This window comes from Prionailurus bengalensis, chromosome E2 (genome assembly GCF_016509475.1).
Source record: "Prionailurus bengalensis isolate Pbe53 chromosome E2, Fcat_Pben_1.1_paternal_pri, whole genome shotgun sequence".
In the NCBI taxonomy this organism is placed as follows: Eukaryota; Metazoa; Chordata; class Mammalia; order Carnivora; family Felidae; genus Prionailurus; species Prionailurus bengalensis.
The window spans coordinates 14,938,085-15,213,889 of NC_057352.1; the positions used below are offsets into that span (position 1 = coordinate 14,938,085).

General features: G+C 51.0%; 17 protein-coding genes and 1 non-coding gene across 38 annotated transcripts; 6 read left to right on the forward strand and 12 right to left on the reverse strand.

The window, feature by feature from the left end:
- Window positions 1-23,327: 23,327 nt before the first annotated feature.
- LEUTX (leucine twenty homeobox) lies at window positions 23,328-27,846 on the reverse strand. Its single transcript, XM_043599356.1, has 2 exons — window positions 27,840-27,846; window positions 23,328-23,932 (listed from the first exon to the last, which is right to left on the reverse strand). Exons 1-2 carry the CDS (start codon window positions 27,844-27,846, stop codon window positions 23,460-23,462), a joined length of 480 nt encoding a protein of 159 aa, XP_043455291.1. The 3' UTR covers window positions 23,328-23,459.
- A 19,857-nt stretch (window positions 27,847-47,703) lies between these two features.
- On the reverse strand, window positions 47,704-48,773 carry LOC122494054 (ferritin light chain-like). The gene has a single exon (XM_043598922.1). The coding sequence runs from the start codon at window positions 48,608-48,610 to the stop codon at window positions 47,864-47,866; it is 747 nt and encodes a 248-aa protein (XP_043454857.1). The 5' UTR covers window positions 48,611-48,773; the 3' UTR covers window positions 47,704-47,863.
- A 111-nt stretch (window positions 48,774-48,884) lies between these two features.
- On the forward strand, window positions 48,885-50,125 carry LOC122494055 (EP300-interacting inhibitor of differentiation 2-like). The gene has a single exon (XM_043598924.1). It carries the CDS (start codon window positions 49,004-49,006, stop codon window positions 49,565-49,567), a length of 564 nt encoding a protein of 187 aa, XP_043454859.1. The 5' UTR covers window positions 48,885-49,003; the 3' UTR covers window positions 49,568-50,125.
- Window positions 50,126-60,673: 10,548 nt separating this feature from the next.
- Window positions 60,674-68,729, reverse strand: SELENOV (selenoprotein V). Of its 2 annotated transcripts, none has more exons than XM_043598925.1 (7): window positions 67,044-68,729; window positions 65,121-65,145; window positions 64,938-64,991; window positions 64,748-64,822; window positions 64,541-64,634; window positions 64,161-64,208; window positions 60,674-60,797 (listed from the first exon to the last, which is right to left on the reverse strand). In XM_043598925.1, exons 1-5 carry the CDS (start codon window positions 68,000-68,002, stop codon window positions 64,557-64,559), a joined length of 1,191 nt encoding a protein of 396 aa, XP_043454860.1. In that variant the 5' UTR covers window positions 68,003-68,729; the 3' UTR covers window positions 60,674-60,797; window positions 64,161-64,208; window positions 64,541-64,556. The 2 variants fall into 2 exon arrangements, with proteins under 2 accessions (XP_043454860.1, XP_043454861.1); XM_043598926.1 differs by having other exon boundaries at window positions 64,536-64,634.
- Window positions 68,730-68,736: 7 nt separating this feature from the next.
- Window positions 68,737-84,123, reverse strand: DLL3 (delta like canonical Notch ligand 3). Its single transcript, XM_043598927.1, has 8 exons — window positions 82,262-84,123; window positions 81,327-81,381; window positions 79,947-80,189; window positions 78,669-78,883; window positions 77,526-77,748; window positions 75,469-76,060; window positions 75,143-75,227; window positions 68,737-68,848 (listed from the first exon to the last, which is right to left on the reverse strand). Exons 1-8 carry the CDS (start codon window positions 82,739-82,741, stop codon window positions 68,810-68,812), a joined length of 1,932 nt encoding a protein of 643 aa, XP_043454862.1. The 5' UTR covers window positions 82,742-84,123; the 3' UTR covers window positions 68,737-68,809.
- Window positions 84,124-88,176: 4,053 nt separating this feature from the next.
- On the reverse strand, window positions 88,177-95,499 carry TIMM50 (translocase of inner mitochondrial membrane 50). Of its 3 annotated transcripts, none has more exons than XM_043598928.1 (11): window positions 95,049-95,499; window positions 94,031-94,187; window positions 93,459-93,490; window positions 93,223-93,244; window positions 91,126-91,184; window positions 90,915-91,034; window positions 90,398-90,502; window positions 90,201-90,299; window positions 89,690-89,846; window positions 89,272-89,378; window positions 88,177-88,387 (listed from the first exon to the last, which is right to left on the reverse strand). In XM_043598928.1, the coding sequence occupies exons 1-11, from the start codon at window positions 95,154-95,156 to the stop codon at window positions 88,286-88,288; spliced, it is 1,068 nt and encodes a 355-aa protein (XP_043454863.1). In that variant the 5' UTR covers window positions 95,157-95,499; the 3' UTR covers window positions 88,177-88,285. The 3 variants fall into 3 exon arrangements, with proteins under 3 accessions (XP_043454863.1, XP_043454865.1, XP_043454864.1); XM_043598930.1 differs by having other exon boundaries at window positions 95,034-95,266; XM_043598929.1 differs by lacking the exon at window positions 95,049-95,499 and adding an exon at window positions 94,769-94,792.
- Window positions 95,500-96,679: 1,180 nt separating this feature from the next.
- Window positions 96,680-122,901, reverse strand: SUPT5H (SPT5 homolog, DSIF elongation factor subunit). 3 transcript variants are annotated; one of them, XM_043598931.1, is made up of 30 exons: window positions 122,767-122,901; window positions 122,433-122,510; window positions 117,317-117,482; window positions 113,781-113,846; window positions 113,226-113,237; window positions 112,665-112,734; window positions 112,479-112,547; window positions 112,315-112,380; window positions 112,038-112,068; window positions 111,624-111,692; window positions 108,013-108,264; window positions 106,789-106,878; window positions 106,611-106,681; window positions 105,005-105,110; window positions 104,696-104,789; window positions 104,468-104,604; window positions 103,903-104,058; window positions 103,652-103,798; window positions 102,675-102,821; window positions 102,462-102,587; window positions 101,528-101,612; window positions 101,068-101,187; window positions 100,883-100,985; window positions 100,673-100,800; window positions 100,467-100,572; window positions 99,642-99,800; window positions 99,356-99,524; window positions 99,040-99,243; window positions 97,186-97,281; window positions 96,680-97,112 (listed from the first exon to the last, which is right to left on the reverse strand). In XM_043598931.1, the coding sequence occupies exons 2-30, from the start codon at window positions 122,505-122,507 to the stop codon at window positions 96,969-96,971; spliced, it is 3,264 nt and encodes a 1,087-aa protein (XP_043454866.1). In that variant the 5' UTR covers window positions 122,508-122,510; window positions 122,767-122,901; the 3' UTR covers window positions 96,680-96,968. The 3 variants fall into 3 exon arrangements, with proteins under 3 accessions (XP_043454866.1, XP_043454867.1, XP_043454868.1); XM_043598932.1 differs by having other exon boundaries at window positions 122,774-122,868; XM_043598933.1 differs by lacking the exon at window positions 113,226-113,237.
- Window positions 122,902-129,051: 6,150 nt separating this feature from the next.
- Window positions 129,052-131,976, forward strand: RPS16 (ribosomal protein S16). The gene is made up of 5 exons (XM_043598942.1): window positions 129,052-129,187; window positions 129,324-129,425; window positions 131,388-131,484; window positions 131,590-131,637; window positions 131,767-131,976. Exons 1-5 carry the CDS (start codon window positions 129,140-129,142, stop codon window positions 131,910-131,912), a joined length of 441 nt encoding a protein of 146 aa, XP_043454877.1. The 5' UTR covers window positions 129,052-129,139; the 3' UTR covers window positions 131,913-131,976.
- A 4,052-nt stretch (window positions 131,977-136,028) lies between these two features.
- Window positions 136,029-146,589, reverse strand: PLEKHG2 (pleckstrin homology and RhoGEF domain containing G2). 7 transcript variants are annotated; one of them, XM_043598941.1, is made up of 19 exons: window positions 145,767-146,588; window positions 144,987-145,116; window positions 143,896-144,164; window positions 143,714-143,814; window positions 142,862-142,928; window positions 142,711-142,757; window positions 142,320-142,470; window positions 141,882-142,019; window positions 141,515-141,715; window positions 140,963-141,055; window positions 140,789-140,875; window positions 139,922-139,955; window positions 139,728-139,829; window positions 139,562-139,609; window positions 139,440-139,478; window positions 139,259-139,275; window positions 138,975-139,151; window positions 137,944-138,868; window positions 136,029-137,864 (listed from the first exon to the last, which is right to left on the reverse strand). In XM_043598941.1, exons 2-19 carry the CDS (start codon window positions 145,093-145,095, stop codon window positions 136,243-136,245), a joined length of 4,227 nt encoding a protein of 1,408 aa, XP_043454876.1. In that variant the 5' UTR covers window positions 145,096-145,116; window positions 145,767-146,588; the 3' UTR covers window positions 136,029-136,242. The 7 variants fall into 7 exon arrangements, with proteins under 7 accessions (XP_043454876.1, XP_043454874.1, XP_043454872.1 ...); XM_043598939.1 differs by having other exon boundaries at window positions 140,789-141,055; window positions 145,029-145,116; window positions 145,767-146,589; XM_043598937.1 differs by having other exon boundaries at window positions 140,789-141,055; window positions 145,767-146,589.
- A 346-nt stretch (window positions 146,590-146,935) lies between these two features.
- Window positions 146,936-147,028, forward strand: TRNAI-UAU. Its single transcript is given in 2 exon segments — window positions 146,936-146,973; window positions 146,993-147,028. It is a non-coding gene; the product is annotated as a tRNA-Ile (tRNA).
- A 2,968-nt stretch (window positions 147,029-149,996) lies between these two features.
- Window positions 149,997-152,614, reverse strand: ZFP36 (ZFP36 ring finger protein). The gene is made up of 2 exons (XM_043598943.1): window positions 152,490-152,614; window positions 149,997-151,660 (listed from the first exon to the last, which is right to left on the reverse strand). Exons 1-2 carry the CDS (start codon window positions 152,511-152,513, stop codon window positions 150,707-150,709), a joined length of 978 nt encoding a protein of 325 aa, XP_043454878.1. The 5' UTR covers window positions 152,514-152,614; the 3' UTR covers window positions 149,997-150,706.
- A 5,554-nt stretch (window positions 152,615-158,168) lies between these two features.
- MED29 (mediator complex subunit 29) lies at window positions 158,169-161,580 on the reverse strand. The gene is made up of 4 exons (XM_043598946.1): window positions 161,076-161,580; window positions 160,478-160,536; window positions 160,132-160,216; window positions 158,169-158,484 (listed from the first exon to the last, which is right to left on the reverse strand). Exons 1-4 carry the CDS (start codon window positions 161,289-161,291, stop codon window positions 158,242-158,244), a joined length of 603 nt encoding a protein of 200 aa, XP_043454881.1. The 5' UTR covers window positions 161,292-161,580; the 3' UTR covers window positions 158,169-158,241.
- A 234-nt stretch (window positions 161,581-161,814) lies between these two features.
- PAF1 (PAF1 homolog, Paf1/RNA polymerase II complex component) lies at window positions 161,815-166,397 on the forward strand. Its single transcript, XM_043598945.1, has 14 exons — window positions 161,815-161,895; window positions 162,492-162,521; window positions 162,619-162,711; window positions 163,041-163,162; window positions 163,251-163,317; window positions 163,410-163,511; window positions 163,593-163,698; window positions 163,799-163,867; window positions 163,951-164,054; window positions 164,140-164,256; window positions 164,349-164,477; window positions 165,444-165,549; window positions 165,658-165,748; window positions 165,835-166,397. The coding sequence occupies exons 1-14, from the start codon at window positions 161,849-161,851 to the stop codon at window positions 166,236-166,238; spliced, it is 1,587 nt and encodes a 528-aa protein (XP_043454880.1). The 5' UTR covers window positions 161,815-161,848; the 3' UTR covers window positions 166,239-166,397.
- Window positions 166,398-167,298: 901 nt separating this feature from the next.
- SAMD4B (sterile alpha motif domain containing 4B) lies at window positions 167,299-204,431 on the reverse strand. The gene is made up of 13 exons (XM_043598944.1): window positions 204,312-204,431; window positions 190,041-190,443; window positions 180,188-180,658; window positions 175,599-175,838; window positions 174,927-175,036; window positions 174,701-174,787; window positions 173,653-173,995; window positions 172,929-173,014; window positions 172,326-172,444; window positions 171,561-171,759; window positions 171,246-171,369; window positions 168,961-169,044; window positions 167,299-168,751 (listed from the first exon to the last, which is right to left on the reverse strand). Exons 2-13 carry the CDS (start codon window positions 190,234-190,236, stop codon window positions 168,723-168,725), a joined length of 2,088 nt encoding a protein of 695 aa, XP_043454879.1. The 5' UTR covers window positions 190,237-190,443; window positions 204,312-204,431; the 3' UTR covers window positions 167,299-168,722.
- Window positions 203,867-213,922, forward strand: GMFG (glia maturation factor gamma). Of its 5 annotated transcripts, none has more exons than XM_043598952.1 (7): window positions 203,867-203,890; window positions 209,805-209,901; window positions 210,027-210,076; window positions 210,891-210,940; window positions 212,844-212,926; window positions 213,431-213,504; window positions 213,687-213,922. In XM_043598952.1, coding segments are annotated over exons 2-7 (330 nt in total). In that variant the 5' UTR covers window positions 203,867-203,890; window positions 209,805-209,900; the 3' UTR covers window positions 213,759-213,922. The 5 variants fall into 5 exon arrangements, with proteins under 5 accessions (XP_043454887.1, XP_043454884.1, XP_043454886.1 ...); XM_043598949.1 differs by lacking the exon at window positions 203,867-203,890 and adding an exon at window positions 204,871-205,366; XM_043598951.1 differs by lacking the exon at window positions 203,867-203,890 and adding an exon at window positions 204,873-205,185.
- Window positions 213,923-219,069: 5,147 nt separating this feature from the next.
- Window positions 219,070-230,898, forward strand: LRFN1 (leucine rich repeat and fibronectin type III domain containing 1). 5 transcript variants are annotated; one of them, XM_043598956.1, is made up of 5 exons: window positions 219,070-219,125; window positions 221,645-221,677; window positions 224,091-224,145; window positions 224,565-226,007; window positions 229,162-230,898. In XM_043598956.1, exons 4-5 carry the CDS (start codon window positions 224,602-224,604, stop codon window positions 230,066-230,068), a joined length of 2,313 nt encoding a protein of 770 aa, XP_043454891.1. In that variant the 5' UTR covers window positions 219,070-219,125; window positions 221,645-221,677; window positions 224,091-224,145; window positions 224,565-224,601; the 3' UTR covers window positions 230,069-230,898. The 5 variants fall into 5 exon arrangements, with proteins under 5 accessions (XP_043454891.1, XP_043454890.1, XP_043454893.1 ...); XM_043598955.1 differs by having other exon boundaries at window positions 219,076-219,125; window positions 221,645-221,762; XM_043598958.1 differs by lacking the exons at window positions 219,070-219,125; window positions 224,091-224,145 and adding an exon at window positions 224,011-224,060 and having other exon boundaries at window positions 220,164-221,762.
- A 7,502-nt stretch (window positions 230,899-238,400) lies between these two features.
- Window positions 238,401-249,070, reverse strand: LOC122495166 (interferon lambda-1-like). Of its 2 annotated transcripts, XM_043600946.1 has the most exons (6): window positions 249,043-249,070; window positions 239,807-239,967; window positions 239,538-239,609; window positions 238,827-238,970; window positions 238,638-238,721; window positions 238,401-238,544 (listed from the first exon to the last, which is right to left on the reverse strand). In XM_043600946.1, the coding sequence occupies exons 1-6, from the start codon at window positions 249,068-249,070 to the stop codon at window positions 238,446-238,448; spliced, it is 588 nt and encodes a 195-aa protein (XP_043456881.1). In that variant the 3' UTR covers window positions 238,401-238,445. The 2 variants fall into 2 exon arrangements, with proteins under 2 accessions (XP_043456881.1, XP_043456882.1); XM_043600947.1 differs by lacking the exon at window positions 249,043-249,070 and having other exon boundaries at window positions 239,807-239,977.
- A 19,730-nt stretch (window positions 249,071-268,800) lies between these two features.
- LOC122494290 (interferon lambda-4-like) lies at window positions 268,801-270,149 on the reverse strand. Its single transcript, XM_043599357.1, has 4 exons — window positions 269,982-270,149; window positions 269,397-269,571; window positions 269,071-269,169; window positions 268,801-268,961 (listed from the first exon to the last, which is right to left on the reverse strand). Exons 1-4 carry the CDS (start codon window positions 270,147-270,149, stop codon window positions 268,801-268,803), a joined length of 603 nt encoding a protein of 200 aa, XP_043455292.1.
- Between the last annotated feature and the right edge of the window lie 5,656 nt (window positions 270,150-275,805).

Consider the following 275,805-nt stretch of genomic DNA (forward strand, 5'->3'; position numbering starts at 1 on the left):
CCCATCTCGGCCCTGACCGTCTGTGATGTCAGCGTCTCATGTCTGCCTCCCTCTCGAGACAGATAAATCCACGAGGATGCGGACAAAGCCTGTGCTGGTCACCATTTTATCTCCAGAACCTGGCCCAGAATGACTAAATATTTGTTAACGGAATGAAGAAGGGACAAGAAGTGGGCCGTCCTCATGTTACAGCTCTGGAACCGCACTGGGAAGCCAGCTTTAGAGGTCTTGTTTCGATGTGCCCGCCACCTGCACAGCATCATCGCTGCTTTCCCGGTTTCGCTGGGGGTGCGGTAGACACATGGTGGGTCTCCTCGGTCCCTCCGTAGAATTGTCCTGCTTCTGCCCCTGAGCTGCCTGGGGCTCCCGTCTTAGCGTGTGTCCTCTGCTGATGGCACAGCTCTGAATGAGGACTCCTTTGTTAAGTCACACAAGCTGTTGCTGGTACGACACAAATTTTGATAACGATTTCCCCCAGTCTGAGATTTCTTTTTCTCTTATTTGCACAGAAACATTGCTTTTAGGGGCGCCTGGGTGGCTCAGTCCGTTAAGCTTCCGACTCTTGATTTAGGCTCAGGTCATGATCTCACGATTTGTGGGATTGAGCCCCGCCTCTCTGCAATGACAGCACAGAGCCTACTTGGGATTCTCTCTCTCTCGCTCTCTGTCTGCCCCTCTCCTGCTCGCATGCACACTTTCTTTCTCTCTCCCTCCCTCCCTCTCTCTTCCTCTCTCTCTTTCTCTCTCTCTCCCTCTCTTCCTCTCAAAATAAATAAATAAACTTAAAAAAAAAAGAAACATTGCGTTTAAAAAGTGGTCATTAAGAAATAGTTTGTTGGTCTTCTCCTTTGAGACTCTTCTATGCTTCAGTACTTTTGTAATTAATTTGATACAAAGAGATGCTCCACTTCATCAGTAATCAGAGGAAGACCAACAAAGATGGCACTGAGGTCATCTTCCTCCCAGTCCAGCCTGCTTGTTCATGTGTCCTCGCTGCAGGCCCCCCACTGTCAGTGTCGCCCTGGACTTGGTTGCCACACTCTCCCCGCCCCCATCCATCACATCCCTGCTTTGTCATCCCCACCCTGCCCATGTCCCTACCCATCCTAGACTCAAAATTATAATCACTAATGGGGTGCCTGGGTGGCTCAGTCGGTTGGGCGTCCGACTTCAGTTCAGGTCATGACCCCACGGTTCACGGTTCGTGAGTTCAAGCCCCGTGTCAGGCTCTGTGCTGATGGCTCGGAGCCTGGAGCCTGCTTCAGATTCTGTGTCTCCCTCTCTCTCTGTTCCTCCCCTGCCTGCACTCTGTCTCTGTCTCTGTCTCTCTCTCAAAAACAAATAAAAGATTTTTTTTTAATTAAAATTAAAAAATTATAATTACCAAGTTCCCTTCTTCCTCTATCTTGACCCCACCCAGCTGACCAAAGCCAGCCGGTAATTGTAGAAACACCTAGAGGGGAAAAGAGAGGGCCACACTGAGATTCTATTTTATGTCTTCAAATGAGCAAAACTTCGGATGACTGTAGGTGGCAGTGGGGATTAGCAGGGCACCTCATGCACTCCAGGTGAAGGAGGAAGTCAGTGCAACCATCTGGAGAATCATTTGGTATTTGAAAAATTCAGCCATGTTGAAGCTTTGAGTCCCTTATACTCAGCATCTCCATTCCTGGATACTTAATGAGAAGAAACGTGAGCATGCGCGCTGGGTGAGGCGTCCCAACAATGTTTGTAGTGATTCACCAACAGCAAATTGGAAACAAGCCTGACGTCCATTAAAAGGAGAATGGTTAGGGGCGCCTGGGTGGCCCAGTTGGTTAAGCGTCCGACTCTTGATTTCAGCTCAGGTCATGATCTCATGGTCGTGATATCGAACCCCGTGTCAGACTCCACACTAAGCATGGAGCCTGCTTGAGATTCTCCCTCTCTCTCTCTCTCTCAGAATGAATAAATGAATAAATAATTAATAAAATACATGAGAATGGATGAATTGTGGTATATTCGCACAGAAGAGTATAATGTAGCAGGACAGACCTACAAAGGCATGAGGATAACATTGAGTGAATAGACCCCCACCAAAGAACTTTGCTTGCTTGCTTTTTTTTTTTTTTTTTTTTTTAATTTACATCCAAGTTAGTTAGCCCATAGTGCAACAATGATTTCAGGAGTAGATTCTTTAGCGCCCCTTACCCATTTAGCCCATCCCTGCTCCCACAAACCCTCTGTTTGTGCTCCATATTTAAGAGTCTCTTATGTTTTGTCCCCCTCCCTGTTTTTATATTAGTTGCCCTTCCCTTATGTTCATCTGTTTTGTCTCTTAGAGTCTTCAATGAGTGAAGTCATATGATATTTGTCTTTCTCTGACTAATTTCACTTAGCATAATACCCTCCAGTTCCATCCACGTAGTTGCAAATGGCAAGATTTCATTCTTTTTGATTCCCGAGTAATACTCCATTGTGTATACTTACCACATCTTCCTTATCCATTCATCCATTGATGGACATTTGGGCTCTTTCCATACTTTGGCTATTGTTGATGGTGCTGCTATAAACATGGGGGTTCATGTGTCCCTTCGAAACAGCACACCTGTATGTATCCCTTGGATAGATACCTAATAGTGCAATTGCTGGGTCATAGGGTAGTTCTATTTTTAGTTTTTTGAGGAACCTCCATACTGTTTTCCAGAGGGGCTGCACCAGCTTGCATTCCCAAGGACTTTGCTCTCTTTGCTTTTTATCTCCAGCTTCTAGAACTGTGCCTGGCAATTAGTTGGCATTCAATAAACGTGCAATTTTAAGTAAAATTTGTATTGAAGTATAATTTAATTAAATTTGATCTTAAATAATTGAATTTCACAACCCTGGGACACCCTACCCCTGGCTTTCTTGCTCTGCGAAATAATGCATTTCCTTCTGATTCAAGCCCTTTCGATTTGGGTCCTCTTACGTGCAACCAAATGCATCATAACAGGTGACGTACATGGTGAATGAGTTACCGCTAACATTTTAGGGGGTCCTGCTATGTGTCAGGCACTGTGTCGAGGGCTTTACCTGCATGACTTCTTTGAATTTTCACAACACCCCTGTGAGGTTAGTTTTGGGTCCTCCATTTAACTGAGTGTGTCCTAAAAGGACTGCAGATGGTCATGCTTGGTCTTGCCATCCATTGGATGCCTCCTGGGTCTAGACACACTGCTGTGCCCACCATCACCTTCAAGGAGTTCTAACATTTCAGTCACATATTTAAGATCAAAGGAAACTTTTCTGTATTCACCTTATAAGAGCCACCGGAGGCATCCCAGTGGTTCCTGTTATCTACAACATAACAAACCACCCCAAATCTTAGCAGCTTGAAACAATTTATTATTATGTCGCTTGCTTCTGTGGGTTGACTGGGCTCCACTGGGCAGTTCTTGCTTAAGGACACTCCTACCATTGCAGTTGGACATCAGCTGGGTCTGCAGTTACCTGAGTCCTGACTGGCTGGATGTCAAGATGGCTGGCTCACATGGCTGGCAGTTGACATTGACTGTGGCCGTGGGCTGTGGCTGGAGTGCCCATATGTGGCTCTGTTGGGCTTCTCAGCATGGTGGCTCCAAGAGGCAGCATTCCAAGAGTGAGCTTTCCAAAAGACCCAATCAGAAACTGGAAGGCTTCTTACAATCTAGCCTCAGAGGCCCAGAGGGTCATTTGCTCTGTATTCGCTTGGTAAATCAGGAAGGGCAGGCTGGATCCAGGGAGAGGGCACCTGATCATCTCTCTCTGTCTCTCTTTCTCTAAATGTTTATTCATTTTTGAGAGAGAGAGAAACAGAGGGCAAGTGGGAGAGGGTCAGAGAGAAAGGAAGACACAGAATCTGCAGCAGCCTCCAGGCTCTAAGCTGTCAGCACAGAGCCCGATGCGGGGCTCGAACTCACAAACTGTGAGATCATGACCTGAGCCAAAGTCAGACGCTTAACTGACTGAACCACCCAAGTACACCTCTCTCTCTCTCTTTTTAAATGTTGATTTATTTTTGAGAGAGAGAGAGAGTAGGGGAGAGGCAGAGAGACAGAGGATCCAAAGCGGGCTCTGTGCTGATAGCAGAGCCCAATTCAGGGCTCGAACTCATGAACCACAAAATCCTGACCTGAGCCGAAGTCAGACGCTTAACTGACTGAGCCACCCAGGTACCCCCCCGCCACTGCCTCCCGCCAATCATCTCTTGATGGGAGAAGCAGTATGCGTGCACTCCAGGTGTCTGCTTACATTGACATTTTACAGTTTGTTATGACTCATCACCAGGAATGGCCAAGCATTGAGCCGCATCCTTTCTTCCTTCCCTCTCTCTCCATGATGCCACTATCTCCAGGGCTCCCAGCCAGAACCTTCACCTGGCATCAGGCCTTCTGTTGGGAGGGCCAGAGGCGGTTTAAGGTTTCACTCGATCGGACTTTTCTCTGATGTCCTTCAGCTTTGAAAATTTTACCTTTTCATTGTTAAGTATTTTTTTTTTACTAGAGCATAATAATACATGCTATAAAGTGCACAGATCTTAAGTTTAGTGTAGGTGAATACATTTCCACATCCAGCTCCATGGCTGGGACTACTGAGGTGTGCGAGACAGATCATCACCTGTCCTTGTGACACTCACGGTCAAGTTACTGGTCTCTGAGGAGCGGTCTGGTTCTCTGGGGGTTTTCTAGACAAACCTTCTGGGTGTAGGAAAACAGAAAGCCTATTCAGAACTGCTTTTACCTCCTCCTTCAAATATTTGTATTTTAGTGCATGTCTTATATTGTACATATTAGTACAGGGCAACTTGTCGATTACACACATATAGTGGAGATGCGAACGGGAAACTTCTGGGGGGTATGTGGTCAAAAGGTCAGAGGTCTTCTGGTCTAGAGTTAGGGGGAGGCACAAACGTGACAACTGAAGGTAAGGTGGTATTCTAATCGAGGCATCACTAGCCCCCATGGCATTGAAAGGACTGGGGATTGGAAGGGGTGAGGGATGGAGGATGTCGTTGGTGGTTTTCTGGAGGAGAGGACAGTAAAGCTGAGATATGAAGGATGAGAAAAGTCTCAAACTTTACGTACAGAGATTCCAGAAATGACATTGTGGTGCAGTTAAAAAAAAACGCAACTTGGGGTGAGTGGGTGGCTCAAGCGGGTGAGTGTCTGACTCTTGATTTCAGCTCAGGTCATGTTCTCATGGTTCGTGGGTTCAAGCCCTGCATCGGGCTCCGTGCTGGCAGTGCAGAGCCTGCTTAGGATTCTCTCTCTCTGCCCTTACCCCACTTACGTTCTCTCTCTCTCTCATTCTCTCTCTTTCTCTATCTCTCTCAACAAATAAACTTTTTAAAAAAGATATTTTAAAATATGCAACTGGTTGTAAACAGCATCCAGATTTTTTTTTTTAATGTGTATTTATTTTTGAGACAGAAAGAGACAGAGCATGAATGGGGGAGGGTCAGAGAGAGAGGGAGACAGAATCTAAAGCAGGCTCCAGGCTCTGAGCTGTCAGCACAGAGCCTGACGCAGGGCTTGAACTCACGGACTGTGAGATCATGGCCTGAGCCGAAGTCGGACGCTTAACCGACTGAGCCACCCAGGCGCCCCAACAGCATCCAGATTAAGAAACAGTGTGGGTAGAGCACCTGGGTGGCTTAGTCGGTTAAGCGTCCGACTCTTGATTTGGGCTCAGGTCATGATCTCATGGTTTGTGAGTTCGAGCCCGGTCAAGCTCTGTAATGGCAGGGAGGTGGAGCCTCCTTGGGATTCTGTCTCCCTCTCTGCCCCTCCCCCACTTGCTCTCGATCTCTCTCTCAAAATAAATAAAAATAAACTTAAAAAAAAAAGAAAGAAAAGGAACAGTGTAGCTAGGTCCCAGAAGCCCCCCCAGCCCTTACCTCCCTGTGGCATATTATAGTTTCTAGAAATGTTTATACCCACGTCTCCTGCTCCACATGCTCTTTGTACAACATGCCACATGAAGAGATGACCACTCCTCTTGATCCTGGGCAGACATTTATGACCAAGAGAGTATGGCAGAAATGACACTATGTGACATCTGACGCCATAAAAAACAGCACAGTTCCTGCCTGGTTCTCTCGGAATGCTTACCTTTGGACCAGCCGGCATGTGAGGGAGACCAGGACACATGGATGGCAAATGTGGGAGCCTTCTGGCCAATAGTCAGCATCAACTGCCAAACCTGTGAATGAGGGAGCCTTCAAGATGACCCCAGCTCTGGGGTGCCTGGGTGGCTCAGTCAGTTAAGCGTCCGACTTCAGCTCAGGTCATGATCTCACAGTTTGTGGGTTTGAGCCCTGCATCGGGCTCAGAGCTGACAGCTCAGAGCCTGGAGCCTGCTTCAGATTCTCTGTTTGCCTCTCTCTCTGCCCCGCCGCCGCTCATTCTCTCTCTCTCTCTCTCTCTCTCTCTCTCTCTCTCTCTCTCTCTCTCCCTCTCTCCTTCTCCTTCTCCTTCTCAAAAATAAATAAAAAAAAAAAAGAAAAGAAAAGAAAAGATGACCCTAGCTCTGACCACCATCTGAATATAACCACATGAGAAACCCCAAGCAAAAACTACTTGGCTGAGCTCAGCTAACTTCCAGAAACATGAGTAGTACCAGTGATCCATTATCATTGTTTTATGTCACTAAGTTGAGGGAAGCTTGTTATGTAGGAAAAATAACTGATACACCCCCCTCCCCACCGATAACCACCCTGCTGATTGCTAACACCATAGGTTTTTTTGTTTTTTGGTGTGGTTGTTTTTTGGTTGTTTTTTTTTTTTGTTTTTTTTGTTTTTTTTTTTTGCCTGATTCTTTATGTAAATGAAATAGTAAAGTACATCAACTTCTGGGTTTTCTCTTTTACCACGATCTCTGTGCTTGGGCCCATCTTAAGGGAGTTTTAAGGAGTAGGTACACATTTTGGCTTTCCAGCACCCTGTCCTTTGAGGGTGGTGTAGTAGACATTGGTTATATTGGTCTGTCCAGCCTCCATTCCCTTTTCTGGTTACCCCGAATTCTCATACACACACACACACACACACACACACACACACACACACACACACTGTCGGTCTATGTTTTGGATGCAGCTGAGCTCATCTCTCCGGGGACGAGCCCGTAACCCAGGCCTGATCATGAGAATCTTCCACCTCCCTGCCCACAGCGATTGTTCAGCAGGGGGTTGGTGGCCCTGGCCTGGCCGGTGAGAGCCCGGGTGGGCTGAGATAGGAAGAAAGGGGATCTATCTCCTTTTGTGATGTGGTTCCCTGCTGTGGAATCTAAGGCTAGAGCAGCTGGGCGCCAGCCAGTGTGAGAGGCAAGCTCGCCTGAAAATGAAGACAAACACAGGAAAGCAGAGTGAGGGCTGGAGGGAGTAAGAGAGAATCCAGACCACCTACCTCCTTGGCCCCGGGTCCGCGGCAAACTTAACCCGTTTCAGTTACGTGAGCCTGTAAGTATCTTTCACACTTAAGCCAGTTTGAATTTGGGTTTTCTGTCATTTGTGGCCAAAGGAGTCCCGGCAAAGCGGATGTGCACGTCATTTTCTCACGGAGCTCCGGTGGACGTTTCCATTTGCTGGACTCCGTCCTCACGTGGGAAAGGCAGTACCCTCGCTTTTCCTAGTGTGGAATCTGGACCAGGAGCCTCAGCATCGCCCAGGGCCTCGTGAGAAGTGCACATTCTTGGATCTGTCTTCAGGGAACCACCAGCTCAGGAGTGGGCTCCAGCAAGTGTCTTAGAAGCCCTCCAGGGGCCGCGTGCTGAAGCGGGTGGAGCAGAGAGGGCCCCCGCTTGAGGTTCAAGCTGCGTCTCTACTTCTGACTCGGAGTTTAGGTGAAATACGCCAATGATCCTGCCTCACCTTTTCCACCTGTAAAATGATGCACCTCCTATTTTTTTAATGTTTATTTTATTTTAGAGAGAGAGTGTGTGAACAGGGGAGGTATGGGGGGAGGGGATGGGGAGGACGGAAGATCCAAAGCCTGGCTCTGCGCTGACAGCAATGAAGCAGTGGAGCCCGGTGTGGGGCTCGAACTCACGAACCATGAGATTATGACCTGAGCCGAAGTCCAGTGCTCAACCGACTGCGCCACACAGGCGCCCCAAGATAATTCTCAGCCTCCTTTAATGATCTGGATCAGTCATTCCTAAGTGAGGATCCACCGGTCACTCTTTTTTTATTTTTTTATTTTTTTTTATTTAAAAAAAATTTTTTTAAACATTTATTTATTTTTGGGACAGAGAGAGACAGAGCATGAACGGGGGAGGGGCAGAGAGAGAGGGAGACACAGAATCGGAAGCAGGCTCCAAGCTCCGAGCCATCAGCCCAGGGCCCGACGCGGGGCTCGAACTCACGAACCGCGAGATCGTGACCTGAGCTGAAGTCGGACGCTTAACCGACTGAGCCACCCAGGCGCCCCTCCTATTTTGTAATGCTGTTGTGTGGACCGGTGTGTCACTAGAGGTAAACCACCCGGAAGAATGCCTGGCACCCCGTCCATGCTCGTTAAAGTGAGATCGGTGGTTTTCAGACTTGGTCGCGCATTAGAATCACCTTGGCGGGCTTGTTGAAACATCGATTGCTGGGCCTTCCCCTCCCCTCGGAGTTTCTTGCCTCTCGTTAAAGGGAGCCTGGGAATTTGCATTTTGAACGAGTTCTCAGGCCGAACTGATGCTGCCGGTCCCGGGGACCCTACTTTGAGAACCGCTGACTTAGATGTCACTGTTGCCGGCCTCCAGCTCCCTCTCTGGTGCTTCTGCAGTCACCTCAGGTGCTCTGGAATGGCTCTTTCCGCTGACTCAGGCCTCTGTCCCCCCCTCTCCCTCCCCTCTGGCACCAGTCTTGATAGTTGGATTCTCTGTGCTGGTAATTGGAGCTCTGAGCCCAGCTTTCCGCTGAGAGTGGCCCCAGGCTCCACCTGTTCAGGGCACCTGATTGATGGTTCCATCCACCACAACTGTTCCTTTTTTGGCGGCCTTCAGAACAGTCTCCAGCTTTCTTACATAAGCAGACACCTTTCCTCCCAACCCCGGGGAAGGGGCCACATCACTCCTGACACCGGCTGTCCGGCTGTCTGTCCACGCCAGCCTCGACCACTCCCACTCACCCGACCCCCATCACAGACATTTCTTTGCTTTGCCAACACAAAGGGCTTTCAAGGCAGCGCCGGGGGCGCCTGGGTGGCTCAGTCGGTTGGGCATTTGACTTCGGCTCAGGTCATGATCTCACGGTCGTGAGTTCAAGCCCCACATGGGGCTCGCTGCTGTCAGCGCGGAGCCCGCTTTGGACCCTCTCCCTCTCTCTCTGCGCCTCCCCTCACTTGTGCTCTCTCCGCCTCTCGCAAAACTAAACATCGAAAAATAACTAAATTTTAAAAAATAAAGGCAGGGTCAGACACCCGAGACTAATGGCACATTGTGTGTCAGCTGTACTCAAATTTTTACAGAATTAAAAATTACAAAATAAAGACAGGACCAATCGAGCCCCCTCGGCCAAACTCCTCCGTAATGCGGCCTGCTAGCTGGAGCAAGGAGGTCAGTGCGGCTGGAGCTGAGCACGAAGGGGAGGGTGGCAGATCAGGACAGAGAGAGACAGATCGTACAAGGCCTTACGTCATGAGAAGAGCTAACAGTGGTAAAATTTTTAAATCATTTTTTAAATTGTGTATATATTGTATACATAGTACTATATATATATACACTGTATAAACACATCTACACATGTATCCTATATTTACATTATATATAATACTACATAGGATATCATATATCTTTGTACACACATATTTGCACATTTATACATAACTATATCTGTATATAGTTTAAAAAATTATACAGTGAGCACACATGTAGCCACTACACAGGTAAGAAATGGGACATAGCCAGTCAAAATCATCCCTAACATTTGTCAATCCTGGACCAAAAGTACCAATGGAGGCACATGGGTTCACGCCCATCTCTTCCCACTTCTGTCCACATCCTGAATCCTTGAGGGGTCATCCATGCATTTATGTGGACACCCTCATGTCCATATGAAAATGTGGTCCATCTCCCAGATCACCTCTTGCCCACCCCTTGGATCTAGAGGCGTGCAGACCAGCATGACCTGGCCTGGGTGTCGGGGGCCAGGTGGGCTGGGAAGAGGCGCATACAGGTGCTGGAAGGTTCAGGAACACTTGGCTAGGGGATTCTAGAGAATTGGGTACTCAGCATGGTCTAGAACTTCACTGTCCAAGAAGGTAGCCACTAGTCACATACGGCTATTTAGATTTAAATTAATAAAAATGAAATAAAATTTTAAAATTCAGTTCCTCAAAAAAGAAAAAGAAAAATTCAATTCCTCAATAACACTGGCCACATTTGAAGTGCTCGGTGGCTACGTTAGGCTGGTGTGTATCATACTGGACAGTGCACGTAGAGAACATGTCTATTATTGCAGAATGTTCTATGGGACAGTGCTAGTTAGGAAGGAAGCGTGGTAAGGGTTCTGTAAGACAGGGAAGTATGACCCCTAAAAAGCAGGCAACAGAAACTGCCTATGAGAATAAACAGAAGTTGGATTTAACAGACAAAGCCTTCAAAATAGCATAGGTTCAAATAACCAAGAGGAATCATGATTTTAAAAGTAAAGGGAAGTTAGACAATAATGACTTACCAAATTGAAAATATCAATTAAGAGTTAGACATTACAGGGGCGCCTGGGTGGCTCAGTTAAGTGTCCAACTTCGACTCAGGTCATGATCTCACGGTCCGTGAGTTCGAGTCCCGCATCAGGCTCTGTGCTGATAGATAGCTCAGAGCTGGGAGCCTGCTTTGGATTCTGTGTCTCCCTCTCTCTCTGCCCCTCTCCTGCTCACTCTCTCTCTCTCTCTCTCAAAAATAAACATTCAAAAAAAGAGTTGGGCATTATAAAATAGAGCCAAATGGAAAGCTGGAGCTGAAATGAAAACTGAATAACTGAAATGAAAACTCACTAGAGGGGCTCACCAGTAGATCTGAACTGACAGAAGAAAGAATTAGCAAATGAAGATAGATATCATGCATTTCAAAGAATGGGGAGAAAAAAGAATGAAAAAAAATGAACAGAGAGCCCCAGAAAAATGCAGGACACCATTAAGTCAAGCAATATACACATAATGGGAGTACCAAGAGGAGAGGAGAATAAGGAGAAAAATTACTCTAAGAACTATGTTAAGAAATATATTCTAGGGGCATCTGGGTGGCTCAGTTGGTTAAGCATTCGACTCTTGATTTCAGCTCAGGCCATGATCTGACAGTTCGTGAGTTCGAGCCCCGCATTGGGGCTGACAGCACAGAGCCTGGAGCCCACTTCGAGTTCTGTGGCTCCCTCTCTCTCTCTGCCCCTCCCCTGCTCATGCTCTGTCTCTCTCTCAAAAACAAATAAACGTTGAAAATTTTATTAAAATTAACATAATGTAAGAGAAAGCAATTGAGGAAGAATAGAGGAGGAAAAAGGACGTGAGACACATCGAATATAAAAAGTGAGAATTACCAATCGGGGTGAATATTTGCTTTACATTTGTGTGACTAAAGAGTCATTCTCATGACTTTTCCAGAAGACAGAAGTTCTGTTCCAAGAGAGCTGGATATTTCCACTATCCAGAAACAGAAATAGGCAGGATTTAATTTTTTTAATAAGACAAAACAAAAAAGTGGCAAAAATTTTAAGGTACTGAAGAATATGATGAAAAGCAAAACCAAGGAATATATACGTATATGAATATATATGTATATTCATTCTCAATATATGTGTATATATATATACATATATATTCATTCTCAAGTTAGTTAACATACCGTGTAGTCTTGGTTTCAGGAATAGAATCCCGTGGTTCATAACTTACATATGACACCTAGTGCTTATCTCAAAACCAACAATTTTTAACCTCATCTCAAGATCTGAGCCCTGGGTGTACTTGTCGCTACTGGGTTTAACATTTGTTTTGGTTACAAAATAATATGCCGTATTTGATCAAACTTAAGATGCCTTGTATTATGAAATACAGCATTGCCCTATTTACCACTAGGACAGAAACACTGCTAGCAGTTATGCTGACACAATGCGTTGTTACCACTTACAGTATTTAGCATATATTTGCTAAAAGAGCACTTTTAGATTTATTTAGAAAAAAGTTTTTTTAAGATTTTACTTTTTTAAGTAATCTCCACACCCAATACGGGGCTCGAACTCACCACCCCAAGATCAAGAGTCGCAAGCTCCACCGACGGAGCCAGCCAGGCACCCCCTAGACAAAGATTTTTTTTTTTTTTAATTTTTTTAAATTATTTATTTATTTTTGAGAAACAGAGTGAGACAAAGCATGAGCGGCGGAGGGGCAGAGAGAGAAGGATATACAGAATCTGAAGCAGGCTCCAGGCCCTGAGCAAGCCGTCAGCACAGAGCCTGATGCGGGGCTGGAACCCACGAACTGTGAGATCATGACCTGAGCCGAAGTCGGACGCTCAACCGTCTGAGCCACCCAGGTGCCCGGAAAAAGACTTTTTTTAAACAGATCGCTCTTTGTTATCTACAATGGAAAATACAAGCATAATTAATTGGTTAAGGTATATCTACAACTTCCTCATGCTCAGAATCTGATTTCTCCATCATTTTCCCCCAAAATTTTACTGTGAAAATTGTTAAACATACAGTGAATTTGAAAGCATTTTATAGGGAACATAATATCAACCTAGATTTACCATTCATATGCGTATATATATTTTTTACACCTGATTTATACACAGCTATCCATCTATCCGTCCATCAATGCAGACATTTTGACTCATTTTCTCATCTTCTGACTTATTTTCTGATTTAAGAGTTCTTGATGTTTGTGCTTCCCCGTAAACATTGTCCTTGTGAAATCAAGAGTGTTGTTGACGGAGCATTTCTTAGAAAAGCGCTCAACTTTCTTCCTTTCACTGTGTCAATGACAGGGCTACTGGACAAGAACTGGGATTTGTATTCCTTTTTCAAATGGTTTTTAAGTGGTATGTGCTGAAACATTACGGGATGCATCAGGACTGCTGTCCAGTGGAGAGCAACTAACTATAAGATGCCCTCAATTACAGGATTAAACCCGATTTGTAGAGATCTTGCAAGGTGAAAAAACAGAGGGGCTCAGAATTAATAAAATCACATAGACACCACTGATTGAACTCTTACCGAGTTCACCACTGATTGAACATCACTGTGATGGTTTTCAAACTTTTAATTCTTCTTAATGTTTATTTTTGAGAGAGAGAGAGAGAGAGAGAAACAGAACATAAGCAGGGGAGGGGCGGTGGGGGGGGGGGGGGGGGGGGGGGGGGGGGGGGGAGACACAGAATCCAAAGCAGACTCCAGGCCCTGAGCCATCAGCACAGAACTCAATGCAGGGCTCAAACTCACGAACCCATGAGATCATGACCTGAGCTGAAGTTGGATGCTTAACCAACTGAGCCACCCAGGTGCCCCACTGTGATGGTTTGCAGATGAGGAAATGTCTCTAAGGTTCTCTGCCCCAGTCTCCCTCCATCTAACCCTCATCTCCCCGCCCCCCCATCTCTATATTTCCCTCTCTGCCTCAATCACTTTCCCAGTGTCCCCCCACCCCCACTTCTCTCCACCTCCCTCTTTCTCTCTCTCTCTTGTCTCCCATCTCTGCAGCTCTCCCTGTTTTGCAGGCTGCCCTTAAGGTAGTTGAGGGTTCTGACTCTCCTCACTGTTCGAGCTCTTTCTTCTCCACGCTGTAAGGAATGGTGAATTTGTGCTCCAGCTTCCTGGCTGGAGGAAGCTGGAGGAAAGGCAGAGGGAGGAAGTGCTAGGATGGTGGGCCTGTCCCATGAATTTGCAACATTTCTGTGCCTTTTGAGATGATCACATATTATTTCATCTTTAACCTGTGAGTGAGCCGGGACGCACTGGCACAGTTTGTAATGTTGAGATATTTCTGTATTTCTGACAGCATCCCTATCATTTCTTATGAATTACTGTCTTAAAACATTGCTGAGTTCAATTGGTTCATATTTGACTTGGAATTTTTCCTTCTGTTTTATGAGTGCCATTTGCCTAGTTTTTTTTATTGTTTTTCTAGGTTTGCTAAGGGAATTGTGCCAACCAAAAGATTTTTTGTAATTAAAAAAAAATTTTTTTTAATTTATTTTTGAGAGAGAGAGCAGGGGAGGGGCAGAGAGAGAGGGAGACACAGAATCCGAAGCAGGCTCCAGGCACCAAGCTGTCAGCACAGAGCCTGACACGGGACTTGAACCCACAAACCGCAGGACCATGACCTGAGCCAAAGTTGGACGCTTAACCAACTGAGCCACCCAGGCACCCCTAAAAGATTTTTTTTAGTTTATTTATTTATTTTGAGACCGTGTGTGTGTGCGCGCGCGCGCGCGGAGGGGGGGGTGGGGTAGGGCCGGGGAGAGGGAGAAAATCCCAAGCAGGCTCTGCACTGTCAGCACAGAGCCCATCGCGGGGCTCCATGTGACCGACCATGAGATCATGACCTAAGCAGAGATCAGTAATGGAAAACCAACCAACTGAACCACCTCGGTGCCCCTCAAAAGATTTTGGTAGCGTTCCTTTCCTTTTCTATTCTCTGGTCCATAGCGTTCCTTTCCTTTTCTATTCTCTGGTCCACTTTCTAATCCTAGCAGTTCTTTGTCTGACTATATGGTAGAACTGGCTATAAATCATCTAATGTCAATCTTAGAGTGTAGACCTTTTACTTCCTCTGTTACTTCTTTGGTTATTGGTAATTCAGACTTTCTACTTATTGTCATTAATATTTCCATGGAGAAACCCTATTTTCATTTGTTTGCTTGTGTATATTTTGGGGAGTATAAAATATCCTCTGCTCTGTTGGTGCCTGTAGGAGCCAGCTGTTGTCGATCCTGATTGGGCGGCAAGGATAAGGGGTGGGGTCTTAAGTCCTGATTGACATTGCTGGAAACGCTCCCGTAAACTTGGAGAGAACGTCCTCAGGCAAAGCGGGTCGCAGTGGCTAAACACACGCCCACCTGGGTTGACCGACCAGTTCGTAGACCTGGGAAGCAGCGGTCCCTGTAAATGGGGTGGAGGAGTGCTGCCCGCCCGCAGAGGGAATGGAGGACCGCACCATCACGGAGCACCATCTGGCATGTTATGTGCGTCTGGCGCCCTCTGGAGCTCAAATGTGGGTAGTGACCCTAGAGTTAGGCAACGCGGCCTCCACCCAGGCGGCGCCCAAATCTTGGCTACACCTATTATCTCAAACTCTCAGGACCTTGCTCGGTGCCCTCCAGGGTCACACTACCGAGTCAGGGTTCCACCACCAGAACCCCTGCTTGGCCGCGGTATAAGACGCAGCTTCCAATTCGTCCAAGGACAGACACCCCCGTCACACGCAGGGAATTGGTTAAAGGTCTCTCTCCACCACCACCCCCCCGCCCCCACTTTTTACTGTTTTATTTTTCTTCACTGTTCTTACAGCAGAATAATAAGACAAGCACGCGTGTATCCACCACCCAGTTTAAAAAATACCTTGGGTTTTTGCTTAACCTTAAACAATTGTTCGTGGGCGCCTGAGTGGGTTGAGCGTCCGACTGCGGCTCGGGTCATAATCTCAGGGTTGGTGAGTTCAAGCTCGGCATCGGGCTCGCTGCTGTCAGCACGGAGCCCGCTTCGGTGTCTTTCACCTGTTTGGTTAAGTGTATTCCTAAACGTTTTATTCTTTTGTTGCTGTTGTGAGTGGGGTTGCTTTCTTACGTTCTTTTCAGATAGTGTGCTGCCTGTGTGTAGAAACGTGACTAATTTCTGTGTGTTGATGTTCTATCCCGCAACTCGACTGAATTTGTTTATTAATTCTAAACATTTTTCGTTGGGTTATTTTCTACATAGATGATCGCGAAGAAAAACTCTTCTGTTTCTCCTCTGCTCTCAATACTCCACGTCTGACACCAGATGTATGTGGGTGTTCCCACACCGAGCACTTCTCAGACCCCGGCGGGGTGTCCTACAATTTAACACAGTTGGGACATTATCTACCTATCGTAGCATCAGATCCCACAGGGAAAGGTCTCGGCCCTACAAGACTGTCCCCCACGTCCAGCTCCAACTGCAAGTACAAATTGTCACCTGTGCTTCTGACCAACCAGCTAGAAGTCAGGGATTCCCAGTCTCCCTCCGTGGTTTCGATTATTTGCTAGAACTGCTCACAAAACCCAGGTCAACGGTTTACTTATTAGATTACCATTTATTAAAAAGGTTACTGGGGCCCCTGGCTGGCTCAGTCGGTAGAGCATGTGACTCTTGATCTCACGGTTGTGAGGTCAAGCCCCACGTTGGGCATAGAGTTTACTTTAAAAAAAAAAGGGGGGGGGGGAAGAATTAAAAGGTTATTAAAGATGTGAATGAACAGTAAATGAAGAGACACATAGGGCCAGGTCCAGAAGGGTCCTGACACAGGAGCTGCTGTCCTTGTGGAGTTTGGGATGCTTCATTCTTCTGGCACACGGATGTGTTCTTGTTAACCAACCCAGAAGCTCTCTGAACCCTGTCATTTAGGATTTTTATGGCATGATTGGTGAACTCACTGACCATTAGCAATCAACTTAACCTCCAGCCCCTCTCCACCCGCTAGACATCAAGCTGTGGGGCTGGAAATTCCAACCCTCTGATCCCGGGATTGGTTCCCTGGCAACCGTCCCTCCCCCACCCCCCAGTTTCCCAAAAGTCACCTCGCTAACATAAACTCAGTCTGGTTGAAAAGAAAAGGACTTTTTTAAAAAACTGTTTGTTTATTTTTGAGAGAGAGAGCATGCAGGGGAGGGGCAGAGAGAGAAGGGAACAGAGGATCCGAAGCGGGCTCTGCGCTGACAGCAGGGAGCCCCATGTGGGGCTCAAACTCACAAACCATGAGATCATGACCTGAGCCAAAGTCGGAGGCTCAACCGACTGAGCCGCTCAGGTGAAAGGGCTTGTTTTGAACAAGACACTCATCTCACCTTCAGTGCACTGGGGCTGTATCAGGAACCAAGCACAAAATCCAAATATTAGGACAAAAGACGTGCCCCTAAGGCTCTAACCACTGGTGAAATTACAGGATTTTGAATGCTGTGAGCCAGGAACTGAGGGGGAAGGCTAACATATACAGTTGCCCCTTGAACAACCTGGTTTTGATCTGCGTGGATCCACTTATAAGCTGATTTTTTCATAAAATATATGTCCAGTGCTGTAAATGCCTTTTCTCTTCATTATGATTTTCTTAATAACACTTTCTTTTTTTTCCAGTTTACTTTACTGTAAGAATACGGTATATCCCACATATATAGAATACGTGTTAATGAAGGGTTTATGTTATACGTAAGGCTTCCGGTCAACAGTAGGCTATTACTAGTTACATTTTGGAGGGAGTCAAAAATTATACACAGGTTTTCAACTGCGTGGGGGTTGGCACCGCTAACGCCTGTATCGTCCAGGGGTCAACTGTACTTTCTTATTGTACTTTTCACAGGTATCACAATATCACAGTCTACCCCCTGACCTTCGGATACAGATCTCTTAAAGCAAATTGATTATAAAAGTCAAAGGATACTAGCACATTACTAGGGTCCCATTTCAGCCATTAATCCAGTTGAATATATATATATATATATATATATATATATATATATATCGTGTATATATATATATCGTGTATATATATATCGTGTATATATATATATCGTGTATATATATATATATCGTGTGTGTGTGTGTATATATATATATATATATATATATATATATATATATATAAAAGTGTCAGGGCACCTGGGTAGCTCAGTTGGTTGAGCATCTGATTTTTGATTTTGGCTCAGGTCATGATCCCAAGGTCATGGGATCGAGCCCTGCCTCGAGCCTGCTTGAGATTCTCTCTCTCTCTCTCTCTCTCTCTCTCTCTCTAAAAAAAAAAAAAAAAAAAAAAAAAAAAAAGAACAGGATATATATATGAAAGTGTCTCCAGGGCAAAGCTACTCAGGTTTGAAGCTGCCATTTGATCTTGTCAAGGTTCCAAAAGCAGACATACTCTTGGTGAATGTAGGTAGCTTCACCCAGTCAGGCATCTGGTACAGTTGAGCTAAGAGACAGTATCCTCTCTCGTGCTGCGCCTCTTCCAAGGTGTTAATGCAACGTTGAGTCTCTCCCTCATTGCATAACCTGTGTATTCACTCCTTTACCCTCAGCTGCTATTCCTTCTTTTTCCTTTTATGCCCAAACTTTTCCACCCTTGGAAGGCACCTTGAGTTTGGCCACCATACTGGTCTGGACTGCAGGCAGAAGAACGAGTCCCTCCCCCAAGCCCACCCCTCCAGCGGGTGGTGTCCCCCACCAGGCAATACAGTTGCGTCCGCTGTTAACCCCAGTCTTGCCAGATGACGTGAGGGCACAGCCCATCTCATCAGGCCCTTGGGAATTCTGACATAAGGTTTAAAAATACAGAGGTTCTTAGCGAGGAATCATCCTCTTCCCGGCTTCTGGTGTGGTAGCCCAGGTCCTGTGACTGCGGCGTCAGATAGGGTACAAACCGTAGAGGTGATATAGAGAAGAAAGTACATCAGTCCCCTCCCCCACCCCCTTTCCCCAGACCCACAGAAAAGCGGAGGGCTCCATCCAGTGGGGACGCTCCTTTAGCCCAGCTCATGTGGAGTCTGAGAACACACTCGTGAAGGCGTGCGAACCAGTTTTTCATGCTTTTATGGAAAGCATGCACCTCCGCATTTTGGACAACCAGTGTCCGAATTGCTCGCTCCAATTCTCCATCCCGCTAGTACTCTGGGGAAGAGCTCTCTCTGCACATTGACAGACACTGTGGGCTGTAGAGTGTGTCCCTCATCTGAAGAAATGACAGTCATCTGTCCACACTGGTGCAATCTTCTAGTTCTCTACGGTGCCCTGAGGGTTAGCCTGCTTCAAGTTAACGCACTCCTTGCTTGCCGACTTAAGGCCCTTGATTTGTGACAGAATTAATTTGCTTCCTTTGAGATATGCAGACCACTGGCCTTGGGGAATAAAGGGCCAAAATGTCCCCAGGCCACAGAGGCCAAGCAAGCCGATTTGAAGTCCCCTTAGCTTTCTGATGAGCCCAGCAATCTTTTAGCAAAATGTTTTTCTTTTTCAAGGTCACAAGAATGAGTTTACTGACCTCCCTCTGCTCCCCTGTAGACCTTGCCCTCCTTTTCGGAAAGAGCAGAGTATTCTCGAATGACCCCCAGGTACCCAGGAACCAAACCTTCTTGCACAACCTGCCCAAACTCCAGGCACCAAGGAACTCGAATTCTTGCACAACTTCCAAGCTCCGAGATAACTCTGTAGCTGGCATCATCGAGTCCGCATGTAATCAAGAAATGTCACAGACCGCTGCACTCCCTTAACCCCTTTCAAAATCTCTGGGCCAGGCGGAAACCCGGGAGTTGGCCTTTGGACAAGAGTCTGCCTTCTCCCCAGGTGGCCAGCCTCCCGAATAAAGCTCATATTCCTTTCCAATAAAAGCGCATCTCTTGATGGGCAGCCGAACTTGGGTTTCAGGAACATGAGCGTGTCCTTCTGCCACGGGGTAGGCAAACCCGGTCCAGAGTCAGTGTCTATTCCTGTCAGATTGCATCTGTAGTCCCCCTCCCTGACCTCCTCAGGGCTCCCAGCATCAGTCTCACTTGCCAGCTACCACCAGGTCCGGACCACCAGGGAATCTGCCATATAAGCATCTGCAGGCTCTGTCTCTTGTAGGCAGATAAGACAGCTCTTATTGGCGTTTTGTGCCCAGAGGGTGCGAGGGGAATGGGTCTAGATCTAGCCCACATCTGCATTGTTGTAGAAATATCCATTCATCCAGGCGCCTGGGTGGCTCGGTTGGTTGAGTGCCCAACGCTTGATTTTGGCTCAGGTCATGATCTCACAGTTTGTGGGATCAAGTCCCACGTAGAGCTCTGCGCTCACAGCAGGGAGCTTGCTTGGGCTTCTCTCTCTCCCTCTCTCTCTGCCCTTCCCCTGGTATCTAAATAAATGAATAAACAAATAAACATTTAAAAAGAAAAAGAAAAAAGAAATATCCACTCATTGCATGACCGCTAGAAGCAAGCATACAGCAATATTCACTTGTTGAATCCGATCACCTTCCAAATCTGGAAAGGGATTCTTCTGATGCACAACATGTCCTCCTTTTATGAACCCCTCAGATTCCCATAGTGATTTCTCTAAGGCCGTTCCCCCTATGGGCATCCCTTGATTAGGGGAGGTTTCCATTGCTCTTCTGACTGTATGGCCAAGCCATTGGCCACTGCCCATGGGCAGGGGCCTATTCTACTGTTCAAATCTTCCATCATGCTAGGAAAACACCATGAAGTTCAGCCCACTGAGCTGACTTTTTTTTAACTTTCTTCAGTCAGAGAGGCTGTTTTCCAAACAGGATGCTCTCCACTCACCTTGGAACTTTGGTCCACAGACCTAAGCAGTACTTGGTCAATCAATTGAGAGCTGTTCATAGGGCACTGTCTAAGTGACACTAGAGTCCGGTGGCTTCTCTCATGGCTCCAAAGTCTCTCCTAGAAGAAAAGAGGCTCTCTCATGTGCCCCAGGCAGCAAGATCCCGTATAAATTATTTCCATTTTATAATGGAACTCTTGTGGGTACTGACATCCCCAGTAAAACATCTCTCCAACATCACCCAAGACATTATGGGTATTTCTGGTTTCTAGAAACTAGAAGGTCCATTAGTGAGAAGGACAGTTTCCACTGTTCCAATAGCAAACTCATAGGGATAGCAAGCTTTCTTCTCAAATGGGAATCCTCTGGTCCGGAGCCCCAGTTGTCATTACTGAGAGATGCTCACAGGCTTTTGCCAGGAGGTCCAGTCTACACTCCACATAGGGCAATTGCACAGAGAATTTGTACTACCGGCACTCAGCCTTCCATTCCTCACTGTGTGGTCTCGGGCAATCTTACTGGTTCCGGATTTACCATATCCAGTTAATATTGTGGCTGGAAGGGCAGACTCACATGCTTTCTGGTTTACAGTATGAGGTAGGAGAATCATTCCCCGCTCAGACACAACGTCCACCCCATAACACAACCAGGTGAGAAACACCACTATTGTGCAGGAATCCTGTTGAAACATTTCGACGACCATAATCCCACCAACCCTTGTATCTTCATGTTCTCTCAGTCTGATTGTAGCCTGCATCGGATGGATTTTCATACCCATGTCAACGAGGTCTGGAAACTCCTCCACCCCGTAACCATTTTAACCGCTCTTGTGCAAGAGACTTTGGGCTTCCAGGAAGAGGTTGAGCCAAGAGACCTTTTGTCAATCTTCATCTTGATTAATCTGCCTAATGATTGCCTGAGGCGATTGCAAGGCAGGTTTCTCATTATCATCTTTGACTCTTGGCTTTTAAAATTTCTCCAAACTAAGGTAAATAGAACAAACTTGTTTGGAGCTCTTTAATGTTGGGAGGCCAGTAGGGGGTCCTTTTGGCCTGCCCAATCTTGGGTAGTACTATACTAAAATCTTTGTTTGAATTCCATCAATATCCATTTTATTCATCCCATTTCTTTTTCTTTTTTTTAACGTGTATTTATTTTTGAGAGACAGAAAGCAAGTGGAGCAGGGGCAGAGAGAGAAGGAGACAAAGGATCTGAAGCAGGCTCCATTGCTGACAACAGAGAGCCTGATGTGGGGCTCGAACTCACGATCTGTGAGATCATGACCTGAGCCAAAGTCGGACGCTCAACCGACTAAGCCACGCAGGTGCCCCTCATCGCATTTCTTAATAAGCACCTAACCAGCAAGGATGTGGGTGTTCATGTGGTAGGTCAGGGCCAGTGTGGATGGGGCTGAAGTGTCAGCTCCTGTTCCAGGGGCTGTTGGTTGGCAAGCTACCCAGGAGCTTGCCAGATATGATTTGAAACCGGCCACCGTACAGAGGGCAAGAAGACACAGAAGAGGCAGACTACTCCAGATTGGTAAATAGCAGGTTTAATAATGAGGGAATTTACATTGGCTGTGGGGAAAGTCAAGTGGAATGCATGTTCCAGGGACAGGGGAGGGGGTAAGGAGCCTCTGATTGTCAATGTCCAGCTCATGGGTCAACCAGCAGTCTTATCCTTTCTATAACCTCTTCCAACACGGGCTTGGGGGCACGGACTCTAGGCAACTCCATCAGCTGGGATCAGCATGGGTGAACACTGGGTGAGTCCTCAGTAGCAAAATTTGCAGTTGTCCCTGAGGGCCACAAGGGCCACTTGAATCCTCGTGGTGAAAGCTGCTGGAGTCTCCCTACTCTCTTTTTCTTGAAGTGGGATGGGTGGAGAGGGTCGGGGGTAAGTGCATCACAGCCAAGGAGATCCCTCTTTGGCAACAAACTCTGTAGAACTGGGGATGAGATGACACAGGTAAAATCCCTCCTGTGCTTTTCTATGAGGCCTCAGGTTTTATGTTCCCCTGGGTTGCTGTGCTTCTTGCTTATACTCCAGAGCTCTCTCTGAGCTATTTTCATCAGTGAGTAGTTAGTTGTTAAATCATCGTTTTGGGGAGACACAAGTGCTGCGACCTCCTAGTCCACCACCTTGCTAATGTCCCTGTGACTTTTTTAAAGAGATAAAGATGGTCCATGGGGAACAGGTGCAAGAGAGCTTCGTCTATATGGCATTGACTTTAGTTGGAGTGCTTTCATGGAGCTAGGTCAGTTGCGACAAGCTAGCACCCAAGGAAAACTACCTGGTTTCTGCTACCATTCTAAAGGCACCTATGACTGCCCTTAATACTGAAATTTGGTTGAGACGGTACTCAGAGTACAGAAGTTACACAGGCAATGATAAGAGGTAGATTGTTGGGGCGCCTGGGTGTCTCAGTCGGTTAAGCGTCCGACTTCTGCTCAGGTCACGATCTCTCAGTTCACGAGTTTGAGCCCTGCATCAGGCTCTCTGTTGTCAGCAGTGGAGCCTCAGGTTCCACTCAGCAATGGAGTATCAGGTTCTGTGCTGACAGCTCAGAGCCCGGAGCCTGCCTCAGATTCTGTATCTCCCTCTCTCTCTGCCCTTCCCCTGCTCATGCTCTGTCTCTCTCTCCCTCTCTTTCTCAAAAATAAACACTAAACAAAATTTAAAAGGTAGATTCTTTTTTTTAAGTTGATTTATCTTGAGAAAAAGAGAGAGAGAGAGAGAGAGAGCGCACATGATAGCGCACAGAGAGAGAGAGGGAGAAAGAGAATCCCAAGCTGGCTCTGTGCTGTCAGCACAGAGTCCAATGCGGGGCTCGAACTCACGATGGTGACCTGAGCCAAGATCAAGAGACACTTGACTGAGCCACCCAGGCTATCCTGGATTTCTTTCTTCTCACAGAAAAAGGCAAATTCCTGGGCTCTGGTCCATTTAGACTTCGTTGACCCATGAAAGGCCTTTGGAAACGTCTCTCAGTTGGTCAGGATTTGGATCATAGATCTTTCTCAATAAGGGTGGGTATGTCAGCCATATCTCCTGAACTGGGACACTTGGGGGAGAGGTACTGATCTAGATCATCATCCCCAGGTAAGGCATATAGTTGTATAAGTTGATCTATGTCATAGGGAATGGAGGCCCAAGGAGGATCAGGGTCCCCCAGACATATCTGTTGGAGATCATGAGGTGGAGAATCCCAAGACGAATTCCACTTGGAGGGACCAGCACCACCTGAAGATTGCACGCTATCAGGAGACTGAGGTAGTTCATGGTCACAGGCATCCAAAATGCTGGGACTCCCGGGATGAGTGTTTGCTGAAGTTACAGGTAAGGGAGGTTGCTCCTCTTTGATTGAAATCGTCTGGTTTGATGATTTTAGTGACGAATTTGAATCAGTTTGTTGCTGCTCTTTCTTCCTTTTCACACGCTGGTTCTTAAACCAAGTCTGGGGAGAGAGGAGGTGAGCAGGTTAATGGGGGGGGGGGGGGGGGGGGGCGGGTCTAAAGGGAAATCCTCATGTTTCTCAGGAATTATCTTCTTTTGGCATGAGAAAGCTAGTGTCTCATCTCTTCATAGTTATCTGAACAAGGGACATTCCTTCTATCCTCTGCTGTCCTGAGTTCCAGAAGGCAAAGGGAGTGTAAGATCATGACAGAGCACTCAAACCCTAGATCAGGAGGGGTTAAGGCAAGGTGCTTCTGTCTTGGTGGGTGCTCAGCATTTTCAGACAGACTTCTGAAGACCAAGAATTTGGAGTGGGAGTCTAGCTTGGGGTGTCTTCGGGATTCATTCGGGGGTTCTCATACCCCGAATACTCTGTGGCAACTTAGTTGCAAGGCATCTAAATGACGGAATGGTCTGATTAGGGAGAATCTAGACATAAACAGGAGCTGACTCCAATGGGCTTATCTGAGATCCATCGCTGTGTAGCATTATGGGTCTGGAGTCAGAAAGGTCTGGGTTCAAATTCTAGCTCTTATGTTTATAATCCTTGGAGGATTCTCTGCGAGCTTAGTGTTCCCTAATAAAATGGATGGTCATAAGAATAAAACTATAAGACATCTGTCTGCGCACATACCAGTTGTTCAATAAATAGGAATTACATGATGACTAAAGTGTATATGAAGCTCTGGGTTAGGTGTGCTGTGTAGACACACACTCAGGGACATACCTTTATCACGGATTCGTCTAGCTGAGTAGATGAAATAAGTTCCATCATGGTAACCCAGTCTGGGTACATGGTCTCTTCGAACACTTGTTTTAGTGCTTGAAGCTGTTCTGCACTAAAGTGTGTGCGCCTCCGGCGAGCATACCTTTGCTCTTCTGCAAAAGGAATAGACACAAGGCTTTCATTAAAAAAAAACAAAACAAAACAAAAAACATTCAAAGATAAACTTCTTACCTGAGCCTGACCCGAGAGCCAAGAGCTTGGTCTTAAAAGTTGACTCAAATGGATAAAGAAGATGTGGTTTATATATACAATGAAATACTACTTGGCAATGAGAAAGAATGAAATCTGGCCATTTGTAGCAACGGGGATGGAACGGGAGAGTGTTATGCTAAGTGAAATAAGTCAGGCAGAGAAAGACAGATACCAGATGTTTTCACTCATATGTGGATCCTGGGAAACTTAACAGAAGACCATGGGGGAAGGGAAGGGGGAAAAAAAGACACAAACAAAGAGGGAGGGAGGCAAACCATAAGAGACTCTTAAATACAGAGAACAAACTGAGGGTTGATGGGGGACGGGGGAGAGGGGAAAGTGGGTGATGGGCATTGAAGAGGGCACCTGTTGGGATGAGCACTGGGTGTTATATGGAAACCAATTTGACAATAAATTTCATTTAAAAAATTCAAGAGGTAAAAATATAGGGAAAACGCCAATTAATTAATTAATTAATTATTTAAAAGTTGACTCATGGAACCCACTCTTCACCATCTTGCTGGGATTGCTCTGCACCACTGAAATTGTTTCCCCTATGCGAAAATGGTTCAAGCCTGGTTTAAGAGCAAGTAACTGTCCTAACCGTCCACTTGTTCTAGAGGAATATACTAGTTCTGGAAAGCAGTGTGGAGGTTCCCCAAAAAAATTAAAAATAGAACTACCCTACAAGCCAGCAATTGCACTACTAGGTATTTACCCAAGGGATACAGGTATACTGTTTCGAAGGGACACATGCACCCCCATGTTTATAGCAGCACTATCAACAATAGCCAAAGTATGGAAAGAGCTCAAATGTCCATCTAAGGATGAATGGATGAAGGAGATGTGGTATATATACACAATGGAGTATTACTCGGGAATCAAAAAGAATGAAATCTTGCCCTTTGCAACTGCATGGATGGAACTAGAGGCTGTTATGCTAAGTGAAATTAGGCGGAGAAAGACAAATATCCTATGACTTTACTCATACGAGGAATTTAAGATACAAAACAGATGAACATATGGAAGGGAAGCAAAAATATAAAAACAAGGAAGGGGACAAAACATAAGAGACTCTTAAACATAGAGAACAAACAGAGGGTTGCTGGAGGGGTTGTGGGAGGGGGGATGGTCTAAATGGGTAAAGGGCATTAAGGTATCTACTCCTGAAATCATTGTTGCACCATATGCTAACTAACTTGGATGTAAATTAAACAATAAATAACAATGAATAAATAAAAACAGTAAATAAATTAAAATGAATAAATATATAAACCTATGCTAAAAAAAAAAAAAAAGAATATACTAGGAACTCATAGCCAAGAAAAATGAACCAGACTAGTGGGAGAAAATCTTTCCTCGGGGCTCCTGGCTGGCTCAGTTGGTTGAGCTTCGGCTCAACTTTGGCTCAGGTCATGATCTCACAGTTTGTGAGTTCAAGCCCTGCGTCGGGCTCTGTGCTGACAGCTCAGAGCCTGGAGCCTGTTTCGGATTCTGTCTCCTTCTGTCTCTGCCCCTCCCCACTTGTGCTCTGTCTCTCTGTCTCTCAAAAATAAATAAATGTAGGGGCGCCTGGGTGGCACAGTCGGTTGGGCGTCCGACTTCAGCCAGGTCACGATCTTGCGGTCCGCGGGTTCGAGCCCCGCGTCAGGCTCTGGGCTGATGGCTCAGAGCCTGGAGCCTGTTTCCGATTCTGTGTCTCCCTCTCTCTCTACCCCTCCCCCGTTCATGCTCTGTCTCTCTCTGTCCCAAAAATAAATAAACGTTGAAAAAAAAATTTTTTTTTTAAAAATAAATAAATGTAAAAAAATTTTTAAAAAGAAAATATATCTGTGAGGACAGTTGGAATAACAGGGTAGTGACATGATTATCAACGTTGGATTCATTTGAGTTCATATGATTCATAGAGTATTTGAGACTCTGTTGCCCTAATCAGCCATAGACTCAGGGTCACTGCCATCTACACTGGTCGGCATGTGAGATCTTGAAGCTGATTTGGCCATTTATCAACAAGGCCAGTGAGAGGAGCAGGTATGGAGCTTAGTGACCTGAGAATGAATGTTGATTCTCCCATTTATTAGCTCTCTCTGGGAGTATCACTACACTTATATTATTTGCCCCTTTTCTCTACCAGTAAAATGGTCCCATAGTTCACTTGCTTTGGGGAAGAACTGAGTATCCAGAAAGCAAGTCTGTTAATTACAGCCTCTGTGTATAATAGGTGCAGAGTAGGAGTTGTTTTATTGTTTAAAATATAAATGTAAAACCATGGCATCTAGCAATATTCGATCCATTTTCCATAGGAGATTCTGTTTATGTAGGGGGCCCTTATTCTTCATATATATATACATATATATATATATATATATATCTTCATACATAAAAAAATTAATAAAATAGAGCAAAGAGTCTCAATTTCACTAGGTAATAAAGAAATGGAATATGGATCAAATATTAAGTACTACCTTGTTTCCACTGCTGAAAATAGGACAGTGGGGGTGTACCTGGGTGGCTCAGTTGGTTAAGCATCCAACTTCGGCTCAAGTCATCATCTCACATTTCATGAGTTTGAGCCCCACGTCAGGCTCGGTTCAGACAGCTCATTGCCTGGGGCCTCCTTCGGATTCTCTGTCTCCCTCTCTCTCTGCCCCTGCCCCCCCTTGTGCTCTATCTCTGTCTCTCTCTCTCTCTCTCTCAAAAATAAACACTTAAAAAAATTTTTTTTTAAAATAACATGGAAAAACAAAAACTCACAGTACACAGTATGGTGGAGTCCAGTTACAAAATGTGTTCCAATGCTTCCTGTTGGTATAACCCAGTGGTTCCCAAAACTGACCACTTGGTGTTGGCAAGATGCTACCACAAAGTCTCACCATCTTGCCTCGGCCTGTCCACAGCCCAACTGCTCAACCTCTAGCCCTGCAAGCATTTGTTGCCCTTGCCCCAGCTTACCTGCCATAATATCCTTTTGAAATGCAAGGACTCCTTCTGTCGTGTGTTTGCTGAACTCCTGAATTCAGTCTATGTATCTGCTGGGTTTGAGGACTCCCATTTATACAAAATTTTGACGTAGTATAGTCCCTGCCCTACCCCGCCCTAATGTCACACCCTCTGGTAATCCATTCAACACGTGCTCCTTGAGAACCTGTTCTGTGCCCCATGCTGTGCAGGGCCCTGGGATAAAGCGGTGATTCCAGACTTCATCTCTGACCTCAAATGGTGGAGGAAAACAAATGAAAGTCAAAATGGATAAAATGTTCAAAAATTTCACTCTGGGAAAAAGAGAAAACACGCAAGCTACAGAGAGAAACAGTAAACTGGGAAGGCAATTGAATCCAGAAGGTGAAGGATGGGCTCTGTGCGTTGGGCAGCTACTGGTGAGACCTCGCAGGGTGGGGATGAGGTTCCGGGGATGGGAGGTGCATGGGGAAGCCCCTCAAACAAAGCAGCAGCAGGCAAGGGTCAAGATCTTGGCAGAGCCTAAATGGTAGACATTCTTGTAACTTCTGTTAGAGTTTGGATTTGGGATGGTTCAAAGCCCAGGGAGAATTCTGAGCAAGGGAACTTAACCGATACATTGCATTTTTATTTTTTTTTATTTTTATTTTTTTTTAAACTAGAATTGGAAAGTGATAGAAGTTCCAGAATTTCTTTTTTTTTTTTAATGTTTTATTTATTTTTGAGACAGGAAGAGACAGAGCATGAACAGGGGAGGGTCAGAGAGAGGGAGACACAGAATCTGAAACAGGCTCCAGGCTCTGGGCTGTCAGCACAGACCCAACGCGGGGCCCGAACTCACGGACCGCGAGATCATGACCTGAGCTGAAGTCGGCCGCTTAACCGACTGAGCCACCCAGGCGCCCCATACATTGCATTTTTAAAAAACTTATGCCTCCTGGGGTGCCTAGGTGGCTCAGTTGGCTAAGCATCTGACTCTTGATTTGGGCTCAGGTCATAATCTCACAGTCCATGGGTTTGAGCCCACATCCATCAGTGCAGTTGAACCTGTTACCGCAGAGCCTGCTTGGGATTCTCTCTCCCCTGCCCCACCCTCTCTCTCTGCCCCTCCCTGATCTCTATCTCTCTCTAAAAACAAATAAACTTTAAAAATATCATGCCTCCCTCTTGCCTCTTACCTTCCCTTTCCCTGTTTCTCGGTTCTGCATTTTCTTCACCTCTCAGGTGACCTATTTGCCACTTATTTATTCCTCCCCATGGTGTTTTTCTCCAAGACAGGCCATTTTCATAGGGGGGGGTCTCACTTGATAGGAGAATTGGCTCTAGTTCCTAGTCATCCACCCTGGAGGCCCTGCACCCATTGTGGACCCAACATCTCTGAAGTGGAGCTGGGACTCTGGCCCTGGCCCATCTCACCTGCCCCCCACTCCACCCTCATCCCTCATCTCCACATGCTCATCAGCCTGGCTTGGAGAGGTCTTGAAAGAGCCCAAGAACTCTGACTCTGGAAACATTGTCAGTAGCCCAAAACGATTGAAGCACCCAACTGTGTCTCATACAAGAAGAAAATTCAGGGAACCTTTTTGAAGTGATCAACGGTAGAAACACCTTCCAAATATCTATTCAAAAGGGTAAAAGCAGGCCTTGAATTTTCCATGTAAATTTTAGAATTGATCCCCAGAATCTCCTTGAGAAGCCAATGAGGATAAAAGAGCGTGATGTATTCAAAGGGTATGAATGTCAAAATAGCAGAGGATTTTGCAGGTATTTATGTTTAAAAACAGGAGTGCCTAGACGGCTCGGTCAGTTGGGCATCGGACTTCAGCTCAGGTCATGATCTTGAGGTCCATAAGTTTGAGCCCCGCATTGGGCTCTGTGCTGCCAGCTCAGAGCCTGGAGCCCGCTTCGGATTCTGTGTCTCCCTCTCTCTCCCCCTTCCTGTCTTTCTCTCTCTCTCAAAAATAAATAAACATTAAACATTAAAAATAAATAAATTGTAAAAACAGGGGCGCCTGGGTGACTCGGTTAGGCATCCAACTCTTGATTTCGGCTCAGGTCATGGTCTCACAGTTTGTGAGTTGAAGCTCCATATCAGGCTCCATGCTGACAGCGCAGAGCCTGCTTGGATCCTATCTCTCTGACCCTCCTGTGCTCTCTCTCTCTCTCTCTCTGTCTCAAAATAAGTAAAATAAGCTTTCAAAAAATAAAAAATAAAATCCTGCCCCTTCTTTATTTGTTTACCTAATAGTTATTCAAGTGACTACTCTGCCATGTCTTGTTCTCGTGAATAGAAAAATCAGGATTTGGAGAAATAGAGCTTGTCCTGCCCTCAAAGCACTGGCACCCTAGGGAGGGAAGCAGAAAATAAATGAGCAAACCAATAAATAGTTTCTGGTCGTGATAGGTACTGGTATTATGGAGGCCACCAGCGGCACTGGTTAGAGCACATTAGATTGGTGACCCAAGCAAGACAGCTCTGATGAAGTGTCTTTTTTATTGAAGGATAAGGAAGAGCATTCTAAGCAAATGGAACAGCAAACTCGAAGGCTCAGACACATGGAAAACCTGTTGATGTCGGGGGGGGGGGGTGGGGAGTGCAGAAGGGGGTGGAGACAGGGGTCATGGGAGAAGATGAAGCTGTAGAGGCAGACCAAGGCCAGGTCACGGTAAAGGAGTTTGGACTTTATTCCGGGAAGTAGAACACCATTTAAGGGGCCTCTGGAGATCGAGAAGACACCAGTCCACGCTCTTACCATGAGGTAGTTGAGAAGTGAGAGACAAAGTAACCTCAATTTGACAGGGCTACACAGGTGCCAGGGGTTCACCTGATAGGCTGGGTCCAGTTGGGGCTGGAAAGAGTTTGAAGTTCAAGTCCCTCCCTCAAGATGTTCTCTTCGTGTTCCATCTGCTTTGAGCATCAGCTCCCCTGGCCCCGTTCACTACTTTCTCATAAAACCCTCTCTGACCCCCCGGGCCAGGTCAGGACCTCTGTTTTATGCTGCCAACATTCTTGTTCTTCATTATAAACTTGATGGGTTGATTTGCATGGGTTCTGATAACTCCTTCTCTCCCCAGAGATCCTCAAAGCCCTGCAGAGGACCCAGCCCATGGTCAGCCCGAAGTCAGGCACTTAACCGACTAAGCCACCCAGGTGCCTCTAATTTAATTTTTAAATTTTATTTATTTAAGTAATCTCTACACCCAATATAGGGCTTGAACTCAAACCGAAGATCAAGAGTTGCAGCTCTTCTGACTAAGCCAGCCAGGTGCCCCTAGATTTAATTTCATTTTAAAATTTTTTTATTTTATTTTTGAGAGAGAGAGAGAGAGAGAGAGAGACAGTGAGAGCAGGGAGGGGCAAGGAGAGATGGAGACAGAATCCAAAGCAGGCTCCAGGCTCTGAGCTGTCAGCACAGAGCCTGACGTGGGGCTCAAACTCACGAACTGTGAGATCATGACCTAAGCCAAAGTCAGACACCCAACCGACTGAGCCACCCAGGCACCCCTAGATTTAATTTAATTTTTAATGTTTTATGAAATTGTGTTCTTTCCATAATTTGGAGAGAATTTGGTTTAATAGAGGTCATTTATAATCCTGTAAAAATTACAGTTGAGTCACACCATGGGAGAAGATAGCTAGATCTTCACCCATCATATTTACTCTTTCCCAAGCATGTAGAAAAAATACATGGGCATGGGGGACTCGTGGCTGGCTCAGTCAGTAAAGCCTGCAACTCTTGATCTTGGGGTTGTGAGTTCAAGCCCTGTTGGGTATAGGGATTACTTAAAAGATAAAATCTGTGGGGAATTAAGTTTAGGAATTCCCTGAGCCTGCACTGATGGGTTAACAAGGCATAAAGAATCACAAAGCCATAGAATGCTCATACCCAAGTTTGGGTAAACAAGTATAGATAAATAGGTGGCGGGGGGAGGGGGGGGGGGAGGGCAAAGGCCCCCAAGATGGAGGGGGTACAAAGGCCTCCAGGATAGAGAGGGTGGGGCAAAGGCCCCAGCACAAAGGTATATGAGGTAAATATTAGGTATTCAGGGAACATACACCCCCCAACTTAGTACTATAGTAGAAAGCTGTTTTCACAGGAAGGAAGGACCAAATTACATAAACAGGCAAATAGGGCTATAGACCAATGCAGGTGAAGCTGCCCAGAGTGGAGCTAATTAGCAAAAGAAAGGTGCCTTGTTAATCCTGAGGTTACATGCTCTGTCTTATCCCCTAGGCTGGCTAAGATAAACAGACATGGCCATTAACATCCATCTACCCAGTGCCAGGATTTTGGTTTATATTGACCCAAACCCCTAACACCATATATCTTCAAACCCCCTTTCCCTCATGCCCATGAGTTCATGTTCACAGATTCATTGTCTCTTTGTGCACGTCCATCACGTTTGTAAGCCTTCTGATCTTAATAAATACAGAGCAAGGATCCTTATTCGGGGCTCTTATCTTTTCCCAGACATTAGCCATCTCTCACATTTTAATCCTGCGTCTGCTTTTTTGCTGGACAAGAAAGAACTTTAGACCCAGAGTCTATGACAAAAATCTTAAAGAAAGAAAGAAAGAAAGAAAGGAAGGACACATGGGGATACTGATCTATACCTTTCCTTTTTTGTGATATCTTTATCTGGCTTTGGTAGCAGGGTCATGGCCTGAAAAAATGTTTTGTAGAATTCAGCAACAAAGCCATCTGGTCAAGGGTTTTTCCTTGTTGGGAGACGACTGATTCGATCTCTTTACTTTTATGGGTTTATTCATATTTTATATTTCTTCTTGAGCCTGTTTTGGTAATTTGTACATTTCTAGGAATTATACATTTCCCCTGGCTTATCTAATATAGCCATATAATTGTTTATAATATTCTGGTATAACCTTACTTATTCTGTTAAAGCTGGTAGTAATCTCACCATTTTTATTTCTGATCTTAGAAATTTGAGTCTTTATTCAAAGTCGGTCCAGCCAACAGTTGGTCAATTTTGTCAATTTTTTTTAAATGTTTACTTATTTTTGAGAGAGAGAGTGCATGCAGAGGGAGGAGCAGAGAGAGAGGGGGACAGAGGATCCTAAATAGGTTCTGCGCTGACAGCTGCGAACCCAGTGCGGGGCTGGAACTCACAAACCGTGAGATCATGACCTGAGCCGAAGTAAGATGCTCAACTGCCTGAGCCACACAGGTGCCCCTGTCAATCTTATTAAAGAACGAACTTTTGGTTTCATTGACGCTATTCTTTTTTGTTGTCTCTATTTCATTGATCTCTGCTCTAATCTTGTCTCCTTCCTTCTGCTAGCTTTGGGTTTAGTGTGCTCTTCTTTTTCTATTTCCCCTTAGCACAAAGCAAGGTTATTGATTTGAGTCAATAAACACAGATAAGAATGCTTAGGGAGCATCTGGGTGGCTCACTCGGTTGAGTGTTCAACTTTGGCTCAGGTCACAATCTTGAGGGTTGGTGAGTTCGAGCCCCGCATCGAGCTCTCTGATGTCAGGGTGGAGTCCGCTTCAGATCCTCTGTCCTCTTCGCTCTCTGTTCCTCTAGCGCTCGTGCTCTCTCTCAAAACTAAACATTAAAAAAAAAAAAAAATGCTTACTAATGTGATGCTATGTCATGGGTTTTCACTACCCCACTTACCACTAGCAATGGGTCTTTATTGTGACCACAGCAATAAAATTTCCCATAATAAGGGTCCAGCTGCCTTTTAGGATTTTTCCAGCATCCGCTTGGTTTCCACCCTTCCCTCTTAGCTGTGCAGTGTTTCTTCATACTCTCTGCCTAGGAAAGAAAAGAAAGTATTTTTTCATCTTCTCTCATCCCTCATGTTAAGAAGCCACCCTCTTGGGGTGCCTGGGTGGCTCAGTCTGTTAAGCATGTCAGCTAAGTCTGTCAGCTCAGGTCATGATCTCACAGTTTGTGGGTTCGAGCCCCACCTAGGGCTCTGCACTGACAGCTTGGAGCCTGCCTGGGATTCTCTCTCTCCCTCTCTCTCTGCCCCTCCCCCACATGTTCTCTCTCTCTCTCTCTCTCTCTCTCAAAAATAAATAAACTTAAAAAAAGCCACCCTCTTGGCATTAATTTCCCTGCAGTGAGGGTTTGCGAGTGTATGGGTGCTGAGAGGGCTTCGCAGGGGTGTTGGGCCAAAAGTCAAAGACGCCCAGTGGCAGGCAGAGAAAGGTCCTGAGGAAAGGGCTGTCGGCTCACACCCACTTGAAGCCAGCAGGAAATCTGTGCGGCCCTGGTCGCCTCAGTAAAGCAGTAACGGTGCTGTAAAGGTGAGCCTGAGGTTATAAAGGGATGCAGATAAAGCCTGATATACTGGCTTCCTTTCAGTTCGTAGTCACACCAAGCTCATTCCTGTGCTTGGAGCCTTTCACATGACAACTGTCCTGGAAACTTCCCAAAATGACATTAACAAGGCAGGGAGAATGTTCTAGATTAAAAGAGACTAAAGAGAGCAACCCTACGGAATGCCCGGCACTTGATTGGATTCTGGGTTTTCAAACTGCTATAAAAGGGGGCTCCTGGGTGGCTCAGTTAAGCATCTGACTCCGGGTTTCAGCTCAGGTCATGATCTCATGCTTCGTGGAATCCAGCCCCGAATAGGCTCCATGTGCCAACAGCATGGAGCCTGGTTGGGATTCCCTCTCTCTCCCTTGATCTCTGCCACTCCCCTGCTCATGTTCAAGCACTCGCTCCCTCGCTCTCTCTCTCTCCCTTAAAATAAATAAACTTTAAAATTTTTTTAAAAATAAAACTGCTATAAAGGACATGCTTTTGGATGATTGGAGACATTTAAAAACAATTTTTTTAATGTTTATTTATTTTTAACAGAGAGACAGAGCACGAGTGGGGGAGGGGCAGAGAGAGAGGGAGACACAGAATCCAAAGCAGGCTCCAGGCTTCCAGCAGGGGCTCAAACTCACAGACCTCAAGGTCATGACCTGAACCAAAGTCGGAAGCTCAACCAACCGAGCCACCCAGGTGCTGACAATTGGAGAGATTTAAGTGCAGACTGTGTATTCCTAATTCTTTAGCAGCCTCAGAGCAGAAGGGCTACGGAAGAGACAACAATGGGAGCTTAGTGCCCGCCAAGGGGAGGGGATCTGGTTAACACCTTCAGCTAAAGTCGGAGCCCCAGAGGGATACACCCTAGGGGAAGGGGTGTACCAATCAGCTCTCAAAGCAACCAAAGACTGAGCCTGATCAGCTCAGACACTATTTGGATTAAAAGAATCTGCCTCCCCCACCCCCACCCCCCCATTCTCACTGTGTGAGAACCTGATCCACTTGAGACAAAGATAATACCTTTTCAAGTTGGAACTAAGCCTGCAGCTCCGTGACAAGAGTTAACACCCATTGGGTATTTACTTCATGCCAGATATGGTTCTAAGGTGCTTTCGTAGATTATTTCCTTTAATCTCCACAGAAACCCTGTAATGCAGGTCTGGCACTGGTTTTACAGATGACGACCATAAGGGACAGACGTCTCAAGGAACTGGTTCCTACCCCTGAGCTAACAAGTGGCATAATCAGGTTCTGAATCCAGCCGATCCGGGTCCAACATTTCCCGCTTAATTGCAATGGTATTCATTGTTATCAGCCTCTCATCTGATCTTGAGGCTTGTGCATCTCGACTTCTGATCTCATCGTGACTATCTCAAAGGATCACTAAATCTCCAAAGTCAAAGTCCCGCTTGCTCGGGGAACCAGTCCCCTTCCCTCCAGGTAGGTCAGGCGTGGCCTTTCCCCATCTCTGTCAGATCCTAGACCCAGTTCTCAACGTCTCCCAGTGGTGGAAGCCAGGACTCAGTGCCCTGCCCCCCAACACCCCATTCTCCAGGATGTAGTAAGAGGTTTTCTTTCAAATGCACATTGAAGCATATCACACCCTCTCATCACACGCCAGTGTGATATTTCCTTGCTTTATCAGCTCAGAGGACCTAAAAGTAGCAACACTCCAGTAGTAAGGGTCACACCCACCACCCAGATCAGACACAAGGAGTGAGTGACAGGGTCACATCTTAAAAAACATTTGTAACAATATCCTTACATAGTACTTACTGCATGGCCAAAATCCTTTCCCAATTTCAGACAGCTAAACCAAAGATGTCAGGTATCTGTCAACTGCCGCAGAATTATAATGGTGGCTGTGGGGGGCGGGGGGGGGGGGGGGGGGGAGGGAGGGAGGGTTACTTCGTAATTTGAGGAACGCCAGGTGAAAAGTTGCCCTCAAAGAATGCCTTTTCCTTCCCGTAGGCAAAGATTTATTTGCGAGACTTTTCCAGTTTCTGTGGGCAGACACAAGTTTGGAAATGAATTGTCAGGGTTTTAGACCAAGGAGGATAGCATTTGTTAGAACAAGCAATTCATACACATGGATAACAGTGACCAGACTCCTTGTCTTGCTGTTGTTCGAGATAACAAAATAGCAAAGCGTTCCAAAATGTATTGGCTTCAAACAGTAACTTATGATTCCCTCGTCCAGTTTTGCAGGTGTAATACACCCATGGGTCGTGCACCGTGTGGTTTTTATCAGATCACAGTGGGGACTCAAGTTTTCGGAAGGATACACCAGGCTGGGCTTCCACATGGATGTGTTTGCTCACATCTCACACTTCACTTGGTATGGCTAGACCACGGCTGTCTTAGACTTCCTCAAATCCCAAGGATCTCATGGTTTCTGGACTTAATGGTGACTGGCTTCTACCATAGTGAGCCTATATGCTATCCAGTCTCCTCCATTTTTCTTGCTTCTTCCAGCTGACTAACCCCCACAGGGAAGTGGGGTTAACACAACTGAAATGTCTGGGTTTTTGTTTTTTTTTTTTTTGAATGGTGCTTTTGTGAATGATCACAGCTTCTTTCTTGAAGCTTGAAACACCTGGAAATAAAGGAACAGTATATTCCGCAGGGGTTCCCAGTAATACAGTGCCACCATTGACAAAGTACAGCAATCCAGGCACATTAGTTGCTAAACGTCTTCATATTTTCCCAGGACACAAATACAGAGAGAAATGGACAAATCCACCATCACTGTGAACAATTTTAACACATCTCTCTTATAAATTGATAGCTCAAACATGTAAAAATATAAAATGATTAAGCAAAACAATTAAGGAAATTGGCCTAAGAAAGTTACACAGAATACTGTTCTATCCAGGGGCGCCTGGGTGGCGCAGTCGGTTAGGCGTCCGACTTCAGCCAGGTCACGATCTCGCGGTCCGTGGGTTCGAGCCCCGCGTCGGGCTCTGGGCTGGTGGCTCAGAGCCTGGAGCCTGCTTCGGATTCTGTGTCTCCCTCTCTCTCTGCCCCTCCCCCGTTCATGCTCTGTCTCTCTCTGTCCCAAAAATAAATAAACGTTGGGGAAAAAAAAAATTAAAAAAAAAAAAAAGGAATACTGTTCTATCCAACCAGTCTACAGAGAGAAGATAGAATATGTATTATTTTCAGACGTACACAGAATAGTCACAAAAATTGGCCATATGCTATATGCTATATAGCATATATATGCTTTGCTATATGCTATAAAGCATATATATGATATATGCTATATGCTATAAAGCATATATATGATATATGCTATATGCTATAAAGCATATATCAACAAATTTCAAAGTAACAAAATGATTTAGAGTCTAAATTTTTATTTCTTTTAATGTTTATTTATTTATTTATTTATTTATTTATTTATGAGAGAGTGAGAGAGAGAGAGAGAACACAAGTGTGACAGGGGCAAAGAGAGAGGGAGACACTGGATCTGAAGCAGGCTCCAGGCTCTGTGCTGTCAGCAGAAAGCCCGACGCGGGGCTCAAATTCACCATCTCAAGAACTAGGAGATCGTGATCTGAGCCAAAGTCGGACGCTTAACCAACTGAGCCACCCAGGCGCCCCTAGAGTCTAAATTTTTAGAGCATACTCTCTCCCCCCAAATGTATAAATAATGCATGAGTTAGGGAAGAAATATACATTGAAATTAGAAAATAGTGTTAATCAAACTACAAAAATTCTACATATCAAAACTTGCAGGGTGCCAAAAAAGGATTCGTGTGTAGGATATATTTTTATAACTCCTACAAATCAATAATAAAGTCAGACGACCCCATAAAAATTGAGAAAAGACTGAAGCAAACATTTCACAAAAAAGTATATCAAAAAACACTGTTCAACCTTAGTAATCCTTGAAATAGAAGTTAAAATGCAACGACATAATATTACACCCCACAACTAGAAAAAAATTAAACTCAGGAAACAAATTGTTGGCACGTGAAGAAATGAAACACTCTAGAGGGGGTGTAAGTGGATACAACTACTTTAGAAAACTTTGACATTAGCTAGTAAAGTTGAAGGTATGTATTCCTTTTGACCCCCAAATTCCATTAGATATATATCCCTAGGGAATTTTTTAACATGTTCATACAAATATCATTCATAATGGCCCAAAACTAGAAATAACCCAAATCTCAAAAATAAGTGTCACTCCCCATTGCCTCCCACTTACTGACCTTCCCAAGCAAACTACACCCTGAATTTATCAGGATATTTTTATTTAGAGTGTTCCTACCTATGTCTGCAAAACAATGATAAAGAAAATTATAAAACTCATGTAATAGAAGACCTGAATAAGTGGACACACATAGCACATTAGGGGAGGAGAAGAATCCGTTTTAAAGATGCCAGTTCTCCCCCTAAATTCACCCAAGAATATGCATTTCTCAGCAAAATCCCAATAGGATTTTAATGGAAATTCTCAAACTGACTCAAAAATTCACACACAGTATGAAAGGCCAGGAACAGTTAAGACCATCTGGAAGAAGAACGAGGGAAAAGGACTCAGCCTTCTCAGATGTCAACAAAGCATATGTGTATAAGTGCCTGATATAATTATAGTAAGATCATTGGCATTGGGGTAGATAAGCAAATACATTAATACAAGAGAACACAGGGTCCGAAATAGACCAAGCAGAGGGGTGGCATTACAAATGGGCCTGGAAGACAGATCCCCTAGAAGCAGCCGGGGCTGGAACTTTGGGGGGGGGGGGGGAGAGTTACAACAGGAGGGTAGGCAGAGAAGTCTGCTAGAGATTTAGAGTTAAGAGGGAGGGCAAGGGAAGGACGAGATAGATAAAAGAAAGGAGGGAGGCTGGGAGAAGAAGAGAGGATGAACAGAGGGGCAGAGAGGGAGAGGAGGAGGTGGAGGAGGTTGGAGGAGGGGATGCTAGGGGAGGAGAGGAAGGATCAGGGAAAGAGGGTGGAAGGGAAGGAGGGAAGGGAAAGAGAAAAGCAGGTGGAGAACGGGAAGAGGGGGAGAGCATGTCACACAACAGTAGCCGTGGAGGGACACTTTTAGGTTTCCAGCATGGAAAGTTACAGAGCTTTCTAAACCAAGCTAGGGACTGAGATCTGATCGTGCACGTGTGTCTTACAAAGAATTAACTTGGCTAGGTTTTAAAATACGAAGCGACTCTTGTCCTTCCTTGGGGGCTGGGGACAACTAGAGCCTGGCCGGAATGTTGTCCACGTGCGGATTCGTCTCCCAGGCACGGTCTCCACGAGGGCGCAAGGGTTAAACACGCACGCGCGCGCAGGCGCACAGGCACGCGCTAACGTGTTCCCACGCACCCTGGCGCTGTGGCCTTTTTCTGGTCTTCCCGGGAGCTGCCCAGCAGACCCAGCGGCCTGAGGTGCCCCAGCTGCCCGCGGACAACAGTGTCCCGCGGACAAATGAAGCAAATGACGACCGCGACGTCCTGCAGGCAGAGGTCCCGATCTGGCTCTGCTGCCCTCTCGGGAGACCCCCAGGCAAGCGCAGCCTCTGGGGGAAAGACGCCCAACACCCGCGGCAACCAGTTAAGAGGGTTTGACCAACCCCGCTGAGTGTTCCTGGGTGTGTGCAGAGAAAGGAAGCAGCCCAGGATGCCAGCTGGCGAACGCGTTTTCCCAGCATCTATCTGGATTAGTTTACATTTATCGAAGGTCTCTTTGCATCTGTGGCTTAGTTTCTGGCTGCAGAACTCGGCTTGTGATAGGCTCAAAGATAGGGAATAGTCACATGCGAGGCCTTTTACATCACCAGGGAAGGAAGCTACCTTCCGGGAACCGTGCCATTTTTTTTTAGATTCAAGACCATCTCTCTCTCTTTTTTTAAATGGTTGTTTATTTTTGAGAGAAAGACAGAGCGTGAGTGGGGGAGGGGCAGAGAGAGAGGGAGACAGAATCGGAAGCAGGCTCCAGGCTCCGAGCTGTCAGCACAGAGCCCCACGTGGGGCTTGACCCCACAGACTGCAGATCATGACCCCAGCCGAAGTGGGTCGCCCAACCCACTGAGCCACCCAGGTGCCCCCGACTTTTGCCAGGGGCTCCTGGCGGGCTCAGTCAGTGGAGCACCCAACTCTTGATCTTGGGGTCATGAGTTCAAGCCCCATGTTGGAGATAGAACTTACTTTAAAAAGAAAAAGAGAAAGATAGTTGCTTGCTAGTCCTACAACTAGAACGTTTTTATTGGGCGGGTGGGGGGGAGGGATATTTTCGATTAAGGGAGAACAATTTTTACACGACTGAAGAAGAGTAGCATCAGAAACGACAGAAAACAGTGGAATGCTCGTGGGTCTTTTGAAGCCTGTTTTCAGAAAAATCCTGAGTGATGCAGATTCTTTGCATTGCAGGAAGTATCTTTCCTGTTTGCCTCCCTGCAAAGCAGCTTGGCTTTGTGAGAATAAAACTTGACTCAACAACTTGCCATGTGATATTAACCAAGATGAGGAAAGAAGTGACTACAAGCCCCAACTTTCTAAACCTTTATCTGGAAAATGAGGACTGGAAGACTTTTGAGAAACCTCCGAAATTTCAGAATTTGTAATCTCTTCGTGTCATAGTCAACAAAGACAATTGCTTAGTGGAAGATTAATTTGATGTTTTCAAGGTATTTAAGACGACAGGTAAAATAAAAATACAACAAAGCATGTATCACATATATTATGTGTTAGTGTTTTCAGGAACATGAAATATGGGAAGGACGTGTTTTTGTTTAACTTTTTTTTTTTTAATTTTTTTTTCAACGTTTATTTATTTATTTTTGGGACAGAGAGAGACAGAGCATGAACGGGGGAGGGGCAGAGAGAGAGGGAGACACAGAATCGGAAACAGGCTCCAGGCTCTGAGCCATCAGCCCAGAGCCTGACGCGGGGCTCGAACTCACGGACCGCGAGATCGTGACCTGGCTGAAGTCGGACGCTTAACCGACTGCGCCACCCAGGCGCCCCTAACTTTTTTTTTTTTAAGATTTTATTTTTGGCGGGTGCCTGGGTGGCTCAGTGGGTTGAGTGTCTGACTTCAGCTCAGGTCATGATGTCACCATTCGTGAGTTCGAGCCCCGCGTCGGGCTCTGTGCTGACGGCTCAGAGCCTAGAGCCTGCTTCCGATTCTATGTCTCCCTTTCTCTCTGCCCTTCCCCCACTCACGCTCTGTCTCTCTCTCTCTGTCTCTCTCAAAAATCAATAAACATTAAAAAAATTTTAAGAAAAAATTAATGTTCCATTAATTAATTAATTAATTAATGGATTAATTAATCAATTAATGTTCCATTAATTTTTTTATGCTCTGAAACAGCTTAAAATGCATTGGGGAGGCAAGTTATATTATGGGTACCAAGAGAGGAATAGACTTGCCATCCACTGACCTCAGGCTTGGCCAGTTTGACTTAATTTGACCAGTGAAGTGTGAGCATTAATGATGAATGTCACTTCTGAACAGAAGTTTGGGGGCACCTGGGTGGCTCAGTCGGTTGAGCAACCGACTTCGGCTCAGGTCGTGACCCCGAGGTTCGTGGGTTTGAGCCCCGCATCGCGCTCTGTGCTGACAGCTCGGAGCCACAGCGGGCCCAGGGCAAGTGGGCCCTAAACTTCCTAAACCGGCCTAAACGATTGAGCTTGTGGTGATGTATATTATCAGCAAAAGCTGATGGACAGAGAGAGACAAAGTCCTTTTGGGGGGACTTAGTAGGATTTCCCTTTGGAACCATTTGGAATGGTTCTTTTGGAAGGTGAGCTCTTTGCTTCGGGAAAAATATTTACACGCTGATTGAGAACATCGCACTGTCTGAATTGTTTATCTCGAACTTACTCGTTCCATGCCTGTCTCACAGCCTTAGGGTAGCAGCAGGCTTTGCTAACCTAGCTGAATCATCAGGTAATGTGTAGATCTTTTTTTTTTTTTAATGTTTATTTATTTTTGAGACAGAAACAGAGTGCAAGTGGGGGAGGGGCAGAGAGAGAGGGAGACACAGAATCTGAAACAGGCTCCAGGCTCCGAGCTGTCAGCACAGAGCCCAACTCGGGGCTCGAACCCACGAACCGTGAGATCATGACCCGAGCCGAAGTCGGACACTCAACCAACTGAGCCACCCAGGCACCCCAGCCTTTTTTTTTTTTTTTAATGGGTAATGTGTAGATCTTAACGTTACATGCATTTTTAAAATGTATTTATTTTGAGAGTGAGAGAGAGAGAACAAGTTGCAGAGGGGCAGAGAGAGAGGGAGAGAGAGAATCCTAAGCAAGCTCCAAGCTGTCAGCGCAGAGCCCGACTCGGGGCTCAAACTCGTGAACCTTTAGATCATGACCTGAGCTGAAATCAAGGGTTGGACGCTCAACCGGCCGAACCACCCGGGTGCCCCTGCGTTAAAAGCATTTGAACAGTCGCTCCCGTAAGTTCAATTTGCACTTCACCATTTCCTGCTCCGACAGTGCAGGTGGACATCTAAAGGTTCATGGCGTTTCCTTGAATTTCCTCAGATTTCAGAAACCTGCCAGGAATCTTCCTTCACCAGGACTGCCGAGGGACACCAGGGGCCACGTGTACTGGAGAGGCCTATCTGCCCCCTAGTGAGGGGGCCAAGCTGGAGAAGGAGGTCCTGGCTGCCCAACAACAAGGATGGTGAGAATTTGATGCCCCCGGCTCGTCCACAGCTTAGTCACTCCCTGGGTCACGTGAATTGCTTGCTCAGAAGGGACTAGAAGTGAATGTGAAGTCGTCCCGGGTCTGTCTGACTGCTCTCTGCACTGTCCTCCGTAGCATGCCATCCTCGGGTGGTGTCAGCCCTTGAGAGGACAAAGCAGTCAAGTCAAGGCACAGAGTAGAGCAGAGGGGTCAAGGGCACGGCCTCTAGAGTCCAATTGCGTGGGCTCACACCCTGATGTTGACATTGGCAAAAGCATGAGCCTGGCCATATTTCTGGCCCCTTGGGTGCCTCACAGGTGTATCCTAAACCCTCTCTCCATTTTTTTTTCTCTCCTCTGCTTTATCACCGATGCAGGATTAGATGGGGGCTGGCAGGGGGTGGGGGTGGCGGGTACAGGCCTTTGAGATCCGTGAGAGAAGGAACGAAAGAACCCGGGGCTCCTAGATCACACACGGGTTCAGGGAATTCATGCCAACGGGAAGGTTCTCAGCTCCCCTGGTGGTGATGGTGACCGTCCACTCACATCTGAGCTCCGGGCTCAGCGGATTTTGGAGAGATGCCCAGCCCCGCCCCGCACAGAGGCCCGGGCAGGAGAAGAGCTTCCGTGGAGAAGGCAGCCAACAGCCAGCTCCAGATGGGACCGACAAGAGACACACTAGGGAAAGGGAAGAGTAGATGGAAAAGAGAGAAAAGGATGTTCTTTCATCCCCTTGGCTAATAAAAAAATTAGCTAAAAGGTTCTCATTTCCTCCCACATCTCCGGCAAGAAAAACAACACAGGTCTCCACCTCTCCTGGAATGGGTAGGTCTCAGGCATTGACTACATGAAAAGGGGAAACATCCCCAGGGAAAAACGCTGTTGTTGTTGTTGTTGTTGTTGTTGCTGTTGTCTTTAAATAGTCTTATTCTTTTTCTTAATGGTTATCTGTTTGGGGGGGGGGGGGTGCAGAGAGAGAGAGAGGGAGAGAGAGAATCCCCAGCAGGCTCCACACTGTGAGTGCCAGGCAGATGCGGGACTCAGTCTCCTGAGCTGTGGGATCCCGACCTGAGCCAAAATCAAGAGTCAGACCCTTAACCGACTGAGTCACCCAGGCGCCCCCAACCCACTTTTGAAACAAGAGAATGTCCTGATTTTTAAAAAGACGGTAGCCCCCCAACTTATCTGCGAGGAAATACGTTCCAAGACCCGCTCCCCCCCCCAACCGTGGATGCCTGAAACAGTGACTACCAAACCCAACACGTACGCTGTATTTTTTCCTATGTATGCATACCTTCGAGAAAAATCTGTAAATTAGGCACAGAGACAACAGCATATAATGAAAAAGGACAGGGGTGCCTGGGTGGCTCAGTTAAGCATCCGACTTCGGCTCGGGTCACGATCTCGCGGTCCGTGAGTTCGAGCCCCGCGTTGGGCTCTGTGTTGACAGCTCAGAGCCTGGAGCCTGCTTCGGATTCTGTGTCTCCCTCTCTCTCTCCGCCCCTCCCCCCCTCGCGCGCTGTCTCCGTCTCAAAAATCAACATTAAAAAAAATTACAGTACGAAAAAAACTTTTTTTAATATTTGAAAACTAAATAATTAAAAATGAATTACCCTCCTGCAATTTTAATGCGACACAAAATTTCACAGCCCGGTATCGTGCCCTTGGGTATTTTCTACATGATTTGTAATCGCTGCAAACAAGCACCCGTCATTTAGATGAACTATAACCAATTTATCCAAGCCCCTGTGTGAGGCATTTTTGTTGAACGGCCCCCAAAAGGGGATGATACAGACCCAGGCCATGCCCAGGAGAAGCTGGAGATTAAGACGACCTTCATGTTTCTGGCTAACAGGACAAGCGTCCTGTATAGACAACTGTCTTAGGCCAACCAGCCGCATTCCAGAAAGCTGTAGCTTCGGGTCATTTGGAGCCATGCGGGTATTCTTAGACTAAGGATGAAGAAAATGAAGCGTTTGTGTCACACCCTGGCACCGGAAGGAGGCTCCCGAGAAAAGTCTTCGGTTACAGAGGGGAAAGGCTCCGAAAACAGAGCAAGTGTCTGGGGCGGTCGCATGAAAACCCCCCACCAGATACCCCCTTGAAAAACTGTCTCCTCATGGGGTGCCTGCGGGGCTCAGTCGGTTAGGCATCTGACTCTTGGTTTGGGCTCCAGTCGTGACCTCATGGTTTGTGAAATCGAGCCCTGCATCGGGCTCTGTGCCGACAGCACGGAGCCTGCTTGGGATTCGCTGTCTCCCTCTCTCTTTGCCCCTCCCCTGCCCCTGTTCCCTCTCTCTCAACATAAATAAACATTTTTACATTTGTTTCTGTAGGGGCGCCTGGGTGGCTCAGTCACTTAAGCACCTGACTTCTGGTTTCGGCTCAAGTCATGACCTCACCGTTTGTGAGTTCGAGCCCCACATTGGGCTCCACACCACTGACAGTACAAAGCTCTCTCTCTGCCCCTTCCCGGCTCGTGTGTGTCCTCTCTCACTCTCTCTCTCTCTCAGTATAAATAAACTTAAAAATTTGTTTTTAATTTTTAAATCTCCTTTAAAAAACATTCTCTGCCTCAGAGGGCAAGATTATACGTGCCTCCATAGGATTATAGCAAAATTACTACAATTTCTAGTTCCTCCCCTAATAATATATGTTGTTACCTACGTCTGGGAACTCTTTTGTTAAGTATTTGTGATTTTCTGGGCAGCCTGAGAGTGGGAGCATGGACCTGTGGGTCTCCAGCCCAGCCTGGGAGCTGCCTTGAAGGAGCCCCACGTGGGATGTCTGTCTGGCTAGGTCACTGGAGTACACAACTCTTGATCTCGAGGTTGTGGTTTCAAGCCCCACACTGGCTGTAGAGATGAGCCACACCTAGAGTGATGGCAGACAGTCTGGTGAAGAGCTGTGTTTGAAGCAGCAAGGAGGCTGAATGTTGTGTTTTGTAAATGCGATGCTCGGACCAGGAAAATTAAATGAGAACATATAGTTACTCTTTTAAAAAAAATTTTTTTTTAAGTTTCATTTGTTTAAGAAATCTCTACACCCAACGTGGGGCTCGAACTCATGACCCAGAGATCAAGAGTCACATACTCTCCTGACTGAGCCAGTCAAGCGCCCCAGAATAGCTACTCCTGATAGGGCAGAGAGCAGTGAGTCATTAACGTTACTTGCTGATGCCCGGGAATCACAGCCATCATGATGGGAGTCACCACCAGCAAAATCAAAGATAGAATTTCCTGGGGCACCTGAGTGGCACAGTAGGTTAAGTGTCTGACTTTGGCTCAGGTCATGATCTCAAGGTTCATGAGTTCAAGTCCTGCACTGGGCTCTGTGCTGACAGCTCAGAGCCTGGAGCCTGCTTCAGATTCTGTGTCTCCCTCTCTCCTCTGACCCTGTTACCCTCTGTCTCTCTCTCTCTCAAAAATAAACATTAAAAAAATAAATTGAAAAAAAGAATTTCCCTCTCTGAAGTCTTTCCATTAATTAGAATAAAGAGGATGTAATTGGAGAACCAATATTTAAGATGTTGTAATATTATGAGACACATAACAAAAATAGCAATGACTATGTACCTATCAAGAAAATGAACTACTGGGGCGCCTCACTGGCTCAGTCCACAGAGCATGTGTCTCTTGATCTCCACTTGGTGAGTTCGAGCCCCACATTGGGCTTAGAGTTTACTTAAAATTTTAAAAAATGTTTAAAGAAAATTAACTATTTATAACCACAATGGAAAACATGGGTGAATCTCATAAAAATAGTGCGTGAGGGGCGCCTGGGTGGCGCAGTCGGTTAAGCTTCCGACTTCAGCCAGGTCACGATCTCGCGGTCCGGGAGTTCGAGCCCCGCGTCGGGCTCTGGGCTGATGGCTCGGAGCCTGGAGCCTGTTTCCGATTCTGTGTCTCCCTCTCTCTCTGCCCCTCCCCCGTTCATGCTCTGTCTCTCTCTGTCCCAAAAAAATAAACGTTGAAAAAAAAAAAAATGGAGATTAGCCTTTAAAAAAAAAAAAAATAGTGCGTGAAAGAAACCAGACACAAGGGTATACAATTTCAAAAAGTAAGCGACACTGGCACGTCTGGGTGGCTCAGTCAGTTAATTCACCGGATTTCTGCTCAGGTCTTGAGTTCTAATTCCTCATCCGGGCTCTGCACTGAGGGGGCGAGCCTGGTTGGGATTCTCTATCTCAAAAATAAACTTAATTTTTTTTTTTTAAATAAGCAAAACTAAAATACAGGAATGCACCCCCAGGAATAGAACAAAAAGCAAAGCAAGTAAACAATGACCATAAATACCAGGCTAGTAGTTACCTCCCGGTAGAAAGGAGATTCTTGTGAAGGGGGAAGGGTTGGGGAGTATGGGGAGTCAATTTCCAGTGGTGGTTACATGGCTGTTCACTTCCTGATAAATCATTCCATTGTATACTTTTGTATACTTTTCTGCATATAGGTTATGTCACACAAATAAGATTTAGAAGAACATAACCGTCCAAGAGTAGCTAAAGAAGTTTTAAAGATAACAAGGGGGGTATTATTATAAAGCTTTAATTGTTAAGAGGATTGTTGCGGGGAGGGGGGGGGCACCTGGGTGGCTCAGTCCCTTAAGTCTCCGACTTCACAGTTCCTGGGCCCCATGTCCAGCTCTGTGCTGACAGCTCAGAGCCTGGAGCCTGCTTGGGATTTTGTGTCTCCCTGTCTCTCTGCCCCTCCCCCACTCGTGCGCGCGCTCTCTCTCCTTCAAAAATAAACATTAAAAATGTAAAAAAAAAAAAAAAAGAGAGAGAGAGGATTGCTATGGGAAGATAGGCAAATGAATAAATGGAAAATAATAAAGAACATCCTCCCCACCCACCCACCCACCCCCAAAACAAACAAAAAACCAAGAATCTAGGATATCTTGGTGTATAATACAGGCAGCGTTTCTGTTTTTCATTGCAAAAAGCTTTATTGTTTCCATTGGGTCGACAGTTTGGGAGAGGGCTCCGTCGTGGTTAAACATCTGCTCAGACAAGCCCAGGCAGAAGCCCGGGCACTAAGGGGATGTCAGAGGGGCCCCTCCAAGGTTGCTGGGCTCCAGAGGCTGCTAGTCGAGCTTGAAGGTGAGCCTTTCGAAGAGATACTCGCCCAGCGCGGCCTGAGGGCCGGCCAGCCTGCGGAGGTTTGTCAGGTGGCTGCCCATCTGCTTGATGAGTTTCACCTCCTCGCCCAGGAAGTGGTTCTCCAGGAAGTCACAGAGATAAGCGTCGGCACGGGCAGAACCCAGGGCATGCAGATCCAAAATTGCCTCGTTCAGGTTCTTCTCCAGGACTAGAGCCGTTTCCATGGCGTCCAGGGCTTTACCCCACTCGTCGTGCGACGGCTTCTGCACGTCCTGGAAGAGCGCGCTGCCGCTCCGCTCGTTTTGCAACTTCAAGAGCCGCTGGGCACCCTCGCGCTTCTTCAGGGCTAACTCGCGGAAGAAGTGGCCCAAGCCCTGCAGAGCCACATCGCTGCTGTCGAAATAGAAGCCCAGAGAGAGGTAGGTGTTGGAGGCCCGCAGATGCATGTTGACCAGGCAGTTGACGGAGGCCTCCACCTCGGGGGAATAATTCTGACGACCCTGAGAGCTCATGATTGGTCGGCAACAAGGCGCTAAGCTCAAAAAACCGTGTTGGTTGGCCCCAGAGGCAGAGGGTGGCTGAGAAGGTGGTTCCGGGGGTTGAGACGGTAAAGGCGGCTGGAGGGTGGTCTGAGGCTGGAATAAGGGGTGTCCCTGGGTCTGGTCAGTCCAAGCTCTGTTGAAGCACGAGGCAGATCCAGCGGACCGCCGGGCGCACTGCAGATGTGGCATTATAATCACCGGAGAACAAGAAGCGTAGAGAGGAGCATGTTGGGTGGAACCTGGGGAAAGCCAATAAGAAGCAACCTTGTAAGACTCTCCTGGGGTAAACGTTAAACTGACTCAAACGGAAAATAGGGACGCGCCCTTCGACGTGCCGTTGCCCGCTCGGGGCCGTTTCGGCTGTGATGACGCTTCTGGCCGCGAGGTGGCGCCTGGCGGGGCACGGGCGCCGGGAATGACGCGTGCGCAGCGCTCCTAGGTGTATCCGTAGGATAAACGCACGCGCCGCGTTCACCGGTGCGCACAGCGCTCGCGCACACGCACTTACGCGCCCGCCCGTAGTCGCGACGTCCCGTTTTTCCAATTTTTCTGGGAGCGGCCGAGCTGACCCCGGGGTACGAGATGTCCGAGCTCCCCCCCGACAGCGGTGGCCGGCAGACGGACGCGGCGAATGGCCACCGCGACGCCCCGCGGGCGGAGGTAGGCGGCGGGAGGCGGGAGCCGGCCCCGGCGGGGCCTGCGGAGCCCGGGGAAGGTCCGGTGGCGGCGCCCGGGGAGGCCCGCGACGCACAGGTAGCCCGAGTGTTGGCGGAGCCAGCGGAGGAAGAGGGTGCGCAGGCCAGACCCCGATCCCGGCCCGGGAACGGCCCGGGGCTGGCTGCGTTGCCGTACCTCCGCCTCCGTCACCCACTTAGCGTTTTAGGAATCAATTACCAGCAGTTCCTGCGCCACTACCTGGAACACTACCCGATCGCTCCGGGCAGAATTCAGGAGCTGGGAGAACGCCGCAGGAGGTTTGTGGAGGCCTGCAGAGCCCGGGAAGCAGCGTTTGATGCCGAGTACCAGCGGAATCCCCAGAGGATGGATTTTGACATTTTGACATTTACAGTAGCCCTCACTGCGTCCGAGGTCATCAATCCTCTGATAGAGGAACTTGGTTGTGACAAGTACATAAGTAGAGAATAGTCTGGTGGCGAAACCACTGCAGAGGGGAGCCTCTGTTTTCAAGTCTCACGCCAGTCCTGTCCCTCGATTTTAGAAGGTCAAAGTGTATGAGATAAGGCGAGGCATAGTTGCGGGGGGGAAGGGCGTTTATCGCGACAAAGCCTCAGAAAAGAAATTCAAAGCCTTGTGACTCCTGTGACTGTTGAGTTTGGGGTTGATACAGAGCCTTCTCCCTGTGTTGTGGAAATGACTTTCAAAATTCCTTCACTGAAAAGTGAAGGATAGTTTTCAGGGCATTGAGACCCGATGAAGAACTGTGGCCAGTATCGGAGCCCGTGATGACGAAAGAAACTCTCAAATCGTGATGGGGAGGAATAAGGAGCCACGGCGGTGTTATCCCGTGGAGAGACTGGAAGCCTATGGCGAGAACTTGACATTGTCCGAGTATGTGCTCTGTTCACATCAGGTTCAACAGAAGGTTTTAGCACAAGATCGACTTTGTGTTCTGTGAAGCATTTCAAACGGCAAGCAGTGTAACTTGTTGTATATATTACCTGATAAACCTTGTATTCGAGAATATCTGAAGATTCTGGAATTTTTTTTCTTTCATTTTTAATGTTTAAGCTTTTTTTTGCTTTTTTTTTTCTTTTTCTTTCTTTTTTTTTTTTTGGTAAACCTATTCAGAAAACCCCCAAAATGTGAAATATACACCGAAAGTTCTTCCATCCCTGTCCCCTCTATCCAGTCCCCGCCACAACCCACGTCTGCAAGGTGCCTCTCCTGTCGTTGCCTTGTGTACACACAAGCAAATGCAAATTTGGGGTTTTTTTTTTTCATTTCTTCACAAAAGTGGGCATATTTACTGATTTACACGTTGCTTATTCAGTAAGAATGTACCTTGAAGATCCTTCCAAACCACTGCATTGCCTGGTTCTTTGTTCTTTTTCAGAGCTGCGTTCTGTTTCATTCTGTGGTTGATTATGTTGTAATTTACTTATCCAGGAACATATCAATGGGCATTCACGGTCTCCATCTTTGTCTTTAGATTTTTGTTATGTCAGAAATTCATCATTTATTTTAAAAGATAATTCTTAGTAGAATCTAATTTTTCATCCGACAAATTTTCCTTTTTTTTTTTAACCTTTTATCGCTTCACCCATTTTCTGTTGGCAAAAAAAAAAAAAAAAAAAAGGCTGTGAAAGGTAACCTTGTATGCATATCACAGGGCCTGTGCGCAAATGCTTTGATGGAAATGACCTTGTCGTGTTTTGCCATCTGTGCAATGGGGCATAGCGTAACCTTTGATGGTGTAAGACGGCATTTTTCCTTGGGGCGTCTTCTAATCAGCAGCTTCTTAGATTCTTTGTTATGTGTAACATCCATAGTGTGAATTTCCAGAAGTGAGAATTCTGGGCCAGGGTACTCATTGGAAATTGTATGTATATTCCCTTTTCTGTGAACCCTGTGTTCGTATCTTTTATCCATTTCTCTCCTGAAGAATTGTTCTTTGTTGATTCCAGTAGCTGGCGATGTAATATGTGAGATAGGATAATAGCTTGTAATGTGAGTTATGGATCTCTTTCCCCAGTTAGTCACTTGTGTCTGGTTTTCCTGAAAGCCTTTGGGCAGGCAGGTTTTGCTTTGGTTTTTGTTTGCTGTTTTCTTTTAAACCAGTAAGGTATCAAATCTCAAGATTTTCTTGGGGGGGTGTGTGTGTGCGTGTGTGTAGTTTCTTTGTGCATATTTGAGTCTCTGAACACTTGGAATTTATCCTGATGTACAGTAAGAATTCAAAATTTATTTTTCAGGGGCTACTGGTTGCCCCAGCACCAGTTACCAACTAGTCCTCCTTTTCCCTGCTCACTTTGTTTAAAGATGCCTCTTCGTCATATACTAAGCTGTGTTTTCGATTTTCTGACTACGTGGTTTTAAATCTGGTAGTTTTTAATGTTTATTTGTTTTTGAGAGAGTGCGTGAGCAGGGGAGGGGCAGAAAGAGAGGGAGACCCAAAATCTGAAACAGGCTCCAGGCTCTGAGCTGTCAGCACAGAGCCCCATGCGAGGCTCGAGCTCACAAACTGAAATCATGACCTGAGCCGAAGTTAGAAGTCAGATGCTTAACCGACTGAGCCCCCCCAGGCGCCTCTCAAGCAAAGCTTTTTTTTTTTTTTTAGAATCACATGACAGTTAATTTATCATTAAGATACTGAGTCTTCCTATCCCAATGGTCTATTTTCCCTTTAAAAAAAAACTTTTTTTTAAGTAATCTCTACACCCAACGTGGGGCTCAAACTCACAACCCTGAAATCAAGAGTCACGTGCTCTGCAGACTGAGCCATCCAGGCACCCCTATTTTCCCATTTTTTTAAAGACTTCCCCCCCAAAAAATGCAGCACCCAGGTGGCTCAGTTGAGCACCTGACTCTTGATTTAGGCTCAGGTGGTGATCCCAGGATCCTGGGATGAAGCCTCATGAGCCTGCTTGAGATATTCTCTCTCTCTCTCTCTCTCTCTCTCTCTCTCTCTCTCTCTCTCAATTAAAAGAACAAACAAACTTCCTTTGTGTCCTTCAGAAGAGTGTTAGGAGCGCCTGGGTGGCTCAGTCGGTTCAGCGTCCCAACTTCAGCTCAGGTTATAATCTCGAGGTTCGTGAGTTCAAGCCCACATCGGGCTGGTGGCTGTCAGCACGGAGCCTGCTTCAGATCTGTCCCTTTCTCTCTCTCTGCTCCTTCCCTGCTGGTTCTCTCTCTCTCTCTCTCTCTCAAAACAAATAAGTAAACTTTAAAAAAATAACCCTAGGATCACTGAAGATTCCACAAAGGCCTTTGACAAAATTCAGTAATCATTCTTGATCAAACACCCACTGAGCAACAGACACATATGTGAAGAACTTCCACAAAATCAGGAACAAGACAAGGGTGCTTGACTATCATTCACATTGTTTTACAGGAGACAGAAGGCACCGGCCCAGGAATTAATAAGGAGAAAGAAATTCAAGGTAGAAAAGTTGTAAAGAGGCATTACTTTCACTGTTGAATATGACCTGTTCTTCAGGAAAAACTACTATAAACAAGAGAATTCGGTGTGTTAACAGGCTATCAAATAAATGTGGAGACATTACATTTTTTTGAAATCAATTATCCTCTTTCTATTTGAGAGAGAGAGAGAGAGTGCTAGCAGGGGAGAGGGGCAGCGGGGGAAAGAGAATCCCAAGCAGGCTCCACGCTCGGCGCTGAGCCTGATCCCACAACCCTGGGATCACCACCTGAGCCGATGTCAAGAGTTGGACGCTCAACCGCTGAGCTCCCCGGGTGCCCGGAAATGCATTATTTTCAAACACACAGGCAAACTTTTAGAAAAAATGCAACAGAAAGAATCCTCATTTATGCAGAAAAAACAGGAAAGATAAAGTAGCTAAGAATAAATAGATCTGCCAGAGATCTACTTTCGGAACATTCATTTAAGGGCAAACAATATTCTTTTGGTTTAAATATTTATTTTTTTGAGGGCGAGCACGCGCGAGCCAGCGTGGGCAGGGGAGGGGCCGAAGAGGGGGGTGGAGGTTTTGAAGTGGGCTCTGTGCTGACCCGAGATCAGGACCTGAGCGGAAGTCGGACGTCAACCCACTGAGCCACCCCGACGCCCTCCTACCGTTATTTTTATAGTCCCCACCATGATGAAGTAGTTACTGATAATGCACGATCTTCGTGTGCCTCGAGTGATCCTTATTTACAAATGAGGTATAAGCCTTTTGATGTGCTTCTGGATGTCTGTCTTTTTTGTTTTTTCTTTCAGTAGGCTTCCCGCCCAGCACAGAGCCCACCTGAGCTGAGGAGTGGCCGGGTGGCTCGATCAGTGTCCCAACTCCTGATTTCAGATCAGGTCATGATCCCAGGGTTGTGGGATCGAGCCCCACATCGGGCTCTGAGCTGAGCAAGGAATCTGCTTGGGATTTTCTCTCTCTCTTCCCGCCTCCACCCCCTCCTCAGCCTCTCACCCTCTTCAAAACAAATAAACAAACTTAAAAAAAAAAAAAAAAAAAAAAAAAAGGCCTGAGCTGGGACCAAGAGTCTGACACTTAACTGACTGAACCACTCAGGCGCCGCCCCCCCCCCCCTCCGGCTTTTATTTAAGGATGTTCGTAGAAGTGTACCCTAAGTGTCATTTTCTTGTGCACTATTTGTTAGTTTTAGAGTTAAAATTTTTTTTTCTTTATGTTTATTTTTGAGAGAGAGACAGAGTGTGAGCAGGGGAGGGGCAGAGAGAGGGAGACACAGAATCCAAAGCAGGCTCCAGGCTCTGAGCTGTCAGAGCCCAACTCGGGACTTGAACTCACGAACTGGGAGATGATGACCTGAGCCATAGTCGGACGCTTAACCGACTGAGCCACCCAGGCGGCCCTGTTACTTTTAAATTTTAATGTTATTATAACATCATTTAAATAATTTGGAAGTTTTTCCTTTCCTAAGTTCTGGAACACCTTAAAATCCACTGGAATTGTCCTGGTAAGGTTTGATAGCATTTCCTTTGGGACTGTCCAGGCTGGTGATTGGGGACAGTGAGGGTGAGAGTCCTGATGTCCCTTTCCCTACTTTCCCCGATGGTAAGAGCTGTAGATTTTTTTTTTTTTTAATTTTTTTTTCAACGTTTATTTATTTTTGGGACAGAGAGAGACAGAGCATGAACGGGGGAGGGGCAGAGAGAGAGGGAGACACAGAATGGGAAACAGGCTCCAGGCTCTGAGCCATCAGCCCAGAGCCTGACGCGGGGCTCGAACACACGGACCGCGAGATCGTGACCTGGCTGAAGTCGGACGCTTAACCGACTGCGCCACCCAGGCGCCCCTAAAAAAAAAAGTTTTTAATGTTTATCTGATTTTGAAAGAGAAGAACGGAGCATGAGCAGGGAAGGGGCGGAGAGAGAGGGAGACACAGAATGGGAAACAGGCTCCAGGCTCTGAGCCATCAGCCCAGAGCCTGACGCGGGGCTCGAGCTCACGGACCGCGAGATCGTGACCTGGCTGAAGTCGGACGCTTAACCGACTGCGCCACCCAGGCGCCCCAAGAGCTGTAGATTTTGAGGTACTTAGAATTACAAAAGTGTCCACACTGAGTCAGAATGTAGCATTTTTCCTGACTTTATTTTAATGTAAGTTTTTCTTTCTTTCTTTTAATGTTCATTTATTTACTTTGAGAGAGGGCACGTGCCAGGGGAGGGGCAGAGAGAATCCCAAGCAGGCTCCACGCCATCAGCGCAGAGCCCAACAAGGGGCTCGATCCCACGAATGGTGAGATCATGACCTGAGCCGAAACCAAGAGTCGGATGCTTAACCGACTAAGCCACCAGGGGCCCCTTTCCTGACCTTCTTGATTAAATGCCTTTCTTTACACTCAGTGGTAACAGAGGGGAGTTGCTGAACTTGGAGAGTGTTATGCAATAAATAGAAGCACGTGACCTGTAAAACTGCAAAATAGTCTTCGAGAAGCATGTGGTGGGATCGCAAAGTCGGAACCGTCTCTCTGGGTTCAGGAAGTCAGCCTGGAGTTTCTGCTTATCAGGTTACCCCCAGAGGCTGCTTATTCTCCCGAGGTCTTCCAGGATCTGGCCTGAGACAGAAATTGCAGGTTTCTGCCCCGCAGGGAAGCTGAACTGGGGTTTAGAGAAAAACGAGGTTTGTTGCCCAAACAGTAAGCATGGTGATAACTCAGGTTTCCACAGTTCTAAGCTGCTTAGTCAAACGTTGTGTCCCTTAGTTTGCCCAGAAAAGGACGCTGAGGCTTAGAAGGTCAAATTGTTTTTCCAGATCCATCTGACTCCAAATCGCACCACAGGGCAGTGACCTAACCGGGCGTTAGCCTCTTAGGAGGGCAGGGAGTGGGACCGGGGGCAGGAGGGTGAACATGAAGAGCATCACTCGTGGTGCCAGGTGTCTTGGGATCAAACTCCGATTTTGACATCCATGTGTGAGGCCCCAGGCTTACTACTCAGTGCCCGGTTTCCCATAAGTTTATGCCACCCTGGTCCTTCTACGTCTTTCTGACTGATGGAATCTTGTAATAGAGGTGAAATATATAAGCGTTTGGAATTTCCGAGGAGGGGAACACAAGAATCTAGAGTCCTAGACCAACGCGCATCCTTAGGATATGTAAATATTGTCATGGAAACCAAATTAAGATTTTTTAAAGGAAAATCTGAATACATGGGGTGCCTGGCTGGGTCAGTCGGAACAGCATGGGACTCCTGATCTCAGGGTCATGAGTTCAAGCCCCATGTTGGGTGTAGAGATCACTAAAAAGAAATAAACCTAAAGAGGCGCCTGGGTGGCTCAGTCGGTTCAGCAACTGACTTGGGCTCAGGTCATGATCTCGCGGTCCGTGAGTTCAACCCCCGCGTCGGGCTCTGTGCTGAGAGCTTGGATCCTGGAGCCTGGAACCTGCTTCGGATTCTGTGTCCCCCTCTCTCTCTGCCCCTCCCCAGCACTCTCTTTCTCTCTCTCTTTCTCAAAGGTAAATAAACATTAAAAATTTTTGAATTAAAAAAAAAAAAAAGCTTAGAACTTTCAGCCCCACCCCCAAACTCTGGGGAAGAGGGCCGGGCTGGAGGGTGTTAATCACCCATGGCAGGCGATTTGATCAGTCTTGTTTACATATTGAAACCTCCATAAAACCCCTAAACAACGGTTTGGGGAGAGTCCAAGTTGGTGAGCACATTGAGTTACTGGGAGCGGTGCACCCAGCGAGACCGGGGACGTGGCGCCCCCCCTTCCCGCAGGCTGGGCCCTACGTCTCTCTCCCATGTGGCTGTTCTTGTGTCTTTAATAATAAACCAGTAACAGTAAAGTGCTTTCCTGGGTTCTGAGAGTCATTCTAATGAATTCGCAAACTCGAAGAGGGGGCTGCGAGAACCCCTGAATTGATAGCTCCTTGGTCAGAAGTGCGGCGACAACCGGGGATTTTGAGTGGCATCTGAGGTGGAGGCAGGTTTCCGGGGCTGAGCCCTTAATTGTGGGAGCTGACGCTAACTCCAGGGCAGAGTGTCAACACTGAATTGTAGGACAGCCACCCAGTGTCCAGGGAGTTGGTTACTGGTGTAGATAAAACCCACCCATTTGTTGTCAGGCTCATTCAGGATTATCTTCAGTTTGCTTCATTCAAAGCCCGTGCAAAATCCTTTTTTGTCATTTAATGTGACGTAGCCATGGGAGTGCCACCCCATCATATTCACATGTCCCACCCACCCTCAAGGAAAGGGGGATCATATGAAGGTGTGGGTCATTGGGGGTCACCTTAGAATTCTACCTACCATAAAAAGTAAATAATTGTAAGTAGTTACTACCTTATTATGATTTATCATATTATGACATAGTTAAAAAAAAAAAAAACCATAGTTAAAGCCTCTGGCTCACTCACTGCTCTCACCCACTCATCACATCCTCCCAATCCTGGGGTATTTGTTACGATTTGGGTTTGACGGCACGTGACGGAGACCCAAGATAACAGCATCTTAAACAGGGAAGCTTGCTTTTCCCTCCTGTCCATTTCTGGCAGTGCTACCAAAGGACCCCAGGCCCCTTCCCTATTGTTGCCCCATCCTCCCTACTCAACCCCCATGGAATCCTTCTGTCTCGTACCAAGATGGCGCACCATCAAATCCCACTTCCAGACACCAGGATGGACGGCGCAACCCCCCAAACTGCAGGCGTCACTTTTGCTCACGTCCTATCGGCCATACCTAGCGGCCAAGGAGGCTGGGAAATGTAGTCTTCGGCTGGGGACTGTCATGAAGTAGTGCCTCTGCCCCAGCGGCCAAGCCTGTGTCTTCATTTTGCAGATGGAGACACCAAGCTCAGAGTGCCGACGTCACCAGAAGGCGATGGATAAATCAAGGGCGGAAAGAGGCGAGGAGAACCTCCTTGTATCATAGCCCAAGACCAGGGCTTTTACCAGCTCCGAAGAGCTGATATCTCATCACTGATGCGGTAAGAGGCATTTCATGAAGGTGGGGAAACGCATACATTTGACGGACAAGTGCTGGGGGATCTAGCGTCCGGGTGTGTGATTGTGGACGGCGTGAGAAAATACCGAAGCACCAATCCTGAACCCTGCCTTCCCCCCGTGCTCCTGCCCGGGCCACGCAGTGTGGTGGGGAAACTCGGGCTGTGCAGACAGACCGCGCCTGGATTCTCTGGTTCAAAGTAGAAATAGCCTCGGCGACGTAATAAGATATTGGGTCCTTGCACGGCTTCCATTCCGGCGAGCAGATGTGCCCTAAGAGGTTTAACGTTCACGCAGCTCCTGGGCTATGAAAGCCCTCTCCCGAGACTCTCACAGATTTAACTTGTTTACTCTTTTCAGCAGCCCCGAGTGAAGTGCCATTACGTTCCCCACGTTACAGAGGGAGCAACTGAGGCACAGAGCGGTAGAGTGACTTGCCAGAGCTGGGAAGTGGCAAAACCGGGAGTGGCATCCCGGCAGGGATTTGGCTCCAGGCTCTGTGGTCTCAGTCGGTAGGTTCTAGGGTCTGCCCCGTTATCTGCACCTGCTCCTCGTCGTCAGGAACAGAAAGAGAGTCCAGGCTCTTGGCAAACGTGCAGAGCTTGGCTTTGGAAGCCCGGGCAGCGTGTCTGATCTCGCTCTCCGACGATCACGTAGCACCCACTGTGCCACTGCACGATACCCATCACCTCTTCTTCCGCTGAGCCCAACACGAGCCCTCGTCCTCCCCACCTCGACCCCCGACATCCCCTCCCCAGGAGGAAGACAGATCCACCCAGGCTGCAGGGGAGTTTGAAGCGTTTGTGAATGGACAGCTGGTCCGTTTGAAGAAGGTGCTGGGACCCTGGGGGTGGGGTGGGGAGACCGACAGACAGACTGTGGCCAGAAAGGTGATGGCTTTGTGGGTGAGGCCAGGCTGCAGAAAACTGTGAGCATCATCGGCGAGGAGAGCGGGTAACAGGCAGTGGGCCGGCGAGGTGGAGGCGAGGTGAAGGGGGTGGGGGGGGGACAGGGGGCAGGGGGCAGGCTTGGCATCACAGCAGAAGACAGGGTAGAGGCTGCCAGGAAAACCTTGCCTCCCTAGCAAAAAGAGAGTGACCCAGCAGGCAGGTCCTTCCTCACGGAACCCTCTTCCGCCTGCAGTAAGGACTCCAGGGGTGGAGGTGCAACAATGAAACGACGGGTTAACCGTGGCAGGAAAGCAGTACGGGAAAAACTCTGGGTCGCTGACAGCATCGTCAGACCGCCAGCCGACTCCAGCCCTGTCCCACCAGCACACGAGAAAAACGGTGTATTTGTTGGATGGTGGAAGCCACCGGTGGCCCGGTTCGCCGTCACTTGCAGAGAGGAGCACCCCTGACAGAAACCCACTTATTCTGTGCCTGGCCCTGGGGATTCCACATTTAAGTAGTGTTACCACGCCCATTTGACAGAGGAGGAAACTGAGGCTCCGAGAGGGGGTGTCCCTTACTGGAGGTCACGGCCACTACATGGCAAAGGTCTGACTCCCACACCTTGCGGTGACCTCCCGGCTCGTGCCCAGGGACCCCACGGCACCAGGTGCAGTGTAGGTGGCCCATCAAGGTCCGATGAATCCCCAAATGGCCCTCCCCCAGGTTACTGACACCTGCCTCCTGACACTGCGAGTCTAAATTTTGTTTTTAATGTTTCTTTTTTTTTTTTTTAATTTTTTTTTTCAACGTTTATTTTATTTTTGGGACAGAGAGAGACAGAGCATGAACGGGGGAGGGGCAGAGAGACAGGGAGACACAGAATCGGAAACAGGCTCCAGGCTCTGAGCCATCAGCCCAGAGCCTGACGCGGGGCTCGAACTCCCGGACCGCGAGATCGCGACCTGGCTGAAGTCGGACGCTTAACCGACTGCGCCACCCAGGTGCCCCTAATGTTTCTTTTTGAGAGAGGGAGAGAGACAGCGAGCGAGCAGGGGAGGGGCAGAGAGAGAGGGAGACACAATCCGAAGCAGGCTCCAGGCGCCGAGCTGTCAGCACGGAACCCGTCGTGAGGCTGGAACCCACAAACTGTGAGATCATGACCTGAGCTGAGGTCGGACGCTCAACCGACTGAGCCACCCAGGCGCCCCCCCAACACTGGGATTCTAGGACCTGTGGGTTTAGAAAGTGGGCTCCAGGGTGTAATGAAATTTGGGTTGTCAAGTGTTGGAGACTTGCCACAGTCCATATTTCCATCCCACCCCCTAAAACTGCCAATAAAATGAGAAACTGTCAAAACGTATCCTGGGGCACCCGGGTGGCTCAGTTGGTTGAGCAACCAACTCTTGATTTCGGCTCAGGTCATGATCTCACTGTTATGAGATCAAGCCCTGCATTGGGTTCCATGCTGAGCCTGCTTGGGATTCTCTCGCTCGCTCGCTCGCTCTGCCCCCCTCCCTCACACTCTCTCTAAAAATTAAATTTTTAAATTGAAAAAAAAAAAAAAGTATCCCAAACCAGGGCATAGGAAATTAAGATGCCACAAAAGAAAGAAAGAAAGTGGGGCACCTGAGTGGCTCAGTCTGTCAAGCGTCCAACTTCAGCTCAGGTCATGACCTCGCAGTTTGTGGGTTCAAGCCCTGCCTGGGGCTCTGTGCTGACAGCTCAGAGTCTGGAGGCTGCTTTGGATTCTGTGTCTCCCTCTCTCTCTGCCCCTCCCCCACTACTGCTCTGTCTCTCTCAGTCTCTCAAAAATAAATAAACATTAAAAAGAAAGTGACTCAACAGCACCAGGAGTTGAGGCTAGCCAACCAGGAGCAAACCTGGGGAGCAACAGGAAAACAGGACTAGTCTTCTCTTCAAGAGTGTTCTTCTTTTTTTAATGTTTATTTTTGAGAGAGGGAGCGAGACAGTGGGTGAGCAGGGGAGGGACAGAGAGAGAGGGAGACACAGAACTTGAAGCAGGCTCCAGGCTCTGAGCTGTCAGCACAGAGCCCCAGGCGGGGCTCGAACCCACGGACCGCGAGATCGGGACCTGAGCCGAAGCTGGACACTTGAACTGACTGAGCCACCCTGGTGCCCAGGATTAGGCTTCTCTCCAAACCTGCCCTTCCTTCCCCTCCCCACCGCCTCCCTTCTCACCTCAGGAGACAGTGTGGCAACATTAGACGAGGTCAGGCCAGAACAGAGAGGCAGATTGTATTTATTTCCGTTTTCACCCCTCCCCAACTCGCCCCAGCCCCAGCTACCATCAGAAAAGGACCTGACTTGGCAACATTTCAGCCCTTCTCGGCATCCTGCTGAGGCTCCTGAAATGGAGAGGAGAGAGAAAATACTTTAAAACATCAAGAGCTATGACAACAACACTATAAAAATAATAGCATTTATACAGTGTTTACTATGTGTCAGGCACCATCCCAACGCTCCCCACTCTAGTCTCCTTGCCATTTCTCAAACACGCCAGACACATTCCTACCCCGGGGCCTTTGCACTTGCTGCTCCCTCTGCCGGCTATATTTTCCATAGATAACCCCAGATATCCGCACGACTCAACCCCTTCCTTCTTTCAACTGTTTACTTACCATCTTCCCAATAAGGTCTTCCCCGACCACTCAAGTTAGGATTGCAAAAAACTCCCAGCACTACCCACCCCCACTCCTTTCCTGCTTTATTTTCTTCTCAGCACTTATTTCCACCTTCTATTTGCCTATGTGTCTTGTTCTTGTCTGTCCCCACCACTAGAATGTCAGCTTCACTAGGGCAGGAGTTCGCATCTGTTTTGTTCATGGCCGTATCATCCCCAGGACCTAGAACAGTATCCAACACAGAGTAAGTACTCAGCAAATATTTGTTGGATAAAGTGAAATCCAAGGAGGTAACGGCTATCATGGTTTCTGCTTGACAGAGGAGAAGACCAAGGCAGAGAGAGGTGAAGGCATTTGCCTGAAGTCACACAGCCAGTAAAATAGGGATTTGAAGCTAGACAATACTGACGTAACCATTGTCTATCCTTCCGTTTTTAATACAGTTGATTGTCGTTCTTGTCCACCCAAAGCTCTCTCCCCATCATCCCTCCCCATGGGCTTAGGGAGACCAACTCCATTCCCAGTTGGAATAGCCACATGACTCAAGACTGGCCAATGAGAGCTCCGTGTTCCCTTGGGCCTCAGTGATTGGTTCGGGGACGAACATGTGACCTAATCCAGGCCAATAGGAATTTATGCCACCAAGATAGGGAGCCTCTCTGAGAATAAAGTTAGCCCAGGGAAAAAGCAGAACACAGAGTAAGGGAGGGTCAGATTCTCAATGACAACATTTTGCTGCCTGGATCAAGCCATTCCTGAAGCTAATTAGCCCCTAGACTTTTATTCTCATGAGCCAACTTTTTTGTTGTTGTTAAGCCAATTTGAACTGGGTTCTCTGCTGCAATAAGAACATTCATGACTTATTCCAATAACAACTGCTGTTCACTTACTGAAGAAGGGTTTTGACAAGCTCTTAATTCACATCTAACATCACCAGCTTCAGCCTTGTGTGGCTGGCTGGTGGATCCAGGATTTGAACCGAAGTTCCTGTGACCCTGGAAGCTGCATGCATAACTACTCTGGTATTCTGCGTATTGGCAGGTGTGAGAAACAGATGTCTCCTCTGCCTCCCCTGCCCCCATCCCCAGCATGGCTGCTTGAAAACAGACCTACTAAGTGCCTGGCACATCGTAGGCATTCCAAAAATACTGTCTGTAAATTTTTAAAAACAACTAATATAATGTGGACATTGTCTGGATCCTAATTCCCAACCCACCACCTCTAAAAAGATATTTTTGAGACACTTGAGTAGATCTTAGATGCCATTAAGACATTTTAAAATTTTTGTCGAGGGTGGGGGTGCCTGATGGCTCAGGTGATGCAGCATGCAACTCTTGATCTCAGGATTGTGAATTCAAGCCCCACATTGGGTGTGAGCCTACTTAAAAAAAAATCAATAAAATAAAATTTTTGTTGGGGGTGAAAATGGTCTTGTACTTCTTTTAAAAACTTAATTTGTTGGGGCACCTGGGTGGCTCAGTCAGTTAAGCATCCAACTCTTGATTTCAGCTCAGGTCATGATCCCACTGTTTGTGAGTTCAAGCCCCATGTCAGGCTCTAGCCTGGCAGTGTGGAGCCTGCTTGGGATTCTCTCTCTCCCCCTCTCTCTCTGCCCCTCCCATGCTGTCTCTCTCAAAATGAACTTTAAAAATAAAATAAGAGATGCCTGTGTGGCTCAGGTCATGATCTCACAGTTTCTGAGTTTGAGTCCTGCATCGGGCTCTGTGCGGACACTCGGAGCCTAGAGCCTGTTTCAGATTCTGTGTCTCCCTCTCTCTGCCCCTCCCCCGCTTGCACTTTCTCCCTCTTTCTCTCAAAACTAAACATTAAAAAAATTTTTTTAATAAAATAAAAACTTATTTATTAGAGATGCATACTGAAGTATTTACAGGGGCAATAACGTGAGGTCTGGAATGTACCTTCAAACGCTAACATGCCAAAAAAAAAAAAAAAGTGGAGAGGAAAATAGATGGACTAGGAGAAAGTCGGTAATAATAGTTGACCTGGTTGACGAGCACATGGGGCTCACTGTACGGGGCTCGCAACTAGGGTACGTGTCTAAAATTTTCCACCAAAAAAGTGTGAAAAAAATCATAGCTTCCATTTATGTAAACGTCTAGAAAGTACAAACTAATCTAGGAGGACAGAAAGCAGATCAGGGGTGGCCGGGGACAGGGCAGAGGGCAGGAGAAATTGCTGAAGGCGCCCTCTCAGTGGTCTTAAAAATCCAGTATCTGGGGCACCTGGCGGGCTCAATCAGAAGAGCACGTGACTCTTGAGCTCGGGGTTGTAAGTTCAAGCCCCACGCTGGGTGTGGGGATGACATAAATACATTAACGAAATGAAAATGCAAACTAAGGGGCGCCTGGGTGGCTCAGTCTGTTAAACGGCCGATTCTTGGTTTCGGCTCAGGTTGTGATCTCGAGGTTCTCATGGGATCGGTCCCCGAGTCACGCTCTGTGCTCCAAGCACAGTCCTCCCTGATCTTAACAAGGAGGACTCACTGAGCTAGGTAGGACTGGGAGTAGGATGTTTCTGACTCCAAGCACAGAACCTGCTTGGGATATTCTCATTCTCTCTCTCTCTCTCTCTCTCTCTCCTCTCTCGGCCCTTCCCTCCCTCTCTCTCTCTCTCTCTCTCTCAAATTAAGTAAATATTTAAAAAATTAAAAATCCAGGGGCTCCTGGGCAGCTCAGTTAGTAGAGTGGTTGACTCTTGACTTCAGCTCAGGTCATGATCCCGTGGGACCGAGCACCCAGGTGGGCTCTGTGCTGAGCACAGAGTCTGCTTGAGATTCATTCTCTCTCTCCCTCTGCCCCTCTTGCCCACTCACCCTCTCTCTTCTCTCTAAAAAAACAAATAAATAAAAAGAAAAGAAATTAAAAATAAGAATCCAGTATCGGTGGCCAATAAATGGTTGTGCGTATGCTTTAATACCTTAAGACAACGTTAGCAATGGAACTTCCTGCAGTAATGGGTTCTATGTCCTACATCTGCACTGCTCAACATGTGGCTATAGAGCTCTTGAAATGTGGCTAGTGTAGCTAACAAGTGAATTTTGATTGTATTTAATTTTAATGAACTTACCGTAAGTTGAAAAGCCGTAGGCTGTTATTGGGTGGCACAGCTTTACAACTGAAAGTGAAAGGAAGGGAGGGAGGAAGAAATTTAAAGCTCTTTTGAAAAAAATTTCATTGACATACACTGAGCCCTTCTTTGAGCCATGTACATTTACTACCTTAGATGAGGCATCTCCTGGAATCATCTCAACAACCCCATTTTCCAGATGAGAAAACTGAGGTTCAGAAAAGGGTGTGGGTGACCTGCCCCGATCTTAACAGGGAGGACCGGCTGAGCTACGTTGTGAGTAGGTTGTTTCTGACTCCTAGACAGCGCCCGCCCTGCGTGCTGCCCACCCTCAGCCCCGCCTCCGCCCCGCCCCGCCCACCTCGCCTCCCTCACCTCACCTTCGGCCGGTGGCTGCTACCTTTTCCTAATTTCCTCATCGATAATGCTCACAATCTTCTGCAGCCTGGCCTCATCCACAAAGCCATCGCCTTTCTGGGCACAGAGGGGAAAGAGCAGGGACATGTATGTCTCCCACCCCCCTCCACCGCCGCCCCCCCAACCCAGCACGCCCTCCCTCCCGGGCCGGGACACACAATCACAATCACCTTCTTTGAATGGACCAGTTTTCCATCCACAAACACTTCAAACTCCCCTGTAGCCTGGGCAGATCTTTCCTCCTCCTGGGGAGGGAATGTTGGGGGTGGAGGGGGAGGTGAGAGCTCCTCTCCAAGCCCCTGGGGTCTCGGGACCCTAACTACCCTCCCCCTCACTCCCCCAGGCCACCGGCACACTCACAAAGCGTAGACAATTTGGAAATTGCAGCTCCAGACTCTTTCTCAGTAGAACGTACTGCCAGGAGGAGATGGGATCATGGGTTCAGAGGATCAGAGGGTCATGGGGTCAGGGGAGGGGAAACAGGACCTCCTTCCAGACTTCCTGTCCAGCACTCCCCCCACCTCCAAAGTCAAAACTACTCACCCGAAGGCTGTAGCTTCAGAGGCCGCTGGACGCCGAGGGAAAGAGAAGGGAGACAGAGAGAGATGGGGAGAAGATACTGAATCAGTATCTCCCCAGGCCCAGAGGGAGCCTGTGAACACCGGACTCCGATCCCATCCCATACGGCTAGCTCACCCAAGGCAAAAAAACCCACAACAGTCCTCTGTATGGTCCACAAGCCCCCACGGTATCTGCCCCATTGCCTCCATTCACTCCCTGGCCCACCGCTCCAGCAAAGGAGGGAGGGAGGAAGCTCTTTTGAAAAAAATTTCATTGACATACACTGAGCCCTTCTTTGAGCCATGTACATTCACTACCTTAGATGAGGCATCTCCTGGAATCATCTCAACAACCCCATTTTCCAGATGAGAAAATTGAGGTTGAGAAAAGGGTGTGGATGACCTGTCCCGATCTTAACAGGGAGGACCGGCTGAGCTAGGACCGGGACTACCCTCAGCTCCGCCTCCACCCCTCCTACCTCGGAACTCCTCCTCCAACACTGCATGCCTCACCACAGGGCCTTTGCACTGGCTGTTCCCTCTGCAGAATGCTCTTATCGACATGGTTCCCTCTCTCCCCTCCTTCAGGTCTTTACTCATATATCACCTTCTCAAGGAGGCCTTTCTGACTACCCCATAAAATTGTGACCCCCCCCCATTCCTTCTGCCGTTGGCACTGATCGCCTTTTTTTTCTTTAGTTTACTTATTTATTTTGAGAGAGACAGAGAGAGAACACAAGCGGGAGAGAGTCAGAGAGAAGGCGAGACAGGATCCCAAGCAGGCTCTGCACCATTAGCGCAGAGCCCAATGTGGGGCTGGAACCCACAAACTGCAAGATCATGACCCGAGCCAAGATCAAGAGTCGGAAGCCTAACCGACTGCACCACCCAGGTGCTCCAGCACTGATCACCTTCTACGATGCGAGATAATGTACTGTGTGCCATATTTATTGTTCATTCCGGCCCCCTCCACACCAGAACGTGAGTGCCACAAGGGACAGAGATCTCTGTCTTACGCACTCCTGTGTCCCTGGTGCCGAGGACAGGGCCTGGCACAAGGTAGGTGCTTAATAAATAGTGGTTGAATGAATGAATGAATGAATCCATGGAGTCAAAGGAAGCTAGAAAGGAGGAGAAGGGCAGAGAAAGAGGGGAAGATGAGGCAGTGGGGAGAAGGGGAGAGAGGCATTTACATCGGGAAAGGAAAAGAGACAGTGAGTTGGGGAGAGAGACAGAGCAGGAGAGACCACCTGGGCAGAAAAAATGGGGGGTGGGGGGAGTGAGACTGGGAGAGATAAGGGGGAGAGAATGTTCTAAAGCAGGAGAGAGACATGGGGATTGGGGGAGGTCCCTGCTGTTGCTGTTGTCGTGGACCCAGAAGACCCAGCCCTGGGACCACCAAAGAGGACGGAAGCCAGCCTCCTTCCGCCTCTGCACTCGAGGTTCCTCCTCCCCTTGCCACCTCGATCGCCCTCCCAACACCCAGCTTTTCACGTGGAGGCCCCCTTCTCATCACCGCCTGAGAAAGGCCATCCCTGACCACCCAGTCTGGCATTCCCCCACCCCTCCCGGGCCTGGCTTTGGGTCTGCATGGCCCAGCCTGGCCTGGCGAGAAAAGCAGGTGGCGCTGTTCAGCACTCCATCCATCCTCAGAGCAGGCCTGGCCCTCGGGGGGCAGCACACTCCAAAATGAGTAAATGAGGCCGAATGAACGAAGCTCAGAGCAGAGATTTGAAGCTAACAGCTCCCCAGCGCCAGAGAAAATGATAGGTGGAGCCAAGTTTCCAACTGGGAGTGGGGACTCCCTCCCCTCACCCTATCTTCAAATCCCCGAAGCCCCAGCGCCCACCCCCTCTGGGCTTTCCCCAAGGGGAGGAAGGCAGGTGTGGGCGGGGACGCCCCTCACCAGTAGATCACTCGAATCAGGATCTTGCTGTCCTCCGGTAAGTTCTCGAAGGTGGAGGTGAATGCGGTGGCGAAGGAGTCGGTCTCCAGGATGGGCGCGGGAATAGAATCGGGAGTGGAATCCATCAACTTGGTGGCTGATGAGTCTGCCCTCGAGGTTGACCCAAGGGTGGGCCCCAGGAAATCAGCGGCCGTTGGAGTGTGGGCAGGAAGGGACTCTTGGGTGACAGAGCCGAATCCATTGGCGACTGATGGGAAGTGCTTCACACTGGGTGTCCGTGAAAGATCCTTGTCGGGCCACACAAGGGGCTCCGGAGCAGATTCTGAGGGTGGATCCAAAGGTGGGGCTGAGTTCCCTAAGGATTCCGACGCAGGGGCAACGGCTGTGATCGAGACCCCGACTGGGAATGAGGTTGGCGCTGGGATCCGGGCCAGAGTCGGGGTCCTGATCGGAGTGGGCGTCCGGACCCTGGTCGGGATCTGTACCGGAGTCAGGGTCCGGACCCGGGTCGGAGTCCCGACGGCAGTCGGGGTCTGGACAGGAGTCTCAGTCCAGACTGGGGTTGGAGTTTGGACCGGAGTCGGGGTCTGGACGAGAGTGGGGGTCCAGGCTGAGGCCGGGGTCTGGACAGGAGTCGGGGTCTGAGCGGGACCCCGGGCCGAGATCTGGGCCCGGGCCGAGATCCGGACGGGAGTCGGGGCCCGGCCCGGGGTCGAGGTCTGGGGGAGATCTGGGGTCCGGGCCGGGATCTGGACGGGACGCGGGGCCCGGACAGGGGTCTGGGCGGGATTCGGGGCCCGGACCGGGGTCTGGGCGGGATTCCGGGTGCGGGCTGGGGTCGAGGCCCGGGCAGGAGTTGGGATGCGGACCGGGATCGAGGACCTGACCGGGGTCGAAGCCCGGACCAAGGCCAAGACCCGGGCCGGGGAGGGGTTTGGGCCCCGCGCCTGGTTGTTCATGGGCAGCAGGGGGCCGGGGGGCGGGGTTGGGATCCCGCCCCGTCCTCCTTCCTTGGGGCGGGGAGAGCCTCACGCACACCAGGGTTCTAAAATGGGAGAAACCACAAGGGGGCACTATTACATGGTGTTCCACGCTGTACACAGGTTCTACCGCGCAGGGCCTCCAGATCTCACCTAATTCCTGAACCCTACCTTCAAGGCAAGGAACACAGAGATTGCTCCAGCGTTCCTCTCACTGTCGCTAACATTCAGGCCTTCAGTATGTTTCTTGAGTGCCTGCTGTGTGCACGGTCCTGTGCCGAGTGATTCTGGGAACAGAGCCCTGATCAGCAAACCCCTGGTCCAGTGATCAGGTTTCCTGTCCAGTGGGGGAAACATAGCCATCACCAACCAACAACAGCCCAGTGTGGCCGGGGCTGGAGTAGGGGAGGCACAGGCAGAGGGGTCAGAGACAAGGCGAGAGAGGCACAGGAGCCTGCAGAATCCCAAAAGGTGCTAGAACCAGCCTGGGGCAGAGGGGGCTCCCTGAAAAAATAACTGGGTGGTCAGGAGAAAACTGAAAATAATAACTAGCAAAAATAACAAGAGTTTGCAGTTACACAGTGCTAAGTGCTACACATATAAATAACCACAGCTAGTAAGTGGCACAGCCAGGATTCAAATGGAAACTGTCAGGCTCCAGAACGCTGGTACTTAACCACTCTGCAAATGGCCCCATCACACTGTGAGCTGGGGGGGGGGGGGGGGGACACTTACTTGCCTCGTTCACTGCTGAGTCCCCTGCTCCCAGACTAAGAGCTGGCATGTTCATGGGAGGTCCACAGTAGGTGTTTCATAAATATTTACCTTTTTAAAAACAAGTTTTAACACTCACATGAAATTGGAAAAACAGTGTATAGAATCCTGTAGGGGTCTCTGGGTCCTGTAGGGGACTCTGGCTCAGTCGGTTAAGCATCTGACTCTTCATTTCAGCTCAGGTCACAATCTCACGGTTCGTGAGAGCCTGCATTGGGCTCTCGAGTGGAACCTACTTTGGACTCTCTCTCTGCCCCTGCCCTGCTCTCTCTCTCTCTCTCAAAAAATAAGTAAGCTATAAAAAAAAAATTTTTTTTTAAGAATCCTGTATTAACTTCCATCCAGCTTTCCCCAATAATAGCATATGTAACTACAGTACCTTGTCAAAACCAGGACTCTGACATTGGTCCAATACTATTAGGTCAGGTACAGACCTTATGTTGAATCATGGAAGAGTTTTAAAAGGAGAGTCATGGGGCACCTGGGTGGCTCAGTTGGTTGAGCCTCCAACTCTTGATTTTGGCTCCATTCATAATCCCAGGGTCCTGGGATAAAGCCCCATGCTCAGCAGAGCCCCTTGGAATTCTCTCTCCCTCTCCCCCTGCCCTTCTCCCCTGCTCAGGCTCTCCCTCTCTCAAAATTAAAAATTTTTTAAATTTCAAATAGGAAAATCTTGAGAGACATTGAATTTTTTGTGTGATTCTATCTAAGCAAGTTTCTACCCCTCTCTGGGCTTCAGTTTGCCTCCCTGTGAAAAGGGCTTTCCTCTTATCACATAATATTGAGAACTAACACTGAGCATCTATTATCTGACAGCCTCTGATACAAAATGCTTTGTACATATTTAAAACGTGTCTCCAAGTCACCATTCATTTTTCATTTCTTCCCCTCTCTAGTTCAAGACTCTTGAAGCTTGTGAATTCTTTCTTCTGACAATTCAAATCTACTATTGAGCTCTTCTGGAGGATTTTTCATTTTAGACATCCTCCTTTTCGGCCCCAGAATTTCCATTTCTTTTTTTTTTAATTTTTTTTTTAACATTTATTTATTTTTGAGACAGAGAGAGAGCATGAACAGGGGAGGGTCAGAGAAAGAGGGAGACACAGAATTTGAAACAGGCTCCAGGCTCTGAGCTGTTAGCACAGAGCCCGACGCGGGGCTCGAACCCACAGACCGCGAGATCATGACCTGAGCCGAAGTCGGACGCTTAACTGACTGAGCCACCCAGGTGCCCCTCCATTTCTTTTTAAAATAACTTGTCTCTCTGTTGATAGTCTCTATTTGGTGCCACATGGTTTATTGCTTTTAGGGCGTTTTTTTTTTTCTTTTTTTTAAGCTTTATTTATTTTTGAGAGAGAGAGAGTGCAAGCAGGGAAGGGGCAGAGAGGTGGGGACAGAACACCCCAAGCGGGCTCTGTGCTGACAGCAGGGAGCCTGATGCAAGGCTGGAACTCAGGAGCCTTGAAATCATGACCTGAGCCAAAGTCGGATGCTCAACGGACTGAACCACCCAGGCGCCCTTGCTTTTATTTCTTTAATCACAGTTGCCTTTTGCTCTCCAAACATATTTGTAATGGCTGCTTTGAAGGCTTTGTTCATTCCAACATGTGGTCACTCTCCCCAGGGTGGGCAGTTTCTCTTGCCCCCCTCCCCCTCCAGTATGCCGTTCTTACTTCCACACCTATCTCGTATTTTTTTGTTAGCAACCGGACATTTCAGATAGCACATTATGGCAACTCTGGGCACTGGCCCCGACTCCCTGGGGTTTGTTTCCCTGGTTAGTGACTGGCTAGGTGATTTAAGTCTATTCTCCTTTCTCCAGCAAGTGTAGAGCTGGGGGAGGGTGGATGGGGACACAGACTCAGATATGCCCAGTCATCCTGGGCTGGTGGGTTTGGGCAGGTTCTCTGGGTCTTTCTGACTGTGCCGGGCAGGTAAGCTCCACCAACTGTCAGCTGTTTGCTCTACAGTCCTCGTTTTCAACACCATGGGGGCATCAACTTTTTCAGAGACAGATCCAATCAAATTAGGGATCCTTTGAATGGTTAGCTCCCGAGTCAGTTTGAGATTAGTTCTGACCCCAGGAAGGCTCCTCCCAGCTGTCTCTTTCCTTGGCTCTCCAGCAAACTAGCCAGAACCTACCCATCTCCTTCCATCGCATTCCAGAACAACTTGCGCTGTTTTTGAGGCACCTTTAGGCTTGAACTCCACACTGTTGTGAACAGTCTGTTCCTTTGAGAAAAGACTTGGGAGCTCTCTGTTCTGCAGCCTGCCTTCCCAACAGACAAAATCTCTGAGCCACAGCTCTGATACCGGGGAGGGGGACAATGGTAGGCTTGGCTCAGAGTAACCCCACTTTAGGAGCGGAGTCCTCAGCGGGGTGAGGTGGCAGCCCCAGGTCTCTTAGCTTGCCCTCTGGATGTGAACCCCCTGCCCCAGGAGCCAGGGAGGGACAGTCAGGGCTCCGGCATTCTTGGCCACAACACATCGAACACAGAGTCCCCCAAGTACGGGCTGGGCTGGAGAAGGGAGCCCCCACCTCTTGGTGGTGCTCCCCCAGAACTCAGCCTCAGCAACAAGTAGCTGGTGGCAGGACGAGACAGACTGATGCTCTGCCCCTCCCCTGAGGACAGCCTCCAGCTTGGAGCTGGGGGCGGGGAGGGAGCCCAGCCAGGAATGGAGGAGGGGGTTGTTACTGGAGCAGGGTGGGGAGGGGGTGGGGGGGAGGGTATTGGTTTACTTGTTACTGATTCTCCCTGTTCTCACCAAACGTTTAGATTTTCTCGAATGAACGGTTAATTTCGCTATGTGCCTTCAGGATCATTCCCAGAGGCTTTAAACAGTTGATCTGTCATTTTGTTTTTATAATTTGCACCAGTTTGCCGGCAAGCGGGTCTGCCGAGCTCCTCCTGAGGTGAATGCCAGGTGAACTCCATACAGTCCATTTTTAAAACACAAATGGTAGCACCCTATACACTCCTTTGCACCTTGTCCCTCCCCCCCCCCCCAGTCTCGGACAAAATGCATAGATGGTAATTTCATATTAGCACATCGATATCTGCCTCGTCCTGTTAACAATTGTGTAATATCCTGTTTATAAATGGCCCCTAATTAATGTAACCAGTCCCCTCTCATCAGACACTTAGGGTGTTCACAGCCTTTCGCTATTATAAACAACCACTGCAGGGGTGCCTGGGTGGTTCAGTCGGTTAAGCATCCAACTTCGGCTCAGGTCATGATCTCACAGTTTATGGGTTTGATCCCCACATCAGGCTGTGAGCTGTCAGCACAGAGCCTGGAGCCTGCTTCAGATTCTGTGTCTCCCTCTCTCTCTGCCCCTTCCCCGCTTGTGCTCTCTCTCTCTAAAATAAATAAAAACACTACAAACAACCACTGCAATACAGACACCTTTGTGCATAAGTGAAAGTTCACGTGTAATTTGTATCTTAGACACGAAACCACCAAATTGAAGGGAATGTGAATTTTTCATTTCATTTTTTTAATGTCACATATTTATTTTAAGGGAGAAAGAGAGGAAACAAGCAGGGGAGGGGCAGGGGTAGAGGGAGAGAAAGAATCCCAAGCAGGCTCCACACTGTCCGCACAGAGCCTGACATCGGGCTCGAACTCATGAACCTAACCATGAGAGCACAACCTGAGCCAAAATCCTGAGTTGGAAGCTTAAGTGACTGAGCCACACACGCGCCCGTGAATTTTTCATTTTAGAAATTATATTAAATTACCCTTCTGAGGTTTTGTGTGATACGTCATAAACATCAGGGTGTTGAGGCAGCCAACACAGCTGCATTTTTGGTGTTTAGAAACAAAGCAGCACAACCACGTCCACACAAACCCTATAGCTCTTTAGCACCGAGGCGTCAGGAAGGACAGCTGCATCCCAAACCCCGCACTCGCTGGCTCTGTCTCCGCAGTAGTTACTTCCCTCTTTTAGCCTCAACTTTCTCTTCTATAAAATGGATCCCTTCTCCTCTCACTGACTGGTTCTGTTGTGTTAAAAAAGAAAGCGCAGGGGGGGCGCTGGGTGGCTCAGTCGGTTAAGTGTCCGACTTCGGCTCAGGCCATGATCTCATGGTTTGTGAGTTTGAGTCCTGCGTGGGGCTCTGTGCTGACAGCTCAGAGCCTGGAGCCTGCTTTGGATTCTGTGTGCCCCCCCCCCCGCCCTCCCCTGCTTGCACTCTCTTTCTCAAAAATGTAAAAAATTAAAATTAGGGGCGCCTGGGTGGCGCAGTCGGTTAAGCGCCCGACTTCAGCCAGGTCACGATCTCGCGGTCCGGGAGTTCGAGCCCCGCGTCGGGTTCTGGGCCGATGGCTCAGAGCCTGGAGCCTGTTTCCGATTCTGTGTCTCCCTCTCTCTCTGCCCCTCCCCCGTTCATGCTCTGTCTCTCTGTGTCCCAAAAATAAATAAACGTTGAAAAAAAAAATTTTTTTAATAAAAAAAAATTAAAATTAAAAAAAGAAAAAGAAAAGAAAGCACAGGCTGGAGGGGGCAGGTGCTGGCTGGCTCAGTAGATGGAGCGTATGACTTATGATCTCAGGGCTGTGAGTTAGAGCCCCACCTTGGGTGTAGAGATTACTTAAAAATAAAATCTTTTTTTTTTTAATTTTTTTTTCAACGTTTATTTATTTTTTTGGGGACAGAGAGAGACAGAGCATGAACGGGGGAGGGGCAGAGAGAGAGGGAGACACAGAATCGGAAACAGGCTCCAGGCTCTGAGCCATCGGCCCAGAGCCCGACACGGGGCTCGAACTCACGGACCGCGAGATTGTGACCTGGCTGAAGTCGGACGCTTAACCGACTGCGCCACCCAGGCGCCCCAAAAATAAAATCTTAAAAAAAAAAAAGTACAGGCTCAAAATGACGTCACTTGAGCGAAGTCACCAAACTGGGGCTTAATACCCAACCAATTTGCAGTTTCAACTCCGCTGAAAAAAATTTAAGTCTTAACAGGTCAGTCAGGAATTTTCTGGTCAGCACCCATAAGGTGATCAGTCACATGGACCCCCTCCATCCCCCAAAGCAAGCTGAGGTTAAGTCCCCAATAAGACCCCCTGCCCTTCCCCTAGAGGAAGGTGACAGTGCCTGGAACAATCCTTTCTTTGATAACTTCCTTGCCCCCCCTCTCCTTCCTATAAAAACCTTCCACTTTGTGCAACTCCTCGGAGCGTCCCTCTACTCACCAGACAGGAGGCTGCCCAATTCACGAATCCCTTTATAAAGCCAATTAGCTCTTCAAACTTACTCAGCTGTTCTGCCTGCCTGATACAATACTCTCAGGTCTAGTCACAAACCCCGATTTGAGGCAGAGGGAGGGACACTGCTCTAGCCACATTTTCCACCTGATTTAGATGGCCTGACTCACTTCACTTCCCGCCGCACGCTAGACAAATAACCAAGCCTGACGAATCACAATAAAACATACTTGGCGGCGGGGGGGGGGGGGGGGGGGGGCACGTGACACGCCAGAGCCAATGAAAGCCCCGTTTGCAAATGAAGTCGTTCCCAGACACAACTGGAGAAATGGAGAAAGACGCGGGGGGGGGGGGGGGGGGGGGGGGGGGGGGGGGGGGTCCGGTCCTGAATCCAGCTCTGCTGAAACTACACCCACTACAACATTCATTTTTATGAACTAATACATTCTCCTTGTTTAAGCCACTTTGAGTTGTTTCTGATCCCTCCAGCAGAGTCTTAACTGGTATGCTTCCCAGGAGACACGCTCTCTCCCCTCAGTCCCAACACGGAGTACAAAGCACTTAGCCCAGTGAGTCAAAGCTGATCAAAGTAAGAGCCTTTATAGAGGTCTCTGGAGAGAGGAGAAAATAGGATATAAATAACCATTATGTACAACTCCCAACAGAAAATTCTCCCAGCCACCCCCTCCAGCTCCAAAGTGTCTAAGGCAGCACATTGGGCACCACCAAGTAAATACAAAAATATCCGGGTCCTGTCTCCAGGCGCTGATGGAGAAGGGGCAGGTCAGGCCTAGAAATGAAATGAGTAGGTGGCATTAGAAAGGGCTGCCCCTCTGCCTCCTCTCCCTCTCCCCAGGGAGGGGAAAACAGTGAAGCTCTGGCTGAGGCTCCCACCGTGACCTCACGAAGGCCACAGGTCTGCCAAAGAGAAGATGGCAAATAGCTCCAAACGACAGCAAAAGGGCTGCAAACTGGAATTAATTTAAGCCATAACTGAGGGGTGGCTTAAGGGCCTTCCAGAGACTCTACCCTCCTCAGCTTACAGATAGGGTAAAGGAGGGCTACGGGAAATGCAGGGGCTGCCTCCGCCCACCGTGCCCAAAGTGCGCGGAGCGGGTAGAGGTGGGTAGCTACCTCCCGGGCATAGATGGAAGGCGCAGATATGACGTAAATCGCACGAGAGTCTCCATCTTCGGGGTGACTCCAGTCCGCGGGCTGGCTGCGGGAGGAAAAGAATAAGATCTCGACCCTTCAAATTCTCAGTTCTTGTTTCCCCCACCCACCATGGAGAGAACCCAAGGCCAACTAAGGGGGCTAAGGAACCTCCCAATCAAAGAGGCCTCGGGCAGATAAGAGGAAGGAACCAATCAAGAAGGTGTATCGAGGAAGCAAGCCAATTGCACTATGGAGGCTGAGGTAAGCAGCCAGGAGAGACAAGGCGAACGTCTGCGGTCCCTCACCTCGGGCCATCCTCGGAACCCTCCTGCGGTCTCCGGTTGTTGAGTGCGTCTGGTAGCGCATGCACCGATGGCTCCGGGGTCCCCGCCAGCAAGCGAGACCCAGTATCCCGGACAGGACCACGGCGTCGCACGTGGACCAGCAAGAGCGCAGTGCCGGCCAAGCCCGCGGCCACCAGCAGTCCCAAAGCCGGGGGCAAAAGGAAGCGCTGGGGATCCCCCTGCCTCAGGCCTGGTAGGGCCGCGGGTAACGCGCCTGTGCCGTCGTCCACGCCGACGGGGTGAACCGGAAACTCGCAGCGCGCGCCCATGTAGCCGGGCGCGCAGGCGCAGACGAGGCCGGAGAAGTGGGCGTAGCAGCGGCCGCCGTGGGCGCAGGGGCGCGCGGCACACGGGTCGGCGCGCTCGCGGCAGTCACGGCCGCCGAAGCCCAGTGCGCAGGAGCAGCGTCGCGCGCCACCACCCTCCAGGCACGTGCCGCCGTTGGCGCAGGCGCGGCCGGTGCAGTCGTCCAGGTCGTGCTCGCAGCGCGGCCCCGCGAAGCCGGCGCGGCAGCGGCAGCGCAGGGCGTGGCCCAGGTCCAGGCAGAGCCCGCCTGTGGGGAAGGGGCGTCAGCAGCAAGGCCCGGGCGGTACTTCCTAGGCGGGCGTCTGCTCCTCAGCTCTGTAACCCCTGCCCGCCCTTTCCTCTGGGTCCCCACTCCCTCCATCTAACTCTAGGGCCAGCCTCTGGGAAAGCAAGCCCGCTTTTCTCCCGGTGAAGTCTTGGATTAAGTCGGCCTCACCTCTTCGGCGCCCTGTGTCCCTGTATCTTTCTCTCGGCTTCAACAATACTCAAATGGCAGTTGCAGAACATGTTTTAGCCAGATGGCCTTTGCCGGTGCCTTCTGCCTGGGATGCCCCTTCCCTTTTCACTTCCTCCTTTCCTCCCATTCTTTTCACCTCTTCTCTTCCTGAGCTCACCCTTCAGGTCTCTGCTGCCTCCTCCAGGAAGCCTTCCCTGACTCCATCCCAGCCCTGCGCTCCCCCATCACAACCCTGACAACTCTGGGCTCCGAGGACAAGTGTGCCCTCCCCCACTGGACTGGTACTCCCATGAGGGTGGGGCCCAGAGCTGTTCTGGTCACTGCCACGACCCTAGTACCTCTCAGCCCAGAGTGAACACTCAGGGTTTTGGAGAGTTTTTACACTCATGATCTTCTAACACCTATATCAGATCAGGTCTCTCCACTGCTCAGAAGACTCCTGTGGCTCCATCTCCCTCGGGGAAACCCAAAAATCCTCACCATAGCCCATGAAGTCCCACCGGGTCTGTCACCTCCCTGACCTCATCTCTCACCACTCTCCCTGCTCCTTCTGCACCAGCTTCCCTGGGACCCTTAACCAGCCAGGTACATCCCGACCTCAGGGCCTCTGCGCTTGCTGTTCCCTCTACCTGGAACATACTCTTCCCCCAGATCCCCGCATGGCTCCCTCCTTCACTACCTTCAACAAGCTTTTCCCTAACCACTTTGGCTCAAGTGTCAACCTTCCAGCTCATACACACCCGCCTCTGACTTTATTTTTCTTCTTAGTTTTTATCACCATCTAACGTCCCATATAATTTATTTATTTATTTAGTTTATCAGCTCTATGAGGGTAGGGATTTTTGTCTATCTCACTCCCTGCTGTTTCCCTAGTGCCTAGAACAGGACCTGGAAGACTGTAGATACTCTTTTTTTTTTTTTTTTTTTTTTTAAGTAATCTCTACACCCAAAATGGGGCTTGAACTTACAACCCCGAGATCGAAAGTTACATGCTCCACCGACTGAGCCAGCCAGGTGCCCCCTACTCCAATATCTTTGAGACAGGAATACCACCTTGTGCATTTTACAGAACAAACAGGCTGGACAGAGGGGGAGGGTCACTTCCCCAGGCCACAGGCTAGAGAGAGCACAGCTAGGATTCCCACCCAGGACTGTCTGAGCCAAGCCCTGCTTTTGCCCACTGACCATGCAGGGGACCCCCCCCCCCCATATCCCCCACACACACCATCCCTCACCATCTGTCCTCCCACCTCACCGTTCCGGCACGGTTTCAGGCTGCACCGGTCCACTCTCTTCTCACAGTTGGAGCCTTGGAAACCGGGTGGACAGTGGCAGACGTAGGCAGAGTCAGGGTCTGCGCCTCCCACACACAAGCCGCCATTGAAGCAAGGTCCATCCGCACACGTCACCCCGCTCACCTCACACCGCAATCCGTAGAACCCGCGGGGACAGGCGCATTCGAAGGATCCTGATGTCTCCTGGGTAGCAGCAAGAGGGCTTCAGAACGGGGTCTCCCGGGAGCAAAATCCCATCCCCCCTCCTACCTCGAACATGGGGGGCTGCTCATTGTCCCGTCCTGCCTCACCCGGGAAGTCCCCCATGAAACAGTCCCTCGCTGCACTCCATGTTTCTGGATCCGCCCATCCAAGCCCACAGAGGGGAGGCTCTGGAGGCCCGGAGAGCCCCCATTCCCACTTCTACACCTTCATCTACAAATGCTGCCAGCCTGGTCTGCCCTCCCGATTTTGTCCGCAGAGCCAAATCCTACTTCCAGGTCCTAGCCCTAAGACCACCTCCCCCATGAAGCCTTCTCTGATCTCCCCTTCTCAGGCCCTCCCCCTACCTTGAACCCTGACTGTTCTCACCGTCCGTTGGTGGCACTGTTCAGGTGGCCCACGCTGGGCCCCACTTTATCCCAGTACACCCCAGCTTCATGCCCACTGCCACATGTTTGCTTTCCCCAGGCCACTCAGCTGGTCTACCCACTCCACTGCCCCTCAGCCAAATTGGACTTCAGAAGCCCCCAGCCCTGGGCCCATCTCTAGGAAGCCTTCTCTAATGCTCCCTCATCCTAAATTCCCAACTCACCTGGCCCCACTGCTGCCCACTTTGAGCCCTCAGGTTGTTCTCTATTCGGGGGGGGGGGGGGGAGTTGGTAGCCCCATAGGACTCATCATCCACGTGCCTGCACCTTTAGGTGCCACCCACTGGGCCTGTTCTTCCCAATCCTATTCCCATCACCTAATTCCACCTCGTGGCCCCAGATGCAGGTTGGACAGCCCCAGGAAGCCCTCCCCTGACAGCTACCCCCAGCCCTTCCCGGGGGGGTGTGATCTCAAACAGCCCCAGATGGAGGTAAAGTACGGATCAGGATGACGTAGGAGGGGGTGATACTGACACTGCAGCTGCCCCCGTTGGCACATGGGTTCCCATCACAGGGCCCAGGCCTGGGTACAAGGCATCCAGTGGCAGCAGAGGATGGGCCCCTGGGAGTGAGGCAGCTGCTGGAGACGGGGATGGTGCAGAGAGGCCCAGTCCAGCCCTCCAGGCATCGACATTCATTGGGCTGCTCACAGAAGCCGTGGTCTGGACTGCAGCCGGCCCGACATGCCGCTACGGGGGAAGAAGAGGCAGAGGGAAGAGTAACATTGATGAGAGCAGGGTCAGGAGGATAGGAATCGGACAAGTGTCTGGGCGCTCTGTGTGCACCACCTCGTTTCATCCTTGTGACAGACAACCCTCTGGGCTATATGGTATTGTAACTTCCCCCTCAGTTTCCAAACAGGGAAACTGAGGCCCAGAAAGGAAGGCAGGAAGTAGCAGACAGAGGATGTGAACCCAGGTCACCGAGTTCCAGAGTCTGTGTTCTCAGAAGGAGAATGGAGTGGGGGCTCCAGGGTCTGAGCTTGGAGAGATGAGAGTGAGAGAAGGGGCTTGGGGCTTGGGGAAGGGCCCCTGGCCTTTCAGGGGGAATTGGGAAGGTCTTGAATTTGGGCAGGTCTGGGAGAATCCGGATAAGCCTGGGAGTCCTACGGGCTTCCGTGGGGCTCAGACGTTTGGGGAGGGGGTCTGAGGATACCCATAATGGAAGTCAGGGATCCAAGCTTTAGAAAGCAATGGTATCTGGCCCGCAATTGCAAGGAGAGAGGATAAAGTATCCTTTAATGAGGGGGTTGTGGGAAACTGCGAGGAGTTTCCAAAGCTCCTGGGTGGGGGGTAAGAAGGGCCCCAAGCGTTAGAAGAGTTTAGAGGGTCCTAGCATCCGGAAAGGGGTGTGGAATGGGTTAGAGGTGGAACCGGGCGTGGGTACCGGCATGGGAAATGGGTGTGGGTTCCTATTAGGGAAGACAAAAGTGTTAGGAAGACAGAAGCGGGTGGAGTGCCCAGGCAGGGCTAGAGAGAAGTCTAGGGTCCTCAGTTTCCCCGAAGGTAGTAGCTGGATCGTGGGGAGGGGGCTGAACCGCGAGTGGGGCTGGAGCGGGGCGTGGGGTGGGTACTTGGCCAGCGGTGAGCAGCATTCCCTAGTTTCCTGGAGAGGGATGTCTGCGGTCCCCGGGCTGAGCTCTTGGGTCCCCAGTTCCCTGAAGACGGTAACGAGGTTGTGCAAGGGGCCTGGGGGCCGCGAGTGCAGCTAAGGAAGGGCCGGGGATGGGGTGGGGTGGAACGCAGGACTCACGCGCTGCCTCGCACTCATCCTCGACCGGTGCGCAGGGGCGCAATTCTGGGCCGCACCGCGAGGGGGCGCTGCGCGAGCGGCAGAGGCGCGCGCATGCGGCCCCGACGGCGGGCGGCTCGCAGCGCGCGCGGTAGGAGAAACGTAGTTCCCAGGCGCCTGCGCGCTGCACATCCCGCGCCCACGGGCCCCCGGCCGCTAGGCGGCGCCGGCCGGCCACGCGCGCCAGAAGGCTCCAGGCGGGTCCTGCTGGAAGAAGGGAGCCGCGCTGGGGTGGGGAGCCGGGCCGGAGCCGACCCGACTCAGTCTCGCAATACAGATGGAGCTTGCACTCTCCCGGCTTGTATTCTCCCTGCCCCTCTTAGCGAGGCCCAAACACCGCTTTGAGAGCCCTGAGAATGGCGGTTCAACCCTTAGCAAGGCTGTAAACTCCTATAATGTGCCCTGGGACCTTTGATGTCGCGATCCCGTTAGTACCCTATGACCATCATGATGAGAACAGTTCTCCCACAGAAGCCGAAATAACCCTATATTTTGCACCAGAATCTGTGTATATTAAGGCAGTAATGAGACCGCTTAGCACCCTGTGACATCTGCTGTCTCTATATGACCAAGGGGCAACGGCAGGTCTTTTGAAGTCGTAACACCCCCAAATTGTGTCTCAGGATCTTCCTAGAGCAAAATGGTGACAGAGATCCCAATTACTAGACCATAAATGACCCTCGTTGCCTGAAGCCTTGGGATAACGAGACAGTGGCATTTTCTCCCCAGCAAAACTGTCACCCCCTCCCCGACATTGTGCCACAGCTTTCTATATCTACATGGTGACAGCACACCCCCACTGTGGGCCTTACATGGTACCCAAATCCCCCTCAACTTAAGGATAAAATACCATATCCCTCCCTGAAACCTTTGCTCAATATTCTCTCTGGTGAAACTGTGACATCCCATTAGGGCTCCGGGGACCTCTATAGGGACACCATGACAGAACTCTGAATGGAGAACAGGAAGTAACCTATATTGAACCCCGGGTTATCATATTCAGATGGCGACAGAGCAGAACTGTGAGATGCTATATCCTGCTCTGGTGGCTTCGATTCTAAGATAGTACGAGAGCTTCCCTCTGGCATACTTCACCTGGGATCCGGCCAGAGACTCCTACATCCAGAACCAGGACATTTCTACACTGACATGCCACGAGCCCCGGGGCTACTAACACCCAGCACCACACTCTGGGAGCTGTGGGGACCTCCTGGGTCCAGCGATCCCGCGAACGCTCCACTCTACAGATAGCCCCATGTCACTATCTTGGAACTTATATCGGGCCCAATTCCCTGGAGCCCCCACACTCTACACTTCAGTCTGATGACTAAAGACACTCACCGCCAATCTGTTCTAACTCTTCTCTCCAGGTTTCGATGATGAGAGAGAAGGTGCCCTGGTTGGGTGGAGGAAGGAGGAAAGGATGGAAGACAGTGGTCAGGATGGGGGGGGGGTGTACTTGATGAAGGCCAGATTTTAGGGGTGATGGTCATTCCAGGGACCAAGCAGACAAGGGACAGTTCTGAGAGGGACTGGCCCAGGGAAGGAATGACAGTTTGGGCTTCCTTTATTGAGCACTTGCTGCAGATAAAAACTATACTGGAGATACCTGGTTGAATCCCTCAAAAGGGACCCCTGTGAGGTATCATGATGATCCCATTTTATAGATGAGGAAACTGAGGCTGGAAAAGGGAAAGTCACCTTGCCCAAAAGGCCAAGGGGTCTAGAATTCATACACAGGTCTGTTCACCTCTCCACTTTTGGGGCTGTGGGATGGGAGATAGGATTTTGAAGGTAAAATTCATGCATATGGGCCCCAACCGGAATATCTGAGAAGGGATAAAGTGAGAGGAGATTGGGGTCCCAAAGACAGGGTATGGGAAGGTCCCAAGTGCAGGGAGATTTGGAGATAAAGGTAAGGAGTCAAGTGTTTAGGGATCCCCAAGGAAGAGAGGTAGTATTCTGTGAGTTGAAGATTTACAGAGGTAAGTTTGGCGTTCTGGGAATTTGGGGTCTCAAGCATGCAGGGCGGGGGGTCAGAACACTTGGGATCTCCATAGGGGAAGTTGGAGTCAGAAGTTTCCGGTACCTTGTGAGTAGGATTTACGGGTCTAAGAATGTGGGATTCCAGATGATAGTTACTGGTCTGGAAATCTGGGGTCCCTAGGTGGCAAGGTTGGGGTCTTGGGAGTTGGCGGGCAGAAGGCCATAGAGGTTTGGGTAAGGCCTCCAAGCACGGGGGCGGGGGGGCGGGGGGCGCTGGGGCGGGTTCTCACCGGCCAGGCTTCCCGGAAGGGCACGCGCATGAAGCCGTCGGGCAGCGGCAGGTCAGGCGCCGGCGCTCCAGGCTGCTGGGTATAGACCGGTCCGCGCGCACTCAGCGCCGCGCCTAGGGCGCACGGAGATTCGCCGGCCTCTTCGGAGACCCCTGGCTTCAGGCAGACCCTAAAGAAGAGGCGGCACGGGCCCTGGGCGCTGCAAGGGGACCGCGGGGCCCCCGGGCCTGGTCCCGGCCCAAAAGAGTGGATCTGCAGCTCGAAGACGCCTGCCGGCCCTGCCTGGAGCCGGAAAGGAGTACCAGGTGAGGGGGCGTGGGGGCCCAGGCGTCCCGTCTGTCCCGCGCCTCCGCCGCACGACTCCTGCGTCCCACCCCTTCCCATCCCACCCCTTTCTATTCCTGCTCTGACCTGGGGAAGGAAAAGAAGCGCCAGGATCACCGTCCGGGACAGGAGCTGGGCCATCTGCGGGCTGACCATGGCCTTTCGGGGGTGCCGGGAGCCGCAGCTGCTGGCTCCCGAGCTTTATATCTGAGGGGACGCCTCCGCCCCTTCAGGCAGCAGCCCGGCTCCTGGAGACCCTAGGGGAGGAGATCGCAGGGGAAGGGGAGCTTGCTGGAGCAACCGTGAGATTGTAATATGGGCAGAAGCAATGTAGTGAGCGTGTGATCTTGTGTGTGGTTGTGGGCACGACTTTGCGTGTGGCTGAAGATGAGGTGGGGTTAGGTGCAGCCAGTGTGTAAAGTTATACACGATTTTAAATTCTGTGCGTGTGTGGTGTGATCAAGAGTTACCGGGTGGAGGCTGCACGTGACTGATTGTGTGCCTAAAATTGCATATGGTGAAGACAGGTTGTGAGGTTGTAATTCTAAGATTCTGTGGTGTGTGTGTGTGTGTGTGTGTACGCGTGTGCACCAGCGTGGGAAAACAGGGGTGTACCTGATTTCCTGACTGTGCGACTTCTTGAGATTGGCTGTTGTAGATGTGCGTATCGTTGCGTAAATGTGAGATCCTGAACACTGTGTGTAGCCATATGAACCTTTAAATCTCTGGTCTGTGCAGGCACCTCTGGGTGGCTGCGTGGGGGGCGGGGGGGGGGGGGAGGGTCTGCGTAAGCTGTGAATAACCGAGCGTCCCTGTGTGAAAGAGGTTGGGTGTGGGAAGTCCGTGGCTGTAGCCCTGCGTGGACGCGACGAAGATCCAGGGTTCTTTGTGGACCCCCATGTGCGTGTACACGCGCGGTGTGTGCTCCCCTCCCGAAGACAAAGCCACCCTTCCAACCCCGGCTTCGCGGATGCACCAGACGCCGGGGTGAGGCGCCCCCGCCTGAGAGGGGGCTCCAGCTGTATGTAAATGCCGCCATCTGCCGGACGGCCGCGCCCCTCCCCCTTTGGGCCGCAGCTGGGCCGCCCGTTTGGCCTCCGGAAGGTGTGAGGAGCAAATGGGCAGGAAATTCCGTCTTCACAAATCAGGGGCCCGCTCCCTCACAGTGGGGGGGAGGGGGCACCCCGGGCCCTCCAGAAGCCCCTTAGTATTCCCGGACCACGGCAAGGGAAACCCAGTTAGGAGCAGATGCTCCGGCTTCTCTGGCCGTAATCGTTCTGTGCCAGGTGCCGAGTGAAGCGCTTAGATGACGTGAACTCCCCGCAAATAACACGTTTTAATAGTTGGAGGCTAATAATTATGGGGGGGGGGGGGGGATACAGGTTCCATTTACAAATTTTTCTTTTGGAGAAGACAGAATGATCACAAAGCATAGTCCAGCAGAACCGGGCACACACAAGCGCGCAGCAATTTTCTTTCTTTTTTTTTTTAACGTTTATTTTTGAGACAGAGAGAGACAGAGCATGAACAGGGGAGGAGCAGAGAGAGAGAGAGGGAGACACAGAATCGGAAACAGGCTCCAGGCTCTGTCAGCACAGAGCCCAACGCGGGGCTCGAACTCACGGACCGTGAGATCATGACCTGAGCCGAAGTCAGACGCTTAACCGACGGAGCCACCCAGGCGCCCCGCGTGCAGCAATTTTCAATGAAGGAGAGTTCAACGAAGTAGTTTGCTCTTAGGGGCGCCTGGCTGGCTCAGTCGGTGGAGCGATTGGCTCCTAAGCTCAGGGTGGTGAGCTCGAGCCCCACGTTGGGTGGAGATAGAGATTAAAAATAAAATCTTGGGGCGCCTGGGTGGCTCAGTCGGTTAAGCGCCCGACTTCAGCTCAGGTCATGATCTCGCAGTTTGTGAGTTCAAGCCCCACATCGGGCTTTGTGCTGTCAGCTCAGAGCCTGGAACCTTCTTCAGATTCTGTGTCTCCCTCTCTTTCTGCCCCTCCCCTGCTCATGCTCTGTCTCTCTTTGCCTCAAAAATAAATAAAAACATTTAAAAATGAAAAAAAAAAAAACTTTTTTTTTTTTTCCCTGAGGCCTGGGGTCTTGGAAGGATTGTGAGCAAGGGGAGCCGTGGTCACTGTGCACACTACCCAGATTCCTTTGTACAGGTCTTCCCTCTAGTTGTGTCTTTTCCACTCCCTCCTCTATTTCATTGTCCTCACCAGATCTCCCCTCCTGCAGGCCTTCCCTCACATCCACCAAGGTGGCCAGGCACCTCCTCTGAGCCCCAGAGCGCCCTGATTACTCTCTCCCAGCTGTGACCACTCTGGCTCAGGGGGCCTAAGCACAAATCTGACCCGTGTCCCTCTCCTGCAGGCTCTTGCATGGCTCTCCTGTGCCTTCAAAATACAGAGACTCTAAGGTTGACACGTGAGGCCCTCCTTCCACATACCCTCCCCCTACTCAGACTGGCTCTGTAGCCCTAAACACAGAGCCAGACCTCATGGACTGATTACCAGGAGGCAAATTAGACCCTTTACTGGGGTAGGTGGAGGAGTGAGCTTCCCATCACAGGAGACATTCAAATGGAATTTGGACAGTCCTTAAAAACTGCTGTGGGAGAAGGCAGATTCCTATCCTGGATAACAACTTGGGAAGATAACAGATTCCAGGTCTGAGATATCTCATTTTGAAGATCATAAAAATAACCGGACTTTATTGAAGGCTTGTGCCAGACAGGATAGTGTTTCAGGTGAATTCTGTCATGTCTGTGTGTAAAGTATACTTTAAGAGATTTCCATGAGTCTCTTTGGCTATTCAGAACTTTTCCTTATTTGCCAACCTTAGGGCCCACAGGTCATGCTGAGGTGACATCCAAGCAAAGACATAAGGTGGGGGGGGGGGTAAGTGGGGGGAAGAGAGGGAAGTGATAAGGATCCTAGGGAAATATTCCTGGCAGAGGATACAGCAAGTGCAAAGGTCCTGAGGTGACTGCACCTGACACACCCAGATATCCCCATGGCTTTTCTCATTTCATTATGGTCTGTCAAATATACTTTCCCAGGAGGCCTTCCTTGACTGTTCCATTCAATCCAAAACAGCACCTCAGGGGCGCCTCGGTCGCTCGATTGGTTAAGTACCCAACTTCAGCTCAGGTCATGATCTCACAGTTCATAAGTTCGAGCCCTGCATCAGACTCTGTGCTGACAGCTTGGAGCCTTGAGCACGCTTTGGATTCTGTCTTCCTCTCTCTCTCTCTCTCTCTCTCTGCCCCTCCCCCATTTGTGCTCATTCTCTCAAAAATAAACATTAAAAAACAAAAATAGAGGCGCCTGGGTGGTTCAGTCGGTTAAGCATCTGACTTTGGCTCAGGTCATGATCTCACGGTTTGTGGGTTTGAGCGCCACCCTGGGCTCTGCGCTGACAGTGTGGAGCCTGCTTGGGATTCTCTCTCTCCTCTGCTCGTGCACTCGCACACGCTCTCTCAAAAACAGATAAACATTAAAAAAAATAAAAATAAAACAGCACCTCAAGTCTCCCAACCGCTCTATCTCCTTAGCATACCCACTCCCCTTATTTTTCTTTATGCATTTATTACCTTGAGAAATATCTGACCATTATCTCCTCTATAAGAACATGTCTGTGAGAACATGAGAGCTCTAGGTCTAATTTGCTCACTGATGCACCTTAGTGTCTAGAACAAGGCTGGGCAGTCAGCACTTAGGAAACACTTGCTGAGTAAGTGAATGAATGAGGGAAGTACTGCTATTAACCTCCTATGAATGAGTAAACCAAGACCCCTGAGACTTTGCTGGGGTTACAGATACTACACCTTGGGGCTGGGGGGGGGTCATGCAAATTTTAATACTTCTTCGTAGACATCTGTGAGCCTTTAAAAAAAACGTATAGTTCAGGGGTTCAATCTGACCCACACAGTTACATTTTAATTACTATAACACCAGCAGACGTCTTTTGAAAATATTGAACCGGTACTAGCACTAAATGCTGGCTGGAGGAAAGGCTGGGACAGCCGGGGCTGGGCGCCATCAAATCGGCCCAGGACACTCTCATCTGTGAAGAGTCAGTATGGGCACCTGGTAAGAAGCACCACAGGAATATAGATGCAGCCTGAGCACGGCCTGTCCTGTTTACGCCTCACAACTGCTCTAAGACAGCTCCTACCATCACCCCCATCCGAGAGACGAGAAAGCGGAGGCACAGAGATGCCCTGCCCAAGGGACACAGCTACCATCTGAGCGCCTCCAGGGAGCGTCTCGCTCAGCCCTCAAGCCCAGCCGACAACGAGGTAGGTACCGTTATCTCTACAGATGGAGAAACGGAGGCATGCGAGGTGAAGTAACTTGCCTGAGACCACACAAGGCAGGAAGTGGTAAAGCTGGGATGTGAACTTGGGACAGTCTGGGACTTACACTGTGGAATGATACACAACTGCACTGTCCTCTGCAGGAGCCAGGAGCCACATGTGGCTGCTTGAATTAAAATTAAGATGAAACAAGGAGAAACTCCATTCCTCAGTTACTGTCATCACAATTCAGGGAATCCATAGCTCCATATGGCCACTGGCTGCTGTGCTGGCCAGTGCAGATCCGGAACACAGAATAAACGTCACAGAAAGCCCCACTGCAGAGAAGCACTACATAGTCTGCCTATCCTAGTTAGGGGCCCACATTTAAGAACTGGGAGATTTGGGGGCGCCTGGGTGGTTCAGTCCATTAAGCATTGGACTCCTGATTTCGGCTCAGGTCATGATCTCATGGTTCATGAGTTTGAGCCCCATGTGGGGCTCCACACAGACAGTGTGGGAGCCTGCTTGGGCTTCTCTCTCTCCCCCTCTCTCTCTACCCCTCCCCTGCTCGTGTGCGCTCACACTGTGCTCGCTCTCTCAAACAAACATTAAAAAAAAAAAAAATCCCAATTTCTGGCTCTTTTTTTTTTTTTTTTTGGAGAGAGAGTGCAAGTGTGCGAGCAGAAGAGAGGCAGAGGGAGAGAATCTTAAGTAGGTTTCATGCCCTGGCAGAACCCGACGTAGGGCTTGATCTCATCACCCCAAGATCATGACTTGAGCTGACGTCATGACAAGAGTCAGATCCTTAACTGACTGAACCACCCAGGCACCCAACTTCTGGCTTCTACTGAGAAAGCAGTTCAAGCAACTCCAGGCCCACCTTCCCCAAGGGCCACAGCTGGCAGAGGGAACAGCAGCTGCCCTCCTGAGACAGGAGGGTCTCCGGGCTCCCAGAGCCCCACTGAGCTCACACTCGGCACATACACACAGCAGCCTGGCATCGACCTGTCTCTAAAAGCCCCAGTGCCGCCCTCTCTTCCCTTTTCCACAGATGAGGAATCTGAGGTCAAAGAGGCAAATGCTCTTTTTGTGGGTCACACAGCACACAGGAAGACATGGCCAGAGGGACCCAAGTTTTCAGATTCCCAGGCCAGGATTCAAAACCAGTCCTGATCCACCAGAGAACCTACTCCGTGCTCTGCAGCCGATCAGCCCCCATGGGACGATGACCCAAGAGTCCCGGACCTCACCCTGATGCCCCCATCTGAAGACTCTCCGGACACAGGACTGTGGCATCTGGGATGGACTTTATTGGATGTGGCTGCCCGAGCCATGGTCTGGGAGCACTGGGGCCTAGGGCCCAGGACCTAGGCAGTGAGTCTGCAGAGGCTCAGAAGTCAGGGCTGTTTGGAGCGAGGCCATAAGCGGTTGGTCAGAGAGCCAAAGAAAAGGTTCTGCTTGCTGGACTTGGAGAGGTCGGCCAGGCGCTGCTGTTCCTCCTGGGGTGAGGGACAGAGAGCAAGGTCAGCCTGGGGCCCGCAGTCTCGTCCCAGGCTCCGCCAGCCGAGAGGCCACCTTCCTTAAATCTCTACCCAGCCCAAACCCCTTCCCCAACCCCCTAGAACACCCAGCCCAGACTCAAATCGCAGGGATTGTCATGATCCCCTTCCCCAGGTCCCAGGAAGCCCCTCCCTTGAACCCTGCGAACCTATCCCAGATCCTATTTATCCTAACCTGGATGCTGCCGAGACCCTAGGCCCTTCACCAGACTGCACCGTCCTGCTCCCCAGGCCCCCAGTGCCCAGCCCTCAGCTGTATGAGCCCTGCCTGGATGCTGAAGGATCCCAGGCCTAAATCTCCAGGGCCTTGTCCTTTGGACACTCAGGAGCTCCAGCCCTACTCCCAGGCACCCAACCCGAAATCTGGTCAACTTCCATCTAGACCCCTGAGAATCTCTTTCCCAAACTCCATCCGTATTCTTAGCCTCACTTCCAAACTACCAGGATCACATCAAGACCACCAGAACGCCTTGCCCCATCCCTTCCGCCAAGTGTCCGGGGATCCCTCTCCCCAGGCTTGACTCAAACCCTCCGTCCACACCAAACCTGGGCCCTCAGATCTGCTCAAAGCTATCACAAACTACCCTTCTCCAAGAACCACGCTTGGCGTTTCCTGCCTCCTGTTCTCAAGCAGGCTGTGGAATCTACCAGCCCCTCCCCCATGACAAGAGCCCTCCCAGACAGGTTGTGTGGAAGACAAGGTCCACACTCAAGGTCTTACAGCCAGACAGAGACAGGCTGCTCCACCGCTCCTCCCCTGGGAGTTTCGGGAACTGACGTGATGCCCCCCTCCCCCACCCGCAACTGCAGATCTGAGCACCCACCTGCTCTAGCCGGCTCTGCCGCTGTTTGAAGGCCTCCAGTGGGTCATCCTCCAGGGCGTAATGCTCTAGCACAGTCCGGACATCTTCTACACGGTTCAGTGCAATGGCTGTGGGCACAGAAGGCAGGGGTCAGCCAGGCAGAAAGGCCGCAGGGAAGGATAAAGATCAGAGCTACCTGGAACATCTCTCAACACCCTAAAAGGGCTCCCTTGAACATCCCCTAAATACCCCAGAGCACCTCTAAACCTTCTCAGAAGCTTCTAAAGACTGCAAGATGCTTGTGAACCTCCACACCTCAAATATATCCAATTTTACATGGAAAAATAAATAAACAGAAGCCAGAATTAAGCATCTATCAGTCCTCTTGAGAGTCATGGGCTCCAGGGTCAGAGGCCAGGAGGTCAGGGGTCAGCCTCACTCTTGAGGAAGGCAGACAGGTCCAATAAGACCCGGTCATCAGAGTTGCCATCCCAGGGCCGCAGAGCAACGCCATTGTAGGGCTGCAGGCGGAAGGCTTCCTTCTTGCAGTCCACGACTACTACGCGGGCAGGGTCCCGATTCAAACACGAAATGTCCTGGAAATGCAAACGAGGCTGAGTCTCATATAATATAATGATTACAATTACACAGTCCCCAAAACACTCACTTCTGAATGCAGAGACAAGAGACGGCTTCCAAACCTTATATCCATGCACTACCCCCAACTGTCTTGTTTGGAGAGGTCCTATCTACCCCCACTCCCATTCCCAGATTCAGGGGGAAGGGAGAAGAGCCTAGAGGCCCAGCCTGTGCTGGGGGAAAGCTGAAGTCCTGTCAGAACCAGACCTGGGGCAGAAGCAGGATTGAGGCTGGGGTCAGAGCTCTCTCCCTCAGGAAGTGCCAGCCCCCTACCAAGTCCCAGAAGACTGCCCACAGCCCCCACGTGGCACCTTGACATGGTGCCCATCCATGTATCTTGTGGCATCCCGGAACAGGCGGTAGGAGATGAAGCCATGAGGGTCCACGCTGTCGATGAGTGGGAATGCAGTCTAGGGGTGGGATGGGAGGGAGAACAAGGTCAGGCTGAGCCCTGACCCTCCCCATCTCCCACCTCACTGACCATCCCTCCCCTGTCCTGAGGCCTTACCATGCCAGTCTCTGACGTAAAGATGACGATTTCATACAAAGGGGCGAGCTGCTGGAATAAGGTCTCGATGCCCGGACGCTTCTTAAACCTCCAGCCAGTGGCCAGCTGGGGAGGCAGTGAGGACAGTGAAAGCAGTGAGGACAGTGAAACCCCAAGACCCAGAAGCCCCCAACAGGATAAAGCTCCCCCCAGCCTGGGGGGGATTCCCAGAACTGGAGGGCTCTCCCCCATCTCTGTAGTTCTTGGGGGCTCAGGAGTACATAGCTGTGACCGAGGGTCTGGGTCCCAGAGTAACAGCAGACTCCTCCGTAGCACACACTGGGTGCCGAGGCACACTTACAACAACCTACAGGGTGGGGAGTCTCGCAGTTGAGAAAAGCGAGGCAATGAGAGTGACACCTTCTTCCCTGGTGACGGTGGAGCTGGTTGCGGAGTCTCTGCTCCTGACCACGTCATCACAACGCAGCCACCCATGTCTATCTAGTGTCCCCAGCCCGCTGCCTTCCCCGGGACACACCGACCACTCAGGGTGCAGGAGGACGCCAGTTAGCTCCAAGACCAGTGTGTAGGGTGGCTGGTAATATGGCTCCTTCAGAGGGTCAGGGAGGAGACAGGGACTGGTGGGCTCAATGATCATCTGTGGAAGAAGGACAGAATGGAAACACTCAGACCAGGAGGCAGGAGCCGGTGCCGGAGGGATGGGGACCGGGCTCAGGACTCCTGCTCACCTGTCTATAGTCTTTGAAATATTTGTAAGTCCGGCGCAACTGCTGTATCAGAATTGGATCTAGGAGGACACCGGGGCACAAAGGGATTCCAAGATGAGCCACTGCTCAACCTCCTGGACACACCAGAGCTTTATTTCCCTACCAGACACAAACAGGTCTACATACCCACCTGGTATGAAATGAGTTCATTTCTAAGTCCGAAGGTAGAAGGCAATGACGTGACCGCCAGGCAGGAACAAATACATTTATTCACCTGCCCAGGCTGAACGTGAATACTTATCCCCCCACACCACCCCAAATACAGAACAGAATGTTTATACATCTGCCCACTTAAAACTCACAAATGGGGCACCTGGGTGGCTCAGTCTGTAAAGCATCCAACTCTTGGTTTCAACTCAGGTCACGATTTCACGGTTCATGAGTCAGAGCCCTGCATCGGGCTCCATGCCGATAGTGCTTGGGATTCTCTCTTGCTCTTTCTCTGTCCCTCCCCTGCTCACTCTCTCTCTCTCTCAAAATAAATAAACTTAAAAAAAAAAAATTACTTTTAGGAAAAAAAAAACCCACATACAACTGTGCTGACGTTACGCCGTCATGTGTTTAGCTCATTTTGAACCACTAGGTTTCCAGGTATGCCTGCTTTTAATGAGTATGCTGAGCCTATCTAAACTACACTAAGTATATACATACAGCTATACGTATTAAGTAATGGTTTTCAACTTGGAGCCATCTCGTCTGCCACTTTCCAGGAAACTCTGGCAATGTCTGAAGACCTATGTGCTTGTCAACAGACTGACATCCAGTGGACAGAGGCCCAGCATGATGCTAAACATCCTTCAATGCACAGGGGACTCCCCCACAACAAAGAACTACCTGCTCCAAAGTACCAATTAAAAAAATCCTGTTTTTTTTTTATTATTATTATTTTTTCAAACTTTATTTAAGTAATCTCTGCACCCAACACAGGGCTTGAACTCACGACACCGAGATCAAGAGCTGCATGCTCTTCTGACTGAGCCAGCCAGGTGCCCCGAAAAAACCCTGGTTCAAACGAATATACTGAATCCGGTTTAAAGCAGGGAACTTACATGACTGCCTGCTTTATTACAGCATTTTTACTCTAATTAATCCACTATCTATGGACCTGCCTTTTCAAAACCAAAATACCAGGGTGCCTGGGTGGCTTAGTCAGTTGAGCATCCAATTTCGGCTCAGGTCATGATCTCAGGGATTCTGGGTATGAGCCCTGCATCAGGCTCATTGTTGTCAGCCCAGAGCCTGCGTCGGATCCTCTGTCCCCCTACTCTCTCTGCCCCTCCCCTGCTTGTGCGCACGTGTGTGCACGCTCTCTCTTTCTCTAACATTAAAAAAAACACAAAAAACCAAAAATACTGAAACCAGTTATGTTAATAAACACACACAATGCATGTTCACCTGCTCAATTTAAATCAGTACGCTAATCCGTTTAATCCAGGAAGACTACCCACTTAAAACTTCATGCTTACCCACCTGCCCAGCTTAAATAATCAATGTGTTAACATGTGGGTTTGCAAACTTCCCCAGCACAAACAGGTGGCTTTCTGGACCTACCAATTCTATTTTTCTCCGGGGAAGGGCCAAGTGTGACAGAACGGACAACTACTCTCTACTATCCAATTTGTTAGAAACTCTCCACCAAAAGCTGGTTAACTAAAAGAGGGAGGGAGGAAAGAGACATTGTTTTGGAAATGAGGAGCCTGATGGGGTGGGGGACTGGGAGGAACAAGAGGCTGTCATAAAGAGGAGGGGATTAAGGGTGCAGACACTCAGATCTAAGGCACAGGAAGCCATGTGTTTGGTGGCAGACAGGCCCCTCTTCCCAAGCATTCCCACCATGGACTCCCCTCCCCCATCTGTCCCTGACCATCTGCTCCTGGGCCAGCCAAGAGGACTGGGGCTTTGTAATGCCCCTCCCCCCCAAAGCCATCCAGCTGCTGACTCCCCTACCCCCCAATGGAAGGAGGTGGAGCAGGAGGGCACCAGATGGGAAGGGCAACATCCCTATAAATGGCAGAGTAGAAAGGTTCAGGGGACCTCAGAATCTGTGCTTTTACTCACCATTGTCGAATTCATCGGGAATCTGGAAGGTAGAGACAAAAATGTAGCATTTGGGATGGCAGGGGCAGAACCCCATCAAACCCAAAAAAGGAATCTCCGGGACCTTGGGAGTAGGCAAAGGTCCCTGGGAGGGAGAGGCTCACCCCTAGACAAGAAATGAGCCCGAACAGACCAAAGGGGAGAGGACACACAGGATGGGACCCCTGGCAAAGCCTCTGGGTCTCTCTCCCTCTCACCTTGGCGCCAGTTTCATCCACAGAGTTGTTTCCTGCAAGGAAGACAGGGAGGAATGAGTGAAATTAGGGCTCAGTCTCCTGGGTCTTGAGGGAGGAAGAGGGCAGGGGGCCTAGACTCCTGGGTCTGAGGAAAGAAGAAAGAGGCATGGTCTCTTAAGATCAAGAGAGAAAGGGGACTGGTAGTCAGGATTCTGGGTTCCTGAGAGAAGAGGGAGTGGGCCAGGGCCTCCTAAGTCTCTGAAGGAAGAAGGGACTAGAGGGAGGGCTGGAGTTTTGGGTGCTAAAGGAACAGGTTGCTTAGGAGGCTGGTCCAGTCCTCTCCTTCTCATCTTTCCCTCTTCCAACTGACTCTCTATATCCTAGCGCAGAACTAAGACTAGAACCTTCCGCAGAGTGGGTAGAAGCAGAGGAAAGGTCACTTCTCCCATTTCCAAGGTAGATGATGTTCTAGTTGGCTGCCTTATGCAGGGAGGAGCCAGGGGATGAAGGTGGGTGAAACCCTCAGGGGAAAGAGGTTCTACAGAAAAGAGGGCCAAGGGAACAAAATTAGGGAACAGGCATATGCCCCTCACCGAAGATATAGATGACGCTCACAGTCCCACCGGCCCCGAGCAGCCCAGCAAGCCAGAGTGCGACTTTTTTGGCGTAGCTGGGACCCTCTGTGCCTCGCTGCTGCTGTGGACCCTGAGCCTGGGCCTTAGTGCCCGTGCGGCTCCCAATCTCTGTGGCCTGCAATTGAGAAAGAGGTAGGTTAGCTGAAAGAGAAGAAAGGTCAGGATGACTGGGGCACCCTGGTTGGAGAAGAATCAAGGTCGGAAGCCAGGAAGCAGACAACCACACAGCCTCGGGGTGTGGTGTCTCTGGAGGCGCAACCAGGAGACTGGATCTCTTAGAATAGTCAAAAACTAGACTGCCCCGGACCAGGCCCCAGGGATTCAAGAGTTGATAGGCCGGGTGTCCAGGATCCTGTAGGGCAGGGACACGAGATCAGGGAGTCTGGCAAGACACTGGGCTTCCAGGAGCAAGGCAACAGAGGGCACAAAAAGGGACAGGACGGGTAGGTATGGCATTTGGATGCCCGGGGCTCACAGCAGTAGGGTACAGAAGGGAAGGGATGAAAGCGAGGGCAGAGGGGCCATCGGAGTTTTAAGGGCACGAAGTGATCAGCCTGGAGGTCAGAATGGCTGGATCTCTGTCGGTGTAGAGGCAGGTTGAATCAAAAGCGCAAACATCACCACCAGCGCGGGGAAAATACCCCCAAGGCCGCAGTGGCACCCCAGCATCCCGGGCCCCTCCCCCTCAAGTATTACCTGCGCGGCCACTGAAACAGGGAACAGGTGACCTCCCCTCCCCTGGCGCCCACGTGGGGTCCAGAGGAGGTGGTGTTCTGAGGACGCACTTGAGCCCACAGCATCCAGCTCGGGGGCGCAAGCGTTGCCCACCCCGGGAGGCAGGAAACTCCCCAAAACGCGGGCGGCGTTCCATTCAGCACCCTGAGGTGCTGCGTCCCGGAACCCCCGTGCGGCGGCGGTCCGCCCAGAACTCCACGAAAGGGCTCCCGGACTCGGGGCCCACCTCCGTCCGGCTCACCTGGTCCGGGGTCCGAGGGGGCGGCGTCGCTAGCCTCGCGCACAGCCCCCGCGCGCCGAGCCGCAGCTCGCTCCACAAGCGCAGGAACAGCGCCGCCGAGGCCGCCATCTTGCGCTGACGCCACGCGGCCCCGCCCACTCGCTCCCTCCTCTCCCGTCCCCGGCTGGGGCCGCGGCCAATGGGGGCGCGGGGGACGGACGGGCGGACGGGAGCCCGAGAGAGACAAAGGCCTGCGGACGGGGAGCCGCGGGCGTGCTACCCTGGGGCCCGCAGGGCACGCCAACCGGGAGGCGGTCCGCGGTCCTCCCTGAGTCTCCCTCGGGCCTTGGGGCGCTCCCCCGCCTCTGCAGCAGCACGGAGCGGGGCACCCAGTGCCCGGGGGGTAAAGCTGAGGCCACCGTGAAGGAACCTTGAAGCCGCGAGCTAGACGGTCTCGCCCTGAGGGGGTCCGCCCAGAAAGCGGGCTGCCCGCCAGCCCTCCCAGACTCTCCCTCCCCTCACGTGGAGCCCGCAGGCCGAATCTGCCTTCTCTCCCGTCCTCAGAGTCCTTTCTTGCTCCTCCTCTGGTGACCTTCTAAGGAAGCGCCTGGAACGCCAGCCATTTCACCGAGGGCTCAGCCAAAGGAATGGCGGCCGGCTCTCTGGGGCCAGGCTTATTGGGACAGAAATCAATGAATAAGGGGCTACGGGTGAAGTAAAAGAGTCCATGGGGCGTCTGGGTGGCCCAGTCAGTTGAACGCCCCACTTCAGCTCAGGTCAGAATCTCGGGGTTCAAGCCCTACCTCAGGCTCACTGTGGTCAGCACAGAGCCTGCTTCGTATCCTCTGTCCCCCCCACCCCCCCACCTCCCGCTTTCTTCCTCCCTCCCTAGTGCTTTCTCAAAAATAAAATTTTTAAAAATCTCTTTAAAACGAGGGGAAAAAGTCTAATACTGCTTATGTAAGCTTTAAAAATGTGCAGAACGACCTTGTAACGTTTAGGGATAAATACTAAGGTAGTAAAAGTACAAAGGCAAAAAGATTTGGAATTCAGGATCATGGTCACCTTTGGAGGGGAATGGTCTGGGGCTGCTGCTTAAAGTGGGTCCTATCTGGTACATACTGTTCCCGAAGCTGGGTGCTGGGGACATGGGCGTTCAGGGTGTCCTAAGACCTTTTTGAACGTGGGTAACATTTTAGAATACATTTCATAACACATTTATTACAAAAAGGACGTATCAAATGAAGGTGAAGGAAGGTCAAGGTACCAAGCCCCCTTCTCTCTCTCCCTCTCCACCCCCAAGCCACCAGACAAGCCACAGCAATTCTGGGGTCATTGCTCTGTGGGCTCAAGAGAAAGGACCATCAGCAGCTGTATCCCGCACCACAGGAGGAATTGAGGTTTTCCAGGCGGTTTACAGATTTTCACTTAACATAACTCGAGCAACAGTACAACGTGACTAATCACGTGGCAGGCTCTGTTCTAATAATCTCGTGTCTTCTCATACATTCATCCCGAGGACCCTCCGTCTGGAATAGACAGCATCATTTTCCAGATGGGGAATTGGAGGCTTAGGTATCATCCAGTTATTTGCCCAGGAAGTAGGTGGGGTCTGCAAATGACCCCAGCTTAGAAAACACAGACACACACACTTTTGACCAAACAGCTTTTTATTGAAAGACCTTAACACAAAAGCAAGCTGGGGAAGGGAGGGTACAAGAAGGTGGGGACCCTCCCCCAGACTCTACTCTGATTCCCATGAACATCAGGGAGGGAAATAGGAACCCAGAAAGGAAAATAAAGGAAATCCTGAACAATCAGATTAGCCCTGGTCCAGGCCCCAAACCTGGCCCAGACCTGTCAGAGCCAAGGGCCAGAGGAGGAAAGAGGACACTCTCCATCTGCCAGATAATCTGCCAAAGTCTACCCGCCCTGCGTTCCTTAGGCCTCCAGGAGCTTCCCCAGGAAGCGGAGGTTGAGGATCTTGAGCTGCTCATCAAGATCCATGCGGACGATGCCATCCTCACCATCGATGCTCAACAGGACGCCTGTGGCTTCCCGATCCTCACCCAGGATCACCTTCACCTGGGAGGAGGGGCACAGGGTCAGGGTCTGTGTCAGCAGCCCAAGGCTCCCACGTCCCCTTGGCCCCCCTTACCTTGTTGTTCTTGGTGGGGGTGATGGGCTCCAGGTGCTCACTGGAGATGCTGACAACCTTCTCGCTGTCCTTCAGGTACACAGAGCACATGCCGCCCTGTGGGTAGGGACAGCCTGGTCAGCCTGGCCTGTTTCTGATATAGAACTGATGCCCACACTCAAGGACCATAGGCTCAGGGCTCATTCTAAAAAATCACCTTCCCAAGGTGACACAGGGGCAGGAAAGGCCAAAAGCTGGGCCTAGTTCCTGGGCCTGTGGTGTGTGGGGGCAGGGTGATCAGATCAGCATGGGAAACATTAGAATGAAGCCAACTTAGGCCAAAAGAGAGACCGCTGCTCAGACACCTGACCCTTCATGTCCCAAGTGGGCCTCATCATCTTTCTCACACTTGCTCCTCCTCCGAGGCTTGCCCAGATCTGAGGGATGGCCCCACAGCCCCCAGGCCCCGGCCAGAGCTCTGACCTCAGGTTGGCCAGCTCTTTCACTGAAACTCTCCATCTCTGAGGTGTGTTCACTGCCCTCCAGAGAGTCTCTGCCACCTCCCCCTCTCTCTTCCCTACAGCCTTATAGTGAAGCCTGACCTCCCCTAGGCTCCCAGCCCCCAGTCTCCCCACCTTAATCCATCCCTGCTAGAGCAACGTAGTGAATTAATCCCAAACCACAGACCTGATGCCACCACCGCCCTGCCCTGCCTGCTCAGATTCCTTAGGACACAGTCCAAGTTCCCTAGGCGGCCATGTGACCTGGCCCAGCCACTTCTCTTGCCTTGTCACTCACCTTCCCCCCTGGCTCTCTGTGTTCCAGCCACAATGAACATACTTCATCTCCCCAGATGTGCCAGCCTTTTCCTCACCCCCAGGCCTTTGCAAGTCCCCTCTTTCTGGAACACACTTAACCCTTTCCCCAACCATTTCTCTTGGCTTACTCCTATTCATTCTTCAGAACTTGGTGCAGATACCTCCTTCTCCAGGAAGCACCCCCCTGAACCCTCCTCCAAAGTTGAGTAAGATGCCTCCTCTAGGTTCCCAGAGCTCCTCTTGCCCTTGGGACTTCCTGTACCCCAGCTCTGGCCACTCAGGCTATTCCTGTCTGGGGACATGTCTGCCTCCTTCACTAGAATGTGAGATCTGTGAAGGCAGGGCCTGGAGCTGTTTTGGTCTCTGGTATTTTCAAGTAATGTTTACTAGAAGGCCAACAAGGTGCTGGTCCCTCATCTAGGGACTAGGGCTACTTAGGAAGGAAATACAGGCTTAGTAATCAAAGGATCACACCAGAATAAACTTTAAGCTTTTAGGCACCAGGTAGGTAACATGAAAAAAAGTTACATGGGCTTACAAGAGACAGATCTGAGACAGCTTAGGTGTTTCCCTGAAGGATGAATAGCAGTTTACTAGACAAAGGATGGAAGGAAGAGAATCCTAGAAAAAGGAAAGCGATGAGCAAAGGTCCAGAGGCTGGAGGGAACTTGGTGACCGTGAAGAACAGAGAGGCTGGTAATGCTGGAGCAGGGGGAGCACTAAGGGTAGTGGTGCCCGGCACTAAGTTGAAGCCTGGCACAGAGGAGCGCTCAGTCCATGTCACTGAACTGATCTCAGAGGAGTATATTAAAATGTAACCAGCTCCTGGGTACCAGTCACTGCTCCAGGCCAGGGGCCCCAGCCATGCACAGGACAGGCAGAAACCCCCGCCTTGTGGAGCCTACAGGCCACACCTTCTGTACCTGCTTTTCCGGGTACACACAGGCACTGGAAAATGTGGTTAGATGGTTAAAAAGAAAAAAAACCAGTAACAACAGAGACTGGGGACCCCAAAGGAGAGGATGCCTGCCCACCCACCAGCCTGGGCTCCACTTACCGTGACGCTGCGGATGACTCCTGTCTGCCCCACCACCTGTGTATCCAGGTAGGTGTCCCGCACCTTCACCTGGATGTCAGTGGTTACCCAGTCGCTAGAGTTCTGCTCAATTCCTGAGCCTGGTGTGTGCGGGTTATAGCCACCAGGGGAGGGGGCTCCAGGTGTCATCGGACTGTAGCCAACAGGACTCGGGCTGGGGCTGGCCTGTAAGTGAAAGAGAGTGTTGTTGGAAACACGTCATCAAGCTTGGCTGTCCCTATAGACCCAAGGCCCATTCTAGCCCACCGCCCTTAAGGGCATGCAAGCTCACCAATACCTGATAGGCCATGGGGGAGGGTGTGGGGTGGTAGCTGGCTGGAGAATGGGTGTTCTGGTAGCCCGCTGGGCTTGGCGCCACCTGGTGGTAGCTTTGGGGGCTGGGGCTGGGCTGGTAGGAGCCTTGAGGGGAGGGGGCGGCATAGGGGGAGAACTGGTCTGTGTTGTACCTGCAGAGTCAAAGACAGAAAGGAACACTTGCTGGGGATGATGGAGAAGAGGAGAAGGTAGTGGCAGTGGAGAAGGTCTGGGCAAGGGTTGATCAGGGCTGGCCACAGTGGACTCACATGGCTGGAGTCCCTGGCGTCTGTGGGTTGTACTGCGGGTTGACCTGTGGGGATGAGGGATCGGGATAGCCAGGTGTCTGGGGGTTGGGGGTGCCCCCATAGGCCTGTGGGGACGGGGTGGGCTCGTCGTCGAAAGCATACTCATATTCTTCCTCAGCCCTGTTGGACAGAGAAGTCTGTTAAGAACAACTCTGTGGTAATCACAACAACGTTAACAAATGCTTCCCGAGCTACACTGAACACCTCACAACAGCCCCATCAGAGACCTCCATTTCACAGTTGAGACTGGGAGGCAGAGATGAGGCTGCCTGCCCAAGGTCACACACTTGTCATATGACCTAGATCACAAAAATCTGTCTCTGAGCCCAGGTCTTTTCTTTCTTTTTTTTTTTTTTAAGTTTATCTTGAGAGAGCGTGCATGCGTGCACCGCTTCCCGCCCCCCCCCCCCCCCCACACACACACACACGGGAGCAGGGAGGGAAAGAGAGAGAATCCCAAGCAGGTTCCCCACTGAGCCTGACTCAGGGCTCAATTTCACAACTGTGAGATCATGACCTGAACTGAAATCAACTATCAGATGCCAAACTTGAGTCACCCAAGCGCCTCTCCAAGCCCAGGTCTTAACCACAGCCTACTACTATCGTGGGGACTGGAGAGACCATTCTATCGCCAGCCCAGCCCCACCTGCCCTTGGCACGTGACCAGCCTGGGGCTAGGAGCAGAGAATTCAGGGAGGGCCACACAGACCCCACTATCCCACAGACACCCAGCATAACCACCCATACATGCACTCAGGGAACCCTGTCCTCCACCCCAGTTCTCACCGTGATGGCGTGTTAGGGTTGTTGGGGTCCCAAGCACCACTCTGAGCAGGAGTGCGGCTGCCGTCATGCAAGGGTGTCTGGGAACCGTAATGCGGGGTACGGCTGCCTGAAATGGGAGAGTAGGAGAGGTGTGTCTGTCTGTCAGCTCTGTCCTATCTGCAGCTCCCCCACATCGCCCCTCATCCCTGTCCCCTGGGCACACTCACCATCCTGGAGAGGTGTCTGAGAGCCATACATGGGTGTGCGGGAGCCAGAGCCATACATGGGCGTCTGGGAGCCATACATGGGTGTCCGCCCATAGGTTGAGGTCATGCCACCTGGGCGCCGTGAGCCCCTGTGGACACAGAGAACTAGATGGGTGAGAAGGACCCTCTCACCACCGAACAACCCCCCTCCTGCCCCGGCCCAGCCCGTACACCGTAGTGAGCCGCTGACGGTCCACAGAGATGGTCTGGCAGGTGGAGTGCAGCTCCACGCGGGCCGTGGACTCCGTGGCATCCTTCACCACACCGATGTAGCCTGGTGAGGAGGCAGGAGGTCAGGCTGGGTAGGGTTCTCTACCATGCCCCTCCCCAGGCCTCCAAATGGCCTCAAAGCTCACCTTTGTAGGGCCCTTGGGAGATGCGCACAGTCTGGCCTATGAGTTCGTTGTCTCTCCGCCCTCGGCCCCTGCTCATGCCACCGCTGCCGCCACCGGGGCTGCCAAAGCCACCACGCTGACCTGGGGAGAAAGGAGAAGATCACCAGTCCCCAGGGCCATGCCCTCCCCTCACATGCTGCGTCCACAGACAGAGCAACCTCAAGCCCCTTCTTCACCTGCTTGACTCCCCCACACACCCACACTGGTTTAGAAGTTTCCTCTGGGTGGCCTGCACCAGAGCTCGGGCACAGCTGTGACCACTGCGGGCTGCCACCAGGAGCAGTGACAGGGGAGGGTCCTGGTCTTCATGGGCTCAGAGCCACATCAGGGCCAGGCCAGCCGAGCAGGCACTCAGGAAGTATGGGCTGAATAACCTCCCTCCTCCATCCCCCAGACACATCCCCGCCCAACTTCCCCTCACCTCCAGCGCTGGGGTGCATGGGGCTGCTGATCCGGGGACTCATAGGGGCAAAGCCACCCACTGTGAAGTTGGTCACATCTCGGGGCTAGGAAAGGGACGGGAAGTCAATCAGCAGGCAGGGCCTGGAGGACCGGCTCCTGGCCCCCATGCCACTGCCTGCCTCCATTTGGGAACAGTTCCTGCCTGAACTGGCCTAGCAGCTATCCCTCTCTCCTTCTGGTGACAATGCCTCCATTTCCCTTTGAGAAAACTGTCACCCCAACACCACTGTGGGCCTGTCAATCAAGAGGCCTGGTCCTCCCCTGGCCAGGACTTTATAACCCTGCATAGCTGGGAGAATTCATGACCCCCACCTTCAGGACCATAAGGAAATCACCTCCTGGTCCCAGCTACCCAGATCCCGGGCCCGATTTCCCTTCTGATACGTGGTTCTATACAGCTTTCCTACAAGTCCTAGGACCTCTGCGTCTGCTGTTCCCTTGAGCTAGTCACATAGCTCTGCGTTCCTTCATTCAGGTCTCTGCTCAAGTGTCACCTCAAGGAAACCTTTCCTTAACCTTCTCCATCTAAATCAGCAGCTCCCATTATTCTCTATTTCCCAGTCCTGTTTTACTTTTTTTCATAGTGCCTTTTTTCATAGTGTCACTTCACACCGTACTGTGTACGTACGTATTTATCTGTCTGTCTTCTAGCAGCTCTAGGACAGAAATTTGCATCTTGCTCGCTGTCGTATCTCCAGTGTCAGAGACCCAACAGGTGCACAATAAAACCAAGTGGATGAATGATTTGGTGAAAAGCTCTGAATGCCAAGAAACTCTGCCAAGGACCCGACACGGACATCTGCCATCCTAATCCTCCACGAGCCCACTGTTGTCGCTCCCAGGGCCAGGGAAGGCTGGGGAGCTGAGCCAGGGCGCCACCACACCCACCTCACCTTCGAGCCCCCTGCCAGGACGAGGTGGCGGGTCTTGCAGACAAACATGCCCCCATTCTCCACCAGTTTCTTGCAATGCAGGAAGGCGAAGCTGCGGAAGAGATGGCGAATTTCGCCCTCCCGGCCCTGGATGAGGAAAGGATGATCACTCTTGTGGCCATGCCGCACCCCAGCAATTTCAGGCGTGGCCGATGGGCAGGAGCTTATACTCACTGAGTGGGGGCCGTCAATGACCTTCACGATGTCTTTCACGTGGATGTTATTCTGTTCTGAGTCCAGGGCCACGGCAAAGCGGTTGTCCTTCTTCCGGGTCACAGCCTGGTGCCTGACAGTCACCACCTTCCCATACATGTTCAGTACCTATGGAGGGAGGGGAGGGATGCTGAGGGGGAGAGTAGAAAGGGGTGACGTGGAGCAGGACTTTCCTAAAGTGGGACGATCCTTCCTTGTGGGAGGTTGTCCCAAGCTCTGCAGAAGTCTAGACTCCCCGGCCCCGGGGCACGCAGTCTCAGGGCACCACCCTGTAGGCACTGGATCAAACAAAAATGTTCCCAATCATTCCAAAACACCCTTCAGGAGGAGACTCCATCCTGACTGAGGAACCTGAGGAATGGGTAGAGTAGGTATTAACATAATAGCTGATGTCTACCCATCACTCTGTGCCAGGCTCCATGCTAAATTCTTCACACAAGATTTCACTGAAGCCTCAAAACTTCCCTCTGAGATGAATGCTGTCATGATTCCCATTTTACACAAAGGGAATCTCAGGCCCAGAGAGGGCAAGTCACTAGCCCAGGGTCACACAGCATGGAATAACAGGGCCAAGATATAATTCCAGAGTCCAGGGTCCTAAGCATTAGGCTCTGACTCTCCCATCACCAGGTAGGGGTGAAGGCGAGGAGGGCACCCGCAGCACCCAGCCCCTGAATAAGCACCTGGATCTACATATTTGATCTCAGGGCTTCAATCACAATTATTAAAGTAGATGCTACCATTATCTCCATTTTAGAGGATACAAAATAGGCACAGAGAGGGTAAACAATAGGTCACTTGTCCAACACCACACAGCCAACCATGGCTCACAGAGCCAGACCTGCCACCCAGAGCAGTCTGGGTTCTTAGCCACCTCCCAGGATGAGGAGCTCGAGGGAGAGGAAGACCCCTACACGAAAGCCCCGCCACACACACACCTGGAAGGTCTCCCGCTCCAGCCGCACAATGACACCCACGGTCTGGGGGTCTAGCTGCACCAGCTCCCCCCATTCATGCTGGCCCCCCACATCCACACCCGATGCCGTCTCTGAGCAGAGCTGCAGGTCCCGGGGGAGCACCTTCAGCTGTGGGAAATGGAAAACAGGTGAAGCAGGGTCCTGGTGGCTCATCGGCCTGGGTCTCTGTTCTGGCGTGCTCCACCCCTCCTCCCCTCCCCCCCACCACCTACCTCATGCATGGTGAGGTCAGAGAACAGAATAACAAAGTTCTCCTCCACTCGCACAATGAGGCCTGTGTCACCCTCAAATCGGCCAGCAATCACCTTCACGTGGTCCCCCATCTTAAAGTACTTCCGAAGTTCCTGGGCCGGGAACTCCAACATGTCCTGGGGATTGGGTGTGGGGACACTGAGCAGGGGAAGGGAAGCCACCACAACCCACCTGCTTCCCCATCTCCAGAAGCCACTCATGTCCTCAGAAAAGACTTCTGCCAAAACCCACCCAGGCTCACACCACCCAACCACAGATTCTTTAGGCCACCTGCCCTGGAGACAGTTGACCTCAGACTCAAGGTATTAGTCAGGATACCCCTTTACTCCACACACACAAAGCCTGTCCCCAAGACGTAGAATGCCAGACTAGACACTCTTCCTCAGACTAGCTGGAGACAGCCTCACCCCAGACACATCATGGTAGCCTGGACAAACCCTCAGACAGACGTACACGCCCTTAAAGCAAACGAAAACCAGGCAGCCATCTTAGATTATCCACAGGTATGGGCAGTACGGCACCCACCTTGAGGTCCTCGTGCTTGGGCATGATGGTAATCTTGTTGCCATCCACGCTGAGGATCTTGCCCTGCAGGTTGATGAGCTCGCCCTCACACACCTCCACATTGTCCCCAGGCTGGAAGTTGTGTTCCCGCTCCTTCCCTACAGCGACAGATGCAGGGCTGACTTGGGAGCTGCCTGCCAAGAGCCATCCCCTCTTCTTTGGCCTGAGTTACTGACAGGGACCAAATACCTGTGCTCTCAGTCACCACCTCAAGGTCAATGCCCTCTGGCTGGTCCTCAAACTTCTCCAGCTCAGAGAGTGTGGGCTTCACACCCTCCGTGATCTGAGACAAGGAGAGAGGAGAAAGGTCAGCGTCACAGTCCAGCTGAACTGGCTGGAGAGGTAGACTGACTGCCCTGGGGATACTCGTGACTTGGAAGGCAATCCAGCACAGATCCAGATAACCCACCACTCTGGGGCCTGGACTGAAGGAGGGAGAGAAAGCTTGGCCTCCCTGCTCCCCACCGTCATAAGCAAGAGGCCCTCCAGGACCCTCACCACAGCAGACATGGCAAAGCTCTTGAACAGAAAGCCCTTCCGGCTGTAACGGTTCCCCTCGAAGATGAGGAAGTCACCATCAGAGGCAACATCGCCGCCCAGGGACCTGGGATTTTGGGGGAAAGAGAAGATTAGATGGGGGATGAAGAAGAGAGTCTCAGTGAATCTCAGGGTCCTCTGCTGGTGAGGGGGGAAGAGGATCACAGGACGACTGACCCGTCCCGTTCCGCCGCGCCCTGCTGGCCGAGCAACCCATCCCAAGCTGAAAGGCTCCTCCCTGCACTCTGCTGCTCTCTCCCCTGCTTTATTGTTCGCCACAGCCCACATCACCCTCTGAAAATGAGCCACCGTTTGATCCGTCTCCCTGACCAATGGCAACTCCCAAAGAGCAGTTTTTCACTCACTGCTATGTCCCCTAGAGCAGCGAGCATCTCGCACCCCGGAGGCGCTCGGTGAACACTAGCTGGACAAAGTATTGAACCATGCCAAACCTTCACATGCACGGAGCCACCTGGCCTGGCCACACACCTCCACAACTCCTCCCCAAAGCCTAGGACATCACTAATGTGACCTATGTTTCCTAGCGAAGTGAGGGAGTGAGGCTCGCATAGGGCACATCTCCCAGGGAGAGTGGTCTGAGTCAGGACTCAAATGTGGGGGGTGGTGGGACTCCCAAACCCGTGCCTTAACTCTACTGGCCCTGCCTGTGGGGCAGGAGGACACTCTGTCCCTGCCCACGCTTCTAGAGAGAGGAGGGAAAGCCCACCCCACTCCCAAAAAGGGAGCACAGGGGAGCAGGCTGAGCTCCCCCTGCCACTCACTCAATCCTCTTCTCACTCAAGTGCTGAGTTTGGTGGAGGCCCAAACGAGCTCTACAGGCCGGGTCAGGGCACTCAGTAAAAGGAGGTCCCGTCAAGTGGACAGCAGTGGGAGAAGCGGGTCCAATCTAGGCATGCGAAGTATTAGCCAAGTCCTGGGATGCAGCTCAAAAGGAGTTCTGTAATCCCCCTTTAACAGAACTGAAAACAGGCTGGCGGCTCACAGTGGGTTCCAGAACAGGACCAGTGGCAAAGGGTCACTGCACCTCTTGTTTCTTCCCCTCCTCTCCTGCCTTTCCCATCAGGAGCCCTCTGGCTAGCCCTGAAATGCTGGGGTCACTGGGCAGAGCTCCAGAGCTCCCTCCAGCTGGGGAGGGCGAGGGACACATCCTAATGGGAAGGGCTCTGTACTCCCACCTCAGGTGCCCAGGCGCCAGAAAATCAGTGAAAGAGACCTTGTAAGGCCTGACATGTCGAAAACTCCCATTTCAGCGTGTGATACCACTAATCACACTTACTAGGAGTCAAGTGCTATTCTGGGTCCACACACTTATTAAGTCATTTGATTCTCCCTACAGTCCCAGCAGACAGGTGTTGTTCTTTACAGCCCAGGAAACAGAGGTCCAGGGATGTTAAGTAACTTGGCTGAGGCACTGCTGGCAGGCTAACTACTCATAAAGTAGACCATGGATGGGTCGGGGGACCCACTCCTATGGGGGGAACCTGCAGAAGGCACTCTACATCACAGCTGTGGGGACCCAGCCCAGCCAGTCCCCAAGGACATGCACCTGATCTTCTCAGCATCAAACAGCCTCTGTGGAGGTCGCTTAAACTTCTTCCTTTTGGCAAACCAGTCTTTCTGTGGAGGAAAGGTGGCACGGGTGGGAAGGGTGAAGGAGGAGGGCCCAGCCACCCGCAAGGATCAGGCATCCGCCCACCCGTGAGCAACGGCATGCCCCCTCGTACCAAGCTCATACGGGCCTTGATGCGGTCATAGTCGATGCGTGGGATCATCTTCAAGGAGATGGTGTTTTGGCTGGGCTCCACATAATCCACCTGAGGAGATGGGGGTGGTCAGGAGGGCCCTGGCCCTCCCTCTCTAACCCCAGACACAGGAAGGGCATGGAGATGGCAGGGACAGGGGGTGATGGGAAAGAAATCACACTGATGACAATCCCCCAAGTTCTGTCCTGTTTCCCCTCAACCCCGAAGCAGACTGTCCATCTCTCCTCGGATGTCTAAAAGGCCCCTCAAACCTAGTGCAACCACAACTAACCTTAGTCACCCCCCCCCCACACCTGCTCCCTGCCAGCCTTCTCCCACTCCATCATTCCTTCTGGTCTGGCACACGAACTGGCAATTGTTCTGGACTCCCTCCCTACTCTTCCGCTCATCTCCGGTGTGTTAGCAACTCCCATGGGCTCTGCCTTCTAAACCCCTCGTCCCCCCTCTGACCTCTTCCCCCTCCTCTCTCCTACAACCCTGGGCAACCCAGGACTATGGTGGCACAGTCCCCTCGCTGGTCTCTGTAGCCCCATCCGGTCCAGTCTGGGGTTTGGCAGCCAGGTCCTTCTTTGTTGTGGGGGGCTGTCCCCTACACTGTAGGGTGCTAGCAGCATCCCCGGCCTCTATCCACTAGATGCTAGAGCAACTCTCCCCTCAGTTGACAGAACCAAGAAAAGGGACCACACTGTCCCTGCTTGAGAACGAGGAGTCTATCCTTGATGAAGCTCCCAGAGTAATCCTATTAAAATCCACATTACACCGTGTCCCTCCACCTCACTCCGGAAGAAGCCAAAGCCTTACGACAGGCCACAGGTGCAGTCCCCTCCCTGAGCCCACTCCCGGCCACTCTCACCCTCACACACTCTGCTTCAGCCAGGGCAGCCCTGTTCACATGCTGTTCCTTCCGCTGCAACACTCTTCCCCAAGATTTCCACAAAGCCCCCTTGCTCACCGCCTTCAGATCTTTACTCAGTGTGTTTTGAACTCTCACAGGAGATGGTCGTCCATTCCCCTGGATGTGTGCTCCCAACAAAATCTAGGCTCTGCATCACCTAATCTGCCCTCTGCACTAGGAAAGGGCTGGGAATGACAAAAGGAAAAGGGAGGAGGACAGAACAGGGGAGCAGGGGCGTGAACACAGGCCCTGGCCCCTCAGCCACCCTGCCATATCCCCACCCCCGGCACCTGGGCGATGTCGTCCTTATAGATGCCCCTCTTGAGGCGGACCCAGGACTTTGGCTTCAGGTTGGCCACCTCCTTTACGACTTTGAGCACATCTGTCATTTCCTTGATGGGCACCATCTGCTGGTTCCAGTAGCCAAGCCGCAGGTTGCCCACGCCCTCGATGGCCTGCTTCACGTGCGTCTGCTTATAGGCCTCCACGTAGATGTAGCCCTTCACGTGCTCTGGTGCCACCACTGACTTAATCTGCAGGGGCTGTGGGGCCACGCCAGCAGAGGGAAACAGTGAGACGCGACTGCTACTAATGTTGATGGCCGCCACTACAGTGCTCTCTCTTCTAGGAATTCATCCCACAGTGTGTGCAACGACCCCAGGGATAAGGATGTCCACTGCAGGGTTATTGATTACAGCAAAAAAACAAGACGGCAAATTTTTAAATGCCCCCAAAAGGGATTTGTTGTGTCACAAATGTTCTGTGAAATATAGTGTACCGCTTAAAAAGGAATGAATCTCTGTGTAGTGACACAGACAGGTAGCCAACACACACTATGTGTAAAAAGCAACAAGAGGGCGCCTGGGTGGCGCAGTCGGTGAAGCGTCCGACTTCGGCCAGGTCACGATCTCGTGGTCCGTGAGTTCGAGCCCCGCGTCGGGCTCTGGGCTGATGGCTCAGAGCCTGGAGCCTGTTTCCGATTCTGTGTCTCCCTCTCTCTCTGCCCCTCCCCCGTTCATGCTCTGTCTCTCTCTGTCCCAAAAATAAACAAACGTTGAAAAAAAAAATTAAAAAAAAAAAAAAAGCAACAAGAGTGAAGAGAAATGGAACAATTACACTAAAAGCAAACAGAACGCGCTATAAGACAAAACCTGTCACTGGAGACAAACAAGGGCATCCTAGAATGCTAAAAGGGTCAATCATTCAAGATGTCAGAATTACAGACATATATGAATGTAACAACAGGACCTCAAGGTACACGAGGCAAAACCCGACAGAAGAAACTAGAAAAGGAAAGAAAACTACACACAAAACAAGCAGAAGGAAAGAAATAATAAAGATCAGAATGGAAACAAGTAAAAGAGGGAGAATAGAGAAGTCCATCAAAACAAAAGCTCGTTCTTTGCAAAGATTAACAAATTTGACAAACCTATAGCCAGACTGACCCAGAAAAAGACAAAAGACTCAAGTTGCTAAAGACTCAAAAAGAAAGGACATTGCTACCAATCTTACAGGGTTACAAAACAATACTACAAATAAGTGCGCACCGACAGATAAGATCACCTCAAAGAAATGAACGTTTCCCGTAGAAAAACAGAAACTACCAAAACTGACTCAAAAAGAAATACAACATCTGAATAGAACTACAAGAAGATATTGAATTAGTGATGGAAAAATACCCGCCACCCCCCCCACACAGTGTCAGGACTGGACAGTCTCACTGGTGAATTCTACCCAACATCTTACACCCAGCACGGAGCCCAACATGGGCCTTGAACTCACAACGCTGATATCAAGACCTGAGTTGATGCTTAACCGACTGAACCACCCAGGCACCTCACTATCCAACATTTTAATAACACTGATCCTTCACAAACTCTTTTTAGAAGAGGAGGTAACATTTTCCATCTCATTCTGTAGATCCAGTATTAACCTGACACTAAAAAGACATCTTTAAGAAACTACAGTTCAATATTGCTTATGAACACAGATGTAAGTACAGTATCTCCAATTAAATAGTTGAACTGGATCCAGCAACATATCAGAAGGATCATACACCATGACCTTGAATTTTATGTTATGTGAGTTATATCTCAGTTAAAAAAAAAAAAACTACTCATTTGTTTCAGCATTGCCTGTGATACCAAAAAATGGAAACAATCTTATATTTAGTGGGCATGGAAAGAAAATTAAGATCTTGGCAAAAAGCTCACTGCAGAATAACACATGTACGGCGTAACACCATTTTGTTTTAAAAACAGGGCAAAGTTTTCAACGTGCAGACGATGATCTGGAAAGACATAAACCAACAAGAATTCCTTCTGAAAACTGGGACTTAGGGACGGAGATTTGGGCTTCTACAATACACATGTACTGTTCTGGTCATTAAAAATAATAATCAGTCATAACTCAAGTGATCACCAGAATTTTGCCCAGGACACATGACTGAGGTCTGAGTACACTTGAAATGATCTGCAAATCCAACTGTCCACTTGGGCCCACTGACATACACCCACTGCTTCAGCAGGTACAAGCAATGTACTCAGCCTGACACGGACTATATTAAGTAAGAACATTACCGGCTAGCACAGAGTTAGCCGTAGCCCCATGTTTCATGAATTTTGAGCATACCCTTCACTGGGTTTGCCCTTGTTCCAAAACTGACAATTATGCCTCTGACAATAACTATATTTACTGAACACAAGCTGCAGGCCAGGTCCCAGATGAAAGCTGGACATGTCCAAAGCTACTTAATCCTAGCAATGCTGAGGAGCAAGCAAGGCACCCAGAAAGGGGAAGCAGCCTGAACAAGGTCAGAGAGGTAGGAAGCAGCAGGGACAAGATTCAAACTCCAGCTGTCTAAAGAAATATCTGTGAACTTAATGTTTATTTTTAAGAGAGACAAACGGGGAGGAGGATCAGAGAGAGGAGACACAGAATCGGAAGCAGGCTCCAGGCTCTGAGCTGTCAGCACAGAGCCTGACGTGGGGCTCAATCTCACGAAATGTGAGATCATGACCTGAGCAGAAGTCAGCCGCTTAACCCACTGAGCCTACCCAGGTGCCCCAAGAAAGATCTGTGAACTTAAAGCAGCACCTTCATGCTTTGTGTGCTGTGAGTGAGCCCTGAAGGGACAGGACCAGCCCTGGCATAGTCACTGCTGTATCCTCAGCATCTCCCAGTGCAGACACCTGACCACGGGAAGAGTTCAGCAGATGGGTGAAAACTGCACAGAAGAGGGAAGGAAGGAATTCTCCCCCTGACAGGCCTGTCCCCTGACACACTCAGCCACACTATCCTATCCCAGGACTCCTCCCAAACAGTAAAAAGGGGACAGCTGCCCAACAGGGCTGGTGAACAGGCAAAACTCACTCAGGCAGAAAAGGTTCAGGAAGCTAAAGGCTGGGGTGCCTGGGTGGCTCAGTCGGTTAAGCGTCCGACTTCCACTCAGGTCATGATCACATGGTCTGTGAGTTCAAGCCCTGCTTCAGGCTCTGTGCTGACAGCTCAGAGCCTGGAGCCTGCTTCAGATTCTATGTCTCTTTCTCTCTCTGGGCCCCTCCCCCACTTCCCCTCCCCCCCCCCCATAAACATTATAAAAAAAAAAAAAAAAAAAAGATGTTTAAAACAAACAAAAAAGGAAGCTAAAGGCTGACTTCTGGAGGGCTACAGGGGGCTGCTGAACCCTGTCAGGAATGCAGAAAGAACGAAGACAATACCTCTGTCAGGCACAGAAGAATGCTTCAATCCAGGGAGTGGTTGTTTTCTAGCTAAAGCAGCTCACGTAACGGACAATGCTGTTGACCGTAAGGAGCACCTGGTACCCTTGAACCTATACTGTCCCTCCCTCTGGGCTTTTGCTCTGTATCTCATTTCCCAGGTGCCTGCCTATCTGACTTACCGTGTCTGTGAACTGGTAGGCAATGAACTTGCGCATCAAGGAAATGGCCGTGGCCCGTTCCTCCCCAATCTGGAAGAGAGACAGACTTCAGATGGAGATGACAAGGTGAAGGACAGATAAGGGGACAGAAGACAACAGCAATGCAGAGTAATCAGGCAAGAAAGATAAAATGGAAGAGAGAGAGGAACAAAAAAGATGGACAGATACAGAGAAAGAGGAATGGATGGTAAGAAAGACAAAGGTGGGAGACAGTGAATTAAGTGACGGAGGAGTGAGGAGGGGCCAGGGGCCGGGGGATGAAGAAGCAGAGACAGGACTAAGAGACTGATATGCCAAGGAGACCCAGGACAGAAAGCTGGGAGCTCTCCTTGACAAGGTCATTTCCCCCATTCCCCTGCATCCTGGAGCACACACCTTACATTTGACAGTCCACAGATTTGGATCCCTAGATAGGAGAAGAAAAGGAAACCCTTCAGGGAAACGGCCTCATCACGAAAGACCCGAATCCCCACACCCATCTTTCTTGCTCTCCCTCCACACCCTCTCCTCCTCCATCCCTCCTTCCAGAAGCAGAAGAGGGCAAGCGCCAACATGCCACCTGTTCCCACTATCCACCACTCTGTGTCTGCATAGGCACATCACCCCAATACAAGATTCCCCCATCTCAGCCCGTCCATCCCAACCCCCTTACTTGACTCCCGGAAGCAGCTGCTGCTGAGTGATGTCATCAGAGAGCTCATCAGATCCTCCATACACCCTGGAGAGAGGACAGCAATTGGGAAGGAGGGGTGATGCTCTGTCAGAAGCCTGACCCTTCCCGAGAAGGGACCACCTGCCCCCACCCCATGCCCTTACGTCTCTCCCACAGACGACTTGGCATATTTCTTCATGTAGTACTCGCCCAGTTCTTCCTCTCGCTGGTCCCTGGGGTGTGAAGGGGAAAGTAAACATGAATGAAAGGAGGGTGGGCTGACTTGCTCCCAAGTCCCCCCCTGGAAGCCAGTCTCACCCTCTCACCCACCCCTACCCCCCGCTGCTTACCTCCAGAGGTTTTGTAGGCGGCGAGCCCCAGAACGGTCTTCATCCAGGACGACATTATCGATGTTGGAGGCTGCGAAAAAATGAGCAGATGGGGTAAGTAAGGGGAGGTGAAGGGCAAGGGCGTGGAGGAAGTGATGGGGGCTGAGAGGGCCGGAGCTGGGCCCTGGGGCAGGAGATACCTCACTGAGGAACCCCCAACCCTCACCCTCTACTCTGTCCTGCTCAGCATCTTGCTTCTCATGAAGAAGACTTGGGGACAGGGTCCAACAGGTGGGGACATCCAGCCGTTCCCCATCTCACAGCCGTTAAGTATGCCTTGAACTCCACCCCCCACCACTTATCCCTGCTGCCACAACGCTCACACGCATACATAAACACACACACTTCCCCAGGCCGACGGCTGGATACCTGGCCTCAGAACCCCCTGAACTCTGGACCCTGTATGAGTCAGAGCCCCCAGGGCCAGACAGGGGTCAGGGGTGGAAGGAGGGTACTGTGGGCAGGAAGGAGATGTCAGGATATGGGAGGAAGGTCGGGAAATCACAGTTTTCAGATTCTTACCTTCAATCTCTTCTACTTGGAGGAAGAGGAGGTGGTGGTGGTGGTGGTGGTGGTGGTGGTGGTGGTGGGCGAGGGCAGACAAAGTATGAGCCAAATTATAGCAGCGAAATCAACCAATGGGTTGGGGGAAGGGGAAGGGAGGGACACAGGAAGGTTGAAAATCAAAAGTAAAGGCCAGGCACCAGGTGGTTGGGGGAGAAGCCGAAATGTATGAGGCGCACAAAACGGAAAATAACAGGGAAGTGGGGGCACTGGCCCAGGAAGTGGGGGGTTATCTTGGGACAGAGCCCACCCACCCTACAACCCCCATAAGGGATTCACGGGGGCCCTGGGACCCCAGAGTCCTCTTCCCACAACACCCACCACCCACAACCCCCACCCCCCAACTCATGGGCCTAAAAGGAAAAGGGTACAGAGCTGGTCTCTCTGGCAACGACAGAAAGAAGCGAGGTGAGGAGGGTGGGAGTTGGGGTGGTGCAGGGCATGGGGGTTGGGGATGGGCTCTCAAGACCCAAGACCCCAAAGTGGGCTTGCAGAGGTGGGGCCCACACACACCTTTCTCTAAAATGTCCTCTGCTCCGTCCTCCCACTGGTCCTCATCCTCATACTCATCGTCCACATCTGCAACAAGAAAGCCACGTGGTCAGGGAGGCAGCTGCAGCAAAGGTGACTTCACGACAGTGGTTCCCAGGAAACATCTCTGGGGGGACAGGCACTACGAATATCCACCCTGCAGATCAGGACTCAGGGCTAGACAGGTGAGGCTCTCACCTGCTGCCCTGGAGCTGCTCCAAGCCGCAGGATCGAGTCTCCGTTGCAGCTTCGCTGCCACCTGGCTCTAAAAGCCATCCCTCCCCTAACCCCATCCAGGAGCCGATTTCAAAAATCAGATCAGGGGCGCCTGGCTGGCTCAGTGAGTAGAACACGTAACTCCTGATCTTGGAGTCATGAGTTCAATTCCCATGCTGGGCGTAAAAATAAAAAATAAACTTAAAAAAAAAAAATCAGATGGGGTGCTGGGTGGCTCAGTCGGTTAAGCATCCAACTCTTGATTTTGGCTTAGGTCATGATCTCACAGTTCGTGGGTTCGAGCCCCGTGTCAGGCTCTATGCTGGGATTTTTCTCTCCCTCTCTTTGCCCTTCCCTCGTACTCACTCGCACACGTTCACACACTCTCTCTCTCAAAAGAAAAAAAATCAGATCAAATTAAGCAAGCAGAAAAGTTCCCTCCAAACTACCAAAACCAATATATAGTTTAAAAAAATTTTTTTAACATTTATTTATTTTTGAGAGAGACACACACAGTATGAGCGGGGAAGGGGCAGAGAGAGAGGGAGACACAGAATCCAAAGCAGGCTCCAGGCCCTGAGCTGTCAGCACAGAGCCGGATGTGGGGCCCCAACTCGTGAACAGCGAGATCACGAACTAAGCTGAAGTCGGACGCTCAACCAACCGAGACAGCCAGAGCCCCATTAAAGACACAATTCGTGATCTGTTGGTTTTGTTTATTGTTCCCTTCGGTTTATAACACTATTGCTTACCGAGTGTACTGTATGCCCTGCTCTGTTGTGAATTCTTGCCACAGATTCCTCATTAATCCTCCTGGTGACCCTGAAGGAGGTAACACCACCGTTCTGATTTACAGTGAGGGCTCTGAGGCCCAGAGAGGTGACTTCACTGGCCCAGACTCTCAGCTAGTACCTGAGAAACAATCTGACTTCGGGGTCCATGCATCTAATCTCTTCACTACATTACATATCCTCTTTTGTATGCAGCCAATGTTACACTAAAAACTGAAAAGTGGTATCTGTACGTGATGAAAAACGCAAAGTGTTCAGAGGATGTATGGGTACAGGTAAGTCTCCCTCCCATTTCTAACCCTAGCTCAGTCCCCTTTACCAAAGGCAACTCTATGACCAGTTTCTTGTCTAGAAAAAACCTGTACTTAAAGAAGAAATGCATATAACACCCCCATTACCTGCCCCATTTTTTTTTCCCAATGCAACTTTTTAGCACACTGTTCTGTACTTTCCACTTTTTCTAAGCAATGATACTACCTTGGAACTCTTTCATAGCAGCACATGCTTCATTTACTATTATCCGACTATCTGCCTCATAACTCATTTTACCAGGCTATTACCATCAACAGACATTTAGATCACCGAACACTTACAACTGCAAACAGGACTGCAGCAACTATCTTTGGCCTCATATCTTTATGCACCTATTCGAGTTTAACTGTCAGATGAACTCCTAAAAAAGAACTGCTGGATCAAAGGGTCCCTGCATGTTAAATATCAATGGGCCCTGCCACATAGCCTTCCCACAGGCAGTGCCCAATGACACCCCAGAAAACACATGGCTGTCCCGAGCAGTCCACGTCCAGGTCACACGGCATGTTATCCATTCTCTTGATCTGGGCACTTCTGCTACCTAAGATCTTTTCTCTAAGAAAGGACTCGCTTCCCTCAGCTGTTAGGAAAAGGCCCAAAGCTCTCCAAGAACAGGAGTGTTCTGAGCATTTCCTGCCCCTCTGCTCCCTGGTTTTCCCTCAGGTAAGAGGATCCTAAGAAAGGGAGGATGGCATTCCAAGTAGCTCTCCCTTACATGCACGTGGGGAACAGGCACTGTTGAGTATGGCTGGAGGGAGTATCTGGTATGATCTTTTCAGAGACCAGTATTCGGCCACAGACATCAAAAGGCTTTCAAATCACATACATTCCCTTTGCCCAGTAATATGACCCATACAGATTTGCCACATAAAAAATCTTCAGGGCCCATGTCAGATAAAATACCACATCTTCGGGGCACCTGGGTGGCTCAGTTGGTTAAGCGTCCAACTTTGGCTCAGGTCATGATCTCACGGTTCATGAGTTTGAGCCCCACGTCAGGCTCTGTGCTGACAGCTCAGAGCCCACTTTGGATCCTCTGTCCCCCTCTCTCTGCCCCTCCCCCACTCATCCTTCTTTCTCTCTCTCCCTCAAAATAAAAAAACTTAAAAATATTACATCTTCATTTTCACTAACCTCTAACTGGAAGTATTTACATCAATTACGAACAATGGAAACAAATCACGGCAATGTTAGTGAACTCTGATATTTTCATGGCACGTTATACAGCTGAAGATATCTCAAAATATCATTTGCACTCATTGCTACTTCAAAATTAGATTCTTATCAGACCCTCCGCTAAATCTTATTTCAGCGCATTCCTAACGAAACACACATGTTCTTTGAGTATTTAGGTACCGTATGTCAGTATAATTGTTCTCTCTGGAATCCTATGTATTTTTTCCTTGAGCATTTCAGAACACAATTCTAAGAAGGGGCCCACAGACTTCACCAGACACCAAAGAAGCCACAGCACAAAAAAGGTTAAGAACCCCTGGTCTAGGCAATACCTTGTGTCTGAGTCTAAACACGTATGAGAGTGTTCCCAGCAGTGCTGCTTGTAATAATGAAAAACGCAAACTCCAACGTCCAACAAGAGATTGGTTACATAAAACAGATTATGGAAAAAATACTATGCAGCCATTGGGAAACAAACGGGTATTTCAAGGATGAGGACGATGACAGCATGAGCACTTAAGTGCCATACGTTGCTCAGGAAACTTTCTTTGAGAAACCAAACAGCAACTCACCCAGGGTCACATGGAGAAGAGAGCAGAGCCAGGCCACAAGGGACCCAGGCCTGTTGGCCTCCACCACCCTGTCTTGCCTACATCGAGGTCGTCTCAGCTTCCCACGAGAAGCACAGACTTCAGTTTTTTAAAGAATAATACTGTGACTGTTTTAAAAGGATTGATGTTTGGGGAATATATAAAGAAATATTTGGGGGTAAAATCATATATTTGGGATTTGCCACATCATCCAATAGTGGGCAGGAATGAAGAGGAAGAAGCAAAACGATCGGTACTAAGGTGTTAAGTGTTGACACGAGGTGACGGGACATGGAGGCTCCACACACTATCCTACTACCGTGTGTGTTCGACATTTACCAAAAGAAAAACCTTTTGGAAAAACTCATTCAAGAAATAGAACCGAAGGTACAAGTCCGGCCAACGCTCAGCACCTGCCAGCCCTGTGACATACCAGCCTCGTCCAGAATGAAGCCGCCATGGCGGGGTTTCTTGGGAGGCCTGTCATCATCTTCCTCTTCCTCTTCCTCATCATATTCTTCCTCCTCTTCCTCCTCCTCTTCTTCCTCGGGCTCTTCCTCCTTCTCGCTGCCTGCTACACTCCGCCGCTCTTCTTCTACCTGCAGGGTTACAAAAGGTTGGGGCACCAGGGTTCGGTACCGCAAAATCCAGCTACCAAGCTCCCCAACCCCAAATCTGACCTTAATTCTGGCTGGCTAGTCATAAGCCCCTCTGCTCTGCATACCCTCCCTTCCACCCCAGCCTCTCTGGGAGCCATCCTACCTCAGTGATAGCACTGCCACCCCGTCAACCAATACCTGGGAGCTGACCCAGACTCCCTGCTCCACTAGACCTCCTTGCTAGCCTCCACCTGGCCCGTAAATGTTTTAGCTCCATGAGGTCGGTCCTTGGCCCTCGTCTCTTTCCACTCTACAACTCCCCAGGCCGCCTCATCCACTCCCTCAGCTGGTGGGCATCTCCGTGACTATGATTCCTAGATCTCCGGTTCCAGTCTACACTGCTCCCCAAGGTCATCGCCTGCCTCTTGTTGCTAATTCCGAGGACAATCTTCAGTTGTTACCTACGAGACACTTCACACCACTGCCTACTCCCTCCCTAAAGAAATGCTCTTCCCTTGGTATCTGTCACATCACATTCTCCCAGCTTTTCTCCAACTTCTCTGGCTGGCCCTCTGCAGGCCCCTCTTCCTCTCTCACCCCTCAAGTGCTGGCTTCAGTCCGCAGGGTTCAGCCAGGGGCCCGCTCTGCTTCTCCCTGCATACACTCTCCCACGGGGCCACTTTACCTTCCAGTCCCAGTTCCTGTCTCTGCAGGTGATACCTCATCTGTCTCCAGCTCCCCACTTTCTTCCAGAACTAGAGGCCCCCCATATGTCAGCAGCCTCCACAGATGCCTCCCTTAGATGTCTTCTGAACCCTTCACACCCACCGTGTCCCACACTGATCTCAACGTCTTCCCCTAGACCTGTGCTGGCTCCCTCTAGCTCTCATCAGGCACCAAACTCTTGACATTTCTGCTTTTGGAACATTGTCCCTCCAAGCTGTCCCTTCTCCCCCATCCCTACAGCCCCAGCCTAGGCCAGATCACTGCCCTCTAAAACCTAGCCCCTTGCCCAGCCTCCTTTCTGGTCTCTTGGCCTCCAAACCAGTCACAAAAGGAATGACCCAGACAAAACAGTGTTCCCCAAACTTCAATCTTTTCCGCACTAACTACATGTCTTCTTGCCCAGTTCACATCAGTTCAACCTGTTTATCTGGTATTTTAAATTCACTCATGTTTTACGTTGAAAAAAATTAAAAAAAAAAAAAAAAAAAGGGGGGGGCGCCTGGGTGGCGCAGTCGGCTAAGCCTCCGACTTCGGCCAGGTCACGGTCTCGCAGTCCGTGAGTTCGAGGCCCGCATCGGGCTCTGGGCCGATGGCTCAGAGCCTGGAGCCTGTTTCCGATTCTGTGTCTCCCTCTCTCTCTGCCCCTCCCCCGTTCATGCTCTGTCTCTCTCTGTCCCAAAAATAAATAAACGTTGAAAAAATTAAAAAAAAATAAATTCACTCATGTTTTTATTTAGCTTAACAAAGAAACTTTTCCAAACTTTGCAATATTTCAGAAACAAAAACATTTTTAAAGTTAGCTTGTTACAAGTAAAAAGTAACCATAAAGATAAAAGCAAAACAGGGGCGCCTGGGTGGCTCAGTTGGTTAAGCGTCTGACTTCGGCTCAGGTCATGATCGCACAGTTCACAAGTTTGAGCCCCGTGTCGGGCTCTGTGCTGACAGCTCAGAGCCTGGAGCCTGCTTCGGATTCTGTGTCTCCCTCTCTCTCTGCCCCTCCCCACCTCTCAAAAATAAATAAAAACATTAAAAAATTATGATCTAAAATATGAAACTGATCATTTGGTCCCCTGCTTAAAACAGGGCCAGGGTTCTCCACTGCCCCCAGGTAAAGAACCAGCTGCTTAACAGCTTAGACTAGAAGCACACACTCTGCTACTGCCTCTCCTTCTTATCCTGCCTCTTCGGGCTCCCCCTCCCAAGTGCTAGGTCCCAGCCACACTGAACCACTCGTTCCATGCTCTCTCAGTGCTAGTATCATCTGTGCTGGTCCTCTGCCAAAAAAAAAAAAAAAAACAAACAAACGTTCTTTTGCCTCTCACTCATACTTCAATCAAAATACTCCCCCTTCTAGGAAGTCATGCCTACCCCCTACCCCAGCAAAGTCAGGCACATCCTCTGAGCTTCCTCCATCACAGCCCCGACCACTGTGAGCTCTCTCAGGCTATCTCAGGCATTGCTGGGTCCCCAACGTTACCCAGTTCAGGGATGGAAACGGAAGACAACTTAAACATTTGTTTAGTACATACTCCTGACTCATCCACAATGTCCCGCCTTTTAACAACTCAAACGACTCTGAGTAGCCTGATTTCAAGGAACCCTGTCTTCATTCCCCTGGCTCAGTCCCAGCAAAGCCTTCTTTCCAAACCTGGCTCCCTGATCCCTGAGGAAAAGAGCTCCCATTACTATTTGTGTTATCTTGGGGCCGGAACGTGCTCTTACACTGTCTGTCCTCAGCATCCCCTGAAGTAACCGCTGGTTTATAAAACTATCTCCCCTCCAGGACAGAGAGCTCCATGAAGGAGCCTGTGATCCCAGCCTGACAGGAACACTTGCTGAATGAATGAATGAATGAATGGCCAGGTTACTGTGGCTGAGAATGGGGAAACCGCTGATTCCCCCAACAGTGGCTCATCATCTGCCATCCCAACCTTCTATCCACAGGACCTGGTCCTTCAAGGACCATGCTAACCTTTGGCTATCCAAAAAGCCTATCCAGTCCTATCTCTAGCTGGCCTCTCACTGCCCTCCTGCCTCATCTAGTGACGGGAGACAAGTGAGCAGGTGAGTCAAGAGCCTGGTGTGGTGTTGGGGAAGTGAGATTTGCACAGAGCAAACCAGACGTCTCAGCCAGGAAAAGGACCCAGGGATCCTGGCCTCATTACCACCAGGCTTTAACTACAAGCAAAGTGCCTTGAAGCCATGAGTCAGGGAGACCAAGAACCCAGTACTGCTGCTCGAAGCAAAAACCCTTCCTAGCATCCTCCCACTTGCCTCACCCCCACCATGGCTTCCTGACTCTTCCAACTCTTCACTGGAAGCTGAGGACTGCCCACAGGGCACAAGGATTGACAATCAAATGCCTACCGAGGGCAAGCAGAGAACAAAAATAAATGGGGCAGCTCAAAGGAAACCCACGGCACTCTCCATCTACCTGATGTTTCCTAGGACACAAGTAAAGGAAAACTTCCTTTTACCTAAATCTTCTGCCACCAGGCAGGCATCATGATAAATGGCAACTGATATATCCCAGGAATTGGAGAAAATTCCCCCATTTTAAAGCAGGCTGCCACCTCTTGAGCAAAGAGCTGCTTGCTGGCTCCTCTAATTTTCCCAGAAAAGCAGAAAAATCATGACTTTTACATGAAATCGCCCTTGCAAGTGTTGGCAACTACCTTTAAAAAAACTGATCTATGTTTCTGTAGGTTAAAGGAGACATCTATAATCATCCAGTCATCTCTGTTAGTTTGTAACTGTTGCCTACTAAGTGTAAACTCCCTGAAAGCAAAAATTTGCCTTGTTCTATTCTCTCCAACACCTAGGAAGAACCTGGAACAAAGTTGTAGATGCTCAAACATTCATTTGCTCAATAAATAAGTTAGAAATAAACAGACAAGGAAAATAGCTAAAAGGAGACTATTTAAAGTCAGTTATGTCCCAGGAAATGTTTATTTGATTCCTGAAACAGTGATCCTTTTAAAGCATCAGATCACATCCCTTCTTTGCTCAAAACCTCAAGGCTCTGTCACACTCAATCAGGACAAATTCCTCACCAGAGGCTTCAAGATCCTATATGATCTGGCTCCCGTCACTTTCTTGTGGCGCTCACTCTGATCCAGCCAAACTTGACTCCTTGTTACTTTTTGAACACGCAGACATGCTCCCAACTTGGCACTTGCTGTTCCCCCCTTACTGGAACACTTTTCTTCCACACATGACTCACTTTCTCACCTCCAACACGTCTTTTTTCAAATATCACTCTCTCAAGCTCACCCTATTTATTTTTTTTATTTTATTTTTTATTTTTTCTAACGTTTATTTATTTTTGAGACAGAGAGAGACAGAGCATGAACAGGGGAGGGTCAGAGAGAGGGAGACACAGAATCCGAAACAGGCTCCAAGCTCTGAGCTGTCAGCACAGAGCCTGATGCGGGGCTCGAACTCACGGACCGCGAGATCATGACCTGAGCCGAAGTCGGCCACTTAACCGACTGAGCCACCCAGGCGCCCCAGGCTCACCCTATTTAAAACTGACCCAAGGCTCCCTATTCCCCTTCCCTGCTCTTCTCCAAAGTACTTTCTGCTTTACTAAATGATACACACATCAGTCACGTTTGTTTATGTTCACAGGGGCAAAGACTTTCAAAATGTTTTACTAGTGCAGCCCAAGGGCAAAAAAGTGTGCCTAGTACACAGTAGGCACTAAAAATATATTTCTGAAATGACCGTGCATACTCCAAAATAAAAGCTAACAGTGGGTGCTTCCTACATGCCAGGTCCTTTAAACACATCACCTGTGAGGCTCCTGGTTTGCTCAGTCGGTTAAGCCTCTGATTTCAGCGCATGTCATGATCCGATGGTTCATGAGTTTGAGCCCCGCGTCAGGCTCTGTGCTGACAGCCCGGAGCTGCGCCTGCTTCAGATTGTGTATCTCCCTCTTTCTGCCCCTCCCTAGCTCATGCTCGCTCTCTCTCTTAAAAATGAATAAACATTTAAAAAATTAAACACATCACATGTTATTTCACTGTATTTGGAGCATTCCTGGCCTCTCGCACCTGTCCTTCTGCTTGACTTAGGCTTACCTACTTCTCTGTCACTACCAACAATCTGGAGGCTCCCAGAGGCCAGAGCTCGTTCTGATACCCTCCGAGCTCCCACAGCGGCCTTTCTGTCCCGGTCCTGTCCCCAGGCTCAATGCCTCCCCACAACGTCCCAGCCACACACCTCGGCCTCCTCGCCGTCACTGCTGCGCTCGCTGTCCTCCTCCTCGGAGAAGTTGCTGTCCTCACTGTCCGACATCTTCTGCTCTTGCAGGAAAAGACGGCCTCAGTGCGTCCCCCCAACAGCAGCCCCACCCCTGCCTCGGTTTCCCCGCCGGTTCCCGGAGAGAAAAAAAAAATCCCTCAGCGCACTTCCGGCAGCCTGGTTCTGGCAAGGGTGAACCCGAAAGGCTACCCCTTAAGCTATCTGCTACACCTTCCGTGTCCCGGAATCCGGTCTCTAAAGCCTCCCTATGCCCCGGCGACCCCCGGTCCTGCCACCACGGCGTCCTACCCACCCCTCACCGCTCCGGTTCCACCTCAACCTTCGGTACCAGCAGCTGTTCACACGACGCCTGGCTGGGACTGATGTGCCCTCTCGCGAGAACCTACGCGTCGACCTCGCTTAACGCGAGATTTCCGGGGCTAGTCCCCCGGCGACGCACTTCCAGGACGCCATCTTGAAAGTGGCAGATCCGGCTCAATATAGAGCATGGAGTCGACATCTTGGGAGGGTCAAAGAGGAAGGATGGTTACTCCCCTTCTGGACGGCACTTCCAACCGGGAATTCGTGTTTGAATTTAATAGTGTGGTGTGCCAAGCCGTGAAGAGGCAGGGAATGACCAAATAACAATGAGTTAGCAAATAAATCAGACTTTATCTCCTACCTCCAAAACATTCCTCGGAGGTAAGTAAGTACGCCCATTTTGCTGACAATGAAACTGAAGCTCAGAAAATAAACTGGACAGGGGCAGACCTAAGACTCCTTCCCCCAAGTTTGAGTGACTCTTAAAACTCTTGTTTTCCTTTACAAATCCCGAAGTTTAAATCAATGTGAATTTTCATATTAGTAATTATTTGTCAGATGACAAAGAGGACCAGGCATGATGAGATAAGGAAAAGAAAAATTCACTCGATGAAGAGGGAAAAAATGAGAAACTTTTTAAAAAAGTGTTTTTATTTTTGACAGAGAGAGCGCGCGCGCGCGCGAGCGAGCATGAGTCGGGGAGGGAGAGGGAGACACAAAATGTGAAGCAGGCTCCAGGCTCTGAGCTGTCAGCACAGAGCCGGATGCAGGGCTCGAACTCACCGACCAGGAGATCATGACCTGAGCCAAAGTTGGACGCACAACCGACTGAGCCACCCAGGCACCGAGTCCCCCCCCCCCCCCAATCAGAAACTTTTAAAACACATTGCTAAAATTTCTTGCATAAGCATTGAGACACCTGGATTCAGTTTACAGAAATTTAATATGCACCTGGTTACAGAGTAAGATGGTGTGGTCAGGCCAACAGTGGGCTCACAAGACACTATCAGGGAATGAATACACCACAGGTGTGTCTGTGTGAGCACACACTCCTTGATCCAACAATCTCAGCCTGAACCCAAGACAGACTGGGGAGGGGCTGGTCATTCTATAAAAATGTTTTCCCTTCTATGAGCTTGGTCCCCACATGTTTATACATATTTAATAATTAGGCTTCATGCGTCTAGTGGAGCCCAATGCAGGGCTTGAACTCGTGACCCTGAGATCAACAGTTGGACATGCGACTGAGCCACCCAGGTGCCCCCAAGTTTGATTCTTTTAAACACTAGCTCTTTAAAATAGGATCCCACATGTGAAATGCCTATTGACACTGCTGCAGAAAGCTATTTACTCCAGGAAAGTGAGGGAGCAGTAATTTTCTCCTCGTAGAAAGTTCTTCCTTGGTGTCTCAGTGGTTCTCAACCCTACCACTATGTAAGAATATGTAAGAAGATAGAAGAGAGATGTGCGATAGCCCCGAAGTGGAAACAACCCAATGTCCACCATGAGGAGAATGGATAAACCAATTCGGGTGCATTCATACCATGGAATAGTAACAAACTGCTGATATGCACGTGAGTGAATCTCAAAAACATCATGCTGAGTGAAAGAAGCCAGACACTAGAATATGTATAGTATGATTCCGTTCATATGAATCTCTAGAGGAGGCAAAGCTAATTCTATACAGACAGGAAGCAGATTAATGGATGTCTATGACTGGACGTGAAGACTGGGAAGGGGCATAAGGGATGATGCTTTGGGGTGATGGAAATGTGGCTGTGTGTATATATTTGTCAGAACTCATTGAAATGCACGTTTAAAACGTATGCTTTTTACTGTATACAAATTACACATCAATAAAGTTGTATTTTCAATAAAGTTGATTTTCAAACTATAGCTGTTCAGGATGCACCAGAGACCGATTATCAACATCTAGCCTAACCATCAGTGTCACCCGAAAGCTCTCCAGATGGTAACTATTTGCAGCCAGGGACATGAGGCACAAGACTCTCCCTGTCCTGTAGGGGTGGGGTGAGGTTGGAAGACACCTGTGCAATGCTTTGTCCCTTCCTGAAAGAGGAGAGAGGAGGAAGTACCTCAGATGGAGAAGAGGGGCAGGTGGGGGCCAATTTACCTAACCCCCTACCCCTGTAGGTCAGAGACTTCAGGCTTCAGATTTTCCTCCTTCTCTCTTCCCCTTGGTTCCATGGGCTCCAGATGGGGGTCTCTGGCCCAGAAGGAGAAGGCTTTGGATTGGCAGCTGGGACTGGAGACCAAGTGCCCTCTGTCTCACACCTCCCGGGCCCTCCAGCAGTACTAGGGAGTCTGTGTCCTCCCAGGCTCATGCTGAGGGCAGGTGCCTAGCACAAGCCCCCTGTAATAACTCCAAGAGCTTGGCCAGAAAGAGGGGGACGGGTCTCTGGGGATGTCCTTCACAGGGTGGACAAGGACCCTGGCCAGTCACCCACAGCCGGGACCCCAATGCATCCAGCAGACGCTGTAGCCGGAACACAGCAATCCCCATGGATCGGCCCTCTTCGAACTGGATCACAGAAAGCTCCAGCCGGAAGCATCCCAGAGTCTCAGCAGGACAAACCTGTGGGGACAGAGTGACTTGGTGTCTCTGGGCAAGGGTCTGATCCCAAATCCCCAAACCTAGGGTTCTGAATTATGTCCTGGCATAAGCCCCTTCACCTCTTTGGGCCTCAGTTTCCTCATTTGTAAAACAGAACTCTGAATAATCCCTATCTTCAGGGATGATGCTAGCCTATACTGTCTGTGCCTGTGTAAGTTAGAAAATGACACTTCTTGGGGCGCATGGGTGGCTCAGTCGGTTAAGCATTCAACTTCGGCTCAGGTCCATGACCTTGTGGTCCGTGAGTTCGAGCCCCGCCTTAGGCTCTATGCTGACTGCTCAGAGCCTGGAGCCTGCTTCAGATTCTGTGCGTCTCTTTCTCTGCCCCTCCCCCCACTCGTGCTCTGTCTCTCAAGAAAGAATAAACGTTAAAAAAAATTAAAAACAAGAAATTTTTAAAAAATAAAACAATACTCCTTAAAACACTTCCAAGTGCTGATTTTGTCGGAACAAGATATTTCATTGCCATCTACCAGAAATTGACAAAAATATCCAGGATGTGGATGCTGACCTTGTTGTGGGATTCTTGTGCAGCATACATTCTTCACATCCATACATGGTGGCCCTATCTACCTCATAGGGTCAGTGTGAAGACTAAGTAAGCTAATATAGTTAAAGCGTTTAGACCAGTACCTGGCAGAGTGAGCACTATTAAAAATGTCGCTATCATCATCAGTATCTGTTGTTAGGTGCCAGCTGCTGTTCTCGGCGTGGGAGACAGCAGCGAACGAAATGTATTTGTGATGGCTGGGAGCTGGGTCAGCAGCTGGACAGCCAGAACACCAGCCTGCTGCCTCCTGCCCCAAACATACGTGTGTTCTCAGCCTAGTGGAATTTCCCTAAATTTCCAACTCCAAGTAAAAAGCTAATGAAATACTCACCGAGAGATCATCAGGGGTGTAGAGAGTGCCATCATTTTTGTTTCCCTACAATTGGGGGCAGGGAACAGAATCAGATCTTGGAAGGGAGAGCCTGACCTTTCCTCAAACGTGCCCCACACCCTACCGCCTCCCTGCCTGTCTGCTGGCTCTCCCCTCCATCTTCCTCACCAGCATCTTCATGATGGCAACAAGGAAGTAGAAAGGCTCCCGAGGGCAGAGGGGTGATCCTAGGCCTCCCAAGGGCCGTACCAGCAGAAGGATGGTCCAGAGAGGCCACATGGGCACCCTGCCCACCCCCCAGGCCTTTTCTGGTCCCAGCCCAGGGTCCTGGAAGCAAGAAGTACAGGAACACTTGAGTGGCTCTGTCGGTTAAGTGTCCGGCTCTTGGTTTTGGCTCAGGTCATGATCTCACAGTTCACGGAACAGAGCCAGTGTTGGGTTGTATGCTGACAAGCTCGGAACCTGCTGGGGATTCTCTCTCTCCCTCTCCCTCTGCCCCTCCCCCACCACGCACGTGTGCACAGGCAGTCTCTCTCAAAATAAATAAACAACAAAAAAAGAAGTACAGAGAGATAAAGCAAGCTGGAAGACTGAAGTGTCCTGTCCCCTTCCTGTCCATCTCCACTCAACCCACAGATACTCAGGGAATGTTCTTCAAGAGGCCAGGGAAGATGGTGACCCTAGAGTAGGCCCCAGGTCACAGGCCTCCCTGACGCCTCTCCCCCACTCCCCACAGGAAGATATAAGACTGAGCAAGGGTGTGAGGATCAGCCTAGAGAGATTGGAGGGTTGGGAAGTCCCGTCCCCACCCTCCCCACCGCCCCAAGAGATCTATCAGGCAGTACAGCATGTGAGTGCGTGTGAATCCTGTGGCCTGTCTCTCAGTGGGAAACAGCTACGCTAGGCTTTAGACATATTTGCAGGTGTATATTTGGGGGGGGGTCCTTGCTCTCTTTTCTACTTCTAGTTCTTTTTTCTTTTTTAAATAAATGTTTATTCATTTTTGGGAGAGAGAGGAGAGAGAATGAGAGGGGGAGGGGCAGAGAGAAAGAGAGGGGGACAGAGAACTTGAAGCGGGTTCTGTGCTGACAGCCACAAGCCTGATGGAGGGCTCGAACGCAGGAACCGTGAGATCATGACCTGAGCTGAAGTCAGACACTCAACCAACTGAGCCACCCAGTGCCCCTCTACTTCTATTTCTGTATCAAGTACTGTATTTCTGTATTTCAAACATCTTGAAATCTCCATGCGTGTCTGTACCTGTCTGTCTTCTTTCTCTGAGGGCTGGTCTCTCTGCCTCCGAATCGCCGTCACTTGTGTTTTCTGGGTCCATCTGTAATTGATCTTCTGTCTACCTTCTTTCTCCTCTTCTCCATCGGCCCCTTCTTTGTCTTTCTCCTTCATGTGTGCCCGTCTCTCTCTTGTGCTGTGTATCTGCGTGTGTGTCCTCCCAGGTCAGCCTCTGGATGCTCCCTTCCTTCACCTCTCCCCTCTCCCACCCTTTTGGAGCTGGACTCTGGGCTGGAGGATCCTCCCTCCTCCCACAGACCCACCTACCAATCTCCACCCTGTCTCCATTTTCCAGGCACCAGGTAAGCGACCACACCCCTTTGAACCTTGAACCTTGGATTCTGCTGCCAGGGAAACTGAAGAAACTGTGGGCTCTCTGCAGCCCTGATAAAGAACCCTTTTGACTGGAAAGGAGTATCCTGGGGGGGGGGGGGAGCCAAGGGGAACCCAATCCTGAGATTCCTCAGATGGGATTGGGGGGACTGGGGATGGAGAATTCTCGTGGGGAAGGAGCCTGGAGAGTTGGGTGATTTGTGGGAGTGAAGAGATGATTTGAAGGACCCCAGAGAAAGAGGGATTTTAGGGTAGAGACCTTGAAGAGGGGGAATCTGGAGGGAGGGTCTCTAAGAAGTGGAGAATTCTGGGAGAGGGAAATGCCAGGGGAGGCAGTTGCTGGTTAGAGGACGCTCTGAAGGAAACAGAATTCTTAGGAAAGGTTGATTCTGAAGGAGGGGGCTCTGAAAGGGAGAGAAAACTTGTGAAAGGAGATTCTGGCGGGGACGTTCTGGGAAAAGTGGACTGCGGGCAGTGGGAGATTCTGGGGCCCTTGAGTGGAGGAAGATTCAGAGAAAGAGGGGGGGTCTGGTTGAGGGCTCTGAAGAGGAGAGTTCTGGGGGGGGGAGGCGGAAACTTAAAACGGAAGGAAATTCTGGTCAAAGGTAGATTCTGGGGGAAGGGCTCTAAAAGGATTAAAAACATTCTGGGAGAGAATTCTCGAAGGAGGTGGGTTCTGAATCCTGAATCTGGGAATCCTGGCTGATTTCCTGCTGTGGGTTCCGTAGGTGAGATTCCGATGGAGGAGGATTTGGGGAGAAGAGTGTCTAGAGGGCAGGATGGAGTGTGCAGGGGAGGATGATTGCTAGAGATGAGGGGCCAAGAAGGGCCCTTTCCAGAAGAGGGTGAAAAGCGACATTTTGAGTGGAGGAAGTGGAGGGAGAGTATTAAAGAGCCGAAATGCAAATGAACCGGTCGCTACCAATGAGGACAGAGAATAGGAAGAACAGCCTGTCCTCGCTCTACTTCCGCGACTGCACCCGGCACATTCCAGGCCCCGCCCCTTCCACTCACGGGTCCCTCCTCCTCCGCTCGGGGGCCCACCTTCCCGCCGCGAATCCGAAGTCCCGCCCCTGGCTACAATAAGAGCCGTAAAGCTCTCTCCCGTCGCGACGCAGCACCCAAAGCGCCTGCGCAGACCCTGAAAAGCGGCCGGGGTGGCCCCGCACTTTCCTTTTCCGGTTGCGGCGCCGCGCGGTGAGGATCTCTTGTCTACGTTTGCAGCCATGCCGTCCAAGGGTCCTTTGCAGTCTGTGCAGGTCTTCGGCCGCAAGGTGGGCCGGGCGCCCGATGGGAGGGGCGGAGGGAGGCCGGGGTCTGCAGAGGCCTGTGGGCAGGGTTCTGGGGTCCACACGGGAGCCGGGGGCCGAAGCTCACGTGGTTCCGCTGTTTCTCCCTCGCTTTCCACAGAAGACGGCTACAGCCGTGGCGCATTGCAAACGGGGCAACGGCCTCATCAAGGTGAATGGACGGCCCTTGGAGATGATCGAGCCGCGCACGCTGCAATACAAGGTGCTGGGATTGAGGGTGGGCGTTTGGGTTGAGTAGGGGGGCTCTGGAGAGAGAGATTTAAGTGGATTCCTGGAAGTGATCTTGGGAGGCTGAGGGATCTGGTATCAACAACGGGTTGTATAGAAGGGGGAGTTGGGGGCAGAGAAAATGGGGCATTTGGAGATGGAGCTGTTTTCGGAGGTTTCAGATATTGTGCTAAAAGCTTGAGTTGAGAGTGAAAACGTGGATGTTGCAGATTAAGAGGATGGTTTCAAAAGTGGGATATGGAAGCTCAGTGACAGTTGGGGGGACCCAATGGCAAGAGGAGTTTGTGTGGCAAGTTGATGGGGTCGTGTATCCTGTATACAGTCTAACGTTTGTTGTAACTGGTAGAGTGTGTATACGTTTTTTGAGAACAGTAATTAATTTGTTAAAAGATACGGCTTTAGGTAGGGTTTAGACATTGTAGGTGCTTAAAAAGCATTGGGAGAACAGGACCAGAATTTCCGTTTGTTGTGCTTTGCTGTGAAAGGGGTTCCTTCCCTGCTTGTTTCTGTTTTGGCCTCGGTTTTTTCAGCTCAGAATGGAATGAGTGGAGTCTGTTTTTTGCCTGTTTTACCTGTGTTGTTATTTGAGGCATGTAACCTCGTTTTTTTTTTTTTTTTTCCCTTGGGTCATCCATAAAATGGGGATCATTTCTCCCTTGAAGGGTTGTTGTGAGGGTAAGTTAGATTGTCCGGGTAAACTTCTTGGCATGTATGAGAATGCGTTTGTTTCTTCTTTAGATTTTGTTGCTTTGTGTTTCATTTTTATTTTAATTTTTTTTTGACGTTTTATTTATTTTTGAGAGTGCAAGCGGGGGAGGGGCAGAGAGGGGGACAGAAGATCTGAAGCAGGCTCTGCCCTGACAGGAGAGAGCACGATGTGGGACTCAAACTCAGGAACTGTGAGATCATGACCTGAGCCAAAGTCTGACACAACCGACTGAGCCACTCAGGCACCTTCTAATTTAATTTTTTAAATAATTAGCGTAGTTGACACGCAATGATATGTTTCTGGTGTACAACGTAGTGATAAGAGTGTCACTTTTAAACGTGAAGAATAATATGTGTTCCAGGCTTAGTTAGAATGTCATATAACAGTGTCTGAGATCTTTCTGTGTAGCAGATACCAAGTGCTATGGTTTACTCTTCTCGATTGTCAGTTTTATGAAGGTTTTGTTATGTAACCGGTGTTGGGTGTTGGAGACCCAGCAGTGACCCAGGTGACCCCAGGCCCTGCCCTTATATATAAAGCTCCGAGTCTAGTGGAGGAGGCAGACTGGTCCCAGTATCAGACCCTGCTCCAGGGTAGTCAGGGCTAGGATGGGGGAGCCCAGAGAAGGCATCTGGCTCGAACCTGGGTGGGAGGATAAGTACAGGCTTCATGGCAGGGGGGGGCGGGGGGGGGCGGGGGTCGGAGGGATGGACAGGGGGAGGTGGAGATGGGAATCTGTGAGCTGAGAGCTAAGACCTAAAGTAGGTAAAATAAAAGATTCTGGGCACGTGCAAAAGGTGTAGAGCTGGTAAGGGGAGAGCAGGGCACACAGGTAGTGTAGTTGTAATTTGGAAATGTGAGGCTCAAAGGGCTGGGTGGAGAGCCCAAGGGAGGGAAATCCAGAGAAAGCACCTGACATGGCCCAGGAGTGGTTTTTCACTGTTCCAGGCAGGTATGGTGGCTGTAGGGGTTTTCCTTGTTGAGCTAAAGTGCCAGAACTGGTCCTGGAGATGGGGACTCTGAGGCCCAGAGGGACACAGATGGGAGGGCCCAGCTCGGGTTCCCTTCAGCAGTCTGTCATCTGTCTTCAAATCGTCCCTGCTCTCCTAGCCGTGCAGAGAGGTCAGCGATGGCAGAAGCTACTTGGAGAGAAGTAGGGTGCTCGGTGCGGTGGCTCGGCTGCCCAGCCTGTGATCTGAAATCCTGTCATGTCCCTTGTTCCTCCAGCTACTGGAACCTGTTCTGCTTCTGGGCAAGGAGCGGTTTGCTGGGGTGGACATCCGAGTCCGAGTGAAGGGTGGCGGTCACGTAGCCCAGATTTATGGTGAGTTGCCGGAACAGGGCATACGGTGGGAGGTGGCTCTGAGAGCAAAGCCCTACTTCGGGGCTTCCCAAAGCTGATACGTCCTTTTGTGTGTCTTTTTCACAGCAATTCGCCAGTCCATCTCCAAAGCCCTGGTGGCCTATTACCAGAAATGTGAGTAAGAATGGCTCCTTCCCATCGGGTGGGTGGCAGGCAAGTGGAGGACCAGCCCCACATTTAGCCCCAGAGACCAGGAGGGTGCTTCCAGGGTTGTCTCAATCTTCACTCTCCTCTCATCCGCAGATGTGGATGAGGCTTCCAAGAAGGAGATCAAAGACATCCTCATCCAGTACGACCGGACCCTGCTGGTAGCTGATCCCCGGCGCTGCGAATCCAAAAAGTTTGGTGGTCCTGGTGCCCGTGCTCGTTACCAGAAATCCTACCGATAAACCAATTGTGAGGATTAGGGTTCACCTTTATAATAAACAATTGTCATGGGACTTGAGGTTTCAAGGACTGTGCTGTGGTCGTTTTGTGGTGGGTCTTTGACTAAAAGAAATGCGAGAAACAGCCCGGCTCACTGCCGGTCTGGATTGTAAGGCTTTCCAGCGTTTTCAGAAGACACCACGCCTGGGTTAGTGTGGGTGGGTGGGTGGGGAGGCGGGGGGACAAGCTTGAGACCCAGTCTCCCCGCGCTTGTAGTAGAGTCCAGCGTGCGGGCACCGTGGAGGCGGGGTGGTTCTAGGCCATTGGTTGTGTGGGGTGTCCTCATGAGTTGTTTTTTTTTAGTCCTTTTGCTGCTATTGTGATGGCGTGTCAGGGAATAGAGGGGGAAATGTGTAAGATCAGTAAACATTAATAGAAACTTGGGTGCAGCCTGAAGTCAACTAGTAGGGCCGTGATTGGATTGGGAAGGCATCTTTCCTAATGCCAGTCTGTAGGTAGATAGACTCGAGATGGGGGAGGGGTGGGATCCTTCTGACTGGCTTCAGCCTTCAGGATGTCAGTACTACCTCCCGGGGAAGGGCCCCCTGTGGCCTCTTGAAAGCAGGTCCCGATTACACTCTTGCAGCAACTGCCTTTACCGGGCTCAGAATGTGGGTCTGAGGACTTGTTCATCTGTTGTGCCTGCCACGTAGTAAGAGCCAACATATCGTAGGCTCTCCATTGCTACCACTGGGCTACACGGTATTTCCATTGTCGAAAGTTCTGTGGACAGCACTGGTGTACGTTTAAGGAAGCCAAATGTTGCTTGTGGATTCAGTTACTTTTGGTTTTCCCTCCCCATTTTTACAGTGAAGCTAATGAGCTTCATTGGGTGGGAAGGGCATCTCCGCCCCATCAGCCCTTGCAGCCAGCCTGGACACCTCAGCCGTCTGTCCCCAGGCAGGGTCCCACGTGCTCCCCCTGCTGGGGGTACTGGCGAGAACAGCGTATGGCATCTGGACATTGATGGAGAGGAGAAGATTTTAACGATTTTTTCATGAAAGAAGGAACTTGAGATGTATTGACCAGTTGTCTTTTCGGTATGTGCCCCACTCCATCTAGTAGTCACGTGCAGCTGGCAAACTGGGAAGCGCAGATGAGAGAACGCTGCCGTCGTTGAGGAAAACTGGACTGGACACGGCACTGATGTGTGGGGAGCGTATGCAAATAGCGTTTCTTACAGATGGACGGTGGGGTTGATTGGTACCAACCAAGCGCCAGGCTAAGCATTGTTAGGTATACTTGACGACGTCCTCGTGAGGTGGCTGACAGGCTGGCGTCTAAATGTTAGGTAAGATGATTAGCCTAGTGGCCATGTAACTGCAGCTCATCAAGTTTAAATTGCAGCTGTAGTTAACGGGTTTGGATGGCATTAACCTAAATGTCCTGGAGAGGGCAGGAGGCCACTACCCTTGCACTTTGAGCCTGATCGGTAGCTCTAAAGACGGCTGGGCTTGCAGTGGACGGGCAAGGAAGGTGTTCTGAGGAGGTGTTGGAACTGGGGCTGTGAAGCAGGTAGGAGTCAGGCAGGTGGGAGTAATGGGGGGGGGGTCAGGGGTCAGGTGGGGCTTAAGCAAGCCTGGTGTCCCTGGTTTCCTACAGGGTTCAGAGACCCCCTTACAAGACTCCTGGCTCCCTGCCAGAGGCACAGCTGGGATGCATCTTGCATCTGGAAATGCTAAGGGGGCTCGCCTCTCTTTCCCCACTTCAGGCTTTGGAGGAGACGGCCCCTTTCTCCCTCCCTGCCGCCTCCTCAAATACCGGGAATTCCGGCGCCACTGGGAGCCCAGGCCAGGCTGAGAACTTTCCTTCAGCTGGGAATGTGCAGCTGGGGGTGGAGGAGGGGAGGGCCAGAGTCCTGACCCTGGCGAGGCTGCGGTGCAGTAGGCCCAGGCCACTCAGCCCAGGCCCTAGTGTATGGCCCAGTAACCATCCAATAAATAAATACCAGAAGCCAGCAGCTAATACTGAGCCAGGCTCTGTTTGGGATACTTTACTCTGCCAAGAATCACCTAGAGCCCCTGGTGCACTAGGCTGCAAGCCCTGTTCTGGTAGGGAAGGGTTTTCTTGAACCAGGCCTGGCACAGGATAGACACTCAACAGCTCAGAGCATGGACTCGGGCTACGTGGTGTGGATCTGAGTTCCAACTCTGTCCCTTAGCAACGCGACTGAGCAAATCCCTTATTCTCTCTATGCCTCTGTTTCCTCATCTCCACAATGAGGATCAGAAACCATCCTTGTGGCACACGGGCGGCTCACTTGGTTAAGCATGTGACTCTTGATCTCAGCTCAGGTCATGATCTGGTTTGTCGGTTCGAGCCCTGCGTCGGGGTCCACATTGACAGTGCGGAACCGGCTTGGGACACTGACTTCCTCTGCTCTCTCTCAAAAAAAATATATAAAAACTTAAAGAAACCATCCTCATGTGCCTTTTAGAGATGAGGATTCAGAGTGAATGAGTTCACATAAAGTGACTAATGCCTGAGCTATGCAGTTAGCACTCCATAAATTTCCACTTTTTTTTGTTAGCTGATTGTTAAAACTTCCGATTCCTAGGCTCCTGCCCTGGAGGTTCTGATTCCATAGGTTGGGACTATTGGGGGATCTGTTAATTTGAACAATGCCCCGATGAGTCAGGCTCAGATACATTTGGGAAATGAGGATATGCTCACTGTATCTTTCCAATGATCTTACAAGGCAGGTACTGTTGTCCTCGTACAATTGAGAAAACCCAGACTCCCAAGGGAGGTTATACACCAACTGGAAAAGTCAGGGCTTGGAACTCAGCTAGGACACTGAAGCCGTAGGGAATTCCAGGAAAAAATAAGTAAGACAATGTGCAAAAGCACAAGAGGTTTAGCATTCAATGAACAAAGCTAGTATTCCAAAGAAACTGCTTAACTTAGGCAGCTCGCTGGGCATGCCATTGCTGGGAGGGGGCAGAAGGATTCTAACATAAAAGTCTTTGTCTCTGACCTGAATTTCTTTTTTGGGGGGTGTGGGGGCACGCCGAGGCACTCTAGAGGCCCCAAACTAGAGCGAGGGGGTGAAGAGATCCAGTGTGTGTAGGTGGGCACAAGAATTGGAACATTCATGACGTTGGGGAGTGGTTGTCCAGAGAACTCAGATGTGGGACAGACTTCCAGAATCCCAAACACATTCATTCTGGTGTCCGCATGGACTGGTCTCTGAAATTCTGTAGTCCCAAGACCCAGTATGATCTAAGGAGGGATGGGATGGCGATAGAGAACGTTGGATGGTTGCCCTGCTGGATTAGATGGTTGGGTGAATGAGACGTAGGAGCGGCTGGAGGTGACATTGTGAAGGGACAGATGGATGGAGAGGGCTGGTTGGAGAAAACAGGTGGGATAATGGAGGAATGGGTTGGTGTTAGAAAGGATACTAGATGGGGTAGGGGTAGGGTGATGATGGATGAATAGGATAGAGACGGTTAAATAAAGCATGCTGGGGCGCCTGGGTGGTGCAGTCGGTTAAGCGGCCGACTTCAGCCAGGTCACGATCTCGCGGTCTGTGAATTCGAGCCCCGCGTCGGGCTCTGGGCTGATGGCTCAGAGCCTGGAGCCTGTTTCCGATTCTGTGTCTCCCTCTCTCTCTGCCCTTCCCCCGTTCATGCTCTGTCTCTCTCTGTCCCAAAAATAAATAAACGTTGAAAAAAAAAATTTAAATAAAGCATGCTGTATGGATTGGGAGATGGACAGGCAGACGGGAGGAGAGGGCTGGGGAGACAACCGGATGGATAGACCCAGGGATAGCTGAGCAGAAGAGATGACAGAACACATGAACTGGATAAATCGCGGAGGGAACGGACTTCTACGTCCACCTGGGACAGAGCTGCTTTAACTTGGCTTTCCTGGATGGCATCAAGCCGTTCATAAACTCTCTGAAACAGCACACACCAAACTCTAATGGGTGGTTGTCAGCAACGCTCAAAGAAGTTTGAGATTCCCCCCCACCCCGTACTGAGCCACGGATTCGTGCTGTGTCAGACCTTCCCATTCGTTGTCTGGTCCTCCCCCACTGCCTCCGGAATGGGAAAAGATACAGAACTTCAAAATATGAATGAACAAAATATTAATGACAGCCCCTTCCCCCATCCCTGTTGAGTTAATCAAGGTAAGTAAGGAGAGCCATTTGCCAAAGCAGATCCCAGTTGCTGGAAAGCTGTGGCAGTTTTTACACCTTTGTTCAGTGTCTGGACATCTGGGTGAAGTTCTGAGGGTCTGTGGCATCTGGTTGAAGTCCTTGCTTTTCAAGAAGTCTGATATCCTGGCTCACATGTGGAAAGGGGCATCAGGAGCTCCCTGGGCCCTACGAAGGCCCACAGATTCCTGGGTGGGGGCCAAGAGAGCAGGATGGTTTAACCTGACTTGGGCCTTGGCTGGCCGTAGCCGCCCACCGCCCCCGACATGGATGTTGACCGTGGTGGCATAGCTGAGCCTCCTGGCTGGGGGTGGTGGGGGCTGGGGCTGGGGTGGTGGTGAAGGTGCCCGCGAGGCCGGGGCAGAGGACCAGGGACCCCGGGAGGCTGGGGGAACTTCTCCCCCAGGCCCTTGTCTCCGAGCGAGGCTTTGGCTGATGTAGGACGCTGCCAGGTATCTTGAGAGGGCAGCTGCACTGGGACCCAGGAGCTGACGGGTTGGAGGAGGGGGACTGTGGGGTGGGGTCAACTCTGAAGACTCTGACCGGGCGACCTGAGACACCGGGTGGCCTCCTGGTTTGGAGAAAACCACGGTGGTTGGAACCGGGATGGGTAACAGGCCCTGGCTGTCCCGAGAGCCTTCCTGCTCAGGCAAAGCGGTCGCAGCTGGAACATGAGTGTCCGTGAGGCTCTTCTGCTCCAACGAAGGTGTAAGTTTTTGGACGTGGAGGTCTGTGAAGCTTTGTTCCTGAAGCAGAGGTGCAGCAGATAGCCCCTGGACGTCTGGGAGGCCTCCCTGCTTGGGCAAAGGCGGGAGGGCTTGGAGGGCTTGGGCCTGGGTGTCCGTGAAGCCTTGTCGCCGGGGCAAAGGTGCGGCAGCTGGGACATTCGGGTTCTGGGACAAGGACAGTGGGGCGTCGGCTGGGATCTGACGGTCTAGGCAGCTTCCGTGTGCAGGCACAGCTGAGGTACCCGGAACCTGAATGTCTGAGAGGTCTTGGGGCAGAGGCAGCGGGGCGTTGGCTGGGGTCTGGTGGCTTAGGCGGCCTCCGTACGCAGGCCCAGGTGAAGTACCTGGGACCTGAACGTCTGGGAGGTCACGCCGCAAGGGCAGTGGAGTGTTGCCTGGGATCTGATGGTCCGGGCTGCTTCCGGGCGTAAGCAAAGTGTTGACGGCTTGCTCACAAACAGCAGCTGGGAACTGAACATCCCCGGAACCGCCTTGCTTCGTTGACAGGGTGGTGGTTGGGCTCTGGCTCTGTAGGTGGCCTTCTTTCTTGAGCACAGGAGTGGTGGCTAAACCCATGGCATCGGAACCACGTCCCTGCTTGGGTACAGCTGGGCTGGTCGGAACCTCGATGTCCATGTGGCCTCTGTGCTCAGGCAAAGGCGTGGTAGCTGGAACGTGGGTTTCCAGGTGGCCTTCTTGATCAGGTAAAGTTGTAGCTGGAACCTGACCGTGTGGGGGGTCTTCTTGCTCGGGCAAGGGTGTGGGGGCTCCAGCCACACTCTGTATATTCCAGAGGCCTCCTTGCCCAGGCAAAGGGGTAGCAGCTGGCACCTGGATGCTCAGACGGTCTTGCTCAGGCAAATTTGAAACATTTAGACCCTGGCCACCCAGGCAGCCTCCCTGCTTAGACAAAGGTGTGGCAGCTTGAACCCGGGTGGCGGGACCCAGAGGGACAGATTCCTGGGCACACGTCAGCGGGAAGGCCAGCTCACATACCAGCACGTGTCCAAAGGCAGGCAGGGGCCCTGTGTGCACAGAAAGAACGGAGTCAGGACCGAGATCTCAGTGTGGGCCGTCTCTGCTGACCACACACCCGGACCTCACCTGGCTCGGCCTGCTCACGGGGCAGGGAGGGGGACAGCTGCGGCTGGGCCAGAGCACGGGGCCGGCGGCGGGGCGCGTTGGCCGACGCCCGGGTCTCCGCCCGCTGCATCTGCTGGATCCGCTCGCTGTAAAGCCGGGCCAGCTCTCGCACTCGGGAAGCTGTCCTCTCCGAACTCGGGGCTCCCGCCTTCCCACTCCCGCCACCTCCACCCAGATCCGAGTCTTCCAGGATGAGCAGTGGCTCTGGGAAACCGGGCCGGGTCAGCTGCCCCTGCTCCAGTGCCTGCCAGGCGCTCCGGATTTCTGAACAAGAGCGGAATCCCAGCTCATCTGAGAATCCCTGGTCTCGGGTGACATCCTGGGACTGGAAATCTGGGAAGGATTCCCCTTCCTCAGGATCCTGCTGCCCTACCCTGCCCCCAGAGGACCGCTCTCCTTTGGTGGAACTGCTTCCGGGAAACAGTTCTCTCCTCGTGGCGAGAGCCTCGTCGGGCTCCCGCAGAGCTCCCTGAAGCCAGGAATCACAGGGAAGGGCGGGAGTGCTGGGAAGGCTAGGAATGTCGGGGACACTAGGGATGGATGGAAGGCAGGGCATTTCAAAAACACTGGAAATGTCAGGGAGGCTGGGAAGGTGGGGAATTTTGGGAATTTCAGACAGGCTGGGAATTTCAGGGAGGTTGGGTACGTCTGGACTTTTGGTACGGCTGGGAACGTCGGGAATTTCAGCCGCACTGGAACTTTCGAGCCCTTCTAGCACATGGAGTGGGGAAGGTTCCCGTTCATCCAACTCCAGCTCTTCCTCCTCCTCCTCTTCTGAAGAGTCCCGGCTGGGAAGGGCTTGGAATGTGAGGGCTTCACTGTCGCCTGGCACCTGGGAGTCTCCAGGGAACGTGGTGATGTCGTGGGGGGGCGGCTGTAGTGGGCACTGGGGAAGAGGCCAAAGATACCATGGTGGGCTGCCCCTCCGGCCCCCCGGGCTGTGCCTCACCGAGCTAAATCCCAAGGACGCCCTGATGTGACACCCAGCTCACCCCTGGATCCCGGAGGCCTCTTTGGTTCAACAGTTCCAGGATCTCCTCCGTGATCGAGGTCCCGGAGGGTTCCAGCGTGGGGGGGCCGGTGTCCTCTAGGTCCTCAGGGGGTCCGGAAGCTGGAACTGGTGGCTGAGGCTCCAAGGGAGGGTAGAGCTCCCCCTCACTGCCAGCATGCTGTGAGCAAGGAAAGAGGACGGAGGGCAAGAGTCGAGGGCCGCCCATCTCTTCCTCCCAGACTCAGGAGTCCGGGTCCCCAGACCCTGTGCTAGGGTATTTCTTACCTTGAGTCTAGGCTTAGCTGGGATGGAGAGATGAGAAAGAGAAGAGTGAGATGCAGAATCTGGATGATTCCTTGCAGCCGATCCGCTGCCCTTATCAGCCCTCCCCCACGCACACGGGGCATCTCTCGGGAAGAGATAGACAGAGAGGTATGGACCCGGCCGGGCTAGGGTGGCCACTTACCATTCTGTGCAAACATAACATACGGGTCCTTTACTGGCTCTGGGGAGAGGACACAGGAACGTCAGGGGCCCAGCTCCCCCCGCCCGCGTTCTCTCGTCAACTTTCAGGTGGAGGACACTCACCAGACTGTCTGCGGCCACGGCGGGTAGCAGAGGGTCCTGGAGACGGAGCTGTGGGAGAGGCAGAGGAGAACCCCACGATGAGCCCAGCTCCAGGCTGGAGGGGGCAGGCCGGGGGTACAATTCCTGGGGGAGAAGCGGGGGAACCTCGGGGTTTCATCTTCTTTACCTGTGTTCCTTCGTCCAGGGGTGAAATTTCTAGCATCCCGAGGTCGGGGAGACCCAAGAGGGGGTGTCGGGGGCTCTGGGATGGGCTTACTTTTAGGAGCACCTGCGGAGAGACATTGGGAACCCCGTGATCTACTTTTCCTTGGAAGTCATCCTCCTATTTCCACATCCTCCCAACCCAAGGCCCCAACTCACAGTGCAGGCTGTTTTCAAGGAGAACTTGCTTTGCCTGAAAGAGACCAGGGTGAGGGGCTGCGTCGCCGGGGGCTGCCTCCGAGCGCCCCAGTCACAGTCCTATTAACGGGTGCTACTCTGTATGAGGCACGTCACACGACTGGTGATTATCAGTAGTCACCACAGGTGTGCGAACTCGGTGCCCTGACTCCTCCAGGTGAGGAAACCGAGGCCAGAGAGGTAGCGTCACTTGCCCAAAGTCACACAGCAGCGACGTGGTGGAGCTGGGATTCAAACCCAGGCAGGAATTTATTTTTATCTACTTGTTTTTTTAAAGAGTCAGCATCCGTCTTACTTGCTTTTTTAACGTTTTATTTATTTTTGAGAGAGGGGCGCCTGGGTGGCTCAGTCGGTCGAGCAACCGACTTCCGGCTCAGGGCATGATCTCATGGCTTGTGAGTTCGAGCCCCGCGTCGGGCTCGGTGCTGACAGCTCGGAGCCTGGAGCCCGCTTCGGGTTCTGTGTCTCCCTCGCTCTCTGCCCCTCCCCCACTCATGCTCTGTCTCAGAAATAAGTGAACGTTAAAAAAAAATACTTTTGAGAGAGTGCAAGTGGGGGAGGGGCAGAGAGACGGGGACAGAGGATCCCGTGAAGGCTCTGTCTTGACTGCAGCGAGCTCAATGCGGGGCTCACACTCATGAACCGGGAGATCTGAAGTCAGATGCTTAACCGACTGAGCCACCCAGGTGCCCCCCTCCTTTTCTTTTTAAAATGCAACTTACTGATCACGGTCTAAGCGAGCCCCCTACACTCAGGGTCTCGTAGCACTACGGGAAGGGGGTGGTCCTCCAGCATTCCAAAGCCCCTTGGATATGGCAGGAGCTGTACCTTGGCGGGGATGGAGGCGGGGTGGTTCTCAAAGAAAAGGCGCTGGAGACAGTGAATCCACACCCTCTTCTCTTCTTGGTTCTTGGCCTGGGGGTGGGATAGGGAGTCGGGAGCCAGGTGGAAGGTCTGGGGGCTGAGGGGAACCCTGACCGCCCAGCCCCACCTTGCACTCACCTGGAGCAGATGCCTGTGTTTGGGAATGGTCAGATCGGACACCTTGAACCCTAGAGGATCTCGAGGACTCTCGCTCACACTCAGGTTGCAGCACTGGGTAAAGGGGACAGAACGGGGCAGGGAGCTCAGAGCCCCGAGACTCAGTGTGTATCTGGGTTCCTACCTCCTAGAAAGATATGCCCCATGAGATTGTGGGGCAGGTCCCCTTACCCCCTGTGGAGCCCCCCCACCAGGCTGGGCTCTGCTCTCCCTCACCAGTCCCTCGCCCTCATCTGGGTCCAGATGTGCTCCCCTCATGAAGACGCTTGCCTGGTGGGCAAATCCAGCCCCCCCCCCCCCACCGGCCCTCACCTGTATCCTGATGCCCTCACCCTTCATTAAACTTCACCCCCATCCTTGGACTCAAGAAAACATGGCCCTCAAATTGAGGCTGGGTTGTTCCTCCTTTGCAGACCCCGCCTGCCCCCAGCTATCCCGTAGGTACACGGGTGTAGGTATACAGAATACACCTTGCAGGTGACATCCTGGTCCTGCCCCCAACCCTGAACTCACGAAGATATGGCCCTTGTAGGTGTACTCCGGCCCCCGGCGTTTGGCCACGAGCAGCATCCGTGAGAAGAGAAAGAGCAGCCTCTCGCCCCCTCGAAGTCGGGGGCCGCCCCCTCCGCCACCTCGGAACGCACCCTCTAGCACCAGCTCCCCGAAAGCACTGAGCTCCGGGCCAGTCCAGCCGCCAAGCCGCCGCTGCACTTCCTGCCGGGCCGCCAGGTGCGCAGGGCACAGGGGCGCGCACACACACCAAGACCAGGAGGTTAGCAACAAGGTTGCACTACCCCAGCCCGTCCTCCGAGGCCACCCCCACCAAAGGCCCTCATGCCCACTGCCCCCATCCAGCAGCCCCAGCCCACCCTGGGGTCACCTGGAGGCGCGCAGCATGCTCCTGCTTGCGTTTCATGTCATTGATGTACCAGGCGACCGCTGTCATGGACACAATGGCCTCCTCCACCATCTCACGGCCCCCGGCGCCCGGGCCCTCTGCCCAGTGCTTGCCTAGCTCCTGCCAGGCAGGCACCCAGGGAGGGGAACAGAAATAAGAGAAAAGGATGGTAATGATAGGAGACAGACAGATACCGAGGCAGCGACAGAGGTGGCGACCCAGAGGAGGACAGAGACAAACAGGCAGAGACAGAAAGAGGAATCAGCTGGAGCCAGTCCCCACTGGTGGCAAGAACTGGCCCCCGACGGCTGGCCCAGTTTCTAGGGACTTGTCCTGGGTCCACCCTGCAGCTGTACCACCGGGCGGTCAACGGCCAGGACCTTGCCCTCCCCGAGCAGCACCCCCAGGGCCACGGCTGACCTGCAACAGCAGATGGTACTTGAGGATGCGCTGAACAGGCTTCAGCAGGAAGCTCTGCAGGGGCAGCGAGTGGCGGAGCTGGGCCTGGCGCTCCTGCAGCCACAGGGCTGCCGGTGGGGACAGCGACAGCTCCCGGAGCAGGGCTAGGGAGCTGGGGGCGGGGCACAGGTCAGGGGGCTGGCAGCCCCCAGCGGGGAGGGCGCGGCGGGGCGTGGCCAGGGTTTCAGGGGCTGGCAGGGGTCAGGGGCAGCTTAGGGAGAGCTCGGTTAAGGTCATAGGCTGGCAGGGGCTGGAGCTGGATGGGTCGAGGTGGAGGGAGGTTGGCTGGCACATCAACTCAGCGGGCAAAGGCCTGGGGCCCAGCGGGGGCTCCTCACTCCTCACCCCTCACCTCGGGTAGTTCATGCAGTACAACGTGTAGATGTCAAAATCCTCACTCTGTGGGTGACACAGCAGTTAGGGAGACCTGAGGTCCCAACTCCCCGGGACCCTCCGCCTTACCCCAGCCCCATCCCGGACTGAGAGCCCCCACCCTGACTCACCCTTTGCACGAAGCACTCGGCAATGCCCCCTGCGCTGCTGCTGCCCTCCAGGTCCTCCAGGAGCTCACTGTGGGGGAGAGGGCGAGGTCAGGGACTGCCCTGTCCCCACAGCCCCCCGTGGGACGACTCCAGGAGGCTGGGGACTTGGTGGCTGCCAGGATCTCTCAAGGGGCTATCGTATCCGAAGGGAGTCTTCTGATTGCTACGTGGGGAGATCACAACCCCGCTCAGACTTTGTCCATGGACAGCATCCCGTTCCTCAGCCCCAAATCTTGTCACAGCTGCCATGAGCCTAGGGGTCTCGTGATATGACCCAGGGAGAGGGGTGTCATGGCCCTCAAAGCTGGGATCATCTTAAGAGGCTGCTGTGATCCTGAGATCTCGTCATGTCACCTCAGAGCTCCTGCAATAACGTGGAGATCGATCTCATCAAGACGCTCAGAGGGGTCATGATCCTTGGACACCAGCATCTTCCTCAGTGGGTCCAGGCCAACCATCTGGTTTGTCTGGGACTGAGGGGTTTCTCGGGACGACGTGGTCATGCGAATGCTCACGCTATCATGATCTTTAGGCCCCCCACGTGAGCCGTGGGTTCACAGTGATCTCAGACCTGACCTCGTGCTGAGACCCATCCCCGTACTTAGATCTCATCTGGGTCCTCGGGCTCCTATCCAACTCCGCCTCCACCACTCTGGTTCCTTCACTCCCCATCATGATCCCTGCCCGATGTCACTACCTCCCATGTACCAGCCTGGAGAGGGGGTCGTGGGACTCCAAGGTTTAGGTTAGGATACAGCCCGCCTCCCCTAGCCCTACCAGCTGGTGCCCCTGCCCGTCCCTCCCGCCTCTGACCTGCTGAACTCGTAGATGTCCTCGATGTTGGCAAATAGTATGCCCACCTGCTCCGTGCTCAGCCCTAAGACCCCGCCATCCAGCAGAGGACCCAGGTAGTCCTGTGGGGATGACTGGGGTTATGGGGGGCGGTGGAGGGCTGGCCTGGGTCCCCACTGTGCTCGGGTACCCGCCTGCCTCACCTCCACAATGCTGCGAAGGTCCCGGACATAGGCCCGCTCTGTCTCCACGATCTCGCGAGCCACTCGCTCTAGCCTCGAGGGTTTGGCGGAACCCGGAGTCCCCACAGGTGACAGATGCAGGCGGATGGGGGGTCCTGGAAGGGGCTCTGGCCTAGAGGCTGAGCAGGCTGGGGCGGGCCCTGGAGCCGGGTCCCCCTCGGAGCCCACCGTGCTCAGGGATGTGGAGCTCCCAGAACCTCGGGGGGAGGCCATGGCAGGGGTTGCAGGGGCTGCCAGGGGTGAGAAGCAGGAGATCAGGCCGTCTCCCCAGCTGAATGAGTGCGGCCCTACACTCACCCACCCCAGGTCAGCATCTGCCCCTCCCCTCCTCCCGGGGCTCCCTTCTCCTCTTGCCATTGCATTGCCTTGGTCCTGTCCTGTTCTCTTCCATCAGGATCTTCTCTGGGCTTCGACCTCCACTTTTCTAATCCACCTCCCTGTGTCAGCCTGGGAGATCTTTATTAATTTGCCCGTTTGACCCTGTCACTTTAAGTATAACCCCTTCATGCCCTCAGGAGAAAGTCCAAACTCCTCAGATCCACACTGCCCTATGCAACGTGGCCATCAGAGACTTTTCCAGTCTGTTCTCTCCCCACAGACACACCACTTCTCACACTCCAGACTCCAGTCGTATTCGGCTGCCTTCAGTTACTTAAAAACACAGCCTTCTCTCCCCTCTGCACATACTTTTCCCTCTGTGTGGAATACTCTTCCTTGCTTTTCCCAACTCATTGCTGCTTATCTTTTAATTCTATTATGTCTCCTCCTCCAGGAAGCCTCCATTGAGTTCCCATACTGGGCTCCCACAGTGAGAGGAAAGGGCTATCACCCCCACCCCCACCCCTGCCCAGGCTTAACCGCTGGACTCTGGGTGTCTGCCTCCAGACTGTCACCATTTAGGGATGGTTCCATCTGCCCCACCAGACTTGGGAACTCTGTGTAGGCAGAGTTGGGACTGTCTTGGTCACCCTATGTGGCCAGCACTGGGCCAGCCAGTGTCTTGAATGAAGGAACAAATGCCCAGCAAGCTCCACCCTCCCTTGGACTCTCACCTGTCTGGGTCTCACACACAGCTGCGCAGTCACACACTTCACCTGTGGGGCCACGGCCAAGGCTAGGGCTGGGTTTGGACAGGCTCGGTCCGCGGGCTCCCTCGGGCATGGCTGAGTGGCTCAGCGGCTTCTGCGGAAAGACCCCCTGCTCGGATATCAGGACCCCATCGGCTTCCCCACCGCCCACGCTCACAGATTAGGCCAGAGAATTAGGAGTGTGATCTAAGTCCAGGAGGGACCGGAGAGTAAATAATGGGGCAGACAGAGGCATAGTGATAGAAAAAGGGGCACCAGGAGAGATAACACAGAGAAAAAGATGGAAAGGTTGAGACAAAGAAGAGTGAAGCTAGGAGTCTGGTCTGTCTGGGGCCGGAGACTCAGGGATCCTGGGAACGTTTGGGCTCTGGCTGGAGCCGAGGGCGAGGGGCAGGGCTGGGAAAAGCCGTGGGCGGGAGGCCGGGAGGTCCCTGGGGAGGGCGGAGGAGGCTGGGGGACCGGATGCCAGGGTCCTGCAGACGGCTCCCTCCCCCGCCCAGGGCTGCGAGTTGGGGCGCTGGCCCTGAGCCCTCGACCCACTCCCCTCTCCAGCCAGTCCCTCCGCGATACGCTTACTGTCCCCACCGTCTCAGCGAGGGTCCCCAGCGCCTTCCCACACCCTTTCAGACCCAAACTCCCGCCGGCGCCTCCGCTCGCCCCCCGCCGGCACGCCCCCTCATTGTTCAGCGGCAGCGGCGCCGCCCCCTCCCCCAGCCCGTCGGGGCCCCTCGCCTCCCCCCTCACCTCCCAGGGAGTCTCCAGCCCCGAGCCGAGGCTGCCGGATTCCTATTCAACCCTAGCACGGTCCCCGGGGAGACGCAAAGCCGGACTCCTGGGTCTCTGCGAGTCAGGGGCGTGAACTTCGGGCTCTCAGCCTCCGGGAACCAGAATCCGAGGTCTCTCGGAGAGTGGGATGCAGCGGTCCGAATCTCCTGGTCCTCTCAACGGGGGATGCTGGGAGTCTCGACTCTTGGGTCTCAGATGGGGTGCTGGGGACCCAAGTTCCTGAGTCTTCTAGATAGGGCCGTGGGGCGACCGGATTCCTGAGTTCCCCTAACTCTAGGAGCAGGGATTAAACCATCTCCAGGCGGGAGCGGAGGGGAGTCCCCAGTTCCTGGGTCCCCTGGAAGGAGTGGGCGTTTCAGCACCAAAACAGACTGGCCGGGGTGCTGGGAGTCCGTTTGCCAAGTTCGGATGCTGGGCTCGGATATCTGGGAACCGTTGGAGGTAATCACCGATCTGGGATCCTAAGTTCTTTAAAACGGGGTGCAGAAAGGTCGGCCTCCAGGAACGCGCGGGGCTGACGTCCCGGACTCCCGGCTCCTCCAGGAGGGGGCGCTGGGCACCTGGATATCTGGGGTCCTTTAGCCTGGACGCGGGGTCCCGGGATTCGGGGTCTCTCAGCGAGCGGTGCACAGACTCGCGACGCCAGAGTCCACGACTTTGGACCCTTCGGGTTCTGGGATGAGTACCGCGGGGCTCCGGCGGCGGCAGCGCCACATCTGTGGCGGGAGAGTCCGGTCCCAGCTGTGAGGCGGGGGGAGGTCGCCTAGGGCTTCCCCTCCCCCCCGAGCCGCCCCGGCGCACATCCTGTTCCCGCCCGCGGGGGGGAGGGGCTGCCTTCCGGCCAGCCAGCCGGTAAAGGGTTAAGACCCCTCCCCCCTGATTCTGAATATTCATGAGAAGGCGAGTCCCAGAAAGGCTACACGCCCACATTCCAAAAGCTTCTGACTTTTCCCTTTTACAGCAAGGGCCTTCAGGGCGTGAGAATCCGGAACTGGTAACGCACTTTCTCCCATTGGTCAACCGAACAATTCTTATTTGCATATGCAGTAAAGGCGGAGCTGTCCAGCGGGGAGGGTCACGTGTCCAAAAGCGACTGAAGGACCTCGCGGCGCGAGGGTGCGGCCGGAGCTCCAGTGGCGCAATCGGTTAGCGCGCGGTACTTATACGACAGTGCGAGCGGAGCGATGCCGAGGTTGTGAGTTCGATCCTCACCTGGAGCACCTTTTTTTTCTGTTACCAGCATTTTACAAACGTATATGTTTTGTAAGTGAACTAAAACATCTACATCACCACCGAGGGGAGCGAGCATTCGATCTTCGGAGCTTTTGGGTTAGAAAGACTCCTGGAACTAAGGCAGCTGCCCGGGAGTGTGCTGTACTGTGGGGAGGTGCCCTTTCCATCCTGGCCGCCAGAGGGTGGTATCGCCTCTTATATGCCTGCGAATTCGATTGGGTCTGCAAATCTCAGTTTAAGACTTCTGTAGATGTGTCGGGTTCTCCTCCACAAACTGTCCAAGGCATTGCTTTTTTTTCTCCATCTTCTCCCTCTCTCTCTCTCTTTTTTTTCCAGTTTCATTGAGATATAATTGCCATATAACATTGTATTAGTCCAAAGTGTACATGATTCGATATATGTATAAATTGAGAAAAAGAGTTTAGTTGACATCAGTCACGTCACATATTTTTTTTCTCCTGTGTCTTGGATTTTTCACTTTCCCTTTTCCTCCCTCTTTCTGAGTTGGTTTGTTCCTTTCAACAAATACTAAACGTGCACTATGTGACTGACTCCTGTTTAGGGTTTAGGTGTGAGTGATAGAGCAGTGAACAAGACAAAGTCCCTGCCGTTGAGGATTTGACATTCTTAGCTGGAGAGACAAGTTTCTATAAACATGAAAACTAAGTATATTTTATATGTTAGGTGGTGGTGAATGTCGTGGAGAGAGTAGAGCAAATGAGAAAGAGGATGGGGTGTTGGAGGTTCGGTGTGGGCTGCAGTAATAGTAGTCAAACACCATCTCACTCAGAAGGCATTTGAGCAGGAACCTAATGGAGGGGAGTAAGCCATAGGGATAACTGGGGAATATTTCAGGTAGCCATAGCAGCCTGTGCAAAGGCCCTGTGGCTGAAGCAGGTCAGGTATAATGGTGGAGCAGCTAGGAAGCCAGTGTGACTAGAGCAAGAGTAGCCAAAGGTAAGAGTCAGGCCACGTAGGCTGGTGAGGTCTTAGGACTTTGCCTTTTATGTGATGGGACTCTGACTCAGGTGTCAGGACAAGTTCCCTGTGGTTGTTTTGTTGGGGAGTGGGGAGAGACTGAGGGCAGGTCCTGGGCCAGGAAAGCAGGAAGGGACTGCTATGAAGGTTCAGGTGGGAGATGATGCTGGATAGGACCACGGTGGGGGCCACAGGAGGAGACAGATATATTTAGAAGGTCAATCAGACAGAATTGCTGTTGGACTGGGGTGTGAGTTTGACAACGAAGAGTCAAGGGGACTCCCAGGTGTTTGGTACCGGTAGCCGCTGGTAGGGACCATTTTCTCAAATGAGGTTCGCTTTTGTTTTTACCAGCAGAGACTGTTTTTGCTAAGGCAGGGGCCAGAGATGTCAGTTTCTTGTACCTCAAGTGTCTGTAAATGTCTCCTCATGGCTTGTTCTTGCTCTCTGCCTCCCCACTGTCTTTGGGTCTCCGCATTTCTGTATATTTTTTTCCAACCCTCTTCTAAGTTTGGGGATCTGAGCCCTTTCCCAAAACTGAGGCGCGGGGGGGGGGGGGGGGGGAGGGCAGCTTCCTGGAAGAGGAGATCAATGGTCAGGGCCTGCCAGTGTGCAAGGAGAGCGAGCCAAAGAGGGGGGCAAGAGGAGGGGAGGGGAGAAGGCAGAGGAGGGGAAGCGTCTGGAGAGGGAGAACCCCGACAGGAGACAGCAGAGGGGTGGGGAGGATAGGTAGAACCGAGGCGACAAGGAGTGAGAGGCAGGGGGGGAAAGGGTGGAGAGGGCAGGAAGAGGGGAGAAGGGAGAGGAAGAGAACTGAAGGAAAGAGAAAAGGGGGTAAAGGACAGGGGGTGGGGGCTGGAAGGGGAACACAATAAAAAGGGGAGAGGAAGAGTCGGAGAAGGTGAGGGGGGAAGGGTGGCGCAGGAGGGTAAGGGAGGAGGAACTGACGGGGGGAGGGCGGGAGAGGAGAGGGAAGTGGGGATGGGGAGAGGAAAGCGGGGGGGGGAGGGGGGAAGGGGTAGGGGGGGCGGAGGCGGCGGCGGAAGGGGGGCGGGGCGCCGGCGCTGACGCGGGGCGGCTTCCGGGCTCGGGGCGGCCGGCTCCCCCGCCCCAGGGTGGTTCCCGCCGCCTGTTGCCTTGTATGGTCCGGACGCCGCTGTCCTCAGGGCCCCGCCCGACGCGGCCGCGACCCACACTCTTGGCCCGGCGAGCCCGACCCCCGGCTCGGCCCCGCCTGGAGCGCGGAACCTCGAGCTTCCGAGGACCCCCAAATGCCGAGATCCCGCAATGCCGAACTTTTCGGGCCCCGTCGGGCCAAGACTCTGCAATTCCGAGGACCTGGGGACCCGGAAAGCCAGAATGCTGCATTCTGGGATCCCGGAAAGTTTTCTGAGACACCCAAGGGCCTCGAATTCTAAGTCGCCCAGACTACCTCTGAGATTCTGGAATCCGGAGGCTTTCAAACTGCCTCCCCCAGGGGGTTCCGAAAGGCTGAGTCCCCCAGGCTCTCACGTCCTGGAACGCCGGGTAGTGGGATTCCAGGACGCCCCGACTTTCGGGACGCCCCCTCCCCCACTCGCCGCGCCCGGCCGCCCCCGTCCGCCCTGGGCTCGCGCCCCGGCACATTCCGTCCTCTCCGCCCCGCCCCGCCCTCCTCCCTCGGCCCCGTGGGGACGGAAACATGCCGTCCCCGCCCGCGCCCGGCCGAGAGCTGGGTCGAGGAGCCCGGCTAGACGGGAACGCCTGCACCCCCGCGCCCCGGGAACTGGCTCTCCGAGTTCTTGAGGTGACCTCACCTGGCCCCGCCCTCTCAGGTGGACGGCCGGGCCAGGTGACGTCACTTCCTGCCAGGTAAGCGCCGCTGGCTGCTCAGTCGGCCGGGGTTTCGGTGGACCCTGTCTATCCCTAAAAAAGGTGCCCCGCCACCCTCCCCGCCCCTCTTACTGCTCCGAGACGGCACAAAATCCAGGATTCAAGTTTACACACAGATTCCTTTTATTTAAAAATTCCAAAAAGCACAAAAATAAACTTTTAACAATATATATTACTTAATATATTATTATAGTATACTTATAACAATAATTATTCCATCTTTTCCAATATTACAAAAATGAAGAAGAAAAACACAAGGGAAGCAGACGACCCAATATATATAAATACTATAAAATCTATTAGAATAAATAAAGTCGTCATAAATAAAGGGCCCAATGGCTGGGGGGATGGGGCAGGGTGGGTGTTTGGCAATGGCTTTGGCTACTTGCTTTTGGAGGGAAATTTTGAGCACCAGGATTCCCCCTCAGGGGGAGGCTCCAGTCGCCACCAGACACTGGAACCTCAGGGTCTAGGAGAAATGGGGAGGGGGGGGCAGTAGGAGCCTATTATTCACAGCATTGGGAAAGAGGGGCGGGTAGAGGGCTCACTGCCTTCCTCAAATCTGCTACATTTTTTTTTTTACAGGACCCAGAAAACACTCCTGCCCCCAACACCATGAACACCGAGCTTGCACACTGGGGACCTGCCCCAGCGTGGGGTCAGGGGAGTGGGTTAATGCACTTTGGAAGTTGGGGGGGGGAGGCTACTTGACTGAGTCCCCCAGTTCCCCACAGCCCCAGGGCCCCTGTGGAGCCCACAGCAAAACAGAAATGGCCCCCTTGAGATCCAGCTGATCTGTACCGGGCAGGCACTTCTCACTCAGAAACAGAGATTCGATTGAAGATGGGGAGGCGCCGGGGGGCTGCAGGTGGCTGAGGTGGCCCAAAAACCCCAGCCTCGAAGACGGGTGAGTCGGATCCCCCCAGGCTGCTGCCACTGCTGGCATATTCATCAGGATCAGATCCCAGGGAGTGTGCAGAGGGGCTCCGAGCCAGGCCACCCAAGGGCCCCCAGACGCTACCCGGCGTAGCCCTTCGGCAGGAGGGGCAACAGGCTGGGGTGGGGTCCCTTCGGGCCACAGGGGTCCCAGGGGCAGCAGAGAAAGCAGAGGGTGAAAGCGGAAGGTCCCCAGGTGGTGGCGGTGGGGAGCTGGAGGGAGAGAAGGAGCATGAGGACAGGGAAGGGCCTGCCAGGCCCGCTGGTGGTGGTGATGGTCTGCGGCCGGAGGGCAGGCCTGAGAAGCTGATGCTCTGGCGAAGCACATGGGGGTGGCCTGGGACAGCCAGATCCTCGCTGGGGTTGTGGATGAAGTGGCAGCGTGAGCCGTAGGGGCAGCGGCCCTGGAGGTAGAACTTGTGGCAGAGTTCTGTCTTGTACTTGGGGTGGCGACTGGCCTGGCGCAGCTCGCCCAGACCGTGGGCAAACTGACACTTAGCCCCATAGCGGCAGCGCCCGCTCTCTGAGAAGGTCCGACATAGCTCAGTCTTGTAGCGGGATGAGGTGGTGGGGGTCGCAGTAGGTGAGGTGGGTGAGGGTGACAGTTCAGGGCCTGGGCGGGGCGCCAGGGGTGCGAAGCCTGGGGGTGGCGGGACCCAGCCACAGCTTCGACCCTCCACCAGGCTGGTGGAGCGGCCAGGCAGGCGGGCACCGACCCCAGCCGGGCTGTTGTCGGAAGAGCTGAGGCTCCAGAGCCCGGAGGAGGCCCAGCCTGGGCTGGACTCAGTCTCTCCGTGGTCAGATGGCAGGTCAGGGCTCAGCGACAGGAGGCTCTGTGGGAACAGGGACCGGTTAAGACACCGAAAATGCTGGGTGACGCCCCACCACAGCTGCAGGGCACCTAAGAGCTTGCCAGTCCGGTTTGTGGGCTCCCGGCCCGAGCCCCACCTGCCCACGTTAAAACATGGGCTCCCGATTTGGAAGTTCTGAGTTTACTCGCGACGGAAGCCCCTCCCGAGGCACCCAGGCACTCCGGCTCCCCCGGCTGGATCAAGAGGAGACCCCAGCCTTCCCGAAGAGGACAGGCACGCCACTGTCCTCTCAGTTTTGAGCCTCTGGGCCTCTCGGGATCTGACCCCCGCGCCTCGGGTTCTCCAGTTTCACAACTGGAGGAGCAGGCAAACTTCACCCAGGCAGGGGCCGGGATCTCGTCGCTTTTCGAGTTCCCAGAGTTCCCCGCTGGGTCAAGGGGTGGAGAGACAGAAGTCGGCTTCCCCTCACCCCGAGACTCCAGCCCCAGAAACGCCTCCGCGCAAAACCGCGCCCTCAGCAACTACTAAGGGGGTAAAACCAGGTGTGGGGCCATTTCCGCCTCCAGACAGCCCTAGTCTGAGAAAAGTCTTCCACTTTTCCACCTCCAAGGGCCACCCCACCAATATCTGGGCCGAGACCCGAAAGTCGCAGGCTCCATTTCACCTCTAGAGGATCGCACAGGTCGGAGAAGGGAGGCAGGGCCCCCGGGCTGGAGTGTGAGGCTCTATGGAGCTCCAGTTTGAGAAAGGAGCCGGAGGTCCCGGGCCAGAGTTTTCGGCGCTGGGAGCCCTAGCTTAAGAAGGGGGTCAGGCATGCGGACACCGGGGGTGCCGGTCGGCAGGGGCTCACCTCGTAGATGGCGGCGAGATCCATGGCGGCGCGAACGGCCGATGGGCTGAGAAGTCGGCCAAAAGTGGGAGCGCTGAAGTCAGGCTGCGGTTGGCTGGTGGAGCCGGTGTTTTTATAGAGACGAAGTGAGGAGGCGGGGCCAGTGGGGCCTGCCCGGGTGGGTGGGGCCAGGAGGGGCGCTTCCCGGACGCGCGCCCCCAGCAAGGCCCGCCCGGCACCCCGCCGGGACGCGCGGGGAGGCGGGCCCACGACCCGGCGGGGAGTGCCCACGGTGGGGGGCGGGGGGAGGGGTGTCGGCCCAGTTTTCAAGGCTGGAGACTGAGGCGCGGAGAATCGAACTGAGCCGTGGTGGGGGCAGGGCTCCTGGGGGAATTGACCTGGGCAGGGGCCAAGAGGGCGTGCGCGGGAGAGACGCGGGGGGGGGGGGGGGGGGGGGGGACGGAGAGAGACGCAGAGCGAGAAAGAGACAGAAATGGAGAGACCCGAAGAGAAAAACATAGAGACAGGGAGGGAGAGACACACACTGGGAGACGTACACTGACAGGGTGAGACAGGGCAGGGAGAGGAGGATAAGTTGGGAGACAGCAAAGACATGGTAGAGCGTCCCAAAGAGACAAACTTAAGGAGACAAGCCAGAGGGAGGGTCACAAAAAGAAATAGAAAAAGAGGGAGAAAAACAAGCAGAAACAAACACCTACATACAGAAATCCGTAGGGAACGGAGAGGGGACCAGCAGGCCAGGTGGGGGATTCTGAGACCTGCCCGCCTGGTTCGGTCTCCCTCCCAAACAGCCCAGATTCAGCGAGCTTGATCGCCGTCCCCTCCACCCCCACTCGCGGGGGCGAGGGTCCCGGATACCTGGCGAGGCAGGAAAGGAGCCTCTCCTGCTCACGCAGAGCACGGCACTTCCGATCGTTTCCTCTGGGCTAAGCACCGTTCTATGAAAGTGCTTTACAGACGGCAACTCAAGGAGGTTATACACCCGTTTTGCACACGAGGAAACCCAGGCACAGAGAGGCCAAGTTACTGTCCCAAGTGCGTGTTAGTAAGTGGCAACAGTCTAACATCAGGGTCTGGAATTATGTAAAGAGTGTGCCGCCTGAGAAGCCTCCAGATTGGAAAGGAGGAGGTCTTTTATTGTGGTGGAGGGTTGCCTCGACGGAAAGGAAAGCTGTTTTGAGGTGGAAGAAACGGGTCATCCCCCAACTGATGGTCGGATGGGTCTCTTTTGAATGAGTGTGCCTTGAGAGAATTCTTAATTTGCGAGGATTCCTCCCCACATTGGCAAGTGTTTGATGGTCAGGAGGGTGCCCTGAGTGACAATCTGTTAAGACCCGGGAAGAAAACTTATTCTTAAAGGGGGTCTTGGTGAGCTGGCCGCCCTGAGTGAAAACAAGGGGGTAGAAATCATAGCCATAGCGTGCAGTCATGAGGGTGGCAAGCTCATTGTTGCAGGCTGTGGCCGCGGGCTTGTGTTGAGGTGGGAAGAGTCTGCCAGGCACACCGACTTGCCTCGTCGGACCCAGCTCGGGGGAATCCCTGGTGCGGCGCTTTCTGGGGCTGAGGGGCCTTCCCGGCCGGTCCCGTGAGCTGGGCGGCTGCGGGCGGCTTTGGCACGGTTGCAGCCTCCCGCTTGCCCGTGACTCACTCGCAAGGGGCGGGGGAGGGGGGCTTCCTGGAAGCCGTGACGAGGAGGCTCGACCCGGACGCCCGGGTTCCTCTCTCGTAACCAGGGCTTCTGTCGCCTGTAAACACAGCCTGCAGGACAACGGGGAAAAGGGAAAGGGGAGGTGCCTGGCACCCACCTCCCCGCTGGGCTCCAAATCCCAGTGCCGCTAGTAGGACGGAGGCGGCGGGAAAACGGGAGGTGGGGGATACCCTGGGGTCCCCGGAGTCTGGCTCGGCTCTGGCCGCGATCCTGGAGAAGTTTCGATTCCCTGGAGACAGGGAGCATTTCCCATCCCTGAGTCAGACGGACCCCCCCTCCGCTCCCCTATCTGCTGAGTCATCGGCCCCGAGAGCCAGGACGCTAGGGATTGGAAGACGCTCAAAGAGGCTGGAGAGGGGGCTTTGCGCGGGGAAGGGCCGACCATCCACCGAAACACGGACGGGTGGGAGCCAAGGGCTCGGGCCTCGGCCCCTCCTTTTTCAGATTTAGGGGTCCGGGTCTCCGAACCACCTCTTCGCTCAGATCCAGACCAGGCCCCCCAGGCCCTCCTACAACAGACCCACAAGTTCGGGCGCCTAGCCTTCCGTTCTCTCAAGCCTGAGTCTGAGCCCCCAGCCCCTCCTTCCTCCGATTTGGGAGTCTGGCTCCCATCCCCCTTTCCACCCCGTCCAGGCCCCAGTCGCCCCAGATGCCCCAGCCCGGGAGGAAGTTCAGGGCAGGCCTCCTCCCCGCTCCCCACGTAGCCAACGGGAAAATCCGTGGCCCCAGCGGCGGCCGGGAATCCCCTCTGGAATGACGGTGGGGAAGGGGATGGCCGGGGTCCCCCGCGGGGTGCAGGGGGGCAGGTCCTGGGCGGGCAGAGGGAGGAGGGAAGGGGCGGAAACCAGCGAGGCTAAAAATACGGCGAGCACTTCCGGCCTAGGGGGAGGGGAACGGAGAGCAGAGTTTCCAGAAAAACAAGCGGGGACGGGAAACGCGGGGGTGTGAGAGCCGGTGCGAGTGCGCGGGAGAGCAGGGGTGCGTGTACCCGCGGCACGTGTGCGCGCCTGGTGTGACTGGGCGTGAGCGGGGCGGCCGTGCGTTCAAGTGCGCGGGCCAGCCGGTGGGCGGACCGTGGCCGTCGCAGGTGACGGTGTGTGCACTGCGGGCGCGAACGTGTGTTCCCTGATGTGCCCGGGGACGCAATTAGAAGTAGGTGTGGGACACAAGAGTGTGCGCCCCGTTTCCTGTGTGAGGGCTGTGTACTTACGGCCCCGCCTGCCACGGCTGTGTGTATAAAGGTGCGAAACCACCCGTGCCTTTGTGGTCGACGACGCTGTTGACTTTAACGGCCTCTGGCTCTAGGGGGTGTGTACTATGCTGCGGCCGTCCTCGAGGTGTATTCGCAAGAACTGTGACCCACACACCCACTTGCACATCTGTATGTCGTCACTCTGAACCACAGCGGGGTCTGGAGTCACCAAGGGTGTGTAACTCCTTGAGGAGTGCACTTGAAAGCCGTGTGTGTGTGTGTGTGTGTGTGTGTGTGTGTGTGTGTGTAAAGCCACCTGTGTGTCACCGTAGGTGGCCGTGGCTGTGTGCCAGCTCCCTGTAGCTCTTTTGTGTAGTGGATGGTGTTCCCAGGTGTCTGTGTCCTTTTTCGGGGGTGAGGCTGAGAACAGGGGAGGCTAGAATCTGGATGAGGTTCCTCTGAGGCCCAGTCACAAGGTAGTGGCACTGGTGAACTTTGGTTCCTGACGTCTGTATCGCACATCATGGGGAGGGTGGCTGGTCACTGTTTGCCACATCCGGGGGCACAACAGACACACACACACACACACCCTTCTCTACCTGAGAAGCATGATCTATCCCCAGCTAAGGCTGCTTTTGATAATATTGAGCTGAGTGTAGGGCTGACTCAGCCTGTGATGGGCAAAGTCTGCGATGGGGTGAAAGATAGTGGGTTAAGTGGTGATTAGAGAGTTGTTTATATATTCATGTGGTTGGATTGTTCCTTTAGAGTGTGTTTGTGGGACTGTCACTGGGTCGGAGAGCCTGGGGACACTATGATTGTAGGATGGTGGGTTATGCTGTTCTCTGCTCCGGAGGAGGGGTGTCATGTGCGCCCGTGTCCCCATGGTCTGTTTTGCTCTATGTGGCTGTGCATCTCACGTACACCCTTCCCTGGAGTGGTGGTTGTGCACCAGCCTCTATAATCTCCCTTTGGGTCTAATAATCTGGTAAAAATCTCCATGAAGGTCCTTCATGACCTGCCTTAACTTCTGTCCGTGCCCTGTGGTCAAGGCCTCCGCATTGTTCCATAAACACATCAGCACATTCCTGCCTCATGGCCTTTGCACTTGCCGTTCTTCTCCCGGTGCTGCTCTCTCTCCAAATGCCCACATGCCTATTCCCTCTCCTTCAAGTCCGCTCCAATACCACCTTCTCAGTGAGGCCTTCGTGAGCTCTGTCAAGGACTTTTTAAGTAAGTCTTATCATCTATTTAACAAATAATACATATAACATCTATTTATAGGCTATAATAATAATGAGTACCCATGACCCACCACCCAATCTAAGCTCTAATGTCTTACTGATGTCTTTTAGTAAAGTAACATAATTCTCCATATGCAAATCTTGCATTTGTGTTAGATTTATTCCTGTAGATAGCATCATCAACTAGTGCCCGAGACCTCCACTGCCCTTCCTGAGGGTCAGCCCAACATGCCAGGCACTTCAAGAAAGGAACTTTCTAGGATGTGTTCACACACACACACACACACACACACACACACACACACACACACACACACAGGGCTGGCCATTTCCCAGGACTCTAGTGTGGGGACTTGGGCTCTGGGTGAATCACAGGTCTTCACAGTCCCAGGGTTTCCTTGCAGATGTGGGGTCTAGGACACATCTGAGCAGTGACACAAGAACCAGGGCACAGAAGGTGTTGGGTGGGGCAGTCCCACAACCCGGCTGACTCACTTGAGCCTTTCACACCCCAACAGCTGAGCTTGGGCTTGCCCAGGCCTGAAAGCCATGGCTGAGCTCTCGAAGCTCTCGTTCTTGGGGAAGTGGAGAGCCTGGTGGGCTCCTCCCTCCCTGAAGCCCCCTCCCCAAGGCCTGTTTCCCGGAGCTGGGGCCCAGGCGCCTGGGTTCTTCCCCAGGACTGATGATTCACCCCTACTGGGCCCTTTTCACTTCTCCTTTGGGGCTAAAAATACAGGGACCCAGGCATCCAGCTGGACCAGGCTTCACCACGGATTGCACAACGCCCCTAGTTTGAGTGCTGCTGACGCAGGCTCCAGGTTCGAGTGGGGGAGTGAGTTGCTCCCAGACCAGGCATGCTGAGGTCAGGGCCTAGAACCCTTTCACTTCCCCTTTCCTTGGCTGAGGACCCTGGGGGCTGGGTTGACATTGGAAGTGTTGGGGATCCCTGGACTTGGTTGTGGCCCCTGGAAATGAAACTGCTTCCCCTAGCCCCAGTTAACCTAGGGCTCCCAGAATCTGGCCTCCTTCATAATAGACAGAGTCCCAGTTAGGAATTGGGGGCAGAAGACAGCAAAAGGGGGCTAAGATAGAGATGGTCAGAGACAGGGAGACAGGAACACAGAAGCGCAGAGAGAGAGACAAAGAGAGAGAGAAAATGGCCAAAAGAGAGAGAGAAAGTGAAAAAATGAGAGAGAGAGAGAGAGAGAGAGAGAGAGAGAGAACAGACACATGCCTTAGAAACATACAGGACAGCTAGAAAAGGGAACAAAATCAGAGAGACCACCCCCAAACTGGGACAGAAGCAGGAAGGATTGAAGGAGAGGGAGAGGTCAGGGATCCTCGCCCAGGCCAGGCTGGGGGAGAGCCCCTGGAAGAGGTCATCAACAAGCAGTCCAAAGTGCATCCTGGGCTAGGGAGGACAGCAGGCCCCTGGGCGAGCAAGGCCCCGCCCTGCGAGCTCCCTGCTAGCCTCTGCTGCCCCCTGCTGGCTGTGGCCACAGTGCTCCGGCGGGAAGAAAAGTCAAAGACAAGGCGGCTTTGAAGTCACTCTTCATTCCCTCCCGGTCCCCTTCCCCTAGGGCCTGCCCCACTCCCAGCCCTGCCAGCTCACAGGGTGCCCCCAGGGCCTGTAGGTGGTGCAGGTGTCTTGCCCGTGACCTTGTTGGCACAGTCCAGCAGAGCGGTGTGAATGTCCTTGGCACAGGCAATCTGGGCTTTGATGACTGCCAGGTACTGCGGGTAGGGCAGGCTGTCAGGCTGCACAGCGTCCGGTTTGGTGGCTGTGGGCACCAGTGTTGGAGAGTGCTTGGCGCTGTCGCAACTCTGGGACAGGCACTCATGTGCCAGGCGCTGTGGGCAGGTGGGCAAGGTACGGCATCAGTGTCGCTCGCCCCGCCTACTCCCAACCCCACCCCAAGGGCCAGCCTGGGGTAGCTTGCTCAGCCTCTGGACTCCCAGGGTCTTGGGGTCAGAGCCTGGCCCCCCTGCCAATCACTTGCTGGGTGATTTCCGGCGTGCAGCCTGCTCCTCTCGGAGCCTGTTTCCTTCGCTACCTCATCAGGCAAGGACGAGAACGCGTGTGAACAGAGAACACGAGAACAGTGTGAGAGCCACGGGCACTAGCACGTCACCTTAAGTGCTAACTGATGAATGTCGGCCAGCTATTACCGTGACTGTCCTAACTGCAGCCTTTGGCACTGGCAGTGACTTCTCCGATGACACCTGCTCCTGGGTTTCCTCCTTCTTCTCTGGCTGCTCTCTCTAGACACTTCTTACTACACAAGCCTTAAATGGGGGTAATTCCCAGGTCCCGTCTCCTCTCCCACCCTCAGGCACCACTCAGTTCCCACCTCTGCGCTGACACCACATCTGTGTCCCCGGCCTCCCCTGGAATTCCAGAGCTCTCATACCCTCCCCACCAAAACGCTCCTCTTCCTGGGTCCCTGTCTCAGGAGCCTGTCTTGGTGCGGCCTAGCCCCCTTGAGTCCTGCCATGGTTGCCTCCTGGGGCTCCAGCCTCCACTCTTGGCTCCTCGAACCCATCCTTCGTTGGGCAGCCAGAGGCCTATTCCTAAAGAAGCCAGCAAGCAGGTCCACGGTCTTCTCTGCTTAAAACCCTCCATGGCTCCCCAGCGCCCACAGGGCTATATTCAAAACCCAACAAGCCCTAATGCCTCCTACACCTCAGTAGCAAAACTGAGTTTCATGACATTCCTAAAGGAGAGTTCAAGCAGCAGCCTGTTCCTTCTGGCTGGAACACCTTTCTACCACCACCAGGCTTCTCAAATTCTGGTTTTTCTTTCAAAACCTAGCTCAAAATGATGACGACGACACGACAGGAAACATTTGCCACGTGCTAGTACCACGTTCAGCTTTTTACATATGTGACCTTGCTGTCTTTCCCCAAAGTTAATTTCTCAAAGGAGAAACCCAAGGCTCACAGGTGGCAATTGGTGGTCCATCTGATTCCAGAGGCTGTGCTCTTAGCCACCCACTCTCCCCAAAACTCCTGTGCCTCTTCCATTTATGTCTCAGCCTCAGCTCAGATGTGCTTTCCACCAGTAGCCCTCTCTGAGGCCCCTCTCCTTACCCTACCTTAGGCAGAGTCAGGTTCCTTCTCTGGCCTTCTACACTCCCCTGAGCTTCCATCGCTTTACTTTTTTGTTTTTTCTCTCATTTTAATCCTGACACCTCCCCTATCATATCAGGCTATGTGCCTCCCCCATCATAGCCCTGACTTGTGTGGGCTGGGCTTTTCCTATCACAGACCTGACCACCCTGAGCTGTCATTGTTTGAGGACATATGTCACCCCAGTGAACTGGAGGCTTTGTGAAGGCAAGGATCAGGACAACACTGTGTCCCCAGCATCAGCTGATGCACACATCTGGCCCACAGGAGGTGCTCAGTGTGTGTGTGTTGACTGACTGAATGAGGGTTCCTGACGACCTGGGGACTGAGGCAGGATTGTGGTGCCCCAGTGTCTAGAAGGCCCCTTACCAGGCAGAGCTCCAGCTGGTCACAGAGTGCGTAGAACTCCTCCAGGCACTTGTCAAAGCGCTGTATAGGTCCGTCACTGCTCTTTCTGTAGTCCAGGAGAAGAAGGTGACTGGAGAATGGATTTCCAATCTCTGGGATGTCAGTGTCTACCCAACCAAGTATCCACCAGGAAACCAGTTTAGGCCCAGAAGCCCCAAGGCAGGGCCTAAGGGACTGTTTTAGAAGAAGCAAAAAGAGCAAGGCCAGACGCTAAGGAGTGGGGCTTGAAAATAGAAGGAAGGTGGGGGGAGGTGGATGGGAATCCGGGTATGAGTTTCTAAGACTAGGAAAAGGGGACTGTACTCACTGTCCGTTGTCAATGTTAGTGTTCTGAATCAAGTTCTGGGCTGCGACTTTCATCAAGGTCTAGTTTATAAAAAAATACAAATGCACGAAATGGAGAAACAGAGGGGGATGCTTTTGGTAGATCTACAGTCTTCCTTAAGATCTATTCAATTTCAAGCCTTCTCTTCACTTGGCACGTCTCCTCCTGTCAATCCAGAGTAGCACCTGTATTTTCCCAGAAGCCCGCTCTCATCCAGGGTTCTCGCCAGTAATCTCCCCGACAGATCTTAGATCCTCCCTCACCCACCAATCACGGGCAGAATCTCTGTACAGGCTGGTCCCTTCCTCAGGCTTTAACAATCAGAGCCTTTTTGCCCCTTCAAACTCCCTCCCACTCGAGTTCCGGCCATTCCCAGGCCTAACATTCGCGCTTATCCCGCTCACACTGTAAATAGCAGAGCTTCGCTTTGGCCTCATCAAAAGGGCCAACTCATATTCCCGTTCCCTGCCTAACGCTCCTTTGCTCTCTCCCACACTACAGAGTCCCTCTGCCCTCCCCTGTCCCCCTTGGAGTCAGAGAACCAAACCCTGCAATCTTCTCGCCGTTCCTAGCCAATCACCTGCAGGCTCTCCTTCAACTGTGGGATGAGCATCTTATAACGCTGCACTGGATCGAAGTCCTGTTGCTGTTGCTGCAAAAGCCCGCTCTGGGCAGGCCCCACTAGCTGTGCTGGTGGTTGCGGCTGCTGCTGGGGACCCGGGCCACCAGACGAACCCGGACCCGACACACCTGCAGCGGACGAAGCCGCAGCAGCCTGCTGCTGGGACGCAGCCATCTTCCTCGCTTAGCGCGCCGGAAATACGCCACAGGCGTGTCTCTCCCGGTTTCTTTCTAGCTTCTGTGTTTCCAGGCCCTGTTTGCTCGTTAGCTCCTCCTCCCAAGCAAGCCAGCCAATGGGGGGAAAGAATGACTACCCGCACTTGACGCTCAAATAAAACGTCATACGGAGATACCGATTCACCAATCACAAGAGGTTTTTCCTCCTTCGCTCCGCCCTTTACCCAGCTATTTACCAATCCGATTGTGGGTGTAATACGGACTCTATTTCCCAGAAGGCCTCGCAGCTTGAGGCTACTTGTCGGGTCCTCAGCGTCTTGGCGGCAGTTGGTGGAGACGGAGCTGCGAGTCCGTCTTTGGCGCTGCCTGCGCGTTTACCTGAGTCTCTACAGGAGCTCTTCTCACCAGCCCACATCATTCCGACCCTGCTTCCTCAGAGAGCGGCGCCAACCCGAGCCTTCCCTCGGATTAGGTGTCCGCCGACGTCGGTACACCCTTCCGCCTCTCCCCGCGGCTCAGCAAGGACCCCGTCCGGGCTTCCTTCGCCTTGTCGCCATGGCGCCCACCATCCAGACCCAGGCCCAGCGGGAGGATGGCCACAGGTAGGCGCCACGCCACCTGGCTGCACCGCTTTCCTCTGGGTCTATTCAGGTTTCGGCGAGGCGGGAGGTCGGGCTCGGGTATCCTCCTACAACGTCAACAGACCCCTAGGTCTGCCCGTGATGTCATACCCCTCCCGCGAACGCCGTGACGTCACCGAGCGCTCACCTTTGACATAGGGGGGTAGGTTCCTTCAGGGGTGGGGTGCTGCTCCCTTCTCCCTGCCATGGAGTTCAGGGATTAGACTCTTGGGAGACTAAGTAGAAGGGATTGTGCTTTTAAGATTCCAGTCAAGCGTTTGGAGACCCCCTTTTCCAAAATCAATTGAGTACGTAGTTGTATTAAAGCACTTGAAGACATCCCCTCCAAAAGGGATTGAGCAGCTGGCTTCATTCATGGAAGCATCTGCAGACACTTGTTTTTAAAAGGAGTTAAAATACTAGACTCCCTTCATTAAAGTACTTGGAGCACCCCTCCCAAAAGGGATTAGCATTTGTCACCCCCTTCTCCCCTCTTTTAAAAGCTTGGAGCCCCCCCCCCCCCCCTTCTGTAAATCCTGTTCATCTGTCTGTCAATGTCTTTCTCTCTTACCTACCAGGCCCAATTCTCACCGGACTCTGCCTGAGAGGTGAGCCCCATTGTGTTTTCTCAGAGGGATGGGCCCGTGGGGGCTGGGAGCAGAGGTGGGGCAGCAGGCGCTAGGTTTTAAGCTACTGTATTCCCAGGTCTGGAGTGGTCTGCCGAGTCAAGTACTGCAATAGCCTCCCTGACATCCCCTTCGACCCCAAGTTCATCACCTACCCCTTTGACCAGAACAGGTGAGACTGACATGGAGGATGGTGAAACAACCCACTTTGAACAGGAGTTCCTTGAGAGAAAGAATTGCTTCTCTTGTTGGCCGCTTTTTTCAGAGCCTAGAACACTATCTGGCATATGGTAGTAGGTGCTCTATAAATATTTAATGAATGAAACCATCGGTGTCTAAGTCTTTACCCATTGAAGAGCCAGCCTTCTCACTCTGAAGAGGGGGGGAGGGGGGACACTGCGTTTTGAGTTCTTCCCTGGAGAAGCTTGGGCTCTGGGAAACAGGGATATGAAGGGTAAAGCTGGAATCAGGAAACCATAATAGGTATGTTTCCCCATCCAGGTTCGTCCAGTACAAAGCAACTTCCTTGGAAAAACAGCACAAACACGACCTCTTGACTGAGCCAGACCTGGGGGTCACCATTGACCTTATCAACCCTGACACCTACCGCATTGACCCAAATGGTGTGTGAGAAGGCAGGGAGGGCTTGCACTAGGCCAGCAAAGGCTAGGACCTCCCTCATAGTCTTCCTGGCCCCTTGTTCTCCTCTAGTACTCCTAGATCCAGCTGATGAGAAGCTTTTGGAAGAGGAGATTCAAGCTCCCACAAGCTCCAAGAGGTGTGTGTGTGTGTGGAGGGGGGACTGGAGATACGGGGGATCTATGATGGGAGGAGGGTGATGGGTCCTTGGTGCCTAATACTCCACCCCAGATCCCAGCAGCATGCGAAGGTGGTGCCGTGGATGCGGAAGACAGAGTACATCTCCACTGAGTTCAATCGTTATGGCATCTCCAATGAGAAGCCTGAGGTCAAGTAAGTTGTGGTGGGTAGAAAGGGAAAAGTGGAGATTTCAGGTGTGTTCAGTGACTCCTAAAAGCCTCTCTTTACTCCTAGGATTGGGGTTTCTGTGAAGCAACAGTTCACTGAAGAAGAAATATACAAAGACAGAGATAGCCAGATCACAGCCATTGAGAAGACTTTTGAGGACGCCCAGAAATCAGTTAACTGAGGGACCGGGATGGGATGGGGGTGGGAGGCAGACCAAGGTGCAGCTCCAGAGCTCCGCATCCTCCTCCTCACCCTGTTTTTGACCCCACCAGATCTCCCAGCATTACAGCAAGCCCCGAGTGACACCGGTGGAGGTCATGCCTGTCTTCCCAGATTTTAAGGTCAGATCCAGGGCAGGAGGCACAGAGAGGTAGCCTGCCATCTCTGCTCGTCCCAGTCTAATCCCAGTGCTCTCTGTCCCCAGATGTGGATCAACCCATGCGCTCAGGTAATTTTTGACTCAGACCCAGCCCCCAAGGACACAAGTGGTGCAGCTGCGTTGGAGATGATGTCTCAGGCCATGATCAGGTAAGTTAAGTGGCCCCACTGCCCACCTTGACCTGCTTCTCATTGCCCCTTTGTCCTCACTCTTCACTGCTCTTCTCCCAACCAGAGGCATGATGGATGAGGAAGGGAACCAGTTTGTGGCCTATTTCCTGCCTGTGGAAGAGACACTGAAGAAGCGAAAGCGGGACCAGGAGGAGGAGATGGACTATGCACCAGATGATGTGTGCGTGGGGTGTGGGGTTTTGGGGACTGAAATTGGGTTTTCTTTTCTCCTTCATAAGGAAGAAATGGAGCTGACCTTGTTCCCCTCACCAGGTATGACTACAAGATTGCTCGGGAGTACAACTGGAACGTGAAGAACAAAGCTAGCAAGGGCTACGAAGAAAACTACTTCTTCATCTTCCGGGAGGGTGATGGGGTTTACTACAATGAGTTGGAGACCAGGTACTTGGCACACTCCTCCCTCGGATTAGCCTGGGCCTGTGCTTTAGAATCAAGGTCCTGGGGTATGCGGGAACTACCTTGGAGGTCATTTGTACGTAAGGATTGGTCGTGTGCATTTTCAGTAAGAGCAGCAGAAGCCTGCTCAAGCATGTGACCTGGGCCTGGTTTTAACATGAGAGCCCAGAAAGAAATCTCAAGATTGAGCTTTTTTGTAGGGTAGATAGCCAAGTTTCTTCTGATGTCAGTAAGAGACTTCACGTGAAAGTAAACATAGGCAAAAAATACAGAGTAGTATGTAAAATTAGCATAAATAGTTTAAATGAAATCCTAGATAACCCAAATTAAAAATGTGACCTCCTGCCCAACTCCCCCGAGAGCTAAGTTTATTCCTGTGCTAGAGCCCTTGGTATAATTTGAGGGTTGGGAAAGGAAGTGTGATCCTGGGTTTGTTGAAAGCAGAGGTCACAAATTCTGATCCTATGTAAAAGGTGGCACAGTGGGCTGGGTGGGCTCTGGGTGACCTGGAGCTCTTGGCAGCCTCCAAGAGGCACCATGACCTAGCCCGGCAAAGGGCTCCAACCTATTGTTACTATGCTATGGGGGTTGGGGGAGGGGAAGTCCCAGTGGGGCCATAGATTAACATTTTCCAGAAGCCAGCAATCTAGATTCTGTGCTTTTAAGTGTTGGTAACTAATTCGCCTTAAAAATCTCTTATGGATACTCCTATATGTGTATGTGTGTGTGCGCGTAGACGCTTTAGAAGTACAGGAGATTGTGGAACTATTATCCTTCCTTTCCCCTGTATCCAACCCCTAAGTTTAGTCCCCTTATCGAACTCGCATTTATTCTGGTCTGTTCTGGAGTAAGCAGCGGTAAGGAAGTAAGAACCAAGTCAGACTAGATACCAGAGTGGGGTCTTCAGATGCATTTTCTACACACACCTCTCCACCACCGTGCCCGCTGCAGGGTCCGCCTGAGTAAACGCCGGGCAAAGGCTGGGGTTCAGTCGGGTACCAATGCCCTGCTTGTGGTCAAGCACCGGGACATGAACGAGAAGGAATTAGAAGCCCAGGTAACAAACATCACTGGCCCAGGGCACCCGTAGAGAGTGGCGGTGGGTAGGGAGAGACGCAGAGGCCTGACAGAACACCCTCCTTCCCCTCAACCATGCTGCTTCCAGGAAGCACGGAAGGCCCAGCTGGAGAACCATGAACCTGAGGAGGAAGAGGAAGAAGAGATGGAGACAGAAGAGAAAGAAGCCGGGGGCTCAGGTAAAGCTGGACAGGCCGAACCCCAGGAGCCCTGGGAAGGGTGGGAAACTGGGAACTGGGTCTCACCTCTCTCTGCTCCTTTACAGATGAGGAGAGAGAGAAGGGCAGCAGCAGTGAGAAGGAAGGCAGCGAGGATGAGCGCTCAGGCAGTGAGAGCGAACGGGAAGAGGGTGACAGGGACGAGGCAAGTGACAAGAGTGGTAGCGGCGAGGACGAGAGCAGTGAGGATGAGGCCCGGGCCGCTCGGGACAAAGAGGAGATCTTTGGCAGCGATGCGGATTCAGAAGACGATGCGGATTCTGATGATGAGGACAGAGGCCAGGCCCGTGGCAGTGATAATGATTCGGACAGCGGCAGTGACGGGGGTGGCCAGCGGAGCCGGAGCCGCAGCGCCAGTCCCTTCCCCAGTGGCAGCGAGCACTCAGCCCAGGAGGATGGCAGTGAAGCAGCAGCTTCTGATTCCAGTGAAGCCGATAGTGACAGTGACTGAGTCCCAGGTCCTTCAGGGTTGGTGCAGACACGATTACAATGCGATTATTATGCGCAGGAAGGCACTTTTCTTCGGGTGGTCTATTTGCGAGCCCTTCGCTTTGTTCATTTCCCTCCTCTGCAAGCCTTGCTGTTAATAAAGCCAGTGTCTTTCCCTTTACTCCCCCATCCAGCCCTATGGTCTCATTCGGCTTACACCTCGCCTTCCCCCCACCCCAGGAGCTCCAAGGCCTCAGGTCAAGGCCACTAGGTTTTCCATGAAATGTAGCATAACAAAGGTCAGAATCCTTTTTTTTGTTTTGTTTTGTTTTTGTTTCTTGTTTTTTTTTTTTTTTTTTTCCAAAATAAGCCCAGACCATTAAACAAGTGAAACTCCAACAAGTAAGTCTTCTCCAACAGCGAGAAAAACTGTACAGTTACTCAAAGCTGATTCTGCCAGTGGGGCTGGGGATAGGAGGGAGGGTGAAATCATGGTGGTGGTGGTGGGGGGGGGGCGTAGGGGCCTGGGGAGGGGCTGGAGCAGAAGAGGGTCAGGGTCCTGCCCGTCAGAGTGGGGCCGCCTGCGTCCTGCACACTCTGCTGTCAGGTGGGGGGGGGGGGGGCAGCTCTTGCCTCCCGCTGGGTGTGGTGGGGGGTGTCCCTCACCACCTCCCAGTGCCAGGCAGAGCCTGCTCACCCTGATGGGTAGCAAAGAAGACAGGACTTGGCTGGGAGGCGGTGAGGGTCCTGTAAGAGGGACACCCTGCTGATTCCAAACGAGGTGGCCCCTGTCCATCCCACTTCCCGGGGCTATTGGGAGGGGGACTGGAGAAGCCCTGGGAGCTTGAGGGGAATGAGCAAAGGCACAGAAACATGGCGGGGCCGGGGTGGGGACTTGCATAGGTTGATGAGTGTGCAAGAGGTACATAAATAAACCTGACACCCCACCCAGCCCGGCACTGGGAGAGGAGGTGGGGACCTTAGCAGATCCCCAGGGCCACCCTCCCCCCTGGCTTCCTCCCCCTCCCTGGGCTCAGAGCTGAGGGAGGGCCAGACCAGGAGGGCAGAGGCAAGAAGGTCTGGGGAATGGGGTGAGAGTGCAGGGAGGGCGGTGGTTTTAAATTTTTTTTTTTTTTGGTTTTTTGTTTTTTCCCAACATTTTGTATCTTTAATAACATACACAATGGTTACCAGCCATATTCATAACAAAAGTTATTCATAAAATGTATCTAAAAATAACATTTTTTTTTCCTTTTCGGTGTGAAAAGCTTGAGAATGTCCCAGTGAGGGGGGTGGGGTGGGTTGAGTAGGAAGAGGGGGTTGGAATAGGGGACCCTGGCTTCCCCACAGCCTGAACCCCCAAATCCCCTCCCTCCACCTGGGCCCCAGCACAACCCCTCAGCAGGAACAGAGACCAGAGGGTTTGTATGATTCCACGGCTGGGACAAATCTCTGGGTTATGATATAGTGTTTCACTTAAGTGAGGTCATGACAGAATGGGGGGTAGGGGAAGGATGAAAGAAAAAGCGGGGTGGGGAAAGAAACCAAAAACCAAACAATCCCCTTTCCCTTATTCCTTACCCCCAAGTCTTTAGCAACCAGACCCGGGAGTGGACAAGGGTGTGTTGGTTGCGGGAAGGGGATGTTAAGGCAACAGACTTCCTGACCTCACTCGCTGCCCTGGCTCCCGGCCTTCAACCACTGCATCTGGGGAGCCCGGGCTGGGGGGAAGTGGGGAAGGGCTAGGGGGTCTGGAGGAGGGGGCTCTGCCCTCTCCCCTTGTAAAATTCAGGCTCCCCCTGCCACTTTCTTGGCTCAGAGGCCTGGGGATTCTAAAAATGAGAGGGAATGATCAGAGAGAAAAACCGTTAAGAACTATATAAATATGCATCTTAAATAGGCCTAAGAAATTAATTGTAGAGAACCTCTGATAAACAGGGCAAAAGGAAGTGAGGGAAAGGAGGGTGGCTCCTGTCCTTGCGAATGACGAGAATGGGGAAGAAGGTGGAGAGGAGAGGAAGAGGCTCCTCCACTCATCCACCACCTTCACCTCAGCCCCTCCCAAATAACATCCAGGAGAGCAGGTTATGTACCCCACTTCTCTCTCCACAAATGTCAGATGGTTCTGAGCAGGCCCCACAAGATAGGGGGGAGCTGCTCCCCTGGGAGGGGCAGGGGGCCGGCAGTCTGGAGGAGGCAGGGGTGGGCCGGGGCCGGGTGGGGGAACGAGGGAGGGAAGGAGGGGCAGTCGGGCTGGCCAGTCCCTGCCCCTTTATCCTGGCTGCCCCCTACCTCCCTGAGCCTCAGCAGAGACCCCTTGACGGGCCTGGGAGTGAGCAAGGCGTGTGCCAATGTTAAACAAAAGTTAAAAGGGTGAGAGAGTAGAAAAATACTAGAATGTATAGCTGAGCCAGCCCACCCTCTCGCTGTCGCGGAGAAGCCCGTTGGGGGTTGGCCCCCGCCCGCCGCCCAGGGAGCCTATGGGTGCGCTGGGCTGTGGGTCCCGTCAGATGGTGGAGGTTTTGTCTGTCCCATCTGTGATAAGAAAGGGAGGAAGGGAGGAAGATCAGGAACTGGCGGGAGGCCCAAGAAAAGGCGCTCGGGTAGCCTGTCATCCCAGTCAGGCCCTCCCTGGAGGCTGGCCTCCCCTAGGGACCCCTCAGGTTGCTCTGAGTTGCTCAGTTCAGAGGTGGAGACGCTGCTGGGTAGGTGGGAGCTGGGTCAGGGAAAGAGGAAATGCTCACCACCCAAGGCGTGTTCTGTCATGCTCAGACATAGAGACTCCAGAGTGGGATTGATCTCCAGGTCAGGCCCAGGGACCGGGCAGTCTGAGGGCGAGAGAGAAGGGAGGCGTGAGGACTGAACTGAGGTGGGAAGCAGAACCCAGGAGACAAAGGACTGGATGGGCTGGCATGGGGGAGGGGCTGACAGGGATAAGAGGGAAAGGAGGGAGGGAGAGAGTGGCAAGAGACCGAAAAACTGCGCGAGACATGGCACACGCCAGACGGAAAGTATGACCGGGCAGAGATGAAGGACACAGACGGGCCTGGGTGCGTCATGGCGCAGGCAGAGGCTTAGCAATGCAGACAAAGCCTGATCAGCCGACCGAGGAAGTGATGTGAAGCTGAGGGAGCTTCCTGGAGGCCACACGCTACATGTTGCCTTAGGCACAGTCTGGGCATCTGCCCCAGGCACTGGGCAGCCCCGGGCTCCTGGACTCTGTATTTGGTGCAGAAGCTTCATTAGAACCCTTCCCATCCCCACTTGGACTTGCTTCTCTGGGCCGGATGTCATCTGGGCAGGCCCAGCAGGCGGGGCAAATCAGGACAGCAGCCATGGGGCTTGTCCTCAAACCACCTCTCAAAAGGGTCTCCTGTTCTGGTGAAACAACCCACCTCCCTGAGCCGCCCTGTCCCCACCCCGCAGTGCTTAAAACCCTTCCCTTGGCTCCTCACTGCTACAGGGAGGAAGCCTGAGCTTTCTGCCTGAGTTCAGACGACCTGCTCCCCTCTCCAGCCTCACCTGTCGTCACATTCCCAATGAACCCTGAGCTCAGACCATGTCAAGACACCTAATTGTCTCTCCTTAACAAAAAAATGTTTTGACCTTGGGCAAGTCACCTGAGTGTCAGATTCACGACTGATCTGATGGGAATGACACCAGCGCCCTCATGTGTGCAGCCGGGAGGCTGTGATTTGCCAGCGCAGGAGAGCTGCTGGACACACAGCGCAGCACAGAGCACGCCCGTAAAAAGAACGGTTTCAATTTTTTGCTCGTGCACTTCATCCATCCAGCCATTTAGCACCAGTTACAGAGGCCCACCACGTGCCAAGTCCTAGGCTAAGATGAACACAATGGCAGGGCCTCTGCCTATGACAGATGGCACTTCATGTAATCTCCTAAATTAAAAATCTCCACCGATTTGGCAGTTTATGACACAAAGGGCTTAGGGTCACCTGCAAATCTAATTAAAAAAATTTGGGGGGGGGGGGCGCCTGGGTGGCTCAGTTGGTTAAGTGTCCGACTTCGGCTCAGGTCATAATCTCACAAACTCAAAGTTTGTGAGTTTGAGCCCCTAAATCAGGCTCTGTGCCGACAGCTCAGAGCCTGGAGCCTGCTTCGGATTCTGTGTCTCCCTCTCTCTCTGCCCCTCGCCCCTCCCCTGCTCATGCTCTCTCTCTCTCTGTCTCAAAAATAAATAAAACATTAAAAAAAAAATTTTTTTTTTTTGAGCAAACTCTACCTCCAATGTGGAGGGTCGAACTCACAACCACAACGTCAAGTGTTGCATGCTCTACTGATGAGCCAGCCAGGCGCCACCCTCAGCCGCAAACGTAAGATCTCTCCAGAGGCAGCCCTTTCCAGACCAGCCGCATCTGCCTCTGCGGCCTCGATGGCCGGCAGCAGGCCCAGCACGGCCCAGGGCGGGGTCACCCCCACTTGACGAGCAAGGCAAGGTTAGCGTTCCTCTAACCTCCCCTTTGCCCACTTCACCTCATTCTGCTCTCTCACCTCTAGGCTGGCCTGTGAACCGAGAGAAAACCGCTCTCTTACATCATCCTTTAGTGTAGACCTGACCCAAGAACTGACTCTTGCCTGGTTCTGGCCTGAAAGAATTCCCCCTGGTTCCCAGTGCACTGACAGGCAGGACTCCTCTCCACAGAGGCCTTGACGCTCTGTCTCATCCCCTCCACCCCTTCCAGACTGAGTATTTAATGAACTTCTAAAGAGATGGTGATGGAGACCAAGAAGGACCTTAAGATTGCAACACAGGGAGGGAGAGGTGAGGAGATGCAGGGCTGGGAGTAGGGGAGAGAAAGACTGAGAGAAAGCAGACAGGATCTGAGAAAGAAAATTGAAGTGGGATGGGGGAGGGTACAAGAAAATCCACGATGTGGGAAGATGGGTGCAGAGTGGCGGGAGGTATAAGGAGAGGTGAGCAGATGAGAAAGGACAGTGGGAATCGGATTGAGAGAAAGGCCACCTAGGGTGTCGCTGAGGCAGAGCCCCATGGGTAGGGGCGGTTTACCTGGAGGGAACATGAGAATGGCCTGGGGCGACGAATGGACCGGGAGGGAGTGGGTGCGCTGCACAGAGCTGCGGCTCTGGCTGGGCATGCTGTTGCTGCCTCCGGGGTTGGCAAACCACAGGTTCTGCACGGGGCACGGGAAAAGAGAAAGTGGTGAGCTGAGAGGGAAGAGTCCCAGGCCCAGGCGCCATGGAGCTGGCACAGGAGCCTCTCCCTTCCACGCCGGGCCCAGATGCAGAGATATGGACACACACAGCCCAGGCACCACCACCCCAAACCCAGAAGTGCCACGTCCTCTGCTTCCAACCGGCTCACCTGTCGGCCCTGGCCCCCAAGACTGGGGCTAGTGAGGGCATGTCGCGGGGAGATGCCCCCAATGCCCGAAGGGCTCAGAAGGCCCATCCTGCCGGGCGGGAGGGCCCGGGGAGGCATGGGGAACTGCCGCTGGGTCCGCCGGGCTACCCCCATCCCCACAGAGCCAGCTATGGGAAGCGAGTTGGAGCCGAACGCCCAGCTGTGAGACAGAAGGCAGGGTGTCAGTTCAGGTGGATGGGGATGGGGCCCCTCTGTCCGTCCCTTCCTCACCTCCCCCCACAATCCCCATGGGAAGGACAGAACACAGACCTGCTCCGAGCAAGGACTCCCCGTCCAAGCCCTTGCATCACACAAGCTCTCTTCTCCTGCCCCAAGGTACCCCCAGGATGGAGACAGGAGCAAACAAAGGTCTCCTCACATCCACTTACAGCACTTCTCCTAACTTCAACTCTCAAATGCGATATTTGCTATTTGGGGTGAGAAGGGACCTCAGAGCCCCCTGCATGGAGGCGAGAACAAGGGACAGGCAAAGGGATGGGTGCTGCTTTTTGCCAGCTCGGCACCCTGTTCTGGTGGTCAGAACACACCCTGATTTTCTTCTGGGAGAGTCTTCACTGGGTGACTCGTATAAGGCCACTCAGCGGATTGAATGAGGACAACCAATTCCCGGCCCGCCACGCCAGTGACCCTCTCCGCGCTCTCCATCCACCAACGAGGGCCCAGGGAAGGAAGGTCCCTGCGCCCCAGCCCCCACCCCCCACTCACCCTTTCTGCTGCCGGTAGCTCTGCATCTCTAGTGCGGCTTTGCGCGGGAAGGTCCGCAGGAGCTTCAGCACTTGCTGTTTCCAGGACAGCAGCCGTTTCTTCTGCGTCTCCGTGAACGCCTAGGATTGGGAGGGCGAGGCAGGGAGGGTATGCTTTCAGATCTGCCTTCCACTCACCCACTCATTTACTGACCGCCTGCTCGGTGCCAGGCAATGCTGGGACGCAGGGGTGACCTGTGCACATAGAGCTCACAGTTTAGTTGAGAAGATAATACACACGTGATCTAAACTGTGACGAGCCCTGTGAGAAGCCCAGGAGCAGAAGACTGATCTGCCGCGAAGGCCCAGTGAAGGTGTTCCTGAGGTGTATACGCTGGAAATGAGAGCCGAGGGACCAGCAGCAGGGAGGGGAAACTGGCTCCCAAAAAAGGAATAGGTATTAAGGCTCTGAGAAGGAGAGCACAGGGTACCCACTGAAGCCAACACTGGTGAGAGACGAGGGTGGGTGCCAGCCGGGCAGGGCCCTGAGGACCACATGAGGGATGTGGATCCTGAGAGGGACAGGGCAGCCTTTCCCTTCTTGGGACTCTAGAGAAGGCCTCACCTCATGAGTCAGGCACTTTTCAATGAGCTGGAGGTAACTGGTGATGTTCTCCTCGTCTGGTCGGGACACCAGCAGCTGGGTGCACACTGTGGGACAGGGGAGAGGAAGGTCGGCCCCAGCACGTCCCCTGCCATAGTCTAGCTCTCCCGGTCCTTGCCGGCCAGCATCGGAGGAAGAGGAAACTCAGGCTGGATGAGCTCTAGCTATGTGCCAAGCACAGCCCCTGGCTACCGTTAGGATATAAAAGCCCACCAGAGTGGTACAGAGAAGTTGAATCATTTGCCCCAGGTCACACAGCTAAAATGATATGGACCCAAGTGTAAACTCTGCTATGCCATGCTGCCTTAGGAAAGGCTGAGCCCGTTATGAGTTTCAACATATCCGTCTGTGGACTTTAGTTCCTTGTGAAAGAAGCCGTGGGTTTGCCTCGCACCGACTGTACACCACTTCCACCGACACACTGTCTGGTCTTCTGCTCGGGCTAGAGACACTCTGAAGGTAAGTAAAAGTTGTCTCGTACCATCAACCTGGACACACCTGAGGGCAGACGTTCTGCTCTGGACACACTTGCTACTTTCAGTCTCAGCTACTCTCTGAAGTGATCTAGTTCCCAGGGTACTCTGAAAAAGCTGTTCCCACCATTTAACTTGGATTGGATCCCTGATGACTGGTTCACTTGGCTCCCTGTCCCCGAACTTCTTGAGGGGCCTTGGGGGGGTCTCACCTTTGCCCATCACCCGTGTAAACTGGCTGGGGATGTCTCCGTCGGCGACGGGAGCCGGGGCTGGCTCACTGCCATCAGTGGGAGCCGGAGCTGGTGGAGGGGGGTAGCTCTCTGCAGCTGGAGGGTCCTTGGCCTCAGTGCCCTTGTCTGTGCCGGGGTGAGCCAGGGGAGGCTCAGCACCTGGCAGTGGTGGCTCCCCCCGGCTCCCATCCTTGGCAGTAGGGGTGGCAGCAGCGGCAGCAGCCACGGTGGCTTGGAGGACGCTGTAGGCCTTGATGGGGGTGATAATTATCTGCTGCAGCTCCTGCAGAGCGTTTCGCAGATTCCCTCCTTCCAGCACATCCTGAGTAGGGAGGACACAGACAGGGTCACATGCTGACCCCCACAGCTACGTAGAATGACTATACAAGCGAGGTCAGACAGAGATCGGAGAGGGCTGGTGGAACCCTGGGTCCTAGCACTTAGAGAAAGAAAGTAAGGGCACTACACACTCACACATACGTACACATCTGTATATGCATATCCTTCTTCCCCCCTCGAGGTGACGTTCCATGGGGCTCAAGGAGGTCTGATGCTGGGGTCTCAGGGTCCCGCCAAGAATGGGACCAGATTCAGACCCAGAGATTCAGATCAAGACACTGGGGGTGGGGGTGGGAAGCAGAAGTCAAGTGGCAGGAAAAGGGGACAAGGAATGCAAATTGAGGCAGATACGGAAGGGGAGCGAGTGGATGAGAACCAAACGGAGAGAGAGATCATGCACACAGGGAGACATTCAGACATCAGACACCAGAAATACCACTAAGAAATGGAAAAGAGAGGGAACAGAAGGGACCGAGTTAACAAAGTCTGGAGACAAAGACCAGGACAAAAAGGGGAGCCTCTCAGCCACAAGCAAGTGACCCCGGTGATCTGACTTGCTCCTGGCCTCCCTCCCTAGGGCTGGGGCCACTGGACATCAGACCTGAGGGCTGTGAAGGCCCCAAGGGGAGGCTACCCAGAGCCAGTGGGCAGCCGGCTGGCCTCGAAGACGGGGATACCAGGTCCTCACCTTCTCCAGGGACTTGAGGACGCTCTGCCTCTCACGCAGCTTCTGGATGCTGAGGGCTATCTTGTGGCGGGCACCTTTGGTGACATTCTGTGGTAGGGGCAGAAGGGGATAGATACTTTGGGGTGCCCCGACAAGGCCTGAGGAGATGCAAGAGGCTTGGGCTTCAAGAGTACTGTCAAAATGGTGTCACCCCCAACACCTTCCCTGATGGTCCCCTTGGCTTCACCTGAGACTCCAGGTGCTGCTCAGTCAGTGTCATCATCTCCTCGTAGCTCATCTGTGAGAAGAGGGCTGCGTACTTGTGCAAGCGGAGGCTCTTGAGCCATGAGGGTACATCTGTGGAAAAGGAGAGCAAGAGGTCAGGAGTCCGGCCCTTGTGACCAGGGCAGAGGGAGGACTGTGGGGAGGAACCAGGAATAAACCAGAGGCGACATTAAAGATGCAGAAAACTGGGAGGAGTAAGCGGAAGCCAAGGGTCCAAAAGCCACTTCTTCTGCCCAGCCACACCCTTGTAGGTGGCCTTCCCTGACAGCAGGACATCTGACCCTCCTGAGCTGTTTGACTGGATATGTACTAGGATGGCCTCATCGATGTCCCTAAAAGTCTTCCTAGAAGCTCTGTTCCATCAGCTACCACTCTGTCCTGGCTTCCTTGTCAGGGTAGGGCGTCTGAGGGCACGGATTTCTCCCACATCAGACTAGGGCCTGTGGGGATCTCTCTGCTCAGTCTTGAACCTTAAGGGCAGGGACTCTCTCCTCCCCTCAGACCTGTCCCTGCCCAGGGCAGGGTAGAGGGTGACAGGAAGGTGGAAGCTGGAAGCTTCCAGCTCCCTTCTGTCCTCTAAGCCATGCAGAAGCCTCTCTTCAGAGGGTCCTAGTGCTGCCCTCCCCTGTCATACCTTTCATGCCACTGCCGTCCTCCTGGAAGGTGTTCCGGCTGGAGCCCTGCTCCTCCGTCTGCTCACTGCCAGAGGAGGCCACGCTGCTCTGGGGTGAGAGGGGTGCGTGGTCGGGCGTGGTGAAAGCAGCCCGGGCCCCGAGCTCCTCCGGACTCGGCCACTCACCAGGGGCCTGGGGGCTCGTGGGGATGAGAGACATGGAGCGCTTCAGCGGGCTGGGGTGAATTTGGCAGGGGAGACCTGGCCAGAGGGGGAGAGGCAAGAGGTCAGGCTTGGAGATCTGACCACAGGAGACTGTGCCCCCCTGGTTGGTGCCATGGATGGCCGCTCAGCCCCAGAATCCAACAAGGGGAAGGGACCCTGGGGTGTGAGGGGAACCACCTCCCAGATACTGCTCGTTCCCTCACTCCCCACACCCAACCCATCGGCAAGCTCTCCGCCACATCTCTGAATCTCTCTACTTCCTCTTCCAGCACTCTGGTCCTAGTCACTGGTGTCCCTTGTTGGAATTACTGCCACAGCCTCCTTATTGGTTTCTTGCCTTCCTTCTTGCCTCCTACAGCCCCATTCACCTCACAGAAGCCATGTTGATCCTTCTAAAAATGCAAATCTGACCAAGTCAATCCCTTCCCTTCACACTGAGCATAAAATTCAAACTCTTCCACATGCCTACAAGGCCTGGCAGGACCTGGACCCTTTGACCTCTGACCTCCCACAGCTCACCTGTCAGTTCAAGCCTTTTTAGCTTTTACTCCCCCACCCCCACCCCCCATTTGTTCCTGGAACACTCAAGCTGTCCAACCTCAGACTTGTGCACTTGCTTTCTTCTTGTCTTCCTGATCTTGGCAGTTGGCTTCCTCAAATCTCATCTCAAGCAAGCATGACATCTCTTCCGAGGCCTTCCTTGACTAGCTGCCCACCACCAATCTTGGTTACTCCATCATAGGATACTTACTTATCTTCTTTACAGCACCCATGACAAACTGAAGTAATCTTACCTAGTTATTTGTTTACCTGCTTATTAACTGTATACCCCCCTGCTACGATATAAGATCTGTGACAACATCTTTGTATTGTCAGTAATTACAGTGGAGCCTGGCCCAGAGGAGCTGCTTCATTAGTATTTGTACAGTAAATGAATGAACGAAATAAACTGCTTCCTCAACATCCTTGTCATTGGGTCTTACCACCTGCCAAAGTTTTTTTCTGGTACTGAGCTAAAATCAGCCACCCATGAGGCCCAGTGACTCAGGGTGAATCGAGGCCTTCTTCCACAGGATGTTTCACACCCTCCATCCATCCCATTCCTGAGGTAGGAAAAGGGATTCAACTTGATTTGAACCATTCTCAGGACAGGGCAGGTTTCCACGAGCGTCCAGACCTTCACATGGAGCTATTCCCTCTGCCTAGCTCACTGTTCTTCCACCCTTCCCTGACAGCCACTTCAGCCTTCGCTCCTCACTCAAGTGTTACCTCTTCTATGACTCCTTCCTCTGCATTCCCTGGGGCCCTGTATTACTGCCTCAAGCCTAGCATTTACTGCCTCCATCACTAGTCTGCCTCTTGCACTGGACTCTGGGCTCATGTAGAACAGCAACCCCACCCACGCATTTCTGTATTGCCATGACCAGGTGCAGGGTTATGATACACAAGAGCCCTCAATTTCATAAAAGCCAAAAAGAGGGCACCTATGGACCTGAGGGTGCCTCTAAGCTTGGCATAGGGAATCCAAAAGTACCCAAAGTCAAAAAAAAAAAAAAAAAAAAAAAAGACAAGGAAACGAAGCCAAAAAACCTCACCCTGGGTAGGTGAGAACATCAAGGCTCAGGGAACAGAAGCCCTTTGCCCCGGTTCCCAGAGCAAGTTTGGGAGGCACAGACCTAAGAACCCTAGTCTTGTTTCTGATGGAAAGGCTGGAATTCCTGTCAGTCCTCCACTGAAACTCAGCCCAGGAAGGACAACCAGCCTGGTACAGGCTCCAAAGCACCTTCCCTCATCTATGACAATATCTATGTTCCTAGACAGGAAATCACCTGAGGGAAAGGGCAATGCACTGATAGCCCCCTAAGGCTAGCCTCCACCTCTGCTGTGACCTCCGGGGTCCTCTGCTCAGGGCTCCTTCCAAGGCTCTGGCCTTCCAGAAAATGGCACCTTCTAGGCCCTAGGGGACTTGGTATAGGTTTTTCTTTTTTTTCTGTGGCCTGTCTTGGTGCCTATGGCTTCTTCCTCCTTCCCTCTCAGCCAAGAAGAAGGCAGGCAAGGCTGAGAGGGCAGGAAATTATCTTGATTGGAATGATCGTGCAGTTCCCGAGGAGTGCTGCTTGGCCAGGCACTGGGGTGGAGGCTGGCCACAGCATGAGGGCTATAAAAACAGGAATGCCGGCCGGAGATCCAGGGCCTCACACTCTCCGAGAAACCCTGGTCTGTCCTTGGCAGCACCCCAAACCCACCCTGCCTGCCCTTACAGGCCAGTCCTTGCTGCTCCCCACTCAAAAATATTTTAATGGTTTCCTGTTTCCTGCAACTGCTTGAAATTGAAAAGCTTCACCCTATCCTTCAAGGCCCCCCAGAATGTGGCCCTAATATACTGAGATCTGGGAGTCAAGACAGATCTGCACTGAAATTCTGGCTCCGCCACCTATTAACTTTATGATCCTGGGCAAGTCACTTTATTTGCCCCCTCTGCCTCTGTTTCCAAGTAATGTCCTTGGCACAGGGGCAGGCACATAGTAAACGTGGATGTTGGCTACTGCAATTACTCATTTAAATCCCTGCACCTCTCCATCCCAGCCAGACATGTCTGCATACTCCAATTTGCCACCCCGTGCCTTCCTTTCATGCTATGTCCTCTACCTGGAATGCCCAATTCCTTTCACTCTTCTGGTTCACACCCCCTTTCTGACAATGTTCTTGCTTAGTCCTTTCATAGCTGCTATTCCTACTGGGGGGAGGAAGAAATGCATGGGCCCCCTGCATGGTAACCCCTCCCATTGATGAGGTCTGAGCATCTATGGGAGGGTCACTTTTAGGTGGAGGCAATGTAGCAGAGTAGTTACAAGTATGAGCTGTGGAGCCACACTGCATGGATTTCAATGCTGGCTATACCACCTGGGGCAAGTGACTCTTCTGTGACTCAGCCAAAGAATCTGTATGTATAAAGTTCTCAGAACAGCTTTTGGAAAAGACCGAATGCTCAATAATCTTAGCTAGAATTATCATTATTAGTATATTTTCTCCATCTGGACCCAGAAACTATGATGCTCTGAGACTATAAAACAAGGTCTAACACCCTCTGGGTTGCCAGAGTTGCCAGAAATGCCCTCCATCCCTGTTTTCCCTGATTCTTACCAACACCTAGGAGGGAGGCAGGTAGCCAGGACATCCATATTAAACTAGGGAAAGAAAGATACTCAGGGGACAGAGGGTGTGTACCAGGTGCCACAGAGCTGGGTACCAGAGACCCAGGGTTCACCCCGCCCACTGGCATGGATGACATTTCACTGCCACTCTCTTGACTTGTTTTAGCCAGTACCAGCCAGCCAAAGGGGACCAGCCATCTTGAGGTGAAATCTTGGAAACCTCTCACCTGGAGTCGGGTAGTATTATCTCACCAAGTCTCGGAAATCCCGCTTTCCCTTACCTTGTTCATTTCCACTAGTATTTCAAAAACTCACTAGAATACCAGCTCCTACTGCTCACCCCAGCCTCTGGGGTGCTTACCAAGATAGTCCTTTTTAGACCACTTGGTTGGAGAACAGCATTGTGGCCAGAGGCAGGCTCTAGTGTCAGACTTCCCAAGTCTGAACCGTGGCCAGTTCTACTACTTGTTATGACTTCTCCTCTTTGGATCTCAGTGTTGTCATCTATAGAATGAGGCTGATGATAAGGTTGTGACCAGGACTAAACGAGATCATGTCAGAAAAGTGCTCACAGCACAGTCAATGCTCAACACTACCTACCGTTACTACTACCATATAGAGTGAATTACATCTTATATATAAACAGGCTTACAGCCACAGATTTCTCAGAAACAATGCTATTAGCTAAAACCACATCCACAAATCCACCATGTCTAAGCTGGAATGGACCTTAGATTTTGGCCATTAACTCAATACTTTCAGGGGCCAAGCAGGTGTCAGACATGCCCAAAGGGAGGTGGTGGGGCCAGAGGCCAACTGGGGTACATGTGCAGGGTCTGAAGGGGGTGGACAATATTTAATCCTTCAACCCCTTCTTACTGCTGCTATAGGAATACAAGCCTTGAGTTTTCAGATTTTTTTTTTTTTTTCCTTTTTAAGAGAAGCTGAAATCTGGAGTTTTAGGGGAAAATTCTCAATTTCTTATGTCACCAAATTTATTTTAAAGCATAAGACAAAACCAAAGTTTCAGTGTGTTTGGGCTCAACAAAACAAGTCTGTAGGTCAGATATGGTTTCTGGAATGTCAGTTCACAACCTCTGCACTGCCTCATAAAGCTGAGGCCCGGATAAGTTATGAGACTTGCCCAGGACCAAAGAGCAAGTAAAGAGAGAGAGCCCAGTTTGACCTTTTTCAAGTAGGTATGGCCTCCTGGGACCCCCACTCCCTCACCTGTGTTTGCATTGCTCCCAATACTGTTGATGGCTGGCGGCACTGAGCTGGATGGGTGGAAGGGCACGTGTCCATTTTCCCGGGGTGGTTTGTCCTGCCAGCCTGGCCCTGCCTCCCCAGGGCCCAGCTCTGCAGGGCCCCCCCATTCATCTGAGCCTTGGCGTGAGTGGTAGGTAGGCTCAGGCCGGGTGCGGAAGCCGCTGGCCAGCCGCTCTTCCAGGTGGCTCAGCCAGAGGGCCAGTGCATTGCGGTCCTCCAGTGTGGTGGCCGGGTGGATGAGGGCGTAAGAGAGCAGCTGGCGGCTCTCCTCGATGAAGGCGTTGCTCTCGATCGAGTAGGCCAGCACTTTCTGCAGCAGTCTCATGTACTCCGACTTGGCCTCCGTGTTGCCTGGCTGAAGCAGGGGCAGGTGGGACAGCAGGAGGGATACCACCTTCTCTTTGGACTCCTGCTGCCACTGGCTGACGATGGCTACGGAGGGAACAAAGGGAATGTCAGAGAAGCCAGGGTAGGGGACTCCCTCAGCCTGCTCCCTCAGCTCCAATCTCCTTTCCCTTCTCCCTTCATGACCCCTTGACCTCTGAGCTGGTCCTTCATACAGGTGAGACCAAATGCACTCACCCTACCTCCAGAGTAATTTTTCCTGGTTCCAACACTCCTACTCTCCAATACCTGCTGTGGCCCCCCAATCAGCCAAACTTGCTGCTCTGGAATCTGAGCTCCTCCTGCTGTCCCCAGGCCTGCCCTTCTCGTTGTATCCCTGTTCTTTATCTCCATGGCCTCTATCTCCTTTCCCCTATCAGAAGAGCCTCCTCCCTGACAGCGGATGACAATGGAATACAATGGTTAAAAGTCTGGGCTCTGTAATCAGACAGTTTGGACTCCAACTTACTAGCTAGATCTTGGGCAAGTCATCTTGAACCTCACTGCACACGGATTTCCTAACCTGAATAGTTTTGGGGATAATTACAGTACCCAATTCACAGTGTTCCTCTGAGATCCAATAAGCTGATAAAGAATGGAAAGTGGCCAGGCATATAAAAGAATATATTTACTAAATGCTTGTTGTTTAAGTGGTAGAGACCAGCCTCTAGATTTTCCTCTTCCAATTGGTCCCATTCACCCAGACGGATTTGTCTTCTCAAAAGCACACCAAATGTCATGTTCCTGACCAGGAGCTTCCAATGGCAACCAACAGACTCAAGTTCAGGAACTCCTAGCCAACAGCACCTTCATTTTTAGGGCACTCGCCACCTCCTATTCCTCCAGATAAAGATGTGGGATACCCCCACATTCCCTGGGGCTCTCTCCACGTCACATTCATCCAAGTTTCCACACTTACACTGAGATCCAAGGCTTGAACCTACAATAATATCTTTCCTCCCATTTGAATTCTGTCTTTTAATGGACTGCCTAAACCTGCCCTCCTCCAGGAAGCCTCACTGGCCAGTCCATGCCACAGTGATCTGGTGACATCTCCTTCCTATCCCACAGTGTGAGGGCCTAAATCTGTCTCATGGAGATGAGCCAGGTTTCCCCTTTTGACCCAGAAGGTCACTCCCTAAGTAATAAGGCCCCAGACCCGCCACATAAAGGTGGCCTTGGGAAGGAGCTATTACAGGTCTTCCTTGAAAACCTTGTTACCACTTCTGTGACTAGCTCAATGGACTGCAGGGTGGGAGAAAATGCTACAGGGCAAAGGAAACACTTAACATCTGTAGCCCTAAGAAAATGAATCATACACAACTCCCAACTCACCATATAACTGCACATTCTCTTGGCCTGGGACTCTCTGCTCTAAGCTGCCTAAAGAACCTCTGTTTAAGTGCCCAGGGATTCATCTATTCATTCAGAGTCATCAATTCCTGCTATGCCCATAGTACTGGCCAAAATAGAACAGTAATACTACACGATAATAATGATAATGAATAACATTTATTGAGCACTTACTATATTCCAGACACTATGCTAAGAACCTCACCTCAACTCTTTTTAACATTGCCATCTTATGTCTGCCCCTCCCCCACTCATGCTCGTTCTCTCTCTCTCAAATATAAATAAACATTAAAAAAAATTAAAAAACAAAAAAAGGGGCACCTGGGTGGCTCAGTCAGTTAAGCGTCTGACTTCGGCTCAGGTCATGATCTCGCAGTTTGTGAGTTCGAGGCCCACATCAAGCTCTGTGCTGACAGCTCAGAGCCTAGAGCCTGCTTCAGAGTCTAGTCTCCCTCTCTCTCTGCCCCTCCCCTGCTCATGCTCTTTCTCTTTCTCTCAAATATAAATAAACATTAAACAAACAAACAAAAAACACTGCCATCTTATGGATGAGGGACTAAATTTCAGGAGGTGGAATCGCTTTCTCAAACAGACAGAGCCAAGACCTGAGCCCAGGTCTGTCAGCTTCTAGAATTGGGAGGAACATTTACCAACAACACTGTACTAGTTCTTCAATGCCAAATCTCTTGTTCTCCACCCCCTTCCCCCTCCGCCATCCTTGGCTTTCCTGATCTCATGCAGGACCTACCACTCAAGGCTAGGAAACCTTGTTGAACCAGCTTCCCATGACTACAAGGCTGTCTCTTAGGTCATCTCCATATCTAAGGATGTTTCCAAGGTGGGACAGGCCTTCCTGACTTGAGGAAGCCTTCACCTTTCCCACCCCCCCCACCTCCACATGGCACTAGATCATACAGGAATGAATACCCTGGTACCCCATTCCCCTGGCTTAATCCCTGAGTTTTTGGCTCTTGATGAGGAGAAATAGCGTGATGAAGATCAGGGACAGAAAGTCAAAGACTTATATCCCAGCTGTGTTATGCAGTTGCCTGGGCAATACACTTCCTCCTCCTCTGGAAAGGAGGGATTACAGGTCTGCTGAGAGGATTTAGGGAGACAGTGCATGTAAAGCACCTGACAGAGTCTGCCCACAGTAAGCACTCAGTATGACTCCGTGATTGGTGTTTTTCTCCCTTCTCCTCCAACAGTCAGCCTACTCCTTCCAGCCCTACCCTGATGTTCTCAATCGCTGTTGTTTAGGCCTTACAGAGTAGCCAGAGGCATCTGGGACAGAGAGAAGCCTTGTCTAGTCCCTCCCCCACCCCAGGATACTGCCAGGACCCCAGGGCTAAGGGACACAGCTTCTCCTCTGGTACTGCCAGGGGACGTGACAGAACAGCCCCAAGGGTTGGGCTCAATGAAGGACCTTGTTCTACCACGGAGAAAGGAGAGAGTGGTTTTGGACGACTGGAGGCTGACCCTGGGGAAATGTGTGCTCATGTGTCTGTGTAGCGGTGTGGTGGGGAGGGCGGGCCTCCCATGACTGGGAAGCATCAGTGAGCGCTGGATCTGGTCCAAGGAATTTGCGCAGCCTCAGGCCCCTTGGGGTGAGCCCAGCTGGGGCTGCAGATGACGGGTGGGGATGAAACTTCGTTTCCTGCTCAGATCAGAAAAGTCTGGCCCAGAGTTGGGGCACAGCGGGGGCCCAATGAATACCTGCAGAATTGAACCCAGATGGTCTCCTAGAAGGTAGTGGTGTCTATGTGTGTATAGCGTGCCCTCTCGAGGATCCCCTGACCTGGGGTGACCCTGTTTCATATCCTAGCAGAGTATACTGAGTAAGGGCACAAGTTCAACAGGCAAACTTGCCTGGATTCAAAATCTACCTCTGCTTCTATGAGCTAGGTCAACATATTTGTGGGCCAGTCCTTTAACCTCTCGGAGCCTGGTCTCCTTTTCCGTACAGTGGGGGTAGTAAAAGCCACTATGTCACAGGGTTGTTGTAAAGGTTCAATGAGACAATCATGCAAAGCACCTGACATGTGTTAAGTACTCCTGTCATTTTAAACGTTATTATCATTGCTTTTGGTTGAAGATCTAGAGCCCACGCTGTTTCAGGGCTGTGGGGAGCAAGTAATATGGGAGGGCACACCTGGGACTCCCCCTTAAGATTCCCAACAGGGGTGGGGGATTTCGTGCAGTTATTTACCAAAAACAGACATATCTCTGGTTCCTCTGAGCTAGACGTACAACAAGCAATGATGAAATTCTGGAGGTGGGCGGATGGGGGAGGGGGCTGGGAATGCCATGATGCCAATGGCTGCTTCTCACCAAGCTGCAAACCCAGATTCTGCAGGCACGGAGAGGACCAGAGACACTGTGCATGAGTACCCTCCTTGGCCAGGTGACCAAAGCTAAATAGGTCATGACCCTGGGTCCTGGCAAATCATAGGAGCCAAATATATCTTGGAGACTGCCACAGAGCAAATCCATTTTTACGTGCTGGGCTGTTGCAATAATCGTGGCAGCCTCAGGCACTAGTCACAGGGGCTGGGGTTTGGCTGCAAACATGCCCTTCTCTATCTCACCCCAGCTCACACAAACATGGGGGAGGGCCAGGGGGCTCACATTTTTGTTTGATGAACTGTGTCAGTAGAGCTTGAAAGGGAGGGTGGAGGCATGAGAGTTGAGCTCTGGTGACTCATTCAGCCACAGCCCCCTCCTGACCTCAGTTTCCCCACCCAGATTCAGTAAGCCAGATAGGGAGGAGCTTAAACCTGCTGGATACAGGGACTCTGACTCAGAGGACAGGAGGAGGAAAGAAATGCAGGCAATGTGGCCTAGGAAGCTGAAGGACCTGGGAGGGAAGGGGATTTCAGCTTCCCTGGCTCTATTCTTTTGGTCCAAGTCAGCATCAGGAGGAAAGAGAGGACTAGCATTACTGTTACAGCTCCACACAGGCAGGGAAGACAGCACTGGGAGAAGCAACAGGGATGACAACAAGGGGAAACCTGGGGCCTCTCCTTCCTGTTCCACAGACCCTTAGGGTATTGCTTTTCTGTTCCTGGGTATTGTTTCAGATTCTGCTTCTATGAAACCAATGCTGGCTGCCTGGGTTTGGGGGACTTCCTTAAACCCTCCCAACTGCTTGAGAGGAAGAGCCCAGACCAGATTCCCCTTCTACAGCCCCAACTCCCCACTCCCAGCAGGTCACCACCTTCCTGGGCCCACCCAGCATCAGCGTCAGTATCAAGACAAGTGGTTCTCCACTGGATGCACGCAAGAGCCAACTAGGGAGCTTAAAAAATATTAGACTCGCTGGGGATAGGACCCAGGCCTCAGATTATTTTTATAGAGTCCCTGAGTTATTCTGACATGAAGCCAGGGTTGGGACTCGCCTAGATCAAGCCGTCTGTACTCCCTGCCTTTTTTTTTTTTTTAAAGTTTATTTTATTTGAGAGGGAGGGAGAGAAAGAGTGTGCAACATGCAATGAGCAGCAGAGGGGCAGAGAGAGAGAGAGAATCCCAAGTAGGCTCCGTGCTATGCTGCCAGCGCAGAGCCTGATGCAAGCCTCAATCACACAAACTGTGAGATCATAACCTGAGCCGAAATCCAGAGTCAGATGCTTATCGAACTAGCCACCAGGTCTCCTATCTGCCCATTTCTTTCTTTCCTTCCTTCCTCCCTCCGCCCCTCCCCCACTTTTTTTTCAAAAGAGAGTGAGCACAGGGGAGGGGGCAGAGAGAGAGAAAGAGAATCTTAATCAGGCTGTACACTAAGTGCGGAGCCTGACACAGGGCTCGATCCCACAACCCTGGGATCATGACCTGAGCCAAAATCAAGAGTTGGAACACTCAACTGACTGAGTCACCCAGGCACCCCCCATCTCATAAAATATTAAGAGCTATTCCTTTAGAAAAATGTGCTGAGCCCCCAAAGTTATATGCTTGGCTGTGGCTCTACCTTCTTTGGTACATTATTTCAGAGCCCAAGAGGCACTTGGAGAGTTATGGATCCTCAGGCTCAAGAGGGGTGGAACTGGTCCAATGCACAAGAGGTTTTAGTGGCAGAGTTGGATCTAGAACTCCTGGATGTTCTGATTCCTATTCTCATGTCCTGTAACAAATGAATCATCCAGCAGAGCATCATCTCTCAAACTGTCTAGTCAGCAGAAGAACTTGGATACGTGTTCCCAGGCCCATCCCCTCAGGATTCTGATTTTAGGGGTTGGGTCAGGGTTGGGGCGGTGGGGAGGCTGGATTTTAAGAGTCACTTCCCTCCCACCAGGTGATGTGGACAATGACGCAAGTTTGGGAAACACAAGGGAATGGGAAGCCCATAACAAACAAGGGAAGAGAGAAAGTCAGAGGATGCACAGTTCCTCCCACAAGGTAGGCCTCTAGGCCCAGGAAGAAGCTACTTCCTTCACAAATAAGGCAAGGGGGCTGTTCTACTTGAGGGAGGGACCGAGACAGGAGACACAGGCCTCCTTAGTCTTGGAGCCCCCATGTCTATTATTATTATTATTATTATTATTATTATTATTATTATTATTTTAGTGTTTATTTATTTTTGAGAGAGAGCAAGCAAGTGTGCACGCAAGCAGGGCAGGGGCAAAGAGAGGTGGGCAGAGGACCCAAAGCAGGCTCTGTGCTGACACCAGTGAGCCCAATGTGGGGCCTGAACTCAGAAACTCCAAGATCATGACCTGAGCTGAAGTTGGATGCTCAACCGACTGAGCCACCCAGGTGCCCCAGAGTCCCCATGTCCATTAAGAGTCATTTACCGGTCTGTAGAATTTGCCTCTGTGACCACTTCTCTCTCTAGTCATGCTCTGCTCTAGTCCTGGCAGGTTTCCTGCTGACTCTGATATACACCATAGCCCTCCTTCTCTCATTCTACGTTTTCCCTACCTCTCCATCTAAGTACCAGCTTGTTATATATTCTTGCCATCTGACCTGGGGCTGCGGCTGAAGACCTTGATTCCTATTTTCATTCATCGGTGAATTCGTTCCACATCAATTCTCAACCCTGGCTAGGCATTACCCCCAAATCCCAGTGCAAACCATCTGGGATGAGCATCAGGTTCTTGGTATAAAGGGTGCCGTGTCTTTTTAAGGCGATGTGGTAACCAGGAATCTTTTACATCCACATCACTTCAAACTAGCAGTTCCACAGAATTCTAGGAATTTATCTTAGAGATGCTTAAAGGGTACTCATCGCAGCACTGTTTGTATGAGCGAGACCAAACAGACCATAAAGTAGAGCCTGCTGGTCAGGAGCAAGAGCTCTAAAGTCAAATAAATTCCAGTTCCACCTGTGACCAGTGGTATGACCCAGGGCAAGTCACTAAACCTCTCCAGACCTCAGTCTCCTTGTCACTAAACCTCTCCAGACCTCAGTCTACTCATCTATAAAATGAGGGAACAGTAAGACTACCTTACAGAGCTGTTGTGAAGACTAAATGAGTAATAAACGTGAAGAACTGTTTGATACCCAGGTAGGCCTCTATAAATACCTATTCTTCCTATTACGCAGCCATTAACAATGAGGCATATACATGTGTGCTGAATATGAAACGATCTTCAAGTTACACTGTTAAATGAAATTGGTTAATATGCACAGTGTTCTACTCTATATATCAAAATGATCTGGGCGCCTGGGTGGCTCAGCTGGTTAAGCAGCCAACTCTTGGTTTCAGGGCTTTGCGCTGACAGCGTGGAGCCTGCTTAGGATTCTCCCTCTCCCTCTCCCTCTCCCTCTCTCTGCCCCTTCCCTTACACATGCTCTTTCTCTCTCAAAATAAATAACTAAATAAACTTAAAAAAAAAAAAAAAAAAGATCAAAACAGGGGTGCCTGGGTGGCTCAGTCAGTTAAGCATCCAACTTCAGCTCAGGTCATGATCTTCAGGCTCGTGGGTTCGAGCCCCATGTCAGGCTCTGTGCTGACAGCTAAGAGCCTGGAGCCTGCTTCGGATTCTGTGTGTCCCTCTCTTTCTGCCCCTCCCAAACTCGTACTCTCTCTCTCTCAAAAATAAATAAAACATTAAAACATTTTTTTTTTTTAATTTTTTTTTAACATTTATTTATTTTTGAGACAGAGAGAGACAGAGCATGAACGGGGGAGGGGCAGAGAGAGAGGGAGACACAGAATCGGAAACAGGCTCCAGGCTCCGAGCCATCAGCCCAGAGCCTGACGCGGGGCTCGAACTCACGGACCGCGAGATCGTGACCTGGCTGAAGTCGGACGCTTAACCGACTGCGCCACCCAGGCGCCCCAAAACATTAAAACATTTTAAACAAATGATCAAAATAATGAAAAAGCTGAAGGGAGACTATGTGCATACTCATACATCACAGAATCTCTCACAAGAAATACACCAATTGGGAAGATGGAAGTATGGAAGGGAGGAGATCTCACTTTTTACTTTTCATAGGGTTTGATTTTACAAGTTCTGAAAACAAATGCAAAAATTAACATGCTCTAATAAATAGAATAAACACCACTGGTGATTCTGAGATACAGACAAGATTGGTACTTAGTGCTCATCCAACTACCTTCATAGGATGGGGTGGTAGGGAAGTGTGACAAAGCTGCATAAGAAAATGGTCTGCCCCACAGGAGCCCTACTTGGGGGCACAGCCATACCACAACCAAGAACTCCTGCCACCGATGTCAGAGCAGAGCCCTCCCTGGTGTGGAGGGGTGTGAAGCTGCTGAGCTCTGAGCCTGCTGTAGTCTTGCTAGATTCTTGCTCTCACTGTCTGCCAGAACTGGGACTTAAAGCCGGTGTGAGTCCTGGCCCGAGGAGCCACCTCACCCTATAACCATGGTGCTTCTCTGACTTATACGTAAATATTCGGAAAAATAAAGGGGATTGTTACAAAGGCAATGGGCCTGGGGAGATGAGGGAAGCCAGGCAACTCTGTGGCTCCTAGCAGCCCATGGGGATTTCCTTACCTATGAAATGGGGAAAATAACAGTACCAATTTCATGGGGTTGTTGTGAGGACTAAATGAGTTATTCACAATAAAAACAATTGACATTTACTGAGTGTTTACTACATGCCAGGCACTGTTCTCAAAGCTCACAACGACCCTAAAATGTAAGCATAGTTACTATCTTGGTTTTAGAGAGGAAGAAACCAAGGCTCAGAAAGTTACTTTGTTATATTGCAAATGACAGACCTGGGATCTAACCCTAGACAGTCTGACCCTAGAGCCACTAAAAAACACTGCTTTCCAAGTTAGTATATAAGTACAGCCAGTACTTGGTGTGTCCTAAGGGCTTAACGTGAGCTATTATTATGGGGGAGAAGGTGGGAAGGGTTTGGATGCACTGACACGGAGTCCCTGGGTCCCCTTTCCAGTTAGCTTCAAGTACGCACGAAATGTCCTCTTCTCTGGCCTCCATCTCTCTCACCCATCACTGAGGTCAACAGCTCTCCATCCCGCCCTGTGGAAGCCTAGAGGCCAGAATGGCTTCAGCAGTGTGTCCTGAGAGGGTTCTCTGGCCTGACTCCTGTCTATGACTGGGGCCCCTGAGAGAGTTCTAGAGAAGCCTGGCTCACCAGGCTCCTGGTACACACTCTACTGAGTGCTTAGGGAACTGATACGGACTATACCCAAATTCAAAATTCTCTTGAAGCTATTTATGCCTTAAGTCCAACCTACCTTTGTGCCTACAGAACAGTTTAAGATTACTTGTGAATTTCTAAAATTCTCTCCTAGCTCTGGTGTCCCAGAGCTTGAGAAATGACTTATTTGTTCAGCTTCCAATCCCCTTTCGTAAGTAATGACCTTAGTCCCTTCCTCTCAGTCGCCCAGACAAGCCACCCTACATAGCTCTTCCTCTGCTATAGGTTGTTTCCAGTTTGCACTGCCATCCGCCCGTAGCTCCTCATTTCATGCCTGAGGATATCTGGCAACAAAGCCCCAGGAGACCAATGATGATGACTTGGGAGGTCAGGGACTCCCCCTCCACCAACAAGCTGAGAACCCACATTTCTCAGCACATTGTGGGGTGGGCCTCCTCAGCCCTCCGATATCTGCTCCTGTTCTGGGGTGGAGACTCACCAGCACTGTTGGCCTCCGACTCTAGCAGGTGGATGTCATTGCAGTCCGCCAGTGAGTGCTCCAGGCAGAGCTGCAGGAACCGGGCCTGGGTGCGAGTGACCCGCTTCAGAAGTGACAGCAGGGCCACCGTCTGCTCACACTCATTCCAGCCCTTGAACCAGCCAGCGAGGATGCCCACCTGGTCGCGGAACATCATGGTGCCGGGCCTGGGGCCAGGGTGGGGGGGACGGCGGTGGCGAGGGCCAGCGCCGTCACATGGTCTCGGCTCAGAGCTCCTGTTACCTCTCCCCTGAGGGCCAGGGCTTGAGGACGTTCCCTGGCGTGGTGGCAACGGGCGGTGGGGGGAGGAGGAAACCTGCTCACATCGGGGGAGGTCTTGGTCCAGCCACACCTCTCCAGGCTCCTAGAAAAGGAAGGAAGGTGGTCAGACAGAATGAAAGGGCTGGAACTGGCCTGGTGAATGCAGGTTGAGAGGGTAAGGAGGCTTTATGCCTTCCTCTCCTAGGGTGTCTGCTCTGCTGAGCTCCTGGGAGAAAAAGGAAGCCAATACCAGACACTAAACCAACTTTCCCACCAATCTCCAAATGTAGAAAAAACACCTGATTGGGACTCAGCAAGACTAAGGAGAAGAGGTTGCCCCTCAGTCCTAGCTATCAAAGGGCCAAAGGAAGCAGAATTAAGTTGGTAGGATTTTCCAGCAATGGGAAATAGGAGAGGCTGCACACTACAGGGAAAGATCTGAATTAATGGAAACCTGGCCTTATGTGACATGTGACCCCCAGCACATGCCCTGACCTACCTCTTCTGAGAGTGGGAAAGAGTGATTGCTCACCTGCTAAGAGGACTCCATGGAGTTTATGTATGTCAATCTAAGACTCATAAAGCTAGGATGTGAGTGGGTGGTGACCTCAGTGGAGATCTCGAGTATGCAGATAGCTAAGTGATCAGTAACTGCCTAGGTGCCCAAGGGTAGGGGCATGGACAAAGGCTTTTTCAAAGATTTGGGGGAATCCTACCTCCTTCAACCCAGCTCTGCCACTCTGGAAAAGGTGCAGCTCTGATCTCTAAGATCCCACTCATCTCTGCTGTGAGGTGAGTCTCCCCCAGACCTCTTCTTCATTCCTCTGAAGGCTACCCTGACCCAAGTCCCCTGGCTTCCAAAGATGCCTGTCATCCAGACTCCTAAGAGCACGGAGGATGCCAACTTGAGAAGGGTCACATCCAAAGTAAAAAAACTCCCAAGTTAGAAAGTGTCCAAATTCCTCTCTTGGATGGGAACTACACAGGAGCTGTGTTAACTGGGCAGACAACAGGCCTATTCTTCAGTTGACTGATTTCTGGACACTACTCCGAAGCCTTTTTTTAAGTGTCTCGAGCTCCAGGTCTCTACTCGCATTTCCTGGTCTGTCCCACAACCAGTGCCTTGGCTCTATCCCCAAACCACATTTGGCTCCACAGACTGAGAACTCCACACAAAGACCCACTGAACTTGCTGGGCTCATGTCTTGCCACCTCCCTGAACTTCCATCCTCTTGCTGAAGAGCGCTGTGAGGTGCATCTGACAATGGCTGTGACTCACCTGGCAGATCCTCTCTGGGACACCTGAACAAAGCAAACTGACCCAGATGTCAATCCCTTTGCATATAAGGGCAAGTGTAGGGGAAAATGAAATCTTTTTAAGTTTATTTACTTTTCTGATTAATCTCTACACCCAATGCGGGGCTTGAACTCAAGACTGTGAGATCGAGTTGCACGCTCTTCCAACTGAGCCAGCCAGGTGCCCCAGAAATCTTTTTATTATTTTTTATTTTTTAAAATTTATTTTGAGAGAGAGAGATGGAAAGAGAGAGTGAGCATGCATGTGCAGAGTAGGGGCTGAGAGAAAGGGAGAGAGAGAATCCCAGGCAGGCTAGGCTCCCTAGGCCCCCTCAGGACAGAGTCCAATGCGGGGCTCGATCTCACAAACTGCGAGATCGTGACCTGAGCTGAAATCAAGAGTTGGATGCTTAACAGACTGAGACACCCAGGCACGCCAAGACATCTTTAAAAAGGAATCAAATGTTGCTCCTGGCTTAAAATCCTCCAATGATTTCCTAAACTAAAGCTAAACTAAAACTGAATGGATCTTGGTCTACGGGTCCCTGCAAGACTCCTGTGGCCTCTCCAATTTCATCTGGTACAAGTTTTCTATACACTAGAACTCTTTCTTCAGACCTATTTATGGTTGGCCCCTACTTGTCACTCAGGTCTCAGCTCAATGTTACTTCCTCAGAGAGAGCTTCCCTGACTATCGGATTTAAGGGGTCTGTCACACTATTTAGGCTATTTCTTCTATATAATTTGACACCCTCAGATATTATTTATGTTTGTTATTTCTCTTTCCACCAAAAAGCAAGCTATATGGTTACCCAGTGCCCAGAATGGTGACTGGCATACAGACGGTTTTCAGTATGTATTTGCTGAAAGAATGAATCAATAAGGTGAGCATGGAAGCCACAATTGGGATTTCTACAGCCCCGGAGAAGATGACAGAAGGAATGGCCCATAGGATGGGAAACAGACTTGGAAACTCTGTCCTAAGAGAAGTTTGAAGGCACTGAGGAAATTTCCCCGGTGGAAGAGAAGACTTAGAAGGAATGATATAGCTGACTTTGAATATCTGAAAGGGTAGCACACAGGAGAGGAATTAGATTTGTTCTTTTGCTCCAGAGGAGAACCAGGGTGGATGGCTCTAAGTGAGAGGGGACACGGGAAATGTTGAGAGTCAAGAAAATTCAGTTCTAGTCTTGCCCTAGACACTGATTCACTTTGACCTGGAGCTAGTCCGCTTCCCTTCTCTACAATGTGTAAGATAAGGAGTCAGACTGGATCAGACACGACAAATGGGTTTTACCTCACAGGCTAACTCCCAACGACTGGTAGTGGCTGGTTGGGGCACTATGGTGTGAAGGATCCAGAAGAAATGAAGCAACAGGAGTATCCATCAAAGGGCAAGGATTAATCAATTGGGGCACACCTCATACAAAGAGATATTACGTAGCTATTAAAAACATGCTTGATTCTGATAGCATACAAAAAACATAGCATGTTTACATCTATATATAGTGTTTGATCTTTCACCACCAACCTGCAGGGCTGATCATAAGCTCCATGGTAATACATACAATACAATGCCATTTTCATAAAAAGAAAAAGCCATACAAAAATCCTTACACACCTCATTATATCTACATGTGTATGTGTATAGAGAAATGTGTATAAAGACACACCCTAGGCCGTTCGCATTGGTTTACCTCGGAGAGGAGGAATTATTAACAGTCTCTTTATGTAACTTTGTAGCACTTCACTAGTTGCAAGTAAACACGTATTACTTCTATAATTTTTAAAGAATTAAAAAAAAATTTTTTTAAGGCTGCATTCTACTATCTGGCTCAGTGAGAAAGAATACTGTGACTGATTATCAATGTTTGCCCTGGATGCAGGATGGATGACTGGTAGTTCACATGCCTGAAAAATCAGTTTCTCTTCCTACCTCCAACATTTTGTGGATTTCAGCCCTAAGGAGACAGCATCTGCCTTAACATAAGGAAGAATTTTAAAATAATATATCTATCCAAGAATGGAACTGGCTGCCACGTGAGGAGGTAATAGCTCCCTGGCTGCTGGAAGTGGTCAAGTGGAGGCTACATGAACATCCCTTGGGAGTGGGAGGGATTCCTTCACTGGGTGGCAACTCATAGGATAGAAGGACATGTTACTATTTCAGACAGAACATTTGTGACGAGAGGTTTGATATGCCAACAACATGTACGGCAAAAAGATGACCAAATCCACAAAGAGACCAAAGTTGTGCACACTCTTTCCCATAAACTTTTTCTGGGTTGTTAGTTTTCCAAAGCAACAGCACTGTGCCTCCCAAATAAGCTGACGACCAGAATCTTCTCCCAAGCCAAATGCTATAAGCAAAGGTTTGGGACAGAGCGGGGTCTCAAATATGACACTTATTAAGTCCAGGTTTTGAATGAAGCAGGCTGGTGAGGACTATGGTGAGTTAGAAAGCACATACCCTATCTAAAGGGAGAAGTCGTGATTTTAGCTCTAATCAACTGCTGCCATGTGGGAATGTGGGTCCAGTGTCGTTAGGTTTTAGATTTTTTTTTTTAAAGGGGAACCGGAAATCTGGACTTTTAAATAAAATTTCCCCTATTTTTAAATATTGGAAACTAATTCACATTAAAACAGCAACAGTGAACCACCATGAGGAACAAACAAAGCACGTGGCCTGTAGTCCTTGGACCAGATGGACACACACTGGGAAAAGACCAGAAGTCTGTGAACTGTCCTTCCCTCAGGCCGCTCTGGTTTATACCTTCAAGCTGCCCAGTTGTTCAGGGAACATGACTGGCAGAGAGGATCTAGTGCCCAACAATGGCTGTGACAGTCCTCAGTAAACACTGGGGGCTTCAGAGAAACAAACAGTTGCTCTTAGGACAGGAGAAGGATGTTGGGTATTTGTTCTGGATGGTGACTAGAGAGGAGAGTGATATGGCTTCTTCTGTCAAAGGGCCAGAGGTCCCCGGCTACCTCTTTTCCTGGGTGGTTGGCAGCAATGAGAAGGGGAGACCTCGGTTAGTGACATGGGCCAGGAAAGAGGCACTACGCTGACTATTCCAAGGCACCTTACACTGTGATGGATTTTGGTGGATCTGCTGCCAACCATCCATGCCCATCTTCTGATACCAGCCCCTGAGTTCCCTTTGGAAAATTAACTGTCTTCCTTGGCTCCAGAAGTAGACATGGCAAGTCCACTGGTCAAGGAAAGTCTTCACTGGACTTCTGCTGGAACCACTGAGGAAAAGAAGTTCTCCATTAGGGTTGCTGAGATTATATATCTCCTGATGTTACTGGCTGCCCCTTCGGCTACCTCAGTGAGAGTCTGCCTCAGAATGAAGCCAACACAGATGAAAGCAGAGTCAAGAGATGAGGGGACAAAGAGGGAGACCTGTTCACATCTGAAGATCTGGATCCAACCTAGTCAGACTGAAGCCACCTCACTCCAGACTTTTCAGTTATATGGACCAATAAATTCCTTTTGGGCTGATGCCAATTTGTGTTTCTATCACTTGAGTTGGAAGAGCCTTGACTGCTCCCATACAAAAACAGAATTCACCACTGCTCTGATCTCTTTGTCATTGTGCGACAAAAAAATGACTCCCTGCCTTTGAGGAAAGACACTAGAGGGGAATTCCATCGGAAAAGTTCTCAAACAGCCCAACTTTCTGCTGCCATATTTGCTCTCTAAGGGACCAAGTAAGCTTCTGTGGAAGCATCTACCAATCCTGGAGGGTGGAAAATAAAGCCAAAATTGGCTAAGAGGTTTTAGGAAAAATTACTCACTAGGCTCCCTTCATTGGCTTCAAACAAGAAGCAGCCCACAGATAGGAGGTGCCTCTGGAGCCAGCTCTCCTCACTTGGAACCAGCACTGTGGAGTCAGATGTAGCTGAAAACGGGGCTCTCCTGCTGACACTTACTTGCTGTGTTGACCTTTGGCAGGTAACTCAGTTTCTTCCTCAGTGAGGCTGGTTATAAGAATGAAGTGGAACAATGTACGTAAAAATACCTACCATGATGCTTGGCATGTCTTCATATACCATATATCGTGTCATGTGCCAGGCCCTATGCTAACAGCTTTCTGTGGGTGAGTTCATTTAATTCTGAAAATAATACATACACTATACCTTACAAATATATGTGACATACGCATATATTACACGCACATATGCACATATACATGTATAACGCTATTCTCATTTTATAAATGAAGAAACTGACACACAGAAAAGGTTAAGTCACTTGTCCAAGCCTACACACAGCTAAGCTGAGATTTTCAAGGTCAAACAGTCTGGTTTTAGAACCCTTGCTTGTTCCTAAGAATATTATAGCCTCCTGTAAATTCCTTTCCATTGCCTAGAAAAGTTGGGTAACAGGTACACCCATTAATGCCAACATCTCTGGATGAATAAGGGGGTTCTATTAGCCTTCCTACCCATTTCTAGCCCTTCTACAGCACACGCTGTAGTTACCTAAGGTTAGTTACCTAAGGTTAACTCACCATCCTGACCTGAGCAAGAACAAGAGAATGTCAGATGCCAAGGGAGTTCAACTTCTCTTTTGTAAAAACTAACCATTATTTTCAGAAACTCCTGAAGTATGTACACAAAATATGCATACTATTGCCTCAGCTAAGAATGAGGCTTTTGTATGAACAGTCCTGGGGAAGGGAGGGAGAGGAGTGGAGAAGTCAGGGGGGCCTCCTGGAAGATAAGCATAGCCTAGGAAGCTGTAGGAAACCCTGGAGTAGAGAAGCTGGTTCCCTCTCCCCTTGCCCCCATGTATTGCTCCCTTTCACTCATCCCACCCTTACAGGTGTTGACCCTTCCCCACTAAAACTCTATCTTTAGCTCTTCCCTTTCTCTATACTTGTATCCTCTCACTTGGATGTAATCAACTCCTATAGATTGAACTATCATCTCTCTGTGGACAACAAAGAATTTCTTAAGTCATCTTTGACTCCTTTTTCTTCCATACGATCTAGTCATCTGGTCTCGATAATTCTTTTTTCTTAACGTTGGCTAAACATGCTATCCTTTTTCTTTCCCAAAACTCAAGTGGCTCTGGGACCAGACTGTCTGGGTTGGAAACAGAATCCTACCACTTACTACCTGTGTAACTTTGGGCAAATGATTTCACCATGCTGTGTCTGTTTTCATTTGTAAAATGGTTTTAATAACACTACCTACTTTCATAGAGTTGTTAGCTATTATCATCATCTTGTCACCAATCCCATCAAGTCCTGTTTTCTCTATACACCAAACATATCTATTTCTCTTATTTTTTACTACCATCGCCATATTCAAGTCACTATCCTTTCTCATCTGGACCAATGTAATGCCTCCTAATCCACCTCCTGCTTCCATTCTTACCCTTGTTCTCCTTGCAGAAACCAGTGAACATTCTTAAACAAACAAAAAAAACCCAAAAAACAAAAACAAAAAAATCCAATCATGTCACCGGCTTGCTTTAAAAACCCTTTAACAGGGGCGCCTGGGTGGCTCGGTTGGTTGAGCATCGGACTTAGGCTCAGGTCATTATCTCGCAGTCTGTGAGTTCGAGCCCCGCGTCGGGCTCTGTGCTGACAGCTCAGAGCCTGGAGCCTGCTTCGGATTCTGTGTCTCCCTCTCTCTCTGCCCCTCCCCCACTCATGTTCTGTCTCTCTCTCTCTCTCTCTCTCTCTCTCTCTGTCAAAAATAAATAAACATTAAAAAAAAATTAAAAACCCTTTAACAGCTTCCCAAGTCTCTTAAGTGAAAATATAAATTCCTTACCATGGCCTACAAGGCCCTACATGATCTAGCCTCTGTCCCCTCTCCCTCACACTTGTCTCCTTGTTGTTCCTCGAACACATCTCAGGGCTTCTGCCCTTGTTAACCCCTCTACCTGAAGTTCTTCCCCAGATCATCACATGGCTGGTTCCCTGTCTTCAATTAAATCTGGATTCCCGTGTGCCCCAATCTTCTTCATCTCCCCAGTAAAGAGTCTTTGGTCTGAAACACTGAAATCAAAGGCTGCAGCTCTTCCAGAAACGCTTAGATTGTAAGATCCATGGGGGAAGGAAAGACTGTGACTGTATTATTCACTGCCATATATTTAAAAAATTTATTTTATTTTATTTTAGAGAAAAAAAGAGAGAGCACATGAGTAGGGGTGAGAGGGAGAGAATCCCAAGCAGGTTCCATGCTCAGCGTGGGGCCCGGAGCTCAATCCCATGATCTTGGGATCATGACCTGAGCTGAAATCAAGAGTCAGATGCTCAACTGACTGAGCCACCCAGGCGCCCCATTACATTTTCAATTCCTAACCTAGCACCTGGCACATAGCACATCCTGAATAAAATATCTGTGAAAAACTTTTCCACCTTGCAGCAGTCCTTTCTCCACCTAAAACAATGTTTAGATTAAAATGCCTTACTCCAAGATCGTCCCACAACTTGGTGCCTTCACATCTTTCAGGTTATCAGTCTCGATTGTCACCTCCTCAGAGGCCAATTCTGACCTTGAGTATAGTGGCCACAGGGACCCTCTCTTCCATACTATTAATTCCTTCATAGCATGTATCACTGATTTCTTTTGTGTGTCCTCTCCACCCACCCCCTTCAGAAGGTAAGGGCCATGAGTTCCAAGACCTTGACTGTTTCAGTCACTGCTCTATGTCCAGAACCTAAAAAAGTGCCTCCATAAATTGTTTAACTGCTGGAGTTGAGACTTGCATACTCTATATACTGTTGTTCTGTAACTTGCTCTCAATCGGACTGTATTCAACAAATTTACACTAAAATAAAACAAAACAAAACTCTACCCAAAGTAATTTACTTAACTCTCTCAAAGTTCAGAGTCCTGAAAACCCAAAGCTGAGGTACAGGATTGAATACCACTACTCCTGGATTCCATTACCCTACCCTGAGGCTATCACCAAACCTGGCCAGTCACCTCTTCCCTGTCTCTCTCTCTCAGTGAGATCCCAAAGGAAAGTCTGGTTGGATGGGATTAGCCATAAACTCTCTCTGGATCCAAACGATCACAGACTGGAGAATGACTGAGGCTAGAGAACAAGCAAGGAGGGGAACGGCCACCAATATCGGAAAGCTCATGGGATGGAATCACAGCAACCTCAGTTAGCAAGAGAATTAATTCCAGGGTACAGAACTCCAAACATGTCCCTGAGGATCTTCTGTTAGTATTTCACACTTACTCAGGGAAGAAATTGTTTTCAAACGGGGGCTTTCGGGAAAGAGTTCTCTTTCCGCTAAGGGTGTTGAGGTAGGATTAAAGCGTAAGGTTGCTGAAGGCCATCTCTGTCACCACAAAGTAGAAACTTGTTGGGGATGAAGACACTCCTTGTAAAAATGGGCAGAGATTACTGAGAAGATTGTTTTAACTCCTGGATGAAGCTAAGACTGAAGTCATCCTAGCTCTGGACTTTTTAATAACACAAGTCAATTACTTCGTTTTTTGATTAAACTAGCTTGAACTAAGGTTCTGTCATTTATGTCTTTAGAGTCCTGGCTGACGTGAACCATTTATTTTTTTTATTAAAAAAATTTTTTTAACATTTATTTATTATTGAGAGACAGAGAGACACAGAGCGTGAGCAGGGGAGGGGTAGAGAGAAGGGGAGACATAGAATCTGAAGTAGGCTCCAGGCTCTGAGCTGTCGGCACAGAGCCCGACACGGGGCTCGAACTCACAGACTGCGAGATCATGACCTTAGCCGAAGTCGGTCGCTTAACCAACTGAGCCACCTAGGTGCCCCGAACCATTTATTTTTGATAACACTGAGCACTTATACGCAGGACACTGTTTTAGCTACTTCATGTGTTAACTTATGTAATTCTTATAATAACTCTAGAACATAAGATACCATTATTACTTTCATTTTTTAGCTGTGAAAACTAAGAGCCAGAGAAGTTAAGTAGTTGTCTAGGTCACAAAACTGGTAAGTGACAATGCGGGACACAAATCCTGTCTGGCCCCAGAGTCTGCATACTTAACTTATACTATGCTATAATGCCTCCTCATTGCACCCAACCCTACCTGAACAGAAAATCCAACTCTATGACTCATGGCACTATCATCTTGGGATGGACAGGGTCCAGAAACCTTCTATTGGTGCCACCTGTCCTCAACATTTATGAGGTTAGTTGTAGTTTACCTAGTTCGTAGGATTCCCTATGAGGAGCATGAGACGAGAATACATGTGAAGCATTTAAACAGTAACTGACATGGGGCGCCTGGGTGGCGCAGTCGGTTAAGCGTCCGACTTTATCCAGGTCACGATCTCGTGGTCCCTGAGTTCGAGCCCCGCGTCAGGCTCTGGGCTGATGGCTCAGAGCCTAGAGCCTGTTTCCGATTCTGTCTCCCTCTCTCTCTGCCCCTCCCCCGTTCATGCTCTGTCTCTCTCTGTCCCAAAAATAAATAAACGTTGAAAAAAAAAAATAAAAAATAAAATAAACAGTAACTGACAAATAATTACTCAATAAACAGTAATCATCGATATTATCACTCTACGGGTCACAAGAGTATAGCTGGCAAATATAATAAAGATGGAAGAGATCTGTTTTCTTTCATCTCTGTCCTTTAAGTGGAGAGAAGAGATGCCATGAGTGGGAGATGAGAAGCCCTTCTTATCTTTGACCTATTGCAAAGCTGTTACCTCTGCCTGGAAGACCACTCATCATTGTCCCAACTCCTGTGGAACACCACTGAGCCCAAATACCACCTTTTCCATGACGTGTCTTTCCAGATAAAGGGCTCCTTCTTTCACTGCCAAATTTCCACAGCATATAATCTGTACCTCATGTTCTGCCCTGTGTACCTGCCCAGCCCCTCTAATGTACTGTGAGCTCACTGAAGGCAGGCCCCAGTGTTTATCCTGTGATCTCCATTTCCCCTTCTTGACCCCAGAGAGAAACAGAATCCCTTGGAGAAAGCTGAGAGCCCCAGACTTATAAAGACTTATAAAGGCTGAGGGAGGCTGACAGGCCAATGAGGATGGGGTGAGGCAGGTCACCAAGCATAGGACCTAAGGTGGCTCAGAATCAGGAGGCAGCACAAAGAAAAGTCCCTCAGATAGCAGTGGGTGGGGCACAGAGCTTCTTCTAGGAGAGGCAATGTGCGCTGGGTACAGGAAGAAGACAGGAGGGGGTGGGGAAGGTGTATACAGCCTGAATGGGGAGTGAGATCTGAAAAACTTAAGAGATTTCTGGCCAAATGCAGAAGAAAGAGCTACCCTTCTCTAATGATTCCCAATAACTTACTGAAGGCAGATCCCACTTTGTGGGATTCAGAGAGAAACAAGACACATCCCAGTACTTTCTAAACTTGCAGCCCAATGAGGGTGAGTGGACAAGTACATGAACAACTAAAGGGAGAAGGTGAGTAGTGCTCTAGAAGGGAGGGCTCTGGACAGTAAGACACAGAATGAAAAGACCTGAAAGTGCCTTTAAGAGAAGGTGCCTATGCGGTGAGGAACAGATAGAAGATTGGAGATGGACACATGTGTTGAAGGAGACAGCAATTTGAAGCGAGAACACCAAAGGCTGGGGTATGGTGTGCAGGGGAAGCCAGAAGGTGAAAGTGCCGAGGAAGACCTGAAAGGAAATTATTCAAAGGTAGAATATGAAGTAATTGCTCAGAGGATGGGGTAACCTTTCAGGGTAGCCAGAATCCTTCCAAGGAGGGCAAGAAGACTTCCTGGACGGCGGATATTTCCCATAGGCGACTCTTGGGAAAATGAGGATGGGCAGCAGTTCGGAGGCACACCCGGAAGCCTCTTTCAGGGGGTTTTCTGTGGGGGAAAGGGAAATCCTCTCACAGGACAATCATTCTCAAACTTGAGCATGCAGCAGAATCACCAGGAGGGTTCCTGAAAACATTGCTGGGTCCTACATTCAAGTTTTCTGATTCTGTAGGTCTGGGCTGGACCCGAGAATGTGCGTTTCTAACCAGTTCCCAAGTGATATCGGTGCTGCTGGTCCAAGAACCACACTTTTAGAACCACTGCTATAGGGAAAGGGATTTTTTTTTTAATGTTTATTTTGGGGGAGGGGGGAGAGAGAGAGAGAGAGAGAGACAGAGAGAGAGAGAGAGGAAGTACAAGTAGGGGAGGGGCAGAGAGAGAGGGAAAGAGAGACTTCCAAGCAAGCTCTGTGCTGTCAGCGTGGAGCCCGATGTGGGGCTTATCTCACAAACAGAGGATCATGACCTGAACCGATATCAAGAGTCGGAGGCTTAAGTGACTAAGCCACCCCGACGCCTCGAGGGGAAGGGATTCTTTAGCGAGGAGGCCCTCAAAGGGGAAAAGGAAGGAGAAGGCTGCTGAAAGGAAAATGGGACGAGTCCTCAGGAAGTCTCTAAGGAGGGTGTTAAGGGTCGCTCAGTCTCCAAAAGGAGGAGTCTGTGAAGAGGAAACCTAAGAAAAAAGGTCTCTGAAGGTTGGGATTTCAAGACCTGAGGCTGTCTTTGAGGATCTTTTTATTTAAAAGGAGACATGGAGGCTCCTGGAGGGGAGAGGACTGGAGGATGTTGGCGGCCTCTGAGGAGACAAGGAGGCTCAGATCTGAGAGGGACCTCTAAGTTGATTTCAGAGGAAAGAGAACGGAGGAGACGAGAGGGTGCAAACAGGGATTCTAAAAATGGTAAATCGGATAGGGTCCTGAATGGGGATGCCACAGAAGGAAAATGAAGGGATGTTCCAAAGAAGTCTGAAGAAAGTGCTGGGGATAAGGTTGCTAATACAGGGCAATTTCGACGAAAGTTCTCTAAAGGGCGTCTGCGGGAGGTGTGGCTTTCTCAGAGAGATCTTGGATGTACTGGAGCACGATGACAGGGGTCTTTTCAGGAACTCCTCAGAGAACTCAGATGAGGAGAAACCTCTGAGTAAAGTCTTCGAAAGGGTATAATATGGGAAAGGTGGGTCTTCTGAGTGGAATGGGCGACTGTCAGGGCAGAGAGCTTTTCAGAAAGAATTCTGGGAGTTTCTAAGAGCAGGAGCTCAGTTATTTTGAGGGAAGACTGAACGGGGAGGGGGGTTCTAAAGGACCTGAGAGAACCTGTGAGGAAGAGTTCAGGGAGGGAAATCTCTGGGAAAAGTGTCTTAGTATAAGGCAGGGGGTCTTGGAGCAGTGATTCAAGGGCTTCTGAGGGGGGGTGCTAGAAGGGTCTCTGGGAGGGATTTCAAGGGCTTATCTCAATAGGAGGGCTTGAGGGGCTGCTGAGGTCTCTGAGAAGATGTGAGGAGGTCTTGAAAAACTGCATCTCACAGAGCTCATGAAGAGGGTCTTAAGGTTTAAGGGGTTCAAGGAGGTCGGGGGGGGATTTTTAAGGGTTCTCTAAGGAGGATTCTAGAGAATATCAGAAACTACAAGGGACTTTTTGAGAATCCTGAAGACATCTCTGCAACATGTGGTGTAGTTTACTGGGAAAGATTTGGGATACATAAAAGCGGTTGTGGAAAAGGCTTTTGGAACATGGGATCGAAATTCTCCACAGAGATTTCAGTGAACCTCTGGAGGAGATATTTGGGATAAGTGAGGGAGGTCTGCGGGGAAGATTCGTAGGGTATGTGAGGGTGATCTCTAGGGCATTTCGGGGTGGTGAGACTTGGGGGAACAGAGGTCTTTGGGAGAAACCCTTGGGATCTGTGGAAGGATCCCAAGGGACGACTCCATAAAGGGGGGGAGTGTGTCTGAGAGATGGCTGGGGTGTGTGCGTGCGTGCGTGTGTGTGTGTGTGTGTGTGTCGGGGGAGTCATCTGGGTGACTTTTGGGGACCTGAGGACATCTCAGGGAGTCTCTGAGGAAGTCTTTCGGGGTACACTGGGGACATTCCAAAGGACATGGTGGCGGGGAGGGGGCTCAGAGATTTGGGGGGCCACGACAGGAACGTCTCCCAGGCGATTTCTGGTACGGAGATAGGTAGGAGGGAAAATTCTCGGGGACGTGTGACAAGGAAGTCCGGGCAGATTGTGGGGATATGCGAAGTAGGTGTCTGGGGGAGATTTCTGGAATGTGCGGGGTCTGCAGGGGCTCTCCGGGAGACTGCAGGAGATTTTTAGGGCTTACGAGGGAGGCTCGGGGAGGAGATATGACACACATTGTTGGAATAGACGAGGAGTGGCCTCCGGGGAATATTTCTGGACGGAGGAGGAGGATGGGGGATCTGGGGCCAGAGGAGGGGTTCGCTGAGGAAGATTTCCAAGACCTACGCCGGTGTGTGGACAGGACTGTGGGGAGGTAAGGGGGGGGGGGTCTCTCGGAAAGATTCCGGGCCGGAGGAGGGGTGCGGGTTTCCAGGGGGCTCGGGGGCAGGTTTCGGGGCGCCGTGGGAACGCCCTCCTGGGAGGTGTCCGAGGCAGACCTGCGGGGGGTGGGGGTCGCGGGGAAGGTCCCCTGGCCCGGCCCCTCGCGGTCCCCAGGGTGTGAGGAGGGTTTCGGAGGGAAGCGTCCCAAGCGGCCCCGGCGGGCGACTCGAGAGTCGGGGCTGGGGGATTCTCTCGAGGGCCGGGACCCCCGAGGCCCGCGCTCGCCGCCGCCCCGCGGCTCGGGGTCCCTGAGGGGGCGGGGCCGCCCGCGCGGCCTGGGGCGCCCTGAGGTGAGCCCGGCGCGCCCCGACCCGCCGCCGCCCCGCCGCCGCCCGGCCCTGCCCGCGACTCACCGCCTCGGCCTCAGCCGCCGCTGCCGCCGTTCGGGCCTCGTCGGGCCCCCGCCGCCGCCGTCGCCCCCTCTCCGGCCCGCGAGCTCCCCTCCCTCCTCCCGCACCGACCACCGCCGCCGCCGCCGCCGCCGCCGTCGCGCTGCGTCACCGCGCCGTGCGTCACCGCCCCTGGCCCCGCCCCGCCGGGGCCGCCGCGCGCCGGCATTAGCTCACGCCGCGGTGACGAGCGGCGCGCCCGCCAACGGGCGGCGAGGGCAGCCCGAAGGGCGGGAGGTGTGCGCGGAGAAAGGCGGGGTCCCGGCGGAGAGGGGAGCGCCGGGGGTTGAGCGAGGCCCAAGAGGCCCGCCCCCTGCGCGGTGGGATTGGCTGGCCGCGGGGCTGACGGGCAGGCGGCCCCGCCGGGGCCTCGGGGCCGGCGGGCGGGGAGGGGGCGGGGCGCGCGCGGCGTTGCCACGGGCAACGGGCGCGGCGGAGCCGGGGATTGGGCCTCCCGGCCCGCAGGGGGCAGTCTCGCGCGCGTCTCCCCCAGCAGCCGCTAGCTAAGTCACAATTCCTGAACCTGGTGATCGGGCGCGCCTCCCTGCCGCTCTTGCACGCCCGGCTTGAGGCCTGGGCCCAGCTGGGCCGAGCCGCCAGGTTACGAGTTGGCGCTCAGGTTTCTGGAGTCTCAGCTTTTACCACCGCAGCCCTCTCTGAGCCTGTTGCTTCGTCTTTCAATTGGGACTAGGATTGAAAGAGACGATGCGTAGAAAGCGCTTGGCACAATGGAGGCCGTCAACAAATGGGAGTTGTTGCTTTGACTATTGTAATCTGTTCATTCCACAAACTTTCCTGGATCTGGTGACTAAGCGGAGCGGGGGCCCTCACCCAGAAGGTGACAGAGAAATGGCTTGTTAGAGGAACTCAAAGAAAATGCGGTCGGGGTGGATGGAGTGTAGAGCTCCAGGCAAGGAGCGGTGGGAAATGAGCTGTGGCCAGGTGTTTGGCCGCTTGAGGGAGTTTGTCTTGAGGACACTAGGGAGCCATGGAAGGGCTTCAAGCCAGGGAGAGTCATGGTGAGTTGCGGGTTTGGAAAGATGGCTCTGGCTTTCATATGGAGCATGGATTGGAGGAAGTATAAAACTGGGGGCCTTCAGTCCAGGGAGGCCGTCGGGGTGGGACTGAGGCGTTTGCACCAGGGGGGACTTTGGGAAAGGGAGGGGGTGTGGACGTGGGGGGTGGGGGGACGCCCAGGAGGCCGAGTGAACCTGCCCTGGGACTGGCTGGCTGAAGATGGGGAGAGAGGGTGAAATCCAAGAAAAGGTCCCTGGCTGGGGCATTGGGGGTTGGTGGTGCCTCCCAGAACAGGTCTGGAAGATTCTGAGCCCAGTGCGGGCCACCCAGCAGCAGGGGCCAGGAGGCTGCATAGCCCTGGCTCTGGAGCTTAAGAGAGAAATTGGGGCTGGGGACCAAGATTTGAGGATCACCAGAGGTGGTGACTGAAGTTGTGGGTGTTAGCGATCTAGCCTGGAGAGGGTATGAGGGTGAATGGAGACAAGGACCCAACAGAACCCTGACAGAAGGGGACAACCTAAGGTTTAAGCAAAGGAATCGAGAGTCTCGAAGATTGGAAAGGAGCAGCCAGACAGAAAGGCAGGCGTGAGAAAAGGTCATTTCATGCCAGGGTGGGGGATATCACAAACCCCATCCACTACCCTTACATTTAAGCAAAAACTTTCACACCCTATAGAGTAGTTGTGCTTGAAAGACACACAAAGACTCATTTATTCATCCAACAATACTTAGGTACCTAATATGTATGTGTCAGGTGCTGTTCAAGGTTCTAGAAATTCAACAGTGGAACAAAGCACACAAATATCTCCGCCCGACGCTTATGTTCTGGTTGAGGGGACACAAACCATAAATAAATAAACACAATGTGACTCAGTGATAGTACTATGGAGTAAAATAAAGCAAGCCGAGGGGATGGAGTGATGAGTTCAGCACTATTTTAGATGGGGAAAGACTTCTTGGATCAGGTGAGATTTGAACAGGTATCTGAAGAAATGAAGGGGTTCGGGCACCCAGGTGGCTCAGTTGGTTAAGTGTCTGACTTTTTTTTTTTTTAATGTTTGTTTATTTTTGAGAGAGAGAGACACGGCGGAGCAGGGGAGGAGCAGAGAGAGAGGGAGACACAGAATCTGAAGCAGGCTCCGGGCTCTGAGCTGTCAGCACAGAGCCCGATGTGGGGCTCAAACCCATGAACCGTGAGATCATGACCTGAGCCGAAGTCGGATGCTTAACCGACTGAGCCACCCAGGCACCCCAGCATCTGACTCTTGATTCTGGCATGGGTCATGATCTCACGGTTCATGGGTTTGAGCCCCGCATTGGGCTCTGCACTGACAGTGTAGAGCCTTCTTGGGATTCTCTCTCTGCCCCTCCCCTACTCTCTCTCTCTCTTTCTCAAAAATAAATAAGTAAACATTAAAAAAAAAAAAAAAGGAAATGAAAGGATAAACCGTAAGGGGAAGAGGGTTCCAGGGAGAAGGAACAGCAAATGCAAACAGCAACAGTGGCAGGATTATTTGCAGAACCACAAAGAGGCTAACGTGGCTGGAGTGGGGTGAGCAAAGAGGACGGTAATAGAAGACAAGGTCCAAGCGGTAATTGAAGAGGGGTGGTGGCAAATAAAGGCCACCGTAAGGACTTTAGCTTTTACCCAAATAATATGGAACCATAGGGGGATTTTGACAGAGGAAGTATGTTGCACGCCTTGGGTTTTATTAGGATCCCTCTAGCAGTCCTAGAGAGTACTCTAGAAGAGTAGACTGTGTGAGGGGAAACAGGGGGACAGTGAGGAGGCTGCTGGGAGAGTGAGGACAGGGAGGAGGCTGCTGGGCAGGACCAGAGTACAGGCCATGGTGGTGGTGGGGAGGGTGGGAAGTGGGCAGGTTCTGGTTACATTTTGAATTTCAGAACCAGGAAGTTCTGATGTATGCTGAGCTGGGTTAAAGATGACTGAGATCCATGGGGCGCCTGGGTGGCTCAGTCAGTTGGGCGGCCGACTACAGCTCAGGTCATGATCTCGCGGTCTGTGACTTCGAGCCCCGCATCGGGCTCTGTGCTGACAGCTCAGAGCCTGGAGCCTACTTCCGATTCTGTGTCTCCCTCTCTCTCTGCCCCTTCCCTGCTTGCTCTCTCTCTCTCTCTCTCTCTCTCTCTCCCAAATAATAAACATTAAAAAAAATTTAAAGATGACTGAGATCCAGGTGGACACATCCGCTGGGCAGCTGCATGTAGGAGTCTAGAGTTCAGGGGGAGGCCCAGGCTGGAGAAGTACTGAGGGCGTCCCCTTTGAAAGCTGAGAAACTGGATGAGATCAGGAGGCGAGGAAGGTAAATGGAAAAGAGAAAGGGACAAAGGACTGAGCCCCTAGAACACCCCACTGTCAAAAGGAAGAATCAGCAAGAGAAGCCAAGAAGGAGCAGCTAGAGGACTCGGAGGAAAACCAGGCCAGGGTGTTGTTCTGAAAGCCAAGTGAAGAAAGTGTATCAGGGCACAGGGAGTGATGGACGGTGTCACACGCAGCCGACAGCACATGACAGATGAAGACTGAGAATTGACCATTAGGTCATTGGTGGCCCTGACAAGGGTATGTCAGGGAATGGGGACAGGAGTGACAACCTGCTGGGAGAGAGTTGAAGAGAAAATTGGGAGGAGAGACTGCAGGCAGTGCGCGTAGACGATTCCTTCTAGAAGTTTTGCTAAAAGGGAAGGAAATGAATGGGCAGTGGCTGGGTGGAAGATAGGATTGTTAGTGTTTAAAAAGGAAGACATAACCCCACGTGGAGGCCGAGAGGAAAGATCCAGTGGGGGTGGGAACATTGGTGATGCAGAGAGAGGGAGGACAGCCACAGTGAGACCGTAAGCAGATGGGACAGGGTGGGAACCAGTGCCCATGGAGGGGCTTGAGGAAAGCTTGTTCACTACACTTGTCCATGGGGCCAGCACAGCGGGCCAGCCAATGTGGAGCTGGGACCTGTGAAGATTCTTTTTTTTAATGATTATTTATTTTTGAGAGAGGCAGCAAGTGGAGGGAGAGGACAGAGAGAGAGAGAGAATCTCAAGCAGGCTAAGCGCTGTCAACACAGAGCCTGATGCGGGGCTCGAACCCGTGAACTGAGAAATCATGACCTGAGATGAAACCAAGAGTCCGGCGCTTAACCGACTGAACCCCCCCCCCCCCCCCCCCGCGCCAGGTGCCCCTATGAAGAGTCTCTTTGGTTTGCTTATATTTTCTCACTGAAATACATGGAATTTTCTCGTACATTACATTCCCCTTTATTTCTCCTTTGTATGACAGGACATTATATTGATTCGGGGGGGGGGAGGAATTTATGTACATAAGTAGGTTACATTACCCAGGAATTTCATTTCAGAGTGGGAAAGGGGCAACACAAAATGCACTGAATAAAAAAGGGGGTACCAGTCTGACAGAATTGAACACCACTGTTGTAGGGCCGATTATTAGGCCCCTGAGGTTGAATGGCAGGCAAAAAATTCACCATTACCTGGGCTCTGTGGAGCCTCCATTTCCCCATCAGCACAACAAATGACAGTTTGATTAGCAAACATCCCTAAGTTCCCCCTTTTCTGCTCCAGAATTAAAATATTCCAGATGGGAGAGATCCAGGAAAGCTTCCTGGAGGAGGGGAGGAGTTAAAGAGCTCATTGAGTATGTACTGAGTATTGAGTATGTCCACCATACCAGGAGGTATGTGAAGCTATTTTATCCTCACAAGAATCCTGAACCAGAGGGGCGAAGTTATTTAGCTAGGATCACACAGCAAGGCAGCATTCGAACCCAGGTCTAGGTGATTGCAAAGCCTGGGAGGTCCTGGCAGATGAGGGGAAGGAAGGAAGGGGAGGGGCCTTCTGAGACAGTTGTCCCAGAATGGGCATAAACAGGATGTGGTGGTGGATGAAACCTTTCCCCTGCCCCACACCCCGCCCCCTGAAGCCTTGGTCCCCACCCCTAGAAGACAGCGGAACTGAGAAAAGAAGAGGCCTGTGGACAGAAAAGTCATGGTCAGGGGGCCAGGGGTTGTATGGGAAGGGCTGGGGGCTGGGAGAGTGCCTGGGTGAAGGTCAGGCTGTGGGATAGAGGTCAGGGGCTAGGAGGGTGACCCCTGTGGCAAAGGGCCTGGCTGGGGGGAAGAGAGATGCCGTTTCCGGGTTTAGCCCCAGGCAGGCAGATCCTTGGGTCCCTTGACCGTTCCCCAAGTGTGCCTGCTGAGAGGGCTGGAGTCCAGCCTCTACTCTGCACCCCAAGGGTGTGCATGGTAAGGGACAGTGTCTGCCCTAAGGAAAGGGCACTTTTTCCTAATGTTCACAGAAGCATCCTATGAGCCGTCAGGGCCCTCCTCTTTACTAGTGGAGAAACTGAGGTTTGGGGAAGGGAGCAGGGGCTGGGTCCAGGTCAGCTCAGCTATTCTTGGGCTTCCCTGGCAGTCTGATTCCCTGGTGGTGTGCGAGGTGGACCCAGAGCTAAAGGAAAAGCTGAGGCAATTTCGCTTCCGAAAGGAGACGGACAACGCAGCCATAATAAGTGAGTGTCATCTTCTCCCCTGGAAGGATGGGTGAAGGGGTGGGGACAAACAAGGAAGTCTGCGCCAGTGTCACGGGCGGGCGGATGGAAGGGGCGTCTAACCCCTGTGTGCCATCCCTCCCCAGTGAAGGTGGACAAAGACCGACAGATGGTGGTGCTGGAGGAAGAATTTCAGGTGAGGGGCTGGGAGGGATGGGACCCCCCCCCCCCAGAAGTGCAGGGTGGGACTGGGAGAGCCAGGGGGCTGGAACTGATGCTCAGAGCTTGACACTGGGGGCCAGAAAGGCCTGGGGGTCAAGTTCCGGCTCAGTTGTGACTCGAGGCAAGAGATTTCACCTGCATGGGTCTGTTTCCTCATCTGTGAAATGGGGATACCGGGACCTCTCTCTCAGGGTTGTCTATGGATTCAATGATTTAATCCTTGTAGTGGGTTTAGAAGAAGGCCTGGCTCAGTGAAATGATGATGATGACGGTGACGATATTTTATTGGCACTTAAATGAGAGTTTCCAGAGAAGTAAAAAAAAAAAACGAGCGGAAATCCTGTAAAAGGGTAGAGCCCACCCTTTCTTTCCTCGCTGTCTTTATCAATAACATGGGGATGATAATAAAGCTTACTTCATAGTATCGTGGTAAGAATTTGGGGGAGGGTGGCCCACGGAGGCTGACGCTGGGGCTGATCGACGGGAGGGGGAATTGGCCAGGAGCTGGGCTCTCTCAGGTCCTCTGAAAGGCAGTGCAGCAAATGGTTACAATTTGAACCCAGGTTCAAATCTGAATCCTGCTGCTCGCTATCTGCAACCTTGAACAGGTGTCGTAACAACTCTGGGCCTCAGTTTGCTTACCTGTAAAGTGGGGGGTAATAACAGAACCTACCCCACAGCCTTGTGGGAAAGGTCAATGAGTTGATCTATGTGTGTTTCTTAGACCAGTGTCTTGGCAAGTGCTTGGAAGTGCTTCTTTAATGTCAGTCTTTTCTCCCCCCCCTCAGAACATTTCTCCAGAGGAACTAAAAACAGAGCTGCCAGAGAGACAGCCGAGGTATTGTGGGGGAAGGAAGGGGAGGGTCAGGCCAGGGGGAGAGGGGTGATGATGAAGGAACAGACAGAGGGGCCCCTTGGATTCCTGCCTTAATCATGGGCTCTGATCCGTGTTTGAGGCCATGAATTCACACCCCATGACCTTTTGTTTATTGCAGAGTTTTATACTGACAGTCACGTGACATTAGAGCTGGATTATTTTTTCCTTTGGGTACAAACTTTGTTAGATTTCGGTCTCCTTATTGCATTTCATTAAACAAAAAATGAAAAAAAAATTTCCTTTTTCAACGCACGAGAATATTTGGGGCGGCAGAGGAGTTATTTGACCTTTAACGATTGGAGGGAATCCTGTGCGAAGCCACACGAGGCTGGTGCTTTTTGTATGGAGGAGCTCTTTGACCCTTCTATGAAATCTAGTCTGTTTAGAGTTTTCATCTCCACTGGGGTGAATTTTGGGTGCCCCGGGATTGCAACCCTCAATCTCAGGCTCTAGATCTCAGCCAGGATCAGCTCCCTAGGTATCTGACAAGTATAGTCACATTGGGCCTCATCGACAGAAGGGAAGCCTCAAACACAGGGCTTTTTTTTTTTTTTTTTAAGTTTATTTACTTTGAGAGAGAGAGAGAGAGCAAGAGTAGACAAGGGACAGAGAGAAAGGGGGAGAGAGAGAATCCCAAGCAGGCTCCACACTGTCAATGCAGAGCTCGATGTGGGGCTCGGACTCACAAACTGTGAGATCATGACTTGAGCCAAGATCAAGAGTTGGATGCTTAACTGACTGAGCCACCTAGGTGCCCCTCGAACACAGGGCTTAATGCTCTGCGGCTGCCTGCCATCTGGAAATTTTTTATGGTTTTATCTTTGAATTTGTGTTTTGTGTAAGGGTCTGATAGGACAATGGAGCATGTGCTGGGGGCTGGGAGCCTCCTCCGGCTCATACATGGTCCCTCCTCCAGCCCTGGACAGCTTCTCCCCTGCTCACTGCCACCCAGTGAGTGCTGCTGCCCTCTGCCCCAGTCAGGGGCCTGAGTGCACATGTCGGGGGAGGGTCAGAGTCAGGGTCAAGGTTGGCACACACCCCCTGCATGACAAGTTCCAGGGTTTGTCTGCAAGCATCTGTACTTCCCCTGCGTGTGTGCTCATGCCCAAGAGAGCCTGACTTTACGTAGCAAACGTGAAAAGACTGTAATCACGGGGCACCCAGGTGGCTCAGTCTGTTAAGCATCCAACTCCAGATCAGGTCATGATCTCCCAGTTTGTGGGTTCGAGTCCCTCATCGGGCTCTGGGCTGACAGCTCAGAGCCTGGAGCCTGCTTCGGATCCTGTGTCTCCTTGTCTCTCTGCCCCTCTCCCATTCACACATGCTTTCTCTCTCTCAAAAAAAGTAAACTTAAAAAAACCAGAAAGACCACAGTCAGTCTGGAGACAGACTGCAGAAGAAGAACAGCCTTTCTCCTGCCCTTGGAACAACAGGCCCCATGTGTTCATTTTGCGCTGGGCTTGGCAAGTTATGTGGCTGGCCCTAGTCTCAGGCCAGAGATCTAGAGCTCTGGACAGTACTGCATAGTGCTTGAGCCCTTACACCCCGGCACTGAATTTCCTGGGCTCAAATCTTTCCTCTGTCCACAGAACCTCGGGTAAGTGACCTTACCTCTCTGGGCCTCAGTTTTCCCATCTGTAGTATGGGGATAATAATAGCACTTATGTCATCGGTTATTGTGAATCGAACAAGCACCTCCTATTTGATTTTCATTTTGCATTTGAGGCCAGTGTCCTGGGTCTCATCTGTTAACCCTAGGCTGTCAGACTCAGGCAAGATTTCAAGACTGTGGGCTCCGGCAATGGGCCCTGGACCTGGGCGCCAGGCCGAAGTATTGAATTTGAATCCCCTTTCACTGGTGTAGGTTCGTGGTTTACAGCTACAAGTATGTGCACGAGGACGGCCGAGTGTCCTACCCCTTGTGTTTCATCTTCTCCAGCCCCGTGGGTGAGACACAGCTGACACCTGTCCTGATAAGGGGGGGGTCTTAGATGCTGTGTGTGCGGCATGTGAGAGCGTGTATGTGGGTGCAGGTACGTGTGAGCGGGCACTGTGTGAATGTGTGTATACGTGACTTGGTGAGTACGGGAGCGTGTGGTGCATGTGGTGTGTGCGTGTGTGTGGTGTGTGGGTGTTGGGAGGGCAGCGGGGTGGGGGTGGGGGCTCAGATTCTTTAAGAACCCACCCATCCTCCTCAGTCCCAAGGTGTATAAGCAAGTTAGCCTCTTCCTTTTCCTTAGAAGCCCTGTCTGGCCTCTAAACCATCTCCAGGAACCCTCGGAATAGCAAGCCCCCAAACAAGTCCCAAAACTCTGAGTAGAGCTTCAAGAGACCACCTTGGAACAGCTCCCAAGACCCTTAGAAAAACTTCAGGGCCTGTATGACGTTGCTAGGGCCTTAGTGATAACCGGGGTCCCCCAGTTATGCTCCCTTCTCCTTTTTCCCATGCAGGCTGCAAGCCTGAACAACAAATGATGTATGCGGGGAGTAAAAACAGATTGGTGCAGACGGCGGAGCTCACGAAGGTCTGGGCCTGGGGCTGGGGCTCCCCAGTGTTAGGGAGGAGGAGGGGGAGGGTCTGGGCTTCCAGGTCTGAGGGAGGATGGGCTGAGGGTCCGCGACTCCAATTCTGAGGGAGGAAGGGGCCGGCGTGCTCGCCCTCTGAGTTCCTGATTGGATCTCAACGCTGAGACCTCTCCCCGCCCAGGTGTTTGAAATCCGCACCACTGAAGACCTCACCGAGGCCTGGCTCCAAGAGAAGTTGTCTTTCTTTCGTTGACCTCTGGGTTGGGGAACTGAAATCCTCATGTCTGAATTCCTGAAGAGACTGGGAACTCGGACCCCTAAGGACCTGACCATCCGAAACCCTAAAGAAATTAAAATGCAAGAACTCCTCAGCGGGAGGAGTTTAATTTAAAGAAATTAAAATGCAAGAGATCCTCAGCTCTCCGTTTGTTTCTCATTGTGGGCCCTAGCCCACAGTCCCTGCAGTACCGGCCTTGGGCCAGCAGAGGGCAGGCAGACCAAGTGGATGGCCGTGAGTCCCAGGAGGAAAAGAGGATACCGATTTCTCAGAAAGGGAGGGGCCTGTAGGTTTTTCTAGGGTGTGTGGGTGGGTGGGAGGATGGAAGGGGGGGCTAGGTTTCCTGGAGGAATGGGAAAATATCTGAATCCAGGAGGGGCCACTCCCAAGGGGAATAAGGACACCTGGATTCCTGAGAGGAAAAACGAGGCCGAGTGCCCATTTTCCCTCCTCCCACTTGCCCACCCCCGGCTCTAGGGGCATCAGACATTAGCCTGCACTGAATGCTACTTTCCTCAGTGAGCCCCAGGCAGGAAGAATTTAAAGGCAGAAAAGTTGTTAAAGGATCAAATGTAATTGCTTCAAGGGCTTTGCCGGGGTGAGTGGTTTGTGTACTTAGGTAGGCCTGGGGGCCCCAGACTGGGATAGGGGAGAGGATCCTGGACTCTCAGTGGACCCCTGAGGGGTATGAGGTTGAAGGGCAGGAAAGGGACACCCTACCCGCCCCAGTCTGGAGAGTTTTCTTTCTTCTGGCATCTCTGAGGCTTTGACTCTCTCAGGCTCTCTTTGTCCCTGAGGGACATTTATTGAGCACCCACGGTGTACCAGGGTCCGAGAGTTCTGAGATGGGCAGGTCTTCACAGAGATAAATCACCCTTTCTTTCTCTTTGCTTCTCCTCCTGGTCTCTGTTCCTCCCTCTGTCCCCAGATCCAGGGACCTGGGAGCTCCCTCCCCAACCCCCCCCCCTTCCAGGTTCCCTGTTGAGAGGTGTTCGTTGCCATGGAAACAGTGACACAATGACCTTGGGTTTGGGCAGCCCCTCCCCCAGCCCTGTCATTCCTGGGGGAGGGTCCACAAGCCCAGCTCCAAGCCCTCCCCAGCCCTCCCAGCCAGAGCACACCATCCCCCTCATCACTCCGCTCAACTCAACACTTGCCCCCCTTGTTTCCAGACTGGACCAGCCCTTTGCAAAGATAAGTCGCCCCCCTCTCTCCGCCCCCTGCCAGCATTTGGGGGAGGGGCGGATTTGAGCTCCTCTCTGACACCAGTCCTGGTGCCCTCCCCACCCCATCTCTGGCCAGGCACGTCTCTACTTCTCCCTCTGATCATAGCCTCAGTCTCTGATGGCTAGAGATGGAAGAAGAGGGCCGGGGATAGGAGGGGCCGTTCAATTAAGAGGCCAAGCAACTGCCCTCCTGCAGAGGTCTGAGAGGCAAAAGAACTTGTCCAAGGTCATGCACTTACGTGATCAAATTAATAACAGTTAACGCTCTGATTGAGGGCTTCCTATGTGCCAGGTACTTCCATAAGCACTTTATAGGTATTAACTCATTTAATCCTTACAATACCCTATGAAGATGGCATCCTTATTATCCCCAATTTACAGATGAGTAAACTGAGGCAAAAATTTTGGCAAAGCCAAAGGTAATTGCCTGAAGTCCCACTGGTAGTGGTTTGTACAGTTAAAACTTCCAACTCAAGGCTATCTGGTGGTCAATGGCCACTCCCTTTCTCAGGCAGGGGGTTTAGGGAATCAGCTCTTCCTCCTTCCCACGTAGTTGAACTTCTGTCGGCATCCAGGCTCATGATTGCAAACAATCCAATCAGAAAGAAGCATGTACGAGGAGTTGCCCAATCAGGAGCAGGGAGTTTGGAAAGCAAGGACCAATCAGAGAGGGTGGCTCTAGGGACTGCCCAATGCAGAGTAGGTTTGGCTAGAGGGATTGTGGGGGAACCAATCAGAGAGGCCATAACAGAATACACTATCCAATGGAGAGTCAGCACAATGGGGCGTGGCTCTAGCTTTGGGGCCACTCCTTCAAGGGGCCCCCAAACAAACTAGGGACCACCTTCTCTCCACCAACCTTCTCCTGGGTTTCCGCAGATCCAGGCTCTGTAATTTTTAAATCCAGGCTGTAGGTTTTCCCTGGGGGCACTTCTCCTTGCTAACCTTCAAGGAAAGTAGGGCTTATGTTGGAGAGGAAGAAACGGGATTTAGGGCAGAACTGAGAATGGCAAAAGGACTTGGCAAAAGGGACCAGTGCCCGGCCTGAAAGCTAGATGCTTTTGGGGTGGAGTTTAAGGTGCAGGGGGGAGTGCAGGGGCTAAGTGTGGGGGGATTGGTGGGTGGACCTAGGCTTGAGGGGCAAACTTAGGTCAGAAAGGGCTGGGGAGTTTTGCTTTGGGCGGAGTCTTGGAGACCGGGTGGACCTAGGCTTGGGGGCGGGGCCGAACTGTGGAAGTGTGAGAATGGTTTTGGGTGTCAGAAAATCTGGGTCAGGAATCAACGCAGAGGGAAACTTCTACCTGTTGCCCTCTTTTCAGGCCAATTCACATTCCCTGACCTTAGGGGACATTCTCTACCCGCCCCCACTCCCCCCCCCCCCCCCCCGGGTATCCCCCTTCCCTTCCAGTGACCCCAGGCTGGGGCATTATGTTTATTGCTGAGTGTGGCCCCTGCAGTGAGTCTGGAGTGGGCCCGGCTCCCAGGCCTTCTCCTAAGAGCCATTCAAGAACACGTCTTTACTGAGCACCTCCTGGGTGCCGTTCATTGTTGTGGACACCAGAGAAAAGTGGTGCCCATGCCACTCCCCTCAGGAGGCTTATAGATCAATGACTAGACAATAGGCAATCAACAGATAAGTACACAGTAAAGAGGCGAAGAAGCAAACACGATGATTAACAAGCATAAGTGCCATGTAGGAAATAAAATGAGGTGATGTGATAGATAGAAATAGTGGGACCTGTTGGGACTATGCTTTTGCTGCCTCCTTAGTCTCTAGGAGAGCCCTCTGGCTCGCCTCCCAACATTTATTATGAAAGATTTCAAACAGGCAGCAGAGTTGAAAATAATTTTACAGTGAACACCCATATACCCACCACCTAAATTCTACCATTAATGTTTTATCTTTTGCTTTATCATAAACCCATCCATCAACCCTTCCGTCAATCCATCTTATTTTTTATGTATTTCAGAGTAACCTGCAGACATGAGGACAATTGGTAGGGGTGCAGGTGTGAACTGGGGCTGGGAAAGGAAGGCCTCTCTGAAGCGATTGCATTTGAGTTAAGACTTGGATGAAAAGGAGGAATCACTACAGTGGGAAAGAGTGCAAAGACCCCAGGAGCTGTGATGAACTGATATATTGGAGAAGTAGAAAGATCATGGTTGGTTGGGACAGGGAAACCAGAGCTCTGGGAAGAGGTCAAGAGGTGGGCGGGGCCAGAGTTTCAGTCTGTGGGGTGGGGGTGGGGCTCTCTGCTTGGGCTCAGGCTCTTTGTTTCCCTATCTCTGAGGATCTCTGTCTCTCTAATTTTCATCTATCTTCTCATCCTGTCTTTTTCCCTCCTGTCCATCCCAGGTCCGCCCTCCCCTTCCTTTCCCTTATCTGTGTGACTTGAGGCAAGTTACCTAACCTCTCTGTGGTTTTATTTTCCTCATCTGTAAAATCAGGATGTGATGGGGCCTCCTCGTCTGGCTCCTGGAAGGATTAACTGAAGTCATGTTTGTGAAGCCCATAGAACCATTCCTGGCGCACAACAGTGCTGGACATGTGTCCACTTTTGCTGTTGTTACTCTTCTCTCTCCGTGCTCCCAGCCCTGGACCTCCGTATCCCATCAGGGAGCACCAGGAACCAGGGTGGGAGGTGGCGGTGGTGATAGTGGTGGTGATGTTGGAATCTGAAGACTGAGTGGGGGGGAATTGTGAGTGTCCTCCGGGGGGCGGGCATCTAATGGTTGTGAGTGGGGTCAAGGTTTACTAGAGGGGAGGCTCTGCAGAGGTGCCCTTGATCTGGGGGTGGGGGGCAAGCAGGCTTTGTGCCATGACGTGACTAGGAAGAATTTAGGGAAGGGGTTTGGCAGAGGACCTTGATACAGTAGGATCCAAAACTGGAAGGGGTTGAGCTGCCAGGGAGCCAGGGACTGCAATAAGGTGGATTTGGAGGGGAGGCCTTGATGGGTTTGGGGGTCTGGTGAGTATCTCAGAAAGAGGTGGAGAGTGGCCAGAGACACTCAGTGGGATTTGGGGGAGGGGCTAGGGGTCAGCTATTGAATAAGAGTTGGTCAAGAAAGGAATCTAACCAAGGAGGGAGTAGGGAATCCTGGTATCCATGGAAGTCACAGGGAAGGGGAAGGGTCTCCCGGGTCCAAAAGAGAGAATAGGAACAGGAAGGATGCAGGGAAAGAATCTGGGGCAAATCAGGGGTTCTGGAAACCAAGGGGTGCCTTAGAAGGGAGCATGGTCTGGGATCTAACTGGGGGTAATGAGGAAAGTTAGGGGGAATAAGAGACATTTTGGGGTCCTCCTAGAAACTAGACGTGGTCTGGAGTCCCTATTGGGGGTCAAGGAATGGTGTGTGGAAGGACACTGCTGGGGTCTCCAAGAAGCAGTAGGATATGGTTTGGGTCCCCAGAGGGAGTAAGACATGATCTGGTGTCTCCCTAGATATTGATATATGGTTTGGGTCCTCTCTGGGGCGTGGTAACATTCATACCTGAATGTTGTGGTATGATTTAGGGTCCCTGATGGGGGTGCTCCGGATCCCCTTAGGTGCTGGGATATGGTCTGGGGTCCCCGATGGAATATGGGGCAGAGTCTGAGGTCACCAAGGAGCGTAGGACATGGTTTGTGGTCCTGGGTGGCTGCAGGACATGGTCTGGGTCCTCCAAGGAGGTAAGGCATGGCCTGAGGTTCCCCTGGGTATTGGGACACGCTCCCGAGATCTCCGCCGAGTCCCCACGCCAGTTGGGGCGTGGTCTGGGGGGTCTCTGGGGAAGCCGGCAGGGCTGGGGGTGGGGCTGGGGAGGGGTCGGGGGCGGGCCGGCGGCTCCGCAGTGGAGAGGGGTCTGCGGCGGGCCCCGGAGCGGGGGTCTGGGCTGCGCGGCCGCCCCGCCCGCCCCCTCCGGTCGGCGCCCCCTCCCCCCTTGCGGCGGTGGTGGCGGCTGGGCTCCGGCGGCGGGCGGCGCGGAGGGCGGAGCTCGGCGGCGGCTCGGGAGGGAGGGCGGGAGGCGGGAGGGAGGCGGCCCCGCGGCACCGCGCCCCCTCCCCCGGCCCTCCCCCCACCATGGCGCGGAGCGAGGCGGCGGCGGCGGGGCCGGGCCCGGGGCCCCCCCGGGCTGGGTGAGCGCGGCCCGCAGCGGCCGGGGAGGCGGCGGGCGGGGGCGCCGGTGGGAGCGCGGGTGTGAGCGTGCGAGCGTGTGAGTGTGTGTCCGCGGCGCTGCGGCGGGCCCGGCGTGCGCTCGCGCGGCCCTGTGTGTGCCCGGCGCCGGCGTGTGCGGCGCCCTGCTTGTGTGGCCATCCGGGTGTGTGCTGGGTGTCGAGCCGAGGTGCTGTGTCCGGCCGCGCGCGTGTGTCCCCCGAGCGGCTGCTCCTCTGGCTGTGTGTCTGGGGGGCTGTCGCGCGCCCATCGGAGGGGCTGTGTGCAGGTGTGTGTGCGTGGGTTGTGTGCCCAGGTGTGTGTCCCCCCCCCCCCCCACGAGTGTATGCGCGGGGCTGGCTGCGCTGGGTGTTTGTGTCCAGGTTGGATGTCCATCCGAGGGTTTGTGTAGCCGGGTGTGCCCGTCCTGGTGTCCATTTGTGTGTGTGTGTATGTGTGTGTCTGCGGGTTGTGTGTCTCCGAGGGTGTGTGTCTGTGCGTCCACGTCAGGCTCCCGGCCGGGGGCTGGGGCTCGTTCCTTGTGGGACCAGGCCTCTGTGTGGCTTTGGGGGAGGGGAGTTTGCCGCTCCCTCGGTCTATGTCAATTGGGGGTCCTCAGCGGTCCTTGGGGGAGACGGCCATGTCTTCCCCTTCCCGGTGGCTGGGGGTGGGGGGGATGGGCGGCCGGTAGGTGGACAGATGGAGGGATGAGAGGCCGAGGGATGGACAGATGGGCCCGAGGGGAGGGGCACAGACCCAGCCCTTCCCCACCCACCCCACCCCAATCCCCCCCGCCCGCCAGATCTCCTCAGATGGGGCCGGACTTGCCGGCATACAGATGGCCAGGCCGGGGGACCTCTGGGCTGCCTTGTGGCGGGGCTCTGGGACTCAGTCCCCCAACCCTTTGAGACTCCACCTGCCGAACTCTGACCTCAGGCCCTGGCTTGTGCCTTGGTTGGGGGTTGGGGGGGATGTGCTGGGAGGGAAGGATGCTAGGATTTCTTTGGCCTGGGAAGTAGGTGGGGTGGGGGCACCTCAGGGCCAGGAGGGATGTGTGTTCATGACTGTATGTGAGTGTGAATCTATGCCTATCTGTTGACTGTGCTACCGTGGTTCAATATTGTGTATGCATTTTGGAAGTGTGTAAATCCCTCACAGGGCTGTTGTGTGAGCATGTGTCTTATGAGTGAACATCTCAGAATGTCTGTGCAAGGTGAATCTTTTTGTGCCTGTGTGCTTGTGTATCAGTTTTGTGTGTCTGTGTGTGCTTGTAGTTCTGTGTCATGTGTGTGAGGTGTGTATCAGCTAGGGTGTGCATTTGGGCATCTGTTGGTGTGCAGATATATCAGTTTTGTGACCATGCAACGTGGGGATATGTGAAGTTGTATGAGTGTGTATGAGTGTGTTTGGACGTTTAAAAGCATGCACCTGTATATCTTTGATTGTGCAAGTGAGTATATATGTGTGTGCCCCTGTGTGTTGGCTAGTGTGCACGTGTTTCTCTCTTATAGGTGCATGTATCCGATTGTCTGCAAGAAGGCACATGGGTTTCTCTGTTGTGTGTGTGCATATGTATATATGAATGTGCAAGGGAAAGTCAATGTTGTACATGTGTGGTTGTGTGCAGGTTGTGTGCAGGTTGTGTCAACCTTGAGGGTGTGGGTCTATGTTGTGAGTCCATTTATGTGTCAGTGTTGGTCTCTGGGACTGGTCTATGTGCAGGGCGCATGCACACATGTGCCTGTCTTCCTGGCATAAGGCTGACCCCACTTCTTGGCCCAGTGAGATTTGGGCCCATGTGGTGTGAGCCGTGGTATGCTGGGGTCCATCCAGGGGGTCCAAGGACACAAGGGCGTCCACATGCTGGGCTAAGAGGCCATGGAGGGTGGGGGGCACACATCATGCTGGTGGGTCCATGGAAATCCAGATGTAGAGACTTGGGCCCATGTGGGTTTTGGCATGTCCACACATGTTGGTGTGACAATGGTGTAATGGCAAGGATGGGGACCGCTGGTTCTTTCCTACCCCCAGTACCACTCAGCTCTTTGAAGTTGGAGGACTAGGATGTGAACTCTGGAAGGAGGAGACTGGAAGCCTGGAATCCTGGATCCGAGAAGGCTGCTGGGAGGCCAGATTCCTGGGTCTTGAGAAAGGAAGAAACTGAGACCTGGACTCTGGAGTTTGAAGGAGGAGGAAGCTGGGGTTGTAGACACCAGGGTGGAAGGAAGGGGAAGGGGCTGCGGTTCCTGGCCTCTTGGGCCCACAGAGGACAAAGAGTTAAAGCCCCGGACTCCTGGGTTTTGGAGGGTGAATAGTCCTGAGACCCAGACTGCCTGGATTCCAGAAACAACTCACTGGGTCTGTCTGAGCCTATGCAGAGCCTGCAGCAGGAGGGCTGAGAGAATGATCACACCAGGGACTTCCTTGGCTGAGATGGTCTCTGAGGCAGGTCTTCAAAGAGGAGCCAGAAGGATGCTAATAGGGTCATTTTGTTCCTTTGCAGGTACCGGCCCAGGCCCTAACTCCCTGCAGAGAGGTGAGTGGGGTCCCTCAGGCTGGGGAGAGAGATGTGGAGTGATTGGGCCTGTTCTGAGCCAGCTGGAGGCCTGGAGCCCTGCCTGGTATGGATTTCAGGGCAGGGTATGGCAGTGTCGAAAGGGCCCCGGGGCGGGGGGGGGGGGGGGGGAAGGGGCGGCCATGACAACAAGATCAGGAGCATCATGTTTGGATCAGGGCTCGTGGTAGAGCCAGGGCATGGGTGGTAGGTGGGGGTTTCGGGCCTGGAAGCATCCCCTCTCTGGGTGGGTCAGGTGGTTGGGACAAGGAAGTCTCCTGATGATATCAGTAGGGGGTACAGAGAGTTTCGTGACATGAAGTGAACCTCGCATTTGGAGAGCGACATGGTTTACCCTTTTGTGTGTGTGTGTGCGTGCATGCATGTGGGAAGATCTCCTGGTAGACTGATCGGCTAGTGGCTGGGAGAGAGGCAGAGAAAATGATACAATAATAATGATGGTGATGATGATGGTGATGATGTTAATAATAGCTGCTAACACTTATGTAGTGTTTAGTCTGTCAGGAACTATTCTGAACATGTTACAGTGTGTTATACTTCGTAACAACCCCATGAGGTAGGTGCTATCATTATCCCCATTTTATAGAGGAGCACACTGAGGCACAAAGAGGGGAAGTCACTGGATTCAAGTCGCGCAACGGGGAACTGGGGTGTGAACCTGAGCGGCCAGGCCCAGATTCTTTCTTGCAATGCTGCACTACCTCTCAAGAAATGTTAGCTATTTTCATTGCTGTTATTATCCCTTCGACTCGAGTCCCACCCCAGCTGTGGGAGGCAAAACTGGGCACTTCTGTTTCATAGATCGGGGTTCTGAGCCTTAGAGACCCCACAGGCAGGCAGGTGCAGAGCTGGGCCTCCCAACTCAGGAGTTCCGCCTTTCAGGTTTTCCATTCGATACAGAGCTTTATCCCAGGAGGATCGCAAGACAAATTAATAGGGGGTGCTCAGAGATGCTGGGATGCCCTGCCTCTGCCTCTTTTTCTCTCTCCAGCCCCGGGCGCTGTCCCTCTGTCTCTATCTCTTCCTCCATCTTGGTCTCTCTGTAATCTCTTAGGATCACTTCCCGCCTCTCCCTCACTCTTCCTCTCCCCATCTCTTGGGCTCAACGCCCTTCTCTGCTTGTTTCCTCCCTTCTTAGTGCTCCAGTCTGTCTTGGTTTCAGGCTGGCTCCTTGCCTCTGCACCTTTCTTTCAGACTCTTTCTCTTTTCCTTATTTATTTATTTATTTATTTATTTATTTATTTATTTAAGCTCTTTGCCCAATGGGGGCTCGAACTCACCACGCTGCGATCAAGGGTCACATGCTCTACTGACTGAGCCAGCCAGGCGCCCCTCAGTTTCTTTTTCTTTTTGTCCCTTTGTCTCTCTCTCTGACTCTGTGTCTCTGTGTCTGCCAGTGCATCTCCCCCCTTGCCCACTTGTCTCTCCCTGTCTCTTTGCCCCTCTCTCTCTGACTCTCTTGGTCCCCCTCCCCACAGGCTGAAGGATCAGGGCCACAGCAGGCCACAGCCCCAAACTGCAGATCCCTAGGAGGTGGGCCAGCAAGGGACTGGGTGCGGGGTAGGGGTGAAAACAGTTTCAGGGACGCCCCCTTCCCATCCTTCCCTGTTCACCCCCCCACCCACCCGGTGTTGTGATGGGAACTGACATGTCGTGGGCTGCAGCCGCCGCAGGGGAATCCCTGCCGGAAGGTTTTGCCTGGAGCAGAGGCATAGCGTGAGTGTGTGAGGGTGTGTGTGAGTGTGGGCATGTATGGGGCCTTGTATGTGCCCGCTGATGTGAGCGTGGAAGTCTGCCCGCTGTTTGGGAGCTCACCAGAGCCCAGGATGAAACCAGGTTCAGAGAAGGACTTCCCAAGACTAGGACGGAGACTGCTGTGTTTTTCTCAGCGCCTCCTAACTTCAGATTCCCTCTGCCACTCCCAAGGGTGTGTGTGTGGGGGTGGTGGTGGTAGTGGTTCCCCTTAACATTTACTGGATACTTACTGTGTGTCAGGCCTTGTGCTCAGTGGCCCCAATGAATGAGCTCACTGAACCCTTGCAACAACCCTGCAAAGATGGTATGATTGTCATCCCGTTGTACAAATTAGGAAATTATGGCCTAGTTATGGGAAATCATTGGTCTGCGGTCACAGAACCAGCTAGTGGGGAGCCAGGACTGAACCTGAGTCTGTTTGATTTCAGAGCACTTACTCTTAATAATAGTGTACACTTCTGTACCTGGCATATATTGGGCCCTCAATGATCATGATGAGAATAATTACCAACACGTATTGAACACATTTTATGTTCCAGGCACAGTTCTAAGTACACTATGCTCATTGATCCAGTTAATCCTCACAGAGGTAAGGCCTGTTTTTATCTCCATTTTACAGATGAAGAAACCGAGATTCAGAGAGGTTCAGACACTTGCCCGAGGTCACACAGCTAGTAAGTGTCAGAGCTGGAATCTGAACCCGGGGACTATGGCTTTGAAATCCACAACCTTAAACCCTAGTCAACCCTGATTTTTAAAAATATTTAGTGGGTACTGGAAGGCCCAGACTGGGCCGGGTGTCACCGCACCCCTCTGGTTGGAAAATCATGAGAGGTCTGGGCCTCCTAGAGGAAGGTCAGAGTTGGGATTAGGACCCTGGGGGTGGGGGGTGGAGGGCCGTGTAATTTACTAACCAGCATGGAAATATTGTCTGTTAACAACAAATGCATGCCAGGTGATGATCAGTCCTGTCTCTGTTCAGACTGGATGTCAGGAAGGCAGGGACCTGAGGCAGACTTCTAGCAGGACATTGTGGGTGGCCAGGCTGGTGGTCAAGCCCTGTGCCTGGGTAACCCATCTCGTTCCCTTGCAGGTCTCCCGCCCCACTCCTCCTGCCTTCCCGCTGCACCATGGCTCCGGGCCCCTTCTCCTCGGCGCTCCCCTCGCCGCCACCTGCCGCCCTGCCCTTTCTGCTGCTGCTCTGGGCCGGGGCATCCCGTGGGCAGCCCTGCCCCGGCCGCTGCATCTGCCAAAACGTGGCGCCCACGCTGACCATGCTGTGCGCCAAGACCGGCTTGCTCTTCGTGCCGCCGGCCATCGACCGGCGCGTGGTGGAGCTGCGGCTCACTGACAACTTCATCGCGGCTGTCCGCCGCAGAGACTTCGCCAACATGACCAGCCTGGTGCACCTCACCCTGTCCCGTAACACCATCGGCCAGGTGGCTGCCGGCGCCTTCGCTGACCTCCGCGCCCTCCGCGCCCTGCACCTCGACAGCAACCGCCTGGCCGAGGTGCGTGGCGACCAGCTCCGTGGCTTGGGCAACCTTCGCCACCTGATCCTCGGCAACAACCAGATCCGCCGGGTCGAGTCAGCTGCCTTCGACGCCTTCCTGTCCACCGTGGAGGACCTGGATCTGTCCTACAACAATCTCGAGGCCCTGCCGTGGGAGGCTGTGGGCCAGATGGTGAACCTGAACACCCTCACGCTGGACCACAATCTCATCGACCATATCGCTGAAGGTACCTTTGTGCAGCTGCACAAACTGGTTCGCCTGGACATGACCTCCAACCGCCTCCATAAACTGCCCCCCGATGGGCTCTTCCTGAGGTCCCAAGGTTCGGGGCCGAAGCCGCCCACGCCGCTCACGGTCAGCTTCGGCGGCAACCCTCTGCACTGCAATTGCGAGCTGCTGTGGCTGCGGCGGCTGACCCGAGAGGACGACCTGGAGACGTGCGCCACCCCGGAGCACCTCACCGACCGCTACTTCTGGTCCATTCCCGAGGAAGAGTTCCTGTGTGAACCCCCGCTGATTACACGGCAGGCGGGGGGCCGGGCCCTGGTGGTGGAGGGCCAGGCGGTCAGCCTGCGGTGCCGCGCTGTGGGTGACCCTGAGCCCGTGGTGCATTGGGTCGCACCCGATGGGCGGTTGCTGGGGAACTCGAGCCGGACCCGGGTTCGGGGGGATGGGACACTGGATGTAACCATCACCACCTTAAGGGACAGTGGCACCTTCACGTGCATCGCCTCCAATGCCGCTGGGGAAGCGACGGCCCCCGTGGAGGTGTGCGTGGTACCCCTGCCTCTGATGGCGCCCCCGCCGGCCGCCCCACCGCCCCTCACCGAGCCCGGCTCCTCAGACATCGCCACGCCCGGCCGACCCGGTGCCAACGAATCGGCCGCTGAGCGCCGGCTCGTGGCGGCCGAGCTCACCTCGAACTCGGTGCTCATCCGCTGGCCGGCCCAGAGGCCCGTGCCCGGCATCCGCATGTACCAGGTCCAGTACAACAGCTCCGCAGATGACTCCCTTGTCTACAGGTGGGTGCTGCAGTCCCAGGACCTCTACCTCCTCCAGGGGCCCACCCTCCCATCTGCCCACTCCGTTGGCCTTCTTGCTCAGCTGTGGTTCTCTAGATGGACATGCGGAGTTGTCTTGGGCCCTCACCCGCCCTGTCTCCTCCTCTCTAGTTCTGTCTCCCTATCTCTTTCTGGTTTTCCTGCGTTTAGTAAATCTTCGTCGAGGACCCACACGAGCCAGACTAGGGCCGGGCACTGGAGTTATAATAGTGAACGTGCCCAGCAGCATCCCTGCTCTCTGGGGTTCATGGTCTAGGTCACTGCTGGCCGAGGGTGCTTGATCCTGCACCTTGTCAGTTAAACATTTTGGAACATGAAATATTCTCACACACTTATGATTAACCCATACCAGCGTTACTGTTAGCAACACATCAGGTACATTAAACGAATCAGGAACGAAAAGTATGAGAAAAATATATAAATGACCATTTGATCCTCCTCCCTACTTTGTTGTGAAGCAATGATGATACCCCCTCCCATTTTATAGACACACCTAAGTTATTTCCACCATCCACTGGGTTAGCAGCCCTTGCCCTGGTGTGGACAGATCTGTACAGCATAGACAGGCATTAAAGGGCTACTTTCTCCCACCAATTCTCTTGCTTTTGCCTCTGTCTGTCCCGTCTCTCCCTCCTGTCCTTATGAGGCACCAAGCCCCTGCTCCGTGCTAGGCCATGTGCTATCTCATTTGAGCTTCCCAACTCTGCCGTGAAGCAGTCATGATCCCCCTTCCCTTTTTATAGACAGGGAAACTGAGACTCAGTGGGGGAATCACGTGCTCAAGGTCACAGAGGAAGTGACCAGGATTCCAGCCCTAACCCTTCTAACTCCTAATCTTGCCCTTTATACATTGAACACACATTTATCGAGCCCCTCCTTTTTGCCAGGCAGGGATTAGGGGAGAAGGATAATACATTTCTGTCAATAGCTTTTAGTTTCTGTGTCTCTCCACCTCTCTGTTTCTCTTCTCTAACTCTTAGCCTCTGTGTGGTGCGGTGAGGGGAGTTCACAGACCCTCAGACCGTGCATGTATGCAGATGTTGGTGGCCCTGTGTCCCCAGCAGGGCAACAGACCCCTGTTCTCTTCCTTTCCCCTCAAGGCCACAGTTCAGTCCTCTGTCCCCCATTGCAGATGCCTGTGCTACGGTGCTGCAGGGGTTAACCTCCTCACTGCTGCCACGGGCGGAGGTGACATCCAACCAGAAGCCTGCTCTGCTGCTTGCTTGCGTCTTGCAGCCAATTAGAGACACATGGGCTGAAGCTTTCTTAAGGAGCCAGCCTCTGTCCTTGAAAAGTGGGGAGCCCCTAGCAACTGGTTACTTTGGGGGAAAGGAGCAAGAGGAATCCAATGCTCTTTGGGAGAGGAGATGAGAGGAGGAGGAAGACTTACAGCCAGGGGCCCAAGGCTGGAAGGGGTGGGGGGCAGTGTGTGAAATGGCAGGCAGGGGGTGAGTTGGAAAACGGGGTAGGCCTTTATGGGTGGGGGTGGGGGGGTGGGGACCATACTTGAAATCTTTTGGTTTGAAGGGTGGCTCTGGCTATAAGGGAGCTGAGGTGGGGTTCAGGACCAGAGATGGCAGAGGTGGCTTGTTAGAGAGAATGTGAAGTTGCTGAGGGGCTAGAGGCCTGTGGAGAGGGGGGGGCGTGGCCTTTCAGAGGAGATGGAGCTCCTGCCACATGGTCTTGGGCAACAGTCCTTGTCTCTGGCGACCCACTATGAGATTTTTAGGTGAGGGGAGCTTGTGAGGTTGAGTGCTGGGCATACAAATCCATGTGGATGTGGCAGTCCTGGCTTAGCCAAGGCTGGATGTGGCCAACAGCACAGAAGAGATGTGCCCAACAGAAGAGGGTCAAGGCCTAGTGGGAATGCTCTTCCAGCTGGGGAAGAGTGCCATTGGCAGTAAAGTGTGAGCCACGGTGAGGGTGACTGGCCAGCACTGGGTGGGATGCAAGCTAATCATGATGAAATTATCCAGTGCCAGGCTTTAGGTAGGTTAACTCATTCATACTTCACACTTTCTCTATGAAGAAGACAGAAGAATTCTTACTGTCTCCATTTTGGGGAAATGAGGCACAGAGATGTTAAGAAACTTGCCTAAGGTCACAGAGCTAGCAAGGGGCAGCAGAGAGACTCAAACACAGGCCCCTAGGCTTTGTCGGCATAACCACTTCTTTGCACTGTCCCTCGTTAGAAGGCGGGGGCCTATAGCAAGAGAGTGGCATGCTTGCTTGGTTACCTTTGACCCGATTGTGGATGAAATTTACCCTGGGGGCATGATTTCACGACCTCTGGTGGTATGGGGCACAGCATGAACACAAGGTGATCGATATTGCAGGACACGCAAAGAGCGGACATGGTCCCAGGCACAGTAGGGAAACCGTCTGTAGTAGGCCCTGTGGAGTGTGGCTTGGAAGTGATTGGTCAACCAGAAGTGGAGTGGCCTATAGCCAGGTCCCCTTGGTGGGTGGGAATATGTAGTTGAGGGGCTTGGAAATAGACAGAGGCGGCTAGATATATGTACCCGAGGTGGGACATGCAGATGAGGGGCGTGGCCTGTATCACGGTTTCCCGGAAAGGATGGGAATACGTAGAAAAAAGAAACTAGAAGAGCATCCGTTGTCCCAGTAGCAGTAAGACAGGGGGTGTGAGTTGACTTCGGTGTCCACTTGAGGGAGGATGGGACATGCAGGATATAGTATTGGGGCCCCTTCAAGGATGGAAATCTATAGATCAGAGACTCTGAATGGCAGCTGGCCCAAATTAAAGGCATGTTCCTTAAGGGCAGGATTTAAAAGCTATAGTACTCCTCCCAGGCAGGGTCCAGGATATGTAGACGAGGGAACACGAATGGCAGATATTATCGTAGCAGGTGATGAAACACCAAAGGGAGTGGTTCTGAGGTCTGGGCTTGCAGATGAGGGGCGTGGCCTGTAGCAGTGGTCCTGAGAGGATGTACGTTTGGTGCTTGAATGGCTGCTGTTGTCCCATAGAGAGTGAAATATCGGTAGGAATGCATGGTTTTTTCCCTGTTGGTCACCACGGATGGGACACGCAAATGAAGCGGTACCGTTCATAGTGGAGCTAACCCAGTGCTGATGCCGTCCCCTCCTGCAGGATGATCCCATCCACCAGCCAGACCTTCCTGGTGAATGATCTGGCAGCAGGCCGCGCCTACGACCTGTGCGTGCTGGCAGTCTACGACGACGGGGCCACTGCACTGCCGGCCACGCGAGTGGTGGGCTGTGTGCAGTTTACCACTGCCGGGGATCCCGCGCCCTGCCGCCCACTGAGGGCCCATTTCTTGGGTGGCACCATGATCATCGCCATTGGGGGCGTCATCGTCGCCTCGGTCCTCGTCTTCATCGTTCTGCTCATGATCCGCTATAAGGTCTACGGCGACGGAGATGGCCGCCGCGTCAAGGGCACCTCCAGGTCGCCTCCGCGGGTCAGCCACGTGTGCTTGCAGACCAACGGCGCAGGCGCGTCGCAGGCCCCGCCCCCGCCGGCGCAAGACCGTTACGAGGCGCTGCGCGAGGTGACGTCCCCAGCTGCTGCCGCTTTGGCGGTCGAGGCGAAGGCCACCGCCGCCGAGATGGATTCCACCGAGCCAGAGGCCGTCCTTGGACGCTCCCTGGGCGGCTCAGCCACCTCGCTGTGCCTGCTGCCGTCTGAGGAAATCTCTGGGGAGGAGTCTCGGGCCACGGCGGGCCCTCGGAGGAGCCGTTCCGGGGCCCTGGGGCCGCCAGCTTCGGCGCCCCCCACTCTAGCTCTGGTTCCTGGGGGGACCCCGGCCCGGCCGAGGCCGCAGCAGCGCTATTCGTTCGACGGGGACTACGGGGCACTCTTCCAGAGCCACAGTTACCCGCGCCGCGCCCGGCGGACAAAGCGCCACCGGTCCACGCCGCACCTGGACGGGGCCGGAGGGGGCGCGGCCGGGGAGGACGGAGACCTGGGGCTGGGCTCCGCCAGGGCACGCCTGGCCTTTACCAGCACCGAGTGGATGCTGGAGAGTACCGTCTGAGCGGCGGGCGGGCGCCGGGACGCCTGGGTGCCGCGGACAAACGCCCAGCCACCCGGACGCTGGGGCAGGACTCGGGGGCGAAAGCACGGCGCCTAGTGGTCAGACTGGAGGGGGAGACGCGCCCTTCTCCTCCCTGAAGGGGGCGAGGCTGCCTCGTCTGCAGCTCTTGGCCACGCCCCCGGGCCCGGGGGAGTTAGGGGGCGGGCAGCCGGGCCCCCCTCCTCCAAGGACTCCTCGTCCCCCTCCTGCCCCTCCCCCCGCGCGCTCGCGGACCTCGCTGGAGCCGGTGCCTTACACAGCGAAGCGCGGGGAGGGGCAGGGCCCCCCCGACACTGCAGCACTGAGACACGAGCCCCCTCCCCCCGCCCGGGACCGGGACCGGGGCAGGGGCGAGGGGCCCATTTCTTGTATCTGGCTGGACTAGATCCTATTCTGTCCCGCGGCGGCCTCCAAAGCCCCCACCCCCACCCCATTCACCTCCCTGGTCCCGTCGGGTCTGGCTTGGGGTCCCCCTTTCTCTGTTCCCTTCCTCTCTGTCCCGCCCTATGTCGTCTTTGTCTTATGTCTCTGTCCTTCCCTATTTGTCTCTCTCTGTCCCGCCGTCTCTTCTCCCTCCCATATCTTGTCCAGTCTCCCTCTCTCTCCTGATTACCTCTTCCCACTACACACTCTCCCGGGCAGGTCCCACTGGAAGGACCAGAGTCTCCCCTATCCCTTCCTCTTTCCCCAAATAAATCCCCCCATGAACAAGATCCAAAACCAAATCCTCCCCTCCCTGCCGGAGCCGGGACCCTCCGCCGCAGCAGAATTAAACTTTTTTCTGTGTCTGAGGCCGCTCTGCTGACCTCTGTGTGTCCGTGTGTTTGGGGGGATATGTGTGTGTGATCTGAATTACAGCGTGCCGACTCAAGTGAGACTGAAGGAAGGATGGCTAGTTGGGACCAGGGATACTTGCAGATAGTTTCCCGTCCTCTGGCTTAGAGGTGGGGAATAATAAAAATGATAACAGCTAACATTTAGTGAGTGCTTACTATGTGCCAAGCACTTAAGACATTTAATCCTCTGAACAACCCTAGTACACCTGCACTGTTATCCTGTTTTGCAGATGAGGAAATTGAGCCCAGAAAAGTTAAGTAACTTACCCAAGGTCACATAGCCAGAACAGAAGGTAGCAAAATTGGGATTGAAAAAGGCAGGCAGCCTGACTTCTGACTCTACTGCTGAGCAGCTTGGTGGATGTTCATTCTGCACATGGGCTAAGCACAGCTCAGCTCTCTGAGGTCAGACCGCTAGCTCTTTGAAGTGGATATGTTTAATCCCATTTTACAGTCAGGAATCTGAACCAGGGAGAAATGAAAGGCACTATCCCAAGGCCCCCAGACGAGGAAATAGGGTGGCTGGCAGTTTGACCTCAGTATCGACTCCTCTCTACTACACTGTATTGCCTCTGGCATCCATCTGGAGGCCAGGGAATGGCCCCAAAGACCTTGGTTAGCTGAGGGTATCCAAAGTCAACCTGGGGGAGGGGATGAGGGAAAATGCTCATTGGTCGCCGTCTGGAATTTGAGGGATTCTAGGTGCTAGAGTTTGCTGGGAACACAGAGAACAGTGTGTGGGGAAGAGTTTGTCAGGGGAGGCTGAGGGCTATGGCTGGGGAAGGGAAGTTGGCCCGATGGGGGTGCCCCAGCCCTTGGGGAGAAGGGCTTGGCCTGCAGTGAAAACTACTCCTGGATCCTGGAGAAGGAGGAAAAAGGCTTCTTGCCAGCCAGGGGCCCCCTGAGGCCTGGAGAGGAGGAGAGAAAGACGGAAATAGAAACGAAGCAGGAGGGAGGGGGATGGAGCTGGGCAGACAGGGTGGGAAGCAGCAAGGACAGAAGCACCAGCGACTCACATGCCATGAGGCTCCCTCACCCAGTGGCCCAGCCACACTTCTCGCAGTCATCACGACTCCTGGCTACTGAGGGCTTCCCACATGCCAGGCGCTGTGCTCACAGACCCTCCCTGATGCAAGCAGAGAGCATGCAAGCCAGTGCCCAGCAAAATGGAGTTACTCAGCACGATTGCATTTATGCTCTGCAACAGATGTGTGTAGCATGTGCATCCGAGTCTCTAGAGGAGGAAACTGAAGTTGAGAGAGGTTAAGGGAGCTGGCCCAAGACCACACAACCACCAAAGGGCAGAGCCACGATGGGAAAGCTTACTGCCTCCAAATCCTGCACACCTAACCAGCTGACTATATTGTCTCTGATTCACCCAATAAAGCTTTCTCGAGCATGTACTGTGTACCTGGCTCTGTGCAGGGGATACAACAGTGAACAAAATAGTTAAATAAGACAAAACAAGAAACCCCTGCCCCATGGAGCTTATATGCCCCAGGGGAGGGAGGGTGTGACAGTAAACGCCTTGTCCGGTGGTAAATAAATGTCGCATAAAGAATGAAAATGGAAGAGGACAAGGACTGATGGGGGTGGGAGGGTGGGGAGGCCTGCTTCAGATCGGGGGTCAAGGAGTGTGGTGCCGGAGCTGAAGAAATCCATTGTAGGAAGAGCCAGGGAAAAGCATTTTAGGCAAAGTGAATGGCACATGCCAAGCCCTTAAGGGAAGCAGGTGCTTCGTGTGCTGGAGGTACTATGGCTGGGCTGGAGTGAGTGGGAGAGTGGGAGGGGGGGAGGCGGGAGAGGTGAGCAGGAAGAGATTCTGAAGAGCCTTGTGGGCTGGGGTCAAGAGTCAAGATTTAATTCTCAGAGCTACGGGAAGCCAACGGAGGGATTTCTGTAGAGGCAGTCTATGGTCTGATTTTTGTGGAGACCCCAGCTTTGGGGTGGGGTGTGCGTGCCTTAGAAACTGAATCAGCAACTGCCATCTCAGAGTTTGGCCATCTACCCGTTGACACATTTGGGGCCAACATGATCCCCGGTTCGGCCCTTTGGATGACACTCCATCCACCTTCCTTCACCTGTAACCTCTTCATTTTAGCAGAGATGTATTTATCAATGTCAATGCCATGCTTGGTTTTCAAAATGGAGAGCTTTAAGGGGCACCTGGGTGTCTCGGTCAGTTATGCGTCCGGCTCTTGGTTTCGGCTCAAGTCGTGATCTCACAGTTCGTGAGTTTGAGCCCTACCTTGGGCTCTGTGCTGACAGCTCGAAGCCTGCTTGGGATTTCTCTCTCCTTCTATTGCTGCCCCCTCCCTGGATCTCTCTCTCTCTCTCTCTTTCTCTCAAAAAATAAATAAATAAACATAAAAAGGTCGAGAGCTTTAAACCCAAGGAACAGGTACACTAGGTGAGAGAGGGCATAGTATCATCCAAGGGAAATGATTATCCCTTCTGTGCCTGGCCCTGTGCTGGGCACTGGAGACCCAGCGGCAACTAAGACAGACCCAGTCCCTGCCCTCCTGGGGCTCGGGGCAACTGCAGCCATATTGCTGTAAGAAGCACAGGAGACTGTGGGAGCCCAGCGGAGCTGACCCTGACCAGAGGTTCAAGGACATGTGTATTAGTCTGAGTCTTTGGGTAGCCAGTGATAGGAGCTCAGCTTCCCTGGACTAGACATAAAAAGTGGGCATTGTTGGCTTATACATGTGGGAAGCAGATGATTAAGGGTAGAGCTACAAGGAACTTGGCCTTAGAGACTGGAACCCAGGTTCAATTCCACCCAGACGCTTTTCTCACTCATTTCTCCTCTCTGCTTCTCCCAGCTCAGATTCATCCTCTTCAACCACATGTGGTGGGGGCAATGGCCATTTATTTACAGACACAGACTGGATGCTTCTAGCCCTATAGCCTAAAGGTAAAATGGCGAAAATCTCCTCCAATCCTAAATGAAAAAAAAAAAAAATCAGGGAAGGGCTCTGATTGGTCTGACCAGAGTCACGTACCACCCCAGCACTGACTGTAGCATCCAAGGGACTATAATTTTTAAAGTTTATTTATTTATTTTGAGAGAGAGAGAGAGAGAGAGAGAGAACAAGCAGGGGAGGACCAGAGAGAGAGAAAGAAAGAATCCCAAGCAAGTGCTGCATTAACAGCATGGAGCCCAATGTGGGGCTTGAACTCACCAACAGCGAGATCATGGCCTGAGCTGAAACCAAGATTCAGATGCTTAACCGACTGAGCCACCCAGACACCCCAGAAATGTAATGTTTTGGCTGGCCAGGTGGGGGTTGTGGGTCTGGGTTGTGTGACCTGGGGGTTACCAAAATAATAATTAGGTTGAACCATATGGAATCGCCAGTTTTGTAGGTTAGAAATGGCAGAGCGTTGGCAATTTCACACAGCTGAACCTAAATAGTCACCAGAAAAATAGGATGGGGACGTTTTTACACAGATAAAAGCAATAGGGTGCCCAGTGCCCCATGCAGAAGGGTGTTTGAAGGAGAAGGTGATATTAGGTGAAACGTAAGGGATGAATGGGAACTGGCCAGGTGAAGACTTTGTGATGGCAGGAAAGTAATAGCAAGTCCCGGGCGCAGGGAACAGCTGATACAGAGGTTCTCATGGCGGGGGGGGGGGGGGGGGGGGGGGGGGGATCAAGGGAAGGCTTGCCACCGTGCTTTGGAGATGATTGAGCAAACCTGAGTCCTGTGTCCAGGCAAATGAAGGAATCGGAAGACGGGGCCATTCCCCAAAGGAAAACTGAGGAGTTTTATCAGGAGAAATGGATGCTGAACAGGGCAAAACCAAAATACGTCCAGGTCAAAAATTTTTGTTAGGCCTTGGCATTTCTGAGAAGGGATTTGCAACTTTATTTCCATTGCAGCACTGAGGAGGGTCATATGTCAGAATTTAGGTATCTCCTATATGGTCCAAATGTCTATGTAAGCTCTATGGCCAACATGGGGCTTGAACTCATGACCTCGAGATTAAGAGTCGCGTGCTCTACCAACTGAGCCAGCCAGTCACCCCATGGCATTAAATATTAATTGACTACCTTCTCTAGGTTCTATGGTGGGCATACAGAGATGGATTTGTGAGGGTATCTTTGGCTGCGGAAGACAGAAAACCCAATTAATACGACTGAAGACATTTGGTGATCTCATTTAATAAGAAGTCTCGAGTTAGGAGGTTTGGGGATTTGACGCAAGGGCTCCTTGATATCACCAAGGACCCAATTTCCTACTCTTCCATTCTACCTTCCTTAGAAGAATAGCTGCATATGCTAGGTTTGTTGCCTCTTGGTCACAAAATAGCTACCACAGCTCCAGACATCACGTCCTCATACTAGTGAATTAAGCAGGAAGGAAGGGAACAAATGGAAGAGTTTTCTTTGTTTCAGGGAAGAAAAAAAAATCTAAAATAACAAAAGTAAAAGCAATAAACACTTATATGGGGCTTAACCTGTGCCAAGAACTGTTTTAAATTCTTCACATAAATTAAATAATTTAAGAAGCCCTTCAGTCGGAGGGCCATTCCAAACTGCAAGGGAGTCCTGGGAAGCAGGTGTCAGGCAAGGGGAAAGAAATTCATGCCATGGGCTGGGCAACTTGCTGCCCCCCTCTCAAACTGGAGCACTGTCACTCACACACTGTATAATGCAGTAGAAGTGGCTAAGGGGTTGTGTATAATTTCTAGTAGATGGCTGTACTCAAGCCCTTTGTCTCCTGAGAAAACCCTTGAGCATGCAAAGAAGTAAGAGTTAGAAATTATGGGGATAATTCTGAAACCCCTGTAACGTGATAAAAACTCAACCAGTCGGAAACCTCAGTGAGTTACGCTTGGTAAGAAATTTCTTGTAACACACCTCACAATGATTGTGATGGGCCGGTGGCTGTCAGTCACACTGTTCCAACGATCTGTTGCTTCACAAAAAACCAAACTTAGTGGCACAAAACAAAAACTATTTTGTTATGCTCCCAGATTGGGTGGGTCAGGGGCTTGATCGTGGGACAGTGGGGATCAGGGATGGCTTGTCTCTGCCCCAGCTGGGAGCTGAAACCATCTGGACGCTTCTCCCCTCGCACGTCTGGTTCCTGAGCTGGGATGACTTCAAAGCTGAGCTGAGCTGGGACTGTCAACCAGAGCATGTACATGTGGCCTCTTCACGTGGTTGGGGCTTCTTGCGTCGTGGCAGTTGGGTTCCAATGGGTTCCAAAGGGGGAGAGTCTGAGAACTCATGATCCAAGAGTGCTAAGTGGACTCGGTGTTGGAAGTCACTCGTCTTGACTTCCACTGTACTTTATTGGTTGAAGAAGTCGCAAGTCCAAGTTCAACGAGGGGGGAGCATTGACTCCACCTCTTGAAGGGAGGAATGTCAGAGAATTTGTGGCCACTTTTTAAAGGTCACAGCACATACCATGCACAAATTGGAGAGGCCAGGGAACTAGTTAATATCTGGCATTATTGGAATCAAAATGCATGTTGGCCACACATTGGAGCAGATCCTGGAACCGCCCCCTCATCCCTTCTGCAGCAGGTACTAATTCTTTTTTTTTTTTAAGTTTTTAAATTTATTTTGAGAGAGAGAGCACATGCATGAATGTCCAAGTGGGGGAGGGGAGGAGAGACAGAGAGAAAATCTCTCAAGCAGGCTCTGTACTATCAGCTCGAAGCCTGATGCGGGGCTTGAACTCACGAACCTTGAGATCATGACCCGAGCCAAAGTCGGATGCTTAACCGACTGAGCCACCCAGGTGCCCCTAATTCTTTTGGGGCACAATTCTGAATTGTGGAGAGGTCTAGGGATTCCAGGGGCCAGCCTGGGATGGAATGGATGGGGCTGGTTTGTTTAGGGGGATCTTGGGGAAATAGCTACTTGCCAACTAGTTTGAAAGTGTTTTCAATATTTTCCACAACAGAAGCAGTGCCACCATTGGGGACCCACTGAGTATTAGTCCTGCAAGAGATTCACGACTTGGAACCTCCATGTGCCATTATAGGCTGGTACCTGGTTCCATCTCCTACCTTCTTCCTGCTGGCTGAACTCTAAGTTTGTTCTGGTATCCCCTCTCCATGGGGCATGTTTTCAGGGAAAGGCCTTCTTTCTAGTATCAGGGGTGAATCTTGATTAGTCTAACACCATCTTTTTTTTTTTTTTAAGTTTATTTATTTATTTTGTTTTAGTAATCTCTACACCCAATGTGGGGCTCGAATTCATGACCCTGAGATCAAGAGTCACATGCTCTTCTGACTGAGTCAGCCAGACCCCCCCCCCCCGCCCAACACTATCTTTGTAATTGTATCTTTCTTGCCACCGGATTGCTGTAGGCTTGGGCATGTGACTGAATTCTAGCCAAGGAGACAAGCATGCACATCCAACAGGGAGTTTCTCTGGAAGGCTTTCCTTGCTTTTAAAAACTGTGGGAGAAGAGTGAAGGCCCCAGACATTGTGGAGCAGAGGCAAGCTGTCCACACTGGGCCGTGTCCAAATTCGTGACCCACAGAATCTGTGAGCAGGATAAAATGGTGTTGTTTTACTCCATTAAGCTTGAGGCGGTTGGTTAGGAGTTGGAGGATATTGTTTGTGTGTGACAGCTGGAGCTGTGGCTGCCGTCTTGAGACCATGAGGTAGCCAGAGTAAGAATCGGCCAACAGAGGCACCTGGGTGGCTCAGTCGGTTAAGCGTCCGATTTTGGCTCATGTCATGCTCTCACGGTTCATGAGTTTGAGCCCCACACCGGGTTCTGTGCTGATAGTGCAGAGCCTGCTTGGGATTCTCTCTCTCCCTCTCTCTGCCCCGCGCACACGCGCACATTCTCTCTCTCAAAATAAATAAACTTTAAAAAAAGAAACGGAAAGAATTTGGTTCCTCAATAACATTATTGAATATTAAGTAATCAACCAGTCCTAGAACTGCCCTGCCAGCTGACTTTTTGTTATGTATGATAATAAACTCATTTTTGCTTTCCCCATTTGAGTTAGCTTTCTGATACTTATTATAGGATAAAGCATCTTGATTGAGCTGGACCTCCAACTGTCCTAAGTACCCATGGAAGAGAGGGATGCCCAGTTCACACAGGCAGGGATAGACAGAGAGACATATAAACATGCGCTTAAATGCACACACCCCCGCACGCGTGGGCATGAACCGTTGTACATCTTCAGTCAGACTCAGGTTCAGGCAGATACTCGCTTAGATCCATACACGCACACAGTCGCAGAAGTCACGCAATTCACCTGCACCACACAGACGTCCACGTGCAGCCACAGACTCAGTCACGCGCGCGCTCAAGGATCCACTCTCACAGAAGGGTCCCACCCTTTGCTTTATTTGTGCACATTGTATAAAAGTAGAAAAACAAACATTGCTTTTGGATCTAGGTCAACGCCATGGCTCCATAAATAAGGGGCGAGAGGAAATAACTTAAGGCAGGGTTGGGGCTTCTTCGTGCATAAATAAGGTCTGGGGTCCCACATGAGCTGGGGGTGGGTCTGCGTCCTCAGACACACAGGTCTCCACTGGCGACACATTCCAGGTCCTTTTTGAGGAGGCGGAAGAGGTTGAACAGGACAGAGGCCTCGAGGCAGCCTTGAGACTCCTGCGAGAGGAGAACATGGTTGCCCTTGCTGGGGTGTCCAACCTCCTCCCTTACACAGGGCCCGGGCATCCGTCCCCGTCTCAGGTCACTCACCTTCCTCGAGGCCTCTTGGAGCCGGTGCAGCCAGTGGTGGAGGCGGCCTTGGGGCTGGGGGCCTGCTGTGGGCTGAGCCGAGACCTGGGGGCAGAGGAGGGTGGTGCGTGAGGCAGGGCCCGCGGCAGAGGGGAGAGGTCCCATAAGCGGAGAACCCACATACACGGCTTCGGTACCCCGAGCACTCACACAGGCCTGGAGCTCGGAGTGCATGTGGCGCAGTGTGTGAAGGGGCTGGTCCAGGATGTCCCCCTGGGACGCGTCAGCCATGGTGCCCAGGACCTTCAACGTCAGGGCCAGCTCAGCCTCCAAGGCCACGGGGCGCTCCCACACCTGCGGAGAGGTGAGAAAGAATAGGCGACGAAGCGTAGGCAAGAGGGCCTAGTTAAGTGGGGACAGGTCCGGGAGTGCAGAGAGGGAAGGCAGGTGGTTTGTGACACAGGTTGGGGATCAGGGACGGGCCAGGTGAGAGGGAGGCAGGAGAAGGATGCAGATGAAGAGAGGACACAGGTGAAGGCAGACACATAAGGGAAGATACGGGTGAAAAAGTGAAATGGGACAAGTGAAAGGTGACCTCATGGGGGTCACAGAAGCTTGAGGAGATGGGAGTGCAAAGAAGAGAGAAATGAGAAGAAATTGGGTAAGAGTGAAAGTGACGGGGACGGGTGAAGGAGATAGGGACGTGGGGACAGGCAGAGAGGTGATAGAAAGAGACCCAAGGGAGGGATGGGGTCAAGGGAGCAGTTGAAGCAGAAGGGGGGGGGGGCTGGGGGAGCACAGGACAGGTGAGGAGAGACCAGAGACAGGGAAGGACAGGTGAGATAAAGGAGGTGAGGGGCCCCTTGAGGAGTCAGGGAGAGGGGCCAGGTGCCAGTAAGGGTGGCCTCACTTCCAACTCACCTGTAGCTGTCTCAGGTCCCGGTTTCTAGGGAAGGGGCGGGTGGTGCAACTCCAGCTTTTCAGCGAATTTTCCTAGAGAATAAGAGCAGAGATTAGCCCCCAGTAGGAGGGCTGGCGGCTAGCCCGAAGCAGCAAGGATGAAGGCTGGTCCCGCAGGAAGGCTGCAGTTTAATCCATGGCAGAAAGGACAGTGGTTAACCATGGCTGGAAAGTGAGAGGCTAGCCCATAGCAGGAGGCTGGAGGTTAGCCCACAACAATGGGGACTCACCAACGCATCCCTGGCCTTCTTGAAGGCCTCCAGCTCCCTTGGTGACAGAGATTTGAACCTGCCAAAGTCACAGTCTGTCCAGGCTGTGGTGGGCTTGGAAGTGGGGACGGGGCCCGCGCTGGCCAAGCTCAGCCCTGCAGCCACCAGCACCAGGACCCATGCCGTGGCCATGGCCAAATTGTGACTGCTTCCCTGACTGCATGGCTCTGCTTTTGAGCCCGGCTAAGTGAGCAATCATGCTGATGTGTGTAAAGTGAAAAGGCAAATGGAAATTGCGAGTCGCGAGGGCTTAAAAGGGATGAGTGGGTGGGGCCAGCTGTGGGGCCAGGTGAGCTCACAGGTGCGGGTGGGGCCAGGTGAGCGCCCAGAGTTAAGCTAAGATGGAAACAGAAACTGAAATTCAATATCAAAGAGGAACCTAAGGAGTTCCCGAGCCTAGTATAGGAATTCCTGGAGCTCTGAGAATGCCCCGATTGAGACCCAGGCAGGTAGAGGGACAGGAAGCCGGCACAGCAGGGCAGGGGCTTGGGCAGGGTACGTGCAGGGAAGCTGCTGGAGCGGTAGAGAGGGAGCTTTGCCCATTCAAGCTTGTTCTGGGAACTCATTGTATGCTCTGAACATTCCTATGAGCTGTTACACTTATGATCATCCTCATTTTACTGGTGAGGAAACTGAGGCACAGCTGGGGTTTGAACAGCGCCTCATGAGCTCACCCTCTCTTCTACATACAACCAAAGAAGATGGGAATCTTTGGGACTCGCAGCCAGCCAGCTCTCCTTTCTCTCCCTCTAGGTAGCATGAAAGGGTAGGGAGTTCCTCTTTTACTAGGGGCAAGAGAACTTGCTGGGGACTGGAGGGGCTGCCTGGGGAGAAGGCTGCCTGGGGAGAAGGCAGCGAGGAGGGCTTCCAGAAGGCAGGCAGAGTCTGGTTGCTTTGTTATCCTCATCCCCCTGCGGTAATAATAATTGTGTAGCAGGTAGGGAATTGCTTTGATGTGCAGATACTTCATATTTTTCATTCCTTTGTTTTTTTTTTTTTTTCTCTTGGCCCTTAGGTGCAGAAAGTTATTAATCATACTCTTCAGATCATAACATAGAATCACAATTGGCCCATGAAAGACTCTCTAAGGTTTTACCCCCCTTCCCCTACTCTATCCCCACTCCCACCTCACCCGCTCACAGGAACCCACTTTAATGCACTTGATATACGGCTGCAAAGATGTATCTTTATAATTTGTGATTTTGTGTGTGTATCTGTATTTCCAATTTGCATAAATGGGATGGTGCTATAAATTTCATTCCATTTCTCTCCCCCCCCACTTTTTTTTAAACATAACTGTTTCTGAAATCTCTCCATATAGAGGTATACACCAAGTTCTCCGTTTCTAACTGCCACGTTGTATTCCGTGACGTGCCCACGACACTTTTACTTATCTGCTCCCCTAGGGATGGACCCGTAGGTTGTCTCTAGCTCCCTATCACTATAAGGCTCATACAGATCCTCTCTGTGGGAGGTCTTCTAGGATATCCCATAACACCCCGGCTGGTGCGCCCCACCATATCCCTTCAGTTAGTTTTTTCACTCACTCGGAGACCTGGTGGTCAATTCTCGAACACCTTGACAGCTTCCCACCTCATATGACTGTGTCTTTCTTCCCCATCTGAGGACTTTCTCCTGTCTGCATGCAGAATACACCTGGAAGGGCCAGGATTAATTTCCAGGGCAATCTTCCGCCAGCGAGGGTTGGGAGGCAGTCAGTAAATACTTTTGCTTCCCTTTTCCTCAGTGGGTCGATTCTGAGGTGCGTTCTGCATGACTCTTCATGTCCTTGGAGGGTCCCTGGTTAGGAAGGAGCTTGAGTTGCCCACAGCAGTCACCCTTTCAGAGCTGGCACTAGGGTGGGGAAGCAAGGCAGCTGGGGTACAAACTTAGGGAGGGACTCACTCTCAGATTCAGGCAAGTGCCCTGGGTGCCTTACTTGCCTCACTGTAGTCCAGATTCTTCGTCACTTTGGCTTTTTTTCTCCCCCAGCCCCAATTTCCCCACTCACTTGTGTTTTCTGGGGATACCTCCCAACTAAGTCACCTGTCTCTTTGGCTCAAGCCATGCTTTTGGGAGACTCCAGATTAAGACATATAGTCAGGAGTTGGATTTCTGGGGCATAGGGTATACCTGAACTTATAATGTCTAGTCAACACGGTTCGATAGAACTTTCTTCAAGGGAGGAAGTGTTCCATGTCTGTGCTGTCCAATGCAATATCCGCTAGCCACATGCAGCTATTGAGTGCTTAAAATCTGGCCAGGGCAGGGGCTCCTGGATGGCTCAGTTGGTTGAATTTCCAACTCTTGATTTTGGCTTGGGTCGTGATCCCAGTGTTGTGAGTTCTAGCCCTGTGTTGGGCTTCATGCTGAGCATGGAGCCTGCTTGAGATTCTCTCTCTCTCTTCTTGTGCCCCTCTTGCGCTGCTTGTGCTCTCTCTCGCTCTCTCTCTCTCTCTCTCTCTCTGTCAAAAAAAAAATTGGCTAGTGCAATGGAGGAACTGAATTTTCCAGGCCTTTTCATTTTTCTTTAAATTAAATTTAATTGATGTATGTGACTGGTGGCTACCATAACAGGCAACGCGGTCCTAAATACTCATCTATTGCTTTCCCAAATAGTTGCACCAGCTTCCCTCCCTCAAGAAGTACCCCAGACTTCCAGAATCCTGGCAGTATTGTGACCTTCACAACACCTGGATCTGATCTAGACAATGTGATTGTGGACCTTGACTATGAGCCTGATGCAAAATAGATGAGTGATTTGAGGTTGTAGAAAGAGTGGATTTTGCATGTGGAAGGAATGTAAATACCTTGCGGCCAGAAGGAAGACCGTAGTAGTTTTTTATTTTATTTTATTAAAAAAAATGTTTTAATGTTTTACTTATTCGCTTTAGAGAGAGACAAACAGAGTGCAAGTTGGGAGTGGGCAGAGAGAGAGGGAGACACAGAATCCGAAGGAGGCTCCAGACTATGAGCTGTCAGCACAGAGCCTCACGTGGGGCTCGAACGCATGAACTGTGAGATCATGACCTGAGCTGAAGTTGGACGCTTAACTTACTGAGCCACCCAGGTGCCCCTGGAAGTAACACTTTTTAAAAAGGAAATTATAGGGGCACCTGGCTGGCTCAGTCAGAGCATGAGACTCTTGATCTTGGGGTCATGAGTTCAAGCCCCATGTTGGGTATAGAGATTACTTAAAAATAAAATCTTAAAAAAAAAAAAGGAATTGTAGTTTCATAATACCCTAAACGTCCAGGGTACAAGAGAAAATAACTCATTATACTCAATATTTCAAGAATCAGGAAAATCTTAAAGAGAATGGGGAAAGCAAAAAATAGATACCAACACCAAGGTGACACAGATATTGGAATTATCTAATAAGAATTTTAAAATAACTTGTAAAAATGCTTTAAGGAGCACTCATGAACCCTCTTGAAACAAATTAAAATATAGAATCTTGGGGAATCTGGGTGGCTTAGTTGGTTGAGCATCTGACTCTTGATTTTGGCTCAGGTCATGATCTCATGGTTAGTGAGATTGAACCCCATGTTAGGCTCTGTGCTGATAGCAAGGAGCCTGCTTGAGATTCTCTCTCTCTCTCTCTCTCTCTCTCTCTCTCTGCTCCTCCCCCACTCACACTTGCTCACTTGCTCTCTCTCTCAAAATAAATAAATATTTTAAAAAATATATAGAGTCTCAGCAAAGAAATAGAGGACATAAAGAACCAGACAGAAAATTAAGAACTGAAAATACAGTAACTGAAATAAAACTCAGTGGAAGAAACTCATTCTTCTCCATGGAAGATGGAGATGAGAGAGGAAAGAGTCAGTGATCTTGATAATAGACCAATAGAAATTATCCTCTCTGAACAACAGAGAGTAAATAGATTGAATTCTACACAAAATAAAAGTAGATTTTTTTTCTTAATTAAAAGGTACCTGTTGAGACAAAAGGAGCTTCAGGGACTTTGGGACAATAACAAAATATCTAACATTCATATCATTGATGTTCCAGAAGAAAAGCAGAAAGAAACTTGGGTCTGAAAAAAAATTTTGAAGAAATAATGGCTGAAATATCACATATTTGGTAAACGACATAAACCTATAGATTCAAGAAGCTGAGTAAACCCCAAATGTGATAAATGCAAAGAAAGCCATATCTAGGCACATCATAATCAAACTTTGGAAAACTAAGGACGAAGAATCTTGAAAGTAAACAGCCTTCCTCCTCAGGAGCCACTGAGGAGCAGCTGCCACGGCTCTGTGATACGTTATGACCGGAGGCCTCAACAAGGGACATAAGCTGATTAAGACCGTAAGCAAGCTGAGGCACAGCCACCGCTGCGGGCATCCCACCCAGCACACTAAGTTCGTGACATGATCCGACATGATCCAACATAACCTGACATGATCCGACAGTTGTGTGGCTTCACCCCATAGGAGCCACAAACCATGGAGTTACTCATGGTCTCTAAAGACAAGCACATCCTCAAGTTCATCAAGAAAAGGATGGAGGCACACATCCATGGGGACAGAGAGAGAGAGGAGTTGAGCAATATTTTGGTAGTCATGAGGAAAGAGGCATTCACAAAGGACTGAACCCCTCCCCTCTGTATATAATAAAGCCTTTTTGGAAACTGGGGAAGAAAGAAAGAAAGAAAGAAAGAAAGAAAGAAAGAAGAAAGAAAGAAGAAAGAAAGAAAGAAACAAGTAGGAAGGAAGGGAAAGAAAGAAAGAGAGAAAGAAAGAAAGAAAGAAAGAAAGGAAAAGAAAAACCAAAGAGAAATGACACATTACATTTTATGGGGCAACAATAATTTGACTGATAGCATATTTCTCTTCAGAATCCATGGAGGTCAGGAGAAAGTGGTACATTTTTCAAATGCTGTAGGAAAAGAACTACCATCCCAGACTTCTTTATCCAGTGAAAATCTTTTTTTTAAGTTTATTTATTTATTTTGAGAGAGAGACAAAGATACACAAGTGGGGGAGGGGCAGAGAGAGAAAATCTTAAGCAGAGCCCTACATGGGGCTCAGACTCACAAAACTATGAGATCATGACCTGAGCTGAAACGAAGAGTTGGATGCTTAACCAACTGAGCCACCTAGGTGCCTCGAAAATATTCTTTTGGGAAGAAGGTGAAATAAAGGCATTTTTAAGTGAAGAAAATTAAGAAAACTTGTTACCAGCAGACCTGTGTTAAAAGAATTACTGAAATTCTTTAAACAAAAAGCAAAGGAAAACCAAAGTAATTTAGAACATGAGGAATGAAGAAATGAGTATAGAATGAGTAAATATGTAGGTAAATATGAAAGACTATCCTCTTCAGAAGTTTAAAAATAATGTTAGGTGTTTGAAAGCAAAGTACACTTTACTTTGTCTGACATTATTCTCAATGTATTTTAAAAGATTTTTAAGGTATGGATATAATTATAAAGCAGAGAGGGTAAAGGGACCTAAACAGCAATGAGGTTTCTGTATTTCATTTGAAGTGGTAAAATGTCAGTAGTATTACACTGTGATAAGTTACATTTATATGTATATTGAAATCTGAGAGCAACCACAAAAAAAAAAGCCGACACAAAGAGATATATGCAAAATCACCATTGATAAAACAAATGAAACACTGAAAAATATTCAGATAAGTCACAGGAAAGAATGAGAAAGGAAAGCAAGTATTGAAAAATAAAAAGAACAGAAAAAAAGATGGCAGACTTAAGTGTTACCATACTAATAATTACACTAAATGTAAATGGTCTATATGTAGGTTAGGCAGAATTCTTAGACTTGACACCAAAAGCATAACCCTTAAAAAAAAACCAAAAAGGACAGGGGTGCCTTGGTGGCTCAGTGCATTAAGCATCTGACTTTGGCTCAGGTCATGATCCCACATTCATGAGTTCAAACCCTGTATCAGGCTCTTCACTCTGAGTGGAGAGGAGAGCTTGCTTCAAATCCTCTGTCCCCCTTCTCTCTGCCCCTTCCCTGCTCTGGCACACGTGCTCTCTCTCTCACACACAAAAAAGGATCAATTGGACTTTATAAAAATTAAAAACTTACTCTGTGAAAGACTCTGTTAAGAGGAAAAGAAAATAAGTAACCAACTAGAAGAAGATATTTGCAAATCATATATCTGACAAGGACTAGTCTCTAGAATATTTTTTAAAACTCTCAAAACTCATCAATTAAAAATAAGATGAAAATCCAGTTAGAAAATTGGCAGAAGACATTGACATTTCACTAAAGAGAATATTCAGATGGCACATGAACACAAGAAAAGATGTCAGTATTGCTTACCATTAGGGAAAAACAAATTAAATGATGAAATACCACAACACACCTATTAGGATGGCTAATTATAATAATACTGATTAGAGCGAGTGCTGGTGAGGATTCAAAGAAACTGGAACTCTCATACATTGCTGGTAGGAATGCAGAATGGTATAGCCACTCTAGAAAACAGTTGGCAGTTTCTTAAAAAGTTAAACATACACTTACATCATAGGATGCTATAATCATACTCAGGGGCATTTTATCATGGAGGAATAAAAATGCATGTTGACACAAAAATTTGATATGAATATTCATGGAACTCTTTTTAAGTAGGCTCCACACCTAATATGGAGCTTGAATTCATGACCCTGAGATCAAGAGTTGAAGACTCTTCCAGCTGAGCCAACCAGGTGCCCCTTATGGCACTTTTAATAGCCCATTAAACTACTAGTACTAGCTAAACTATTTAATATTAATAATTTGTAGTAATCCCAAACCAGAAACATCCACATGTCCTTCAACAGGTGAACGGTTAAATATTCCGTTATTGGTGGAGCCATTCCATTGTATACAATGGAATAGTACTCAGCAATAAAAACGAAGGAACTAGTGAGGCACACAATTGGATGGCTTTTAAGGACATTGTGCTGAATGAAGAAAACCAATCTCAAAATGTTACATACTATATGATTCCATTTATAGAACATTCTTGCAATGACAAAATTATGGAGATGGAGAACAGATTGGTAGTTGTCTAAGGTAACAGCAGAGGGATGGTGTGACGGTAAAGGGGTGGCCCTTAGGTCTTTCATTGGGATAAGGAGACAATTTTGTATCTTTGATTATGGTGTTTATACATGTGATAAAATGTCACTGAATCATGCACAAAGACATACAAAAAAAAAAAAAATGAATGCATTTGAAAGCCGGTGAAATCCCAGTAAGGTCTGTAGTCTAGTCATTCGTATTGCAATGGTGTCAATTTCCTAGTTTTGAGAAGGTGCTATAGTTATGTAACGATGGGTATGGGAAACTTCTCGGAGTATTTTTGCAACTTCTTGTAAGTTTCTAGTGTTTTAAAACAAAAAAAAAAATGGAAGTTAAAGTTGATTAAAATGTACTAAAAGGAAAAAATGATCCCATGCTTATTTTTTTCATTCAGCTTATATTATTCCCCTTTCATTCTTAACTCCCTCTCTACCTCTCCCTTTCCCACTCGAACCCCCTAAGAGAATCATTGTTAACTCAGCTTTCTCTATACTTATATCAAATGCAGGTTCGTGGCACATATTCTTGTCATTAGTTCTACAAAAGTAGAGTCAATCATATGGAATACATTTTTCTGAAATTTGCTTTTCTTGCTTTGCAATGGTCCTGAAAATGGCCAAACTTGTGCTGGGTGGTCTGGGTAGGTCTGGGTGAAGGTTCTAGTTACCAGGCACAGGTTGCAGGTGGAGTGGGCAGAACTGCACCAGGGAACCCTCAGTGGGATCTCAGCTCCACTTCCACTGCCCATCCCTCACACAGTGCCCCCTTGGATTCTCTGGTATGTCTCTCAGGGACCCCACTGCAGCATCAGGGGAACCCTCCTTGGGGGCAGAGGGTGGGAAATGTGCAGAAAAGGGCACTTTGGGTCACCTAAGGGTAGAGGAGGTGGGCTGGCTCCCCGGCTTTCAGCTTTTGCTGCAGAACCTCAGATTCCACCCCCAGATCCCAATCCCAGAGGACCTTCATCTTTTACACAGCCTTTTCTATACCCTCCTTCCCACCTCTTGCCCATTTCTCCCATGCAAGTCTGACACATCCTGCTGCCTCCCAAGTCCCTTCCCCGCTCTGAGGTCCACAGCCCCAACCCAGCCCCAGGGTGCCCAGAACACCCTGAGGGTTCCTGGGTGGGAAACAACAGCCCCTGAAGGGACAAATGGAGAATAAGTGAAGGTAGACAGATTAGCAAGACAGAAGTGGAGGATTAAAGGTAAAGGGGGGAGGTCTGAGAGGAGTGACTGAGGAGGAGACAGGTAGGCAGAGCAGGTGGGGGGAGGGATGACTAGACAATAACAGTTGAGAAGGTTAAGTGGGGGATGCCGGCTGTTGGGGCAGGTGAGAGAGAATGAAGGGAAGTTAGGGAGAATTGAGGGGAGACAGGTTAGAGAGGCTGGGGAAGAGAGCCAGATGACAGGGCCAGGTGAGGCAGGAGAGTCAAGACTCCCATTGGACTCTGCTCCTTCTCTCTGACTTGCTCCTTGCCTGTGTCCACAACTTTGGCCACTCAAGTATGTCTCCTCAGGTCTCTCTTCAACCTGACCTTGTGGGTCTCCTCATCGAGCACCCATCCCTCTTCACTGGATGTCACTGTCCAGCTCAGCTTTGCCCCTCACATGTACCCATGTACCCTCATGGGTGTCCTTTAGGCTCTCCCAGCTCCTCACTTGCAGCAATACCCAGTTTCAGGTCCTGTAGAGGGGCACCCCTGGTCCACCAAGTACCTAAGAATGCTCCCATCCATTCTTTCATCTTTTGAGCCCGAGGTTACCTGGATGCATCTGATGGGTGGAGACCAGGTTACATGTCTACAGAAATACTTCTTAGGAGAAAGGGAATCTGGGAGGGTGACTTTTTTGGCCTCTACGTGAGGAATGCTGGGCCTCATCCTGTGGCAAATTACCAAAAGTGGGAGAGCATTTGTGTAGGTTTTAAGTCTATTGCTTCTTGGCTCCAAATGCATTCTTTCCCCCTGCTCTTTGATGATGGACCTGGGCCTTGGTTATTTCTCCTTGGCCAGCCAGGAAGTTGTTCAGCCTGGCCTGGAGAGGGTGCTGCAGGGACACTGGCGGAGAAAGGGGCCCTCTTTCCTGGGGTTAGTTGTCAGGTTTCTCTTTTCTTGCTACTGTTTGGTCCTGCGAGGTTTCTCCTGCCCATGTGACTGCAGGACCCCACGAGTTCCAGTTCCATGTGCTTTCTCTCTTGACTCGGGTAGCACTTGGGTAGGGTGTCCGGGAGCCTTGGACAGCGTAGGCTGTGCCCTGACAAGTCACTGCTTTCACACCCTCTCCTTGGTCCCAAGCACATATGTAATGGGGAGTGGGTTGGGATGGGATGAGGGATGTGGGGCTGGCTGTCTAGTGAGCTGATGACCCAATCCTCATCCCATACATTTGGCTTGGAGCTGCCTTGGCCACACTACACACAGAGGTATGCCAGACCCCGCTGACAGTGTCCTCTTTAGCTCCCAGCTCCATTGGCACCTTCACAGCCACCCCCCCCCAAGTCCCTCTGTGCAGCCACTCACCAAACTTGCCTTGCCGGCCCCCAGAGCACTGTTTCTGCCCGCATGATGACTGTTGACCACCTCTGGCCCCAGGGACCCAGAGAACTTCCCCACCATCCGGTGTGGATATCTGAACCCCTCTTCAAGCTTGTCCTTCCTCGAATACTCCTTCTCAGACCTAGGGTACCCTTTAGAATTCTGTTTCCATCAGGGCGCCTGGATGACTCAATCAGTTAAGTGTCGGGCTCTTGATTTCAGCTCAGGTCGTGGTCACAGGATTCGTGAGATCAAGCCCGGAATTGGACTCTGCACTGACAGCTCGGAGCCTAGTTGGGATTCTCTCTCCCTCTCTTTCTGCTCCTCCCTTGCTGGCGTGCTGTCTCTCTCTCTCTCTCAAAATAAAGAAATAAACTTAGAAAAAATCTCTTTCCATCTCCATAGTCACTCTCCTACCATTGCTTAATAATTCCTTATACTGGATAGAGAATTATATGTAATATTAAATATATTAATATCTTAATAAGTCTTTATTTTAAACTTGCCCTACTTAGCTTACTGGGTGATCTCTGTCTCCTGTTTGGACCAGGACTGACCCAGCAAGCTATCCATGTTGGGCAGACACAAATGACACGTCCTCTTGCCACCTCAGGGCCTTTGCACTTGCAATTCCTGCTACCTGAAGTGTTCTCTCCCCAGATGTTTGCATGACTTGCTTCCTCACTTCATCCTGTTTAAATGAACATTTCCACCATTCTGTCCCTTTTCCCTCGACATAAACCAAGAGTTTGTACTATTCACTTCCTGACATTATATATTTATTTGTATGTCTGTTTATTTTCTTTTCCCTCCTCCTCCACTAGAGTGCAAGTTCTTGGTTTATGTTGAATCCCCAGCATTTAAAACCATGCCTAGCATTTTTAATCATAATTTCAAATTTTATTTCTTTTTTTTTTTTTTAATTTTTTTTTCAACGTTTATTTATTTTTGGGACAGAGAGAGACAGAGCATGAACGGGGGAGGGGCAGAGAGAGAGGGAGACACAGAATCGGAAACAGGCTCCAGGCTCCGAGCCATCAGCCCAGAGCCTGACGCGGGGCTCGAACCCACGGACCGTGAGATCGTGACCTGGCTGAAGTCGGACGCTTAACCGACTGCGCCACCCAGGCACCCCTCAAATTTTATTTCAACAGAGACTAGTAGCTATTTTTTCATTTATATATATTTCTTAGATTTTTTTTTTTTTACATTTATCAAGTGTGTCATTCAGGGTTCTACCAGAGAAACAGAATCAATAGGATATATATCTTTATATCTCTATATCTATCTATCTGTCTATTTATCTATCATCTATCATCTAGAGATTGATGTATTACAAGTAACTGGCTCATACAGGAGGTGATGCTGCGGTCCACAGGCAGAATTCCTTTTTCCTCGTGGGAGAATTTTTCTCCCCACTTAGTTTTGCTCTTAAGGCCTTTCATCTATCGGATGAGGCCCACTGAGACTATTGAGGATTATCTCCTAGATCAACTGCTTACAGACTTTAACCACATCTACAAAATGCCTTCACAGAAACACCTAGATTAGTGCTTAATCAAATAACTGGAAACTATAGTCTAGCCAAGTTGACACATAGAAGTAACCATCACGTCCAGGAATAATTTGCATACAGTGAACTGCACACATTTAAAATGTTTTGATGCGTCCTGACATCTGTATACACCTGTACACTCCCTTCCCCAGGCATCGAGAGACCTGCTTTCTATCATTATAGGTTAGCTTGCGTTTTCCAGGGCTTAATAACAGGTATTTGTGGATGAATGGATAATGCCCAGTGAGGTGAAATAACTTGCAAAGCTCATATAACTGGGAAGTGGTGACGCCAAGATCCAAACCCACACTCACAGGCTCCTGAGCCCCGTAACCAAACTATACTGTCTCTCGTGTGAAGGAGCCTTCTGGGACCAGAGAATGTCAGCTCCTTGAGGGCAGGGACTGTCTGATCCTCTGATTTCGTTCTTCCCTCTTCCTAGCTTCCCCTGGGACCTATGGGACATGGGGCTTTAATAAATGGCTGATGAATTGAATTGCCTCTTCTCAATGCATTTCCTCAGGTCACTTCCTATGTCTGTCTGCCTGTTTCGGTTATCTACTGATACATGACAAATGATCCCCAAACTTGGTGGATAAAAACAACAATGACTTAGGGGCGCCTGGGGGGCTCAGTTGCTTCAGCAGCCTACTTTGGCTCAGGTCACAATCTCCTGGTTCATGAGTTCGAGCCCCGAATCGGGCTCTCTGCTGTCAGGGCAGAGCCCGCTTCGGATCCTTTGTCCCCCCCGCCCCTCTGTCCCTCCTATGTTCTCTCTCTCTCTCTCTCTCTCTCTCTCAAATAAATAAATAGTTAACGAAAACAACAGCGACTTATTATTTCTCAAGATTCTAAGAGTCAGCTGAGCGGTTTTTCTCTTGTACTCACTCACGAGACTGTAGTCAGCTTGTGGGCTGGCTCAGTGGTGGGGTCGGCTGAGACGCTCCTCTGTGTGGGTCTTTCTTTCATGGGGGTGGGGCAGGTCTTTCATGTTCCAGGAGTCCAGACTGGGCTTCCTGTCAAGGTGGCAAGACGGTTGCCAATACACAAGCGCGCAGCCCGCCTCTGCGTTAATGCCCCAGTGGCCAAAGCCAGTCACGTGACCAAGCCACGGTCAGCGAGGGAGGGGACCACACAGGGGCCCTGGGGTGGTGGGTTGCCACTCAGGTCAGTCCAGTGCCCTGCCTTGGGAGTCCCCCTCGCTTACAGGGCAGCAAAATTTGCTGTAAGAGAATGGGCTCAGGCTCCAGATGGCCTGGTTCATAGCCTGGCTCCATTTGTTAAACAGTGTGACCTTGGGCCAGTGACTCAACTGCTCTGTGCCCCACTGTCCTCACCTGTAAAATGGGCCAATGTTCATCCATTTCATAGGGTTGTTGTGAGGACTAGGTAAGTGAATGCCTGCAAAATACTTAGTCAATGCCTGGGCGCTGAGTGCTGAAGGACAGCACTCAGTGCCATCACCGCGCTTTCCTCGTCCCCTGTGGCTGGTGTGTTGATGTTCCTGTGTGCTCTCGCGTCAGTTGTGAGTTATGTTTGACTGTTAGAACGGAGACCACCTGCAGGACAGAGGGTTGTTTCTCTCCCACGTGAGACAAAGAGTGTTCCTGCTCCACGGGGTCGTCAGGGATGCGACGCCTTCCAGCCTCCTGCTCTGCCCGTCTCAGCACGTGGGTTCCATTCTCCACGTCACCGCTTGGCTCCCTGCGGCTACTGGAGCCCAGGCCATATTCAAAGCAAAAATGACGTGGGAGGAGTAAAGGGGATGAAGGTCACCTGCCAGCTGCCTATCCCCTTCAGGAAACTTTCCTGGAAGTCCCACCCACTGACTGGAGGGTTTTTGGTCTCAGCCATCCCAGCTTCAAGGAAGGCTGGCAAATACCTTCCATCTGAGTGCGTCGCCACCAGCAATGAAATCAGTGTTCTGTTACTAAACAAGCGAAGAATGGAGGCAGCCTGGGCCACTAGGCGGTCTTGGCCCCCATCTATGGCCGGATGGTGAGGGTGCCAGTGTGGAGAATAGCAGAAATGGCACGTTGAGACGCTCTTTCCGCTAAAATATCAGTTCTATGAAGGCAAAGATTAAAAAAATTTTTTTCAATGTTTTATTTATTTTTGAGAGAGACAGACCGTGGGCAGGGGAGGGGCAGAGAGAGATGGAGACGCAGAATCTGAAGCAGGCTCCGGGCTCTGAGCTGTCAGCACAGAGCCCGATGCGGGGCTTGAACCCGTGAATCGTGAGATCATGACCTGAGCTGAAGTCGGATGCTTAACTGACGGAGCCACCCAGCCCCTGAGAGCAAGGACCTTTGTGTTTGTTTCAGCACTGCTTACCCAGTGCCTAAGACAATGCCTGGCATATAGTAGGTACTCAATAACTTTTGGATGAATGTACCTCTAGCTACTTCGAGGGGCAGAGAAAAACTTATAATTGTTTGAAACTATGGCAGAAATTTTTAAGTTTGTTTGTTTTGAGAGAGACCGTAAGTGGGGGAGGGGCAGAGTGGGGGTGGGAGGGAGAGAGAGAATCCCAAGCAGGCTCCGTGCATGGTCAGCATGCAGAGCCTGATGTGGGGCTCAAACCCACGAAATTGCAAGAGCATGACCTGAGCCGAAATCAAGAGTTGGTTGCTCAACCGACTGAGCCATGCAGGTGCCCTGAAACATGGTAGACATTTTAAAAAGAAATACTTATTGATTTGCCTCCAATATTTTATTTTGAAAATTTTCACTCTTACAGAAAAGTAGTGATAGTAGCACAATGACATTCCTATGCCCTTCACCTAGATTTGCCAGTGTTAATATTTTGTCTCCCTTTCTCTCTGTCCCCCACTTGAAAGTAGGTATCACGATACCTTCTACCTAAATACTGTACCTCCTATGAATCTCCTCAAAAGAAGGACATTCTCTGACATGAATCACAATCCTCCAAAATGTTAACATTATGGGAACAGGATCAACACTATATTATTCAGTATGCATTCCATATGCAAATTTATCCAGTTATATCAATAATATCTTTGTTCTTTAAAAAAATACATAGTTTCAAATCCAGGACCAATATAACCAAGGACCATGCATTGCATTTAGATGTCAATGACATGTCTCTTTCTGTCTCTTGATCTGGAGCATCTCCCCAGCCTTTTTGTTTTGTTTTATTCTCTTATGATATTGATGTTTTTGAAGAGTCCAAAGCTAGTTGTTGTATAGAATATTTTGGCTTGGATTTGTCTGATTGTTTTTTCATGATTTAAATTCAGGTTCAACGTTTCTGCCAAGATTGACTCAGAGATGACATTGTATCCTCAGTATGCCACATCATGAGGAACATGATTTCAGTTTGTCTCCTTTTTGATGATTGGGTTAAGGTGGAATCTGTCAGATTTCGCCCTTGTAAAGATTTCTTTCCTTCCTTCTAGTTTAAGAAGTCATCTGTGGGATGATACTGAAGACTGTGCGAATATCTTCCTCAACAACTTTTCACCCAAAGGTTGCAAATTGATTGATGATCCTCATTTGAATCAATTCCATTGGTATTCCCAAATGTCTTGAAGATTTTGAAATATCAATTACGGTTCTAGTATAAACAAAGGATTTTCACTGATAGAAAAATTTTCTGCTCTCTGGTGTTCTTTGACAGCGATGTAGAAATATATTTCTCTTGCTTTTTTTTTCTTGAAATAGTTTTGTAGCTAGATCCCCCCACAGTCTGAATTTATTTGTCTATTTGTCTCTGTTTCCTTCCTTATTCCTATTTTCCCTCCCCTGACTCAGAAGTCCTTGGAAACGCTGGCCAAGAGTCCCTATATCCTAGTGTTTGGGGAAATCATTAAGCTTAAGTGGGTGATGAAGCTTCAGGGCTGCAGAAAAGTGAGGAGCAGGAGTGGGAGGAGGAGGAAGATGGGGAGGAGGAGGGGGAGGAGGAACAGGATAGCTAATATTTATTGAGCACTGATGATGTGGCAAGAATTATTCTAAGTGGTTTATATATATTAAATACTTATATTTTCAATAACCTTAGGAGCTAGGACTATTTTCTACCTATCCTTATTTCAAAGGAAAGTGAGGTACAGAGAAGTGAGATGATTTTATCAAAGTCACATATACCTAGTAAGTGGCAGAACTGGGACCTGGATCCAAGTGATCTCACACCAGGTTATCTTTCTGACTCTCTTCAACTTCAACAAAGAGACTGTGCAATGGGAAAGACTTTGAAGTGGCTAACAGATATCTTGTGAAAAGACCAATATTTTATCAGTCAGGGTTCATTTGTAGGAGGAATAAACCACTCTAGCTATTATAAACAAAAGGGGCTTAATAGTAAGACTTAGGCACTTACTGTGACGGTTAATTTTATATGTCAGCTTGGCTGGGCCATGGTGCCCAGACATTTGGCCAAATGTGATTCTTGATGTTTCTGTGAGGGCGTTTTTGGATGAGATTAACATTTAAATCTGCAGACTTTGAGTAAAGCAGATTGTTCTTCATAACGTGGGTGGGCTTCATTCACTCAAAGGCCTGAATAGAACAAAAGACTGACCTCCCCTGAGCAAGAGAAAATTCTTCCAGCAGATAGTTTTTGGACTTGAACTGCAACCTGGTCTCTTCCCAGGGTATCCAGTTTTCCAGTCCACCCTGCAGATTTTGGATTGGCCAGCTTCCATAATTATGTGAGCCAATTCCTTAAAATAAATCTCTCTCCATATATGATAGTTTATGTTATATATTATATATATTAAATACCTCTATATCTATATCTATATATCTCCTATTGGTTCTGTTTCTCTGGAGAACCCTGACTAGTTCACTTATAAAATCAGTCAAAGGCTTGGAGGAGAAAGCTGTAGGCTTGGTCTCCAGGAATGACCCTCAAACAATGCCACAGAACTTGCCCACCAGGGAGCTGCTATTTCTCCCACAACCAGGGAATTCAGGAGACGACTGTGGGGCTGTTGAATTCAGTAGCAAATCGGGAGGACTAATCATTCATCTATAGTCTCAGCCCCAAGCTCATTTGTCTCTACCCTGCCCCATGATTATAGGGCTGAAAGCCTACAAACTACATTTTCCTGAACTCCTTTGCCATCTTCTGATTAAGGTCTGCCAATGAGAGAAGAAGGGAGCTTTCTTTCTGCTTTTAGATCAGATCACCTTCTTTCCAGTAGCAGTGTGTCATAGCTGAGGTTCCCAGAAAGAAGACCAGGGGAGGCTCTCAGGATTGATACCTGTAGAAGAGAGGGGAATGTCGCAGGATTCGGTAGGGGGAAGCAGAGCTTTAACGTATTCCCAACAAAGACCTCCCTGTACCCTGTGGGAGCTCTGGATGGCCCTTCAGAATTGTCTTGAGTTGGGGTGAGCGACCTGGTCTTTAAAACCCCACATTTATCAATAGTTGGATGCAGGCTGCCCCTGGAGGGAGGTGTGAATTTAGACAAAGCAGTTTTCTTCAACTCAGGCAATTCCCAAAGACAGCTGACAGCTAAGCCCTTCCAGCACCTAGAGAACTAACTTCTTCATTCTTGAATGAGGATCTGGGCCATTTATCATAGCATCCACTACACAATGGACAGCTCGAGCTCCGGCTGGAAAACGACAGTATTCCCAGTACTAGTTGCTCTGTAGCCCCTAAAGTATACCAGTAGGCCAATGTGCCATGCACCCTGGATGGTCAAAGAACCAGCACCACGGAATGTAGCTTTGGTGATCAGAGAATCAGCTTCACAGTTCTCTATTCAGAGCCTGGACACCTGCTGCAGGGAACTCCCTTCAGAAGCAGAGCATGGGGCACCTGGGTGGCTCAGTCGGTTGAGCGTCCTACTCTTGATTTTGGCTCAGGTCATGATCTCACGGTTCCTGAGTTTGAGCCCCACGGCAGGCTTGGTGCTGACAGCATGGAGCCTGTTGGGATTCTCAATCTCCCTCTCTTTGCCCCTCCTCTGTGCATGCACTCTCTCTCTCCCTCTCAAAATAAAAAAATAAACTTAAAAAAAAGAAGAAGAAGTTGAGCATGAGCTGCCATGGTGCCTTCCTGGAGGTTTGGAGTTTCCAGCACCAGCTCTTGATAGTCTGAGAGCCCCATCAAGTGGGGCTTTATCTCGAAGATCCTAGATTCTGGGAACACCATCTGTCTTCTTTGTTTCTTCAGTCCCAGAGGTGGTAGCTGATTTATTCCATTACTGATATTTGGGTTACTCTGATATTCCTTTTTTTGCTTATTTAGCCTTCCAAACACCTATGCAACCAAATCTCTGAATTTAAACGCTGTTACCCGAAATACCTAGAGTGGTTCTCTCTTCCTGACTGTACTCTGATGAGTAACATTGCCACAAGTAAAAAAAGAGGCAGAGTCATGAGTTTATCACCGGAACTGTTGACTTCAGGAACGTACCCTGTGATTGGCGCTCAGCGATTATAAAGTTGTGCCCCCGTTTCTTGACATCTGTGAATCTTGAAACCTGAGATGCTGCTGTAGAAGAAAATCAAAGCAGTGGACAGAAGGTTTACACTTCACTTCTCCCTTTCAAAGCTCTGTGAATTCACCTAGTTGGCAGAACCTCATCTGCATCCAGAACTAACAGAAAGGGAGTTAGGGAAATGTTTTTGGCATTCCAGCTTCTATAATATAGCATGAAGCAGTACAAGGAGGTTGGAAAGGATACTGCTTCACCAATTATCTCTCCTCATCCCATCAGATAAAAGGCTCCCCAAACTTTACCACAAGAAGTCATGGTGGGCTGGGGAGGCTGGGCGCCAGATTGCAGGGGTTGAGCAAAGGACTGGGGCAAATGTAGGAGACTGAGAGGCTGAGGTAAGTTTCAGCAAATCCAGGTTGCCCGGAAGGGGTAGCAGGTTGTTGGGTAGATGAGAAGACAGAGGAGGGACGCCCTGCCTTTTCTGATACTGGGAGGAAGGGTGGGTGTGACAGTCCACCCTAGAGTTTCCTCCGAGAAAACAATCCACGTGTAGCCAGAATAAGTTAATGTTCACATCTCTCTCTCTCTTTTTAAATATTTTTATTTATTTATTTATTTTGAGAGAAAGAGAGAGGGATAGAGAGCAAGTGGGGGCAGGGGCAGAGAGAGAGAGGGAGAGAGAGAGAGAGAATCCCAAGCAGACTCTGCACTGTCAGCACAGAGCCTGACTTGGGGCTCAAACCCACGAACTGTGAGATCATGACCTGAGCTGAAACCAAGAGTTGGATGCTCAACCTACTGAGCCATCCAGGTGCCCCAAGTTGGTTACTTTTTAATTTTTTTCCTCCAATCATATTAAGAGCCTAATGGTGTTGGAAACTTTGAGAATTTGGAATAGTCACTCGATTCTGGACATCTGGTCAACCACAAATTACCTGACACTGAGTTAATGTCCTACACCTATCCTGGGCAATACTGACTGTATCACCTTGGGAATACCTTTGGCTGCAAGAAGCAGAATATCCCCAAATAAGGATTTCTTTTCCTCACATTAAAACCAATTTGGAAGAGATGACTGCTTTAGTTTAGTGGCTCAATGATGTCAAAACAGATTTTCTTGGCTTTTCTCTCATTAGTGGCAAAATGGCTGTCATAACTCCAGGCATAATTTTCACGTCTGAGGAAGGGAAAAGAGATAAGGGAAAATTAGTATCATACTTAATCGTGGAGGGCTATTTTTGCATAAGATTGGGAATAAAGCAGGGATGTCCAGTTTCACCATCTTATTTAGTATTTTGCTGAAGGTTCTAGTCAGTGCAGAAAGGCAGGAAAAAGAAAGATTAAGGCATACATATTGGAAGGGAAGAAATAAAATTGTCTTTACTCACAGACAGCATGATTGTCTACATTGAAAATCCCGAGGGATCTACAAAATAAAAACCACAAGCTATTAGAATTGAGAAGCTTAATAATGTCACAGGAAACAAGGTCATTATTCAAAAATCACCTGTAATTCTATATGCTACCAATGAACAATTAGATGATGAAAATTTGCCAGTGTTACATATAATAGCATCAAAAATATGAAGTACTTGGGAATAAATGTAACAAAATATGTACAAGACATGTGTGCAGAAAACTAATTAATGAGATAAATGAAAGAAATCAAAGAAAATAGAGAGCTGTATCATTTTTATGGGTTGGAAGACTCAAAACTGTTAAGCTGTCAATGCTTACTCCATTGACCTATATTTTATTTATTTGCTTATTTATTTTAAGTAGGCTTCACACCCAGCGTGGAGCCCAAAGCAGGGCTTGAGCCCATGATCCCGAGATCAAGACCTGAGTTGAGATCAAGAGTTGGACGCTTAACTGAGCCACCCAGGCACCTAGTGACCTATAGATTCCATGAAATCCCAATCAAAATCACAGGAGACTTTTTTTTTTTTTTTAATTTCAGAAAGTGACAGGTTGGGGCACCTGGGTGGCTCAGTTGGTTGAGCGTCCAACTCTCGATTTCGGGTTAGGTCATGATCTCACAGTTTGTGGGATTGAGCCCCAAGTTGGGCTCTACACTGAGTGTGGAGCCTGCTAAGGATTCTTTCTTCCTCCCTCTCTCTCTGCCCCCCCCCCGTGCTCTCTCTCTCAAAATAAATAAGTAAACATAAAAAAGAGAAATGGACAGGCAAATACCTAAATTTATATGGAAAAGAAAATAATTTTGAAAAGAAAAAAATTGGAAGACCCACATCATCTGATTTCTAGACTTACGATAAAGCTAGTGATGTCAAGACAATTGTGTAGTATTGGCGAAAGGTAGATACGGAGATCAAGGGACTAGAACAGAGTCCAGAAACTCACACACATATGGTCAATTGGTTTTTGCAAAAGGTGCTGAAATAACTGAGCATCTACATGCAAACAAATACCACCCCCCATGGCATACTTCACTCCATATGCAAAAACTAACTTAAAAGGAATCAGGGTTCAATGTAAATTTTAAGACTATGAAGCTTCTAAGAAGAAAAAAATGCTTGTGATTTTGGGTTAAGCAGGAATTTCTTAGATGGGACACAAAAAGCACAAACCATACAAGAAAATATTGAGAACTTGAACTTGATCAAAATTTAAAACTTTAAATTAAATTAAATTAAATTTTAAGTAGGCTCCACACCCAATGTGGGGCTTGAACTTATGACCCCGAGGTCAAGAGTCACATGCTCTACCAACTGAGTCTACCAGGCAACCCCCCAAATTGAAAACTTCTCTTGAAAGACACTGTTAAGAAAATAAAAAGACAAGGCACAGACTAGGAGAAAATATTTAAAAAACACATATCTTTATAAAATTCTCAAATCCAGAATACATGAAAAGCTCTAGCAACTCCATAATGTTTGGTAGGCGGAATATTTCTCCTCAACTGTCCAGGTCCTGATTCCTGGAGAGGCCAAGGTCAGTTTGAGCCAACCCAGGTTGTCTGGAAGATGAAGTAGGTCCTGAGAAGTTGCTGGGTGGATGAGAAAAACAAGTGACAGAAGTATGTTACATGGCCAAAGGGACTTTGTAGATGCCACTGAGGTTTCAAGCAACAAGACAGGAAAATGATCCTGAGTCATCTGAGTGAGCCCATTCTACTCACATGAACCCCCCTCCCTTTTTTAAAGGTATTTGATTTATTTTTATTTCAAATGTTTCATTTATTTGTGAGAGAGCACAAGCTGGGGAGGGGCAGAGAGGGAAGGACAGAGGATCTGAAGCGGGCTCTGCACTGACAGCAGTAAGTCCAATGTGGGGCTTGAACTCAAGAACCTCGAGACTGTGATCTGAGCTGAAGTTGGACACTCAACCAACTGAGACACCCAGGTGCCCCTTCTCACTTGAGCCCTTAAACACAGAGGACTTTCTGTGTCTGGAGTCAGAAAGATGTGCTGGAAGGAGAAGTCAGAGATTCAACTTGTTGGGGGGGGGGGGTCCACCCAGGGTTACTGGAAGGGAAGGGAACACGTGGAAAGCAGGAGAAGGAATGCAGGCAGCCCCTGGAGCAAAGACTTGTTGCTGCCCCTGGATACCCAGTGAGAGGCAGAGACCCCAATCCTACAACTGTAAGTGGAATTCAGCCAACAACCTGGAGATTCTTCCCCAGAGCCTGCAGCGAGGAAGGTGGTCCTAACATCACCTGGAGTTTGGCTTTGTGAGACCCTAAGCCAAGGACCCAGATGAGATTTCTGATCCAAGATATGTGTTGTTTAAACTGCTAAATTTGTGGTCATTTATTAGGGAAGCAATAGAAAACAAACAAAATAATAGAAAAAGACTCCTAAATGGGGATTAACCTTGCAGGATGATCTGTGTGTGTCACCATCGGCCTGCAGAAGAAGGAACAGCCCAGTATGAGAGGTTTCTGGGGCCAGGGCGGGCCAACTTGGGACATGCCCTGGAAGTCTCATCTGACTTCCATCCCTGTGGTTCTGTCCTTTCCTTTTGTTTTAAATTTTTTGAACATTTATTTATTACTTTTCAGAGATGGAAAGAGACAGAGCATGAGCAGGGAAGGGGCAGAGAGAGAGAGGGAGACAGAATCCGAAGCAGGATCCAGGGGTTCGAACCCATGAACTGTGAGATCATGACCTGAGCCGAAGTCAGACGCTTAACCGACTGAGCCACCCAGGCGCCCCTGGTTCTGCCCTTTCCAGACTGTTCTATAAATGGAGTCATAGAGTATACATGACCCTTTTCTGACTTATTTCGGGAGGCGTTTTTAAACAAGGAAGGGCAGGAGGGAACAGTTACAACAGTGGCATGAGGAAACTTTAGGGGCTGATGGGTATGTTTACTATCTTGATTGTGGTGATGGCTTCACAGATGTATTCATATGTCAAAATTGATCAAACTGCAAACTTGTTACAAACATATGCAGTTTATGGTGTATCAATTATACCCCAGTAAAGCTATACATTAAAAAGAGACAAGGTTAAGACATGAAAAGATAAGCCACAGATGGGGAGAAAATATTTGCCAATGATCTGATAAAATGGCCTTTAATCCAGAATATATTTTTTAAAACTTGCAACTCAATAATAAGACAACTCAGTAAAAATGGGCAAAAGTTTTGAACAGACACTTCCCCCAAAGAAAATATGTGGGGTGCAAATAAGAATATGAAACCCTGCTCATCAGCATTAGTCATGAAACACAAATTAAAATCATAATGAGGGGCACCTGGGTGGCTCAGTCTATTAAGCCTCTCACTCTTGATTTCAGCTCAGGTCATGATCTCAATGTTCGTGGGATCAGGCCCCATTTGATCTGTCTCCCTCTCTCTCTGCCCCTCCCTCCCCTCATGCATGTGCATGCACTCTCTCTCTTTCTCTAAATATGTAAACATTTAAAAAGCAAACAAAAAACCCACAATGAGTTACCATTACTCTCCCACTTGACTGACTAAAACCAGAAAGACTGAAAATATCAAGTGCTGGAGAGTTTCAGATCAACTGAACTTGGTGAGGTCTGGACCTGGGTTCTCTTGGTCATTACAGTGTCCCATTTTCCCCCAGTTCAGGGTCTAGCACAGAGTAGGTACTCAGTAGATGTTTACTGACTAAATGGAGAAAGTACTTTAAAAGGACATATTTGTTTTTTTAATTTTTTTAACGTTTATTTATTCTTGAGAGAGATAGAAACAGAGTGTGAGTGGGGGAGGGACAGAGAGAGAGAGGAAGACACAGAATCCGAAGCAGGCTCCAGGCTCTGAGCTGTCAGCACAGAGCCCAACGCAGGGCTCAAACTCACGGACTGCGAGATCATGACCTGAGCCGAAGTCAGACGCTTAACCAACAGAGCCACCCAGGTGCCCCTAAGAGGACATATTTTTTAAGTAAGTTCTATGCCCAATGTGGGGCTAGAACCCACAACCCTGAGATCAAGAGTCACATTTTTTTTTTAAAGAGTTGCATGTTCTACTAAGCTTGCCAGGTGCCCCAAGAGGACATTTCTTGATGATGACTAAGAGTCCCAATGCAATCGGATGCCCTCTTCTAGGGGATCCCCCAAGGTAATGTCCCAGCTCAGGGGTGATGACTTCATAATAGTTGTTGGTTCATTCCTTCATTCATTAACCATATGTTCCAGATAGCTATAGAGTCAAGGCCTTGGCCCTTGATACTAGAATCCAAAGTGGCCCACTGTCCCAGCCTTCTGAGGGCTCAGAGGCCACATTACCAAAGAGCTCACAAAAACTTGGTAAGTGTCATGTGCAAAGTGTGTAAGAAGAAAAGTAAAGAATGACTTACTAGTGGGTCCAGTGAAGGCTTCTCAGAGGAAGAGGTGATCTAGTTAGATCTTTTTTTTTAATGTTTGTTTATTTATTTATTTACTTATTTATTTTTAGAAAGAGCAAGAATGAGTGGGGGAGGGAGACCTGGAGGGAAAGGGAGAGAGAGAGAATCCCAAGCAGGGTCTGAGCCACCATCACAGAGCCCAATTCGGGGCTTGAACCCATGAGCGGTGAGATCATGACCTGAGCTGAAATCAAGAGTCAGATGCTGAACCGATGGAGCCACCCAGGCACCCTGATCTAGTTAGACCTTAATGGATGAAAAGGGGAATCCAAAGCTCCACAAGGACAAGGTCTATCAACACTGTCTTCAGTGACCAGCACATGCAAACTGCTAAATATTTACATAAAAGAACTGTGCTCTTCTAGAAGGCCCTTCTCTTTCCAGACAGAAAGTTTGCCTGTATCAGGTCACCAGGCTGCAAATAACTGAAAACCCTGTTTCATGGGCTTAAGCATTAAGGACAATGTATTTTGTCACAATTAAGGAGTCTAAATGTAGGTGGCTGGGGGTGGGGGTGGGGGGTGGATAGTGCATTTTAGAAGGTCAAGGAAGTATGGAGGGAGGAGGTGGGGGGGATGGGTGACATAGATAAAGGGGATTAAGAGTACACTTATCTTGATGAACACTGAGAAATGTATAGCATTGTTGAATCACTACGTTGTACACTTGAAACTAATATAATGCTGTATGTTAATTATGCTTGAATTTAAAAATAATAAAAAATTTTAAAGTTTACTTATTTATTTGGGAGGGAAGGGGCAGAGAGAGAGGGAGATAGAGAATGTGAAGCAGGCTCTGTGCTCTCATTGCAGAGCCTGATGCGGGGCTTGATCTCATGAACGATGAGATCATGACCTGAGACGAAACCAAGGGTTAGACACTCAACCAAATGAGACACCCAGATGCTCCCAAAATAATAAATTAAAAAAAAATTTTTTAATGTTTATCTATTTTTGAGAGAGATGGAGACAGAGCATGAGCAGGGGAGGGACAGAGAGAGGTAGACAGAATCCGAAGCAGCTCCAGGCTCTGAGCTTCAGCACAGAGCCCAAAGTGGGGCTCAAACCCATGAACTGTGAGATCTTGACCTGAGACGAAACCAAGGGTTAGACACTCAATCAAATGAGACACCCAGATGCTCCCAAAATAATAATAAATTAAAAAAAATTTTTTAATGTTTATCTATTTTTGAGAGAGATGGAGACAGAGCATGAGCAGGGGAGGGACAGAGAGAGGTAGACAGAATCCGAAGCAGCTCCAGGCTCTGAGCTTCAGCACAGAGCCCAAAGTGGGGCTCAAACCCATGAACTGTGAGATCTTGACCTGAGCCGAAGTCGGATGCTCAACTGACTGAGCCACCTACGCGCCCCTAAATTTTTAAAAAAGAAGTATGTAGGGGCTCCTGGGTGGCTCAGTTGGGTAAGTGACTGACTCTTGGTTTTGGCTCAGGTCATGATCTCACAGTTTCATGAGTTCAAGCCCTGTGTTGGGGTCTGCGCTGGCAGTGCAAAGCCTGCTTGGGATTCTCTCTCTCCCTCTCTCTCTCCTTCTCTCTCTGCCCCTCCCCAGCTTGCACTGTCTCTGTTTCTGTCAAAATAAATAAATAACTTAAAAAAAGGAAGTATGGAGGACTTAGATTCCTTCCATCTTTCTGATCTGCTTTTTTTTTTTAAAGGGAATTAGCTTGTTCTCAGACCCTCATGGTCTCAAGATGGCTGCTGAAGTTCCAGGCATCTTATAGAGACACAGAGACATTCAGGGTAAGAAGGGGAAGAAGGGATCTCCTTGTGTTTCCTGGTAATTGCTGGGAAACCTGTCTTGGATGTGGTGGGTTGGTGCTGAACATCCATTTCAACTTCCCTCTTGTATGCCTTGATGCTTGCAGAGGCTAGAAGGTTTAAAAACTACATTTCCCAGACACCCCTGCAGCCAGGGTCTGCCTTCTTCCATTTGAGTTTGTCCAGTCAGATGCCCTCATACAAGATCTGAATGGTGGACATGAGCTAGAAACCACTCACCCGCTGGCTCCGCCATCATGAAAGGCTATGCTGTTCTGTGGTGGTCTTTCTAATCACAGGCATTTCCTGATGGCAGCTGTCCCACTGGGACAGATTTCTGGTTGTGCTGTCTTCCTGAACACGCCAGTGGAAGCCAATTCCCAATGAAGCAGTCCAGGTCCTGATCATAGAAAAGAAACGGGCCCTTGAGAAGCCCAATCTATGGTTTGGCTCTTGAAGGGGTACCAGAATGGTCCATACAGAATCTATTTGTTCAACCTTCCTGACATTTCTGTCAGCCGTTTAACATCCGGTAATAAAACCCTTTTTGCAAAAATTAACGAGACTAGGTTCTAGTCTCTATAATAAATGCTGTGAATTTGCTATGGCTACCGTAACAAATTACCACAGACTTTGTGGTGTCAGACAGAAATTCAATCTCTCACAGTTCTGGAAACCAGAAGCTCGAAATCAGTATCACTGGGCCAAAATCAAGGTATCAGTAGGGTCATGCTCCCTCTGGAGGCTCTAGGGGAAAATCTTCCTTGCCTCTTCCAGCTTCTGGTGGCTGCCAGTCTCCTTGGCTTGTGGCCACATCCCTTGATTCCAACCTCTGCCTCTATGGTCACATTGCCTCTTCCTCTTTTTTTTTTTTTTTTTTAAGATTTTTAAAAAACTAATCTCTACACCCAATATGGGGCTCAAACTCACAACCCTGAGACCAAGAGTCGCACGCCCTACCCACTGAGCCAGCCAGGCACCCTGCCTCCTCCCCTTTTGTGTGTGTAATCTCCCACTGTCTTGCTCTTCTAAGACACTTGCCATGGCATTTGGCGCCTCCCCCCCCCCCCCCCCATCATCTGGGATAGTCTCACCTCACATCTTCCTTAATTCAATCACATTTGCAGAGACCATTTTTCTCCCCAGATAAGGTCACATTTACAGGTTCCTGGGATTAGTTTTAGGGTGTGGATATCTTTTGGAGAACCATTTTTCAGCCTGCCACATGAAACAATACAAGCACCTGTCTCCCCTCAAGCCACATCGCCCTCATCATCTGCCAGAATGGGATCACCACGCAACATGTCCCCTCTCATCTAGATTCACCGTCTGCTCTGTTCTAGGTCTCGGAATCTGGATTACCTCAACTGTAACCTAGTCGCTTGCCTCCTGTCTTCCAGCCGGGTTTAGCCCATGGAAGGTGTCAGTAGAGAGTTGTGGGGGCTAGGGAGAGCAGTTGGGTGTTTACTCCCCTGTCCACATCCCTGCTGGGCTGTGTACTGGCAGAAGTAGGTTTCCAGATTCTCTGTCAAGGGACTGATAATCACTCCCTCCCATGTCCTTTCTGATTTAGGAATGGTAATAGCTTCTGGCCATTGGCTGGGCCTGGGATATTTCTCTTTGTTGGTTTCCTTTAACCATGAACATCGCTGCTTAAATAAATGTCTCATTCAACCATGACACTGGTGTGCTGAAGAGAACCTGGTTGATATACATAGGCACATAGTCATGCCTATGCTAATCCCTAGAGGAATGGGAATCCCATGATTGGTTTTAGGTCAATCAAGATTCACCCAAGAATAATGGGGGAAGAAATCTGCCCAAAAGGCATGAGAAATTTGTGGGGGGCTGGGAACAGCTATGTCTCCTTAATCCATTTTACAGATAAGACCCTAGGATAATACTTCCTCTCTTGCTTGACAGTTTACATGTTAAAGCTTTTTAAAAGTAACGTTAAATTGACTTGATGTTGAGTCCTTACTTTGTGCCAGGGACTATGCCTTAGCAGTTGATATGATTGGATGCTTTTAATTCCCACAACCACCTGTTGAGGAAAGATATCATAACTCTTTTATCAACTGGAAATGATGAAGAGTTGAAGTAATCTGCCCAAGATCACGCGGTAACTAAGTAGGCGGAGTTGAGATTCTAGGATCTCTCTGACTTCGGAGTTCACGTTTTTAACCACTACAACCATTCTGTCTCCTTTATCATGCTGGAGATATTTCCACCTCTCGGGTCAGGTGCTAATTGCTTTGTATATATTATTTCGAATCCACAAAAGTTATGAGTACATATCACCATCTTCCCTGCCCTGCTGAGGTCTAACTCACCATCATATCCCCCCGAGACTCCCTCAACCACTCTTAGGCAAGCCAGTCCCCTCTCCTTTGATGAGGCCAGAACTTTTAGAAACATACATTGGAGCAGTGGCTTCCTGGCTTAAAATGCTGCAAGGCCTCCCTCTGCCTCCTCCCTGAAATCCAAGCCCTTCAAAGACTCACAGACACCATAAGACCTGGCCCTTGTCCAACCTGTCTAACCTCACTCCCAGCCGCCCTTCTGTGGAGCTCTGGACTCCAGCACATTGGCCTCCTGTCTGCTGCTCAAACTTTTAGGATCAGCTCCTTCGGCAGTCTGAAGCTCCCTGAGAACATGACTGTGGTTCTATATCCCCAATACCTAGTAAATAACTAGCAACCAACAAATACCATCCGTGTAGAACGAATGGATGATGGAATGGATGGATGGATGACAAATGAACCTTTCAAAGGGAAATATCACCAGGTCATTTTCAGATGAGGATATCTAAAACCCCAGGGGCGCCTGGGTGGCTCAGTGGGTTAAGCTACGGACTTCGGCTCAGATCACGATCTCAAGGTTGGTGGGTTCCAGCCCCGCATCCGGCTCTCTGCTGTCAGCACAGAGTCTGTTTTGGATCCTCTGTTCCCCCCACCCCCTCCTTCCACCCCACCTATCTCTGCCCCCCCCACTCTCTCTCTCTCTCCCTCAAAAATAAACATTAAAAAAAAAAAACACCTAAAAGCCAGAAAAGGCTAGTATATTACTAAAAGTCATTGGGCAAATACACGTCCCATCTGGGTATCAAATCCAGGTCTGAGTCCAAAGTCTGGTTTCCTCTGCTTCACACTATCTCCAAATGATTGCTTGCACTAGTAAGTGTAACACCATTTAATAAGTGAAAACGAACAGCAGGAGAAACTGAATAACCACCACAGGCACACAGCGCATACAAGCAGGACACATGAATAGGAGGATCCAAAAATATCACAATACCTGGGAGCTCTGACATCTGCGATCCCCAAATCCCTCAAGAAATGAGACCAGCTCCGGTGGGGAGATACAAGGCGCAGATTCATAGAATCTCAGAGGAGACGTTGAAGGTTCAAGTCAGAGGCCCCGCCCTGTTCCGGTCAGAGTAACCCAGGCAATGACAAAAGTAAGTCTGCCTCTAGGGGCTTGGGGGGGGGGGGAGGGGCAGTGCCCAAAGTCGCCCAAGGTTTGAAGTTTCTTCTTCAACAAACTTGGAAGATTATAGAGCAATGCGTCCCACGGAAATATCGGTGCATCCCGGGGAACTCGTTCTGGCCTTGGGAAAAGCACCCGCACCTCTGGCACCCAGTGCGGGTGGGTCGAGGTCCCGCCAACCGAGGCTGAGGATCTCCCGAGCTGGCTGAGAGACCCGCCTGCTGCAAAGGACCCCCCAGAGGGCGGGGCCCGAAGCCTCCCGCCCGCAGAGCTTCGGGTCCCAGGCCCCGCCGAGCCCAGGCCGGATCACAGACAAGGCCCCGAGTCTGCCACCAGCCTCAGGTCCCACGTGAGCAGGCGCAGGAGGTTGAAGATGACGCTGGCTTCGTGGCACCCAGGCGAGTCCTGGAACCCGGGAAGGAGGCGGAGGCGGGCTGAGCCAGGAATTCGCTTGCGGACCAACTCCCCTGTCGGTGCTCAGCGCTCCGAGTCCGAGCTCCCATCCCGTCTCAGCCTCGCACGGCTCCCCCCACCCCCTGCAGACTCACCGCCTCCCCCCACCCCCTGCAGACTCACCGCCTCCCCGCCCGCGGCACCCGCAACTCTGCGTGTTTGGGGACGCGTCCTCGGTGGCCTGAGGGACTTCCTCCAGGAGCCTGGCCGGACCAGCTCGAGCTGCAAGGGGAACAGGAGGGACGTGAAGACGGCGAAGAACCCAGTGTCCCTGGGACTCTGCCCGTGAGTGACTCTCCCACCGCAGACCAAAGCCCGGATAAAGGGACACCGAGACGACGCGAATCGTGTCTGGGCCGGCTTTTCGGTTCGGGGGACAGATTGGCCTCGCAGGGAGGCCCGGGGGCGCAGAGCGAGCCGGAGGGGCCGGGGGCGCGGGCGGTACTCACGCAGGTCCCCACGTCCCGCCGCGCGGCCGCTAGCAGCTCCAGGGTCGCACAGGTGCCCGGGAAATTCGGGGATCGGGCGCCCCCGACGGCTCGCCAACCTCACCCAGGGACGCCGAGGATCCCTCCCTGCGCGAAAGGAGCAGTTGCACGGCCTCCAGCTCATGGTCTCCTCCTCCTGTGGGACAAGGGTCGGGGTGAGGCTGAGCCTCCTCGCTGCGCTCCCCAAGCGCTGGGAAGGCGGGGATTCCTACACGTGGGACGCTCCCGGCCGGGGATGGTTGTGCGGATGGTGCACCGAACCCCGTAGCTCTCGGAAGGCCTGGACGGTGGGCCGAAGGCACCCCGCGGTCGCCTGAAGGCACCCCGCGGTCGCCTTGCGAAGCCCGGCGCCCCGACGTGGAACCGAGTCGGCCTGCAGGGGGCGCCCTTTGGGGCCTGGCACAGAGGCAGAGCGTGTGCTGCCCGCAGGGGCGCCCCGCAAGACGCCGCGGTCTGAATTCTGCCCTGAGATCCGAGGCGCGCCTGCTGGGCGCTGGGACGCAGGGGCCCCTCGGGGACGGGTGGAGAGGTCGGGGCGTCACTCACGTAGCGGTCCCTCAGCGCCTTGACCGCCGCCACCGCCCTGGGCTCCAGCGAGCGGTAGTGTGACAGCAGGCAGCGCCGGGGTGTCGTCACGCCAGGGTCCGCCGCCTCGCCCGCCGTCACCAAGACCCACAGCCCCACGGCCACCGCGGCTGCGCCTCTCGGCCCCATCTCTGCTCCTGCGCAAGGCGAGGCGCCAAGAGTCCAAGCCCCTGCCTCTGCTTGGCGTGGCGCCGGGACCGATGCTCAGGGCGCGGGCCCGAGACACGCCGCGAGCCCGCAGCCCCCTGGTGCCGTCGGCCCGTCTCCGCTCGCCGCTCACCTGCACGCTGTCCTCGGTGCCCCCTCGTGCTGCTGCAGCGCCCGCCTTCCGCTGTCCCCAGGCTGGAGCCCACCTTCGACAGCGGCGCCCGCAGGGTCCATGCGGCTTTTATGTGCGGGGCTGGGAGACGGTGAGCAACCGGACTTCCCCGTCCCGAGCCGGCTAAGCTTTCCGAACGTCAGCGCTGGGGCGCCTGCCCGGGGCTGAGGACTTTACCCGCCTGCGGGCCGGTGCCAGCCGTGGCTCGGCCCCACGATCTGCCGCCAGTTCTGGTCTCTGTCCCGCCTGAATCCTCTCCTCTCGTCATCAGCCTGGGTGTCCTTATCTCCATTCTAGTATACTAAGCGGCCTTTATATGGCGCTTACTGTGTACTAGACCCTGTTCTAAGTCATCGCTATGCAGGTGTCACATTTAATGCTCCAATGGGTCTGCAAGGGCTGTCCTACTATTGCCTCCATTTTGTAGATGGGAAAACTGAGGCACAGGAAAGTGAAGGAACTTTCCCAAGATGCACAGTAAGTGGACAGAGGCTGGATTTGAACCTACCCAGAGTCCAGCCCCAGGGCTTTCTCTCTAAGCCATAATTGCTGTCCCCCCCCACTGTCCCCCCCCCCCCCCAGTATCTGATTCAGTCCCCTCCTGTCTCTGTCTCTCCATCTCTGTTCATCTCATTCCATTTCTCTTCCCCCCCACCCCCCCCAACCCTCCCCCCCCCACCCCGTCTGGAGAGGCCTCCCTTGTCTCTCCTTCCTGTCTGTGTCTCTGACTTCGTCTAACTCCATATGCCTCTGATTCCTTTTGCTGACAAACATCCAGCCTAGGATTTCGCTGTCTGTCTCAATCTCCTTATTTTAGTTTAAAATCTACTACTTTGTTTTCTGATAAAATTAGCAATGCAGATTCATGGGAGAAAGCTTGGAAAATACAGAAGTGCACAAAGGAGAAAAAAATTCCCGCCTCTAACTTCACTACCTACCTCTCCCCCTCAGCCGGGCTCTGGAACTGTGTTTCCAGTGGGTGAAAAGTGTATGCCTATTTGTTTGCGCATATGTTTTCAGATTCCCAAAGTAACACATTCAAAGATTCGATCACTACAAACACATACGACTTGGAGAGTTAAAGGAAGTCTTTAATCCCACTTCTTGGAGGTAATTCTTTTTATCAATTAGTAGCAATTCTGTGAAGGGCTCTCTCTCCTTCCTTTCCCCCCTCCTTTTTTTTTTTTTTTCTTCTTTCTTTCTAGGAGTAATTTCTCCTAAATTGAAACCAGGCTGTGTACAGTTTGGTAGCCTGCTTTTTATGTCTTACGAGTATCTGTCATTTGCATTTCTCTGCATCTTTAATTATACTGTATCAGGGCCCCAGCAGGAAACAGATGGCCCAATCAATTTAGGATAATTTGAGGTGGGCTTAATACCAGGAGTATCTACAAAGGGTTTGGAGAGTGAAAGTAAAGGGCTAAGGGTAGTGAAGGGCCTTGGGGCCCTGGATGGAGGAGAGATCTGTCATCCTTAGCCCCGAAGGGACGAAGGGACAAGACGGGGGAGAGGAGGGAGTGGTTACCTGGCCTGGGAAGGAGAATCTTGTTCACAGGATAGACAGATAGACAAATCGTAGTGGCCCTGCAGGGAGGAAGCCTGGTGATAAAATATACTCTCACCTCTCAGAGGATGAATACTCTCCTTTCCTCGCCCTGGCCTTACCTCGAGGCTTCCAATTGGCTGAACCCAACTGAGGCCAAAGGTCAGCCTCCTGGGGTCTGGCACAGGTTGGAAAGGTGGGAAGAGTGAGGCTGGAGTGGCAATGGAAAACATCCCACACAGACCACTATTCAGGCTTCCAGTCTAAGGGGATCATTTAAGAACCGATCCCCTCTTGGTGGGCACTGATGCTATTTCCAGGTTTTGTTAAAGCCGTGGTTCTCAAGGCTGGTGGAGAAGGGAGGGAGCAATTTTTTCATTCTCTTCCCAGCTGAAGTTTTCAAGTTGACTAAAGATGAACTCATCAATTTTTTTCTCTCATGGGTTGTGCTTGCCGAGTACCTAGAAAGTCATCACCAAATCCAAGGTCCCCTAGATTTTCTCCTGTGCGGTGTCCTGGGAGTTTCATAGTTTTACATTTTATTATTTAGCTCTATGGCACGTATTGAGTTAACTTTGTGAAACACATAAGGTCTGTGTGTAGATCCGTGGTTTTTTTTTTTTGCACGTGACGTCCACTTGTTTCAATACCCCATGTTGAAAAGACTCTCTTGTCTCCACTGATTTGCCTTTGAGTATTTCTCAAAGATCATCGCCTGTATTTGTGTGGGTCCATTCCTGGGCTCTTCACTCTGTTCCACTGATTTGCCCAGCCCTTCACCAACACCACACTGTCTTCATTACTGCAGCTCTATAGGGAGCCTTGAGGTCAGGGAGTGTCAGTCTTCCCACTCTGTTCTTTTCCTTTAACGTTGCGTTAGCTGTTCTGGGTCTTTTGAATCTCTGTATGGATTTTCAGTTTGTCAATACCCACAAATGACTTGCTGTGATTTTTGTTTGGATTGTGTTGAAGCTAGAGATTAATTTGGGAAGAGCTGACATCTTGGCAATATCGAGTCTTCTTATCCATGTACATGGAATATCTCTGTAGATCTCCGATTTCTTTCATTAGAGTTCTGTGGTTTTCCTCACCTAGATTTTGTTCATATTTCACTAAGATGTGTAGCTAAGGGGTGCCTGGGTGACTCAATCAGTTAAGTGTCTGACTGTTGATCGTGGCTCAGGTCATGATCTCACGGTTTGTGAGATCGAGCCCCATGTCAGGCTCTATGCTGACAGTGTGGAGCCTGCTTGGGATTCTCTCTCTCTCCTTCTCTCTCTCTCTCTCTCTCTCTGCCGCTCCTTCAAGTCCTCTCGCTCTTTGTCTCTTTCTCAAAAAATAAATAAGCCTAACAAATTATTTAAAAAATAATATGAAAGGGCTGCATGCTTTATTCAAAAAGATTCGTAGCTAAGTATTTCATTTTTTTGGGGGGGGGTGTTAACATAAATGGTGTTTTAAATTTCAAATTCAAATTGTTCATTGCTTTTATACAAGAAAACCAGAGACTTTCGTATATTAATCTTGTGTCCTGCAGCCTTGCTATAATCACGCCTTGGTTCACAAATGTGTTTTTAATGCATAACATTAAATACACAGGACTAAAATAAATAAGTAAATAAGTACACAGGACTATGAAGAACACTGATTATATTGAAACACAGTTACCAAAACATAAGAACAAGTTTGCAATAATACACACGCCTCTTTATTAATGCATTAAGTAATAAGATATTGCAATAGGTTTCACGACTACTATACTTGGGAGGTAGTAATGAGAGGATGTGATAGTTAAGATATGTGCCCCGTCTGTAATGTGCCATGAAAATATCTGTGGTTTCTTTTAGCAACAAAGTCACAGGTTCTGCTAATCCGATTGTATTTTGTTGCTTACATTCCTTTTTTCCTCCCCACTTTTCCCTGTTGCTTACGTTCCTAATGGAAAGAAATACTGACTCTCAGAGGTTAGTGAAGATGAAAATGCATCTTTTTCTCATGCAAGCTCACTCTCCCTTGAGTCTTAGTGTGGTGATGGGGGGGAGGGGTCCATGAACTCCAGGGTAAGCGAGGCCTGCAGCAGTTAAATAGAATAAAGTAGATCTATATGTGTTGACGTGGAAGAATCTTCACCCTATATTATAGAGTGAAAAAAAGTACACTGCTGGGGTGACTGGGTGGCTCAGTTGGCTGAGCGTCGAACTCTATACTGGCTCAGGTCATGATCTCAGGGTTCATGAGATCAAGCCCTGCGTGGGGCTCTGGGCTGACAGCGAGGAACCTGCTTGGGATTCTGTCTCTGCCCCTGCCCCACTCACATGCGTACATGCTCACGATCTCTGTCTCAAAATAAATAAAAACTCGAAAGAGAGAGAGCGAGAGAGAGAGAGGGAAGAGCTTTCCTAAGATCACACAGCCAAGTGGAAGCAGAGCTGAGATTTAAAAAAAGTACACTGCTGAACAATACACTACTGTGTTCAGAAGTACTTGCGGGTGCAAAAGCGGTTCAGTGGAGAAAAGTAGCCTTTCCCACCAACAGTGCTGGAGCAGTTGGACATCCATAAGCCAAAACGTGAACCTTGCTCTAAACTTCAGACCTAAAATAAAAAATTAACTCAAAATGAATCATGGACTTAAACGTAAACTATGAAGCTATAAGACTTTTAGTGAAAAAAAAATTTTACAAAGAACATCTTTGGGATCCAGAGGTAGGCAAAGAGTTTTTAGACTTGACACAGGCTCAGTCTGTAAGAGAAAAAGTCATCAACTGCAGGTGATCGAAAACTTTTCCTCTGGGAAAGACCATGCTAAGAGCATGGAAAGATGAGCTAAAGACTGGAAGAAAATATTTGCAAACCACGTATTTGATCAAGGACTGGTATCTAGGATATACAAAGAACTCTCAAAACTCAGCAGTAAGAAATTAAACAGTCCAGGGGCGCCTGGCTGGCTCAGTCAGTGGAGCACGCACCTCTTGATTTCCGGGTCGTGTGTTCGAGCCCCATGTTGGGTGTAGAGATTACTTAAATAAAGCTTAACAAAACGTAAACAGTCTACATGGGCAAAAGACACGAAGAGACATTTCACCAAAGAGGATACACAGATGGGAACTCAGCACGTGAAAAGACACACTATTAGCCATTAGAGAGATACGAATGAAAACCACAATGAGCACTCATTACACAGCTATCAGAATGGCTAAACCAGAAAATAAAGACAACATCAAATGCTGGTGAGGATGTAGGAGAGATTGATCACCTGTTGTTGGCGGGAATGGAGAAATGGTACAGCCACTCTGGAAGAAAGGGTTGGCAGTTTCTTAAAAAACCAGACATGCACCCACCACATGACCTAGCAATTGTATTCCTGGGCATTTATCCCAGAGAAATGAAGACTTATGTTCCTACAACATCTTGCATGTGAACGTTTATAGCAGTTTTATTTGTAACAGCCCCAAACTGGAAACAATCCAGATGTCCTTGAACAGTTAAACAGTTAAACAAACTATAGTACATGCGTACCATGGAATAACATTCAGGAATAAAAAGGAACAAACTCTTGATATGCAACTATCTGTGGAAAGCTCCAGAGAATTATGCCGAGTGCAAAAAGCCCATCCCCCCGAATTATATACGACATGACTCAATTTACATAACATTCTTAAAATGACAGAAATGTTGAAACGGGGAGCAGATAGGGGCGTCTGTGTGGCAGAGTCAGTTGAGCATCTGACTCTTGATTTCAGCTCAGGTCACGATCCCAGGGTGGTGGGATCGAGCCCGGCACTGGGCTTTGTGCTGAGTGTGGAGCCTTCTTTGGGGATTTTTGAGATTCTCTGCTCCTCTCCCTGCTTGTTCTCTCTCTGGAAGAAAGAAAGAAAGAAAGAAAGAAAGAAAGAAAGAAAGAAGTGGAGAGCAGACTAGTGT

Bases quoted from the DNA above. Each gene is read 5' to 3' on its own strand.
- LOC122494054 (XM_043598922.1), bottom strand. From the start codon at position 48,610: ATGCCACATCTGCAGTGCGCCCGGCGGTCCGCTGGATCTGCCTCGTGC.
- LOC122494055 (XM_043598924.1), top strand. From the start codon at position 49,004: ATGTCCGAGCTCCCCCCCGACAGCGGTGGCCGGCAGACGGACGCGGCG.
- DLL3 (XM_043598927.1), bottom strand. From the start codon at position 82,741: ATGGTCAGCCCGCAGATGGCCCAGCTCCTGTCCCGGACGGTGATCCTG. The intron at 76,061-77,525 runs GTGAGGTGGGAG...CCTTCCCCACAG, and splicing joins CCTGAAACCGTGCCGGAACG to GCGGGCTCTGCCTGGACCTG. The intron at 75,228-75,468 runs GTGAGGGACCGC...TTCCTCCCGCAG, and splicing joins GGTTCCGAGGATGGCCCGAG to CCAGCCCGCGGACTGGAGTC.
- TIMM50 (XM_043598930.1), bottom strand. From the start codon at position 95,156: ATGGCGGCCTCGGCGGCGCTGTTCCTGCGCTTGTGGAGCGAGCTGCGG. The intron at 94,188-95,033 runs GTGGGCCCCGAG...TCTCAATTGCAG, and splicing joins ACCAGGTGAGCCGGACGGAG to GCCACAGAGATTGGGAGCCG. The intron at 90,300-90,397 runs GTAAGGCCTCAG...TCCCACCCCTAG, and splicing joins TTACGTCAGAGACTGGCATG to ACTGCATTCCCACTCATCGA.
- SUPT5H (XM_043598931.1), bottom strand. From the start codon at position 122,507: ATGTCGGACAGTGAGGACAGCAACTTCTCCGAGGAGGAGGACAGCGAG. The intron at 104,790-105,004 runs GTGAGGGTCCTG...TCCTTGTCTCAG, and splicing joins GCTTTGCCATGTCTGCTGTG to ATCACGGAGGGTGTGAAGCC. The intron at 97,282-99,039 runs GTAAGTGGAGCC...CCCTACCCACAG, and splicing joins GAGTCATCCGCAGCGTCACG to GGCGGCATGTGCTCTGTGTA.
- RPS16 (XM_043598942.1), top strand. From the start codon at position 129,140: ATGCCGTCCAAGGGTCCTTTGCAGTCTGTGCAGGTCTTCGGCCGCAAG. The intron at 129,188-129,323 runs GTGGGCCGGGCG...CGCTTTCCACAG, and splicing joins TGCAGGTCTTCGGCCGCAAG to AAGACGGCTACAGCCGTGGC. The intron at 131,638-131,766 runs GTGAGTAAGAAT...TCTCATCCGCAG, and splicing joins GGTGGCCTATTACCAGAAAT to ATGTGGATGAGGCTTCCAAG.
- PLEKHG2 (XM_043598937.1), bottom strand. From the start codon at position 145,095: ATGCCCGAGGGAGCCCGCGGACCGAGCCTGTCCAAACCCAGCCCTAGC. The intron at 139,956-140,788 runs GTACAGCTCCTG...GGTCTCTTTCAG, and splicing joins CCGCCTCCATCCCCGCCAAG to GCAAAGCAAGTTCTCCTTGA. The intron at 139,610-139,727 runs GTAAAGAAGATG...CCTCTCCCACAG, and splicing joins CCCTGGACGAAGGAACACAG to CTCCGTCTCCAGGACCCTCT.
- ZFP36 (XM_043598943.1), bottom strand. From the start codon at position 152,513: ATGGATCTCGCCGCCATCTACGAG. The intron at 151,661-152,489 runs GTGAGCCCCTGC...CTGTTCCCACAG, and splicing joins ATCTCGCCGCCATCTACGAG to AGCCTCCTGTCGCTGAGCCC.
- MED29 (XM_043598946.1), bottom strand. From the start codon at position 161,291: ATGGCTGCGTCCCAGCAGCAGGCTGCTGCGGCTTCGTCCGCTGCAGGT. The intron at 160,217-160,477 runs GTGAGTACAGTC...CCTGGACTACAG, and splicing joins ACTAACATTGACAACGGACA to AAAGAGCAGTGACGGACCTA. The intron at 158,485-160,131 runs GTAAGGGGCCTT...ACCTGCCCACAG, and splicing joins ACCAGCTGGAGCTCTGCCTG to CGCCTGGCACATGAGTGCCT.
- PAF1 (XM_043598945.1), top strand. From the start codon at position 161,849: ATGGCGCCCACCATCCAGACCCAGGCCCAGCGGGAGGATGGCCACAG. The intron at 164,478-165,443 runs GTACTTGGCACA...TGCCCGCTGCAG, and splicing joins TACAATGAGTTGGAGACCAG to GGTCCGCCTGAGTAAACGCC. The intron at 165,550-165,657 runs GTAACAAACATC...TGCTGCTTCCAG, and splicing joins AGAAGGAATTAGAAGCCCAG to GAAGCACGGAAGGCCCAGCT.
- SAMD4B (XM_043598944.1), bottom strand. From the start codon at position 190,236: ATGATGTTCCGCGACCAGGTGGGCATCCTCGCTGGCTGGTTCAAGGGC. The intron at 173,996-174,700 runs GTGAGGACCTGG...CTCCCTACTCAG, and splicing joins TCCTCAAGTCCCTGGAGAAG to GATGTGCTGGAAGGAGGGAA. The intron at 171,370-171,560 runs GTGAGCCGGTTG...TGCCCCGTGCAG, and splicing joins TTGGGGGCCAGGGCCGACAG to AACCTGTGGTTTGCCAACCC.
- GMFG (XM_043598948.1), top strand. From the start codon at position 209,516: ATGCCGTTTCCGGGTTTAGCCCCAGGCAGGCAGATCCTTGGGTCCCTT. The intron at 209,636-209,804 runs GTAAGGGACAGT...CTTCCCTGGCAG, and splicing joins GCACCCCAAGGGTGTGCATG to TCTGATTCCCTGGTGGTGTG. The intron at 210,941-212,843 runs GTATTGTGGGGG...TCACTGGTGTAG, and splicing joins CTGCCAGAGAGACAGCCGAG to GTTCGTGGTTTACAGCTACA.
- LRFN1 (XM_043598956.1), top strand. From the start codon at position 224,602: ATGGCTCCGGGCCCCTTCTCCTCGGCGCTCCCCTCGCCGCCACCTGCC. The intron at 226,008-229,161 runs GTGGGTGCTGCA...CCCCTCCTGCAG, and splicing joins GATGACTCCCTTGTCTACAG to GATGATCCCATCCACCAGCC.
- LOC122495166 (XM_043600946.1), bottom strand. From the start codon at position 249,070: ATGGAACTGGAACTCGTGGGGTCCTGCA. The intron at 239,610-239,806 runs GTGAGTCCCCAT...CTTATTCTCTAG, and splicing joins AGAAGGCCAGGGATGCGTTG to GAAAATTCGCTGAAAAGCTG. The intron at 238,971-239,537 runs GTGAGTTGGAAG...ACCTCTCCGCAG, and splicing joins GGGACCTGAGACAGCTACAG to GTGTGGGAGCGCCCCGTGGC.
- LOC122494290 (XM_043599357.1), bottom strand. From the start codon at position 270,149: ATGGGGCCGAGAGGCGCAGCCGCGGTGGCCGTGGGGCTGTGGGTCTTG. The intron at 269,572-269,981 runs GTGAGTGACGCC...CTTGTCCCACAG, and splicing joins AGGCGCTGAGGGACCGCTAC to GAGGAGGAGACCATGAGCTG. The intron at 269,170-269,396 runs GTGAGTACCGCC...TTCCCCTTGCAG, and splicing joins GGCGGGACGTGGGGACCTGC to CTCGAGCTGGTCCGGCCAGG.